This window comes from Salvelinus alpinus, chromosome 15 (assembly GCF_045679555.1).
Source record: "Salvelinus alpinus chromosome 15, SLU_Salpinus.1, whole genome shotgun sequence".
Classification (NCBI taxonomy): domain Eukaryota; kingdom Metazoa; phylum Chordata; class Actinopteri; order Salmoniformes; family Salmonidae; genus Salvelinus; species Salvelinus alpinus.
Window position 1 is genome coordinate 57312920 of NC_092100.1, and position 288358 is coordinate 57601277.

A 288358-nucleotide genomic window follows, 5' to 3' on the forward strand; every position below is an offset into this window, starting at 1 on the left:
CCCTCCTCTCGTGCTTTATCAGCTTATGTTAATAAAGTGATTTAATAAAAAATATTTTTCTGCTGCTTCCATCTGACCAGGTCTATATGGAACGGGTCTAGTTGTCCTCGGGTCCGTTAATTTAAAAATCAATATATTCATGGGTGGGAAAGCCCCAGGTCCATTTCGGAACGGTTCCACATTTTTGGACCCATGAAGACCTCTAGTTCAAACACATGGGTGTGATCATTCTATAGTGCTCCCTGCAGCTTACACTCAAACCAGTGTGATTAGAACTTGTAGTTATGATTGAAGCAACAGTCAGCGTTTGAGCTGGCCACACAGTTCTTTCACAGAAATATTTTGCACAAACAGTCTTTATAACATTATGTCCTCAATGTGAGCAGTTTATTTTTGGATGCAATGTTTAGACATTCACAGAAGTAGCAACAGCATAACACAAATTCTCATCCAAATCAGAAAATGTTGGCTACATAAATCCTACTTGAGTAAAACACTTTCTAAGAGTAGAAGTAATCCGACGGTGGGTAGAGTTTGTGTACAGCGCCATGTTTGTTTTTCCATGTCAACCAAAAAGAAGAGGTGCCAATATGAGTTGGGTCTGTTTGCAGTAAACATATTGAAAGGGGGTGTTTCGTCTACCATCATTCACTTCCCATAAACCATCCCTTCACCTCGTTTTGTTACATCTTTGGTCTGACAGAATTTTATTTGACACCCAGAATGCATTGTATGATGTCAACAAACATGGCACCACAAATAGCAGTTTTTATTGTTCAATTACTGAATATTGAATATTGAAATATGGGCTATGCATATTTATAATGAAATGACAGATTTATTGCTGTTCTTTTCCTCTAGTAAAACTCGTTTTAGATTTTTTTCAACCACTACTACTACTTCAATAAAATAGACAACCATTACATATAGGCCTATATCTTTTCTTGTTGTTTTTGCTCCAGTAAAACTTTAAGTGTACTGTGAGCGTACGTTCAAGAAAAGCTGACCTCAGTCTTTGCCAAGAAAGATGTCCAGTTCTAGTTATGTTCAATACTGTTCAATACTATTTGTGTGTGTGGTTTCAGAAAGTATTCAGACCGCTTGACTTTTTCCACATTTTGTTGTGTTACAGCCTGAATTTAAAATGGATTCAATTAAGGTGTTGTGTCACTGGCCTTCCCACAATACCCCATAATGTCAAAGTGGAATTATGCTTTTAGAAATGTTTACAAGCAAGCCTACCTAAGTTCAGGAGTATAAATGTGCTTAACAAGTCACATAATAACTTCAAAATCAAATCAAATCAAATGTTATTTGTCACATGCGCCGAATACAACAGTGAAATGCTTACTTACAAGCCCTTAACCAACAATGCAGTTTTAAGAAAATACCTAAAAAAGTAAGATATAAAATTAACAAAATACAGGGGGCACCGATACAGAGTCAATGTGCGGAGGCAACGGTGTCGAGGTAATTGAGGTAATTTTTACATTTAGGTAGAGTTATTAAAGTGACTATGCATAGATAATAGCAGAGAGTAGCAGCAGCGTAGAAGGGGGGGGGGGGCAATGCAAATAGTCTGGGTAACCATTTGATTAGATGTTCAGGAGTCTTTTGGCTTGTGGGTAGAAGCTGTTTAGAAGCCTCTTGGATCTAGACTTGGCGCTCCAGTACCGCTTGCCGTGCGGTAGCAGAGAGAACAGTCTATGACTATTGTGGCTGAAGTCTTTGACAATTTTTAGGGCCTTCCTCTGACACCGCCTGGTATAGAGGTCCTGGATGGCACGAAGCTTGGCCCCAGTGATGTACTCGGCCCTACGCACTACCCTCTGTAGTGCCCTGCGGTCGGACGCCGAGCATTTGCCATACCAGGCAGTGATGCAACCAGTCAAGATGCTCTCGATGTTGCAGCTGTAAAACCTTTTGAGGATCTGAGGACCCATGCCAAATCTTTTCAGTCTCTTCTAAGGGGGAATCGGTTTTGTCTTGTCCTCTTCACAACTGTCTTGGTTTGCTTGGACCATGCTAGTTTGTTGGTGATGTGGACGCCAAGGAACTTGAAGCTCTCAACCTACTCCACTACAGCCCCGTTGATGAGAATTTTCCTGTAGTCCACAATCATCTCCTTTGTCTTGATCACGTTGAGGGAAAGGTTGTTGTCCTGGCACCACACAGTCAGGTCTCTGACCTCCTCCCTATAGGCTGTCTCATCGTTGTCGGTGATCAGGTCTACCACTGTTGTGTCATCGGCAAACTTAATGATGGTGTTGGAGTCGTGCCTGGCCGTGCTGTCATGAGTGAACAGGAGGTACAGTAGGGGACTGAGAACACACCCCTGAGGGGCCCCCGTGTTGAGGATCAGCGTGGAGAATGTGTTGTTACCTACCCTTGACACCTGGGGGCGGCCCATCAGGAAGTCCAGAATCCATTTGCAGAGGGTGGTGTTTAGTACCAGGGTTCTTAGCTTAGTGATAAGCTTTGAGGGAACTATGGTGTTGATCGCTGATCTGCAGTCAATGAATAGCATTCTCACATAGGTGTTCCTTTTGTTCAGGTGTGTAAGGGCAGTGTGGAGTGCAATAGAGATTGTATCATCTGTGGATCTGTTTGGGCGGTATGCAAATTGGAGTGGGTCTAGGGTTTCTGGGATAATGGTGTTGATGTGAGCCTTGACCAGCCTTTTAAAGCACTTCATGGCTACAGACGTGAGTGCTACGGGTCGGTAGTTATTTAGGCAGGTTACCTTAGTGTTCTTGGGCACAGGGACTATGGCTGTCTGCTTGAAACATGCTGGTATTACAAACTCAGACAGGCAGAGGTTGAAAATGTCAGTGAAGACACATGCCAGTTGGTCAGGGCATGCTCGGAGTACACGTCCTGGTAATCCATCTGGCACTGCGGCTTGTGAATGTTGACCTGTTTAAAGGTCTTACTCACATCGGCTGCGAAGAGCGTGATCACACAGTCTTCCAGAACAGCTGATGCTTTCATGCATGTTTCAGTGTTAATTGCCTGGAAGCGAGCATAGAAGTAATTTAGCTCGTCTGGTAGGCTCGTGTCACTGCGCAGCTCGTGGCTGTGCTTCCCTTTGTAGTCTATAATAGTTTGCAAGCCCTGCCACATAAGACGAGCGTCAGAGCTGTTGTAGTATGATTCGATCTTAGTCCTGTATTGATGCTTTGCCTGTTTGATGGTTCGTCAGAGGGCATTGCGCGATTTCTTATAAGCTTCCGGGTTAGAGTACCGCTCCTTGAAAGCAGCAGCTCTACCCTTTAGCTCAGTGCGAATGTTTCCTGTAATCCATGGCTTCTGGTTGTGGCATGTACGTACAGTCACTGTGGGGACGACGTCCTCGATGCACTTATTGATGAAGCCAGTAACTGATGTGGTGTACACCTCAATGTGATCGGAATAATCCCAGAACCTATTCCAGTCTGTGCTAGCAAAACTGTCCTGTAGTCTAGCATCTGCTTCATCTGACCACTTTTTTATAGACCGACGTACTGGTGTTTCCTGCTTGAATTTTTTGCCTGTAAGCAGGAATCAGGAGGACATAATTATGGTCAAATTTGCCAAATGGAGGGCGAGGGAGAGCTTTGTACGCGTCTCTGTGTGTGGAGTAAAGGTGGTGTCATGACGTGCCCTGGGGGAAAGATCATAGCCCACTCTCTCATAGCCCAGCCCACTTATGGAAGATGCTGACTTCCATAAAGCAGATTTCTGATCGACTTTCCCCAGCAACCGCGTCTGCTCCAGTACATCAGATTCAAGTGCCCGTGGCAGTTAACCCCCTGGCTGAACCTCGTCTGCCACCTCCCCAACGGTTCTCAGGTGATCCGAGTCTTTGTAAGGGGTTTTTCACCCAATGTTCTCTCTCCTTCGAGCTGCAACCCTCGTCGTTTCCCACCGACCGGTCCAAGATAGCATATATCATCACCCTGTTGTCGGAAAAAGCCCTAGCCTGGGCTACTGCTGTGTGGGATGCCCAAAGTCCCTGCTGTGCCAGCTACTCTACCTTTGCTGAAGAATTCAAGCGAGTGTTTCAAGGTCCTACCAGCGGCCCTGACTCAGCCAAACAGCTCCTGACTCTCCGCCAAGGTCGGCGCAGCGTGACGGACTATGCCATCCAGTTCCGCACGGTGGCAGCAGCGAGTGGCTGGAACGACGAGGCGCTCACAGTGTGTTTTTTTAATGGTCTTTCTGACACCATCCAATATGAACTGGCCACTCGGGAACCACCGGACAACCTCGAGTCCCTGATCAAGTTGGCCTCGCGCATAGACCAGCGTCTGAGAGAGAGAGAACTCAACCGTAGACCTCTCACCCTAGCTCCTATTGGTTCCAGCTCTGAGTCTCCACCTTTATCCTCGCTGGCTCCACCAGAACCCATGCAGGTTGGACGCATCTCCCAGGCTGAGAGAGACCGCCGGATGAGGGAGCGATGCTGTCTATATTGCGGCAAACCGGGCCATTTCCGCTCCACGTGTCCCGGGCTCCAGGGAAACGCACTCTCCCGTGCAGGCCTGGGAGGACTGTAACGGGAAACATAACCTCCTCCCATCCATCCAACTCCCGCCTGCTCATTCCAGTTACCCTTTCCTGGGACAACCACGAGCTTCCCCTTCAAGCCTTGGTAGACTCTGGAGCCGCAGGTAACTTCATGGATGGTGTCTGGGCGAAGGAGAATGGCGTTCCCTCTGAACCTCTAAGTGACCCCATAAGGGTTACTACATTGGATGGAAGCCCTTTGGGATCTGGACTTGTCACTCGTGTCACTACCCCCTTGCGACTTTCAGTTTCCCAACACCAGGAAGTGATGAACTTTCATCTGACCTCCTGTTCCGAGTTCCCTCTCGTCCTTGGATACCCCTGGCTTCACAGCCATAACCCTCACATCGACTGGTCTGTGGGCACTATCAAGCAGTGGGGTCCTACGTGCCAAGCCACTTGTATCTTCCCGAGTTCCCCGAGTTCCCCTCCCGAGTCTCTAGAATCCATCGACCTGTCCCGAGTTCCCGAGTGTTACCATGACCTCAAACCGGTATTTAGCAAACAGAGGGCCACCAGACTACCACCCCATAGACCTTACGATTGCCCCATCGACCTGTTTCCGGGCACCTGCCCCCCCAGGGGTCGGATTTTTTCCCTATCTCCTCCCGAACGAGCTGCTATGGATACCTACATCAAGGACGCTCTGGCAGCAGGCCTCATGCGTCCATCTACCTCGCCGGCGGGAGCAAGTTTTTTCTTTGTGGCCAAAAAAGACGGTGGATTACGTCCTTGCATCGACTACCGGGGACTCAATGCCATAACCGTCCGTAACCGCTACCCGCTACCCCTTATGGCCACAGCCTTTGAGCTGCTCCAGGAAGCAGTTGTCTTCACTAAGCTTGACCTGCGGAACGCATACCATCTTGTGCGGATCAAACCCGGTGACGAGTGGAAGACCGCTTTCAACACGCCTACTGGTCACTACGAATACTTGGTGATGCCCTTCGGCCTGACCAACGCCCCAGCTGTGTTCCAAGCGCTCATAAACGATGTGCTTAGGGATATGCTTAACATCTTCGTGTTTGTTTACTTGGATGACATCCTCATCTTTTCGAGCACCCTTCAAGAACACACTAAGCATGTCAGACAAGTACTCAAACGCCTCCTAGACAGCCATTTGTACGTTAAGCCGGAAAAGTGTGAATTCCATTCCTCCCGAGTACAATTCCTGGAATTTGTAGTGGAACCCGGTCGAGTCCAGATGGACCCCAGGAAGGTAGGGGCGGTAGCGGATTGGCCCACCCCCAAGTCCGTTAAGGAAGTTCAGCGTTTCCTGGGCTTCACTAACTTTTACCGCAAGTTCATCAAGAACTTCAGCTTGGTGGCAGCCCCTCTCTCAGCTTTAACCAAGGGTGGCAACGCAAGGTTTCTGTGGGGAGAAGAAGCTGAGACGGCCTTCCAAGGACTCAAGCAGCGCATCCTCTCTGCTCCCATCCTGACACTACCGATGGCGGATGAACCTTTTGTGGTGGAGGTAGACGCATCAGAGGTTGGTGTTGGAGCTGTCCTGTCTCAGAGGGGTGAAGACAAGAGGCTTCATCCTTGCGCCTTCTTCTCTCACCGGCTTACCCCGACCGAGAGGAATTACGATGTGGGGGATCGTGAACTCCTAGCGGTTAAGATGGCATTGAAGGAATGGAGACACTGGCTCGAGGGGGCTTCTCAACCGTTTCAAGTGCTTACGGACCACAAAAATCTGGAGTATATCCAGCAGGCGAAGCGGTTGAACTCCAGACAAGCTCGATGGTCTCTTTTCTTCAATCGATTCCAGTTTATCCTCACCTATAGACCCGGGTCGAAGAATCTCAAACCGGACGCCTTGTCACGAGTCTACTCTCCTGCCATTCGAGAAGATACTGACATGCCTGTCCTTCCTGCCGCTAAGATCGTGGCTCCGATCTCGTGGCAAGTTGAGGATACCGTGAAACAAGCTCAAGCCATCAAACCGGGTCCTAAAGGAGGTCCTGCCAATCGGTTGTTTGTTCCCAAGGCAGCAAGGTCCCAAGTCCTTCTATGGGGGCACTCCTCTCGCCTCACCTGTCACCCGGGCGTAGGTCGCACCTTGGAGTTTATCCAGCGTAAGTTCTGGTGGCCCACCATAAAAGAAAACGTTGCCACTTTCGTCAAGGCCTGTCCCGTGTGCTGCCAGGGCAAATCTTATCACCTCCGCCCTCAAGGACTCCTTCACCCTTTATCTATTCCCCACCGACCCTGGTCCCATATCTCGTTGGACTTTATTACTGGCCTTCCTCCGTCCCATGGTAATACTACTATCCTAGTCATCATCGACAGGTTTTCTAAGGCGGCCAGGTTTGTTCCCTTGACTAAATTACCTTCTGCCAAGGAAACGGCTGAGTTGGTGATTAACCATGTGTTCCGAGTCTTTGGCATTCCGCAAGATATGGTTTCCGACAGAGGTCCCCAGTTCGCCTCAAAGTTTTGGAAGGCCTTCTGCCAACTCATAGGGGCCACTGCCAGTCTATCTTCAGGGTACCATCCGGAGTCCAACGGCCAAACCGAGAGGATGAATCAAGAGCTGGAAACCACCCTCAGATGTATGGTCTCCAACAACCCGTCCACATGGTCATCCTTCATTGTTTGGGCCGAGTACGCGCACAACACCTTGTGCTCCTCCTCCACTGGTATGTCCCCGCACGAGTGTCAGTTTGGCTATGCTCCTCTATTGTTCCCGGACCAGGAGGCAGAAGTCAGCTTGCCTTCAGCCTTGAGATTCATCAGACGCTGTCGGCTTACGTGGAAGAAGGTCCGTCTTAATCTTCTGCGTTCCTCACAGCGGTACCAACGACAAGCCAACAGACGTCGCCGTCCCGGGCCTACCCTGTACCCCGGCCAGAGAGTATGGCTCTCAACTAAGAACTTACCGCTACGGGTGGAGTCTCGCAAGCTGTGAAGAAATTAATCGGTCCCTTTAAGGTTGCCAGGAGAGTGAATCCCGTTACTTTTCGCCTGCACTTACCCAGATCCCTTAAGATTAATCCCACGTTTCACATTTCTTTATTAAAACCTGTTGTTTTTTCTCCCCTTATCCCGGCAGGCAGACCTCCCCCTCCGCCCCGTGTCATCGGAGGCCAGTCGGCTTATACCGTCCATCGGATACTGGATTCCCGCCGGGTGCAGCGGTCCTGGCAGTATCTGGTGGACTGGGAAGGCTACGGTCCCGAGGAGCGCTCCTGGGTTCCTGCCAAAGATATACTGGACCCTGAACTTATTCGTCAGTTCAGGGCCCTCCACCCTGAGAAGGCTGGTAGGAACGTCAGGAGCCATTCCTAGGAGGGGGATTCTGTCAGGATTTAGCCAGGATTGTTCAGGTTTTTGGTCACTAGATGCCCCCATTGCGCCTTTTTTGAACCTTTTGTTTTTCCCTTGTTCTAATTATTATTTGCACCTGTGTGTCATTTCCTTGTTCCTAGTTCTTTGCGCTGTGTTTGTATGTTAGCACCCAGCCCCAGCCATGCTGTGAACATATATTTCTCTTGTTGGATTTTCCAGAGGTTCTCTGATTTTGTTCTTGTTTATTTTTGATTAGTCTTTTGAGGTTTGTTTTTTCCCTGCTGTTCTTACCACTTTGTGGATTTTCTTTGTATTTTGGAGGATATCCATTTTTTCTCTTGGCTTTACTTTTGACGTTGTGGATTTATATTTTTGCCTGAAGATCTTTTACCTTGATTAAACCACCGTCTCTAGTACTGCTGTGTCTGCCTCATCTTCTGGGTTCTGCCGACTATTAGTGACTGTTTCTCACACCGGGTCCTGACAGTCGGAGTCCTCGACGTGGCTGCTTTCGCACTCTGTGATTGTCTGTAGAGCCTGCCACATACGTCTCGTGTCTGAGCTGTTGAATTGCGACTCCACTTTGTCTCTGTACTGACGGTTTGCCTGTTTGATTGCCTTACGGAGGGGAATAACTACACTTTTGTATTCTGCCATATTCCCAGTCACTTTGCCATGGTTAAATGCGGTGGTTCGCGCTTTCAGTTTTGCGCGAACGCTGTCATCTATCCACAGTTTCTGGTTAGGGTAGGTTTTAATAGTCACAGTTGGTACAACATCTCCTATACACACTGTATATCACCGTGCATTCGGAAAGTATTCAGACCCCTTGACTTTTTTAAAAAATAGACAAAGCTCAGATGTTGCTATTTTATAAAAAAAATAAAGTAAAGTATTCAAACCCTTTACTCAATACTTTGCTCTAGTAACCTGTGGGAGCAATTATAGCCTTAAGTCTTCTTAGGTATGACACTACAAGCTTGGCACACCTGTATTTGGGGAGTTTCTCCCATTCTTCTCTGCAGATCCTCTCAAGCTCTGTCTGGTTGGATGGGGAGCATCGCTGCATGGCTATTTTCAGGTCTCTCCAGAGATGTTCGATTGAGTTCAAGTCCGGGCTCTGGCTGGGCCACTCAAGGACATTCAGAGACTTGTCCCGAAGCCACTCCGGCGTTGTCTTGGCTGTGTGCTTAGGGTCGTTGTCTTGTTGTAAGGTGAACCACACCCAGTCTGAGGTCCTGAGTGTTCTGGAGCAGGTTTTCATCAAGGATCTCTCTGTGCTTTGCTGCGTTCATCTTTCCCTCAAACCTGACAGCTCTCCCAGTCCTTGCCTCTGAAAAACATCCCCACAGCATAATGCTGCCACCACCATGATTCACCGTAGGGATAGTGCCAGGTTTCCTCTAGACGTGACTCTTGGCATTCAGGCCAAAGAGTTCAATCTTGGTTTCATCAGAACAGAGAATCTTGCTTCTCATGGTCTGAGAGTCAATTGGGCTGTCATGTGACTTTTACTGAGGAGTGGTTTCCATCTGGCCACTCTTCCATAAAGGCCTAATTGGTGGAGTGCTGCAGAGATGGTTGTCCTTCTGGAAGGTTCTCCCATCTCCATCAAGGATCTCTGGAGCTCTTTTAGAGTGACCATCGGGTTCTCGGTCACCTCCCTGACCAAGACCCTTCTCCCCCAATTGCTCAGTTTGGCCGGTCAGCCAGCTCAAGGAAGAGTCTTGGTGGTTCCAAAAATCTTCCATTTAAGAATGATGGAGGCCACTGTGTTCTTGGGGACCTTCAATGCTGCAGAAATGTGTTGATACCCTTCCCCAGATCTGTGCCTCGACACAATCCTGTCTCTGATCTTTACAGACAATTCCTTCGACCTCATGGCTTGGTTTTTGCTCTGACATGCACTGTCAACTGTGGGACCTTATATAGAGAGATATGTGCCTTTTCATGTCCAATCAATTGATTTTATCACCGGTGGACTCCAATCAAGTTGTAGAAACATCTAAAAAATGATCACTGGAAACAGGGTGCACCTGAGCTCAATTTCGAGTCTCATAGCAAAGGGTCTGAATACTTATGTCAATAATGTATCTGTTTTTTATTTGTATACATTTGAAAAATGTCAAAGAAAATCTGTTTTCGCATTGTCCTTATGGGGTATTGTGTGTAGATTGATGATGAAAAAACTTAATTTAATCAATTTTAGAATAAGGCTGTAACTTAACAAAATGTGGAAAAAGGGAAGGGGTTGGAATACTTTCTGAATGTACTGTATACTATAGATCTAAAAAATCATGGGCTTTCATGCACCATTGCGCTCCATTTTGTAGGCTACCTCACTTTTCTCAATTTCATCTCATCTTTACATTTGATAATATAGGCCTACAGTATGTACAGTTGCCTCTTTCAGAATCTGAGTGAACTCTAACCAAGTAACACTCTGTGTGACCCTGATTTAGCCCACTGTAATAGGACCTAGTCCTGCGTTTGAGTGCGAGAGAGAGAATGATTTTGATAGCAAGCCCTGATCTCAATTATTTGACTTCCCCTGCATGGAAAGAGAACTGCTCATTTTGATGCAGCAGATGAATTTGTGACAAAAGAGTGATCAAGTTAAGTTCCGACATCTGTACTTCCAAAATTAACATAATTGACCACAAACCTGAGTACATTTCTGAAAACAAAATTGATTCATAATATATCTAATATTACTGATGAATTGCAGATAATACATCAGCTATGCTTTTGCTATGTGGTTTTCCATTCAAACAGCAAGTGTTGCTGGCTCTGAGAGCATTTCTTCTGATGTGGTCTCTCTCGCTCTCTGAGCCAGCTGCAGTAGTAATCATCACATCCCTCCTAGGAGTCTGTAACAATTATTGTCATAAAAGTTTACAACAGACAGATGTAGGATCTTCATTTGACCAGTATTGTCGCAGCAAAATAATCTTGCTATGATATGATATGAAAGTTTAGGCGATTCACACTTTTACATCGATGTAATGCTGCTTGATCGACGGTTAGGCTATTAGCTAGCCAAAATATGGCTACATGAAAAGTGCAATACTGTTAATATAACTGTGTATTAGTGCAGGTTTTCAATGAATTTATGTAAATCCTGTGGCACAGGAAAATTCTCCGCAACAACAGAGTGATCAAATTAAGATCCTATATCAGTATCACTAGAGATTCAGGTCCTTTGTCTGCGCCTTCCGCGTAAGCATCTAAATCAATGCTCAGTACGGCAGGTAGCATAGTGGTTATGTTGGACTAGTAACCGGAAGGTTGCTAGATCGAATCCCCGAGCTGACAAGGTAAAAATCTGTTGTTCAGCCCCTGAACAAGGCAGTTAACCCACTGTTCCTAGGCTGTCATTATAAATAGGAATTTGTTCTTAACTGACTTGCCTAGTTAAATAAATAAAAGTACAAGCAGCAAGGGTGTAGTCAAGATGTTTGACAAGTGAACTGACCATCCCCAGAAGGACACATGTAGGGCAAATACACTTGTTTTTACACATATGCCAAGCTACACATAAGGAAGGAATTTAGATGATGGCAAGGCTTCTCTGGTATTTCTGAGTGACACGAAACAGCTGTGTGTGTGTGTGTGTGTGTGTGTGTGTGTGTGTGTGTGTGTGTGTGTGTGTGTGTGTGTGTGTGTGTGTGTGTGTGTGTGTGTGTGTGTGCGTATTTGTGTGTCTAACTCATCCACATGGAGCAGGGACAATTCTGGGAAGATTTATGTTTTATGCCACAATTTTAGTTATCCCCAATAATTGCCCAATACTCATAATTGCCCAATACTCATAGTCATGTCAATACTATGTCATTTAACATCCCTACTTTGGAGGTCCTCTCTATTCTGTCATTGAAGGCAGTTGGGTCTTTTCACTGCCGCATGAGGCTGTATCCCCCGACATGTCTATTTGCTAAACTGTCCAAAATGATAGGTCTGATTGCACAGGCTTGAACATTAAGCCCTACCCTACCCAGGCCCGATTTCCTCTGACAAATTTAAGGCCCAGCCCTGCCCGAACCTAAAATCAGAAATAACTTCCTCCGTTAGTATCCATTAGCTGTCCCTCGCTCCCTGTGCTGTTCGCGCTGTTTATGGCTCTGCTTGTGGGAGTATCCATTACAACGTCTCTGCTTGCTGTTCCGCTCATTGACGAGACAGAGAGCAGTGAGCTGTAAACGAGGTACTTTTTGTCACTCTAAACTCCGACAAAACTCAGGTACTGTAACATTATTTTCTGTAAAATAATCTCTCCTGTGGACTTGGACAATGTTCTGGTCTTATATTGGGCGAGATTGAAGCACTTATTACACCATGATATGTACTGTGCAGCAGAGCACAAACAAATGGCTCAGCTTCAAAATGTTAATAATCAATTTAATGATACCCGAGCCCTAACCGTACCCTAGTTATTGATGAAAAAACAGGACCTACCCGGCCCTAACCCGATGTAACCCTAACCCGGGGCCCATCGGGCTGTGGTCGGGTAGCAGAGCTCTCGGTCAGATAGATAACTAACAGAGCAAAAACTGGGAGTATAACTAAGACAGAAAAGGCTGATCACGATCTCAACCAGGATGGATGTTTGTAGAAAATATTTGGCCACCGATAACGATAATAAGAATGTTTTTGAGCCTCCAGATCCAGTGAAGATCGTGCCTCACATGGCTTGAAGATGAGATCTGATGGGAGCTGTGTGTTGTTCCTGAAATTGAAAGTGTGGACACTTGTAGTGGTGGGGTCCAATACAGGGTCCTGGCCATCTGCCCATCAGTTTGCGTAATTCAGGCTGAAAGGTAGCAGCTATGACAAAGGGTCACGGAAAAAGAGTCCACTTCATTCGATTGCTTATTGAATTAAGTCTTATCACTCAATTAAAGTCACATGGAGGAGCTGCTAAAAGTTTCCTCATACACCCAAGTCACTGGTCCCTAACATATAATGTGTCCTGTGTTGTCATTCGTGGGAAGAAGTCCAAAACAAGAAAATGGTAGCATGATGATGGATGCCTGCATCTCCAGCACCTGTACTCACAGGCCTGTGGTCGACTGGCTGACGGCCTGCTGAAGAGAAGAGGATTGTTGTGGGTTGTGGCAAAAAGAGGACATTCTGTCTCAGGTATATACCTATGGTGTCTGTCTGCTGTTCTGTGGTTTATGCTGTAGTACAGGAATTAAAACACACTCACTGCAAATGCATATTTTATTTCATATGACTTGTGTCACATCTGCTCCCGCTCTGGCGCTTGAGGGTGCCAGGCTGCCCTACATAACGCACTCCTGCCATCAATTACGCACACCTGCCTTCCCTCGTCATGCGCATCAGTGATATTGGACTCACCTGGACTCACTCAATCACCTGTTTATTACCTCCCCTATATTTGTCAGTTCCCCAGTTCTGTTCCCCGCTGCTGCATTAATAGTTTTTTGTCTGTATTACTCATTTGCTGATGCTGTTGCTGTCTCGTTCCATGTCCGTTCTATATTAAATGTTTTACTTCCCGTACCTGCTTCGTCTCTCGAGCGTCATTCCATGTGACAACTTGCCTATACTCTTAGAAAAAAGGTGCTATCTGGAACCTACAAAGGGTTCTTCGGCTTTCCCCTGTGAGAGCAAAATTGCAAGATTATGTTATAATAATGTAATTGCATCAAATGGTTGTTTTATGCAACATAATAGAGGGTTCTTATAACTCTACTGTGTCTGTGAACTGAAAGTGGGCCTCTGGGAGATTTAGCACTGACAGGAGATTTACAATGTCTTTTGGTGATAAGCCTGACAATACCGCATTCCAGAGCATGAGTTAATGTTTCTGTTCTATGGTTTCTACACAATGAAAATGTTTTTTTTACAGCAGATACGTGTCTTTCACACAAAATCTTAACCTTGTGACCCATTCCATACATCTGTTGTTTGTCATGTAGACTGAAGGGGGTGTATCTTGGCTATAAAATACCTTTGTGCCTTTGTCTCGGGGCTCTCAACGAATCATCTGAAGGTGATTCGTCGACCAGCCATCATTATCGTAGAACACTCAATATGTGTGTGTTGTATTGAACTGCTCCCTTATTAATGAGTGAATAAAGTGACCCAGTGAAATTGCAGAGCACCAAATTCAAAAACAGAAATACTCATAATAAGAATTCATAAATCATACAAGTGTTATACATCGGTTTAAAGATTAACTTCTTGTTAATCCAGCCGCAGTGTCAGATTTCAAAAAGGCTTCACGGCGAAAGCAAACCATGCGATTATCTGAGGACAGCAACCCACATACAAATGCATGACAAAAAATGTTCAACCAGGGGGTGCGACACGAAAGTCAGAAATAACGATATAATTCATGCCTTACCTTTGAAGATCTTCCTCTGTTGGCACTCCAATATGTCCAAGAAACATCACAAATGGTCCTTTTGATTGATAAATTCCATCGTTATATCCCCAAAATGTCCATTTATTTGGCGCATTTGATTCAGAAAATACACCGGTTCCAACTCGCCCAAGATGTCTACAAAGTATCTCATAAGTTACCTGTAAACTTGATCCAAACATTTTAAACAACTTTCCTAATCCAACTGTAGGTATTTTAAAACGTAAATAATCTATCAAATTTAAGACGGGATATACTGTGTTCAATAGCGGATAAAATGAAAGTGGAGCGAGCTACAGGTCATGCGCACCAAACAAAAAAGTACACTTGGCTTGACACTCAGAAAGGAAAGGGCTACTTCTTCATTTCTCAAAAGCAAAACATCAACCAATTTCTAAAGACTGTTGACATCTAGTGGAAGCCATAGGAACTGCAAGCATATTTCTATTAAAACCATAGAAAACTAATGGAAAACAGATTGAGCTCAAACATTTTTTACCCTGGATGGATTGTGCTCGAGGTTTCGCCTGCCAAATCAGTTCTGTTATACTCACATACATTATTCAAACAGTTTTAGAAACTTCAGAGTGTTTTCTATCCAAATCTACTAATAATATGCATATCCTAGCTTCCTGAGTAGCAGGCAGTTTACTTTGGGCACGCTTTTCATCCGGACGTTAAAATACCGCCCCCTATCCCAAAGATGTTTTAAGTATAACTCTGACTTGTGTGATAAGTTTGTTCCTCCTCATTTGGTAGTAAAGAAATTAACCACCACACCCCATAGGAGAACCCTTATTGGTTCCAGGTAGAACCCTTATTGGTTCCAGGTAGAACCCTTTTGGGTTCCATGTAGAACCCCTTTCACAGAGGGTTCTACCTACAACCAAAAATGGGTCTAATATGGGGAGAGCCGAATAACCCTTTTGGAACCCATTTTTCTAAGAGGTATCACAGACATCGGCTGAACCTAGAAAATGCATAGATTTCCAGTTGTATGAAGTTTCTCTGCCTTTTTCAACACATCTTCTAGAGGTTCTTTCAACTCTATCGTAGCAGTCCTCTTATAGGCTCCCTCCGTTCTTCATCCCGACCTGAGAGCAAGTCAACCGTATGAGCTGACAGAGCAAGAGGCTAGCCTTTCACTCCGTGAGCGACAGTTGATCGTTGACAGTTGACCTTAGATCTCAGTGAAGGTGATGTCCCCGCAAGAGGGCACTAGCGCTTCAGTTGCCTGCTAGCTAACAACTGCTACAGCTATATACTGCGAATGCAGCCCCAATGTAGCTGGAGCGTGTTGGTTTGGGTGAGGCTGCATTGAGTGAGGAGGAAAGGGAGTCTGACACGTTGACTCAGTGGTTAATCTGAACAACCTCGAAATGAACAATATTACATCTATTAGAGTTTAATCACCCTGCTGTCCAGGACTGAAGCGCTGGGGTACTGACAGACTGCTGATGGTTAAGCAGACTAGACTGTACAAAATGACCAGCATGAGCTCAGCGAGACTGTTAAAAACTAACTAGTCTCATGCGATTTCATGTAGTAAAACCACTTATTTCTTCGCATTTCACTTTTCCCTCTTTATATGTATCTCATATTCTTGCCTATACATTTTATCTGAAAGTATGTGCATAAAAAAGGAAACATAGGATGTACATGAAACATATTAAGATGGGGGCGTACACCCATCTTCAAGGGGGTGAGGTGTAACCAGCCACCACCTGATCACCATAACCCAAGTCCAGACCTCTCGATGGGTGGTGGTAACTGAAAACCTGTCTGTCCACCTATAACCTCTCAGGCAGGGCTATAAGCCATGTGTCAAGTCAAACTCATATAGATATATACTCTAAGCTGGTGGGATCCAAACCAATGACGTCAGATAAAATAGACTGGTTGTGCTGTAAATTGCAACATTGCCATGAGCAGCTACATTCACATTGAAATAAACAAGCAAGTACTCATTATACCTCACAAAGACACAGACAGACAGAAAGACAGGAAGACAGCATCACCACACCACATCTCATCATCTGGTTGTCACGGCGAGGTAACAACAGCGTCATGGAGTGAGCATGTCCATACGGTTCTCTTGGGGGAGCTGGGGTGCCGTTAAATCGCTCCGGGAGGGGCAGGTGGACGTTTCTGATCGGACTGGGTGATGTAGGTGGTGGTGGGGTGGCTGGAACGACCGCGGGGAAATGGGAAGGTGGTGGTGTAGCCTGCAGTTGGCGTACGTCCCGGAGCACCTCGTCCATGGCAGTCCCGAGGCGCCCCAGGCACTAGTCGTGGTGGCGGAGCTTCGCTCCTACAGCGGAGAGATCGGGATGTCCTGCTGTTTCCTATTTTCTTGGATCGGTCATTCTGTCACTGGTGTAGAGAGGAGTAGGCAGGAGGCAGTCACAGGTTTAGAAATACTGAGTTTATTTAAGCACCATAGATCAAAGCGGGACGAAACCTAAATTCTGTTGTCCTCAAAATTCTGTTGTCCTTCATAAACAAAAAGACAATATAAAGTACTCAGGAAATAGTAGGAGAGATTCCTCTCAGATAAACAAGTAACATTTGCAATGACCGACAAAGTCAAATGGCAGAGGGAGTATGTATATACAGTGGGGATTGGAACCAGGTGTGTGTTTGTTACCTTTTATTTAACTAGGCAAGTCAGTTAAGAACAAATTCTTATTTTCAATGATGGCCTAGGAACAGTGGGTTAACTGCCATGTTCAGGGCCAGAATGACAGACTTGTACTTTGTCAGCTCGGGGATTTGAACATTTAACCTTTTGGTTACTAGCCCAACGTTCTAACCACTAGGCTACCCTGCCGCCCAGGTGGTGTGTAATGATGACGAGACAAGTCCGGGGTTGATGAGTGAAGGGCGTTTCCCAGCAGTAGGTTCGGCAGCAGGTAGAAGGCCGGTGACATCGAACGCCTGAGCTGGACAGGAGGGGAAGCCAAAGCGAAGGCTGGTGTGACACAGTGGGGAGTTTCTCATTAGTGGTGGTTTGCTTGGAACTTTACCAGGGAGGGGTCTTCAGCCATATTCTAATACACTTTAATCATTATAATTTGGAAAGCTTCCAAATAGTTCACGTCTATTTTCTTAGAATCAATTAATTATGTTTTAGAAAAGTTGGTGAACTTTCCCCAAAGATGATACTTGACATTATTTATTGAGTTGCTGCAATCTCTAAAATACTTTATCCGAGCTTGTAAACTAATAATACATCTCTTTCCTGCAGTCAAATGATCAAATCGCCCTCTAATGGCCTCCTTGGTCAGCTTTTCACTGTAAGGTCTACACTGGTTGTATTCGGTGCATGTGACAAATACAATTTGATTTAATTGGTGGAATGTTTTATTTAATAAACATAGAATTTTAGGCATAAAAAAAAATTATGTTTCTATGTCAAACTGTTTTGTTATATTTCAGTCTTCGCCGATGTATATAAAGTGTAATATTGGGATGTGTAATGGAGATGCAGGGAGTCAGGAAGCAGGTGGTGAGTTTAATAATATCTAACGTAAAATAGCTGCAAAACAAGAGAACCGTATGGACAAGAAAACAGAACCAATACTGCCCGATGAGTGAGGCTACAGAGTGCTAGATAAAGGGGAAGTAATCATGGTGGTGATGAGGCACAGATGTGCGTAAAAAATGGGTTGTCAGGACCGGTTGTTAGTCAACCGGCGACTTCAAGCACCAGAGCGGGAGAGCGGTAGTATGTATGACAGGGTACAAACTCAAAATTGAATACATTTCAACTCTATATCTGACATGGTACAGGTGTCTTCTTAAGCCCATCGAACAGCTCTATTAAAAATAATAAACTTAAATACCTTATTTACATAAGTATTCAGACCCTTTGCTCTGAGACCCAAAATTGAGTTCAGGTGCATCCTGTTTCCATTGATGATCCTTGAAATGTTTCTACAACTTGGAGTCCACCTGTGGTAAATTCAATTGATTGGACATGATTTGGAAAGGCACACACCTGTCTATATAAGTCCCACAGTTGACAGAACACATCAGAGCAAAAACCAAGCCATGAGGTCAAAGGAATTGTCCGTATAGCTCCGAGACAGGATTGTGCTGAGGCACAGATCTGGGTTAGGGTACCAAAACCTTTCTGCAACATTGAAGGTCCCCAAGAACACAGTGCCCTCCATCATTCTTAAATGGAAGAATTTTGGAAGCACCAAGATTCTTGCTAGAGTTGGCTGTCTGGCCAAACTGAGCAATCGGGGGTAAAGGGCCTTGGTCGGGGAGGTGACCAAGAACCCGATGGTCACTCTGACAGAGCTCCAGAGTTCCTCTGTGGAGATGGAAGAACCTTCCAGAAGGACAACCATCTCTGCAGCACTCCACCAATTAGGACTTTATGTTAGAGTGGCCAAACGGAAGTCACTCCTCAGTAAAAGGCACATGACAGCCCGGTTGGAGTTTGCCAAAAGACACCTAAAGAACTTTCAGGCCATGAGAAACAAGATTCTCTGGTCTGATGAAGCGTCACGTCTGGAGGAAACCTAGCACCATCCCTACGGGAAGCATTGTGGTGGCAACATCATGCTGTAGGGATGTTTTTCGGCAGCAGGGACTGGGAGACTAGTCAGGATTGAGGCAAAGATGAACGGAGCAAAGCACAGAGAGATCCTTGATGACAACCTGCTCCAGAGCGCTCAGGAACTCAATGGGATGAAGATTCACCTTCCAACAGGACAATAACCCTAAGCACACAGCCAAGACAACACAGGAGTGGCTTCGGGACAAGTCTCTGAATGTCCGAATGCACTGTATAATCCCAACCCATAGCTACAGTACAAACGGATTGTCATAGCTAGCCACCATGCATGAAATGCAGTAGTATAAATCTGCAGGTAGCTAAAGCTAACCAACTAGGTTAAATGTTAGCTAGCTAGCTAACATTAGGCTCTAACTAGCAAAAAATGGCTTTGAGATATGAGTAATATTACTACACATATCTTACACGTAACGCTAGCTAGCGTGCCAGCTACCTAACATTAGCTTTAACTTGCAATGAATACAACTTTCTGACAAATTTAGAAAATGTAGCTAGACTCACCTGTATAAATGGATAAACGCTTCACGGCAGAGTGTATTTTCAATTTTATTTGGCCCATTGTGTCAAGTCACTCCGGTTCACAATGACCGTGTGCAGAAAGTAGTCCATCACAACTTTTTCCCACAGATCTTTGTTGATAGCACCTGCTAAATTCAGGGGAGCAATGTTGAGAGCAGTAGCAAACTTTTGCAATTCTCCATGGATAACATATCTTTAAAAAAAGCTGAGGTAGCAAGGGTTATTTACACATAGTGAGCAACTCATGTTATAGACAGAAGCTGGCATTTCCAGCCCATCCATTTTCTCAGCCAATCATAGCTAGTGGGAAGGTTCCTGGCTTTTTCAGTGGCTAAATGTATGTATGCAGATGGCATACATGTTGTTATTAAGGCACATGAAGGCATTTCTACCAAAATAAATGCATTTTGATAAAATACTAAAATATTAAGTTCAAATGCCTCTCCTATGAAGTAGTGACGTGCGAGATGTGCCTAGCTTCTTGGAATGGGTCAAATTTGACTCAAATATAATAATCTCAAACCTTGCATAAATTTGTATACAATCACATCTCTCGTATGCATGGGAATACTTGGGAACTGATTTCCAAAAGTAAAATCACTTGAAGCTGATTTCCTGGTGTTTTAACAGTCGTTTATGTCCAACAATGAAAATGCGGAAAACTTGGGGGACCAAATAAAACCACCCGGGGACCAATTCGGCCAGTTGGAGAACCTTGTTGTAGGTTGTTAAGCCTTATTTGCATATTTCCCAGCATGCCTTTCAAGTGAATGTGAGAGATGCCCATCCATGTTGCTAGTAACAAACATGGTTGTTCCTACATGATTCCCATATGTGTTATTTCATAGTTTTGATGTTTTAACTATTGTTCTACAATGTAGAAAATAGTAAAAATAAAGAAAAACCCTTGAATGAGTAGGTGTGTATGTACTTTTGACTCGTACTGTAGGTGAAAATATTTCCAATTTGTAGAAGAAATGTATTAATTTCCTACTGTTGCTTTTGATTCATGGATCGAGTAAAAATAAATCCGTTCCAAAAAGTAACATAGCAAACAAATACATCTGTCAGATTGAAAAGGTTAGCTAAATGATGTTCATGCAATCAAATACATTACCAGTTAAACAAATTAGATTTCACTTTGTTACTTGTTCATCAAAAACGGTAGGACTTCGACATATATACATTTTCACAAAACATTGAAGCTATAGGTTTCAAGCTTCATGCATTTGTTTTTAATTCAAATACAACGTCAATGTTGCTTTTATCACAACACATGTGTCACTATCATCACTATAGGTCTAGTTATAAGTCGACTATTGCTATCGGCATCGTCATTGTTGTCAATTTCAATTACTAATAATTATGGCAATTTGCAATGTAATAGTCTACTGTCTACAATAACCCCATAACGAATGGTATTACAGTAGGCTATAATGATGCAGCTTCAAGAAAATATATTTTTTTAAAGTAAACGTGTTTTATTTCGGTAGAGGAGTGATTTAATTCCGTTAACCTGCAGCAATCACCAACAAGACTAATACTATTTTCATCATTGACTGCGTACTGAAAACGTTGTCGTAAATAGCAGAAGGGCAGACTGAGAAAATGTATGCCATGCCGACACAGAACTGTATAGTGCTAATACCATAAAACAAATGTTTACAAGAAATTAGTTTGATTGCCATAACAGTCATTTCAATGTTAATGAATTGGGCGCATAATGAAAATAAAATAATGTCAATAAATTGTGTATTTTATTTTATATCTAAAAGCTGGTAAGCTCCCCAAATTAAAATGTTCACACAATTAAATGTTTGTCCCTGCTTGTTATGACATGGAGCAGTATGTCTTTATAGTGTATTTAACATTGTGCAGGTGTTTGTATTTCTGTAGAAATACCCTATCCTAAAAATATATATTTCTACCTGCATAAATAAAGGATAAATAATGCCATTGACTCAGAACAATTACACCCCCCACAGTTATATATTCACTCCTATTCAAATCAATATAATGTGTTGTGTCTCCCTCGTTAACCTGGGTCAACAAAAAAATTAAAGCTAAATCTGCTCTGTTTGACCTCTCATCTCTGGTGTCTGAATAATAACGGTGGTGGGCTAATTCTACTTTAACTAAGTCTATGAAGCGACAAGGTCGGAGTGTCATGTGCTGAGGACTTTAGTGGGACCAGTGGTATCATCTCTAATGCGAGTCAATTTGGTTCCTTACCCCGGTAAACCTTCAGGGGGCTTTCTTCGCATTTGTTCAGTCTGCTTCAGACTCTGGAAAAACATCTGATGCATTTTATAACAAACCCCAGATGCGCCCAGAGTATGTGTGAGAGAAAGTGTGTGTGGGAGTGTGTTCGCCAGTGCTTTCTGCAGGGTAAAAGGACAACGAAGAAACAGTTTGGATTTTTTCGATTTGGTTTTAAATCAAATGTTTGGAATGAACGCAGATACGTGCGTTTCATATTGTAATATCACATCGATGGATTCATATTATAACACGTCTTCGCCACACGGCACGAATCCCGTAAGGACATTCCAAACGAGTGAATCCAAATACAGCCCAACATTCCTACCACGCAAAGGACAACAGGGTTACGGGAAGAAGTCTCGGAATCCTTCACAACAACAGGAGTGCCAGTCACAGGATGCCGCCTCAGAGGAAAGCAACAATTTAAACCACCTCTTCATACAACCGCCAGGTTGCAAAACATACCCCGAAAGCAAAGGACACAACGGCGCGTCTATCCCCTGCTATGGTGAGTTCCAAACGGTTGTAAGTTTGGATGCTGATTGCACTGCGCACAAAGGTTATTAATTAAAACCACTGCGCTCAGAACTGGTGCGATGACCAAAATTAAAACATCAGATTCATTTGTAAAGAGGTTCCGCACTTAAATAAGAAAGTTTCAAAGTTATGTTAAGCTATTTATTAATTTCAGAGGCAACGCGCAAAATCAACGTTTATGCGGTTAGGCTATCGCCAGTCAATCAGCATCCCAAACAGCCTTAATAACTAGACTATGAGTTAACAACCAAGAATCGTGTGGGCAACAAGGCTAACAATTAAAGGGAATGTGTTGATTTTATAGGCTAAGGGGTCAGAGAGCAACAGTAGTTTGTTAAGAGAAGCCAACATTTAAAATCCCCAAAACATCTTTATAACAGAAGACACACACGCTAACGTCTGCCTGTTAGAAACTGCATGACCACATCATTTATGAAGCCAAGTTGTTGGTGAAGAAAATACAATGACAAATAATGCGAAATGATTTGACTTTCATTCTGGCATAATCTGTATTATTTTGACCTTGGCCTATATATGCCATTTAGCAGAAGCTTTATCCGAAGCTGTAATACCATGGACCCCTGGCAAATAGCTTCTTTTTGAACATTTACAGTATACAGGCCTATACTTTCTCAACACACCAGCAAACCTCATGCACATACCATCATATGCAATTTATATTATTACTTATTTCAACACAAAAAGGGAGCCAATTAGACTGATATAGATTATTTTATAGCATAGAAACTCAGAGGACAGCCCCCGAAATATGAGATTAAGCAATAATCTGAACATTTTGCCGACCAATGATTTATTGCACGATTTCTCACCAAGGGAATTGGGCTCTATGGGGACTGGGAGCAAGTGATGCAGCCTACACACACACACACACACACACACACACACACACACACACACACACACACACACACACACACACACACACACACACACACACACACACACACACACACACACACACACACACACACACACACACACACACACACACACTAAAACTTAAACATTAGGCATTGAGATTTGCCAATAAGTGTTCTCATTGTTTAGAATGTAAGATTAAACATGATATTCCACAGCTGAATCTTATCCAGTAAACATTGGAAACACCACATTGTTAAAACATTGGAGAGGCCATGGCGATGCTGAGCTTGATTTGGGCTCAGCATGCTTCCGGAGACTCCCCAATTGCATCACACCCTCCAGACCACATTGTCGACATTGTCAGATCAAGCATAAATTGGCTTTGACATGTTCACTCTACATGCTTGTTTGGGAAACACTCTTATAAAATGTGGCCGGTAAAGAGCGAAGCATCTGGTACGATCATCTTAATTCATAAGTTACCTCACAGCTGGGAAACAAGGTCCTGGACATTTGAGGGAGGAAATATTGTTCTTACTCCACTGTGTTGAGTTCATTCATTTCCATTAACTTTCTGATTGAAAAAGATGTGGGAGGGGCTTCATTATCATATTTCCCAGCATGATTTGTTGCTGGTAGATTTTTAGAATAGTTTTAATATCGATGTTTCCTCATGCGCATTGATTGATTAATTTATCCTACACTATACAAAGAGAAATAAAAAGATTCTAAACTAATCCAATCTTTAAGGTGTTGGACTCTTACTGAGTTCCAGTTTAGATGGTTTAGGTAGTCTTCTTGAAGTCCTTCACCATAGTAATCATTCTGAGTATAGGTTGTGGGTGATAAATTCGAATTGTTGGATATTCTGGATTCTGATAGGAATTACTAATCACTTCACAAACCAGTATATTGTGACTCGAAGGTCTGATGCGCCCCATGAGCCAGGATTTTCATACCACGAAGTCGAAGATAATAAGGCCATAACTAAAGGCTCTATGAAATCTGGTCATAAAGGGGTGGATTCACCGACGCAGATTAAGCCACTTTTAAACTGGACGAACTGGACTAAATAGTTTCAAACTTGTTCTAGTCTAGATTTAAAAAATGTGATTTCCAGAAGGACGATTAGAGTTAATCTAGAGCTAAGTGAAGGCTTAAATTAAACCTGGCTAGAGGCAGGCTTAACTTCAGATGAATGGATGTTGGCCCCCAGGTTGACCTTGGCAATGGAGGAAAATGTATTACCTGGACTATTTCAATGACGATCAAAGAGCACCACCAAGGCCAAACAGAAGGGCGGTTATAGACAGGAGCAACCCTGTCTATAACCGTTTCCGTATGTACAAAGAAAATGCTGCTGACATTTGTTTGCTTGAGCCAAGGCCTTCATCTGACTCTTGTCGGGGAAGGCCCATCCCTCCGTCCCTGCAAGTACTGATCACCTTGAAGTTTTTGGCATCTGGAACCTTCCATCGTGAAACCGGAGATTTGTGTGGTGTAAGTGAATCGACTGTATGCAGAATGCTATATGTGAACAACTGAAAGACAATTACATCAAGTTCCCCTGATGATGCTGCCCAAGCCAACTACAAGGTACTGTAGAGATCTATGAATATGGGAACTTTTCTGTCACACAAACATGTTAAGCCCCCACTGTGTTGTGTTACACAAAAAAGCTAACATTTCAAAGTGACTCTGATTTGTAAAAGTGAGCCAACAATAAATACATTATCTTACCTGAAGTTGTCGTAGCATCGTTTTGTAATTTGAGTTGAATTCATTAGAATTGGTAGTCCAGACATTATTTTTCTTGTTTTCGGGTTGATGAATCATGCTGTTTGTTCTCGATAATTGGGTGGTTTGACATAATTTGCTTCAAGAGATTTTTTTCAAAGTCACTGAAATTCTTTGAACGTTTTCTTTTACCTCTGTCCATTGTTTGGTTTAGGTGCTTTGCTCCAATTCCACACAATGCTTACGTATTAGTGTCCCATCACTGGTTTTTGAAGCATCCTCAGGTCATCATGGTTCACAAAGATTAACTCGTGTATTTATTTAAGTAGAATTAGCCTAGTCCCGATTTGAAATTAAACTCTGTCCGCACATTCACTTAAGCAGTCACTTGGTGAAGGCTTCAAGAATAGAAGCTGTTGAATGCAACAACCATGTCTCTGTCACTAACAAACAAAGTCATGGGTGGTTATGTCTCACATTCACTCGGAAGACATGCTGGGAAATATGGAAATACTTGGCATACAACAGGCGCACGCGCGCGCGCGCGCGCACACACACACACACACACACACACACACACACACACACACACACACACACACACACACACACACACACACACACACACACACACACACACACACACACACAGACTTGAGGCAATATTATTTATTTATAGGCATCAAAGTGGTATTGTTTGAACAATCATATTAAACACAAGTATGCACACATTATGGTTAGGCCTACATTTCTAAATCATGGCCTGCCATCCAAACTATTGCCCTCATCTAACGATACAATACTAGAAATTAACAGACTACCTGGCAGGGTATAATAAACTGACATAGATTGTTTTTGGAAATCACTTTTTTGTTGTTGCCCAAAGTGGTTCAAAGTTTATTTTCTCAATATCTTTAAATCATACTGGTCCGGTAGTCTAATATTAAAATAGGTATTAAGAAAAGTATTATTTATAAACTTAAAGCACATATACAATGACATATCTACATCGTGTTTTGTCCCATCCTGATCTGTTTCACCTGTCTTTGTGATTATCTCCACCCCCTTCAGGTGTCGCCCATCTTCCCCATTATCCCCTGTGTATTTATACCTGTGTTGCCGGTTTGTCTTGTTTGTCAAGTCAACCAGCATTTTGTCTGAGCTCCTGCTTTTCACCCAGTCTCTCTTTTTCTCACCCTCCTGGTTTTGACCCTTGCCTGTCCTGTCTCTGAGCTCGCCTGCCTGACCACTCTGCCTGACCCTGAGCCTGCCTGCCGTCCTGTACCTTTGACCCACCTCTGGATTACCGACCTCTGCCTGACCCTGACTTCCATCCTGTACCTTTGCCCCACTACTCTGCATTATCGACCTCTGCCTTGACCTGTCGTTTGCCTGCCCATGTTGCTGTAATCAACATTGTTACTTCGACACAGTCTGCATTTGGGTCTTACCTTCAAACCTGATATGTTTATCATGACACAGATTTGAATTAGGATTTTTATCATTTGAGAATGTATAGGTACTTACGTTATAAGCCCAAAACCATCAGTCCAAAATCCTAGCCTAATGATTGAAATGAACTATAGCCTAAACTTATTTTTGGGGAGGCAAAACCTACAGACTTCGAATGCCACATTCTTATTAAATTCACCGACAACACGCCCATATGGCCAGCGGGTTGACTTCTATGAGCATGGCTGCATAGCACAAGATACTTTGGACGGTGTCTGACTATGTTCTAAGTTCATATCAACTTAGAAGATTGGTTGCAGTAATGTTACGTCGATGGTGAACGGATACAAAGATAACGTCAATGATGATGTTAATATGAAAGCACAGTGTAATGGCGTTGACCATACACATCTGCAAGTAGTTGGGATTGCAAGATGCCTATAGGCCTTCCATTGCAATGATTGACGCACTTAAGTGTTATTAAAGTTCATGAAAATAAAATTATTTAAAAAAACAACAACATATGACATCAATTGAAAATAAAATAAGCTGGTTTTGTGTTTAAATCTGAGCGCAAAGAAAATAATAAGAACACAAAGCAAGGGAAGGGAATAAAGACATAGGATCTCTTCTTTTATATATTTGCTCCAGAGAATGACGTGTATTTAAATAATTTAAAAGCAACTGTTATACAGATGTTATGACACAGTTTGTTGCTGCTCCAATGCCCGACCTTTAGAAAGAATGCACCAGTTCTAATATCCAGAGTTGTGGCGTTTTTTACACTGCGGGGGAAGTTTCACAGAGAAAGAAAAGCCCGTTATTTGAACCTTGATTAAAACGGACTTAAAAAAAGGAAAATTAAAGTCTTCAAAACATACACCAAAAACAGCAACATAAAAAAAACAATAATGAAAATATCATAAAAGGAATAATATTACTAGCACCACATTATAATAATAATTAATATTATTATTGGATAACCTCTATTTCCATGGGCAATCATCTTGATAATCTTAAAACTTCTTATGGCTGCATCCCGCTACCGGGATCGATATGACAACAGCCAGTGAACGTGCAGGGCACCAAATTCAAACAACAGAAATCTCATAATTAAAATTCCTCAAACATACATGTGTTTTATATAATTTTAAAGGTAATCTTGTTGTTAATCGCACCAAAGTGTCCGATTTCAAATATGCTTTTCAGCGAAAGCACTACAAACGATTATGTTAGGTCACCACAAAACCACAATAAGCACAGCCATTTTTCCAGCGAAAGATAGCAGTCAGAAAAAGCAGAAATAGGGATAAAATTAATCACTAACCTTTGATTATCTTCATCAGATGACACTCATAGGACTTCATGTTACACAATACATGCATGTTTTGTTTGATAAAGTTCATATTTAGAACAAAAAATCGGAGTTTACATTGGCACGTTACATTCACTAGTTCCAAAAACATCTTGTGATTTTGCATAGCCACATTGTTTCAACAGAAATACTCATCATAAATGTAGATGATAATACAAGTTATACACATGGAATTATAGATATACTTCTCCTTAATGAAACCGGTGTGTCAGATTTCAAAAAAACTTTACGGAAAAAGCAAATCATGCAATAATCTGAGACGGAGCTCAGAACAATAGCCAAATTAGCCGCCATGTTGGGGTCAACAGAAACCAGAAAATACATGATAAATGTTTCCTTACCTTTGATGAACTTCATCAGAATGCAGTCCTAGGAATCCCAGGTCCACAATAAATGCTTGATTTGTTCGATAATGTCCGTTATGTATGTCCAATTAGCTACTTTGGTTAGCGCCTTTGGTAAACAAAGTCACAAAGCGCCTCCACTATAACGTGACGAAATGTCCAAAAGTTCCATAACAGTCAGTAGAAACATGTCAAACGATGTACTGAATCAATCTTTAGAATGTTGTTAACATACATCTTGAATAACGTTCCAACCGGAGAATTAGATTGACTTCAGAAGAGCGGTGGAACGGAGGTCCTCCTCATGTGAAGGCGCATGGTGAAAGCATGCTCAGCTCGTGGCAGTGATTACTCATTCCTGTCTCCTTCGGCCCCCTTCACATTAGAGTCATCAGACAAAGTTCTATTGACTGTTGACATCTAGTGGAAGCCGTAGGAAGTGAAAACTCAACCACATCTCGCTGTAATTTCATTGAGAGCTTGGTTGAAAATCTGCCACCTCAGAAAAAATTCAAACAGGAAGTGGAACTTCTCAGGTTTTTGCCTGCCATATGAGTTCTGTTATACTCACAGACATAATTCAAACAGTTTTAGAAACTTCAGAGTGTTTTCTATCCAATACTAATAATAATATGCAAATATTAGCAACTTTGACTGAGGAGCAGGCTGTTGACTCTGGGCACCTCTGTGCACCTTTCATCCAAGCTACTCAATACTGCCCCTGCAGCCATAAGAAGTTAAATGAAAAAGTAAAGTAAAGTGGGAAATGACTAATTCCTAAAAATATAACTGCTGCACAGACTAGGCCATTCCCATATTGAAAAAATGTATCCATCATATGATTTTTATTGTTGCTTTTAATTAGCATATAATTACCAAACACATTTCCATAACTCATAAAAGCATGAAATTCAAATGAAAAGCCTCAATTTCATGCAGTGAGCGAAATGTTTAACTGTGGACATTGGAACCACAGATGTTGGATCTTAATTTGAGCCAGTTTGCTAACACAAGGAAAATAATCCCGGAGCAACAAGAAATGTGAATTACTATGTGGATTATAATTATTAGACATTTTTGTAGGGGTTGATAGCCTACATTTTTTGTAAGGGAAAATCAAGTCAGAAATTTCAAAGTGGAAATTACAAACTTCAGAAGCCTTTTTATACTTCAAATGAATTCCTACCTGCATTGGAGGAATGTTCCGCAACGGGGTGATCAAATTAAGATCCTATATCTGCATAGGTTACAGTAACATTGTGGGCCTTTTTTCATCACGAGATTGTACCTCGACAGCCGGCACCTTTTCTCACCAAAGTATACCCCATGAAGTAAAAAAAAACAGCCTTTCCTTTGACTGCAAACAATAGGAGTAAGGCCTTTTATTTCGGCTTAAATTCTCATCACACACATTTTACGTGCGTCTTTCTCAAAGATGAGAGCCAAGGGTAGTTCAACCCTGCATCAAAAACACTTTGCAAAGACCAATAACAGAGCAGAGCCATTCAAACTGTGATCCTTAAATGCAATATGTCTCCCCTGAGGAAAGCTGTGCAGTGTTATTCTGTAAAATGTTGCAGCCAGATTGCTCTGAAGGCATCATAGCTTTGGAGAGGATAGAGTTGGTGCTCAAGGGAGCGGAGATGTTGCACAACTTTATAATGTATTTTCTCCATCAACAGCAGAACTTTATAATGTATTTTCTCCATCAACGGCACAACTGTACCCAGCTTATTATGAATACATTTTGTTATGGTAGATTGGGAACCATGGACATTTCTCTATAGCTGACATTTCTGCAATGCATAGGTATACTGTATAAGGCCCGAATGAGATGTTCGACGAGCATACTTTTGGTCATGTAGTGTATATTCCCTCTGTGCATGTTAAGTTCACAACTAGCTTGAAATGCATACAGTATACGCACACCGCCATCATGCTTATGAGAACCTTTCTGTTTTCCCACAATTGTTAAACTTCAACGACTGTACTCAATTTAATTGACTTTCTGAACGAGTTTACATGTGTGCATACCTTGCATACCTTTACTGCGGTTCAATGGCTGTGCTCTTTTCACATATTTTAGAATATTTCAGACGATTCATTATCTTTCCTTCCTTCGGCACTGAGCATAACATATCAACTATATTGCATCTCTTGTACCAGGCATTATCATCATTAAGAGAGGCTAATGCTACAAACTTGTGTCTCAGCTATAGTGCCTTAGACTTGGTCCTGTACATGCTATAGGCTAGTGCCTCATGCAATGCATGGTACAACAGGGCCAGGGGAGGTTGTAGGGGTTGGGATCCTCAACCTATAGAAACTTCTACCTGACCACAGTCCACAGCAATGGCTGAAATCAGATCACCAGTGGAACCAATTAGAGTGCTTAGAGGGCAGGAGTCTGCAGAAATGCAGGCCATACACAGCCACACAGCACAACAGAAGAGCTAGCCACCCCATAAATACAAGGCAGATGTGATTGTTGTGTCCCAAATGGCACTCTATTCCCTATAAAGTGTTCTACTTTTGATCAGAACCCAATGTTGTAGTTTTCAGCTGTGTCTGGAGAAAGACTTAGAAAATCATGTCCTCTATTGAGTCTAACCTTCTGGACAAGAGGATACCTATGTAAGAATGCTGTTCATTGACTATAGCTCAGCATTCAACACCATAGTAACATCCAAGATCATCATTAAGCTCGAGGCCTGTGCAATTGGGTGTGAGCAAGACCTTTAAACAGGTCAACATTCACAAGGCTGCGGGAGTCAGAGTGCGCGGACCAACTGGCAAGCGTCTTCACTGACATTTTCAACCTCTCCCTGACCGAGTCTGTAATACCTACATGTTTCAAGCAGACCACCATAGTCTCTGTGCCCAAGAAAGCGAAGGTAACCTGCCTAAATGACTACTGCCCGTAATACTCACATCGGTAGCCATGAAGTGCTTTGAAAGGCTGGTCATGGCTCACATCAACAGCATCTTGCTAAATGCTAAACCCACTCCAATTCGCCAACAGATCCACAGATGACGCAATCTCGATCGCACTCCAAACTGCCCTTTCCCACCTGGACAAAAGGAACACCTACGTGAGAATGTTGTTCATTGAATACAGCTCAGCGTTCAGCACCAAAGCTCATCACTAAGGACCCTGGGACTAAACACCTCCCTCTGCAACTGGATCCTGGACTTCCTGAAGGGCCGCCCGAGGTGGTAAGGGTAGGCAACAACACATCTGCGACGCTGATCCTCAACACGGGGGCCCCTCAGTGGTGCGTGCTTAGTCCCCTCCTGTACTCCCTGTTCACCCACGACTGCGTGGCCAAGCACGACTCCAACACCATCATTTACTGATGACGCAGTGGTAGGCCTGATCACAACCAACGATGAGACAGCCTATAGGGTGGAGGTCCAAGACCTGGCAGTGTGGTGCCAGGTCAACAACCTCTCCCTCAACGTGAGCAAGACAATGAAGATGATTGTGGACTATAGGCAAAAAGAGGGGCGAACACGCCCCCATTCCATCGGGGCTGTAGTAGAGCGGGTCGAGAGTTTCAAGTTCCTTGGTGTCCTCATCACCAATCAACTATCATGGTCCAAACACACCAAGACAGTTGGGAAGAGGGCACGACAACGCCTTTTCCCCCTCAGGAGACTGAAAAGATTTGGCACGGGTCCCCAAATCCTCAAAAGGTTCTACAGCTGCACTATCAAGAGCATCCTGACCGGTTGCATCACCGCCTGGTATGGCAACTGTTCGGCATCCGACCGCAAAGCACTAAAGAGGGTAGTGCGTACAGCCCTGTACATCACTGAGGCCAAGCTTCCTTTCATCCAGGACTAATATACAAGGAGGTGTCAGAGGAATGCCCCAAAAATGTGAAAGAATCCAGTCACCCAAGTCATAGACAGTTTTCTCTGCTACCGCATGGCAAGTGGTACTGGAGCGCCAAGTCCAGGATCAAAAGGCTCCTTTTTTATTGAATGTAATTTATTTTGGGAAACAGACATGTACAACAAAATGCACAATGTGTACCCAGAGGATATCACTTCACAAAATAGGGACCGGCGCACTTCACAAAATAGATGGCATCATGAGGATGGAAAATTATGTGGATATATTGAAGCAACGTCACAAATGGGTCTTCCAAATGGACAATGACCCCAAGCATACTTCCAAAGTTGTGGCAAAATGGCTTAAGGACAACAAAGTCAAGGTATTGGAGTGGCCATCACAAAGTCCTGACCTCAATCCTAGAGAGAATTTGTTGGCAGAACTGAAGAAGCGTGTGCGAGCAAGGTGGCCTACAAACCTGACTCAGTTTCACCAGCTCTGTCAGGAGGAATGGGCCAAAATTCACCCAACTTATTGTGGGAAGCTTGTGGAAGGCTACCTGAAACGTTGGACCCAAGTTAAACAATTTTAAAGGCAATGCTACCAAATACTAATTGAGTGTGTCATCTTCTGACCCACTGGGAATTTTATGAAAGAAATAAAAGCTGAAATAAATCTCTACTATTATTCTGACTTTTCACATTCTTAAAATAAAGTGGTGATCCTAACTGACCTAAGACAGGGAATTTTTACGAGGATTAAATGTCAGGAATCGTGAAAAATTTAGTTTAAATGTATTTGGCTAAGGTGTATGTAAACTTCCAACTTCAACTGTAAATGTCGAGACCATATCACACTCATGAAGGAAATCATGGACCTTGAAAAACAAATATTTCCTCTCATATTGTTTTCCTCTCCCCCTCACCCATATCCCCCCCACAGCTAAAGACAATGGCGGGCTAACTGACTCTGAGCTGACCCTAAAAACGGACTCCCCTGTGATAGAGGGTTCCTATCTGAACCTGAAGGAACCAGGGTCAGGGGTCAAGGGTCAGGGTCAATCCGACCGGTTTGGCCCTGGCTCGGACCACCTCTCCAGTCCCATGGACAAGGGGAGCGAGGCTGCGGAAAGCAACAAGGGGAAGAAGAGGCGTATCCGCACCACCTTCACCTCATATCAGTTGGAGGAGTTGGAGAAGGTGTTTCAGAAGACCCACTACCCTGACGTCTACGCCAGAGAACAGCTGGCGTTGAGGACCGTCCTGACAGAAGCACGAGTACAGGTGAGAGGATTTCGGAGCTTTGACCTCTGACCTTTTACTTGGCTCAGTTGAACAACCACTAAACCATGATGAGGACCATGGTCTGAAGTACTACTATTATGCCCGGTCCCAATTCTCTCCCTACCCCTTCCTCTTGGAAGTTCTGAAGGGTCTGAATAGGTATAGTCAGAGCAGCAGTGGAACTTCCACAATATTGCTTCCACCTTACAGAGCCGCAAAAATCGAAAGGCCAAAAGGACTCCTATGAGCTGTTTTCTGTAGAAGCTCTGTCCATTTCATCATGTACATGTTTACTCAGGGATCTGACAGAGAGAGAGAGAAGATTGGCATGTGGACAGACCTTGTTCTGAACACATAGCATGGGCTATTATCTTTTCTTCCCTTCTCGTTCTGTCTTTCCATGGACAGGACTAGCGGAAATACTATTCTTTAGTTCTACATACTGCAGATTTTGTTAAGAGGTCAGAGGCCAAGGGCTTCCCCCCAAAATGACCATGTTACTTCAAACTACATCACTACACAGCATTTATTTCAAGAAAAAAAAGAGAGAGGAACAAATAAAACTCAAAGTTATTTGGCAAGGCAATAAGAAACACTCAGATGCCACATTCAATTTCCCAGCATGCTCTGAGACAGTCAGGGCAACAGAACCTGGTCTGGTAGAGTGGAGGAACAGTAAAATAAATGACCGATTTGCATTCGTTTTCCACCTGGGAGGGCCCCTGTCGGCCGGTCTTTGGCCGGTGTTCAGACGGACGGTTCCTCCCGCCCCATGTGGAATTGCCTCTATCGGGCTGTGTCCGAACGCGCCCCATCCGAGCGAGACCCAGTCGACCCGTCTGACCCAGTGGTCGATTCGGGTCGGCTCTGGTATACACAACCAGGAATATCTTGGTAATGGAACCAGATAGAGACACCTCGTCTTCTGACCCAGTGGCCCTACGTGGGGAGCGGCACACTCAAATACCAACATTCTTTCTGATAGTCTTTAATAAACATTTGGTTATCCTGACCTGGACACCATGTATTATAATTGCCCATTACGGGCTATTAGCAGGCCAATAGACTATTGCCAACACCTCTCTGTATCTTTATAGTTTGTGCAAGGCAATTGATCAGCATTAAAAACTTTGTGAATGGGGCCTCCCGAGAGGCGCAGTGGTCTAAGACACTGCATCGCAGTGCAAACTGCGTTGCTACAGATGCTCGTTTGATACCCGTGCCGGCTGCGACCGGGAGACCCATGAGGCGATGGTTGGCTTTTGGTTTCTCTCCCTCTAAAAACAGAAATCATTCTAAATAACAAACTGGCAAAACAAATTAGTGAGAATGTCTCACCCCATGTTCAAGAATGGCCTTTTAAAGGTTAAATGAAAACGAAATCTCCAAAATATATATATATATATTTTTTTAAACAAAGTGACTATTATTATTATTAATTATTTTGGATTGATATAAAAGCCCCTTAGATATTCTCACAGATCTGATTTGCCCTAACAAAAAATGCCCATTAGATATTAATTTAAAATCCTCCAATCCTCTAAATATAATTATTGGAGAGTCACGTCATTGAAAAATATATTTTCGATATACTGTAGGACTACCGTAGGTGACATGAGTCTCACTAGTGTTGAGTAATGTGCTGTTAAAAGTGGTGGAGGTCTTATTTATTTAAAAAGCATATTGAAGTTAGAAGCAATAGGATTTGAAGCAAAAGCCTATCCTCTGTGGTCAACTATTTCAGCACTGTTTCGCACTGCTCTGAGACAAGCATGGGAATTGGTCTTGATAAAGCAATGAGGTTTTTATTTTCACTGAATCTCCATTTGGGTATTGGTTAGACTACAATTAGGGTGTGGAAATGCTATACTCTTAGTACTGTAGCCTACTCCCGACCTTCAATGTTGTGTGACATATTTTCTGTTCCACCTGAACGGAAACCCTTGTTTTTTGTTTCTTGGAATAGAAACACCATAATATTAAGCAAATGAATTAAGCAAAATTTCTTAAAATCAATCCCATATACTATGTTCTTACAAAAAACACATTTTAAATTCTCTAGCACAGCCAATATTGAAGGCTATGAAATGCTTCTCAAAGATGCCCTCAGGTGGTCAAACTAGCACTAACTAGCATTAATGGTAACAATGGCTGACAATTAAATAAGGTGCCATAGAATTCTGAGGCAACCCGCAAGGTGTGCTGCAGTATGACACGACTTTTAAAGGTGGAACCACTGTATCTAATAGAACACAGAGGGTTTTCATAAATGGAAGTGCAAATTCAGTTGAGTGTGGTGTACCGCAGGGCAGCCGGCTAGGGCCATTATTGTTTTCTGCACAAATGACCTTCCACTGACCTTGAATAAAGCCTGTGTGTCTATGTACGCTGGCGACTCAACAGTATACACGTCGACTGCAACAGTCAAATAAATAACGGAGACATTTAACATAGCTCCAGTCAGTTTTAGAATGGGTAACTAGCAATTGCCTGGTGCTAAATATCTCAAAAACTAAAAGTAAAATATTTGTGACAAATCACTTGCTCAACGCTAAACCTCTTTTAGATCTATTATTGAATAATGTGGCTATTGAGCAAGTTGAGGAGACTAAACTGCTGGGTGTAACCCTAGATAGCAAGCTTTCATGGTCAAAACATGTAGACCCAATGGTTGCTAAAATGGGAAGCGGTCTGTCCATGACAGGGCGTTGCTCTGCCGTCTTGACATCTTAGTCGACCAGACAGGTCCTACAGCCCCTAGTTTTGTCGCACCTGGAGTACTGCCCAGCTGTATGGTCATGTCCAGCAAAGAAGGACATTGGTAAATTGCAGTTGGTCCAGAACAAAGCAGCACGTATCGCACTTAGATGTACATGGAGGGAAATTGTCAGTAACATGTATGTCAGTCTCTTCTGGCTCAAAGTTGAGGAGAGCTTGACTGCATCACTATTGATCTTTGTGCAAGGTATTGATGTGTTGAAGGTACTTGAACGGTCTGTTCAAGCAGTTGGCACACAGTTCAGACACTCATCGGTACAACACAACAGTATTAAATAGAGCAATGACAACATGGAACTCTGCCACCCCAGGTAACTCAAGCTAGCAATACAACCAGTTTAAAAAAACGGATAAAAGAACACCTTACTGCACAAAGGGTACTGTGAAGAGACACAACCATGTTATATGTCTTGCATTGTGATTTGCACTGTACTATGTATTAGACCTAGATATTGTGTGTATGTACTGACATTTGAAATGTCTTTATTTCAGTCCTTGACTAATAATGTTCTGTACTATGTATTATGTCATGTTTCATGTGGACCCCAGGATCCTAATAAATACCAATTATATGGGTAATCACAGTTCCCTGTGGGATTGAGACTTGGGCTGCCTTGGTGTCTGGCAGCACCAGATTGCGCATTTATCCGGGTTACCACAGTTTCCCTGTAGGTTTGAGCCTTGGGCTGCCGTGGTTTGTCAATGAGGCGGCGCGCAAACGCGCATTATCAAGTCGCAACAGGTGCCCTGTGGTTTGGGACTTGCGGTTACTTGTGTGAGTTCTGGCATTCCAGACTCCTTGGGTCTCTGTGTGAGCCTTCTTGTTAGGGTCTAAGGGCTTGGTCCGCCGTGGTTGATGTTAGGCAGCGTTTTGTCTGGGTTACCACAGTTTCCCTGTGGGTTTGAATCTTGGGCTGCCATTGTTGCACGCGAGTACACAGTTTCCAGGTGACTGCAGGTTTTCTGTGTGTTTGAGCCTCGGACTGCCGTGGGCCTCCTAGTTTGGTACCCTCTGAGTCGGTTTGGGGTGTGATTGTATGTCCCAATAGTAACATCTTCCCGGTGAGTGCGCATACGCCTATCACAACAGATGTCATCAAGCAACAGACTTCAAAGTGCGCAACAGAACATTGTACTGTCTACACTCGGTTTGTTGTTTTTATGAAATATTTTTCATGAAATCGGTTAAAACATACCTAAAGTTTGTATTGCTACAGATTCAATGACATGGTCAGCCTTTGCGGCTGGGACCACAATTGTGTGTCCTGGATTCCTGTTGGCTGCTAGCCATCATGAAAACTGAATAGGCTAACGTTAGCAGTGCTAGCCCACTGGTGTTTTTAATCCATGGCTGGGCAAAAATGCTTCAATTGTGAGATTGTTTCGAAATAATCACAAAATAAGTTGGAACTGGAAAATGGACAGGGATTTGTCTGCCCTAAATGCACCACCATCAAGCAGCTTAGGGAAGAGATCCTCCAAGTGTTAGCTCGGCTGCAAGAAAAGGATAATCTGCTTTCTAAGTACACCGACTTTGCTGTAACCCAGGCAAACCAAATCTCAGTTTTAAATGCCTCTTATAGCAAAGATGTTGATGAGTTACGCGGCATTGTTCTGTCCCAATCCAATGGACAGATGTTAAGCTCAACTCCACGGCCCATGGGAGACTGGGCACTCACAAGGCGTAGGAGATCGGGGAGGCAGTCTGGCCACCCTTCATCTGAGAAGATCCCACCAGCTATCGAACAGCTTTGCCCGGGTTGAGACAGACCTACCAGCCCCGGGAGTCAGCACGGATTCTGGGTGTATACCAACAGCCGGCGGCCGCCCATTGGCACCCTCCCCCACGGCCACCACAGTTCAGGAGGTCCCTTCACCATTAAATTCCGTCACAACCACCATCATTGTGGGTAGCGCGATAATGAGAGTTTGGCCTGCCTAAGAGCTGTGGATCGATAAAGGTCCATTGTCACCCAGGACCCCGTGCCCATGACATCAACTCCCTCCTGCCCACGGATCTGGCCAACTAGTCCAATATTGACACCATCGTCACTCCTGTAGGTTTTACCAACATTAATTTTAGGCGATCTGAGGGAGGACTAGATTTTTTTTTTAAACACCCTTGCTAGCACAGGGAAGATAATAATTATCTCTTATTATTATTATCTCTCCCTCCCGTACTACCGTAGGGGTTCGGAACGTTTCAGCCGACTCTCTGCCCTGACCGAGTACCTGAAGAAACTTTGCAATGACAGGAATGTCTCTTTTTGTGACAACTTTCATTTGCTGACAAGGTCTGGTAGTGCTCCAGTTCTCTATTCACTGTCAGAATAAGCAACAGGGGACTTGGAAAGCATATCAACTCCTGTAGAATTGGCATTATGGTTATTGTGAGTAACCTAATTTATGTTCCTTTAACTCTGCCTTCTAGTGAGTTTATACAAACTGTCAACTCTTACCATTCGGATAGATTAGAGACTGTCAGAAAACATGGCTGTGAGGTTAATAAATAGGTTGTTATTCCATTGGTTACCTCGAGGCAGATGCCCCAGGGGCAGAGTGGCCCATAGTCATTGAATATGACCTCATTACTGAGTGCAAAGTTGATTCATTTTTCTCACTGAAACATGGCTGTCAGACTGTAGTGCCACTTTTAGTGAAGCCTCCCCCCAAACTACAGCTTTTCATACTCTATCCGAAAAGGGAAAAAGAGTGTGAGGACAGCATCCATTTTTACTAATGCTCTCAGCTGTAAGGACACTTTGTTTGGCAACTTTGGGTCTTTAGAGCGTCATGCTATACTGTATGCCAACCACCAGTGCTGGTCATAACCCTGTATAGGCCACCAAAGCACTGCTCCACTTTCTTTACTGATTTATCAGAACTATTGTCTCTTGTCATTGAGAATTATGATAAAATCATTGTGTTGGGCGATTTTACTGTGTTCTACTGATGCTGAGAGACAAATGCCAGATACAAATATTTTTGCATTATTATACAATAGATCGCTATAATCACCGTCAGACACACCTGGCTAACTTGATGGGTCATATGATGGCGCCAGAGGTGATGGCTGACATTTTACGGGCTCCTAGCCAATTGTGCTGTTACTGTGTGTTTTTTTGCATTATTTGTAACTTATTGTGTACATATTGTTTCTGCCACCGTCTCTTACGACCGAAAAGAGCTTCTGGATATCAGGACAGCGATTACTCACCTCGTACTGGACAAAGATTTTTTCTTTAACAAGTCGGACGCGAAGGATTCAGACACCCGACAAGGCCGAAATCCCCGTCATTCACACGAAGAAGAGACAGAGACATCGGGGATGTACACTACCGGTCAAAAGTTTTAGAACACAATCATTCAAGGGTTTTTCTTTATTTTTATTATTTTCCACATTGCAGAATAATAGTGAAGACATCAAAACAATGAAATAACACATATGGAATCATGTAGTAACCAAAAAAGTGTTAAACAAATTAAAATGTATATACTGTAAGTATATAGAACGTGCCACTGAGACAGGTAATGGCGGACTGAACGAAGTTATGTAGAGCACCTCAAGATAAAAATGTAAAATTCAATATCGGCAAGTTAGACTAAATATTAGCACTACACAATCTGGTGGGTGATAACCTTCAATCTGGATAATAACACAAAACAAATCTTAAGACTAGAGAGATTTATCGACAAATATTACGAAAACAAGCAACACCCAAACATGACGGAGAGTAAGACGGGAACCGATTTCTAAACGAAACGTGACTCTTCTACAGACACAGGCAATTTAATATTTTCACCACCGGGAATGGTAAAGGTCGAAAATGTTCTGTTAAAATCAATAAATTACAAACTGGGCATACTTCAATTAGTCAGTAAGGATATAAAAGAGATGAGTGATAAAAAAGCTGCGACATTGGAGAAGGAAACACACGAGCTAAAAGGGACAGTCAATAAGATTGAAACCGAAGTGAATGAACTTAAGGAGAACACCGTTCTGAGAGAAGCCTTACTTGACATACAGACTAGATCCATGAGAGAGAATCTGGTACTTACAGGTATCCAAGAGAAAGGAGAAGTTCCTGAATCTGTAGTTAGAGAGTTACTCCTTACAGCACTTCAGACTCCACGCGAAGCTATCGACAAAATCCAACTCGAAAGTGTACACCGCTTCAGACAGAGGGCAAAGGTACGAACGCCCAATCGTTGCCAAATTTGCTTCCTTTAAAGATAAAATAATGGTTAAAAGCATGGGTAAAAGACTTGCTGGGTCCAAAATTGGCATGAATGATCAGTTCCCGAAGGAAATTGCAGAACGACGTAAAGTTCTGTATCCAATTTTCAAAGAACATAGATTAAAAGGGAAACGAGTAGCTCTCGTCGTCGATAAACTATATATTTATAACCAGTTGTTCAAAGACTACTCCATGGTTATTTTAAAAATTATAAAGTTCTCATAGACGAGGAAAATAATAAAACACAATTGTAGCCCGGTTATGGATTGCAACAATACAATAAAAAATATAGCTTTTCTATATATCTTCAAATGTAACGAATTCGAACACACAAGCACTAATTCAACATGGTGAAGATAAAAACTCAGTAAGCAGAAGGCACAGTATGTGTGGATGGTGTGGTGTGTTTATTTTAATTTTATTTGTTATGTTTGGGAAAGTGTGGCGTTGAGTGAGAAATGTAATGGTTGCATATCCCAGAACCAATGTATTGCTGTGAGCAGGGGTGTGAGAGAGCTTTCAATGTTGTTCAGATGATGGATATACTTTTTATAATGAATTATACGTCTTATTTATTTATTGTCCTATCATGGTGGAACAGTTTTAAAATTAATTATACATTTAATTTATTTATTGTCATATCATGGGGAACTACATTAAAAAAAGAAATGTATATCAAATGTATTTATTTATGATCCTATATTGATGGAACGGTCCACAACCCTATACCCTAGACACCCACCTGAATGACCCAGATACTAAGGAGAAGTCCCTAACTGTTTTATGGGCTTGATGTAAGCGGTCTGTATGCAGCTAAAATGAGGTCAGAGACCAAGAGCAGCACTGCCCCCTCAAGATTCTGAGCCTGCTTGGCAGGGTTGGTCCTGCAAAGCCAAAGCCCCCTAAAGGGAGAGCATACTATACAAGGAAATTCTCAAAGCTGCTAATGAGAACCTTGACGACCTTGTACCTAGCCGGTGGGGACTCCGGTGGTCCAAGCTTCTTTGAAAATACATAAGAATTTATCAACTCTACAAGCAACACTAGACTCTTTTATTATGGTGGGAGAATTTAATACGGTTTAAAATACCTCTATGGACTGGAAAGGAAATCACAGTACAAACTATCACCCTCAGGCACTTAAGGAAATCATGAATGTCAAAGAATATATTGGAATTAGTGGATATATGGAGACTTAAATACCCTGACCTAGTGAGATATACATGGCGGAAGCTTAGTCGTCTAGTCGTCTTGACTACTTTCTTATACCATTCTCTCTAGCACCAAAAGTTCAAAAAGTGTTAGGGGACAGAATGCGGTCAGATCATCACATAATTGGCATATATATTACTCTTTCAGAATTTCCACGTGGGCGAGGATATTGGAAATTTTATCAAAGCCTACTAGATGATAAATTGTTTAGAACTAGGACAGAAGAATTTATAACTGACTTTTTCAGACATAACATAGGTACAGCAGATCCCTTTATTGTATGGGACACTTTTAAGTGTGTCTTTAGAGGCCATGCAATTCAGTACTCATCTATAAAACAAAAGCAATTTAGATCACAAGAGTCCATATTAACATAGGAAATTGGACTAACAGTACAGTTAGATAGCAATAAAGACTGTACCATAGAGGCACAGAATAAGTTAGGAAAAACAAAAAGAAATGGAGGAACTTATTCAAGAAAGATCCATTGTAATATATTATAAAAATATAGCGAACTGGATGGAATATGGGGAAAAATGCACCAAATTCTTTTTCAATCTTCAATATAGAAATGCTACCCCCAAAAATGTATTAAAACTTGTTACAAATGATGGAGTCACGCATGATTCACCAAATTATACTTTGAAAGAGGAAGTAAAGTACTTTAAGAATATGTTTTCATTTCAGGCTCCTCCATCTCCACTAACTGAAACTAATTGTATGGATTTTTTTCCTAATAATAATGTAAAATTAACATCTGTACAGAACGGCTCATGTGAAGGCCAAATTACAGAGGAGGAACTGCTTGATGCAATTTTTTAATTTTTTAATTTCACCTTTATTTAACCAGGTAGGCTAGTTGAGAACAAGTTCTCATTTGCAACTGCGACCTGGCCAAGATAAAGCATAGCAGTGTGAACAGACAACAACACAGAGTTACACATGGAGTAAACAATAAACAAGTCAATAACATGGTAGAAAAAAAGAGAATCTATATACAATGTGTGCAAAAGGCATGAGGAGGTAGGCAATAAATCGAATAATTACAATTTAGCAGATTAACACTGGAGTGATAAATCATCAGATGATCATGTGCAAGTAGAGATACTGGTGTGCAAAAGAGCAGAAAAGTAAATAAATAAAAACAGTATGGGGGTGAGGTAGGTAAATTGGGTGGGCTATATACCGATGGACTATGTACAGCTGCAGCGATCGGTTAGCTGCTCAGATAGCAGATGTTTAAAGTTGTTGAGGGAGATAAAAGTCTCCAACTTCAGAGATTTTTGCAATTCATTCCAGTCGCAGGCAGCAGAGAACTGGAAGGAAAGGCGGCCAAATGAGGTTTTGGCTTTAGGGATGATCAGTGAGATACACCTGCTGGAGCGCGTGCTACGGGTGGGTGTAGCCATCGTTACCAGTGAACTGAGATAAGGCGGCACTTTACCTAGCATAGCCTTGTAGATGACCTGGAGCCAGTGGGTCTGACGACGAACATGTAGCGAGGGCCAGCCGACTAGGGCATACAGGTCGCAGTGGTGGGTCGTATAAGGTGCTTTAGTAACAAAACGGATGGCACTGTGATAAACTGCATCCAGTTTGCTGAGTAGAGTATTGGAAGCTATTTTGTAGATGACATCGCCGAAGTCGAGGATCGGTAGGATAGTCAGTTTTACTAGGGTAAGTTTGGCGACGTGAGTGAAGGAGGCTTTGTTGCGAAATAGAAAGCCGACTCTAGATTTGATTTTGGATTGGAGATGTTTGATATGAGTCTGGAAGGAGAGTTTGCAGTCTAGCCAGACACCTAGGTACTTATAGATGTCCACATATTCTAGGTCGGAACCGTCCAGGGTGGTGATGCTAGTTGGGCGTGCGGGTGCAGGCAGCGAACGGTTGAAAAGCATGCATTTGGTTTTACTAGCGTTTAAGAGCAGTTGGAGGCCACGGAAGGAGTGTTGTATGGCATTGAAGCTCGTTTGGAGGTTAGATAGCACAGTGTCCAAGGAAGGGCCAGAAGTATACAGAATGGTGTCGTCTGCGTAGAGGTGGATCAGGGAATCGCCCGCAGCAAGAGCAACATCATTGATATATACAGAGAAAAGAGTCGGCCCGAGAATTGAACCCTGTGGTACCCCCATAGAGACTGCCAGAGGACCGGACAACATGCCCTCCGATTTGACGCACTGAACTCTGTCTGCAAAGTAGTTGGTGAACCAGGCAAGGCAGTCATTAGAAAAACCGAGGCTACTGAGTCTGCCGATAAGAATATGGTGATTGACAGAGTCGAAAGCCTTGGCCAGGTCGATGAAGACGGCTGCACAGTACTGTCTTTTATCGATGGCGGTTATGATATCGTTTAGTACCTTGAGCGTGGCTGAGGTGCACCCGTGACCGGCTCGGAAACCGGATTGCACAGCAGAGAAGGTACGGTGGGATTCGAGATGATCAGTGATCTGTTTGTTGACTTGGCTTTCGAAGACCTTAGATAGGCAGGGCAGGATGGATATAGGTCTGTAACAGTTAGGGTCCAGGGTGTCTCCCCCTTTGAAGAGGGGGATGACCGCGGCAGCTTTCCAATCCTTGGGGATCTCGGATGATACGAAGGAGAGGTTGAACAGGCTGGTAATAGGGGGTGCGACAATGGCGGCGGACAGTTTCAGAAATAGGGGGTCCAGATTGTCAAGCCCAGCTGATTTGTATGGGTCCAGGTTTTGCAGCTCTTTCAGAACATCTGCTATCTGGATTTGGGTAAAGGAGAAGCTGGGGAGGCTTGGGCGAGGTTGGAGTCGCCAGGAGGAAGGCATGGCCAGCCGTTGAGAAATGCTTGTTGAAGTTTTCGATTATCACGGATTTATCGGTGGTGACCGTGTTACCCAGCCTCAGTGCAGTGGGCAGCTGGGAGGAGGTGCTCTTGTTCTCCATGGACTTTCCAGTATCCCAGAACTTTTTGGAGTTAGAGCTACAGGATGCAAATTTCTGCTTGAAAAAGCTGGCATTTGCTTTCCTGACTGACTGCGTGTATTGGTTCCTGACTTCCCTGAACAGTTGCATATCGCGGGGACTCTTCGATGCTATTGCAGTTCGCCACAGGATGTTTTTGTGCTGGTCGAGGGCAGTCAGGTCTGGAGTGAACCAAGGGCTATATCTGTTCTTAGTTCTGCATTTTTTGAACGGAGCATGCTTGTCTAAGATGGTGAGGAAGTAACTTTTAAAGAATGACCAGGCATCCTCAACTGACGGGATGAGGTCAATATCCTTCCAGGGTACCCGGGTCAGGTCGATTAGAAAGGCCTGCTCGCAGAAGTGTTTTAGGGAGCGTTTGACAGTGATGAGGGGTGGTCGTTTGACCGCGGACCCGTAGCGGATACAGGCAATGAGGCAGTGATCGCTGAGATCTTGATTGAAGACAGCAGAGGTGTATTTGGAGGGCAAGTTGGTCAGGATAATGTCTATTAGGGTGCCCATGTTTACGGATTTAGGGTTGTACCTGGTGGGTTCCTTGATGATTTGTGTGAGATTGAGGGCATCTAGCTTAGATTGTAGGACTGCCGGGGTGTTAAGCATATCCCAGTTTAGGTCACCTAACAGAACAAACTCTGAAGCTAGATGGGGGGCGATCAATTCACAGATGGTGTCCAGGGCACAGCTGGGAGCTGAGGGGGGTCGGTAGCAGGCGGCAACAGTGAGAGACTTATTTCTGGAGAGATTAATTTTTAAAATTAGAAGTTCGAACTGTTTGGGCATAGACCTGGAAAGTATGACAGAACTTTGCAGGCTATCTCTGCAGTAGATTGCAACTCCTCCCCCTTTGGCAGTTCTATCTTGACGGAAAGTGTTATAGTTGGGTATGGAAATCTCAGAATTTTTGGTGGCCTTCCTAAGCCAAGATTCAGACACGGCAAGGACATCAGGGTTGGCAGAGTGTGCTAAAGCGGCGAGTAAGACAAACTTAGGGAGGAGGCTTCTGATGTTGACATGCATGAGACCAAGGCTTTTTCGATCACAGAAGTCAACAAATGAGGGTGCCTGGGGACATGCAGGGCCTGGGTTTACCTCCACATCACCCAAGGAACAGAGGAGTAGTAGGATGAGGGTGCGGCTAAAGGCTATCAAAACTGGTCGCCTGGAGCGTTGGGGACAAGGAATAAAAGGAGCAGATTTATGGGCGTGGTAGAATAGATTCTGGGCATAATGTGCAGACAGGGGTATGGTGGGGCACGGGTACAGCGAAGCCAAGCCCAGGCACTGGGTGATGATAAGAGAGGTTGTATCTCTGGACATGCTGGTCACAATGGGTGAGGTCACCGCATGTGTGGGAGGTGGGACAAAGGAGGTATCAGAGGTACGGGGAGTGGAACTACGGGCTCCATTGCAAACCAAAACAATGATAACTAGCCTGAACAACAGTATACAAGGCATATTGATATTTGAGAGAGACATACAGTAAGGCATAAAGTAATTGCAGGTCTTGATTGGGAGAGCTAGCTAAAACAACAGGTGAGATAACAGCAGCTAGTCAGCTAACACAGCAACAGCAGGTAAAATGGCGATGACTAGGCAGAGAGGGTCGGATTAACTACACACAGAGCCTGAGTTAAAACACAGAGCCGACAGATAAAACACAAATAAACAGAATGGAGTACCGTGAATTAATGGACAGTCCAGCAGGCATCAGCTATGTAGCCAAGTGATCATAGTGTCCAGGGGGCAGCCGTAGATGGAGCAGGGAAGCCGCCGCTACGCTAGCACGCGGCATTTAAAGTTAGTAGCCCGGGGGTGGTCTGCTCAGACGGAGGAGGTCTGCTCAGACGGAGGCCGGTTGAGGGCACAGCGGATGGGGTATTCGTCGGCAGACCAGACGTGGTGGTGCGGCGGGGCGCCGTGTCGACAGAGAATCCAAGCCAGATGGCAAAAGAGGTATTGTAGAATGTTGTTTGCTAACTGGTGCTAGCTTTGTGGCAGTGGCGCTAGCTGCAAGCTAGCTGTGAGGATCAGAAGTAGTGGCTCAGGGATTACGGCAGAAATCCTGCGTTGTTGTGGAGAGACAGTCCGATGCTGGTAAATTGGTGAGTAATATCCAGGCTAATAACAGGGCTGGTGTCTGTGCAGAAGGTAAAAGCTGCTAGCAGTGGCTAAAAATGACTAAATAGCTTGTAGCTGATTAGCTGGTTAGTTACTGGAGGTTCCTGAATGTGTTCCAAAGTTAAAAAAGAATAGCGATTCCGTATCACATTGGGTGAGGTAGGTTACCGGAAGGTATAATCGAATTAAAAATCGAAACGAGATAGGAAAAAAAAAATATATATATACGAAAAATACGAAAAATACAAAAGTACACGAGAGGACGAAACAAAACACGCCTACACTGCTACGCCATCTTGGATCTAATTGGGGCCTTTAAGGATGGGAAAACTCCAGGGCTGGATGGCATACCAGTGGAAGTATAGAAAACTTGTTTTGATATACTCAGAGGACCATTATTAGCATGTTTTAACCACCCCTATATAAATGGTAGATTATCAGACACGCAACAAGAAGGTCTGATATCATTATTTCTGAAACAGGACCCAAATGGTATATATATAAAGATCCAGTCCATAAAAAAAATTGGAGACCTCTTACACTTCAGTGTTGATGCAAAAATCCTAGCAAAATGTTTGGCGCATAGAATTTAAAAAAAGTATTGTCAGATATTATTCATCCTAATCAGAAATCTTACATGGGCGATACATTGGAGATAATACGTATAAGACAAGTACTGGAAACAATAGAATACTATGAAATATTGGGGACAGCAGAACTGGTTTTCATAGCTGATTTTGAAAGGCTTTTGATAAAGTACGACTGGAGTTTATATATAAATGCCTAGAATATTTCAATTATAAAATGGGTTAAAGTTATGTATAGTAATCCTAGGTGTAAAATAGTAAATAATGGCTACATCTCAGAAAGTTTTAAACTATCTAGAGGAGTAAAACAAGGTTGTCCACTATCGGCATATCTATTTATTATTGCCATCGAAATGTTAGCTGTTAAAATGAGATCAAACAATAATATTAAGGGATTAGAAATCCGTGGCTTAAAAACTAAGGTGTCATTGTACACTGATGATTCATGTTTTCTTTTAAAACCACATCTAGAATCTCTCCACGGCCTCATATAGGATCTAGATACTTTTGCTATCCTCTCTGGATTAAAACCAAATTATGATAAATGTACCATATTACGTATTGGATCACTAAAAAAATTCACATTTTACATTACCATGTAGTTTACCAATTAAATGGTCTGACGGAGATGTGGACATACTCAGTATACAAATCCCAAAAGAAAGAAATGATCTCACTCCAATAAATTTTTATAGAAAGTTAGCAAAAATAGATAAGATCTTGCTACCATGGAAAGGAAAATACCTGTCTATTTGTGGAAAAATCACCCTGATTAACTCTTTAGTCATATCACAGTTTACCTATTTGCTTATGGTTTTGCCTACACCTAGTGATCCGCAAAAAAAATATTCAATTTTATTTGGAATGGCAAGCCAGACATAATTAAGAGGGCCTATTTGTATAACAAATATGAATTCAGAGGGCAGACATTTTTAAATATTAAAGCATTAGACCCTTCAGACCTTGGCATCAGTCATACAAAAGTTATACTTAAATCCAAACTGGTTCTCTAGTAAATTGGTAAGAATGTCTCATCCTATGTTCAAGAAGGGCCTTTTCCCTTTATTCAGATTACACCTGTTCACTTTGTTGTTTGAAAAGGAAATAATCTCCAAAATATCATTCTTTTTTTAAACAAGCCTTAGAAAGTTGGTTGCAATTTCAGTTTAATCCACCTGAAAAGACAGAACAAATAATACAACAAATATTGTGGTTAACCTCAAATATACTAATTGATAAAAAAAACGTATTTTTCGAAGATATATTTAAAAAAGGTATAGTTTTTGTGAATGATATCATAAATAGGACTGGTGGAGTTATGTTACACATACAGCTAACACAGACATACGGAAATGTCTGCTCGACCCAAAATTACAACCAATTAATTGCAGCATTACCACAAAAATGGAAGAGGCAGATAGAAGGGGAAAAAAGTAAGGAACTTGTATGTCGGCCCTGTATTAAAGAACATAAATGGTTAAAGAAAAGTGTGATACATAAAAACATATACCAATTTCATTTAAGGACCAAAAAACGGACAGCTGTGCCATATAGATTGCAAAGTAGTAGGGAAGAGATTTGATGTACCCATTCCATGGCACATGGTTTATGAATTGATACGCAAAACAACGCCTTATTCAAAAATGTGAATTTTTCAATTTAAATTACTATACAAAATTCTTGCAACCAATACAATGTTATACATATGGGGGATACAATCTTCCCAGCTCTGCAGATTCTGCTGTGAGGAGGCAGAGTCATTAGATCATTTATTTTGGTATTGTCCATATGCTCGTTTTTGGTCACAGGTCCAGGAATGGCTGAAGAATTGCAACATTTGCCTAGAACTAACGCTGCAGATAGCAATACTGGGTGATTTGAAAAGCCATAATCAATCAATAATATAATAATTATTTTAGCCAACATTTTAATTTTTTATTTACAATCTGTAGAAGCTATGAGAATAGAAAGGTTCAATACTTTTGTGAAGCACCACTGCACAGTTGAAAAATGTATGGCAAATAGAAATCCAAAATGGATGATGTTGAGAAATAGATGGGAGGGGTTGAATGGAGCTGAAGGGTGGGACTATTAACAAGATAACCAATGTAAAACATACAGGGTCTGTAAAATGTATACAGGTTCAGAACTTTTGTGAAATAGCAGTTACAAATAGAAATCAAACTGGACGGACATCAGAAATAGAGGAAGGAGTAAAAAACAAAATATAACTATTGTAAAATAGATTGTGTCTGTAAAATGTGTATAAAATATATAAACTGAAGGTAGAAAGCCTAAGTGTTTATTGGTTTACTCCAATTGGGGGAAGGGTTTGCGGGGAATAATAAAGGTATATTATAAAAAAGTATGTATGTCTATATAGGTATGTATATGTATATATGTGTATATGTATACATGCGTGTATGTATATGGCTTTTATTTATTTACCCCAAAAATATATGGGGGATTGGACATGATGCAGACAATTACATTGATGGAAGCAACATTCTTTCCACAATATTAAGCTGATCCACCAAAAAATATATATGTTATATTTGAGATTCTTCAAATAGCCACCCTTTGCCTTGATGACAAAGGGTGCCTTTTAAGGATCCGACGGCGAGTGCGTAATCCGCCTCTACCATCAGTCCTATTAGCCAACGTGCAATATTTGCATAATAAAATGGATGAGCTCCGATCAAGACTATCCTACAAACGGGACATTTAAAAATTTATATCTTATGTTTCACCAAGTCGTGGCTGAACGACAACATGGATAACATACAGCTGTCTGGGATTTCGGTGCGTTGCTATGATAGAACAGCTGTCTCCTGTAAGACAAGCGGTGGCAGTGTGTGTCTATTTGTAAATAACATCTGGTGCACGAAATCTAATATTAAGGAAGTCTCAAGGTTTTGCTCACCTGAGGTAGAGTATCTCATGATAAACTGTAGACCACACTATTTACCAAGAGAGTTTATCATCTATATTTTTCGTAGCCGTCTATATACCACCACAAACCAATGCTGGCACTAAGACCGCAATCAACGAGCTGCATTAGGCCATAAACAAACAAGAAAATGCTTATGCATAGGCGGCGCTCATAGTGGCCGGGGACTTTAATGCAGGGAAACTTAAATCCGTTTTTATCTCATTTCTACCAGCATTTTACATGTAAAGGTGGTCTAGAGCTTTTTTCCTCTGGTTGTACTCCACACACAGCTCTCCCTTGCCCTCCATTTGGCAAATCTGACCATAACTCTATCCTCCTGATTCCTGCTTACAAGCAAAAACTAGAGCAGGAAGTACCAGTGACACACTCAGATGACGCAGATGCTAAGCTACAGGACTGTTTTGCTAGCACAGACTGAAGCATGTTCCATGATTCTTCCGATGGCATTGGGGAATACACCATATCAGTCACTGGCTATATCAATAAGTGCATCGATGACGTTGTCCCCACAGTAACCATACGTACATACCCCAGAAGCCATGGATTATAGACAAGATTTGCACTGAGCTAAAGGGTAGAGCTGCCATTTTCAAGGAGCGGGACTAACTCGGACAATTTATAAGAAATCCCGCTATGCCCTCCGACGAACCATCAAACAGACAAAGCATCAATACAGGACTAAGATTGAATCATACTACACTGGCCCTGACACTCGTTTGATGTGTCAGGGCTTGCAAACTATTACAGACTACAAAGAGAAGCACAGCCATGACCTGCCCAGTGACACGAGCCTACCAGATGAGCTACATTACTTCTATGCTTGCTTCGAGACAAGCAACACTGAAGCATGCATGAGAGCATCAGCTGTTCTGGACGACTGTGTTATCACACTCCGTAGCCGATGTGAGTAATATCTTTAAAACAGGTCAACATTATCAGGACATGCACGTCCGAGCATGCACTGACCAACTGGCATGTGTCTTCACTGACATTTTCAACCTGTCCCTGACTGACTCTGTAATACCAACATGTTTCAAACAGACCACCATAGTCCCTGTGCCAAAGAACACCAAGTTAACCTGCCTAAATTACTACCGACCCGTAGCACTCACGTCTGTAGCCACGAAGGAATACACTGATATGGTGTATTCCCCCTACCGCATGGCAAGCGGTACCAGAGTGCCAAGTCTAGGTCCAAGAGGCTTCTAAACAGCTTCTACTACCAAGCCATAAGACTCCTGAACTGCTACAAATGGCTACCTGGACTATTTGCATTGCCCCCCCCCATTTTTACACTGCTGCTACTCTGTTTATTATCTATGCATAAGTCACTTTACGTCTACATACATGTACATATTACCTCAATTAACTTGACTAACCTGTGCCACTGCACATTGACTCTGTACCGGTACCCCCTGTATATAGCCTCGCTACTGTTATTTTATTTTAGCTCTTTAACTATTTTTTTCTTATTTTTTTCTTACTTCAGCTTATTTTTTTCTTAAAACTGCATTGTTGGTTTAGGGCTTGTAAGTAAGCATTTCCCAACTACATCTGCCTGCCATTGAACTCGAGATCCAAGTAAGGTTGAAGGTAAATAATAAAATATATATACAGTGAGGGAAAAAAGTATTTGATCCCCTGCTGATTTTGTACGTTTGCCTACTGACAAAGAAATTATCAGTCTATAATTTTAATGGTAGGTTTATTTGAACAGTGAGAGACAGAATAACAACAAAAATATCCAGAAAAACGCATGTCAAAAATGTTATAAATTGATTTGCATTTTAATGAGGGAAATAAGTATTTGACCCCCTCTCAATCAGAAAGATTTCTGTCTCCCAGGTGTCTTTCATACAGGTAACGAGCTGAGATTAGGAGCACACTCTTAAAGGGAGTGCTACTAATCTCAGTTTCTTACCTGTATAAAAGACACCTGTCCACAGAAGCAATCAATCAATCAGATTCCAAACTCTCCACCATGGCCAAGACCAAAGAGCTCTCCAAGGATGTCAGGGACAAGATTGTAGATCTACACAAGGCTGGAATGGGCTACAAGACCATTGCCAAGCAGCTTGGTGAGAAGGTGACAACAGTTTGTGCGATTATTCGCAAATGGAAGAAACACAAAAGAACTGTCAAACTCCCTTGGCCTAGGGCTCCATGCAAGATCTCACCTCATGGAGTTGCAATGATCATGAGAATGGTGAGGAATCAGCCCAGAACTACACAGGAGGATCTTGTCAATGATCTCAAGGCAGCTGGGACCATAGTCACCAAGAAAACAATTGGTAACACACTACGCCGTGAAGGACTGAAATCCTGCAGCGCCCGCAAGGTCCCCCTGCTCAAGAAAGCACATATACATGCCCGTCTGAAGTTTGCCAATGAACATCTGAATGATTCAGAGGACAACTGGGTGAACGTGTTGTGGTCAGACGAGACCAAAATGGAGTTCTTTGGCATCAACTCAACTTGCCGTGTTTGGAGGAGGAGGAATGCTGCCTATGACCCCAAGAAACCATCCCCACCGTCAAACATGGAGGTGGAAACAATATTCCTTGGTGGGTGTTTTCCTGCTAAGGGGACAGGACAACTTCACCGCATCAAAGGGACGATGGACGGGGCCATGTGCCGTCAAATCTTGGGTGAAAACCTCCTTCCCTCAGCCAGGGTATTGAAAATGGGTCGTGGATGGGTATTCCAGCATGACAATGACCCAAAACACACGGCCAAGGCAACAAAGGAGTGGCTCAAGAAAAAGCACATTAAGGTCCTGGAGTGGCCTAGCCAGTCTCCAGACCTTAATCCCATAGAAAATCTGTGGAGGGAGCTGAAGGTTCGAGTTGCCAAACGTCAGCCTCGAAACCTTAATGACTTGAAGAAGATCTGCAAAGAGGAGTGGGACAAAATCCCTCCTGAGATGTGTGCAAACCTGGTGGCCAACTACAAGAAGCATCTGACCTCTGTGATTGCCAACAAGGGTTTTGCCACCAAGTACTAAGTCATGTTTTGCAGAGGGGTCAAATACTTATTTCCCTCATTAAAATGCAAATCAATTTATAACATTTTTGACATGCGTTTTTCTGGATTTTTTTGTTGTTATTCTGTCTCTCACTGTTCAAATAAACCTACCATTAAAATTACAGACTGATCATTTCAATGTCAGTGGGCAAACGAACAAAATCAGCAGGGGATCAAATACTTTTTTCCCTCACTGTATATACACACACACACACACACACACACTTACAGTTGAAGTCTGAAGTTTATATACACCTCAGCCAAATACATTTAAACTCAGTTTTTCACAATTCCTGACATTTAATCCTAGTAAAAATTCCCTGTTTTAGGTCAGTTAGGATCACCACTTTATTTGAAGACTGTGAAAAGTCAGAATAATACTAGATAGAAGGATTTATTTCTAGTATCTAGAAATCTATCTTTCTTTCATCACATTGCCAGTGGGTCAGAAGTTTGCATGCACTCAATTAGTATTTGGTAGCATTGCCTTTAAATAGTTTAACTTGGGTCAAACGTTTCGGGTAGCCTTCCACAAGCTTCCCACAATAAGTTGGGTGAATTTTGGCCCATTCCTCCTGACAGAGCTGGTGTAACTGAGTCAGGTTTGTAGGCCCCCTTGTCCGCACAAGATTTTTCAGTTTTGCCCACACATTTTTTATAGGACTGAGGTCATGGCTTTGTGATGGCCACTCCAATGCCTTGACTTTGTTGTCCTTAAGCCATTTTGCCACAACTTTGGAAGCCATTTGCGACCAAGCTTTAACTTCCTGACTGATGTCTTCAGATGTTGCTTCAATATATACACATAATTATTTTTCCTCATGATGCCATCTATTTTGTGAACTGCACCAGACCCTCCTGCAGCAAAGCACCCCCACAACATGATGCTGCCACCCCGTGCTTCACGGTTGGGATGGTGCTCTTTGGCTTGTAAGCCTCCCCCTTTTTCCTCCAAACATAACAAATGTCATTATGGCCAAACAGTTCTATTTTTGTTTCAATCAGACCAGAGGACATTTCTCCAAAAAGTACGATCTTTGTCCCCATGTGCAGTTGCAAACCGTAGTCTGGCTTTTTTTATGGCGGATTTGGAGCAGTGGCTTCTTCCTTGCTGAGCGGCCTTTCAGGTTGTCGATATAGGACTCGTTTTACTGTGGATATAGATACTTTTATACCGGTTTCCTCCAGTGTCTTCACAAGGTCCTTTGCTGTTGTTCTGGGATTGATTTGCACTTTTTTTGTAGGTCATGTGTGAATGGTTAGTTAGAGAATGTTAATGTATTTGTTGGCCTGTTTTAGGAGGTGGCCTATGTTTATGTTTTAGATTTGAAAATGTGTTTATGTGAGTGTGTGAGCATGAAAGTGTGTGCGCTTGTGTCTGTGTGCACTTGCGTGTTGTCAGTCCACTGCTCTAGTCTGTGAACCTCTAGCCTCAGGGATGTTAGCTGAGGAAAGCCAAGGGCTTAGGCATCAGGAAATTAAACATGAAATGAAAACAAGCTCCAGTTTGAACATTCCCCCATCTCACTTTCCAATATCCCCACACCAACTTAAAAGGGAGAAGAGAGAGATGGGTGAAGGGAGGGCGGGAGAGAAAAGGACAGAGAGCGAGAAGACCAGCAGTGTGACCAAGAGGGGGTAAGCTGGTACTCTCTTGTTCCTCCTCCTCATTTGTATTGTGCTGAGGTCCTCAGATTTTAATCTCTTTGTTTTGGTCAGTAGATTCTGCACTAGTCATCTGGAGAACCCTTTGTAATCAGAGTCCCATGAGAAAACAAAATAGTACTTTGATGAACTAGGACTCAAAATAACCGAAGGAGTAACTTGACAGGCTATATGCTACAGTGCCTTCAGAAAGCATTCATACCCCTTGACTTATTCCACAATTTGTTGTGTTACAGCCTGAATTCAAAATGGATTAAAACAAACAAAAAAATCCTTACCCATCTACACACAATACCCCATAATGACAAAGTGAAACATTCACTGTCTTCATGGTCAGCAACTCCAGTGTAGATTTGGCCTTGTGTTTTAGGTTATTGTCCTGCTGAAAGGTGAATTAATCTCCTAGTGTCTGGTGGAAACCAGACTGAACCAGGTTTTCCTCTAGGATTTTGCCTGTGCTTATGTCTATTCCGTTGATTTTTTATCGTGAAAAACTCCAGCCTTTAACGATTACAAGCATACCTATAACATGATGCAGCTACCACTATGCTTGAAAAGATGGAGAGTGGTACTCAGTAATGTTTTGTATTGGATATGCCCCAAACATAACACTTTTTATTCAGGACAAAAAGTTGATTGCTTTGCTGCATTTTGTGCAGTATTACTTTAGTGCCTTGTTTCAAAACAGGATACATGTTTGGAATATTCAAATAATGATTGACATATTTTCATACATTTTATTGATTCATTTACTATTTAATCCTTCCACAAGATAAAGTCCCGACAAATCCAGGGTTGCTACTCAAGCCGGCTGGTCGTTTGTTCTATTGGTTTGGTTGCCAGAGATGCGACCCAGTCGTTCAGTCTTTTTGTTCTGCATCTATGAACATGACCCAGTCGTTCGTTCTAAATGTTCCATTGCCATACTGGGTGGCAGCGTTCTTATCCCTTGCTTGCTAGCCAACTACGGCTAATTTACAGTCACGTCAAAAAGAATAAGAGGAGCTGCATTTGCATAAGCTGTTCAAGTAACATTCATTTGGATACATCCATAACAATGAGCTAATGAAACTCGATTTCACCTGGCATAGAAAATGTGCTCTCTCGTCAGGACACTGTTGTTCAGAGGAGCTAGCCTCTGCGCTTTTAACCAATCAGCATTCAGGATTAGACCCACCCGTTGTATAAAGAGAGAGAGAGAAAGATCCAGCGACAGAGAAAGAGTAATTTCAAGAGAGATGGGCTGAAGGGAAATTGCACTTAAATTGCTGTGAAACCACATGCTGATTGGGTTGTCTTTAAAAATGTGACTAGTTGTGCCCTGTCAGAGTGATGGTATGTGTTTGAGTGCGTTTTTGTGTTGCTAGCCCATAGACCCATTTGGCCTCATCACATTGGAAAACAATCCTTTTCAATTCTAGACGACTCTATATTGTGTTACAACACCCATACTGCTGTAGGCCTACTCTCGCTCAACTCCTTTCAAGTAATTTCAAGTAATACCAAGTAATATGTTGGTGTAGTACTGTTACATTTTTTTGTGTAAATATAAACTACCAGTCAAAAGTTTTAGAACACCTACTCATTCAAGGGGTTCTTTATTTTCACTATTTTCTAAATTGTAGAATAATAGTGATAAACTATGAAATAACACATATGGAATCATGTAGTAACCAAGAAAGTGTTAAACAAATCAAAATATATTTTATATTTGAGATTCTTCAAATAGCCACCCTTTGCCTTCATGACAGCTTTGCACACTCTTGGCATTCTCTCAACCAGCTTCATGAGGTAGTCGCCTGGAATGCATTTCAATTAAAAGGTGTGCCTTGTTAAAAGTTAATTTATGGAATTTCTTTCTCTTATATATTCTAGTAGAAAATAGTACAAATAAAGAAAAACCCTTGAATGAGTAGGTGTTCTAAAACTTTTGACCTGTAGTGTTAATGTGTGAGTGAGGGAGAGTGTGAGAGAGAGTGTGTGAGAGAGAGTGTGTGAGAGAGAGTGTGTGAGAGAGAGTGTGTGAGAGAGAGCGTGTGAGAGAGAACGTGTGAGAGAGAGCGTGTGAGAGAGAGTGTGAGAGAGAGTGTGAGAGAGCGTGTGAGAGAGCGTGTGAGAGAGCGTGTGAGAGAGCGTGATGGGCCAAAGGGAAATTGCACGTAAATGCCTGTAAAACCGCATGCTGATTGGTTTGGGTCATATCCATCCCATAATCCAAGTTCAAACCCCGTGTCGGCTCTAGATTGGCCTCCCTCTTTGAAGAAATCTCTCCTTCCCCTCAAAGGATAAGATTCAGACAATAAATAAATACAGCTAAACAGAGAGAGGCCCAGTCAACCTACTCTGGTCTGGTCTTCGTCTCTCCAGTATCTTCCTCTCTCCACTATTCTTCTCCATGATTTTTCCAGAAGTTGCAAAAATCTGTATGCGTTACTGCACATCTAAACAAAGAGAGAACGTTTTGGACTAGACAGACACAGAAATGCAGAACAGAAGATGAAACAGAGGAGAGAAAAATAAAAGATACAAAAACAATATTTTAGTACAGACGTTGGCAGAAAATAGTTGTATTTTGTAGTTTATTTGAAAATACCAACTTTTCAAATACTCTATGTAGTCAAATATGGATTCAACTAAAAGGCAACTATTTTCTTTGATATTCAGATACCGGTCTCAGAAAAACAAATCATATTTGAAGGTATTTGAATACATGCAAGTTATTTGAAAACCCAAAAGAGATTTATTTGATGGCTGCCAAATATTTGATGAAAAACCACAACAGTAGGTTAAATTAATCTACACTACATATGTGATCATAAGCACATGGTTTTGAGGGCTCTTAGATATTCATCTTAATTTAGCCTATAGACTAGAATTAAATACATGCGGGACATAGAATCAGCTCAACATTAGAGTACACGACTTTTGCGGCTTCAAAATGACTAACGAATCTATTTTTATAATGAGTGACACGTACAATAACACTTGACATCAAGTTATACATGTGTAGTAACTTTAATTATTACAATAGCAACATTGTTGTTGCATAGGACTTATCTTTATAATTGCATAGTAATGGTTGTTATTATATAAGGTGAATAAGGAACAGTCCACTATTTCTCTTGTATACAGTAGTTACAAAACCTCTCGGCTCATTGCTATGCAATTAAAATGCAATTACCCAATTATTATGTAACATGCTAATAAAATGTTTCCCTACACAGACACAACAGTTTAATGTTAAGTGTTACTGAGAATGCTAACAAAATATGGCTATTAAGTGTCAAAAGGAAACTAAATATCCCAAAACTGCCATCATGAATCAACTACAGCCAAGGTAGGTTGAAAATCATGTTAGTTAGTCAAAAAATAATAATATCCCTTTAAATATAGTGTATGTTTGAAACAAGAACGCTCAGATGGAAAAAGAGGTTTGAAGTAGGTTTGCTGTCCGAAGGTTTTGCAATGTTTGCAAATGGCTCTGAATTACTCTGCAGTAGTTTTAGGTATCATAAAATTGCAGCTTTCAACCTTTTCATTTGCATGTTGAAAGAGTCATACAGTAGTTGAGCGTCACAATTTATTTATACAGAAATATAATTGGTTTGACCTGATTATGTACACCTGAGGCAATGTCCATTCAGGAGAATGGAAATGTACAAAATGTTCAGATGTATTATGTCGATCAAATCAGATGGATTGGAATAGTATAGGAGATTGTGTGCTGTATTCATTCTTTTTCCATCTTCAACATGTAGTTCCAGATACTGCCATGCCATTAGATGAAGGCAATCCAATAGTTCCAGAAAAGTAGTCACTTCCTGAGATCTGTATTACATTCTTTTTAAAGTAGTCATTATTTAGACCTGCATTCATATAGTTGTAGTCACCTCCAAAGTAACTATTTGTTCCCGCCATGGAACAATAGTTACTTTCCATAAAGCATAGTTAAAACTATAGTTATCCCAGGTCTGTTTTAGGAAAAGGGGATGGTATGAGAGAAGCAACAAAACCATCACAGTCCTAGTCTGATATGATGATCTTTCAGCTGAAGTCATGAAAATGTGTGAGTATATGTATGTCAAATACTCTCACTGACTGGGTCCCTCAGCCGTCCAGGACACCTACAACACCAGGTGTCGCAGGAAGGCCAATAAAATAAATCAGGGACCACAGCCAACCGAGAGCCATGGCCTGTTCTCCCTGCTTCAATCACTTAGACCCTGCTCACAATGTCCTACTCAACAGACCCTGCCCCCACCCCAATGGACATTGTTGCAGTTTTAAAATATATACACTACTGGTCAACAGTTTTAGAACACCTACTCATTCAAGGGTTTCTTTATTTTTACTATTTTCTACATTGTATAATAATAGTGAAGACATCAAAACTATGAAATAACACATGGTATCATGTAGTAACCAAGAAAAGTGTTAAACAAATCAAAATATATTTGAGATTTGAGATTCTTCAAATAGCCACCCTTTGCCTTCATGACAGCTTTGCACACTCTTGGCATTCTCTCAACCAGCTTCATGAGGTAGTCACCTGGAATGCATTTCAATTAGGTGTGCCTTGGTAAAAGTTCATTTGTGGAATTTCTTTCCTTCTTAGTGCATTTAGACAATCCTTTGTGTTGTGACAAGGTAGGGTGGTATACAGAAGATAGCCATATTTGGTAAAAGACCAAGTCCATATTATGGCAAGAACAGCTCAAATAAGCAAAGAGCAACACCAGTCCATCATTACCTTAAGACACGAAGGTCAGTCAATACGGAACATCTGAAGAACTTTGAACATTTCATCAAGTGCAGTTGTGAAAAACATCAAGCGCTATGATGAAACTGGCTCTCATTAGGACCGCCTCAGGAAAGGAAATCACAAAAGTTGTATTAAAAAAAGAACCGTCTTAAAAAATGAGTAGACCAATTCCCCAGCCAAGCAGATGAAGTGCATTAGCAAAAAGCTTTGTCCTTTCTTTAGAACAAAATGCAATTTGCCACTTGGCTGTCTATTATATCACCCTGTCACAGGCCCTCCCAGTCAACATCACCTCATAAGATTGCCTGCTGCAGTTGTTCGAGAGACGTCCAGTTTGTAGCCAAACATGCAGCATAGAGAAAACCAGTAAGGGGGCCCTCATTAGCGTCATGCAGACATGCCCTCGGTGTGAGCGTTCCTATGAATGGAATAGTCAGCCACATGTTGGCAAGTAACGGGCCAACAACCTTCACCTGAAAGCGGCAACAGCTTTCACAGGCTCATCATTTGTACAAATACAGAGGATAACCCACTTCATTACTTTTATACATTTCATAACCCAATTGTGAGACATACTTTATGTAGACATTATTTGTTTCTTATTTTCTACTTCTAAGATGCATATAATGTCCAGGGCATAATATAGCCTGGTGGAACCAGCCTGATCGCTGTGTTCACCATCCTATTTCACTTCACATTTTATGATATCTGAAGTGAAATAGAAAAGGTGAACACCGCGATCAGGTTGGTTCCACCAGGCTAATCATAACCACCATTAATAATGTAATCTGTGCTCTTTGCACGCACACACACACACACACACACACACACACACACACACACACACACACACACACACACACACACACACACACACACACACACACACACACACACACACACACACACACACACACACACACACACACACACATTCGTTTGTGTGTGACCGACCAGTATCTTTGATGAGAGACCAGGAGCTGATCTACTCTGCCATGCCCATCAATAGGGGCGCTCCAGCCTCACCTCGTATGTTCACCAACGGTCGTCGATGGGGAGACCAGAATTACGTAGGTCTAGTCTGACCTGTTTAAACTTCAACATAGTATACATGTGTTTGTCAGATATCACCTATCCCCAACTAGCATTAGTAATACAACAGTGAATGTGTATATGTTCACAGATGCAGCTATGTAGCCAGCACTTGGAGACTTGCAAGATGATGTGACGGAGTCCTGATCGACGGACAGGCTTGATACTGACGACTCTGAATGGAGAGTCGTGACACTCTGCATAAAAATGTTACTAGATAACATTTACTTGTATTGTATTTTTTCTTATTGAATGGTATCAGTCAATATGGGGAGGGAGAAACTCTGTATTCTGCACCAGGATCAGGGAACTCCTGTTGTATATGGGACACCACATAGGAAGGTATGACCACAAAATGACCACAAATGTTTGAAAGGTGGGTGGGTGTTTCTGGTTTAGATTACAATGCAGTCAGGTCCATCAAAACGTGTAGGTGATATGACCATCTCATTTGATATATGGTGGATCTTTGTGAAATTGTTCGACGTGCAACCAAAAAAAGGTTCTACCAAGAACCAAAATGGGTGCTCCTACAGGGACAGATGAAGAACCCGATTTTTTATGTATCCTCTTCTTCTCTACAGGTGTGGTTCCAGAACCGGCGTGCCAAGTGGAGGAAGAGAGAAAGGTTTGGTCAGACGCAGCAAGTCAGAACTCACTTCTCTTCTGCATACGAGCTCCCCCTGCTCACCAGGCCAGAGAACTACGTACAGGTACCGAAGGCACTGCTGCCAGACCCTGAGCTCACCTGTGTGAATTGTTTGTTTATTGTTATATCACTAAATTTTGTTCCGTTTTGTTTAAGTCCCAGTGCGTCGGAAGTTTGAAAGTGGATTGTACATGGCATGTGTGACCTTAATCCTAATCGCTGTAATATGCGAACAGCTTAACAATCACTACCGGCGGTTGTATGGAGTCAGTGAGTAAATCAACCACCATCACCTACTCCCAAGAGTTACTCTCTTTGTGAGATCAATTTCACTCTCCAAAACAGCATTGCCTTGCCTGATGGTTGTTCTACAAGTCAAAAAGGGAAACTAAGAAGAAGCGAGGCTCAAGAGGTGGTGTTAGAAACAGACTACGGAGGCGGGGAAGCCGTCACCCGCTCCCGGTGATCACCCTGTCAAATGTGCGGTCACTAAATAACAAACTGGATGAGTTAGCAGCAAGGGCTGCATTTGAAAAAGACTTTAGGAGAAGTAATCATATCTGCTTTACAGAAACATGGCTCAAGCAGGACAATGTTGATGTAAACATTGATGGATACGCTTATTAGAGCAGATCGAGACAAAACAACATTACACAAATCAATAGGCTATGCATCTTTGAAGATAATACTTGGGCCACGCAGTGTAATGTGATTGAACAAGTGTGCACCAGAGACTATGAGATTCTCATTGTATCATTGAGGCTATTCTATCTACCACGCAAGTTTGGACTGATTAGCATTATTCTGCTCTTATGTGCCTGGATCTAACAATAAGGAAGCTGCTAACAGGATTACAGACTGTTTCAGGGCTGCGCTTTCACAATCAGCTGACCAGCCAGTATTTGTGCTTGGGGATTTTAATACGCTCTCCTTCTCCGCACACCTCCCCACTCCGCAACAGTACGTCACCTGTCCGACTCGCTCAACTCGCATCCTGGACCAGTGTTATGGCAACGTAGATGACGCATACAAGGTAGTGTACAGAGCACCCATCGGGAAATCAGACCATAATATTATCCATCTTCTACTGAGATACAGGCAGCAGGTGAAACGCGAAAAACCTGTAGAGAAATCCATTCAGGTATGGTCAGAGGAGAGCAGGGAGGAGCTCAAGGACTGCTTTTTCGTCAGACTGGGAGGTGTTCTTTGACTCGTGCTGACAGAGAGCATCACATCATACATCTAGTTCTGTGAGTATACGGTCATTAACACAATAACTCAGAGTATTTTCCAACAACAAGCCCTGAAAGGAGATACTGATGCTGTAAAGGAGAAAGAAAATAACAGGTCGAAAATGTGGAAAGCTAAAAAGGACTTTAACCTCACAAGTACAAACAAATGGGTGTTTTCATTCGACAGTGGTCCCTGCAGTGTACGCTCAAACCGGTGTGATTAGAACGACTATTTAGAACTTCCAGTTTCGATTGACACAGTCAGCATTTACACTAGCCACACTTTTTCGCAGAAACATTGTCCTCACAAAGTTATGTCCTGAATGTGACCAGTTTATTTTTGGATGAAATGTTCAGACATTCACAGAGGTAGCGACAGCATACACAGTCATCCAAACCGGAAAATGTAGGCTACATTAGTCCTAGCGCTAACTGAGGAAAGATTGCCTTAACTCAAACCATCATATTTTGTCACGCGCTGATCTGTTTCACCGGTCTTTGTGATTGTCTCCACCCCCCTCCAGGTGTCGCCCATCTTCCCCATTATCCCCCGTGTATTTATACCTATGTTCTGTTTGTCTGTTGCCAGTTCGTCTTGTTTGTCAAGCTTACCAGCGTTTGTCCGGTCAGCTCCTGTCTTTTCCCAGCCTCTTTCTCTCCCTCCTGGTTTTTGACCCTTGCCTGTCCTGTCCTGACCCTGAACCCGCCCGCCTGATCACTGCCTGCCCCTGACCGTGGCCTGCCGTCCTGTACCTTTGCCTCTGTTGCTGTAATAAACATTGTTACTTCGACACGGTCTGCATCTGGGTCTTACCTTATCCTAATATATTTAGATATCATATCGTGGTTTGTCAGCCGAGAGTTATAGCTAATAGCATTTACTATTTATAATTCATCACATCACAGGTGATGTGGATTACTTTCATTGATCGAAGTAATTGAGTAAAACACTTTCTAGAAATCGAAAGTAATCCGACGATGGGTAGTTTGTGCACGCCACCATGTTTGTTTTTCGCGTCAACCTAAGATAAGAGGAGAGAATTGTGCGCTGCCCTATGGAACTCCCAATCATGGCCGGATGTGATACAGCCTGGAATCGAACCAGGGTCTGTAGTGACACCTCTAGACTGCGGGGCAATGTACTGAAGGTCTGTGCCGAACCAGCTCAATGGAGTCTTTACACGACCCTTTCAACTCCTGCTGAGCACCTGTACAGTGCCAAACTCCTGGAAGATGTCGGCCATTGTACTGGTGCCTAAGAAGCCTGGACCAAATCCCCAAATGACTTTCGACCTGTGGACCTCACGGCTCTTTTGGCCAAATGCATGGAAAGGATTGTCTGTAAGCACCTTAACCTGTCCTTAGATCAACTGGACCTGTTACAGTTTGCCTATAAGGCACAGAGGGGGACTGAAGATGTTACCCTGACTTTGGTGAACATGGTGGCCGGTCACCTTCAACATGCAAAATCATATGCACACATTTTATTTATTGATTTTAGTTCAGCTTTCAATAGAATACAAATACACACACTGCTGAAACAACTACTGGACCTGAATGTCAACGGAAGCCTCGCAGGTTGGATCAAGGACTTTAACTGACTGCCCACAGAATGGGATGAATGGGACCCTCTCTGATAAACTGACCCTGAACATACCCAGTGGTGAGTCCATTCACCGTTGTTGTTCTCCATCTACACTAATGAGATTAAGATCCAAGCAAACAATGTGAGCCTTTTCGAGTACACGGATGACAGCTCTGGTGGGACTCTTTTTTTAAAGATGCTACGTCAGATGGGGACAGCTATTTTAAACAGACCAACAACCTTCAAGAATGGTGGCGGTCAAGTGGCCTCCACATCATTGTGGAAAATTCAAAGGAGCTGATCGTCAATGGCAACAACTTGCCAATGTCCCAACCACTCTCTCTCAACAACCAACCAGTGGAGGTGGTTGAGTGTTTTAAATACCTAGGGACACAAATTGATGACAATCTGAGTTTAAAAGAGATGTATTTATTAAAAAGCAAGCCAGCACCTGTTTTTTTAAATCAGGAAATTGAAAGGGTTTGGGGTCAGCCAGGATGTTCTGGACAGGGTGCACAGCAGCTTGGTGGAGGGCATCCTCACGTTCAATATGACAGTCTGGTATGGCTATCTGAGCCAGACCAAACTGACCAGAATAGTAAACAGAGTCAGCAAAGTAATTGGTTGACCACAGGCACAGTTGAACAGTCTGTTCCACAAGGCAACCAAAAAGGCGGCACTGGCTGTCATTGGCAACCCCTCCCACCCTCTACACCTTCCGTTCGAGAAGCTTCCCTCTGAACAGTGCTTCAGAATGCCCATGGCCAAGAAGAACATGCTCAAACATTCATTCGTTCCTCGCGCTGTTGGACTACTAAATGCAACGTAAATTGTATCAGTATATGTACTTATCTATCTGGTGCAGTTGGGACAGCGGTCATTTGTGGTGAATGTATTAATGTTCTCTGTTAGTTTATGCAACACGATGGACTGACTGGTTTAAAAGTGGATGATGTGTATGTGTATGTGATCCTTTTCATTTAAGGTGATGCCAAGTCCATCCTGGATGGATAATAACGTTTTTTATTCTACATAAGGCATGGGATAGCGCTCAGAGCTACTGTATGAACAAGCACGGAATAGAGGGCTAAGAGTAAGCGGGGAACTTAAATGGAATGATTGAGTTCTGTAGAGGACCGGGGCTGAATCTGCTGTTTTTAGTTAGCCACTTTCGCTTCCAGGAGAAAATCAAGTTAGCATGAGATTTGGTTCTGAGTTACAAGATTATTGTTCTCCTAACCTCCTGCTCCTGTCTGTTCCTCCATGTAGATCAAGAACCCATCGTGGCTGGGCGGTGGCAGCAGTGCCTTTCCTGTCCCCGGCTGTGTGGTGCCCTTTGACGGATCAGTCACCTCCTGCATGCCCTCGCACCCCCATGGAGGGGTCTCTGACTACCTAGGCGTGCCCAGCCTGGGAGGACGGGACCATGGGGGTCACATGGGACAGACGCACATGGGGAGTTTCTTCGGGGCTGGAGGAATAGGTGGTGGCCGAGGCCTCAACGGATACGACCTGAACCGTGTCGATCCAGACAGGAAGTCTTCTAGTATCGCAGTGCTGCGTATGAAGGCTAAGGAACACAGCGCAGCTATCTCCTGGAACACATGATGCTATGGGATTGGTCCTGGGTCTAGGTCTGGACCGGAAGGTCACGCCCAAACTGATCCAGAACACGCCTTAACCCTGACTACTAAGCCAGACAGCACCACATCTGGACCCACCCACAGCCAGTGGGGAAGAGGAGGAGGTGGAGGAAGCCCAGGAAGGGACTATGACTAAGCCACCTGATAGCACGAATGATGCCAAAGCAGGTCAAATGAAGATAACGAGTCGAGCGGCCATTCACATCACAGCCAAGATAACTTACTATGTGACAAACAGAATCAGCAGATGCTGAGAGGTGTAGAGATTAATCTAGACAGAAGGAGTGGTGGTGCCACTCCTTGATCTCTCAAGTCTCTGTACTCCCCCTTTTGTGTCTCCATCTATTGAACCCCCACCCACTGAGACAAAGCCACTTCAAACCCAGCTGTTTCCTCTGAGGACACAACAATTACAAAAACATTACAAACCTACTCTAATAAGCAATTTCTTCATGAATCAGCCCCATTCAGGACTTCTCTTTCTCACAACACAATGACCAATTGTCTAAGCGGCAGTAATGGTATGGTAATAAGTCAACATCTGAAAGACAACATCTGTGTTGTTTAGGGCTGCATGGGATGTGCTGGCCAGATGCTTTGCTATCTCTAGTTCCTAAAACGATAATTTGCTCTTCTGGAAACTAGAGAGGTATTATAGAATAGAGATTAAAAGGCTTTTCAGACAAGCGACACGGCTTTTGCCAATTTGGTCAGGGGGGCGAAGGAGGGGCAGCAGGCGTACAATTGACAGTCTTTTTAAGTGAACGTGTCACTTCCTCCCTCAAGGCCACCTCACTGCCAGCTCCAACTTATCAGGTTGTAGGAAACACTGTCTCCCCTAGCAACAGGCAGGAATAACAACACACTCTAACAATGCCGACAGACAGTCAGGAATAACACACAACAGCAGCCAACACCAGCACTAACCAAATCCCCTCTCGAAGCAGACTCCGACAGGGACAGACAGATGCAATCAGACTCAAACTAACGATCAAATGATTTTCCCCTGGTGTGTAAAAACACACTCTAAAAGGAATAGTTTACTTTTACGAAGTTTAGCTTATTGTCGATTTCCCTAGGGTGTTGTGCACGTTTTGGACAGTTCCCACATATGCTGAACACCTGTGGGCTGCTTTTCCTTTACTCTGCGGTCCAACTCATACCAAACCATCTACATTGCATTGAGGTCGGGTGATTGCGAAGGCCAGGTCATCTGATGCAGCACTCCATCACTCTCCTTCTTGGCCAAATAACCCTTACAGCCCGGAGGTGTGTTTTGGGTCATTGTCCTGTTGAAAAAGAAATGATAGTGGGACTAAGTGCAAACCAGATGGGATGGCATATCACTGCAGAATGCTATGGTAGCCATGCTGGTTAAGTGTGCCTTGAATTCTAAATAAATCACAGACAGTGTCACCAGCAAAGCACCCCCATATCATCACACCTCCTCCATGCTTCACGGTGGGAACCATACATGCAGAGATCATCCATTTACATACTCTGCGTCTCAAAGAGACGGCGGTTGGAACCCCCCCCCCCAAAAAAAAACCCGCACATTTGGACTCAAACCAAAAGGACAGATTTCCATCGGTCTAATAGCCATTTCTCGTGTTTCTTGGCCCAAGCAAGTCCTTTTTCTTATTGGTGTTCTTTAGTGTTTTTCGCAGCAATTCGACCATGAAAGTCTGAACAGTTGATGTGTCTGTTACTTGAAGTCTGTGAAGCATTTATTGAGCTGCAATCTGAGGTGCAGTTAAGTCTAATTAACTTATTCTCTGCAGCAGAGGTAACTGAGTCTTCCTTTCCTGTGGCGGTTCTAATGAGAGTTTCATCATAGTGCTTGATGGTTTTTGGGACTGCAATTGAAGAAACTTTCAATGTTCTTGAAATCTTCCAGATTGACTGACCTTCATGTCTTAAAGTAATGGACTGTCATTTCTCTATGCTTATTTGAGCTGTTCTTGCCATAATATGGACTTGGTATTTTACCAAATAGGGCTGTCTTCTGTATTCCACCCCTACCTTGTCCCAACACAACTGATTGGCTAAATGCATTAAGAAGGAAAGAAATTCCACAAATTTTTAACAAGGCACACCTAATTGAAATACATTCCAGGTGACTACCTCATGAAGCTGGTTGAGAGAAGGCCAAGAGTGTGCAAAGCTGTCATCAAGGCAAAGGGTGTCTACTTTGAAGAATCTAAAATATTTTGATTTGTTTTAACACTTTTTTGGTTACTACATGATTCCATATGTGTTATTTCATAGTCGATGTCTTCACTATTATTCTACAATATAGAAAATTGTAGAAATGAAGAAAACCCCTGGAATGAGTAGGTGTGTCCAAACTTGACTGGTACTGTATATAATTAGCTATTGAATAAAAATAAAAGTTGAGGAACAGCTAAACTCTATGGAAGTCGAAAATAAGCTAAACTTAAAGGAGAGCTGATCTCATCGATTCCGCCTAGGCTTTTCTGCTGCTCATTAAAAAAAACGAGAGTTGCATCTTGGGGGTGTGGTTCGATATGGATGTGTTATGTTCACTATATTGTAAGGGCTCCCGATTGATGCAGCAGTCAAAGGCACTGCATCTCAGTGCAAGCGTCATCCCTGCAGTCCCTAGATCGAATCCAGTCTGCATCACATCCGGCTGTGATTGGGAGTCCCATATGGCGGAGCACAATTGGCCCAGCATCGTCCGGGTTTGGCCGTCATTGTAAATAAGAATTTGTTCTGACTTGCCCAGTTAAATAAGTTGTACCCTGGCAGTTATTGTTGTTTATCCCTCTTGAGTCACAGTAGCAACATTTCCTCAAAATAGTCAGGATTAATCTAAGGAAAATCAAGAAATCTGTAATAAAAAATTGTTTTGCTGAGGATGTCTTAATCGCGCAATTTTACATCCAACTAAGGCACGTGTCAAACTCATTCCACAGAGGGCCGAGTGTCTGCAGGTTCTCTCCTCCTCCCATTGATGAATGAAGGTCACTAATTAGTAAGGAACCCCCCCTTACCTGGCTGTCTAGGTCTTAACGGAGAGGAAAAAACAAAAACCAGCAGGAACTAGGCCCTCCATGGAATGAGTGACACCCCTGAGCTAAGATGTTTAGTGCAGTATTTCAAAAAATGTGCTTCAAAACGAGTCAGTGCGCTGCAGACTGTATCAAGTCAGCAGCTGCGCTCAAGACTGATTTCTGAGAACATGTCAAAAACTTCATCAGCAAGCTGTCAAACCACCATAAATCACAAGCTACAAACTGTTTATTACAACAACACACAGCACAACACCTCATTTTTATTACCACACTCAAAAAAAAACAGCCAGAAGTTTGGGAAATTAACAATGTGTTATCACTATGCTTTCAACAATCGAAAAGCATAACCAAATTCAAATGTCAGATTTTTTTTGTTTAGTTGTCATCTAAATGTGTTACCACTGCACTTTCAACCATTTTAAAAGCACAACGTTCAAATGGGAATACAATGTCAGATATTTTGTATTTATACAACAACAATGTGTTATCATCACTGTGCTTTGTCTAATAGCACAACTAAATGACCTGGATTGTAGTTGAGATTACATTAAAAGTGCAAGTGGTCAGAGGCATAATGCCCATAGGGGGGACGTTCCCACTCAGATTTATCCTATTCAATAGTATGTATACATGTATGTATAAACAATCCCCCCCGTTGGAAAGTATTCAGAACCCTTGACTTTCTCCACATTTTGTTACCTTAGACTTATTCTATAATGGATAAAATAAAAATACTCAATCTACGCACAACACCCCACATTGACAAAGCATAAACAGGATTTTAGATTTTTTTACAAATGCATTAACAATAAAAAAACAGATACCTTATTTAAGTAAGTATTCAGCCCCTTTGCTATCAGACTTCGAAATTTAGCTCGAAATTTAGCTCAGACTGCGGCGAAGGTTCACCTTCCAACAGGACAACGACCCTAAGCACACAGCCAAGACGATGCAGGAGTGGCTTCGTGACAAGTTTTTGAATGTCCATGAGTGGCCCAGCCAGAGCCCGGACTTGAACCTGATCGAATATCTCTGGAGAGACCTGAAAATAGCTGTGCAGTGACACTCCCCATCCAACCTGACAGAGCTTGAGGGGGATCTGCAGAGAAGAATGGGAGAAACTCCCCAAATACAGGTGTGCCAAGCTTGTAGCGTCATACCCAAGAAGATTCGAGGCTGTAATCGCTGCCAAAGGTGCTTCAACAAAGTACTGAGTAAAGAGTACTGAGTACCATACTTAGGTAGCTTTTTCCCCACCGTTCTTTGTGGGAAGCTGTCTTTGTTTGTTGGCACTGGTGCCTTTAGCTTCACGGTTTGTTTTTGTATGGTTAATTGTTTTTTGTCGGCGTCATTCTTAAATAAAGTAAAATCTACGCTCACAACGCTGCACCTTGGTCCTCATCCTTCAGCAGCCGTGACAGAATCACGGTTTTCTATTTAGGTTTCAATTATTTTTAAAACATTAAATCCACTATGCATTATGAGGGTTGAATACTGTAACACAGAATAAGACAAGTCCCATGATGGTAGTGACTGCCCTATCATCATTTTAATCACATTACTAAAAAATATATTTTAGTTGTGTATATTACCTTTGTTTTTTTTTTATGACTATTATTTCATTTCAAGTCATCATTTCATCTCTGTAGAGCTGCTGCCTATGTTGTCTGACAAATCAATATTTTAGTAGTTCTTCAAAGTAAATGACGCATACTTTTATGACTGCTGAATACCAACTATCACTTAGATCATGTATTTTCAGGTAGAGAAACTTGGAAGCTATGGCTACTCTATCACCTCATAATCGCGCATTCTTCTGTCTCTTCCATAACAGGTGTAGAAGAAACACAGATCGGACAAGTAGATGCACAATGGATTATGGTCATTGTGGTTAATTACTAGGTTTTATGCGCTAATCAATGTAGACTATTGGCCTGATGGAAACTACAACTCCCTACTACTCATTTCCGGTCACAACTTGTAGACTTGTTTATGTGCTGCTGTGCATTTTGTTGATAACCTTATTTTGCTACCTGCTTTTGCTAACTTTACGGTTTTTACTTTTACGTTTTTACTTTTTAATTACCGTTTATATTTTTTGTTTTTCCCCTCGCTCAACTTTTTTCATTCAACTTTTTCACTCTGGACGCTTTATCTGGACGTGGTTCGTCAGGACCTCCACCAGCCGAAGTTAAGTAGTAACATTAACATGATGCATTCTAATTGCAGTCGCTGTACTCATAATATACAGGAGAACGATCGCCTTACGGCGAGGATAGCTGTGATGCAGGCCCAGCTTCAGACGCAATCGTTAGGCAAGGGTAATTTAACCTCACTGGTGTACGTGGGATGCTAGCGTCCCACCTGGCCAACATCCAGGGAAATTGCAGAGCACTAAATTCAAATACAGAAATACTCATTATAAAAATTCAGAAAACATACAAGTATTATACAAAGTTTTAAAGATTAACTTCTTGTGAATCCAACCACGGTGTCAGATTTCAAAAAGGCTTTACGGCGAAAGCATACCATGCGATTATTTGAGAACATCGCCCAGCAGACAAATCATTACAAACAGTAACCAGCCAAGTAGAAGAGTTACACAAGTCAGAAATAGAGATAAAATTAATCACTTACCTTTGATGATCTTCATATGGTTCCACTCAGCAGACATTCATTTACTCAATAAATTTTCCTTTTGTTCGATAAAGTCCCTCTTTATATCCAAAAACCTCAGTTTTGTTTGAGTGTTTTCTTCAGTAATCCACAGGCTCAAACGCAGTCACAACAGGCAGACAAAAAATCCAAATTGTATCCGTAAAGTTCATAGAAACATGTCAAACGATGTTTATATTCCATCCTCAGGTTGGTTTTAGCCTAAATAATCGATAATATTTCAACCGGACAATAACGTTGTGAATATAAAAGGTAAACAAGAAAGGCGCGCTCTCGGGATTGCGCATGAAAAAGCTCTGTGACACTTTAGGGTCCAGTCATTCAGACTGGTCTTACTCCCTAATTCTTCAGAATACAAGCCTGAAACAATTTCTAAAGACTGTTGACATCTAGTGGAAGGCATAGGAACTGCAATTTGAGTCCTAAGTCAATGGATACTGTAATGGCATTGAATAGAAAACTACAAAAAATAAAACAATCCTACTTCCTGGATGGATTTCTCAGGTTTTCGCCTGCCAAATCAGTTCTGTTATACTCACAGCCATTATTTTAACAGTGTTGGAAGCTTTACAGTGTTTTCTATCCAAATATACCAATTATATGCATATCCTAGCTTCTGGGCCTGAGTAGCAGGCAGTTTAATTCGGGCATGCTTTTCATCCAAAATTCTGAATGCTGCCCCTTACCCTAGTGAAGTTTTAAATGTAGGAAAGGATGAAACAGTGCCTGTGCCACCAGTAAGTACAGATAGTAGTAAAAATTCCCTCGCACAGTCCCCATAGCCGGGCAACTTTCTCATGGCTTCTGGAAGGAAATGCTGTAGGAATGTTCAACCGGTTCTCCCCATTAAGCAGCGAGTTGGAGTCAGAGGCCGAGCCTTCTCTGGTCTCTACTCATCCCGTTACGTGGTCTGAGACGCCGAAGCCTCCCACCATTAGCTCTGACAAATTGAAAACCCTAGTCATTGGTGACTACATTACCCGCAGTGTTAGACTTAAAACGGGCAGGGCTACCGACGTTAAGGCTAATCTGAAGATGGTGCTGGCTAAAGCTAAAACTGGCGAGTGTAGAGAGTATAGGGATTTTTTTGTTTTTTTTGTTGGTGACTTTAATATTCACATGGAGAAGTCCACAGACCCACTCCAAAAGGCTTTCGGAGCCATGATCGACTCAGTGGGTTTTGTTCAATATGTCTCCGAACCTGCTCACTGCCACAGTCATACTCTGGACCTAGTTTTGTCCCGTGGAATAAATGTTGTGGATCTTAATGTTTTTCCTCATAATCCTGGACTATCAGACCACCATTTTATTATGTTTGCAATCGCAACAAATAATCTGCTCAGACCCCAACCAAGGATCATCAAGAGTCTTGTTATAAATTCTCAGACAACCCAAAGATTCCTAGATGCCCTTCTAGACTCCCTCCACCTACCCAAGGACATCAGAGTACAAAAATCAGTTAACCACCTAACTGAGGATCTCAATTTAACCTTTATAGTAGGTTAAATAGTCCAGTCTTTATTAAAGAACACATTTAAACAGGCTTTTAAGATTCGAGGTGAGGAGGATTATTGAAGATGCTGTTTTTAGGGGGAAGCTGGTTCCACCGTTGTGGTGCCAGGACAGAGTGGGCTAAGTGGAAGCTGCCCTCCCGTAAGGGTGGGCGGGGGAGCAAAGAGACCTGAGGTGGCAGAACGGAGTGCTCAGGTTGGGGTGTAGGGTTTGAGCATAGTCTGAAGGTAGGGAGGGGCAGTTTCTCTTGCTGTTCCGTAGGTAAGCACCATGATCTTGTCGTTGATACGAGCGTCGACTGGAAGCCAGTGGAGTGTGTGGAGGAGCGAAGTGACATGGGAGAACTTGGGAAGGTTGAAAACAAGGCAGGCTGCAGTGTTCTGTATAAGTTGCAGTGGTTTGATGGCACAACCCGGGAGCCCAGCCAACAGTGAGGACAAGTGCCTGGATTAGGACGTGTGCCGCTTCATGTGTGAGGTAGGGTCGTACTCTACGGATGTTGTAGAGCATGAAACTGCAGGAGTGGGTCACTGCTTTGATGTTTGCAGAGAATTACAGGGTGTTGTCCAGGGTCACGCCAAGGTTCTTTGCACTCTGGGAGGGCAACACTGGAGTTGTCAACCATGATGGAGAGCTTTGAGTGGGCAGACCTTCCCTGGGAGGAAGAGCAGTTCCGTCTTTGAGGTTGAGCTTGAGGTGGTGGGGTGACATCCAAATTGAGGCACGCAGAGATGTGTGTCAGAAGGGGGGGGAGTAGTTGACTGTCATTCTCATAGCAATGATAGGAGACCATGTGAGGATATGACAGAGCCGAGTGACTGGTGTATAGCAAGAAGAGGGCTTAGAACAGAGTCCTGGGGGACACCAGTAGTGAGAGTATATGGTGCAGACACAGATCCTCTCCATGTCACCTGGTAGGAGCGGCCTGCCAGGTAGGATGCAATCCAAGAGTGTGCAGAGCCTGAGACGCCCAGCTCTGAGAGGGTGTCTAGAGATCTGATGGTTCACGGTGTCGAAAGCAGCAGATAGATCTAGGAGGATGAGAACAGAAGTGCGGAGAGCCTCCGTGACACAGAGAAGATCAGTCTCGGTTGAGTGACCCGTCTTGCAGCCTGACTGGTTAGAGTCAAGAAGATCGTTCCGAGAGAGATAGAGTGTAGAATCAATCTGTTCCATTACCCAACCCACAAGGCTAAAGCAGCTTTATGACTGGGTGACCTGATTGGTCCTATAAGCTGGCTACCTATAGACAACATTCTGTGATCTGAGCAGGATTGCAGTGAGACTGCAGTTATTACTGGGGTGACCAGACCTGTCACTAGACTAAAGCCAGCGATTAAAGGAGTGAAAATGCCTGTCACTAGAGTCAGTCTTCGTTAGTCTACTCATGGCGGATCCTTCCCTGTGTGACGGCCGCTGGGGCCCCAGAGGCTGGGTTGTAGATCCCCTCCTCTCTCCCTCCCCTAGTCGGAGAGCTAGACAACTGGACGGCCCGGGTCTCTCTCTCCATCACACCATCTCTCCACAGAAATTAGATCCCATACTCAATGTTACTTCAAATAATTTAATGAGTTGTATAATTAGTGAACCCTGTCTCAGTCACTCCTGCTGATTCTGCCTAACCCTTCAAAAAGTGACCTATAACTCCTCTGCAGCTCCTTCCATTTTGATACTACTGAAACAGAGCGACAGAGACTCATGGTTATTACTATGATTACATTTGTGTGAATGTGTAGAGTGATGCTTTTTTCTTGTTCATTTTGTGCAGAGCATTTAGCCTTGAAAATGTACCATCTCTTGTTTTGAAGTATTACACCTATCATACTCTTTATCGCTATGAAGTGTAAAGGTATTTTGCGTGTTTGATAATTCGTTTCACTGGATTTTACCGAGATTGAAATTACTTTCTAATTTGCTTACGGCTTTAAGCTACAATATTCTGTATGTTTTTTGTATATTCATCTTTTATTTCTATGGATTCCTGATTGTGCCTTAATAAATCTTACTTTTTCAGGACCCTGTCTTTCAAAGATAATTAGTAAAAATCCAAATAATCCAAATCCAAATACAGATCTTCATTGTAAAGGGTTTAAACACTGTTTCCCATGCTTGTTCAATGAACCATAAACAATTAAGGAACATGCACGTGTGGAATGGTTGTTAAGACACTAACAGCTTACAGACGGTAGGCAATTAAGGTCACAGTTATGAAAACTTAGGATACTAAAGAGGCCTTTCTACTGACTAAAAAACACCAAAAGAAAGATGCCCAGGGTCACTGCTCATCTGCATGAACGTGCCTTAGGCATGCTGCAAGGAGGCATGAGAACTGCAAATGTGGCCAGGGCAATAAATTGCAATGTCCGTACTGTGAAACGCCCAAGACAGCTGATTGTCCTCGCAGTGGCAGACCACGTGTAACAACTGCACAGGATCGGTACATCCGAACATCACACCTGTGGGACAAGTACAGGAAGACAACAACAACTACCCGAGTTATACCAGGAACGCACAATCCCTCCATCAGTGCTCAGACTGTCCGCAATAGGCTGAGAGAGGCTGGACTGAGGGCTTGTAGGCCTGTTGTAAGGCCTGTTGTTGTACCCGCAACATCGCATATGGGCACAATCCCACCGTCGCTGGACCAGACAGGACTGGCAAAAAGTGCTCTTTACTGACGAGTCGCGGTTTTGTCTCACCAGGGGTGATGGTCGGATATGCGTTCATCATTGAAGGAATGAGCGTTACACCGGGGCCTGTACTCTAGAGTGAGAGTAATTTGGAGGTGGAGGGTCTGTCATGGTCTGGGGCGGTGTGTCACAGCATCATCGGACTGAGCTGCTTGTCATTGCAGGCAATCTCAATGCTGTTCGTTACAGGGAAGACATCCTCCTCCCTCATGTGGTACCCTTCCTGCAGGCTCATCCTGACATGACCCTCCAGCATGACAATGCCACCAGTCATACTGCTCGTTCTGTGCGCGAGTTCCTGCAAGACAGGAATGTCTGTGTTCTGCCAGGGCCAGCGAAGAGCCTGGATCTCAATCCCATTGAGCACGTCTGGGACCTGTTGGATCGGAGGGTGAGGGCTAGGGCCATTCCCCCCAGAAATGTCCGGGAACTTGCAGGTGCCTTGGTGGAAGAGTGGGCTGAACTGGCTAATCTGGTGCAGTCCATGAGGAGGAGATGCACTGCAGTACTTAATGCAGCTGGTACGGACTGTTACTTTTGATTTTGACCCCCCCTTTGTTCAGGGACACATTATTCCATTTCATGTCTGTGGAACTTGTTCAGTTTGTCTCAGTTGTTGAATCTTATATTCATACATATAATTTACAGATGTTAAGTTTGCTGAAAATAAACGCAGTTGACAGTGAGAGGACGTTTCTTTTTTTGTTGAGTTTATAATTGTGCGCCATTGAACTAAGTTACTGCACTTACAAATGTTTGAGATAATTCCTTTAAGGCAGCAGCTCTTCTTAATAAGCCAGTGCTGTGCGGCTGTTGGTCTTGTCTGTCACATACCTGAATTTAACCTTCCTTTAAATCATTGAGGCATCAAATGAAATTGTATTTGTCAAATACACCAAATACAACAGGTGTAGACGTCACAGTGAAATGCTTACTTACAAGCCCTTAACCAACAATGAAGTTTAGACAAATACCTAAACAGAATAAAGAAAAGTAAATAATAATTAAAGAGCAGCAGTAAATAACAATAGCGGGGCTATATACAGGGGGTACCGGTACAGAGTCTATGTGCGGGGGCACAGGTTAGTCAAGGTAATATGTACAGTTGAAGTCGGAAGTTTACATACACTTAGGTTGGAGTCATTAAAACAAGTTTTTCAATCACTCCACAAATGTATTTTTAACAAACTATTGTTTTGGCAAGTCGGTTAGGACATCTACTTTGTGCATGATACAAGTCATTTTTCCAACAATTGTTTACAGACAGATTATTTCACTGTTTCACAATTCCAGTGGTTCAGAAGTTTAAATACACTAAGTTGACTGTGCCTTTAAACAGCTTGGAAAATTCCAGAAAATGTCATGGCTTTAGAAGCTTCTGATCGGCTAATTGACATCATTTGAGTCAATTGGAGGTGTAACTGTGGATGTATTTCAAGGCCTACATTCAAACTCAGTGCCTCTTTGCTTGACATCATGGAACATCAAAAGAATATCAACTGAAGACCTCAGAAAAACAATTTTAGACCTCCACAAGTCTGGTTCATCCTTGGGAGCAATTTCCAAACGCCTGAAGGTACCACATTCATCGGTACAAACAATAGTACGCAAGTATAAACACCATGGGACCACGCATCCGTCATACCGCTCAGGAAGGAGACGCGTTCTGTCTCCTAGATGTCAGGTTTTGGCCAGGACTGTTCTGGTTTTTTGTCACTAGATGTCCCCATTGCACCTTTTTTGTACCTTTTGTTTTTCCCTTGCTCTAATTATTGTTTGCACCTGTATGTCGTTCCCTTGTTAGTATTTAATCCCTGTGTGTTCCTCAGTTCCTTGCTCAGTGTTTGTATGTTAGCACCCAGCCCCAGCCCAAGCCTTGTTGTGAACATATATTTTTCTCCTGTTGGATTTTCCAGAGGTTCTCTGGTTTTGTTCTTTTGTATTTTGGGATTAGTCTTTTGAGGTTTGTTTTTCCCTTGCTGTTTTTACCACTTTGTGGATTTTCTTTGTATTTTGGAAGATATCTATTTTTTATTAAACCACCATCTCTAGTACTGCTGTGTCTGCCTCATCTTCTGGGTTCTGCCGATTTAGTGACTGTTTCTCGCACCGGGTCCTGACACTAGAGATTAACGTACTTTGGTGCGAAAAGTGCAAATCAATCCCAGAACAGCAAAGGACCTTGTGAAGATGCTGGAGGAAACGGGTACAAAAGTAACTATCAACAGTAAAACGAGGCCTATATCGACATAACCTAAAAGGCCGCTCATCAAGGAAGAAGCCACTGCTCCAAAACTGCCCAAAAAAGCCAGACTACGGTTTGCAACTGCACATGGGGACAAAGATCGTACTTTTTGGAGAAATGTCCTCTGGTCTGATGAAACAAAAATAGAACTGTTTTGCCATAATGACCATCATTGTGTTTGGAGGAAAAAGGGGGGAGGCTTGCAACCCGAAGAACACAATCCCAACCGTGAAGCACGGGGGTGGCAGCATCATGTTGTGGGGGTGTTTTGCTGCAGGAGGGACTGGTGCACTTCAAAGTAGATGGCATCATGAGGGAGGAAAATTATGTCGATATATTGAAGCAACATCTCAAGACCTCAGTCAGGAAGTTAAAGCTTGGTCGCAAATGGGTCTTCCAAATGGACAATGACCCCAAGCATACTTCCAAAGTTGTGGCAAAATGGCTTAAGGACAACAAAGTCAAGGTATTGGAGTGGCCATCACAAAGCCCTGACCTCAATCCTATAGAACATTTGTGGGCAGAATTGAAAATGTGTGTGCGAGGCAAGGAGGCCTACAAACCTGAGTCAGTTACACCAGCTCTGTCAGGAGGAATGGGCCACAATTTACACAACTTATTGTGGGAAGCTTGTGGAAGGCTACCCGAAACGTTTGTTCCAAGTTAAACAATTTAAAGGCAATGCTACCAAATACTAATTGAGTGATGTAAACTTCTGACCCACTGGGAATGTGATGAAAGAAATAAAAGCTGAAATAGATCATTCTCTCTACTATTATTCTGACATTTCACATTCTTAAAATAAAGTGGTGATCCTAACTGACCTAAGACAGGGAATATTTACTAGGATTCAATGTCAGGAATTGTGAAAAACTGAGTTTAAATGTATTTGGCTAAGGTGTATGTAAACTTCCGACTTCAACTGTAGGTAGAGTTATTAAAGTGACTATGTATAGATCATAACAGAGTGTAGCAGCAGTGTAGAAGGGGGGGGGGGGGGGCAATGCAAATAGTCTGGGTAGCCATTTGATTAGATGTTCAGGAGTCTCCTGGCTTGGGATTAGAGCTGTTTAGAAGCCTCTTGGACCTAGACTTGGCGCTCCGGTACCTCTTGCTGTGCGGTAGCAGAGAGAACAGTCTATGACTAGGGTGGCTGGAGTCTGACAATTTTTTGTGCCTCCCTCTGACACAGCCTGGTATAGAGGTCCTGGATGGCAGGAAGCTTGGCCCCAGTGATGTACTGGGCCGTACGCACTACCCTCTGTTGTGCCTTGTGGTCGGAGGCCAAGCAGTTGCCATACCAGGCAGTGATGCAACCAGTCAGGATGCTCCCGAGGGTGCAGCTGTAGAACCTTTTGAGGATCTGAGGACCCATGCCAAATCTTTTCAGTATCCTGAGGGAGAATAGGCTTTGTCGTGCCCTCTTCAGTACTGTCTTGGTGTGTTTGGACCAGTTAGATGGTGATGTGGACATCAAGGATCTTGAAGCTCTCAACCTGCTCCACTACAGCCCCGTCGATGAGAATGGGAGCGTGCTCGGTCCTCCTTTTCCTGTAGTCCACAATCATCTCCTTTGTCTTGATCACGTTGAGGGAGAGTTTGTTGTCCTTGATTTGAGGGTACTATGGTGTCGAACGCTGAGCTCTTGATACAGAATTACCTTGCTGACTTGATTTTACTTATTTTACTTGTGTTTTGAAGTGATTCTGAAATAAAGGGGGATCTCCATGAAGTAAATGGATGAAATGTTTTATTTTCAAGACCTCATGAAACACTTGTGGCGGAGGGTATCAAGGTAAGTTGCGTAGCCTCAGATTCCTTGCAGTCATTTAGCAGTGGGGTGAGCAGGAAATGGAGAGAGAGATGCCAAGGGTATCTCAAATGTTTCTGATGAAGGTTATTGGACTAAAATCATTACTACGTTTTAAGCTTTATTCAATGAGATATGTGAAGATAGATTGTGTTCATAACCCATTCATGTCCTATCCTGGGATGTCTGATACCACAGGTCAGGGGTAAAGGGTCAGAGGAGGAAAATGAAATGATGCAGTAGTACTTCTGTGTGTTTACTAAGTATCATATTTACTCTCTCCCTCTATGGGATCTGTTTCTACAGCCTCTCCACCCCCCTCCTCCCTCTAACAGAATAACATCACAGGGGGCCAACGCAGCATTCATTCCACATTTCACTCCACATATACCCCAGTGGGGGAAACAATCTGCTTTCAATCATTGTAGCCATATCTGCTCAACTCCTTGGTCCTGTTCATTGACAATAACACACTGACAATAACAAGACATTTCAAATTCTCTTATTGGACAAGTTCAGAAAGTACCTCCTCGTTTCACTCCGTTTCTTACAATTTTTCTCTACACTTTGTGCCTATTTACACAACCTTTTTAAATCGGTCCATCAGGCTCAGAGAGACGCATACTGTAGTGAACTACACACGAGCCAACAAGAGGCTAATTGTTCTGTGTGTCTGACCTCTACAAGCATTTCGCTATACCTGCAATAACATCTGATAAACACGTGTATGTGACAAATAAAATTTGATTTACAATTGTCGGATCTTAACTTAACCAACCAGAAGGCAAAAAAAGTATTTAAAGACTTTGGTTGCAAGCAGGACACAGACATGATCTTTTAGGGAGCAATAATGAGGTGCCCGATAATGGTTGCAATTGGATGCTGCCTTTTGAGGCAGAATTTCTAAGCAGGAACTCAAAACTGGCATGTCCTTCGCCGGGGAAGCTATCCCATAACACGTTGCGGCACAGCAAAAATGTAAAAATCAGAATTAAAATGGAGGACATGCTTGGGATAACCTTTTTCCAGAAGAATAAAGAATAATGCAACATTTATTTTGCGTTATGTTAAAACGTGAAAAATACTGTCATATATATATTTTTTTATTCAAATGTTAAGTAACTGGTTAAGTTAGCTAACAATTTTTAAAATGTAACCTTTATTTAACTAGGCAAGTCAGTTAAGAACAAATTCTTATTTACAATGACGGCCTACATCGGCCAAACCTGGGCCAATTGTGCGCCGCCCAATGGGACTCCCAATCACAGCCGGTTGTGATACAGCCTGGATTCGAATCAGGGTGTCTGTAGTGACGCCTCTAGCATTGAGATGCAGTGCCTTAGACCGCTGCGCCACTCGGGAGCTCACGTTGGATGCGATAGCTAGCTAGCAGGCGATCTCATCCTGATTATCGGCTGTTTAGAGATAAAGAACTAAACTAACTAATCGCCGATTCAGCAATGTGTCAATTGTGAAGACCCAGACAGTTTTTAAATCAGCAATCTTGCTAGCCAGCTAAAGACATGTAGCAAATCTTTTTTCCCCCATTTGTTTTCGGGGACTAAAGTGCGCACCTGATCACGTTTCACTCCATTGCATTGGCAGGAGAAAACAGTCCTGCACGACTCGTTTGGAGGTAAGACGTTTAACATCTGATGACAAACGTATGAAATTCAGCCAGCTGTGTTCTGTTCAATCTAGGCTTGCTGGCCAGCCAAGTTATTTGTGCATTCTATTGATGAGTCTGTTTTGATATCTATCTGCATGTTATGTTCACCTAGCCAACGTTAGCTAAGTTTCTTATGCCACTTTCCCTTCCCCTATTGTGTTTCACCATTGCGGTTGGTATTTAGTTAAAGTTAGATCCAAAGTTATTCTACTCTTACTGTAAACAATTTGATCGAACCTAAAAATATGCAAAACTTAAAACTATTGCACATTAATAAATGTAGTTGTAGCTTCAGCAACTTGAACCAGCATTGAAATTTAAGCATTGAGGTTAGTTTCTCCCCCTTATCTCTGCTTGTTCCAGGTTGAAGGACATCCCACCCTGACACCCTGCAGATTTAAAAAACTTGTTGTGAACTTCCCAACCACCATGATAATCACCATATCCCAGGATATTATTCAGGAGTGTGCAACATCATTGTTAGATAGAACTCGATTCACCCATGTTATTTTTTATCACTCAGATCTGCGACGAAATGGATCATATTAAAGATCCGATCTGTAACTGCAGGAGAGCTAGCGAGAGGTTCCTGCTGAGCAGGACTGGAGCAGTCTATAAATACGACAGGGGGTTCTGCAGGGGCCCGTAATTGAAAACATACTGAAAATGGGAAGGTGGTGCGGAGGTGAAGGAGAGAGGTAAGGGGAGGTTGGGGAAGGCAAGCCTGGCTGTGGCCCCTCTAAAGCTGATAGTCTGGGTGGAGAGAGTGAGCATGTTTATTATGTGTAGAGGGGGGAGTGGTGGAGAGCCCCCTGCTCTTTTTAGTGCTGGCCCAGGGCCAGAGTCATTCACGGGTGGAGTAGGGAGATCGGTCTTCATGACTCTGGGATCCATGGTCGGGGCATCCTTTAGCTACCCCCTTCTCTCCCTAGTTCACATTGGTTCTTTACTATGGAATCATCTCACTCAAATATAGAATTGTAGCCCATACAATGCCATACAGGCATTTCATTCTGCCAATCATTTTCCCTGATGCCTCCGTAGATAGGATTTGTTCAGATTCCTGTCTGGGTTGGCGTCCCCCCCATGGGTTGTGCCGTGGCGGAGATCTTTGTGGGCTATACTCGGCCTTGTCTCAGGATGGTAAGTTGGTGGTTGAAGAAATCCCTCTAGTGGTGTGGGGGCTGTGCTTTGGCAAAGTGGGTGGGGTTATATCCTTCCTGTTTGGCCCTGTCCGGGGGTATCATCGGATGGGGCCACAGTGTCTCCTGACCCCTCCTGTCTCAGCCTCCAGTATTTATGCTGCAGTAGTTTATGTGTAGTTTATGTGTTGGGGGGGCTAGGGTCAGTTTGTTATATCTGGAGTACTTCTCCTGTCTTATCCGGTGTCCTGTGTGAATTTAAGTATGCTCTCTCTAATTCTCTCTTTCTTTCTTTCTTTCTCTCTCTCGGAGGACCTGAGCCCTAGGACCATGCCTCAGGACTACCTGGCATGATGACTCCTTGCTGTCCCCAGTCCACCTGGCGATGCTGCTGCTCCAGTTTCAACTGTTCTGCCTGCGGCTATGGAACCCTGACCTGTTCACCGGACGTGCTACCTGTCCCAGACCTGCTGTTTTCAGATCTCTAGAGACAGCAGGAGCGGTAGAGATACTCTTAATGTTCGGCTATGAAAAGCCAACTGACATTTACTCCTGAGGTGCTGACTTGCTGCACCCTCGACAACTACTGTGATTATAATTTTTTGACCATGCTGGTCATTTATGAACATTTGAACATCTTGGCTATGTTCTGTTATAATCTCCACCCGGCACAGCCAGAAGAGGACTGGCCACCCCTCTTAGCCTGGTTCCTCTCTAGGTTTCTTCCTAGGTTTTGGCCTTTCTAGGGAGTTTTTCCTAGCCACCGTGCTTCTATACCTGCATTGCTTGCTGTTTGGGGTTTTAGGCTGGGTTTCTGTACACCACTTTGAGATATCAGCTGATGTAAGAAGGGCTATATAAATACATTTGATTTGATTTGATCCGTTTTTAGTCTAAATACGAGTCTCAATGAGCTCTTTTCCCCACGCTGGATTTAGCCCACGCCTATAAGAGGACTTAGTATGTCACAAGTTACAGTTTATGAAACAATAAATGAAAGAGCAGAGGGCTGAGAAGGGCTGATTTAACCCCTTTACTCAGTAGTCATACCCCACCCTGGTCACCTCTTTTACCCTTCCTTGGCTTCCCCAAACCCACTTCCATGTGTCGGTAGTACTACTTTAAATGCATCCCCCCACTCTCTGTGTTAGCAGGTCAGAAAGCCAACAGACATGTTAGCTGGATAATAAGGGTCATTATTGGTGGCCAGGATGGGGTATAACTGGGTGATTATTTGTGGGGACTCTAGTGGAAGAGGGTGAACAATTCTAGGAGTCTCTCTCCCTCTCTCTCCATGGGAAAGATGTTAACATTGCCAAAGCAAGTGAAGTAGATAAAACAAAAGTTAAATAAACAATACAAATTAAAAGTAAATATTACACCCACAAAAGTCCCAAAAGAATAAAGACATTTCAAATGTCATTATGTGCAAATAGTTGAAGTACTATTTATTTCTCTCTCTCGCTCTCATTTTATAGGCCCAAAGTGGTGCCTGTGCCAATTAGGTGGACGGATTTAAAATGGTCACTGGGTACAATGTTTTCCATAGATTCCGGCAACTCTCAAACCTATAGGAATCTGACGGGTCCCTTCACTACAGTGCCAATAAAAGAGTGGATATACAACCCCACAAGCTTTACTATCAAACACATTTTAACAGTGTAATAGCCCAAGAGTCAGGTCTAAAATATGACCTATTAGAGATGTCACTGAAAGCTGACATACGATCTGACTAACTGCCCTGCAGTCCTGCTAACGATGATTAACACCAGTTTAGGATTGGCTAACGATGGCCCCTTAACGAATCTTAACGAGCATCCACTTGTAATGGAGCAATTTGATTGACAGGTTGGGTGAACGAAAAACTAAACCAGTCAGCCATTGAGATTAGAAAATTGATCTGTCCCCTCTCTGGTCTACAGGACCCTACCAACAGGCCACTAATGTAGTGGAGTGAACTTTGAAGTGGCCCTAATGGCCGTCATGGTCCCTTAACTGTGCAGGCCAGGGGTTTATTAAAGTTACAGTCTGGGATTCATTTTTCAGCAAAAGGACAGCCCTGCCACTTGAAGCCCATATTAAGAATTGAAATTACTATTGACCAGAACTCCAGGTCACACTGTACCTTTAACTGTGCAGGGCCAGGTCTCTATTAGGGGTGTCAGTGGAGTGGAGCCTGGCTAGATGCTGGGGTCTCGACTCTGGAGGCTTTGGTCTGGAGGCTGTGAGGAGGCGGTGGTCTGGGAGCTGGGTTATGAAGCAGCGTGACCCCTTATGTTTCATGAGGGCGCAATGGGCCCCTCTTCCTCCCCTCTGGTTGTGTTTATCTCATAAAAGACACACGGCCAACAACGAAGAGGAGGATTTTTCTGGATCTTGATCCACTTTTTGTATATTGTGTTGGATCTTTCATCTTCTCTGCCGATACATGCTTTCCCTCAACTTTTACTCAGTCTGTGACCTCTTCTTCTTCTTTTCATTGTAAAACAGGCTCCTTCCCTTGACATATTCCTGTGGATGGTCTCCAGCTTCTCACTCTCAGTGTTGTCAGGTCCCAGTGGCGGCTTTATTGGATGACAGGCATTTCTCCCAGGCCATCTCCTCTCTCCTCTTATCTGCGCCTCTGGACCCCTCCAGAAGTTCTTACACAGATGTGGAAAAGACAGTGATTGTTCTTGCGAGCAAGAAGTAATGGGTTAGCTGGTCCAACATTCCTAGCAGGGCAAAGTCAAGCAGATCATGTTATGGTCTGGTTGGGGCCAGGCTGGGAGGTTTGATTTTTTTCCTGGCTGTGTCAATCCTTTCTCTACGAATGAGTGGTCATGTTTCTAAATTTAAACTAGGTCTTCCTTTTTTGCAGTTCTATTGTTGTAACAGCTTTCTTCTGTGGTGGACGAAGGAGAGGATCAAAGCGCAGCGTGGTTAGTGTTCATCATCTTTAATAACAACAAAAAACGTGAACACTACAAAATACAAAACAATAAATGTGGAAAAACCGAAACAGTCCTATCTGGTGCATAGACACAAAGACAGAAGACAACCACCCACAAAACCCAACACAAAACAGGCTACCTAAATATGGCTCCCAATCAGAGACAAACGACTAACACCTGCCTCTGATTGGGAACCATATCAGGCCAAACACAGACACAGGAAAACTAGACACACAACATAGAATGCCCACTCAGCTCACGTCCTGACCAACACTAAAACAAAGAAAACACAAAAGAACTATGGTCAGAACGTGACAATTGTTGGCACAGTGCAGTGTAGTTTGATTCCCAACCCCAGTCAGAGGTTTATTTACTGGTTACTGGCCATTCTTTTTGTGTCTCACCGCATAGCAGAGCAGTCTCCTCACATGGCACTTTTTTGGGACAAGCCCAGTCAAAGTATTTGAACCCAGGTCTGGTCTGGTGTGAGTAAGTCAAAGTGAGAAAGAAATCTCTCACGACGACACTGACATGGGGCATGTCTGAAAAACGTCCTGTCCGCAAGGACTCATTTCCTGTCAGTGTGAGGTCACTTCCTGTGACAAGTCTGGTAGTGGGCACAACAGTGTCCGTCACTGAGCCAGGCTGGATTGTCATGAGGGCTCTGAGGGCTTGTGGGACACAGTTACTCAGCTATGGGAGATCTTTAACCATTGTGGCACAGCAACAGGGAAAAATGCAAGGCTCAAACTAAGCCCCCATTACAGACTGGTTATGGGGATCCCACTCCCGGCATCAATCAGGGGCCCCCACAAGAATTGATCAACGTCAAAGATTTTCAAAAAGTCAATTTTTTTAAAATCAGGCACCCCCAAGAGTCAATGTGTAATGTGAACTATGTCTTCCCAAAAGAAGCAAACTCTACACTTTAACCTCTTTGATAATCTAAATTTACATAAAAAAAGGTAGTAGACTAATCCAGTCATAACACATGAATGACATTATGATGAGGACAACCTAAGGATCAATTAAATGATTTACGCAGCAGCTCTTTTCTTCATGCTCAAATAAAATCTGAGACTAAAAACCTACAACTTCTACTAGGTAGATTCCCCTCACAGGTATGCTATTAAGGAGTTTGTAAACAAAGAATGCTAACCATTGCTATGACAGGTTTGACTTAATTTATTGAGGAAAAATGTACCTACTATGACACCTTTTGAATTTATAGTGTATGTGGACACCCCTTCAAATTATTGGATTCGGCTATTTCAGCCACACCCGGTGCTGACAGGCATATACATGTATATAAAAAATATAAACAATTATAATCAAGCACAAGGCCATGCAATCTCCATAGACAAACATTGGCAGTAGAATGGCATTACTGAAGAGCTCAGTGACTTTCAATGTAGCAGAGTCATAGGATGCCACCTTCCTAACAAGTCAGTTTGTCAAATATCTGCCCTGCTATGGTTGCCCCGGTCAACTGTAAGTGCTGTTATTGTGAAGTGGAAACGTCTAAGAGCAACAAAGGCTCAGCCACGAAGTGGTAGGCCTCACAAGCTCACAGAACAGGACAGCAGAGTACTGAAGTGCATAACGCATAAACATTGTTTGTCCTCGGTTGCAGCACTCACTACCTAGTCAAACTGCCTCTGGAAGCAACGTCAGCACAAGATCTGTTCGTCGGGAGCTTCATGAAATGGGTTTCCATGGCCGAGCAGCCGCACACAAGCCTAAGATCACTATGCGAAATGCCAAGCGTCGGCTGGAGTGGTGTTAAGCTCGCTGCCATTGGACTCTGGAGCAGAAGGAAACACGTTCTTTGGAGTAATGAATCACGCATCTGGCAGTCTGACGGACGAATCTGGGTTTGGCGGAAGCCAGGAGAACGCTAACTGCCTGAATGTATAGTTCCAACTGTAAAGTTTGGCGGCGGAGGAACAATGGTCTGGGGCTGTATTTCATGGTTCAGGCTCCTTAGTTCCAGTGAAGGGAAATCTTAATGCTACAGCAAACAATGACATTGTAGACGATTCTGTGCTTCCAACTTTGTGGCAAAAGTTTGGCAAGGCCCTTTCCTGTTTGCGTATGACAATTCCCCCGTGCACAAAGCGAGCTCCATACAGAAATGGTTTGTCGAGATCGGTGTGGAAGAAGTTGACTGGCCTGCAGAGCCCTGACCTCAACTCCATCGAACACCTTTGGGATGAATTGGAACGCCAACTGCGAGCCAGGCCTAATTGCCCGACATCAGTGCCCGACCTCACTAATGCTCGTGGCTGAATGGAAGCAAGTCCCTGCAGCAGTGTTCCAACTAGAGGTCAACCGATTATGATTTTTCAACGCCGATACCGATTATTGGAGGACCAAAAAAGCCGATACCGATTAATCGGAGGATTTTTAAATGTATTTGTAATAATGACAATTACAACAATACTGAATGCACACTTATTTTAACTTAATATAATACATCAATAAAATCAACTTAGCCTCAAATAAATAATGAAACATGTTCAATTTGGTATAAAGAGGCCAGTGATTTCAAGTCTATGTATATAGGCAGCAGCCTCTAATTTAACAGTCTGATGGCCTTGAGATAGAAGCTGTTTTTCAGTCTCTCGGTCCCAGCTTTGATGACCCTGTACAGACCTCGCCATCAAATCAAATTTTATTGGTCACATACACATGGTTAGCAGATGTTAATGCGAGTGTAGCGAAATGCTTGTACTTCTAGTTCCAACCATGCAGTAATATCTAACAAGTAATCTAACAATTTCACAACAACTACCTTATACACACAAGTGTAAGGAATTAATAAGAATATGTACATATAAATATATGGATGAGCGATGGCCAAACGGCATAGTCAAGATGCAGTAGATGGTATAGAGTACAGTATATGTATCCATATGAGATGAGTAATGTAGGGTATGTAAACATTATATAAAGTGCATTGTTTAAAGTGACTAGTGATTACATTTATTACATCCAATTTTAATTATTAAAGTGGCTAGAGATTTGAGTCAGTATGTTGGCAGCAGCCACTCAATGTTAGTGATGGCTGTTTAACAGTCTGATGGCCTTGAGATAGAAGCTGTTTTTCAGTCTCTCGGTCTCAGCTTTGATGCACCTGTACTGACCTCGCCTTCTGGATGATAACGGGGTGAACAGGCAGTGGCTCGGGTGGTTGTTGTCCTTGATGATCCTTTTGGCCTTCCTGTGACATCGAGTGGTGTAGGTGTCTTGGAAGGCAGGTAGTTTGCCCCCGGTGATGCATTGTGCAGACCTCACTACCCGCTGGAGAGCCTTGCGGTTGTGGGCGGAGCAGTTGCCAGGCGGTGATACAGCCAGACAGGATGCTCTAGATTGTGCATCTGTAAAAATTTGTGAGTGTTTTTGGTGACAAGCCAAATTTCTTCAGCGTTGCGCCTTATTCACCACGCTGTCTGTGTGGTTGGACCATTTCAGTTTGTCCATGATGTGTACGCTGAGGAACTTAAAACTTTCCACCTTCTTGACTACTGTCCCGTCGATGTGGATAGGGGGGTGCTCCCTCTGCTGTTTCCTGAAGTCCACGATCATCTCCTTTGTTTTGTTGACATTTAGTTTGAGGTTGTTTTCCTGACACCACACTCCAAGGGCCCTCACCTACTCCCTGTACGCCGTCTCGTCGTTGTTGGTAATCAAGCCTACCACTGTAGTGTCGTCTGCAAACTTGATGATTGAGTTGGAGGCGTTCATGGCCACGCAGTCATGGGTGAACAGGGAGTACAGGAGAGGGCTGAGAACGCACTCTTGTGGGGCCCCAGTGTTGAGGATCAGCGGGGTGGAGATGATGTTTCCTACCCTCACCACCGGGGGGTGGCCCGTCAGAAAGTCCAGGACCCAGTTGCACAGGGCGGGGTCGAGACCCAGGGTCTCGAGTTAAATGACGAGTTTGGAGGATACTATGGTGTTAAATGCTGAGCTGTAGTCGATGAACAGCATTCTTACATAGGTATTCCTCTTGTCCAGATGGGTTAGGGCGGTGTGCAGTGTGATTGCGATTGTGTCGTCTGTGGACATATTGGGGCGGTAAGCAAATTGGAGTGGGTCTAGGGTGTCAGGTAGGGTGGAGGTGATATAATCCTTGACTAGTCTCTGAAAGCACTTCATGATGACGGAAGTGAGTGCTACGGGGCGATAGTCGTTTAGCTCAGTTACCTTAGCTTTCTTGGGAACAGGAACAATGGTGGCCCTCTTGATGCATGTGGGGACAGCAGACTCGGATAGGGATTGATTGAATATGTCCCTAAACACACCAGCCAGCTGGTCTGCGCATGCTCTGAGGACGCGGCTAGGGATGCCGTCTGGGCCGGCAGCCTTGCGAGGGTTAACACGTTTAAATATTTTACTCACGTTGGCTGCGGTGAAGGAGAGTCCTCAGGTTTTGGTAGCAGGCCATGTCGGTGGCACTGTATTGTCCTCAAAGCGAGCAAAGAAGTTGTTTAGTTTGTCTGGGAGCAAGACATCGGGGTCCGCGACGGGGCTGGTTTTCTTTATGTACTCCGTGATTGCCTGTAGACCCTGCCACATTCCTCTCGTTTCTGAGCCGTTGAATTGCTACTGTACTTTGTCTATACTGAGGCTTAGCTTGTTTGATTGCCTTGCGGAGGGAATAGCAACACTGTTTGTATTCGGTCATGTTGCCCTGATTAAAAGCAGTGGTTCGCGCTTTCAGTTTTGTGCGAATGCTGCCATCAATCCACGGTTTCTGGTTGGGGAAGGTTTTAATAGTCGCTGTTGTTACAACATCACCGATGCACTTGCTAATAAACTCGCTCACCGAATCAGTGTATACATCAATGTTGTTGTTCGACGCTATCCGGTACATATCCCAGTCCACGTGAACGAAGCAATCTTGAAGCGTGGAATCAGATTGGTCGGCCCAGCGTTGAACAGACCTGAGCACGGGCATTTCCTGTTTTAGTTTCTGTCTATAGGCTGGGAGCAACAAAATGGAGTCGTGGTCAGATTTGCCAAAAGGAGGGCGAGGGATGGCTTTGTATGCATCGCGGAAGTTTGAGTAACAATGATCCAGAATTTTCAATTCGATATGCTAATCAAATTTAGGGAGCCGTGTTTTCAGATTAGCCTTGTTAAACTCCCCAGATACAATAAATGCAGCCTCAGGATATGTTGTTTCCAGTTTACACAGAGTCCAATGAAGTTCTTTCAGGGCATAGAGATCATTTCATAGAGATGTATAGAGATCATTAAATTGGAAATAACCTGTTTTTGCATGGACATTGTCATTGAGGGCTTCCACCATTTTAAAGTAGTCAACTGGGTGGTGATTCCTATAGGTTGAGAGCGATCAGCCAATGATCAGAGAGATTTGTCTTCTTCAAATTGGTTTGCCTAGTTGGAAATGGCTTTTACGCTACATGACTGCCATCTAGTGGCCACAATAAATTAATGACAAGATTTGGTTTAAGACTCCAACACTGCATGTGGAGGTAAGTCATCAATATTAGCTTTGTACTTTTTTCAAACATCAAAAGACTACTTTACCTTAAAATGGAGATAGCATAGTGTCAATGGTGCTGCCCATGCTGTCACAGTCACCACAATGGCACAGATATCCCTATGGTTACGATACCAAATGGTTTATACTTTTGTCTACAACTCGCAAGGTTTGTTAATCTTACTACCTTTCTGATTATTTTTGTATCTCAAATATGAGGGTGAGAAGTTTGTTCAAAATCCAAACATTCTCATTCACCAGAAACTTCCACTCATGCCTAATAAACCTGGGGATAAAAGGTGCACTAGGCCAAAGAGCAGGGGCGTAGGAGCGACTGACATTGGGGGACACACATTTTGCTACGTTTAAAATATATAAAAATAGGTTTAAACATCCATTTTGTACTCTTTGTATGCTAATGTATAACTAATTTCCTATTATTTTCAGATTGATTCACTCCATGACAGATCATCAGTCTATGAACTCTATGGCCTTGGAGAAGCACTTCTCACCATCTTACCTGTTGGTGTGTGGTCTTTCTCTCTCTCTCCCTCTCTGCCTGTCTGTCTGTTCATGGCTGTCACTCTCCTGCTATGATCATGATGGCACCAAATAAAGTCTATACCTTCATGACCCATAATCACTGTGATGAAGTTAAAGACATCTAAGCTGAAAGCACTCAAATTTGCCAGCTAGTTTGCTAGGGTTGGTGTGAAGGCTGTTGCCAAGAACCTGACTTGCAGTCCTTCTCTTCTTGACTGGTGGCACATCCATTGCTAACTTGCTGACCCGAAGTAATTCTGTAGCTAGCAAGTATTCGTGCCTTCAAGACACAGCCAGAACTACCCAGCATGAGCTAGTCAGATAAAACCGAACTCTAAAAAACTCTAGACGGCATTATGCTTTCTCTCTACAGTTCTCAGCCATTTTAACTTTGCACACGACTGCCTCATGTGAACTACAATCCTGACGCTGCGTTGTAACATTTAGAAACATCAATAATCATTGCTTGCGATACAGCTTTCGAAACATATGGACCTTATCTTTCATCAGCGAGAAAGAATCCTATAAAAAAATACACTTACTGTAGCAGTTTTGCACAGATCCATACAACTGAGTGCCTCCATCCAAAGAAACTTCCCAAGTTACCCTTACGGTACATGTACATTAGAACATGGTAAATTGCCACGTGCTTCTCCGGCCGCCCAGAGTGGATCGCTTGTGGGTGTGCTGGCAGCATATAGCACCACGTTCGATTGTGTGTCAAGAATTCAGCATAGCAAATTTGTATGACGGTCTGGTTATTAAATTGGTAAATAGTTTAATCCATTCTTAATTTTATTGAATTTATTCGAAGGTAAATAGTAATATGCGCTAAACCGCTCTGGTGACAAACAAACTTTGCTGCCCTGTTTCCAATCGTCCAAATCCAATCGTCCAATCGTCCAAAAAGTAAATACATTTAGAAAATGTAAAAAAATTAAATAATGTATTATTAGCTAACTAGCTACAGTGCATGCTAACTCAAATGAGCTGCTAACGTAGCTAGCTAGCTATCTAGCCAACTTTACATACTGTATAGCTAGCTAAGTGAACTCAATATCACCAGCTACCTAACTTCATATTAGCTAGCTATATTTATGTATTTATCATTGTAAAAAACAACCTCCAAATGCATTTGTAGGTAGCTAGCTAACAGACATGGAGGAGGGTGAAAGGATAGCAGCCCTAATTGTCAAAGTGAAAGAGTAGGCTATTCTGGATATGGCAGGTACTTTTGTGTAGTTCCAGGCCCTAGAAGTGAGGCCAGAGATAATAGTAACATAATATTCAGTGCTGTCTAATTTGAGTATAAGGAAGTCTGTTTCTTGTGATGTTTTCTGTCCTCAGATACAGAGAGCTGTGAAAGCCTGCCTGCAGATGAAGAGGTCCCAATGAAGAGCAGTGGGTCTCAATCCTGGTCCTGGGGTCTCAAAGGGGTGCACATTGTGTTTTTTGCCTGAGCACTACAAAGCTGATTCAAATTTTTGATCAAGTTTCAAATGGTATTTATGTACTCATTTGTGATGCTGTGGTTGATATGATCCCGCTGTTGTCACATGCTACACATGCATCTATCAATTCAATGTTATCATGATTTGTTATAAGATATGATACTTTAGTAATCCACAATGACCTGGTGATGTAAAAGTCTAATAATGACATTATCTTCCATATTACTACAGATAACTTGCAACTGGATTGCCTAAAGTTACCGTGTAGGGCACTGCAAGGTTGGGTGACCAGGGCCATCTGGGACTGCCTCCTGGGGGAATTCAGGCGTGTGAAGGCTACCTGTGTCCCGTCTAACTGTGTCCCGTAATCTGTGTGCAGGAGATCTTCACCTCCAACACCATAGACTACACTATGCACAACCAAAGGCTCATTTAAGAGCCATCTACATTGCAATAAGAGTATTCTTCCATTTACTTAGCTATGTCAACTGCTGTTATTCAATTCCCAGTTTCTCTCCCTGTAAAGCGAAATATGTTTTGCTCATATGATTTGAAAAATGAATCATCAGGAGTAGGCAGGTCCATAAGTAAGTGAGTAAACTGAGATATGACTAAGGAGTTAATCAGGGCAATTTCCCCATAAATAGACAGGTATTTACCTCTCCATGGTTGCAGGATCTTGTCTATTTTTACAAGTTTTCTATTGAAATTCATTGTAGAAATTCATTTATATCTTTTGTGATATGAATACCAAGTATGTCTACTTCACCGTCAGCCCATTTTATAGGTAAACTGCAGGGTAATGTAAAAGTTTTATTTTTTTAAAGATCCAATACACTTTGGTAGGTTTTAGTCCAGAGAGTCCATAAAAGTTATCTAGATCTTCAATGAGACATTGCAGGGATCTAGCTTATGTATGTAATAAAAAAACTTGAGTCATCGGCATACATGGACACCTTTGTTTTTAAGCCTTGGATTTCTAATCCTCTAATGTTGTTATTGAGCTAGCATTTCGATGGCCATAACAAATAGATATGGTGATAGCGGACACCCTTGTTTAACTCCTCCTGACAATTCAAAACTCTCTGAGAAGTAGCCTCTATTTACTATTTTACACCTGTGGTTGCTATACATTACTTTTACCCATTTTATAAAGAATCACCGAAATTGAAAAAATCCAGGCATTTATAAATAACATCCATTCTTACTTTATCAAAGGCCTCTTCAAAATTCGCTATAAATACCAGGCCTGGCTTCTTAGATGTTTCATGATGTTCTATTATTTCTAGTAGTTGTCGTATATTATCTCCAATGTATCGTCCATGTAAAAAACCTGTCTGATCAGGATGAACAATACCTGGTAAAACCTTTTTAATTCTGAGTGCTTATGCATTTCACTAGTATTTTTGCATCACAACATTGAAGTGTAAGGGGCATCCAGCTTTTTTAGATAGACTGGACCTTTATATTTGCCATCTGGGTCTTGTTTTAATAATAGTGAAATCAGACCTTCCTGCTGAGTACCTGACAAACTACCATTTCTATAGGAGTAGTGAAAACAATCTATCAATGGAGCTTTTAGTATATCAAAAACTGCTTGATATACCTCTACCGGTATGCCATCAAGCCCTGGGGTTTTTCCAGACTGAAAGATTTAATAGCCTCAAAGTTATTCCTCTGTAATTTGGCTTTCGCACAGATTTTTCTGTATATTTGTTATATATATATATTTTTTTATTATTTGGAAAGAATTCCTTACCGTAATCTTCATTCAGTGGGAGAGGATGAGACGGAAAAGAGCACATCTGCTTAAAATAATTAGCTTCTTCTTTTAAAATATAATTAGGAGAATCATAGATGAATCCGTCTTCAGTAACGAGTTTCTGAAAATTATTTTTGTTAGCGTTCCTGGGTTGGAGATTCAGGAGGAATTTTGGGAATTTTTCTCTATATTCCATTCAATTTGTTTTATGTTTGTAATAGATTACATTAGTTCGTTCTTGAATAAGTTCCTGAAGTTCTTTTTGTTTTTCCTCCAACTTATTTTGTCTCTCTGTAGTATTGTTTTTATTGTTATCTACCTGTACTATTAGTTCATGTATTTCCCTTGTTAGTCTTGTCTCTTTGAATCTCAAACATAAATATATTTTGATTTGTTTAACACTTTTGTGGTTACTACATGATTCCATATGTGTTATTTCATAGTTTTGATGTCTTCAGTATGATTCTACAATGTAGAGAATAGTAAAAATAAAGAAAAATCCTGGATGATGAGTAGGTGTGTCCAAACTTTTGACTGGTTCTGTATATATACGACTTGCATCCTTGGCACAATAAAGTTATATTATATTCTACTCAATCCATGAACTCATTATACCATTCAGACTGTTTTGAAGTTGATACAACCGGCTATGATAGCTGAGGATCATTACTAGGTTCCATACTAATATTTAAAGCAAACGTTTTAACGTTTTACACAGATCGGCTACATAGCTAGCTACACATTCATAGGTGTATAGGTATCTTTATCCTCCACCACCCAATAAGCCAGAAAATAGTTAGCTAGCTACGTTACTTCAGCTGCATTTCATTGCAAATATCAGCAAGGCAAGCTTACAAAATTGTACATACAATTTCCAGTAAATGCTTTAGGTAGATTCTTTACATCCACTTTCACAAGACGACAGCCTAGTTCGCTGGTTTTCTCTGGAGTCCCTAAAAAAGTAAACAACACTAATTAGCTAGCTAGCTGGCTAATGTTAGCTAGTCAACTAGCTTGCTAAATAGTGATTTTCTTAAATTAACTTAATGACAAAAAATATCCATAATCGTTTGTCTCTACATTAACTTATTTCTCTCAACTGTATATTTTTTTTGCATGATTTGTTATGACGTCATAATTACTTTTACATTTATATCCATTAGAGTATTTTTGTCAGCCATCTTTGCTGAAGAAAGTCTCCAACGTTGGGTCGCATAGCATTATATTCGTTGTGGGAACCACTCGATATGATTGGTCATCGCCCAGCAGTTGCCGCTGGGGATTTGCATGAAGTTGGGAAATGCTGAGCTTTTTCACCACCTCCCACGCCACGTTCGCCCGCACAACGGTCCCCTGCCCAACGGTCCCCTGCCCTCTCCGCTTCTCATAGCCTTCCCTCCACTGAAAATGATTGAGAAGTTTCACTGTGTTTCACCGAGCTGCACTGCGTGCTGGTGTACAGTCATGGCCAAAAGTTTTGAGAATGACACAAATATTAATTTTCAAAGTTTGCTGCTTCAGTGTCTTCAGATGTTTTTGTCAGATGTTACTATGGAATACTGAAGTATAATTACAAGCATTTCATAAGTTTCAAAGGCTTTTATTGACAATTACAAGAAGTTGATGCAAAGAGTCAGTATTTGCAGTGTTGACCCTTCTTTTTCAAGACCTCTGCAATCCGTCCTGGCATGCTGTCAATTTTTCTTCTGGGCTACATCCTGCCTGATGGCAGCCCATTCTCTGTGTGTGGAGTACAGGTGATCTAGAATTTCTTTCCCTCTGGTTGCACATTTAACATGTTGATAGAAATTTGGTAGAACTTATTTAAGTTTCCCTGCATTAAAGTCTCCGGCCACTAGGAGCGCTGCCTCTGGGTGAGTGGTTTCCTGTTTGCTTATTTCCTTATACAGCTGTCAGAGTGCGGTCTTAGTGCCAGCATCTGTCTGTGGTGGTAAATAAACAGCCACGAAAAGTATAGCTGAAAACTCTCTCTAGGCAAGTAGTGTGGCCTGCAATGTACCACAATATACTCTACTTCAGGCGAGCAAAATCTAGAGACTTCCTTAGATTTCGTGCACCAGCTGTTGTTTACAAATATGCACAGACCGCCCCCCCCCCCCTCGTCTTACTGGAGTGTGCTGTTCTGTCTTGCCGGTGCAGTGTGTATCCCGCTAGCTGAATATCCATGTCGTCACTCAGCCACGATTCCGTGAAACATAGGATATTACAATTTTTGATGTCCCGTTGGTAGGATATTCGTGATCGTACCTCGTCTAATTTATTGTCCAATGATTGCACGTTGGTAAGTAATATTGACGGTAATGGCAGCTTTCCCACTCGCCTTCTGCGGGTCCTCACGAGTCATCCCGCTCTGTGTCCCCTGTACCTGCGTTTCTTCCTCTTGCAAATATCGGGTGTTTGGAGAATGTCCTGTGCCTCCTGCTTGTTGAAGAAAAAATCTTTGTCTAATCCAAGGTGAGTGACTGCTGCTCTTTTTTTGCCGTAAGATACGGTTGCAGAGACATTATGTACAAAATAATTTACAAATAACGCAAAAAAACCCCACATAATAGCACAATTGGTTCCGGCGCCATTTTAGTCTACAATTGGTCTACAATTTCATGGCCTTCCACACCTGAATGGGCTGGGACCCAGTAGAATCTCACTACTACGCCCAGTCTTTCGATTCTCCATAATAACATGAATGCCTCATATAGATAGGTCACTCATTTTAGATTTGCCAGATGATATACTATTCAACACAGACAGGGAATCTGAGCATACTATAATTCTGACAGGTTGAGCGTCCTCCACCCACTGGAGGGCAACTACTATCGCCAACAGTTCAACTGATTATACTGACAATTCATCTATTAGTCTTCTATATATCTGCACATCAAATTCAGGAATGTAAATACCTGCTCCTCTGCGCCCACTATCTGGGTCCTTGGATCAATCTGTGAAAAGCGGTAAAAATGCATAGAAACTTCCACCAATGTAATTGTCAACCAGTTTCCCTATATAACAGACTTCTGACCAATCTTTCCTTTTCTCTATCAAGGTTAGATCAACAACAATAGCTGGGAGTAACCATGGAGGAACATCCCCTGTCACCGCAGAAGGGCCAACCTCCAACTCCCTAAAACCACTCTCATCAGCAAGCTTTTCAACTGTCCAACCAAAACCACTGCCTTGTGTACTAGTATATTCCCAACAGCCATCTAGAACAGTAGCAGTGGGATGCTCAACCTCACAGCCTTTCAACCTAAGCCAATAACCAAATGACACCTTTTTACACCGTATATCCAAAGGCATCTCACCTACCTCCATTAGTAAGGCACATACAGATGTGGATTTAAACGCATATCCATAAATAAATGCATATGCATAAATACATATCCTTAAAAGCTATATACTGGATTCTGCCCAGCTTCTGAAGCCAAACCTTCGCCGCATTTCCATAAACTATACACCCGTAATCAATTGTCATCCTGAAACCCTCCCCATAGGCTGTCCAAACAGAAACAACATATTAAAAAACAATATATTATCAGCAACTTTCTTCTTTGCAAGACTTCGCCACTGGCAATTTAAAACCCCAGTTAATCGACCATCTTTCAACATCCACTATAGCTTGTTGAATAGATTTGGTCACATGAGACATTCCTTCCCCTCTTCCAAATAGCTCCATCAGCATATAGGGACCTACATTTCAAAAACACATCATTAATCATAATGTTGAACAAAATTGGACTGACAGCACTGCCTTCAGGAATACCATTGTCGACTCCCATAGGCTTCATATAAAAAGAGTGATTAAATTAGGCCAAAACACAGCTATATAACCTCCCACCAATACCAAGTATTTTCCATCTTAATCGGGAGGCCTTCTCTCCACATAGTGTCGTATGCCTTTTCAATGTCAAAAAAGACAATAGCCATTCATTCTTTCATGACCAGATTTTTTTCTCCTTCATTGCTCACATTTACTAATGCATCAACAAATCAATCAATGACTCAATAAACCTCTATGTTCCAGGAAATAAGGTCGTCTGTTGACTATGATCTTTCCCATCAGTTTACACAAGTTAGAGGTCAGTGCTGTTGGTCTGTAACTATTAGCACATGAAGGATCCTTTACCAGGCTTTGCAAAAAGTAATATTACTGCACCTTTCCATCCAGAAGGTATAATCCCCTCACTCCAACTCTCATTAAATTATCCCACGAGAACAAGTTTGACCTCATCAGGTAGACGCTTAAATAGCACAACTGATCATGACTTGGGGCTCTATATCCACAGCCTATTAAGGCTAAACACATATTGTGTATGTGTAACTCCCTGAGAGTTCAAAGTGAGTGTTTTAATAAATAAATGCAACCTAATACAAAACAAGAAACACAAACAACGCACAGACAAGACACTGAAACAGAAACAATAACGCCTGGGGAAGGAACCAAAAGGAGTGACATATATAGGGAAGGTAATCAGGGAGGTGATGGAGTCCGCGTGAGTCTGAATGTCCTTGAGTGACCCAACCAGAGCCCGAACTTGAACCCAATCAAACATCTCTGTAGAGACATGAAAATAGCTGTGCAACGATACTCCCCATCCAACCTGACCAGAGCTTGAGAGGATCTGGAGAGAAGAATGGGAGAAACTCCCCAAATACAGCTGTGCCAAGCTTGTAGCGTCATACCCAAGACGTCTCGAGGATGTAATCGCTGCCAAAGGTGCTTCAGCAAAGTACTGAGTAAAGGGTCTGAAAACATATGTAAATGTGATATTTCCGGTTTAAAAAATATATATAAATGCGCAAACATTTCTAAAAAACATTTTTTTCATTGTCATTATGGGGTATTGTGTGTAGATTGATGGGAGGGGGGGGGGGGGTCTATTTAATCCCTTTTAAAATAAGTCTGTAACATAACAAAACTTTCCGAATGCACTGTACTTCGTTCAAAATTACCCCACTATGTACCCTATCAAATGTCTTCCCCAAGAAGTCATCTTTTTCTTTATCAGTTACGGACATTGTTTTACCCACAACCAAAACTGGAATTCGAGTGGACTTGCTTCCTCCAGTCATCTTCTTCAACATACACCATACATCCCCAAGCTCAGTATCCCTGCCTATTGCAGAGAAGAACTGTCTCCATGCATTTCTCTTGACAGACTATGTACTAAAGCTCTCTTCCTTTGAAAATCAACTACATTCTCAGGAGTCATATTCCTACGCAGCACTCTGTAAGCCCTATTTCTTTCTCGAATAGCCGCAGTGCACTCTTCAGTCCACCAAAGAACCCCCTTCCTTTTCTCACCCACTTCACTCACTGGCAAATCAGAGAAGTCACAGAAGCAGCACATTCTAGAGTAAGAAGCCAGTGTGAGGTCCAGGCAGGATATAACCCCTCTAACAACATCAACTCTTGTACCACATCCATCGTTAAGACATACTAATGCTCTTGTTTCCATCATACTTTACACAATACTACCATTAGCATCTGTATGTGCGCTTCCCCACTATTATGGGCATTAAAGTTGCCGCACCATATCTCTCTAGAGCCCAATTCTCTTGATATTTCATCAAACACCCCTGCAGATAGTTGATGACAAGGCTTGTACAAATATAGCAACTTAATATTACTTCCTGCACTAGATTTCCACCATCACACATTTGTATTCAGATGCGACAGGTATATTACGATATACAAGACCTTCTCTTATGAACGTAGCACAACCACCCTGTCCAGTTGATCTATCATATCTGATTGAACAATAACCAGGAATAATACAATCAAGATGTGGCGTAAGGCATGTTTCATGATAACATATCTCATCAGGTTTGATCTCTAAATCGATTACATATTTCTTAAACTCCTGACCGTTAGCTACAAGGATGACAAAAACCATAACTCTAGTTATCATCATACTGAGACATTCCATCATTAGTATTATAAGGAAGTCAATCCGATTAACTATCAAGGTTTCCTTTGGCACGACACATTTGTGAGAGCAAGAATTCTGAACAGGTCTGGTATCCGTGTCTGGACCAACATAGGCAACATTTCTTACAGTAGGTCCCCTTATTCCAGGACTGACCCTATTATCTCCACCATTCTGCCTAATAGTTCCACCAATCTGCCTTGCATCCTCTGCATAAGAGACATTACGAGTGACTTTATATCCTCGGGCCGCTCTAACCTCTTTTTGCACCTTGCGTCCACCAAATGCTACACTGTGTTCCCCCCATAATTACGACAGTTAGCCATAAACATTTTTCCACACAGCCACCATAATCATGTTCCCCTCCATACTTGGCACGTCTTCTCTTTCTTTTTCACTGAGCAGCTACATGTCCCATTCTTTGGCATTTAAAACACCTTCATGGGGGTGGGTGTCACACCCTGATCTGTTTCACCTGTCTTGTGCTGGTTTCCACCCCCCTCCAGGTGTCACTCATTTTCTCCATTATCCCCTGTGCATTTATACCTGTATTTTCTGTTTGTCTGTTGCCAGTTCGTCTTGTCACGTCAAGCACACCAGCGTGGTTTCCCATACTCCTGTTTCTCTCTAGCACTTGTTTTTCCATTTTTTGACCACTCTGCCTGCCCTGACCCTGCCTGCCGTTCTGTACCTGTCTGACACTGCCCTGGATTACCGACCTCGGCCTGGCCTGACCCTGAACCGGACTGCCGTTCTGTACCTTTCTGACTCTGCTCTGGATTACCGACCTCGGCCTGCCCTTGACCTGTCATCTGCCTTCCCCCGGTTTTGTTAGGAAACATCTGTTATTCGAACTGTCTGATTCTGGGTCTTATCCTGAGGTCTGATAGTACGAACTGGCCATGACTGACCCAGCAGACTCGGACCAACTCGGCAACGCCATCTCCTCCAAGGGAGCCACCTTTGGATGACACAAGGAATTCCTTCAAGGTCTTATGGAAGGATTCCAGACCTTTTTATTTTACTTTTTTTATTTAACCTTTATTTAACCAGGTAGGCTAGTTGAGAACAAGTTTTCAGTTTTCAGCTGTGCTAACGTAATTGCGAAAGGGTTTTCTAATGATCAATTAGCCTTTTAAAATGATAAACTTGGATTAGCTAACACAACGTTCCATTGGAACACAGGAGTGATGGTTGCTGATAATGGGCCTCTGTACGCCTATGTAGATATTTTTTTTTAATCAGATGTTTCCAGCTTCAATAGTCATTTACAACATTAACAATGTCTACACTGTATTTCTGATCAATTTGATGTTATTTTAATGGACAAAAGGACATTTTTTTTCATTTAAAAAACAAGGACATCTCTAAGTCAACAACTACAGACCAGTATCCCTTCTTTCTTTTCTCTCCAAAACTCTTGAACGTGCCGTCCTTGGCCAGCTCTCCTGCTATCTCTCTCAGAATGACCTTCTTGATCCAAATCAGTCAGGTTTCAAGACTAGTCATTCAACTGAGACTGCTCTTCTCTGTGTCACGGAGGCGCTCCGCACTGCTAAAGCTAACTCTCTCTCCTCTGCTCTCATCCTTCTAGACCTATCGGCTGCCTTTGATACTGTGAACCATCAGATCCTCCTCTCCACCCTCTCCGAGCTGGGCATCTCCGGCGCGGCCCACGCTTGGATTGCGTCCTACCTGACAGGTCGCTCCTACCAGGTGGCGTGGCGAGAATCTGTCTCCGCACCACGTGCTCTCACCACTGGTGTCCCCCAGGGCTCTGTTCTAGGCCCTCTCCTATTCTCGCTATACACCAAGTCACTTGGCTCTGTCATATCCTCACATGGTCTCTCCTATCATTGCTATGCAGACGACACACAATTAATCTTCTCCTTTCCCCCCTCTGATAACCAGGTGGTGAATCGCATCTCTGCATGTCTGGCAGACATATCAGTGTGGATGACGGATCACCACCTCAAGCTGAACCTCGGCAAGACGGAGCTGCTCTTCCTCCCGGGGAAGGACTGCCCGTTCCATGATCTCGCCATCACGGTTGACAACTCCATTGTGTCCTCCTCCCAGAGTGCTAAGAACCTTGGCGTGATCCTGGACAACACCCTGTCGTTCTCAACTAACATCAAGGCGGTGACCCGTTCCTGTAGGTTCATGCTCTACAACATTCGCAGAGTACGACCCTGCCTCACGCAGGAAGCGGCGCAGGTCCTAATCCAGGCACTTGTCATCTCCCGTCTGGATTACTGCAACTCGCTGTTGGCTGGGCTCCCTGCCTGTGCCATTAAACCCCTACAACTCATCCAGAACGCCGCAGCCCGTCTGGTGTTCAACTTTCCCAAGTTCTCTCACGTCACCCCGCTCCTCCGCTCTCTCCACTGGCTTCCAGTTGAAGCTCGCATCCGCTACAAGACCATGGTGCTTGCCTACGGAGCTGTGAGGGGAACGGCACCTCCGTACCTTCAGGCTCTGATCAGGCCCTACACCCAAACAAGGGCACTGCGTTCATCCACCTCTGGCCTGCTCGCCTCCCTACCTCTGAGGAAGTACAGTTCCCGCTCAGCCCAGTCAAAACTGTTCGCTGCTCTGGCACCCCAATGGTGGAACAAACTCCCTCACGACGCCAGGTCAGCGGAGTCAATCACCACCTTCCGGAGACACCTGAAACCCCACCTCTTTAAGGAATACCTAGGATAGGATAAAGTAATCCTTCTAACCCCCCCCCCCCCTTAAAAGAGTTAGATGCACTATTGTAAAGTGGTTGTTCCACTGGATATCATAAGGTGAATGCACCAATTTGTAAGTCGCTCTGGATAAGAGCGTCTGCTAAATGACTTAAATGTAAATGTAAGTGACCCCACTTTTGAACGGTAGTGTATGTTTACCCCAAAAATATATGGGGGATTGGAAGTGATGCAGGCGATTGCATTGATGGAAGAAACAATCTATCCACAATACTAAAGCTGATCCACTCTCTGAAAAACAACAACAAAAAATACTACTTGAGTAAAAGTCTAAAAGTATTTGGTTTAAAATGTACTTAAGTATCAAAAGTAAATGTAATCTATAAAATATGCTTAAGTGCCAAAAGTACAAGTATAAATCATTTAAAATTCCTTATATTAAGCAAGCCAGACGGTACGATTGTATTTTTATTTTTAATTTACGGATAGCCAGGGGCACACTTCAACACTCAGACATAATTTACAAATGAAGCGTTTGTGTTTAGTGAGTCTGCCAAATCAGAGGCAGTATGGATGACAGGGATGTTCTCTTGAAAGGTTTTTTGAATTAGACAATTTTCCTGTCCTGCTAAGCATTCAAAATGGAAATAGTACTTTTGGGAGTCAGAGAAAATGTAAGGAGTAAAAAGTACATTCTTTTCATTAGGAATGTAGTGAAGTAGAAGTTGTCAAAAATATAATTAGTAAAGTACAGATACCCCCAAAAAACAGCTTAAGTTGTACTTTACACCACTGTCTCACAGCCCTCTGACCTCTGCCTGCCCTTGACCTGTCGTCTGCCTGCCCCGTTTTGTTAGTAAACATATGTTATTCGAATTGTCTGCATCTGGGTCTTATGCTGAGGTCTGATTGTGGGACAAACTCTATAACAGTGAAAGCCAGGAAGTTCATCTGTACTTTCTTAGGCAAAACCTTCTCAAACATTAATAGTACTGAACAGCCTTTTGGCTTCAACCACTACGTCCCCTTCTGCATTTTATTTTATATAATCTATGGACATAGATAGTGGAACCCCAGAAATGACACCACTCAACTAGGCTGAAGCTCCAGGGACATGACTTGTGAATTTCTTCCCATTGAGAGTTATCATTTTCATAATATTCCATTTATCTTTGCTTATTTCAGCTGTTCTTGCCATAATATGGACTTGGTCTTTTACCAAATAGGGCTATCTTCTGTATACCACCCCTACCTTGTCACAACACAACTGACTGGCTCAAACGCATTAACTTTTAACAAGGCACACCTGTTAATTGCATTCCAGGTGACTACCTCATGAGCTGGTTGTGAGAATGCCAAGAGTGTGCAAAGCTGTCAAGGAAAAGGGTGAATACATTGAATAATTTAAAATCTAAAATATATTTGGATTTGTTTACATGATTCCATATGTGTTATTTCATAGTTTTGATGTCTTCACTATTATTCTACAATGTAGAATATAGTACAAATAAAGAAAAACCCTGGAATGAGTAGGTTTGTCCAAACTTTGACTGGTACTGTATTTTGGGGGGGGCAATTTTACCTGCTTCAAACATTGGGGACCCCTCCTACGCCCTTGCCAAAGAGCATCTGACTAGGCCTTCTATCCTGCTTTACTGGGTACATACTTTTAAAAGCATCAGAAAGGAATTCACCACATGGACAACATTTTAGAATGCCATTTTAATGTCATTGTCTTTTCAAGAATCAAATACAAATGCATACAAATACATTTACTTTCACCTAAGCCACATGTAACCACTATTGCAATGAACATCACAACACAAATACAATATTTTAACAGAAGTTGCCTTTCAAGCTTGAATGGTCAAAAGGGGCAACATGCACACATGCATTCATTCATACAAGGACACACACACACACACACACACACACACACACACACACACACACACACACACACACACACACACACACACACACACACACACACAGTATAGATGGGACTTTTTACAGCATTAAAGAGGTATGGCTCTAACAATAGTATGTGGAGGGAGGGAGTGGGAAAGAGGGAGGAATTGTGGTAGCAGTAGATGGAAGGGCGGGGGATCGGGGGAGGGAGAAGTGGTAATAGGAAGGAACAGCTAAAGTGTACATAAAACACATATTTCTATATTAGTCAAGCCAACTTTTTACTCAGTAAGTATAAATATTCTTCATCCAAAAGTCAGTGCAGTGTCTTCTGCTCTAGCCTGAGTCCCAGTTAGCTAGCAAGACAGCACAAACAGATCTGGGTCTCAAGCTACTTCTGCTGCAGGGCAGGCTTCAACCGGGTCCTCTTATTTACCACGCCTGGTTTCACCCAGGTCCTATTCGCGTTCCACTACTATACACCCGGTCCGTATTAGACCTGGTCCATGAAACATCTGTTTCACTTTACACACAAATCACTTTACACACGTTTTCTTGTCGTTTTCCTGTCGTTCTTGTCTTTTTTCTCTTTCTATCCTTTCTTTTTTTTGTCACCAAATACCTCAAAGGTCCAGCTGAGAAGTACTAGTTGTTTGTTTTCTGAGTGTTGTTTCGTTTGTTTTCCAACCAATCAATCAATTTTGGCAGATATAAAAGAGAACAATAAATTTACAAGTGTACATTTTTCTTTCCCTTCTCCTGATTTCCCTTTTCTAGCTCCGAAAAGTCCTCCTGTCCGGCGTGTGGTGCGCTAATCCTACTGGATACCTCTGAAGAGACACATGGCAAAGACCATGGCAAACAGCTGTGGAGAAGAACAGAGGAGTGTCAGAACAGCAGTCAGGACAGAGAACAAGACACAAGTAAGTGTTTAAATTCTGCTAGCCTAATAAATGGTCGACTGTTCTGCAGCCAAACGATGATGATGAAACTAAACAAAATAAACCAAACTATCTACATGATGACGATTAGACAATTCAGCTCTGGCTTAATCTAATAAATCGACTAGATTGCCATATCCATAATTATGACTTCAGAGATGCCTCCCCAGTAATGTATGGTGTGTAACAGTCCTGCAACACCAATATTCTCCACTAAGTGGGGCAATCGTACTATAAACGGGGAAGTGACCAGCACTTGCTTCAAATGATATATTCTCCAGTATTTCAGATTCCGTTGCTGTGTACTGTGTGTGGGGAAGATAAACTACATGGATTTTTCTAAACAGCTTACATTACCAATCACACCAACTGACAAGGGAAAAATGTGTTGATTTGGAGGCTACTCACAAAGCGCTTATTATAAGTAACAAAATATTGAATCCTACCTCAATGGTGAGCACCACGATGGCCAGCGCTCCAGCCACATAGATGTACAGCTCAAAGTAGTCCACCACCGCTGAGTAGCAGCCCTGAAAACACACAGAGAGGAAAGAGTCTCAGTCACAATTCAATAGTATGAGTCAATTTGAGAGAGCATTGAAATGTGTGTGTTTGTGTGCACGTATGTGCATAAATGCATGCATGTGTGTGTGTGCTGAAATGCATGGACAATATAAATAGCATCAGAGCCATAACTGAATGCGTCAGTGTAACAATAGACTCGATGAATGGGCTGAGAGACAGAGACTGAGACAGGGCCCCTGGCCTCATTGGCTTTTAATGAGGCTCTGTGTGTGAATGGGAGAGAGACAGCGAGAGACAGACGCCTTCCGGAGATACTGCATTGTTCCACAGGCCTTAACAACAACAGTTGGAGCCTCTCCTTCCCATCAGTGTTGACTGTAATTACATTTCACTCTCAAGACAGTGATTAAAACAGGCAAGCACACACAGAGATAAATATAGACCCGCACACACAAGCACACAAACGTGTGCATTCCGTTTGTCAATATGGCTAAATCCATTTGTCAATATGGCTAAATCTGTTTGTCAATATGGCTAAATACTGTATGTTTCTACCTCCGCACACCTGCACGCCCACTTCCCTACCCTACTCCAAGCCCACACTGCCCTACCCTACTCTAATCTACATAGTCAAACACAAGCATGCATAAGTATACACACACACACACACTGCACTACTCTACACTACACAGTAAAACATACTTCCTTGACACCCAGAACATAGAAAAGCACTAATGAGTCTACCGGTATGAGGACAGTGCCAGTAGAGAAGCAGTCCCGTTATATCATCACTCCAACATACACTCTTCTGCTCTAGTTTAGCTGATAGGCCAGAGGAGGGTTTTGTCTCCCAGTGTGGCAGGGAGAGGGGGCAGTGGTAGCCTCGTGGTTAGAGTGACAAACATGCACCTGGAAGGTAGGAATGTGGAGGGCTGCCAGCAGGGGCGAAAATCTGATATCAACCTTGGAGGGGACAATTACATTACATTTTCTCAAGAGCAATTCCTGAGGGGGACACCAAAAGTAGTGCTGTAACACATAGCATACGTTGTTATATGTTAAATGTATATTGAGGAACCATAATTCCTACAACTGGATAATTGATAGGTACAGTAGTTAACTGAAGGGTTTTCCCAACTTGTTCAAATGTTTAAATCATTATAATTCTACTACTAATAATAGTTATAGCAGTGCTCCTTACCAGTCCAGTATGTATGCAGGTATTCGTACTTACAACCAGCAATATCAAGAAAGGTCAGTAGGTGACAATGGTACTGTACACTGTATGGGTGTAATTTTCATAAATACAATGAACATGGTGTGATCACATCTAAAAGAATCTCCATTGAGAACAATGACAAAGTTGGTCTCCGTATTGAATTGACCTTTTAATTTGACTTTTTCTGATACATTTATATAGTCATTAAATATGTGCACCTGGCCTGAGTCTAATACAATATCTTTGCAAGAACAAAAAGCTTAAAATAAGTACAGTTCTAAAAGCAAAATAACTACTTCAATGAAAAACCCAAATAAATCAAACAAAATATCCTTCAGTCAGTCTCAACTCTTCAAACAGCAGCTATGGACAAGTATGTCGCACAAAGTATGCAATTTTAAATAAAATAACATGAAATAAATAATTTGTAAGTGTACTGAAAACTACTAAACAAAATAACAAATATCAATTACACCAGGGGTTCTCAAACAGGGGTCCATGGACTAATTGCAAGGGGTCCGTGAAATAAAAAAAGTGTAATGAATGTAGTCAGTACCACAAGGTTTCCAGTAAGTTTACATATAATATAGAGGGGGTGGAGGTCCCTGAGGACCGCTCAAAACCTTGCCTGCCTTGCCTCAAAATATGCAGGGGTTCCAGTACCCCAAAAAGGTTGAGAACCACTGCTATACACACTACTGAACAAAAGAACCGAGCATATGTTTGCGGGTTTCCTCAACACATCAGTTGCCACTTTCGCAATGCCCTCGCCTGTTGTCTCCGACACCCTGTATAGCCCAATAAACTCCTTGTGAGGGACATGGTCATGGTCAACATAACGCAGACAGACATTCTCCTGTTCAGCACCAGAGACATCTTGAGTACCATCAACAATTAATGAAAATTGTACAATCGGAAGAGACCTAATCTCAGCTGCAATGCCTCGAATGACTATTGGCCATGATGTTCAGAATTTCATTCTGTGCTTTGGGGCCTGTGTACATTGTGGTACGCTCTGTTAACCACTTCAGTAAAATGGGATCATCCTCTGCTGCCCTAAGTTTCAAAATCTGGTATAAATTCCCACTGTCATCCGTGTGGCCTCTAAAGGCTTGTCCCTGTCTTACTACATGCCGCACCGAACTAACAATTTTCATCAAGCAATGCCTTGCGTCATCCTGCTGTTTACCCCACGCGCTGGATAACTGGACACTGATTGGATTTAGCTGGTGTGCTGTTACAATTACAAAGTGGCGGTGGGTTTGGCAGTTTTGATGTGCTGTGAATTTTTCAATGGCTTTTCTCCAGTTCCTAAATCCTGCACTAATGAAGGCAGCATCTGCTCTTTGGCCAAAAGATGGCTGGCTTGAAAACCCTTGGCTACAGTGAAAACACAACACTCCTTTTATTGATGGATTATAATGTAGCCAGGGGAAATCGCGAAACCATCTCTCTTGAAACGTCAACACTCTGTTGGCAAGAGTTTGCGGTTCTATAAATTGTGGGTGTGGCTGATATGGTTTTGTGCCATCACTGTGGTAACTGGACAATGCTGTGCCACTGTCCCCTATACTGGTGCTGCTGGCAACAAGGGTGACACTTGGTCCTGCCGTGGCTGTGACACTGTCCTCTGAAGTCTCTCTCCCTGGCTCTTTCCCTTTCACCACCCTAACTGACTCACAGTCTGTCTCCTAGAAAATAAATAAGGTGTTTGCCGTACTCCTAACTACCGGTACCCAAAACTACACAATTAATCACAACAGCAATACCATTGCCGTAAACAAATCTTAGTTTAGTCACCAGTTTAAGTTGAGAGTGGGGGTATCCATGGCATTTTCCAATTATGTCCCTATTTTACAAGTCAAAAAAATTGAGAACCTTTCATAATGTTGCCAAACAAAGTCTCAACAAACTTACCTGAGACTCCCTGTCTCTGCCAATCTGTCCCTGCATATCTGTCCCCAGCTCTGCTGTCTGTGTGCCATCTGTTGCCTGCTCTGCCTAATGACATCATTGTGAAACATTTCCATTAGCATTTCACTTCTTTCTTATGAACATTTTATCAACTAGTCTTTGAGATTAGGCTACTAGAGTTCTTACTATGCGTTTTGGTGTACTGACAAATACTCTGATGTCCGTCTTCTTACTTTTTTCTGCCATTTTTCTACCTGGCTGGCTGGCCTAGCTGCACACACACACATTTACACAACACATGCTGCAACCTTTTGTACTTTTAATAGTTTGTTTCATATTGGCTGGCTTCCAACAATAGCTGAATTTGTAAAGCTAACGAGCACCAATTCCGTTTCTGTGTGTTTGCTATAATCTTTGCTACCTGGTTAAATAAAGGTGAAATAAAAAAAATAAAAAAAAGTTCCCTAGCGACAATTTATCTTTTGCAACGAGACCATCATATATATTTAAGACAATGGTAGAAGAGAGTGTAATTCTGTTCTGTTCAGTTTGGACTTCAGTTTATCGCTAACCTTATCACAGGGACGTCGAAGCACTACAGCTGCATGCTGATCTTGGAATGAACTGACGATAGCAAAGATTCCATCTTTGACGACGCCACATAAATGGAATAGGTACTAGCTAGCTTGATAGTTAATGTTTGCTTTAGTTTGCGCGCTAGCTCTGCAAATTCAGCTAGTGTGTGAACCCTGCCAACATAAAAATAAATAAATAACATTGCTATGGACCTGCTATGGATTGACTGGATTAACCTCACGTCAGTTATGTACATGTCCCTTTCGGACAGTAGGTACGTACCCTCTATTACCTTGCCAGCTAAAGAACTGGCAGTGGATCAAACCATTGTGAGGCAAAGGGCGGGGGGGGTTGCAATCTTTTGAAACTTAAAAATGCGCTATTAAGTGTCTATAATCAGCACAAGTGCTTTCATTGCGTATTATTAATATTATTGAAATTACATAGTTATGTTTACAGTGATATATTGGGGGGGACAAATCATATTTTTCCCAAGATGGGGGGGTCGTGTCCCCCCCGTCCCCCCTGGGATTTCCGCCTATGGCTGCCAGATATCTCAGGTGCCACCCACTGCTGATGTGATGTACTACCTGTTCTGTGGGAACTGCTCTAGGTGCCCTGCTCTGGAGGTCCTGCTCCAGGGGCGACATTTTTATTTCCATTCTCTTTGTTGAATGGGTCAATAAAGATTATTAAAGGGTTCATAGTAGTATTTTTGAAGTAGTCTAGTACCAGTACCCACCTTGTTGTTTCTGAACAGCATGTTCCCCATCAGACACTCCTCCTGGGGGATGTAGGCTGAGTCTCCGGGGTGACTACCCCTCCTGCAGCAGGCCGCAGGGACCATCTCATTAGGGTTGATCAGTCTGAACAGGCTCTCCTCAAAGTCCACCGGGCTGTTCACGCCACAGCAGTCAAACTGGGGAGGAGAGCTGGGTAAATTACACTGAGTATACAAAACATTAAGAACACATGCTCTTTCCATGACATAGACTGGCCAGGTGCATCCAGGTGAAAGCTATGGTCCCTTATTGATGTCACTTCAATCAGTGGAGATGAACGGGAGGAGACAGGTTAAAGGAATGTTTAATCCTTGAGAACATTGAGACATGGATTGTGTATGTGTGCCATTTAGAGGGTGAATGGGCAAGACAAAATATTGAAGTGCTTTTGAACGGGGTATGGTAGTAGGTGCCAGGCGCACTTGTTTGTGTCAAGAACTGCAGCGCTCCTGGGTTTTTCAGGCTCAACAGTTTCCCATGTGTATCATTAACCTATACGGTCCAAATAATGATGATTCAAGCTTCTTTGAAAATATTTAAGAATTTATCTATTACCCTGCCTAGAATGCCAGCATCCCGGAGTCGCCTCTTCACTGTTTTGCCGGGACTATTTAATGAAGCTGCCAGTTGAGGACTTGTGAAGTGTCTGTTTCTCAAACTAGACACTCTAATGTACTTGTCCTCTTGCTCAGTTGTGCACAGCAATAATTAAATATGAAACTATGTCAGTAGGAAGATTATGCAATAGTAATGTAAACACCTTACTCTGCTTATCTTAAATCGGCCTATGGTCAAAATTTTATTTGTTCCCCTCATCAATCTACACACAATACCCCATAATGACAAAGCAAAAACATATATATTTTTTTTAATTTTGCAAATGTTGTAAAAAATAAGAAAAAAAGATCACATTTACTCAGTACTTTGTTGAAGCACCTTTGGCAGCGATTACAGCCTTGAGTCTTCTTGGGTATGACGCTACAAGCTTGGCACACCTGTACTTGGGGAGTTTCTCCCATTCTTCTCTACAGATCCTCTTAAGCTCTGTCAGGTTGGATGGGAAGCGTCGCTGCACAGCTATTTTCATAATCCAAGATGGCGTAGCAGTGGGAGCAGTCTGTTTTGATTGTCTTGTCGTGTCCCTTGTATATATCGTCTTTATCTTCGTATATATTTTTTATCTAATTTTCCATCTACGGACTGAACATACTCTCCTGCAACCCGCCTCACCCAATGTGGTATGGATCTGCTATTTTTACACTTTTGAACCGGAACCCCCTTTAGGAGCTAGCCAGCTAACTAGCTAGTAGTCAGTTAGCCACTGCTAGCGGTCACCACCGTTAACTCGGACATCTGCCAGCCTCAGCCTGGGCAACTCCTGCCAGCCTGAACAGCACGATATCTACCCAGAACATATTGGACTGCTTTTCTCAACCACATCTCCGGATTCCTACCGCAAGCTCTGAACCTTTACCCCGGATCATCGCAGCTAGCTAGCTGCTATCCGAGTGGCTACTCCTGTCTAACGTCTCTGTCCCGAAGCAAGCACCAGTTAGCCTGGAGCTAGCCTCGAACTAGGCCCATCTCCCGGCTAGCCGAAGAGATCTATCAAGCAATTTCTGGGCTTCAAATACCTCTTTTCCCAATTGGTCTGGACCCTTTGCTGCCGACACGGAGCCTAGCCGGCCATCACGACAGGTCTGCCGACGTAACCTTCCGAGGGGGTTTCAACAGGCTCTCCCAATGCAACGTCCGCCTGAGGCCCATCTGCTAACCCCGGCCTGCTAGCTGTCTGAATCGCCGTGCCTCCAGCTCGCCTAGCTACTCACTGGACCCTATGATCACTCGGCTACACATGCCCCTCCCTAATGGCAATATGCCTTGTCTATTGCTGTTTTGGTTAGTCATTTTTATCTTATTTCACTGTAGAGCTTCCAGCCCTGCTCAATATACCTTAGCTAGCCCTTATGTTCCACCCCCCACACATGCGGTGACCGCACCCTGCTTAAATGGTGCCTCTAGAGACAAAATCTCTCATCGTCACTCAATGCCTAGGCTTACCTCCACTGTTCTCACATCCTACCATACCCCTGTCTATACATTGTGCCTTGAATTTATTCTTCCGCACCCAGAAACCTGCTCCTTTTACTCTCTGTTCCAAACGCACTAGACGACCAGTTCTTTCAGCCTTTTACGTACTCTTATCCTACTCCTCCTTTGTTCCTCTGGTGATTTAGAGGTTAACCCAGGGCCTGCAGCCCCCAGCATCACTCCCATTCCCCAGGCGCTCTCATTTGTTGACTTCTGTAACCTAAAAAGCATTTGTTTCATGCATGTTAACATTAGACGCCTCCTCCCTGAGTTTGTTTTATTCACTGCTTTAGCACCTCCACCAACCCGGATGTCCTAGCCGTGTCTGAATCCTGACTTAGGAAGGCCACCAAAAATCCTGAAATGTCCATCCCTAACTATAACATTTTCCGACAAGATAGAATTGCCAAAGGGGGCGGAGTTAGCCTGCAGAACTCTGTCATACTATCCAGGTCTGTGCCCAAACAATTCGAGCTTCTACTTCGGCCCCAGCTGTGCCCTGAACACCATATGCGAATTGAACGCCCCCCATCTATCTTCAGAGTTTGTACTGTTAGGTTACCTAAATTGGGACATGCTTAACATCCCGGCCATCCTACAATCTAAGATAGATGCCCTCAGTCTCACACAAATCATCAAGGAACCTACCAGGTACAACCCTAAATCCGTAACCATGGGCACCCTCTTAGATATCATCCTGACCAACCTTCCCTCTAAATACACCTCTGCTGTCTTCAACCAGGATCTCAGTGATCATTGCCTGCGTGCGTAATGGGTCCGCGGTCAAACACCCCTCATCACTGTCAAATGCTCCCTAAAACACTTCGGCGAGCAGGCCTTTCTAATCGACCTGGCACGGGTATCCTGGAAGGATATTGACCTCATCCTATCAGTAAAGGATGCCTGGTTGCTCTTCAAAAGTTTATTCTCCATCTTAAATAAGCATGCCCCATTCAAAAAATGTAGAACTAAGAACAGATATAGCATTTGGTTCACCCCAGACTTGACTGCCCTTGACTAGCACAAAAACATCCTGTGGCGTTCTGCATTAGCATCGATTAGCCCCCGCGATATGCAACTTTTCAGGTAAGTCAGGAACCAATACACTCAGTCAGTTAGGAAAGCTAAGGCTAGCTTTTTCAAACAGAAATTTGCTTCCTTTAGCACTAATTCCAAAAAGTTTTGGGACACTGTAAAGTCCATAGAGAATAAGAGCACCTCCTCCCAGCTACCCATTGCACTATTAATAAATCTATGATAATCGGTAATTTCAATAAGCATTTATCCACGGCTGGCCATGCTTTCCCCCCCCCCCACCCCCACTACTCCTTCAACCAAATCCAGACAGCTGATGTTCTGAAAGAACTGCAACATCTGGATCCCTACAAATCAGCTGGGCTAGACAATCTGGACCCTCTCTTTCTAAAATGATCAGCCGAAATTGTTGCAACGCCTATTCAACCTCTCTTTCGTATCATCTAAGATCCCCAAAGATTGGAAAGCTGCTGCAGTCATCACCCACTTCAAAGGGGGAGACACCTTTGTTGCAGACCTATATCCATCCTGCCCTGCCTTTCTAAAATCTTAAAAAGCCAAGTTAATAAACCCTCTCTTTCGAATCCCAAAGTACCTTCTCCACTATGCAATCTGGTTTCCAAGCTGGTCACGGGTGCACCTCAGCCACACTCAAGGTCCTAAACGATATCATAACCGCCATCGATAAAAGACAGTACTGTGCAGCTGTATTCCTCGACCTGGCCAAGGCTTTCAACTCTGTCAATCACCGCATTCTTATCGGCAGACTCACTAGCCTTGGCTTTTTAAATGACTGCCTCGCCTGGTTCACCAACTACTTCTCAGAGTTCAGTGTGTCAAATCGTAGGGCCTGTTGTCCGGACCTCTGGCAGTCTCATTGGGGGTGCCACCGGGTTTAATTCTCGGGCTGACTCTTTTCTCTGTATATATCAATGATGGCGCTCTTGCTGCTGGTGATTCTCTGATCCACCTCTATGCAGATGACACCATTCTGTATACATCTGGCCCTTCTTTGGACACTGTGCTAACAAACCTCCAAACGAGCTTCAACGCCATACAACACTCCTTCTGTGGCCTCTAACTGCTTTTAAATGCAAGTAAAACTAAGTGCATGCTCTTCAACCGATTTCTGCCTGCACCCTCCCGCCCGACTAGCATCACTACTCTGGACGGTTCTGACCTAGAATATGTGGACAACTACAAATACCTAGATGTCTGGTTAGACTGTAAACGCTCTTTCCAGACTCACATTAAGCATCTCCAATCCAAAATTAAATCTAGAATCAGCTTCCTATTTTGCAAAAAAGCCTCCTTCACTCATGCCGCCAAACATACCCTCGTAAAACTGACTCTCCTACCGATCCTTGACTTTGGCGATGTCATTTACAAAATAGCCTCCAACACTCTACTCAGCAAACTGGATGTAGTCTATCACAGTGCCATCCGTTTTATCACCAAAGCCCCATATACTACCCGCCACTGCGACCTGTATGCTCTCGTTGGCTGGCCCTCACTACATATCTGTCGCCAAACCCACTGGCTCCAGGTCATCTATAAGTCTTTGCTAGGTAAAGCCCCGCCTTATCTCAGCTCACTGGTCACCATAGCAACACCCACCCGTAGCACGCGCTGCAGCAGGTATATTGGTCATGCACTGGTCATCCTCAAAGTCAACACTTCCTTTGGCCGCCTTTACTTCCAGTTCTCTGCTGCCAATGACTGGAATGAATTGCAACAATCTCTGAAGCTGGAGTCTTATATCTCCTTTAAGCATCATCTGTCAGAGCAGCTTACTGATCACTGTCCCTGTACACAGTAAATAGCACACCCGACTACCCATCCCCATATTATTACTTACCGCTCTTGCTCTTTTGCACCCCAGTAACTCTACCTGCACATCTAGCACTCCATTATTAATGCTAAATTTTAATTATTTTCGCCTCTAGGGCCTATTTATTGCCTACCTCCCTACTCTTCTACATTTGCACACACTGTACATAGTACTGTACACTATTTTTATTTTATGTTATTGACTGTACGTTTGTTTGTGTAACTGTGGTTTTGTCGCACTGCTTTGCTTTATTTATTGCAGTTGTAAATGAGAACTTGTTCTCAACTGGCCTACCTGGTTAAAAATGTTCAGCTCTCCAGAGATGTTCGATCGGGTTCAAGTCTGGGCTCTGGCTGGGCCACTCAAGGACATTCAGAGACTTGTCCCGAAGTTACTTCTGCGTTGTCTTGGCTATGTGCTTAGGGTCATTGTCCTGTTGGAAGGTGAACCTTCGCCACCAGTCTGAGATCCTGAGTGCTCTGGAGCAGGTTTTCATCAAGGATCTCTCTGTACTTTGCTGCGTTCATCTTCCCCTCGTTCCTGGCTAGTCTCCCAGTCCCTGCCACTGAAAAACATCCCCATAGCATGATGCTGCCACCACCATGCTTCACCGTAGGGATGGTGCCAGGTTTCCTCCAGACTTGAATTTTGGCATTCAGGCCAAAGAGCTCAATCTTGGTTTCCTCAGACCAGAGATTCTTGTTTATCATGGTCTGAGAGACCTTTAGGTGCTTTTTAGCAAAATGTGGGTGTGGGTTCCGTCAGGCCACTCTACCATAAAAGCCTGATTGGTTATTTCCTGTCAGAGTGACCATCGGGTTCTTGGTCACCTCCCTGACCAAGGCCCTTCTCCCCCGATTGCTCAGTTTGGCCGAGCGGCCAGCTCTAGGAAGAGTCTTGGTGGTTCCAAACTTCTTCCATTTAAGAATGATGGAGGCCACTGTGTTCTTGGGGACCTTCAATGCTGCAGAATTGTGCCCTTCCCCAGATCTGTGCCTCGACACAATCCTGTCTCGGAGCTCTACGGACAATTCCTTCGACCTCCTGGCTTGGTTTTTGCTCTGACATGCACTGTCAATTGTGGAACTTTATATAGACAGGTGTGTGCCTTTCCAAATCGTGTCCAATCAATTGAATTTACCAGTTTTAGAAACATCTCAAGAATGATCAATGGAAACAGGATGCCCCTGAGCACAATTTCGAGTCTCATAGCAAAAGGGTCTGAATACTTGTATAAAAAACAGAAATACCTTATTTAAATATTTGTAAACATTTCTAAAAACCTGTTTTCGCATTGTCATTATGGGGTATTGTTTGTAGATTAATGAGGAAAATGTTTTATTTAGTTCCCAGTGATGTACTAGGCCGTCTTCACCACCGGCTGGAGGGCATTGCGGTCATGGAAGGAGCAATTCCTGTACCAGGCCGTGATGCAACCGGTCAGGACTCTCTCGATGGTGCAGCGGTAGTATTTGGAGAGGGTCTGGGGTGGCATGCCAAATTTCTTCAGCTGCCTTAGGAAGTAGAGATGCTGTTGCGCCCTCTTGACAAGAGTGGTGGTGTTGTTGGTCCATGTCAAGTCCTCAGTGATGTTGACACCGATGTATTTAAAACTCCTGACTCTTTCTACTGCAGTACTGTTGATCGGGGCATGTTCCCTCATCTGCTTCCTGAAGTGAACAATCAATTCCTTTGTTTTGCTGAGGTTGAGGGAGAGGTTGTTCTCCTGGCACCACAATGCCAGTTCACTTACTTTGAATTGAGTATATTCACATGGAATTGACCTCAAGCTTAGCAAGTACAGTATTTTAGCCTTACAGTGTTCATGATAGCGTTCCACGTTCCAGTGAAGACATCAGTGTTATTGTAGCCCAGGTAGTGCATCTTCAGCTCCTTAGTGAAGTACTCTCTGGTCAGCTAGACAGGAACATGGAGAATGTTGGTATTAGTTCTGTATGGTCAGAGGTTTTACTGTATCACCATGATGAAGGGGACAGTGTTTGCACACTACAGTGGATGGTCACAGGGTCCATAAAAGGACAGGATTTACTCACGTGCTCCCGGAATATGAAGGCCAGGATGGCTGCAGCTAGTTCCGCCAGGAAGATGACCAGGATGAGCATGAAGAACTGCAGGGACACAGGAGAGAGGGCAGGAGGGAGAGAGAGAGAGAGAGGGAGTGGTGGACAAGACATTTAGTGAGAGGAGAGACAGAGAGAGATAAAGGGAGAGAATGAGTCACAGAGTTAGTGTCAGCAAAAGTGAGTGCGAGTCACAAAAAATTCAACATTAACTATGCATGTGGCCTGGTGCGTCGAAGGCAAATTATTATGGCTTATTTATTTTCCATCTATCTCAGGCCAGCATGACTCTCTCTCTCTCTCTCGCTCACACACAAAGAGCAGCAGACGCTTGTTCTCAATGATGACTCCACAGCAGCAAAGGAATGTTTATGACACTGTTATAACGCTGTGACCTACTGTACTATCACGATTACTCTATAATATAACATTTACATTTACATTTAAGTCATTTAGCAGACGCTCTTATCCAGAGCGACTTACAAATTGGTGCATTCACCTTATGATATCCAGTGGAACAACCACTTTACAATAGTGCATCTAACTCTTTTAAGGGGGGGGGGGGGGTTAGAAGGATTACTTTATCCTATCCTAGGTATTCCTTAAAGAGGTGGGGTTTCAGGTGTCTCCGGAAGGTGGTGATTGACTCCGCTGACCTGGCGTCGTGAGGGAGTTTGTTCCACCATTGGGGTGCCAGAGCAGATATAACACAGTGTAGGCCTACTTACAAACATCAGCAGACACTTGTTCTCCCGGATGGCTCCACAGCAGCCCAGGAAGCCCAATAGGAAAAGCATTCCCCCCAGGGCGAGGATGATGTAGACTCCTGTGAAGAGCAGAGGGTTGGCTGCTACGATCTCCTTGAAGCCTGTAGGGTCCACCAGCACCCACACACCCACACCCAGGAGGAAGGAGCCTCCCAGCTGGGAAAAAGAGGGGAGAGGGGGGAAGTGGGGAGAGAGAGGGTTAAGTTTAGTTTATCTGCATATAATAATTACAATTAATGGAAGAAACAGAACACGTGCAGTTGAGGTAGGAAACCTAACAGGGAAACCTAAAACCTCACCAAAGAGGGATGGAGGGAGGGAGAGTTAAATCACTGTCACAATTTCTACTTTTTGAATACGGTACTGAACTCCTTGACTCCTCCATCTTGGCTCCATGTCCATCTTATCAGCAGTAAAAGTAATATTTACATGATAACTGTATGTCAGAGTGTCACTGGCTCTGTAGTAGATCATGAGGAAGTCTGTGGGAGGAGGAAATTGGGTCAGCACTCCCTCTAATGGTGTCTCTGGCTCTGGTCTAGTCTCCCTATCTTTGCAACTGTTCCCCCAAGAGATCATTTCAGCTCTTTCATACTACCAATCTGTTACATTTGTATACCTCTTGCAGGGGAGTAACATGTAAAATGTTGTGTGCTCCTTATGTTTCCTTATGTGGTAGTATGGCAAAGTAACTGAATGTTGAAGGCTTCAATGAAAAGTCATAGCAAGCCAAGAGCAGTCTCCGGGAGATATTTCCACCTCTGAGAGAAGTCGCTGGTGTAGAGCCGACAGCTTCCTCCAGCCAATCTTCCAGCTTTCCATCAGCCCTGAGTGCCCTGCCCACCTCTCTGCCATAGAAACCTCTCCACTTTCTTTGCCAGCTACCTGACAAACAGGGATCTCTGTCGTCTGTAACTACGGAGACGGCGACTCCTAGCATCGTTCACCCACTTCCACGAGAGAGTCCCCACCAATATATATCTTTTTTTTTATTACTGTGTGGTAATAATGTCTGTTGGCTTTCTGACCTGCTAACACAGAGAGTGGGGGAATGCATTTAAAGTAGTACTACCGACACATGGAAGTGGGTTTGGGGAAGCCAAGGAAGGGTAAAAGAGGTGAACAGGTTGGGGTATAACTACTGAGTAAAGGGGTTAAATCAACACTTAGGATTCTGCTCTTTCATTTATTGTTTCATGAACTGTAGGGGTGGGGAGAGGGATGGGGTTGAGGGGGAGAGATAGGGAAGAGTAGCGATAAAGAAAGGGGTGATAAAACAAATATACAGGTTGTATATCGTCACATACACCGAATAAGTGCAGTGAAATGTTTATATTTCTATTACACATTCTCATTCCCAGCAACAACCTGGTGAATAAATTGGCCAATTGTACACTGGGGAAGACTAGTTGGCCATGACCTGACTGCAGTTCTGCGTCATAACCAACTTTAGTGGGCAAATGCTCAACTTCGATGGACACTGGCACGTTGAAGAAGTGGGTTCTTCAAGGATCAGTCCCGGTTTCAACTTCACGGGGCAGATGGCAGACAGCGTGTATGGCGTCGTGTGGGCGTCCATGACGCAAGGATTTGTACACAATTCCTGGAAGCTGAATGTCCCAGTTCTTCCATGGCCTGCATACTCACCAGACATGTCAACCATTGAGCGTGTTTGGGATGCTCTGGATCGATGTGTATGACAGCGTGTTCCAGTTCCTGCCAATATCCAGAGGAGTGGGACAACATTCCACAGACCACAATCAACAGCCTGATCAACTCTATGCAAAGGAGATGTGTCGCGCTGCATGAGCCAAATGGTGGTCACACCAGATACTGACTGGTTTTCTGATCTACGGCCCCTACCTTTTTTTTTTTAAGGTATCTGTGACCAACAGATGCATATCTCTATTCCCAGTCATGTGAAATCCATGGGATTAGATCCTAATTAATTGATTTCAATTCCTATTTTGATTTCCTTATATGAACTGTAACTCAGTAAAATCTTTGAAATTGTTGCATGTTGCATTTATATTTTTGTTCAGTGTAGATAACTCGTGAGGATGAAAGGGAGTAGAGATCTGAGGACATAAGGAAAGGAGGGGTGAAGGAGAGGCAAAAGACTGGTTATATCTCCTATGACTGTTTTGACACTGTTATAACGCAAAGGGACATTTTCGAGCGGTTCTCGAGAAACAATACTGTTGTGTAAACTTGCAAAATTCTCGTACGCTACTTCCGGTAGTTGCGCACGACACTCTCCCCCCTCCAAGCAGTGCAGTGTAAACAGAACTGTCTCGTTGAGCTCAACACGAATACAGTATAAATGGTAATAGCAGAGCAATGTTTTGAAACAGCTGTACAGATATTTTCCTTATATTTGAAATTGGAGTAACTGCCTGTCACGGTAGCTGCCACTTCTCGGCTGCACTGAGCCACGTAAAACTATGGAATCCCATTCCCGCCACTAACATTTTTATTTACATTTTGAGATAAGTTTGTCAAACTACGTAAGTAAAACATTTTAGATAGTAGATCAGGCCTGGGCAATTATTTTCCATGGATGGCCACATTATAATATATTTTTGCCCTCGTGGGCCAGAATCATATTACAGTATTATACATAATGTGCATGACTGTGTTGACAGCTATATCTACTGCAAATCACGTCCAGATATGCTACTTAACATTTTTAACATACACAGAAATAAACACATTTTTTATTCCCCCCATGTTTTCTTTTTGGTAGGTATTTTCATTATTAAACATGCAATGAACTGCGCGGAGGGAAAATTACACTGCGCATTCAGCACCACGGACAGAACTCTTGTTTAACGGGTACGCACAAAAACACAAGGAGAGAGAGCTCAACATTACATTTAAACTACTCAATCAGTGTGAGGAGTGAAGTCTCTGATGGGCATTGACTAGAGCAGTGAAGTCAGGTATAGTTTCTGGCGTCGCTATGCGCAGGATTGCTGAGAGGTGAGAGTCAGTAAGAGATGATCTGTGCCTTGACTTGTTATATTTCATCACTGAAAATGTCTGTTCACATACATAGGTTGACCCAAACAGTACAAACATCTTCTGAGCATGAATCCTAATCTTTGGAAAGTTTTATTCATCGTGAGATGCATAGAACCTCGACAGTGACATTGTTTTGAATAGTTCTACAATCACTGCATCAGACTGAAGATCGATCAACTCAAATTGCAGGTCAGTGGGAGCGTTATCCACATTGAAGGCGAAAGGAGAGGAAACCAACAGCATGTCTTTTTCCAACACTTTGAAATCCTCAAAACGACAAGAAAACTCACGTTCAAAGCACGCAGAGGCGATGTATACTTCTCCCGCTGGTCATCTGATTGGGAACGGACTAGTAGTGTTGGAAGGTGGGTGAGATGGAAGGTGGGTGTTGGCATATATTTAGCGGGTCAGGAGGAGTAATTTTCCCTTGAAAGATTTGACAAGGCTGTACATCTGATGTGCAAAAAGGCCCTTCCCTTGTAGTTTGGAATTCAGTTCATTAATGAGGGCCATGATGTCCACGGGGAAGGCAAGCCCTGAAAAAACAGCGCCGGAAGAAATGGCAGCAATTTTACGGGCGCCCAACCAATTGTGCTATTATGTGGGGGGGTTTTCGCGTTATTTGTAACTTATTTTGTACATAATGTTTCTGCAACTATCTTATGCAAAAAAAGAGCTTCTGGATATCAGGACAGCGATCACTCACCTCGGATTAGACAAAGATTTTTTCCACAACAAGAACGACGCACAAGACATTCTCCAAACACCCCACAAGGCCGACATCCCCGTTATTTGCAAGAGGAAGCGACGCAGGTACAGAGGACAAAGAGCCGGATGCTTGGTCAGGACCCGGAGAAGGCGACTGGGAAAGCTGCCTTTACCGTCAATACTACTCGCCAACGTGCAATCATTGGACAATAAATTAGACGAGGTATGATCAAGAATATCCTACCAACGGGACATAAAAAACTGTAATATCCTATGTTTCATGAAATCGTGGCTGAATGACGACATGGATTTTCAGCTAGCGGGAAAGACGCTGCACTGCACCGGTAAGATAGGAGAGTATAGTAGTGATAAATTGCAGGCCACACTACTTGCCGAGAGAGTTTTCAGCTATACTTTTCGTGGCTGTTTATTTACCACCACAGAAAGATGCTGGCACTAAGACCGCACTCAGTCAGCTGTATAAGGAAATAAGCAAACAGGAAACCACTCACCCAGAGGTGGCGCTCCTAGTGGCCGGAGACTTTAACCTGTTATGGCTGCAAGGGAAATTATTGAGTAGCCAGAAAAAAGGTGCCCATTTCAAACGGCCTCGTACTCAATTCTTGCTCGTACAATATGCATATTATTTATTACCTTTGGATATAAAACACCTTCTAGTTTCTAAAACAGGTTTAATTATTTCTCTAAGTGAAACATAACTCTTTTTACAGCCCATTTTCTGGAAAAAGTGAATTTTCCAAGAAGCTATGTCTCTCTTCAAGATACTCTCTATAAAAGGCCTTGGCACTTGGGACTGTACAAACACGTCACACATCTTCCCCTGGTTGTCATGCGGAAGTGAGAGAAAAAAGGACTTGATTATCTCTGTCAGGGACTGAAAGGAACCTCTTTGAGTGATAAGTGCGCACTTTATAATTTTTTCTGGGCGCGAAGTAGGAACTGGACCGCGCTCCTGGAAAACACTCGTTATAGGTGAATATGACCTCCAGCTTCGATTTTCTTTGATACATGTCACAAAATCATCCTAAAGTATGTTTTTTCAATATACTTTAATTATATTATTGAAATTTATTCTGGACTTTAGACGTGATGCGACGCAAGAATTTTGTCAAGACGGAGAGGTTAGCATGGCATGGCCAGTGTGTCATGCTAATTCAACAGGGACATCGTTCGTTCTAGGTCCAAATGAACACGGTTCTGAACAAAGGACCCTTTGGAGAACATTCTGATGGAAAATCAACAAAGATAAGGACCCAATTTGGGATGCTTTTTCATATATCTGTCGAACTGTGCTATCGCTAGCGTTTGACTAGAATCAATGCTGCTGTGTGCTAGCTATTGTAGTAAGCTAATATAACGATATATTGTGTTTTCGCTGTAAAACACTTCAGAAATCGGAAATATTGTCTGTATTCACAAGATCTTTCTCTTTCATTAGCTATCCACCATATATTTTTCTGAAATCTTTTCTGATGTGAAATTAGAAGTAGACGTTGGTGTCTGTTTTCTCTGGCTACTGCCGTGCGATTTCTTACTGTAGCTATGATGGTAGCAGTAATGTAAAACTGATTTATAGCTAAAATATGCATTTTTTTTGAACAAAACATAGATTTATTGTGTAACATGTTATAGGACTGTCATCTGAGGGAGTTTTTTCTAGGTTATTTAGGTTAGTTCTAGGTTAGTTAGGTTGGCTTTGCATGCTAGCTGCATGCTAGCTGCATGCTACCGGTGCTGTGAAAAATATGTCTCTCTTTTTGTATTTGGTGGTGAGCTAACATGAATATATGTGGTGTTTTCGCTGTAAAACATTTAAAGAATCTGAAATATTGTCTGTATTCACAAGATCTTTCTCTTTCATTAGCTATCCACCATATATTTCTCTGAAATGTTTTCTGAAGTGTAATAAGGTAGTTGACGTTGGTGTCTGTATTTTCTCTGGCTACTCCCGTGCGATTTCTTACTGTAACTATGATGGTAGCAGTAATGTAAAACTGATTTATAGCTAAAATATGCATTTTTTTTGAACAAAACATAGATTTATTGTGTAACATGTTATAGGACTGTCATCTGAGGTAGTTTTTTCTAGGTTATTTAGGTTGGTTCTAGGTTAGTTAGGTTGGCTTGTGCATGCTAAATGCAGCCTACTTGTGCTGTGAAAAATGTCTTTCTGTCTTTTTTTATTTGGTGGTGACCTAACATAAATATATGTGGTGTTTTCTCTGTAAAACATTTAAAAAATCGGACATGTTGGCTGGATTGACAAGATGTTTATCTTTCAAATGCTGTATTGGACTTGTTAATGTGTGAAAGTTAAATATTTTACAAAAATAGATTTTGAATTTCGCGCTCTGCACTTGGACAGGCTGTTGTCATATTGATCCCGATGTCGGGCTTGCAGCCTGAAGAAGTTAAAGCAGGGAAACTTAAATCAGTTCTACCAAATTTCTATCAACATGTTAAATGTGCAACCAGAGGGAAAAAAATTCTAGATCACCTGTACTCCATACCCAGAGACACGTCCAAAGCTCTCCCTCGCCCTCCAGTTGGTAAATCCGACCACAACTCTATCCTCCTGATTCCTGCTTACAAGCAAAAATTAAAGCAGGAAGTACCAGTGACTCGGTCAATAAAAAAGTGGTCAGATGAAGCAGATGCTAAACTACAGGACTGTTTTGCTATCACAGACTGGAACATGTTCTGGGATTCTTCCGATGCCATTGAGGAGTACACCACATCAGTCACTGGCTTTATCAATAAGTGTATCGAGGACGTCGTCCCCACAGTGACTGTACCCCAACAAGAAGCCATGGATTACAGGCAACATTCGCACTAAGCTAAAGGGTAGAGCTGCTGCTTTCAGGGTGCGGTACTCTAACCCGGAAGCTTACAAGAAATCATGCTATGCCCTGCGATGAACCATCAAACAGGCAAAGCGTCAATACACGGCTAAGATTGAATCATACTACACCGGCTCCAATGCTCGTCTTATGTGGCAGGGCTTGCAAACTATTACAGACTACAAAGGGAAGCACAGCCGCAAGCTGCCCAGTAACACGAGCCTACCAGACGAGCTAAATCACTTCTATGCTCGCTTCGAGGCAAGCAACACTGAGGCATGCATGAGAGCATCAGCTGTACCGGACGACTGTGTGATCATGCTCTCCTTAGCCGACGTGAGTAAGACCTTTAACTTCTTATGGCTGCAGGGGCAGTATTGACTAGCTTGGATGAAAGGTCCCCAGAGTAAACGGCCTGCTCCTCAGTACCAATTACTAATATATGCATATTATTATTAGTATTGGATAGAAAACACTCTGAAGTTTCTAAAACTGTTTGAATTATCTCTGTGAGTATAACATAACTCATATGGCAGGCAAAAACCTGAGAAAAAATCCAAACAGGAAGTGGAAATTCTGAGGCTGGTTGAGTTTCAACCAAGATCCCATTGAAATCACAGCGAGATATGAATGAGTATTCACTTCCTACGGCTTCCACTAGATGTCAACAGTCTGTAGAACTTTGTCTGATGACTCTAATGTGAAGGGGGGCCGAAGGAGACAGGAATGAGTCACCACTGCCATGAGGTAAACATTATTTGACCACGCCCGTTCACGTGAGAGGCAGCTCCGTTCCATCGCTCATCTGAAGTCAATGTAATTCTCCGGTTGGAACGTTATTCAAGATTTATTTTAACAACATTCTAAAGATTGATTCAATACATCGTTTGACATGTTTCTACTGACTGTTACGGAACTTTTGGACATTTCCTCAGGTTTTAGTGAACGCGCTTCGTGACTTTGGAATTGTTTACCAAACGCGCTAACCAAAGTAGCTAATTGGACATAAATAACGGACATTATCGAACAAATCAAGCATTTATTGTGGACCTGGGATTCCTGGGAGTGCATTCTGATGAAGATCATCAAAGGTAAGGGAATATTTATCATGTAATTTCTGGTTTCTGTTGACTCAAACATGGCGGCTAATTTGACTATTATTCTGAGCGCCGTCTCAGATTATTGCATGGTTTGCTTTTTCCGTAAAGTTTTTTTGAAATCTGACACAGCGGTTGCATTAAGGAGAGGTATATCTATAATTCCATGTGTATAACTTGTATTATCATCTACATTTATAATGAGTATTTCTGTTGAAACGATGTGGCTATGCAAAATCACTTGATGTTTTTGGAACTAGTGAATGTAACGCGCCAATGTAAACTCAGATTTTTTTTATATAAATATGAACTTTATCAAACAAAACATACATGTATTGTGTAACATGACGTCCTATGATTGTCATCTGATGAAGATCATCAAAGGTTAGTGATACTATTTGTGCTTTTTGTGACTGCTATCTGTCGCTGGAAAAATGGCTGTGCTTATTGTGGATTGGTGTGACCTAACATAATCGTTTGTAGTGCTTTCGCTGAAAAGCATATTTGAAATCGGACACTTTGGTGGGATTAACAACAAGATTACCTTTAAAATGGTATAAGACACATGTATGTCTGAGGAATTTTAATTATGAGATTTCTGTTTTTTGAATTTGGCGCCCTGCACTTTCACTGGCTGTTGTCATATCATCCCGTTAACGGGATTGCAGCCATAAGAAGTTAATTAAACAGGTCAACATACACAAGGCTGAGGGGCCAGACGGATTATCAGGACGTGTGCTTCGAGCATGTGCTGACCAACTGGCAGGTGTCTTCACTGACATTTTCAACATGTCCCTGATTGAGTCTGTAATACCAACATGTTTCAAGCAGACCACCATAGTCCCTGTGCCCAAGAACACAAAGACAACCTGCCTAAATGACTACAGACCCGTAAGCACTCACGTCCGTAGCCATGAAGTGCTTTGAAAGGCTGGTAATGGCTCACATCAACAGCATTTTCCCAGAAACCCTAGACCCACTCCAATTTGCATACCGCACAAACAGATCCACAGATGATGCAATCTCTATTGCACTCCACACTGCCCTTTCCCACCTGGAAAAAAGGAACACTTATGTGAGAATGCTTTTCATTGACTACAGCTCAGCGCTCAACACCATAGTACCCTCAAAGCTCATCACTAAGCTAAGGATCCTGGGACTAAACACCTCCCTCTGCAACTGGATCCTGGACTCCCTGACGGGCCACCCCCAGGTGGTGAGGGTAGGTAGCAACACATCTGCCACGCTGATCCTCAACACTGGAGCTCCCCAGGGGTGCGTGCTCAGTCCCCTCCTGTACTCCCTGTTCACCCACGACTGCATGGCCAGGCACGACTCCAACACCATCATTAAGTTTGCAGACGACACAACAGTGGTAGGCCTGATCACCGACAACGACGAGACAGCCTATAGGGAAGAGGTCAGAGACCTGGCTGGGTGGTGCCAGAATAACAACCTATCCCTCAACATAACCAAGACTAAGGAGATGATTGTGGACTACAGGAAAAGGAGGACCGAGCACGCCCCCATTATTATCAATGGGGCTGTAGTGGAGTAGGTTGAGAGCTTCAAGTTCCTTGGTGTCCTGTCGTGGCAGAATCAGATTTAGCTAAGTAACATAGATGTTATTTTCATCATATGCTTGTGAGATACTTGTCATTAGAAGGGGGCCCTTTGGACTATAGGATTGGCAGTGCATTTTTCCTTCTGAGCTAGGGATTAGTAACTTGGGGCCTGAGAGGGGAGAGGTCAGGCTTGTCTTCATATGTCAATGTATATGTTAAACCATGTGGTGCTATGTAGAATATCAGAAGGGGAGGAGGACAGAGTGGAACGTTGTTTCTTATGGGAATGTGTCTGTAACTATTCCTAAACCATGTGACGGGATGGCGTTATTAATGGGGAACCAGTTAGTTATCTCATACAATGTCTGTACGCCAGTCACTCCCTACTTTTCTCATAGGGGGAAGGAGTTTGGCAGTGTTTGGAACCATTGTATTTCCCCTCTGAGTTTGCCCTTATCTTGATCTAGTATATGACCTAAGAGGCTCACTGTCTTTTCTGAACCTATCCAGGAGGGGGTGTATTTGAGATGGGAGTATCTCAAATGACAATTGATATGTGCCATTGGATGAGGTTATGTTTTGGTAAACAGTGAGGTATCAAGCATGAGATTGAAACCTTGTCTTGGGAGATCAAACTGAACGATGATTTATAGCTGATGCGGTCTAGCGATAGGATACTCCTCTTTCGGGTAAAGGATAAGTAAGTTGAGAGGGGTGTATCTTGGCTATAAATGAAACTAAGAATTGTTTTGTAAGCACTCTCAGAGAATTCATTTATAGACACTGAATTGATCTGAGAGTCAAAAAAGGGCTTTGGTGAAGCTTATATATATATTAAAGATGTACTTTATAAAATAACTCTGACTTGTGTGTGGTTGACTCTCTCTCTCTCTTTATTGAGTAATACAGGAAATTACCATGACAGTCCACATCAACAACAAACTAGAATGGTCCAAACACACCAAGAAAGCTGTGAAGAGGGCACGACAAAGCCTATTCCCCCTCAGGAAACGAAAAGATTTGGCATGGGTTCTGAGATCCTCAAAAGGTTCTACAGCTGCAACATCGAGAGCATCCTGACTGGTTGCATCACAGCCTGGTACGGCAATTGCTCGTCCTCTGATCGCAAGGCACTACAGAGGGTAATGCGTACGGCCCAGTACATCATTGGGGCTAAGCTGCCTGCTATCCAGGACCTCTACACCAGGCGTGTCAGAGGAAGGCCCAAAAAATTGTCAAAGACCCCAGCCACAGACGGTTCTCTCTACTACCGCATGGCAAGCGGTACTGGAGTGCCAAGTCTAGGACAAAAAGGCTTCTCAACAGTTTTTACCCCCAAGCCATAAGACTCCTGAACAGGTAATCAAATGGCTACCCGGACTATTTGCATTGTGTGCCCCCCCAACCCCTCTTTTTACGCTGCTGCTGCTCTCTGTTTATCATATATGCATAGTCGCTTTAACTATACATTCATATACATACTACCTCAATTGGGCCGACCAACCAGTGCTCCCACACATTGGCTAACTGGGCTATCTGCATTGTGTCCCGCCACCCGCCACCCGCCAATCCCTCTTTTACACTACTGCTACTCTCTGTTCATCATATATGCATAGTCACTTTAACCATATCTACATGTACATACTACCTCAATCAGCCTGACGAACCGGTGTCTGTATGTAGCCTCGCTACTTTTATAGCCTCGCTACTGTATATAGCCTGTCTTTTTACTTGTCACGCCCTGGCCTTAGTTATCTTTGTTTTCTTTATTATTTTAGTTAGGCCCGGGTGTGACATGGGGAATGTATGTGTTTTGTATTTGTCTAGGGGTTTTGTATGTTTATGGGGCAGTGTCTAGGTGTATGTATGTCTATGGTTGCCTAGATTGGTTCTCAATTAGAGACAGCTGTCTATCGTTGTCTCTGATTGGGAACCATATTTAGGCAGCCATATTCATTAGGAAGTTCGTGGGTAATTGTCTATGTCTATGTGTAGTGTTTAGTGTCAGCACTATTTTGGATTATAGCGTCACGTTCGTTCGTTTGTTGTTTTGTAGTTTGTAAAATGTTCTTCGTTTCGTGTCATTAAACGAGGAAAATGTATTCACTTCACGCTGCGCCTTGGTCCTCCTCTCTTCCACCATATAACGATCGTGACATTACTGTTGTTTTAATTCTTTACTTACCTATTGTTCACCTAACACCTTTTTTGCACTATTGGTTAGAGCCTGTAAGTAAGCATTCGGTGCACGTGAGAAATAAACTGATTTGATTTGATACCTCAATAAAGACATATTTCGATGTCCACTCTTGCTGGAACATTGCCTACTTTCCTTTTCTTTGAAATCTTTAGAAAAATGAATTTTTGCGCAATTTCTAGCTAGCTACTATTTGTAACGGTGACGTGTGTGTCAGCCTGTCAGTCAATGTCTGTCCTCGTGCAGTTGTTATACATGCCTTCAAAATAAATGTCCCAAAAGCGGTGGGAGTTAAATCATTACACAAAGGCGAGTATTCATTGGGATTTTTATTTGAATAACAAATACGTCTTTCAAAACTTTACTATAGCAAGTTCTTTATGTGATCTGAGCATGATTTCGCGGGCCGTATTGAATCAGGTCGCGGGCCGCATACGGCCCCCGGACCGGCCTTTGCCCAGCCTGTAGTAGATCATAAAATGTTTTTTAATTTGTAACATTGTGTGTTGATTTCAGAGGTGGCACCACAGGTCCCAGAGTGGTGGGGTGGAAATTGTTTTCCTGGTGCCCAGGAAGGCTAACCTAACCAGGGAAAACTACAGGTATGACAGTAATAAAAATTGTTTTATATGGGCTATGATGGCGCAATGGAGTGCGTAACTGGCTGCAGGGAATTCAGGCGCAGGAGAGCAGAGATGCGTAGCAAACGGAGCCCTTTATTGAGGCGAACAAAACACGGCACTCAGAAAACTAACCTCACACGGGTTACAATAACCCGGCGCAAACCAGCCTGGAGTACACATACATTTACACATAACAATTCCACCCACAGACATGGGGGGAAACAGAGGGTTATATGCAAGACGAGTAATGAGGGAATGCAAACCAGGTGTGCGGGAAAACAAGACAAAACAAATGGAAAATGAAAGGTGGATCGGCGATGGCTAGAAGACCGGTTACGTCGACCGCCGAACGCCGCCCAAACAAGGAGAGGAACAGACCTCGGCGGAAGTCGTGACAGATGGGACCAGATTTCTTCTAATCAGGTCACATGTTGTTTTTTTTACTCCTGGCCTTAGGGAGGATTAAAACATGAAAATCCTGTCAAACAAGTCGTGAGGCGAATCAGTCTAAACAGTACTTTGTCCCTCCTTTCAATGCTTTTTGTCTATTTTTTTAGTAAACCGAATCAAAAGTGCTGGGGCGAATGCCAGCTTGCCACACGTACTGCTGTGCGGATCTCTGCAACAAATTAAGAAACATAACCTACATGTATGATTTATACTGTATGTATCTTATTTTCGGGTCGCTGGAATGAGCTTCGATACAAACACCTCATGTCAACTACCCGGTGACTTATACCCCCGTTTTCAGTCGTAATTTGCATTTACCACATAGCCCAATGATTTGCATGATATTGATTAAAATGAAGCATGGTTTGTTGTAAGGTAGGCCTACTGTACTTTCATATTTGTATTAGAAGGGTAATCATTCTTTTTTTTTTTATAGGCTAACGTTACTTGATGAAGCTTTAGCTAGCAGTAAACTCTGCTTTTGTCTTGAAGCTAAAATGTAATGAGTGTAAAGACGAGAAAACACTTTAATTGTCTGCATATGTTTGTGAATTGTTGCGTTAATAGTGTAATATGGTAGATGCATGAAAAAGTGCTTGCTTAATGGTAGCTAGTGGCTAGCTAGTTTAATAGTTGAATAGTTTGTAATACTTAGCCTCCTGGCTAGTGGCTACTGTGACATTTACGGTACTTTTGAGTTGCAAAGCAAGAACCAAACAAACCCTCTCTCGGCTCTTGACATTCCCGTCGCTAATGTGAATTGAAAAGTGTATGTGCAGATTATGTAAATATACATTTCATCCCAATAACTCAATTTAGAGTGAATATGTCTATCTGTAGTCTTTATGCCAGAGCAGGGGGTGGGTTAAGGCACATACAGTGCCTTCAGAAAGTAGTCACACCCCTTGACTTTTCCCACATTTGTTGTGTTACAGCCTAAGTTTAAAATTGATTAAATTGAGAATTTTCGTGACACAACATCCCACAATGTCAAAGTGGAATTGTGTTTTTTTTTGAATTTTTACAAATTATTAAAAAATGAAAAGCTCATGCCTTGAGTCAATACGTATTCAATCCCTTTGCTATGGCAAGCCTAAATAAGTTCATGAGTAAAAATGTGCTTAACAATTCACATTATAAGTTGCATGGACTCACTCCGTGTTCAATAATTGTCATGGTGTATCAATAAACCCAGTCACTACAAAGATATAGGTGTCCTTCCAAACTCAGTCGCCAGAGAGGAAGGAAACCACTCAGGGATTTTATCATGAGGCCAATGGTAACTTTAAGACTGTTCCAGAGTTTAATGGCTGTGATAGGAGACAACTGAGGATGGATCAACAACATTGTAGTTACTCCACAATACTAACCTAAATGACAGAGTGAAAAGAAGGAAGCCTGTACAGCATAAAAACATTCTAAAACATGCATCCTGTTTGCAACAAGGCACTAAAGTAATACTGCAAAGCAATTCACTTTTTGTCCTGAATAAAAAATGTTTTATTGGATTTGCCCCAAACATAACACATTACTAAGTACCATTCTCCATATGTTCAACCATAGTGGTGGCTGCATCATGTACATTTACATTGACATTTTAGTCATTTAGCAGACGCTCTTATCCAGAGCGACTTACAGTAGAGTGCATACACTTTTTATAACTCTTTTTTTTTATTAAAAAAAAAAGAAATTTACATACTGAGACAAGGATATCCCTACCGGCCAAACCCTCCCTAACCCGGACGACACTATGCCAATTGTGCGTCGCCCCACGGACCTCCCGGTTGCGGCCGGCTGCGACAGAGCCTGGGCGCGAACCCAGCCCAGCCTGGGCGCGAACCCAGAGACTCTGGTGACGCAGCTAGCACTGAGATGCGTGCCCTAGACCACTGCGCCACCCGGGAGGTCGGATGTATGGGAATGTGTGTAATCGTTAAGAACTGGGGAGTTTTTCAGGATAAAGAAACAGAACGGAGCTAAGCACAGAAAAAATCCTAGAGCAAAACCAGGTTCAGTCTGCTTTCCACCAGAAATTGAAAGATGAATTCACCTTTCAGCAGGTCAATAACCTAAAACACAAGGCCAAATCTACACTGGAGTTGCTTACCAAGAAGACAGTGAATGTTTGAGTGGCCGAGTTACAGTTTTGACTTAAATCTGCTTGAAAATCTATGGCGAGACTTGAAAATTGTTGTCTAGCAATGATCAACAATCAATTTGACAGCGCTTGAAGAATTTTGAAAAGAATAATGTACAAATATTATACAATACAAGTGTGCAAAGAACTGAAGGACATACCCAGACTCACAACTGTAATTGCTGCCAAAGTTGATTCTAACACCTATTAACTCAGAGGTGTGAATACTTAGAATTTAATTAGATATTTAATTTTCAATACATTTTTTATACATTTGCAAAAATGTCTAAACATGTTTTCTCTTTGTCATTATGGGGTATTGTGTTACAACCTGGATTTAAAATGGATTACATATATTTGTTTCTTGCACAACTACACACAACAAAATGTGGAATAAGTCCAGGGGTATGAATACTTTTTCAGGTAGATCAGTGGGGGGCTTCAGCTAACTGCCTTTGCCCCCTTTCCTCTACCTCTCAAAGTGAATCCACCCTTCCCTCCATTCCTCCCTCCTGAACATTCTCTTATCTCCATCCTCCCGCTTTCACTAAACCCTATCTGCAGCACCAGTGGGTGACTCTTTAGTGATTAGAAGAAGGGGGATAGGAAGGAAAGGAGAAGAGGGGGTAGAGATATGAACCATCACACACTCATCCTCACACCATTCCCTTCCTCCTGGAAAAGAACCTGTCTTTCAATAAATGTCCAAGAAAACGTTGCGTCAAAGGCAGAGCTTAGAGCTATAGAGGCAACCATTGTCTCATGGGATGGTGGGAGGGTAGAATTGTCTGAGAGTATAAACAACGGAATGGACATGGTAACAGTCACTGGTTGCTACTGAGAAGTTATTCAACCCTCCCCACTACATTTAATTATATGACCCTCCTCACCACTACCCCCATACCCCCAGTTATTGGCTCTCTCTGGAGTTACCTTTGATTGTCTGATCAAAACTGAACAAGCAAAACGTCAATTGCAAGCTGCATACCCAGTGGAACTGTAAATATGTGTCATCACCAAAATCAATTCAATGATTTTAATAGAATAAAAAATGCCTCCGTGTCTTATTAAATACATGTGAGACCACAATAGAGAGATGGAAAGAGTACTGTTAGATACCATAGGAGGATATACAGGATATACAGAGTATATACAGTGTACTGTATATAGGAGGACAGCTTATAATATAAGAGAATACTTACGAAGATGAGAAAGTTGAAGACAAACATTAGGTATTTGATGCAGCTGAGACAGTCTCTGTCCATGGCTGTACCTCTCGCTGAAGCCTCTCCCAGCCCCTGAGAGAGAGAACACACAGAGACAGAGCAGTCATTTAAACTGATTTTGTTCTGCAAGAACACACACAATGCAAAACCCAGCACTCACTTTTTCACGAGTTCAGCCCATCAAATATACAGTACCATTCAAAAGTTTGGACACACCTACTAATTCAAGGGTTTTTCTTTATTTTTACCATTTTCTACATTGTAGAATAATAGTGAAGACATCAAAACTATGAAATAACACATATGGAATCATGTAGTAACCAAAAAAGTGTAAAACAAATCAAAATATATTTTTGATTTGAGTTTCTTCAAAGTAGCCACCCATTGCATTGACATCTTTGCACACTCTTCACATTCTCTCAACCAGCACATTAAATGCTTTTCCAACAGTCTTGAAGGAGTTCCCACATATACATCCTTCACTCTGCGATCCAATTCATCACCAACCATCTCAATTGGGTTGAGGTCGGATGATTGTGGAGGCTAGGTCATCTGATGCAGCACTCCATCAATCTCCTTCTTGGTCAAATAGCCCTTACACAACATTGTCCTTTTGAAAAATAAATTATAGTCCCACTAAGAACAAACCAGATGGGATGGCGTATCACTGCAGAATGCTGTGGTAGCCATGCTGATTAACCTCTCTTGGGCACGTGAGACGTTAGCGTCCCACCTCTTCAACAGCCAGTGAAACTGCTGGGCGCCAAATTCAAATACAGAAATACTCAATATAAAAATTCAGAAAACAAAACATATTTTACATAGGTTTAAAGATTAACTTCTTGTGAATCCAACCACGGTGTCAGATTTAAAAAGTGCTTTACGGCGAAAGCATACCTTACGATTATTTGAGAACATAGCCCACTAGACAAATCATTACAAACAGTAACCAGCCATGTAGAACAGTTACACAATTTAAAAATAGAGATAAAATTAATCCCTTACCTTTGATGATCTTCATATGGTTGCACTCAGCAGACATTCATTTACTCAATAAATGTTCCTTTTGTTCGATAAAGTCTCTTTGTTTTCTTCAGTAATCCACAGGCTCAAACGCAGTCAAAACAGGAAGACAAAAAAATCTAAATTGTATCCGTAAAGTTCATAGAAACATGTCAAACAATGTTTATATTCAATCCTCAGGTTGTTTTTAGCCTAAATAATCGATAATATTTCAACCGGACAATAACGTCGTCAATATAAAATGTAAACAAGAAAGGCACTCTCTCGGTTGTGCGCATGAAAAAGCTCTGTGACACTTTAGGGTCCACTCATTCAGACTGCTCTTACTTCCTAATTTTTCAGGTTACAAGCCTGAAACAATTTCTAAAGACTGTTGACATCTAGTGGAAGGCATAGAAACTGCAATTTGGGTCCTAAGTCAATGGATACTGTAATGGCATTGAATAGAAAACTACTTCCTGAATGGATTTTTCTCAGGTTTTCGCCTGCCAAATCAGTTCTGTTATACTCACAGACACTATTTTAACAGTTTTGAAAACTTTAGAGTGTTTTCTATCCAAATCTACAAGTTATATGCATATCATATCTTCTGGGCCCGAGAAGCAGGCAGTTTAATTTGGGCATGCATTTCATCCAAAATTCTGAATGCTGCCCCCTACCCTAGAGAAGTTAAGTGTGCCTTGAATTCTAAACAAATCACTGACAGTGTCACCAGCAAAGCACCCCCACACCATAACACCTCCTCCTCCATGCTTCACGGTGGGAACCACACATGCAGAGATCATCCATTCACCTACTCTGTCTCACACAAAGACACAGCGTTTGGAACCAAAGATCTCAAATTTGGACTCATCAGACCAAAGGACAGATTTCCACCAGTCTGATGTCCATTGCTCGTGTTTCTTGGCCCAAGCAAGTCTCCTCTTCTTATTGGTGTCCTTTAGTAGTGGTTTCTTTTCAGCAATTAGACCATGAAGGCCTGATTCACACAGTCCTCTGAACAGTTGATGTTGAGATGTGTCTTACTTGATCTCTGTGAAGCATTTACTTGGGTTGCAATTTCTGAGGCTGGTAACTCTAATGAACTTATCCTCTGCAACAGAGGTAACTCTGGGTCTTCCTTTCCTGTGGCTTTCCTCATGAGAGACAGTTTCATCATTGCGCTGGATGGTTTTTGCGATTGCACTTCAAGAAACTTTCAAAGTTCTTGAAATTTTCCAGATTGACTGACCTTCATGTCTTAATCTTTGGGATAGGGGGCAGCATTCGTAATTTTGGATGAAAAGCGTGCCCAAAGTAAACTGCCTGTTACTCAGGCCCAGAAGCTAGGATATGCATTTGGATAGGAAATACTCAAAAGTTTCCAAAACTGTTACAATATTGTCTGTGAGTATAACTGAACTGATATGGCAGGCGAAAACCTGAGGAAAATCCATCCAGGAAATGCTATTATTTTGAAATGGCTGTTTTTCCATTGAAAGCTTATCCACCATACAAAGACTTATGACCCAGCTCACGATCCCTATGGCTTCCACTACATGTGGCCAGTCTTTAGGCATTGTTTCAGGCTTTTACTCTGAAAAATGAGGGAGAAACACCACTTTCAATGAGAGGACAGTGGAAATTTCCAGACATGAGTCCTGCGCTTGACTGGGAGTGCGCCTTTCTTGTTTTTCCTTTTCTATTGACGAAGCTATTGTCTGGTTGAAATATGATCGATTATTTATGACAAAAACAACCTGAGGATTGATTATATACATCGTTTCACATGTTTCTACGAACTTTTATGGTACTTTTTCGATTTTTCGTCTGCCTGCTGTGACCGCGCTTTGTTCCAATGGATTACTGAACAAAACGCACAAACAAAACTCTTTATGTCCAAAAGAGGTTTTTGGACATAAAGAGGTACTTTATCGAACAAAATGAACATTTATTGTGTAACATGGAGTCTTGGGAGTGCAACCATATGAAGATCATCAAAGGTAAGTGATACATTTTATCGCTATTTCTGACTTTTGTTACTCCTCTACTTGGCTGGTTACTGTTTGTAATGATTTGTCTGCTGGGCGCTGTTCTCAGATAATCGCATGGTTTGCTTTCGCCGTAAAGCCTTTTTGAAATCTGACACAGCGTTTGGATTAACAAGAAGTTTATCTTTAAGCTGATGTATAACACTTGTATCTTTTATGTATGTTTATTATGAGAATTTCTGTTTTGTTGAGTTTCACACCCTGCAATTTCACCTGGATGTTGTTTGAGACAGTGGATTACTGAACAAAACGCGCTAACAAAACTGAGGTTTTTGGATATAAAGAGGGACTTTATCGAACAAAACAAACATTTATTGGGTAACTGGGAGTCTTGTGAGTGCAACCATATGAAGATCACCAAAGGTAAGTGATTAATTTTATCGCTATTTCTGACTTTTGTTACTCCTCTACTTGGCTGGTTACTGTTTGTAATGTTTTGTGTGCTGAGCGCTGTCCTCAGATAATCGCATGGTATGCTTTCGCCGTAAAGTATTTTTGAATTCTGACACAGCGGCTGGATTAACAAGATAAGTTTTATTTTGATGTATTGCACTTGTGATTTTATGAAAGTTAAATATTTACAGTAATTTAATTTGAATTTGGCGCTCTGCAATTTCAACGGATGTGGTCGAGGTGGGATGCTAGCATCCCACTGTTCCATAAGAAGTTAAAGTAATGATGGAGTGTAGTTTCTCTTTGCTTATTTGAGCTGTTCTTGCCATAATATGGACTTGGTCTTTTACCAAATAGGGCTGTCTTCTGTATACCACCCCTACCTTGTCACAACACAACTGATTTGCTCAAACGCATTAAGGCAAGAAATTCTACAAATTAACTTTTAACATGGCACACCTGTTAAATGAAATGCATTCCAGGTGACTACCTCATGAAGCTGGTTGAGAGAATGCCAAGAGTGTGCAAAGCTGTCATCAAGTCAAAGGGTGGCTACTTTGAAGAATCTCAAATCTCAAATATATTTTGATTTGTTTAACACTTTTTGGGGGGATACTACATGATTCCAAATGTGTTATTTCATAGTTTCGATGTCTTCACTATTATTCTACAATGTAGAAAATAGTAAAAATAAAGAAAACCCCTGGAATGAGTAGGCGTGTCCAAAATTTTGACTCCAATTGTACGTAAACAAAGTGAGTATCTTCATTTCAGCCAATATAATCGCAACAGAAAAACACCAAAATCATACCCACAGGCATTCTGCACCAGCAACAGTTTCTGAACTATCCCATAAACCATAAACCTACAGTATAGGTTGGGACAACAAAATATTTGCAGTGTCAGAACCACACAACCTGACATGGCACACAACTAGGTGAGCCCCCAAATTGTGACTGACAACTTATGTCAGTGTTTAACTTTGCTAGTATCGGCCCCTCCCAGGGTATTTTCTTGAACAAAATGGGGCTTAGATAATGAGCGTGGCAGGGGAATTATAGGACTTCCTGTTGGCCGCAGTGACAAAATGTAGCTGTTTTAAAGCTAATTTCCCGTAAATCTACAAATTTTGCCATGGCTTATGCTATCGGAGTGACTCTAAACAGTATGACAAAATCAATTGCACTTTTGGAGCTACAAACATAAGCCATGAAAAAAATACTCCTGAATGCATCATTTTTTAAATGTAAGATTCTCCCTGACTGTCTAGCTTTCATTTTGGTGATTGTTAGTTCTCAAAGATGCTCTTATTTAATCATATATAGGTCCATTATCTTTTCTACATACTTTATATCTGTTTTTAGTCATTTAAGTTTACACTGAAATATTCAGACATTGCTCGTTCTGATATTTCGTAATTTTTATTTTTGGGGTATTTGTGTGTATTATTTAGTATTGTTAGGTATACTGAACTTTTGGAGCTACAAACATAAGCATTTTGCTGCACCTGCGATATCTGCAAAATATGTGTACGCGACCAATAAAACTTGATTTGATTCCATTTTTTTTTTTACTGTTTGTAGATAGACTTTGAACGTCACAGCAGTGGGGATCAGACATTCAGGTCAAATCAAATCAAATCAAATCAAATTTTATTAGTCACATACACATGGTTAGCAGATGTTAATGCGAGTGTAGCGAAATGCTTGTGCTTCTAGTTCCGACAATGCAGTAATAACCAACAGTAATCTAACCTAACAATTCCACACTACTACCTTACACACACACACAAGTGTAAAGGGATAAAGAATATGTACATAAAGATATATGAATGAGTGGTGGTACAGAACGGCATGGCAGATGCAGTAGATGGTATAGAGTACGGTATATACATATGAGATGAGTACTGTAGGGTATGTAAACATAAAGTGGCATAGTTTAAAGTGGCTAGTGGTACATGTATTGCATAAAGATGGCAAGATGCAGTAGATGATATAGAGTACAGTATATATACATATGAGATGGGTAATGTAGGGTATGTAAACATTGTATTAAGTGGCATTGCTTAAAGTGGCTAGTGGTACATTTTTACATAATTTCCATCAATTCCCATTTTTAAAGTGGCTGGAGTTGAGTCAGTATGTTGGCAGCGGCCGCTAAATGTTAGTGGTGGCTGTTTAACAGTCTGATGGCCTTGAGATAGAAGCTGTTTTTCAGTCTCTCGGTCCCTGCTTTGATGCACCTGTACTGACCTCGCCTTCTGGATGATAGCGGGGTGAACAGGCAGTGGCTTGGGTGGTTGTTGTCCTTGATGATCTTTATGGCCTTCCTGTGACATCGGGTGGTGTAGGTGTCCTGGAGGGCAGGTAGTTTGCCCCTGGTGATGCGTTCTGCAGACCTCACTACCCTCTGGAGAGCCTTACGGTTGTGGGCGGAGCAGTTGCCGTACCAGGCGGTGATACAGCCCGACAGGATGCTCTCGATTGTGGATCTGTAGAAGTTTGTGAGTGCTTTTGGTGACAAGCCGAATTTCTTCAGCCTCCTGAGGTTGAAGAGGCGCTGCTGCGCCTTCTTCACAACGCTGTCTGTGTGGGTGGACCAGTTCAGTTTGTCCGTGATGTGTACACCGAGGAACTTAAAACTTTCCACCTTCTCCACTACTGACCCGTCGATGTGGATAGGGGGGTGCTCCCTCTGCTGTTTCCTGAAGTCCACAATCATCTCCTTTGTTTTGTTGACGTTGAGTATGAGGTTATTTTCCTGACACCACACTCCGAGGGCCCTCACCTCCTCCCTGTAGGCCGTCTCGTCGTTGTTGGTGATCAAGCCTACCACTGTAGTGTCATCCGCAAACTTGATGATTGAGTTGGAGGCGTGCATGGCCACGCAGTCGTGGGTGAACAGGGAGTACAGGAGAGGGCTCAGAACGCACCCTTGTGGGGCCCCAGTGTTGAGGATCAGCGGGGTGGAGATGTTGTTACCTACCCTCACCACCTGGGGGCGGCCCGTCAGGAAGTCCAGGACCCAGTTGCACAGGGCGGGGTCGAGACCCAGGGTCTCGAGCTTGATGACGAGTTTGGAGGGTACTATGGTGTTAAATGCTGAGCTGTAATCGATGAACAGCATTCTCACATGGGTATTCCTCTTGTCCAGATGGGTTAGGGCAGTGTGCAGTGTGGTTGCGATTGCGTCGTCTGTGGACCTATTGGGTCGGTAAGCAAATTGGAGTGGGTCTAGGGTGTCCGGTAGGGTGGAGGTGATATGGTCCTTGACTAGTCTCTCAAAGCACTTCATGATGACGGAAGTGAGTGCTACGGGGCGGTAGTCGTTTAGCTCAGTTACCTTAGCTTTCTTGGGAACAGGAACAATGGTGGCCCTCTTGAAGCATGTGGGAACAGCAGACTGGGATAAGGATTGATTGAATATGTCCGTAAACACACCAGCCAGCTGGTCTGCGCATGCTCTGAGGACGCGGCTGGGAATGCCGTCTGGGCCTGCAGCCTTGCGAGGGTTAACACGTTTAAATGTTTTACTCACCTCGGCTGCAGTGAAGGAGAGCCCGCAGGTTTTGGTAGGGGGCCGTGTCAGTGGCACTGTATTGTCCTCAAAGCGGGCAAAAAAGTTGTTTAGCCTGTCTGGGAGCAAGACATCCTGGTCCTCGACGGGGCTGGTTTTCTTTTTGTAATCCGTGATTGACTGTAGACCCTGCCACATACCTCTTGTGTCTGAGCTGTTGAATTTCGACTCGATTTTGTCTCTGTACTGAGACTTAGCCTGTTTGATTGCCTTGCGGAGAGAATAGCTACACTGTTTGTATTCGGTCATGCTTCCGGTCACCTTGCCCTGGTTAAAAGCAGTGGTTCGCGCTTTCAGTTTCACGCGAATGCTGCCGTCAATCCACGGTTTCTGGTTTGGGAATGTTTTTATCGTTGCTGTGGGTACGACATCGTCAATGCACTTCCTAATGAACTCGCTCACCGAATCAGCATATTCGTCAATATTGTTGTTGGACGCGATGCGGAACATATTCCAATCCGCGTGATCGAAGCAGTCTTGAAGCGTGGATTCAGATTGGTCGGACCAGCGTTGAACAGACCTGAGCGCGGGAGCTTGTTGTTTGAGTTTTTGTTTGTAGGCTGGAATCAACAAAATGGAGTCGTGGTCAGCTTTTCCGAAAGGGGGGCGGGGGAGGGCCTTATAAGCGTAGCGGAAATTAGTATAACAATGGTCTAGTGTTTTTCCAGCCCTGGTAGCACAATCGATATGCTGATAGAATTTAGGGAGTTTTGTTTTTAGATTAGCCTTGTTAAAATCCCCAGCTACGATGAATGCAGCCTCAGGGTGTGTGGTTTCCAGTTTACAAAGAGTCAGATAAAGTTCGTTCAGGGCCATCGATGTGTCTGCTTGGGGGGGAATGTATACGGCTGTGATTATGATTGACGAGAATTCCCTTGGTAGATAATGCGGTCGACATTTGATTGTGAGGAGTTCTAGATCAGGTGAACAGAACGACTTGAGTTCTTGTGTGTTGTTATGATGATCACACCACTTCTCGTTAATCATAAGGCATACCCCCCCGCCCCTCTTCTTACCGGAAAGATGTTTGTTTCTGTCGGCGCGATGCATGAAGAAACCAGCTGGCTGCACCGACTCCGTTAGCGTCCCTTGAGTTAGCCATGTTTCCGTGAAGCAGAGCACGTTGCAATCCCTGATGTCTCTCTGGAATGCTACCCGTGCTCGGATTTCATCAACCTTATTGTCAAGAGACTGGACATTGGCGAGTAGTATGCTAGGGAGTGGAGCGCGATGTGCCCGTCTCCGAAGCCTGACCACGAGACCGCCACGTTTTCCCCTTTTTCGGCGTCGCACAGGGTCGCCGGCTGGGATCAGATCCATTGTATTGTGTGGAAGGCAAAACACTGGATCCGTTTCGGGAAAGTCATATTCCTGGTAGGAACGATGATGAGTTGACGTTAATCGTATATTCAGTAGTTCCTCCCGACTGTATGTAATGAAACCTAAGATTACCCGGGGTACCGATGTAAGAAATAACACGTAAAAAAACAAAATACTGCATATTTTCCAAGGAACACGAAGCGAGGCAGCCATCTCTTTTCGGCGCCGGAAGTTCCAAACACAGTTGAGGCTTCAAGCTTTTCCCCTGATAGCTTAAAACCATCAAGCCCTGGATTGGTAGATATTGCCCTGGTTTTAACCACTGACTCAGAGTTCCTGAGAGAAATGGAGATAACTCCTCTAGGCTTTCACAGCAGATAAGGCTAGAGGAAAAGACAGCTAGAAGATTAGGAGTCTGAAGCTAGAAAGGAAGACAGGGAAAATGGAAGCCATTTCAACTTTTTTTTAACAGATTGGCAGTGTCTCTGAGGAGTTGTCTGGTTGCCCAAACCAGGTCTATTCATAACTTCTACACTCCCTAAAGGTAGATTTACTTCTAGCCGCCTCGGAAGAGTTAAGTACCGTCGCTTATATGTGAAATAAATACGGGCATGTCGGGTAAAAGTATTTTGACACTGACACCAGTGGCGATTGGTACCATTTAAGATGAGGGAGGATGATAGTTTGTTTTCTTGAGCATGGCCTTATTTCTATTACAGCAGAGTGGTTAGACATTATTGATTGAACCATTTCAGTCCACATTAGTACATCCACTTCTACCCACCAGCCGGTCATACAGGGAACTGACCCGAGAACAGTGCTCTTATCTGCAACTCCCATGCACTTGGATTTGGTGCTCTGGAATGGAGTTTGATCAGCTTTGAACAACAGTTCAAAAAAAAAAAAGACTTAAAATCTTAACCGTCATTTGGATTGAAGGGCTCCTGACTGTCATTCAGATTCCATTCACCCAGCTCAATGTAACATCAATAGGTTTAGGCTACTACATGAAACCAAAATGTTCCCTATACCCATCATGAGGTTGCTACAACCTAATCTATGAATGAAAATATACAACTTGGTGTACAGGTCGAGATACATTTGTATAACCAAGGTGACAGACAGTGACACATTCAATAACGCCTTGCACACTCTTGCCTGCATCTAGCTTATCTAGGGTATAATCATTAGTCCAGCGGTTGCAAAAGAGAGTTTCTATTGGACAAACTCAGGTATGTTTATCGCCGTTTCGTTCAGTTTGCTTCCATTTAAGAAAGCAAAATCGGCTGAATGAATACACCCTTGATCACATGCAAAGACAGTTCACTTACATAGCAGCCACATACAAACAGCATGATCACTTTGATCGTTGTAGCTATAATTCCTTCTCGCATCTACGCGCTCTCCTCCTCTCACATTTTCCCTTTGCTTGTGGACTTCAGTGCACAACACAACACATCACCAAACCTTCATATTATAATTGCTAACCACTACACACAGCCTACATCGTTATCACCATTAATAGCTAACATCAAAGTCAACATACACTACATGACCAAAGGTATGTGGACACCTGCTCGTCGAACATCTCATTCTAAAATCATGGGCATTGATATGGAGTTGGTCCCTCCTTTGCTGCTATAACAGCCTCTACTCTTCTAGGAACGCTTTCCACTAAATGTTGGAACATTTCTGCAGGGACTTGCATCCATTCAGCCACGAGCATTTGTGAGGTCGGGCACTGATGTTGGGCGATTAGGCCTGGCTCGCAGTTGGCGTCAATTCATCCCAAAGTTGTTCGAAAGAGTTGAGGTCAGGGCTCTGTGCAGGCCACTCAAGTTCTTCCACACTGATCTCGACAAACCATTTCTGTATGGACCTCGCTTTGTGCACGGGGGCATTTTCATGCTGAAACAGGAAAGTGCCTTTCCCAAACTGTTGCCACAAAGTTGGAAGCACAGAATCGTCTAGAATGTCATTGTATGCTGTACCGTTAAGATTTCCCTTCACTGGAACTAAGGGGCCTAGCCCAAACCATGAAAAACAGCCCCAGACCATTATTCCTCCTCCACCAAACTTTACAGTTGGCACTATGCATTCGGGCAGGTAGCGTTCTCCTGGCATCCGCCAAACCCATATTCATCCTTACCACTTTGTGGCTGAGCCGTTGCTGCTTCTAGACGTTTCCACTTCACAATAACAGCACTTACAGTTGAGCTCAGCTCTAGCAGCGCAGAAATTAGACGAACTGACTTGTTGGAAAGGTGGCATCCTATGATGGTGCCACGTTGAAAGTCACTGAGCTCTTCAGTAAGGCCATTCTACTGCCAATGTTTGTCTATGGAGATTGCATGGCCGTGTGCTCGATTGTATGCACTTGAATCCACTGATTTGAAGAGGTGTCCACATACTTTTGTATATATAGTGTAGCTGTTCTGATGTACAGAAGCTCTTTTTCTGTCATAGGAAATTATGGCAGAAACATTATGTACAAAAAAAGTTATGATCAGCACAAAAAAACACAACCTAGCAAAATTGGTGAGGAGCCTGTAAAACAGAAGCTATCCATTTTAGTGACATTCTATTCTTTATAACCTTTATTTAACTAGGCAAGTCAGTTAAGAACAAATAAGACAGTGGCTTAACTGCCTTGTTCAGGGGCAGAACAACAGATTTTTTACTTTGTCAGCTCAGGGATTTGATTTAGCAACCTTTCGGTTACCGGCCCAACGCTCTAACCACTAGGCTACCTGCCGCCCCATACCATGACTTATATTATATTTCTCCTTGTAATACTGGGGATGTCTCTCATGTCATCCCTGTTTAAAAGTAAGGTACTATATAGGGAATAGTGTATTTGGTACACCATCTGCTCCACATTCTCCATACGATCGATCTGCTCTACAGGCAATAATCTCTGCACTCTACACAGACCAAGCCAGTGATAGTCTCTCAACCCTCTCCCCCTCTTTATGAAAAAGGTAAGAGACACTAACACACAAACTGGCCTCTCTTACAAAATATATTTTATCTCAATGAGAATAACCTGCAAAGGTTACATTTAAGGAGGATGGGGGAGATGGTGAAGAGGAGAGATGGGGAGGGGGAGTTAATGGTAGTGGTTGGGTTCTCTTTCAGAACTGAACACCCTTGGCTGCATGGTGGTTTCTCCTTGAGAGTGACACTTTCAGCTCAATTAATGAAGTGACTCTATTGCCCCCCTCCTCCCTCCCCCATCTCTCTTCTCCACCATCTACCCCATCCTCCCATCTCTCCTCCCATCATCCCTCTCTCCTGACCAAGGACAGTAATGAAGTGACTATTATCCCCATCTCCTCCGTCTCTCCCCCTCCCTCATCTCACCCATCATCTCTCCTCTACCCCCCATCCAGGACAGATGTACCAGCAGGACAAGGACACTGTGTCTGCTCTGAGCCAAATGGCACCCTATTCCCTATTTGGTGCACTACTTTGGACCAGGGCCCAGTCAAAAGTAGTGCACTATATAGGGAATAGGGTGCCATTTGGGAGGTAGCTGTGTCTGATCTGAGCCAAACTCCCCCAGCCACCTTCACCCTCCCTCAACCCCGACCATGAGCCTGCATACCAAATCCTCACCCTCCCTCCCTCACCTTCCCCCACCCTGCTGCTCACCCTCCTTACCCTCCCTCCCTCCTCAAACCCCCTGCCCAGACCATGAGCCATGAGGCTGCATAGCAAGTCATCATTAACCCATCAGACACTGCTGGGATCATGAGGATGGAACTTGACCCATCTCAAATGCCTATAATTGACCCCTAGGGACCCAGGCTGATTGTCCCCTCTCCACTGTGCAGGGGGAGCAGGTGTGTGTGTGTGTGGTACATTGTTTGCATCAGTCTGGATACAGAAGGTGCACACACCATATACACACACGGATAATAATGCTAATACCTCCTGATACGGATGCAGAGGGAGGACCACACGCACACACACCTGTAACATCACCCGTTCATCTCAATGAAATACTCATTTTCCTATTGTAGCACTGACTCCTTTAAATGTGTCTTAATAAGTATGTACACAATGCAGAGAGCCCGTTTAGCCAATGTGGCGGAGCACTGGTTGGTCGGGCCAATTGAGGTAGTATGTACGTATAGATAAAGTGACTATGCATATATGATAAACAGAGAGCAGCAGCAGCGTAAAAAGAGGGGGGGGGGCACACAATGCAAATAGTCCGGGTAGCCATTTGATTCCTTGCTCAGGAGTCTTGGGTTGGGGGTAAAAACTGTTGAGAAGCCTTTTTGTCCTAGACTTGGCACTCCGGTACCGCTTGCCATGTGGTAGTAGAGAGAACAGTCTATGACTGGGGTGGCGGGGGTCTTTGACAATATTTAGGGTCTTCCTCTGACACCGCCTGGTGTAGAGGTCCTGGATGGAAGGCAGCTTAGCCCCAGTGATGTACTGTGCCTTGTGGTTGGAGGCCAAGCAACTGCCGTGCCAGGCAGTGATGCAACCAGTCAGGATGCTCTCGATGTTGCAGCTGTAGAACCTTTTGAGGATCTCAGGACCCATTTAGTTTCCTGATGGGGAATAGGCTTTGTCGTGCCCTCTTCACAACTGTCTTGGTGTGTTTGGACCACTCTAATTTGTTGTTGATGTGGACACCAAGGAACTTGAAGCTCTCAACCTGCTCCACTACAGCCCTCAAAAATCTCAACCAAAAATGCCCTTCATTACGCACACCTGTCACTAACATTACGCGCAGAAGCGCTCATTGGACCCCTGCTCCACTGGGGGCGTGTTCGGTCCTCCTTATCCTGTAGTCCACAATCATCTCCTTAGTCTTGGTTACGTTGAAGGACAGGTTGTTATTCTGGCACCATCCGGCCAGGTCTCTGACCTCCTCCCTATGGGCTGTCTCGTCGTTGTCGGTGATCAGGCCTACCACTGTTGTGTCGTCTGCAAACTTAATGATGGTGTTGGAGTCGTGCCTGGCCATGCAGTCGTGGGTGAACAGGGAGTACAGGAGGGGACTGAGCACGCACCCCTGGGGAGCTCCAGTGTTGAGGATCAGTGTGCGTGGCAGATGTGTTGCTACCTACCCTCACCACCTGGGTGCGGCCCGTCAGGAAGTCCAGGATCCAGTTGCAGAGGGAGGTGTTTAGTCCCAGGATCCTTAGCTTAGTGATGAGCTCTGAGGGTACTATGGTGTTGAACGCTGAGCTGTAGTCAATGAATAGCATTCTCACATAATTGTTCCTTTTGTTCAGGTGGGAAAGGGCAGTGTGGAGTGCAATAGAGATTGCATCATCTGTGGATCTGTTTGGGCGGTATGCAAATTGGAGTGGGTCTAGGGTTTCTGGGAAAATGCTGTTGATGTGAGCCATTACCAGCCTTTCAAAGCACTTCATGGCTACGGACGTGAGTGCAACGGGTCTGTAGTCATTTAGACAGGTTGCCTTTGTGTTCTTGGGCATAGGGACTATGGTGGTCTGCTTGAAACATGTTGGTATTACAGACTCAATCAGGAACATGTTGAAAATGTCAGTGAAGGCACCTGCCAGTTGGTCAGCACATGCCCGGAGCACACGTCCTGGTAATCCGTCTGGCCCCGTAGCCTTGTGTATGTTGACCTGTTTAAAGGTCTTACTCAAGTCGGCTACGGAGAGCGTGATCACACAGTCGTCTGGAACAGCTGATGCTCTCATGCATGCCTCAGTGTTGCTTGCCTCGAAGCGAGCATAGAAGTGATTTAGCTCATCTGGTAGGCTCGTGTCACTGGGCAGCTCGCGGCTGTGCTTCCCTTTGTAGTCTGTAATAGTTTGCGAGCCCTGCCACCTAAGACGAGCGTCGAAGCCGGTGTAGTACAATTCAATCTTAGCCCTGTATTGATGCTTTGCCTGTTTGATGGTTCGTCGCAGGGCATAGCAGGATTTCTTGTAAGCTTCCGGGTTAGAGTCCCGCACCTTGAAAGCGGCAGCTCTACCCTTTAGCTCAGTGTGAATGTCACCTATAATCCATGGCTTCTTGTTGGGGGTATATATGTACAGTCATTGTGGGGACGATGTCCTCGATGCACTTATTGATAAAGCCAGTGACTGATGTGGTCTACTCATCAATGCCATCGGAAGAATCCCAGTCTGTGATAGCAAAACAGTCCCGTAGTTTAGCATCTGCTTCATCTGACAACTTTTTTATAGACCGAGTCACTGGTGCTTCCTGCTTTAATTTTTGCTTGTAAGCAGGAATCAGGAGGATAGAGTTGTGGTCGGATTTACCAACTGGAGAGCGAGGGAGAGCTTTGTACGCGTCTCTGTCTGTGGAGTACAGGTGATCTAGATTTTTTCCCCCTCTGGTTGCACATTTAACATGGTGATAGAAATTTGGTAGAACTTATTTAAGTTTCCCTCATTAGTCTCCGGCCACTAGAAGCACCGCCTCTGGGTGAGTGGTTTCCTGTTTGCTTATTTCCTTATACAGCTGACTGAGTGCGGTCTTAGTGCCAGCATCTGTCTGTGGTGGTAAATAAACAGCCACGAAAAGTATAGCTGAAAACTCTCTAGGCCGGTAGTGTGGCCTTCAATTACAACAATATACTCTACTTCAGGCGAGCAAAATCTAGAGACTTCCTTAGATTTTGCGCACCAGCTGTTGTTTACAAATATGCACAGACCGCCCCCCCTCGTCTCTCCCGGAGTGTGCTGTTCTATCTTGCTGGTGCAGCGTGTATACCGCTTGCTGAATATCAGCCACGATTCCGTGAAACACAGGATATTGCAGTTTTTGATGTCCCGTTGGTAGGATATTCGTGATCGTACCTCATCTAATTTATTGTCCAATGATTGCACGTTGGCGAGTAATATTGTCGGTAACGGCAGCTTTCCCACTCGCCTTCTGCGGGTTCTCACGAGGCATCAGGCTCTGTGTCCCCTGTCCCTGCGCCTCTTCCTCTTGCAAATAACGGGGATGTCGGCCCTGTCGGGTGTTTGGAGAATGTGTTGTGCGTCCTGCTTGTTGTAGAAAATATCTTTGTCAAAGGAAGATTGACAGACAGACAACTTTGACTAAACACTCAGGGAATGAGAAGTTCTACAAGCAGATCTCACATGAAGAAAGTGTTTAGCTTCAAGCTTCACGGTATGGGACTCACAGAGAGGATACAGTGTTCTCACCGTCAAACTGTAACTCATTTGGATCTGGTTGTTAGGGAAACTGTCTGTGGCTGGCTGGCCAGAGCCCAAATGCTGGTTAAAAGCCCAGGTGGAAACATACAATACTGCTACTCCTCTGCCATCAGGCAAGGTACTTTAATTGGTTCAGAGAAGGCTATACAATATATCTCTTATAGATGTAAGATGAGATCTTACAGATGATCTCTGCAGGCGCTGTACTGTACACCAAGACAAGTGGGTAAGATTGGTCTCAGTTATCCGCGCTCAGTAGACCCATTAATCATTTCTATTCATTGTACAAATAATCTTTGTTAAGACTAGAAAAAAAATCAGTAAAGGCATTTGGAGACAAAACAGCTATTGGGAAAAGGTATAATGTGTATTACAATTTCAGAAACTGTAGCATGCCAGTGTACAGTGAACAGTAATCCCCTTTATTGCCTCTAGGGAGCGCTTTTCATGCTGGTACAGTCCCAATGAGTAAGTCTGAGGCCCAAGGATAAAGGTTGTCCTCTGACCAAGCAGCTGACACAGTCCTGAGTCTGATTTACTAACAGTCTTTCGAGTCTGGATACAGAGTCCTGACTCAGTCGAGAGAGAGAGAACCAGCTTTTGGAACTTCTGTGAGTGTAATGTTTACTGTTAATTGTTATTGTTTATTTCACTTCTGTTTATTATCTACTTCACTTGACCATATGCTATCAACAAGAATGCAGGCCAAGGTCTCTGCCATCTAGCATTATTCAATTCAATACAACCTCAGGAGTAAGGGGAAAGATCCTGGCTGATATCCATGCTCGGTGTGGTGGTGATCCTTGTCCTCCTTCGTCTTCTCCCTCCTACTCCTCCCTCACCCTCCTCCCCCTCCTAGTTCTCAGTCTTTTCCCTCCCCTCCTCCGTCACCTCCCCCCTCCGTCTATTCCCTCCTCCACTTCCATTCCACCCTCTTCCATCTCCTCCTCCACATTCTCCTTCATACAGCAGATACATAGGCTTTGCTCCAGTTCTCACTTAATAGTGTCAACACCTGTATCAGACAGAGTGGAGATAGTAACATGCTCAGGGAGGATGGATCGATTTATAGCCCAGGGATGGCAGACGGTCAATGGGCATTGATCCACTGAATCACCCCCTCTCCTCCTTAGTCCTCTCTCTCTCTTTCTCTCTCTCTGTATATGCGGTAGTGTTGAACAATGAACACAAACACATTTGTGGTCTGCTGTGTGGCTCAATTGGTAACAGGATGTCTCTAGCAACACACGACTAGGTTGTGGGTTTAATTCCCGCAGGGATCACAAACACTTCAACACAGAGGCCTGTTAGGGCGCAACCAGTGTGTTCCCAAGGGGGCTGTAGACACACACACACGCATACATACACGCACACACTGGGGCTTTCCATGAGAATGAGCTCTAAGTCAATGTAAATCATGTGTGAAATGATAATGAGTTGATGTCAATGGGGTATATTATTAGACTGACTGCATTCCTGTTGGGTTCAGACCATTTGAACCGGAATGCTCTGGGAATGGACGTATGGAATGGATTGTCTGCCTAGGCACGTGTTGATAGAATCAATGATTATCAAAGCACACACATCGTTCATTGCATTACAAACTCCTTTGAATATTGTCCAAATCGAAGAACACACATCATTATGTTGGAACCTTCTCAGAATGACCCACAGCATCTTCTATCACAAAACGGTCTTCTGCTACTTCCAAAATCTAGATACTACTGTAATAGCGACCAAGCTAGTCCAGTAAAACTGTCACACCTGCTCCCGCTCTCCCTCTCTGGCGCTCGAGGGCGCCAGGCTGCCCTTCATTACGCACACCTGTCATTAACATTACGCGCAGAAGCGCTCATTGGACTCACCTGGACTCCTTCCCTTTGTTGATTGGCCGGTCTAATTGTCTGCTCCCCTGGTTGTTCCCTGTGTCTGCGTTAATGTCGTTATGTGTTTATGTCGAGACGCTGTCCTGTCCTGTTCCACGTCCGTGCTAATTAAATGTTCGCTCCCTGTACTTGCTTCTCATCTCCAGCGTCGACCCTTACAAAACCCACTGGGCACAGACATCATTTCAACGTCTAGTTTTGATTTATTTTTGGTTGAGATTTAGGTGAAAAGTTAGGTGAAAAAAAGACTAAATTCCCTTACGTTGATTACTTTTTGGAAATCCAATCAGTTTTTCCATGTTAATTCAATGTCATTAGATAGATTTTGTTGTTGAAATTATGTGGAAACAACGAAGATGGAAGTAAACAGCGGCAGAAACAGGTCCTTATAGGGACCTACAACCCCCTCTGCCCAAGAGCAGTATGCACACACACACGCACGCAGGCACGCACACACACTTCTGGCAGGGTTATACGTAGAGTGCAATAGAGGAACTGAGACAGATCTTGTTCTAAATAGCATAAGACTACTAGCTGAGTAGTCACACGTTTTTAGGGGTAAGAATCGACAGTGTTGTTGATGCACTGTGCATACTTTTTAGTCCAAGACTAAGCTTAATCTGTCTGGGAAACTGCCCCTTTATGTCTGTTTTATAATCCCTAAAAAAACAAATACAGAGTGAACATAAAAAAAAGGGGTGAAAATGTAACATGGGACTCTATAACCGTTTTTTTTATCGTAATATCCCCCTGGGATTTTCGACAACATTTAGAAAACTTTCCAAGACTACGAGCTCTGCATAAAAGACTGAGCACGGGCTGAGGTGGTGTGTGCTGTGGGGAGGGGGTGAGAGTGTATTTTGTCTTTGCAGACTAGTGTTTGGCATCTCCACTTAGCACTACCCACTGGGCACACACATGTTTGAATCGACGTCGTTTCCACGCCATTTAATGAAATGACGTTGAACCAACGTGGAATAGACGTTGAATTGACGTCTGTGCCCAGGGGGTAGTTCCTGTTGCTGCAAACAAAGAACTCCAGGGTGAAGTTTCCCCTAGGTACAGATCTAGGATCAGCTTCCCTTGCCCCAATCCTAACCTTAACCATTAGTGAGGAAAATGCTCAACTGACCCGAGATCAGCGTCTAGGGGTAAATTCACCCTACACCAACAAAAAACACAGCACATCAGAGCTGCGGGAGAACTTTAGCGTTAGGAACAGCTTGGATGGCCATTTGTCTAATGAGTGATCACTTACGCGGCTCAGCTCCCTATTACCAGGCCATATGTTAGTTAGATAGAGGACCAGAACCACAGGCCAAACCATGCCTGAAACCTGTTACTGTTACCTTTGCTGGTTTGTTAGCTAAGCCTCTCACCGTGAAGCTTTTTTTTGAAGGGATACATTAATATTCAAGATAGGCTACAAGACAGAGGGATCAGACGGAGTGCACGGAAAGAGAAACGGTCAAAACAACCACAGCGGGGCCTAGTTGTGTTACAGGTTGTACCTTTGAGGGAGTCAAAAACCAAAAGCCTGGAGAAAGTGTGTGTGGTGGGGGAGGGGGGGGGGGGGGCGGGGCGGTCTGTGTGTGGGCGTGTGTTTGTGTCTCAAAAGAAAAAGGAAGATGGCCATCTGCTACACACATGTAAGTACACCACTTATTAAATAAAACAAGTAAAATTCCACGTGCAAAGCGCATTCCACGGGTCACGTTTATAAGTCGGTGTTCCAAAAAATAATCAAATTAGGAAAAGTTATGGCACACCTGAGAGTTGGGAACCACTGCTCTAGGCTACCATCTGGAAATGGAAATACATTATTTCATCCATAAAAGTCATCAGGCAAAAACACACACGCGCGCGCACACACGCACGCTTGTTTTCTAGCTTTTAAGGGGAAAGCTGTATGGTGAAAGGTTTCCATGTCTGTCTACAGGCTACGTTTTGGCTTTGTCTGAAGTCCACTTTAACCTCTCGATCTATGCATGTCTGCTGCCGAGGCGTGCTTGGAATGTTAATGCTATAGATCTCTATGTCAATAAAGGGTCTAACCCTAACCCACTGCACCGCTGTGACAGGCTGAGGGGTCAAAGCCCACTGGTGGTGTCTTAGTAAGACCCAGCCATCCTTCTCTGAGCTCTGGTGGTGTGCGTAAGACCCATCTATCCCTTGCCATTCCCTTGGTTCATATCAAGGCACGGATGTACAGTATGTTGCAATGGAATGCAGACTGTTGGTAATCTCTGTAGAAAGCTTGAGACTCAGATCATTCACCAGAATCCTTCTCCAAGCCTATAAGACCCAGCCATCCTTCTCCAAGCCAACTGCCATCCCTTTTCAAGCCTATAAGACCCAGCCATCCTTCTCCAAGCCAACTGCCATCCCTTTTCAAGCCTATAAGACCCAGCCATCCTTCTCCAAGCCAACTGGTGGTGTGTATAAGATCCTTGGTCAAACCTCCATGCCTCCTGTTGACGCACGCACACACGCACACACACACACACACACACACACACACACACACACACACACACACACACACACACACACACACACACACACACACACACACACACACACACACACACACACACACACACACACACACACACACACACCTCAGTGTGCTTGATTAAACTGGGGCTGGAGGAAGAGGATAGCAGTTTGGGCCTAAACACCTCCACAATTCTCTGGGCTAAGATAGACATGCACAGGGCAGGGAAATAACTGATGTGAGAAAAACACAGAGGGGCAGGAGGCTTTGAGAAATGGGCAATTATAAAGAAATGGAAGTGTTTTTGAGAGAAAAGTATTAGTCAGGCAAACTCAGTGTTGAAGCTATATGCTGAGAGATCATGAGTTGAGATTTGGATGGAAGTGACAGCAACATACCATGAGTTTCTGTTTCTGCTTCTTCGTTCAGATGAAGCAGATGACTTCTCTGTTTCCCCTCCTCTCCTGTTTTCATTTAGCTGTGGACATAAAGACGGACACAGGTCAGAGGTCATAGATCACGTGCAGAACCCTAATGGTTACAGTTTCTCTATTTTCACTAAATTACAGAGAAACTGTCTACAGAACAGGCATGAAGAACATGTGCTGAACCACAATAATGACAGTCAGTTTCTCTGTGCTGAAAACCTGTAGGACCCGGGTATTAAGAACAACAAAAGTATAAACGTAACATGTAAAGCGTTGGTCCCATGTTTCATGAGCTGAAATAAAAGATACCAGAAATGTTCCATACGCACAAAAAGCTTATTTCTCTCAAGTTTTGTGCAAATTTTTATTTATATCCCTGTTAGTGAGCATTTCTCCTTTGCCAAGATAATCCATACACCTGACAGATATGGCATATCAAGAAGCTGATTAAACAGCATGATCATTACACAGGTGCACCTTGTGCTGGGGACAATAAAAGGAGCGTGCATTTGGCATGCAGGACTGTCCACCAGAGCTGTTGCCAGATAATTGAATGTTCATTTCTCTACCATAGGCCGCCACCAACATCGTTTTAGATCATTTGGCAGTTCATCCAACTGGCCTCACAACCGCTGACCACGTGTAATCACGCCAGCCCGGGACCTCGACATCCGGCTTCTTCAAATGAGGGATCGTCTGAGACTCTACGGCTGGCCATGCTTTCCACCTGGCTACCCCTACCCGGTCAACTCCCCTGTACCCTCCACAGCAACCCGTCAAAGCCCCCACCATTTCTCCTTCACCCAAATCCAGATAGCTGATGTTCTGAAAGAGCTGCAAAATCTGGACCCCTATAAATCAGCCGGGCTAGACAATCTGGACCCTCTCTTTCTAAAATTATCTGACAAAATTGTTGCAACCCCTATTACTAGCCTGTTCAACCTCTCTTTCGTAACGTCTGAGATTCCCAAAGATTGGAAAGCTGCCGCGGTCATCCCCCTCTTCAAAGGGGGTGACACTCTAGACCCAAACTGCTACAGACCTATATCTATCCTACCCTGTCTTTCTAAGGTCTTCAAAAGCCAAGTTAACAAACAGAATATCGACCATTTCGAATCCCACCGTACCTTCTCCGCTATGCAATCTGGTTTCAGAGCTGGTCATGGGTGAACCTCAGCCACGCTCAAGGTACTAAACGATATCCTAACTGCCATCGATAAGAAACAATACTGTGCAGCCGTATTCATTGACCTGGCCAAGGCTTTCGACTCTGTCAATCGCCACATCCTCATCGGCAGACTCGATAGCCTTGGTTTCTCAAATGATTGCCTCGCTTGGTTCACCAACTACTTCTCTGATAGAGTTCAGTGTGTCAAATCGGAGGGCCTGTTGTCCGGGCCGCTGGCAGTCTCTAAGGAGGTGCCACAGGGTTCAATTCTTGGACCGACTCTCTTCTCTGTATACATCAATGATGTCGCTCTTGCTGCTGGTGAGTCTCTGATCCACCTCTACGCAGACGACACCATTCTGTATACTTCTGGCCCTTCTTTGGACACTGTGTTAACAACCCTCCAGACGAGCTTCAATGCCATACAACTCTCTTTCCGTGGCCTCCAACTGCTCTTAAACGCAAGTAAAACTAAATGCATGCTATTCAACTGATCACTGCCCGCACCTGCTTACCCGTCCAGCATCACTACTCTGGACGGCTCTGACTTAGAATACGTGGACAATTACAAATACCTAGGTGTAGGGTTAGACTGTAAACTCTCCTTCCAGACTCACATTAAGCATCTCAAATCCAAAATTAAATCTAGAATCGGCTTCCTATATCGCAACAAAGCATCCTTCACTCATGCTGCCAAACGTACCCTCGTAAAACTGACCATCCTACCAATCCTCGACTTCGGTGATGTCATCTATAAAATAGCCTCCAACACTCTACTCTACAAACTGGATGCAGTCTATCACAGTGCCATCCGTTTTGTCACCAAAGCCCCATACACTACCCACCATTGCGACCTGTAAGCTCTCGTTGGTTGGCCCTCACTTCATACTCGTCGCCAAACCCACTGACTACAGGTTATCTACAAGTCTCTGCTAGGTAAAGCCCCGCCTTATCTCAACTCACTGGTCACCATAGCAGCACCCACTCGTAGGACGCGCTCCAGCAGGTATATCTCACTGGTCAGCCCCAAAGCCAATTCCTCCTTTGGTCGTCTTTCCTTCCAGTTCTCTGCTGCCAATGACTGGAACGAACTGCAAAAATCTCTGAAGCTGGAAACACTTATCTCCCTCACTTGCTTTAAGCACCAGCTGTCAGAGCAGCTCTCAGATTACTGCACCTGTACATAGCCCATCTATAATTTAGCCCAAACAACTACCTCTTCCCCTACTATATTTTTATTTTTATTTTGCTCCTTTGCACCCCATTATTTCTATTTCTACTTTGCACATTCCACATTCCACTGCAAATCTACCATTCCAGTGTTTTACTTGCTATATTGTATTTACCTCGCCACCATGGCCTTTTTTGCCTTTACCTCCCTTATCTCCTCTCATTTGCTCACATTGTATATAGACTTATTTTTCTACTGTATTATTGACTGTATGTTTGTTTTACTCCATGTGTAACTCTGTGTTGTTGTATGTGTCGAACTGCTATGCTTTATCTTGGCCAGGTCGCAGTTGCAAATGAGAACTTGTTCTCAACTAGCCTACCTGGTTAAATAAAGGTGAAATTAAAAAAAGACCAGCCACCCGGACAGCTAATGAAACTGTGAGATTGCTCAACTGAATAATTTCTTCAACAACTGTCAAACCGTCTCAGGGAAGCTCATCTGTGTGCTCGTCGTCCTCACCAGGGACTTAACCTGACTGCAGTTTGGCGTCGTAACCGACTTCAGTGGGCAAATGCTCACCTTTGATGGCCACTGGCATGCTGGAGAAGTGTGCTCTTCATGAATTAATCCCGGTTTCAACTGTACCGAGCAGATGGCAGACAGCATGTGTGGCGCTATGTGGGTGAGCGGTTTGCTGATGTCAACGTTTTTAAAAGAGTGCCCCATGGTGGCGGTGGGGTTATGGTATGAGCAGGCATAAGTGTCTGTGTCTGTGCATTTTAGCAATGGCAATTTGAATGCACAGAGATACTGTGACGAGATCCTGAGGCCCATTGTCGTGCCATTCATTTCGCCGCCATCACTTCATGTTTCAGAATGATACTGCACCGCACCATGTCGCAAGGATCTGTACACAATTCCTGGAAGCTGAAAATGTCCCAGTTCTTCCATGGCCTGCGTACTCACCAGACATATCACCCATTGAGCACGTTTGGGATGCTCTGGATCGAGGTGTATGACAGCATGTTCCAGTTCCCGCCAATATCCAGCAACTTCACACAGCCATTGAAGAGGGTGAGACAACATTCCACAGGCCACAATCAACTCTATGTGAAAGAAATGTGTCGTGCTACATGAGGCAAATGGTGGTCACACCAGATACTGACTGGTTTACCGATCCACGCCCCTACTTTTTTTCCCCAAAGGTACTTTATCTGTGACCAACAGATGCATATCTGCATTCCCAGTCATGTGAAATCCATAGATTAGGGCCTAATGAATTTATTTCAATTGACTGATTTCCTTGTATGAGCTATAACTCAGTGAAATGTTCGAAATTATTGCAAGTTGCGTTTCTATTTTAGTTAAGTGTATAAAATAAGCCTCTATAAGGCGGTTCAAATGGTGAGATTTGGCGAGTCAATCACAGAGACTGCGCCAGCGTTTTACCCATGGGAATATTACGCTGATACTCAGCTGGAGGGAGAAATAGAAGGGGACAGAGAATAAAAAATGCATGCAGCTGCCGCCTCAAATAGTTCCAATCGTGTATGTGTCTGTGCCTGTGTCCGTGTCTGTGGCTGTGCCTGTGTCTGTGCCTGTGTCTGTGCGCACGCATGCGTGTGCGTGTGTGCGTGTGTTACCAGTCAAGTAAAATTGTAATGCCTGCCGCCAAGGTAGCCTGGAGGGTAGGAGCGTTGGGTCAGTAACCAAAAGGTTGCTGGATCGAAACCCAGAGCTGATAAGGGGAAAGGTATCCCCCTTGAACCATACGGTTCAGGTAATTGGTCCTTTATTTGTGTGTAACACAGTCTCTCTCTCTCTCCTCACACTGGTTCTATCTGATGCTAACCTTGATTAGGATTACCATTATTTCTATCTCTACTTTGCACATTCTTCCACTGCAAATCTACCATTCCAGTGTTTTACTTGCTATATTGTATTTACTTCGCCACCATGGCCTTTTTTTTGCCTTTACCTCCCTCATCTCACCTCATTTGCTCACATTGTATATAGACTTATTTTTCTACTGTATTATTGACTGTATGTTTTTTTCTCCATGTGTAACTCTGTGTTGTTGTATGTGTCGAACTGCTTTGCTTTATCTTGGCCAGGTCGCAGTTGTAAATGAGAACTTGTTCTCAACTTGCCTACCAGGTTAAATAAAGGTGAAATAAAAAAAATAAAAAAATGAGCATCTCATGCATTATACATAGGTAAACTAGCATACATTGCTAAATACACGTTGCTAGCAATAACTGACTTGTCAAAATGGATATTCAACTTAGTGTGGCTAATGAGCCTCAATGCTTTTAACTTTTCCTACTTTGCTCTTCTGTTCTTTTCAGTTTGCTTTCTTTGCCACAAGTGTCTAAGTTAGTCCCGGCTGAAAATAATTATATGGCAGCGCAATGGAGGGCCAACTACATTACTGCTAGTAGCTATTCCTGCCTGTTTGAACTATTCTATTCTATTCTGATGGAATGACAATACTTTGGAGTGGATTTCAAAGTGATTGACTGGCTTTGACAACTGTACCGTCAAATATCTACAGATAGAAGCGCTAGCTGTCTGTGGAGACATTCTCCCCCATTAGATGTACAATTCCAGGATGTGTGTATTCTACCTCTTACAGACGCTGGGATAGAATGGAGAATCATAATGTCCCGAGAGTATTCCGGAACCAAAGCCTAAGCCATCACCGTCGCCATCATCATCCTTCTATCCTTCCACACCATATTGCCAGCAGTATTCTACAGAACCAACAAGACACCAAACTGACACTTGCAGCTCCCCAACCACCCATAGAACAAAAACAAGAACACACTCACACCAGCCCCCATATAGCATATGCACACGCACACATTTTGTGATTACATCTACACACTACACAATGCAATCACAGCCTGAGTAGGTAACTAAGCGAGGAAGAGAGATGCTCCGAAATTATACACTGTTATCACAGGGTTTGCACTGTGAGACTCTTCACAGTAAACACCCAGGGAATCAATAAACCTCCACAGTCGTACAGAGGATATAGAGGCACACATCTACAGTATGTGGAACCAAAATCCATCTGTAGGAGAGCAACAGAGGTGTTTTAAACCAATTTTACAGCCTACTTGTTTACAAACAATCCAATATCATCGGCTCTATTTGCTTCCTGGACAGACAGACAATAGATCTGTCTCTCTATCAGGCAAGTCTATCAATACCTAACCCCCCCCCCCCCCATATATCAACAGCAGCCATACTTAGAAGTGTGTACTGAAACAAAAGGGGTCAAAGTCTATCTATCCTGCCAAGCTGGTAGCAAAAAAGCCTCTCCAATGCCCTGTGCTTAGTGCTATTGTGGTTGGCAGGTAGCCTAGCGGTTAAGGGCATTGGGCCAGTAACCGAAAGGTCGCTGGTTTGAATCCCCGGGCTGACTGGGTGAAAACTTGGCCGATGTTCCCTTGAGCAAGGCACTTGACCCTAATTTCTCCAAGGTTGCGGTCAATAATGACTGATCCTTAGCTGTGACCACACTCTCTGAGGATGTCTCGGGAGGAGTGGGATATGCAAAAAAAATACACATGTATAATACACACATGAAATAGGACACACAAAAGCACCCACCTAATTAATATCTGCTAGAGTAGCTGGTGGAGAGAAGGCAACAGTAGAGAGGGTCTGCATTATTTTCAGATCTCCATGGTAACCTTGCACAGGGGGAAAGTGGAGCACCAATAGGATCAGAGAGAGAGACTCAGCAAGGCGGCGGTATCGGATGTATGTTACGTGGGGTGAGGGGGAGATCGGCAACCTTTGCACACACACACACACACACACAGCAACAACTAAAGGGTGGCGGTATAGTATAGATCCTTGCCTCGTGGGAGACTAGAAAGGCCAGGCCATTGAGGGTCCGAGTGAAAGAGGGAAAATAGAGAATGAAAGACTTCTACCACCAGGCAATAGGTTTCATCTACATCCACTCAACATAAACCCTTTCAAGTAGGGCTTCTAAATCCCTTTTACGCGCCAATCGTTGACATTTAAGCATCGACCGCTGTGTGAGAGATTTACAAATCAAGCCTGTAGGTAATTGAATAGTGTCTGTGGATATTCAGGCTCTGAGTGAGTTTATTGTTGCATCTACTGTCAGACTCATTGAAAATCGGCTGTAGAGTACCAGAAGGATGTGGTTCGGGACCTTGTTCGGGATCTAATGTCATCTTACACACTTTGATCATCCTACCTCATTTATTTCAGGGCACTCCTATGCAGAGGGCCTTGCAATGTGACAATACTTCGATCTTACAAACGGCTAAGCGCTCTTCAATAACAGGTTTCGCTTCTCTTTTTGTCATTCTTTGAAAAGTACCAGATGACTTAGACGTAGATAGAAGAGGAGTTAAAACCAATAAATGATTTCCATTCCATGTTTGTGTGGGATCACTTCCTCTGACTCTGAGCATTGTCCATCCACCCCCATCGCTTCGCCTCTCGCTTCTCCTCTTCCTCTCTTTGAACACTGACCCGCTGTTGGACGAGCGAGCTACACCCAAAGCAGGACATCTATTGCTGTAAAATTATGACTTTTAAGAACCAGCTCCACAGCCACCAAACAACCTTAAGATTCTGACAGATCGTAGGGCTCTGGTTAAAAGTAGTGCACTATAGGGAATAGGATGCTATTTCGGACACAGCCCAAAGAGCAAAAGAGCAGAGCAATAGAGCAAGAGCTTTTTCAGCTATGTTTCTCCTGGATGTCACAGGTTTTAATGAGCAGAGTGCTGAGACAGACTTATGGCTCTTTTAGCAGATCCAGATTTATTGATCTACAGTGTATAAATCAACCGCCCAGGACAGACGGACAGGGATAAACTGCTGAGGTTGGAGGTTCAATCCCCACACACATTTGATTGAATCAGAAAACTCATCATTCATTTACCTTCCCCTCTAGTTGGTCATAGCTCTCAATAGATTGGTAAACAGTGAGCACCTTGGGTAAACAAATGGGTAAACCCTAACTCAACAAACACATATCTAGAATAATAGGTGGGTAAACCAGATTCACAAAATAAAAAGGTGTGTTTCCGCAACATCACTGTCTTCTCAAGCTTTCATTCCAGTTACATTGAACTCAATCACCCATCTTAAATTATTCTGATTGAACTCATTACGCTGTCCTCTGTCTTCTCAGTGTTAATGTTTTGAGGGGCGATGGGAAACCTGAGAGATTGCAGATGCTGGCCTTCTAGGCAGAGTTGCAAAGAAAATGCCATATAGAGCTAAGCACAGGTAAAATCCTAGAGGAAAATCTGGTTCAGTCTGCTTTCAGACACTGGGAGAAAAATTCACCTTTCAGCAGGACAATAACCTAAAACACAAGGGCAAATATACACTGGAGTTGCTTACCAAGACGACACTGAAGCCTCATCTCTCTCTCTCTCCCTCTTGTTCCTGCTCTCTTCATCTATCCATTCTCTCTTCATTCATCGTTCATCAGACAAACAGACTAAGTGGCCTAGTTACAGTTTTGACTTAAATCGGCTTGAAAATCTATGGCAAGACTTGAAAATGGCTGTCTAGCAATGATCAACACCAACATGACAGAGCTTGAAGAATGTGTGCAAATATTGTACAATCCAGGTGTGCAAAGCTCTTAAAGTCTTACCCGGAAAGACTCCCAGCTGTAATCGCTGCCAAAGGCAATTCTAACACGTATGGACTCGGGTGTGAATACTTATGTAAATGAGATATTTCTGTATTTTATTTTAGATACATTTGGAAACATTTCAAAAATATGTTTTTGCTTTGTAATTATGGGGCAATGTGTATAGATGATTGAAAAAAAATAAGCTATTTTGTCCATTTTTAATTCAGGCTGTAACACAACAAAATGTGAAATAAGTCAAGGGGTACGAATACTTTCTGAAGACACTGTATGTCATTATCATTAAGACTGCAGAACAAGAACAAGCTTAACCTTTAATCACAGAACTCGACATAACACATTAACTGGCATGACAATCCATCTCATGGGAGGCCAAAAAGTCCTAAGACAAGACAAAGTTATCCCTACCAGTCTTCTAATAGGCTGCCGCAGCTTTTTTATTTTACTTGACACATACCAGAAGCACGAACATGCATTTAAATGACTACAAAAATGACTACAAACATGATACATTATCAGTCATGTAGTGACTCCATGTCTTTCATGTGCATATGTAATAAATACACATTTTAAAAAGTATTTATCTGTACTTCCCTCTGTGATTATGAAGTTAAACATGTGCTCTTTATCACAGAATGTTGCAATTAGGTGCAATCAATTACTCCCAATCACTATTTAAATTCTATCACTTCCCAAATGTTGGTTCGGTGGGCCAAAAAATGTTTCTCCATTGATCAATGCGTAAAGATGTAATTCAAGAAGCCGAATTAGAAACCACTTTGGCCACTAGATATCATAGCCATGCATTTGTGGAATATTGTCAGGGATTCCATGCATTTTCAGTAGAGATGCAAATGTATCTAAATATATCTTCCTCTATTCAAAAATGGAGGCAAATGGAAGCAAACATTACAAAGGTCTATCTAGGGACTCTAGGGTGGCTCTGAGGTTCACCCCTAGAACGTGTCATCATCAAAGATGCCGATCAGATCCTTTCAGATCTCCACAAGGACAAAGGTCAATTTGGAATTGGGCCAAAGGCTGGTGAAGTGTGTCCTGTTCTACTGAGACCTCACCTCTCTACCTCACCTCTATCTGTGAATGTCTCCTATAATTACACCAGGCACATGTCGTCTGACATGACGGTCACTTTGACTAACAGCCATGCCGCCAGCTACCCGTTGATGTAATATCTGCCTCTAGTGTGGAAAAGAGGACAGACTCCACACCTTCAATCAGCATCAAAGTAACTCCTTTAGGTATTTTTGGAGCTGCAGTCTCACAGGTTTCCATTGCCCCTTAAGCCATTTAGATGGTGAGGGGTGTCCTTTTTGTCCACACCAAACTTGGTGCAAAACCACATCCATGAGTAACGTAGCAACATTCAAAGCCGCACTGATTGAGTTTGGACATTCCCTGTGACAAAGTAAATGCGCGCTATATAAGAAGAATGTTAGAGAGGGAATCCCGGGAACAGAGAGTTCGGAGTTCACTCGTGCCTGCCACGAACCGCGGGAGATGCACAGTTTCGCAGCCTCGTTTGAAATGAGCTGGTGAGAGAACCTGTCTTAAACGAGACTTCTTCACAGAGCTCCTTGAAATCTCTTCTCTTGTTGCTAGTTATTGAACAAATGATAAAGGAAAATCAACATGACAAGGTAAACACAATTGATCATTATTTAAAAATGGTGTTGTTTACAAAGTCAATGAAGTAGGCTATTTGGGATTTTCAGATTATCAATCATTTATCGATCATGATGAAGGATTGACGTTTGTGATCATAAGCTAAGACCTAACGTTAGCCAACTAGGTAGCCAAAGTTCTTAGTAAAAAAGCACGATAAAGAGTTACAAATCTCTTGGGTGGTTATATGAATGAAGAGAGTATGGATAGATGAATGAAGAGAGTACGGATAGATGAATGAAGAGAGTACGGATAGATGAATGAAGAGAGTACGGATAGATGAATGAAGAGAGTACGGATAGATGAATGAAGAGAGTACGGATAGATGAATGAAGAGAGTACGGATAGATGAATGAAGAGAGTACGGATAGATGAATGAAGAGAGTATGGATAGATGAATGAAGAGAGTACGGATAGATGAATGACGAGAGTATGGATAGATGAATGAAGAGAGTACGGATAGATGAATGAAGAGAGTACGGATAGATGAATGAAGAGAGTATGGTTAGATGAATGAAGAGAGTATGGATAGATGAATGAAGAGAGTACGGATAGATGAATGAAGAGAGTACGGATAGATGAATGAAGAGAGTATGGTTAGATGAATGAAGAGAGTATGGATAGATGAATGACGAGAGTATGGATAGATGAATGAAGAGAGTATGGATAGATGAATGAAGAGAGTACGGATAGATGAATGAAGAGAGTATGGTTAGATGAATGAAGAGAGTATGGATAGATGAATGAAGAGAGTATGGATAGATGAATGAAGAGAGTACGGATAGATGAATGAAGAGAGTACGGATAGATGAATGAAGAGAGTATGGTTAGATGAATGAAGAGAGTATGGATAGATGAATGAAGAGAGTACGGATAGATGAATGAAGAGAGTACGGATAGATGAATGAAGAGAGTATGGTTAGATGAATGAAGAGAGTATGGATAGATGAATGAAGAGAGTATGGATAGATGAATGACGAGAGTACGGATAGATGAATGACGAGAGTATGGATAGATGAATGAAGAGAGTATGGTTCGATGAATGAAGAGAGTATGGATAGATGAATGAAGAGAGTATGGTTCGATGAATGAAGAGAGTATGGATAACATTAAGAGGAAACAAGGAGGGGCATAGGAAATGACTTGTCTGTCCCTTCTTTATTCACATCTCATAATCTCTCTTAAGCCTCATCTCCCTGTCTGTCTCTCCCTCTTGTTCCTGCTCTCTTCATCTATCCATACTCTCTTCATTCATCGTCCATCAGACAAACAGACAAGTCATTTCCTATGCCCCTCCTCCTTTCCCCTTAATGTTCATCAGAAATGTGGGGGCATTCCTAAAAGATGATATATTATTATTTTGTCATTATCCGGAAGTGGGTAATGCTCTACTATTTCAGTGAAAGTTGCTGGAAAGGGAATCGACACTTGACACCTTGCATTCCCAACAAGGAACAGTTCAAGTCTGTGAACCCATCATCCATATGTGACTTATGTGACCCATCATCCATATCCTCACTTGAAGGTAGGCCACATTGTCCAAATGATCCTTTATTGTAGCCTATGGCCTACAGATGTAGGTCCATAACCATATGCACTGTAAGTTTGTGATGAAGTAACCCAAGTGTGAATGTTGTCCACCCTTCCTAGGATAAAAAACACAATGTATGTAATATGTCAGAATTCAACAAACTCCTCACAAACCCTTATAGACTTCTACCATAGGGCTGCTTGGCTGATGGTTTTGACTACAATTTTTGCTCTTATGAGAACACACATTAAACTGAAGACCACCAAGACTGAGCCAATTCTCAGAATATCCATCTGTGGAGGAGATACATCAGTGGGTGAAGAGAACCAAGGATCGACATGTGACATGGAGGGTGGAGAGGACCAGACTGAGGAAGGGGCATCAGATAATTTTTAGGGTACAGTAGGTCCACAACTTCAGCAGCCCTGGCATTGTTCCTTTCCAACTCTGTTTTTCTGTGTAGTGAAATGACATGATCAACAGAATGGAATGCGCTGAGACCGGTTTTTACACTCAATAAATGCATGCAACAGCAATACATTCAAGTCTTAAACGGTTATTTATTTGTCAAATTCTTCTGTAATTTTCAGACGGACTACAGGTGTCAACACAACACCAGATGGTGCTCCTCAGAAGCATCAAAACATTGATCAAAAAACACACTGTCCTGCTAAAATGTCATTTTGCTGAGGACTGAGATAAGTCAGGGCAAAGATAGCAGGTCAATAAATTTACATATACACTACATGACCAAAAGTATGTGGACAGCTGTTCGTCGAACATCTCATTCCAAAATCATGGGCATTAATATGGAGTTGGTCCCACCTTTGCTGCTATAACAGCCTCCACTCTTCTGGAAGGCTTTTCACTAGATGTTGGAACATTGCGGCAGGGACTTGCTTCCATTCAGCCACAAGATCATTAGTGAGGTCAGACACTGATGTTGGGTGATTAGGCCTGGCTCACAGTCAACGTTCCAATTCATCCCAAAGGTGTTCGATGGGGTTGAGGTCAGAGCTTTGTGCAGGCCAGTCAAGTACTTCCACACCGATCTCGACAAACCATTTCTGTATGGACATCGCTTTTTGCACGGGGTCATTGCCATGCGGAAACCAGAAAGGGCCTTCCCAAAACTGTCGCCACAAAGTTGGAAGCACAGAATGTCATTGTATGCTGTAGCGTTGATTTTCCTTCACTGGAACTAAGGCCAAACCATGAAAAACAGCCCCAGACCATTATTCCTCCTCTACCAAACGTTACAGTTGGCACTATGCATTCGGGGCAGGTAGCGTTCTCCTGACTTCCGCCAAACCCAGATTAGTCAGTCGAACTGCCAGATGGTAAAGTGTGATTCATCACTCCAGAGAACGTGTTTCCACTGCTCCAGAGTCCAATGGCGGGCAAACTTTACACCACTCCAGCCGACGCTTGGCATTGTGCATGGTGAACTTAGGCTTGTGTGGCTGCTCGGCCATGGAAATCCATTTCATGAAGCTCCCGACAAACAGATCTTGTGCTGACATTGCTTCCAGAGGCAGTTTGGAACTCGGTAGTGAGTGTTGCAACCGAGGAAAGACCATTTATACGGGCTACACACTTTAGCACTTGGTGGTCCTCTTCTGTGAGCTTGTGTGGCCTACCACTTGGCGGGTGAGCCGTTGTTGCTCCTAGATGTTTCCACTTCACGATAACAGCACTTACAGTTGACCGGGGCAGCTCTAGCAGTGCAGAAATCTGATGAACTGAAATGTTGGAAAGGTGGCATCCTATGACGGTGCCACGTTGAAAGTCACTGAGCTCTTCAGTAAGGCCATTAAAGTGTCAATGTTTGTCTATGGAGATTGCATGGCTGTGTTCTCAATTTGATACCTGTCGGCAACGGGTGTGGCTGAAATAGCTGAATCCACTAATTTGAAGGGGTGTCCACATACTTTTGTATAGATAGTGTATATGTTCAGATACAAAACATGATCATCAAAATAATTAATAATCATAAACACTGAACAATTACAAAAAAATACAAACAAAAGTTGCAGTACATTGTAGTTAGAGTAGTGATGTCTAAGTCCAACCCTATTCACAATGAGGCAGCAAAGGTCCAAGCTACCTACCCAAAACGCCAGTGACACCCAGCCCATTCAAATAATGGTGTGTTCTCTAGAGTCTTTCCACACCTTCTCCAACATTGGGCTGTACCTGCATGACTGTATTTCCCTTGCATAGCATGAGTTCTGCAAATGCAAGTCTGCAATTTCCAGGCAAATAGCACTTCAGAATGTATTAATACCCCTGGATTTATTCCACATTTTGTTGTGATACCACCGGATTTCAAAATTGATTCAATATTTTAAAAATCTCATCCATCTACACACAAAACTCCATCATGAAAAAGTGAAAATATGTTTCAGAAATGTTTGCACATTTTTTGAAAATGAAATACAGAATGTATTCATACCCCATGTTTCAATACATGTTATAATCACCCTTGGCAGTCATGATTACAGCGGTGAGTCAATATTTATTTTGATTCTGAGTCAATAAATATATTTATTCTGTACAGGCTTCCTTCTTTTCACTCTGTCAATTAGGTTAGTGTTGTAGAATTAATAAAAAGTTGTTGATCCATCCTCAGCCATTAAACTCTGTAACTGTTTTAAATTCATCATTGGCCTCATGGTGAAATCCCTGAGTGGTTTCCTTCCTCTCCGGCAACTGAGTTAGGAAGGACGACTGCATCTTTGTAGTGACTGATTGTATTGACACACCATCCAAAGTGTAATTAATACCATGCACCATGCTCAAAGGGATATTCGATGTCTTCTTCCCCCCCCCATCTACCAATAGGTGCCCTTCTTTGCCAGGTATTGGGAAACCTCGCTGGTCTTTGTGGTTGAATCTGTGATTGAAATTCACTGGTTGACGAGGAACCTTCAACCAGAAGGAGTGCCTTCAGAAAGTATTCACACCCCTTCAAAAACATGCATCTGTTTGCAACAAGGCACTAAAGTAATACTGCAAATAATGTGGCAAAGCAGTTAACTTTTTGTCCTGAATACAAAGTTATGTTTGGGGCAAATCAAATACAACACATTACAGAGTACCACTCTCCATATTTACTAGCATAGTGATGGCTGCATCATGTTATGGGTATGCTTGTAATCATTATGGACTGGGGAGTTTTTCAGGATACAAAATTGAGCTAACACAGACAAAATACTAAAGGAAAACCTGGTTCAGTCTGCTTTCCACCAGACACTGGGAGATTAATTCACCTTTCAGCAGGACAATAACCTAAAACACAAGGGGAAATGTACACTGGAGTTGCTTACCAAGAAGGCAATAAATGTTCATGAGTTGCCGAGTTACAGTTTTGACTTAAGTCTGCTTGAAAATCTAAGTCTAGAGCTGAAAATTGTAGTCTAGCAATTATAAACAATCAATTTGACAGAGCTTAAAGAATTTTGAAAATAATAAATGGCAAATGTTGCAATATTCCGGTGCACTGCTCTTAGAGACTTACCGAGAAAAACGGACAGCTGTAATCACTGGTGATTCTAACATGTATTGACTCAGGGGGTTGAATAGTTACGTAATCAAGATGTTTATTCTTCTTTTTTTTTTTTTTTTACACGTTAGAATTTTTCTTCCACTTTGACAGAGTATTTTGTGTAGATCGTTGACAAAAAAATTACAATTAAATCCATTTTAATCCCACTTGGTAACACAATAAAAATTCTGGCAGTAACACGGCAAAAAATACATATGTTCTTTGTGCTCTATTTCTATGCTTCCCGTTAAGTTTTGTTTTTGCGTGTTTTACTTTCGGTGTTGTACACCAGCTTCAAACAGCTGAAAAAATACAATATTTTTGGTTATTGAAAATATATTTCACAGCAGTTTACATGATACCATGATACCATGACACTACACATTGCATGTTTTGTCACATAAACACAAATTATCAAAACAATTAGAATTTTAGCAGAGCAATTTCTGCATATTGCACCTTTAATGTAATCTCAAATGCAATCTAGGTCATTTGATTTTGCTATTAGATGAAGCACAGTGATAACACAATCTGTTGTATAAATAAACAAAATATCTGACATTGTATTACCAATTGAACTTTGCTGTGCTTTTAGATTGTTGAAAACACAGTGATAGACATTTCCAGGTTGCATTGACATGGGGGCTATCACAACAACAGTGAAGCTTTGCAGTGGAGCGATTAAAGGGGGAAAACCTGTCGGAGCAGCAGGCTGAAGGAGTGAGGTTGGAGGGGGCTGAGGCAAGGGAAGGAGAGGGAGGGAGAGGAAAGAAGAGGGTGAGGATCACTGAGGGAATGGGCTGAATGAATGTTGGTAATGTTGGACAGGGGGAGGGGGAGGGTGAAGGAGAGGGGGGGAAGCAGATCGCTGCGAGGGACAGGAAAGGCTGTGAACAGTGAGAGCGCGGGCCCGTAGGACACAATTAGGAGTTGGAACTCTCAGAGAGAGGGTTACAGAAACATAGCAAGCAAGGTTGCCGGGAGCTAGAAACAGCCTCACTCCACCCAACTCTCCCTCCCTACCTCTCCCTCCCTCTCTCCCCACGCCAAAGTAAAAGTTCATTACCACAGACTGAGAGGGGGCTGGGGAAGTTAAACTCTTCCCCCATTCCTTCGTTCACTCTTTCCCCACCCACAGCCCTGCAAGATGATGTTGAACAGGAGCACCTTAACCATTTCCATCACAAGCCCTAGCTATAAAGCTTCAGAGGTACACAGCTTAAAACATCACAGAGACTATGACATACTGACTGACTGAGTCCTTCTCGAAGAGCTGCGGGCTGAGGCAGGCTGTCAGTAGCAAGAGGGAGGTACGTGGTGGTCGGTGTGTGTCCGCGTACGCCATCGTGTGCATGTTGATTTTGTCTATCCCTGCCATACGCAATCATGACACGCAGGTTAAAATGCCCAAATCAATTGTGAATCAATTCTATTCATTTTGGAGCAGGTCGAAACACACATGAAACATTCATGGACATTTAGCTAGCTAGCTGTTTTGTTGTTATTTTACCTGACATGCATATGTGACCAACCACCTCGATTTGTTTTTTTGCTAAATGTTAAATGGTGTTTTTCACATTGGATAAAAGTAAAGACTCAGCTACAAAATGGTATATCACAATCTGCAGTTGAAGAACAATGGGAAAGTCATTCTGCTTTGAAAGTTGATAGATTTGTAACCCCACGTTTGAGAAAATGGCCCATGAATATTTTGGTAAAACTACTGGAGAATTAATCTTTGTCTACACACCTATTCAGCATTGTTCACACCCTCTTAAGCCTTAGCCCCACCCATCTCTTTAAGTGTTCACATGTGAGGCCATGTGCTAAAAAGAGTGAATAAGGTAGTGTAGTAAACAACCAAAGTTTTCAAAACTAAAAAAAGTGGTGAAAGTAGTAGCCTAGAATAAGGAAAAACTCCAGGCAAAAATACACTTTTCTTGGCCTATATCCTAATCTGACTTTGGTGCAGGTCATGTTGTTCTTCACATTACCATCTCTGTTAAACACATACTATATAAAATAACATCTAAGTGTATTTGTCAGATGCACAGGATACAGGTGTAAACGGTACAGTGAAATGGGTTCTTGCATATTTGCATAATAGCAATATCAGAAATAGAAAGTGTCCAGAAAAATATTGAATAAATATTGGATAATTATTAGATGATGCTTACCCAGACACACTTGTTTAAATTGATGGGTCATGTGAAAGATAAGCTATAACCACTCCCCAGCCACATCTAGCTAAGTGGATAGATCAATATTGTCAAGACATGTTCATGAAAAAAAAAAAATGAAAAAAAAAATGAAATACAATAGATAGCTATAATCACCCCCAGACACACCTGGCTAACATGATGGGTCGTGTAATCATCTGGAAACGTGGAGTCTTTTGTTCAGACATGTAGCTAGCTAGCTAGCTAAACAATGAACCATAATCCCAACCCATACAGTACAAACGGAGTGTCATAGCTAGTCACCATACATGAAATGCTGTAGTATGAACTAGGTTCAATGTTAGCTAGCTAGCTAGCATTAGGCTATAACTAGCAAATCAAATGGATTTCTGAGATACAAATAATATTACGACATAGATCATACACGTAACATTAGCTAGCGAGCCACCAAGCTAATGTTCGCTAGCTAGCTAACAGAACGCTTTAAATTGCAATGAAAACGACTTTCTGACAAAATGAGGAACGTATAATATATCAAAATGTAGCTAGACTCTTATACATGGATGAATGCTTCACGGCAGACTGGAACCCATTAACTAAGTAAGACGTCCTGTGTCGTTTTCGTTTTGTTTGTAACTACAGCTTGTATCCCGTTGTGTCAAGTCACTCCGGTTCACACTGACCGTGTGCAGAAAGTAGTCCATCACAACCTTCTGCCACTGATCTTTGTCGATAATGCCTGCTAAATTCAGGGCAGCAATGTTATTGAGAGAAGTAGCAACACTTTTGCAGTTCTCCATGGATAACATTATATCTTTCAAAAAAGCTGTGATTTCAAGGATTATCTACACATACTGAGCAGCTCATGTTATAGACAGAAGCCTGCTATATGGCAGACCAATCCGAACTCATCTCTCAGCATCTCCTGCCCATCCATTATGGCTAGCAGGAATGTTCCTTCCTTTTTCCATGGCTAAACCAACCAGGCTCGTAATTTAACAATTTTATTTGTATTTACAGATGTCATATATTAAGGCACATGAAAGTTCACATGTTCCAGAGACATTTCTGCCAAAAAATGCCACATTTTGATAAAATAATAATTCTTATGCTGGATCCTTGAAGAATTTGGATCCGGAGTCATATAAAATCGTGTTTCTCTACTCCGACGATTAATCCACAGATAACAAAGGAAACCTAGTGAGTTTTTAGTTAGTAATCTTTCATTAATCTCTCCTCGTTTGTCTTTCAAGCATCCGTGTGGATTTGTATCTTCCTGATAGTGTCTCAAATGGAACTAAGTTCTATTTCAGCGCTTGGCTACGCAGACGCTCGTTCAAGCGAGCAAACAGTGTGGGTGAAATGATTGTAATAACTTATGTGTACATTTATTTTCAAACGCCCGCGCACGCCACGTGGCTGGTGTGGTTTGCGTATTACAGTCTCACCCTAGTCAATCCTGGAATATCATCTATGCCCTCAGCTGAGAGTCTGTGAAACGCCCTCCTATGGCCTCTACATTCCTCTCTATCCAGCTCACTGAGGAACATTTCGGATCATTGTAAATTCAGGAAAACATGAGATTGATTATAGTCCCTAATAGGTCTTTGCTACCTACTGTTGTTTACACTGCATTCTTCTTTTTTATTCCCTCTTGCAAGTCATGCTCAGCCTAGAAAGCTTGCTCAGCTGCAACTCTTAAAAAGGGGGGAGTGGAAATGGAAAGAGAGAAGAGGAGAAAAGAAAAGAGGAGAGATGATGGGGGCTGGTTTTCATGGCGCACACACTGAGGTATGCAGATAAAACCATGAACAATGACAACCAGACACACAGGGCCTTGTGTAGTGGGCTGGTACTAGGCCTAATGCACTAGCTAGCTTTCAATACATAAAGCTGGCTTTCCACATGATCGATTACTATTATACATGATTGATTATTGGCTAAATGCTCTTGGTGACATTTCCTTTACATACAGTATGTTAGGATGTGTGTTAAATAGGTGATTTATTCCTCCACTGTACTGGTCAATGAAGTGTATCCTGTCATTACTGTTCTGTATGCGCAGTATATCTGTAGCCTATACCTTGTAGATACAGTATTGGGATAGATCAGTAGTCTGTCACCTCTTATTATCCCAGTTTAAAGAGGACAATGGGTTTGTGTGTGCTGTGACATTTCAGGCCGGATGACTATAGATCTGGATGGAGATAGCTATAGGTCTTGGATGACCATAGCACGTCCAGTCTGCTAACAGTTAAACAATCAATGTGTTTGTTGCAGTCTGTGATACATATGGGCTGCCAAGAAGGACTTAAAGAAAATTAGGCCTGTTTGTAAAAGAACGAAAACACAAAGGTCTTCTACTGGTTTTAATTATGAGAGTGAGTGGCAGATGGTCCCTCAGAGCCAGAAAGTGTGTTTCCCCTTTAGTGCTCCCTCAGTCCTGGTCTGTTCTGGTCTTTGAGGTTTTCAGATGTTTACCACACTGTTAGTCAGCACAGCTAAACAAACACCATGTGAGCCCCCGATGGACCGGAGAGAAAAGTGGAAGAGAGGAATAAGGTCATCCTAGAGACAGGTCGGTCTGTCCAGAAAACAACAACAATAGTACCATAATGTAAATCTTGGTGTCCCCCCACAAAACAAACAAAACATTAGAAATGGGAGAATAATGCAAATGGCTTGCAAGGCTTCTAAACATCTATAGTCTCCATACAACAAAATTATTGTGATAAGGACTGTTTCACTTCTCTTGGTATTAGTTCTGGTGAACCTTTATGGTCTTCTCAGTCCCGACATGTTCTAACATCATGTGTTATGTTAAGACCAGATTTAAATGAGACTCTGGTTTAAATGGAGAACAGATGTGGTTTAACATGTGCTTAAGAGACTGCTTTGACTTCAGGGATCAGGGATAACTAACAGAGGCCTGAAGATTCCTGCACTCTCCTTCTTTAAGTGGAAACTAGAATGGAAGAAACATATGTACAATGGTCCAAGAACTTTCCTTATCTCCTTAGAATGGAAGAAGAACATGTTCCAGGAGTTATACAATTCTCCTCATCTCTTTGGACTGGCTATGATTCTAATCTAGACCCCTCCTCCTTCTGTCTTTGGACCAGCTAAGTGTCTTGTGTACAGAAATGTGTGTTCTTCTGACAAAGGGTCGACAATGTGACAGTAAAGCACCATATGAGAGAGCACAGCATGCCAGTGATGTCGTTACACTGTCTGACATGACAGTCGCTAGAGTGCAGTGTGAGTGTGACACAGCTGTGGTGTACCCACTATGGCAGACAATAATCCAGGATTCTGTCTGATTTCCCAGGCAGCTCTGGAGCAGGGCAGGGGTCCATATGACAGAGCACACCATGAGGACGGTAGCTTTACCCTGTCTGACATGACAGAGGTGCGGTATGTCATCGGTATGCCCACTGTGACAGTACTATCTGCAGGATTATCTCAGCAGTGAAAGATGAAACCAGGATAAATCAGGACACTCAACAGTGTGATCCAGAGTTATACCATTCCCCCTTTACTTAAAGATACTTGTACACCCACCATCCAAATCGTCTGAAGTTACACTCAGAGAGACAGACAGAGATACTGAGGGAGAGAGATATACAGAAAGAGAGAGAGAGAAAGAGGGTGGGGGCGATAAAGAGAGAGAAACAATCCAGGTTGCATTCCCTCCAATCTCTTGGTTTACTCTAAGTGCCTTTTCACACTTACTACACTTTTGGTAAAAATACCGTCAGCTACACATATTACTCAAATGTAAACTTGCGTACTTGCTTTGTCTCGACCGCTATCTCCGGAAGTAGCTCACGACTCCCGCCCGACAGTTGCCCCCCTTAAAGCATGGCAGTGTGAACAGAATTGTCTTGCTGAGCTAACACTCCTACAGTATATATTGCAAGAGCCCTTATGCACATTCCATGATCGAACGTTCTAAACACACTTCCTACCGGCGTGGCAATTTCCAGTGGCGCATACTATAGAACGGAAGTCAGTCTAGTTCTTATTGACAATATAACGTTGTTACCACTATGTCGCAGTTTTTTACTTGGTGTCTTCAGGACTTGCCTCAAATTAATATTAATGATGTACATCAAATTCTTAAATCAGCCTCAGACTCCAGCTATCAAGAATGAAAAGGGGTTCAAGATGTATATAGGAAGCTACATAGACAACTATGAAGGTGAGTACCAAGTCAGTGACAGATAACGTTAGCTAGCTATAATCATATTAGCTAGCTAATTTAACTATTAACTGTAGCTAGCTAGTTACTTCGTAAAATGATGTAACGTTGACAGAATCTACCTGAGAATGTGTGTATTTTCATTAGCTTGGTTAAGTTATGCTTGCAAACTATATTTTCTGGTTAAAAATAATTGTTATTCATGTCTTCTACACAGTATCTAACAAAGATACATTGACAGGGGAGATCACCGTGAGGGCTGCCTGTCACAGGTCCATGAGGAAGAGTGAAAAGCCACACAGCATGAGCGTAGGGAAAGGTTATAGATAGCTACTAAGGACCTTGTTAAACATCTCCTGTGGGGCACTGTCATCATGGTCAAAATGTGTTGGAGACAGTGTCAACGTTTAATCTTATCAATATATAGAAATTAATGATGGGTCCCAATCCCAATTTAGAATTGCCCACTTAACAGGTTATTGGTAAAGATCTGTTGATGCAGTGTTTGGTAATTGTGTTACTGAGACACAATTTATTCCTGTATAGTTAAATGAGCCCCTAGTTAAGAAGACTAGACACTACTACAGTTGAAGTCAGAAGTTTACATACACCAAGGTTGGAGTCATTAAAACTCGGTTTTCAACCACTCCACAAATTTCTTGTTAACAAACTATAGGTTTAGCAAGTCAGTTAGGACATCTACTTTGTGCATGACAGAAGTAATTTTTCAAACAATTGTTTACAGACTTATAATTCACTGTATCACAATTCCAGTGGGTCTGAAGTTAACATCAACTAAGTTCACTGTGCCTTTAAACAGCTTGGAAAATTCCAGAAAATGATGTCATGGCTTTAGAAGCTTCTGATAGGCTAATTGACATAATTTTAGTCAATTGGAGGTGTACCTGTGGATGTATTTCAAGGCCTACCTTCAAACTCAGTGCCTCTTTGCTTGACATCATGGGAAAATCAAAAGAAATCAGCCAAGACCTCAGAAAAAACATTCTAGACATCCACAAGTCTGGATCATCCTTGAGAGCAATTTACAAACACTTGAAGGTACCACGTTCATCTGTACAAACAATAGTATGCAAGTATAAACACCATGGGACCCCGCAGCCGTCACACCGCTCAGGAAGGAGACGCGTTTTGTCTCCTAGAGATGAAATTACATTGGTGTGAAAAGTGCAAATCAATCCCAGAACAACAGCAAATTACCTTGTGAAGATGCTGGAGGAAACAGGTGCAAAAGTATCTATATCCACAGTAAAACGAGTCCTAAATCGACATAACCTGAATGGCCGCTCAGCAAGGAAGAAGCCACTGTTCCAAAACCACCATAAAAAAGCCAGACTACGGTTTGCAATTGCACATGGGGACAAATATTGTACTTTTTGGAGAAATGTCCTCTGGTCTGATGAAACAAAAATATAAACTGTTTGGCCATAATAACCATCGTTATGTTTGGAGGAAAAAGGGGGAGGCTTGTTAGCCGAAGAACACCATCCCAACCGTAAAGCACGGGGGTGGCAGCATCATGTTGTGGGGGTGCTTTTCTGCAGGAGGGACTGGTGCACTTCACAAATAGATAGCATCATGAGGGAGGAAAATGATGTGGATATATTGAAGCAACATCTCAAGACATCAGTCAGGAAGTTAAAGCTTGGTCGCAAATGGGTCTTCCAAATGGACAATGACCTAAAGTTGTGGCAAAATGGCTTAAGGACAACAAAGTCAAGGTATTGGAGTGGCCATCACAAAGCCCTGACCTCAATCCTATAGAAAATGTGTGGGCAGAACTGAAAAAGCATGTGCGAGCAAGAGGCCTACAAACCTGACTCAGTTACACCAGCTCTGTCAGGAGGAATGAGACAAAATTCCACCAACTTATTGTGGGAAGCTTGTGGAAGGCTACCTGAAACGTTTGACCCAAGTTAAACAATTTAAAGGCAATGCTACCAAACACTAATTGAGTGTATGTGAACTTCTGACCAACTGGGAATGTGATGAAATAAATAAAAGCTGAAATAAATCACTCTACTATTATTCTGACATTTCACATTCTTAAAATAAAGTGGTGATCCTAACTGACTTAAGACAGGGCATTTTTACTTGGATTAAATGTCAGGAATTGTGAAAAGTTGAAATGTATTTGGCTAAGGTCTATGTTTATTATTATTTATGGGCCACATCATTCTTGTTTTTCACTTCAGTCTTTTATCACACTTATCTTCACAGATGGTGTTAAAGCACTCCATACCAGTGATTGTGGTAGCTCCTGTGTTGCAGGAAGTGCTATGTGCAATCATCTGGTGGCCCTTCTTTACCAGACAGTGCACTACTCTCAACTAAACATTCCTGCTGCACCACCAGTTCACAGCTGCACAGACACAGAACAGCATTGGCACAAGCCAAGAACACTTGTGAGTCTATCAATATCCATTAAAAAATGCACCTGAAAAGTATTCTGCCTATGTAACAGTAAATCCTTGTTAATTAGGGTGTGAAACCAGGTCCGGTTGATGGGATAGAGTTCAGTAAACCTACTAACTCGTGTGCTAATTGAACAAGGAAAGTTGGAGGTTTCTAGAATGGAAACATTTTAGAAAACATTTTCTGGTGATTTATTTTTGTATCCAGTTGATACGCCTAAACAGCCTAAACATGTCATTACGATGTAATGACAAATGTTTCGGACAAAGACTGGAGGGAAATGTATAATCTGTATATTTTAATTCATTTTATTTGAACTTTCGGGCTCGTGCTGTTTCTGGAAAAGTTACAAGAAAAGTCTTTGTCATAGTAATCTCTCCAACCTGATGTTAAGGTTTTAAAATGTTTTGCAGAAGTTCTCTCTACAAAGCACTCAATGGATACATGCCTGACACGGACGTTCTCCGCGTCTCATAAACGTATGCCAACTTTTCTCCACTTACTGCCCCTCTTGTGACAACAATGGAAATGTCAGCTGACGTGCCCCTGGTTGAGTCCGCCTTCAGGCCAGTGCAAGCTGGCAGTGTGCTGTCCTATCAACTTCCACAGCCAAAGACCCGTGAAATTGGGAAGATTGCCGATGCCTCTTCTCCAATACTTCCATTAGATGGCTACAGGCTTCAGTCTTCACAGTGTGCTTACGTCCTTAGCCATCAGGAGTAGTTCCACGTCAAGGCATTAGAGACATCCTACGAGATGTCACACAAAGTCGAGGTTGCTACAAGGGAGCAGAGCAGCAGCCCGGAATGGCATCAGCTCAGAGTCCTCTCGTTTCCGAGAGGTTTGCCATGTCCGGGGAGAGACCTCAGCTGACCACCTAGCTGAGCGAATGTTCAAGGGATCTGGTATGCAGACCATGGAGATGAAGATGGGGCTAGCCATGGAGCCAGTGGCTGTACAGGAGTACTGCACACTGAAGAATGTTAACTTCTTTCCGTGTGGCTTCGTAGTGCACCCAGATGCTCCGTGGTTAGGATCCTCTCCTTTTGGAGAGGAAGATATGGAAGAGGATTTGATCCCTATGTGACACCACACTTTGGACTTAGAGGTCAAGTGCCCAAATGTACCAAGGTATGTTGACTGCCCTTACCTGAAGATACAGAATGGAGAGCTGAAGTTGAAGAGATCTCATGCTTACTACTGGCAGGTGCAAGGTCAAGTCCTTCTCACAGGTTGTAGCTGGTGTGACTTTGTCATCTGTGCACAGAAGGACATCCTAGTTGAAAGGATATATAAAGATCTACAGGTTTCAAAAACTGTAAGAGAGAAGGTTGACCACTTTTATTTTTACCACTACTTGCATCAGTGTCTCTCGCACGTGAATGGATCCCCTGCATGGGTGCCAAGTTTAGTGGTTTCATGAAAAATAAGTATTGATGTTCTTGTGAAGAAAACTACAGTAGAATAGATTTGTTTAAAATCAATTACACATCTCTAACACTGGATTCAATCTTGCATTCTGGCTATTCTGTATTTACTTGATTTCTTTCCCCCACCCCTGTTTTTTAATTGCCTAATTAAAGCTAATACAAGCTCCACACAAACTGATATTCACTACAACACAAATGATTGATATATGTCGTAGATAAACAAATTATTATTTTGCTGCTAGCAAATAAACACATGTACATTTACACTGGCTTGGCCCATGCTCTGACCAAAGGTCCGTTTTGATAGTTGACCAACAGGTACACCACTGCAAATAATTGGTTGATGCTGCCTGAGATGGTCAGGGGGATGACTGTCAAACAGCTTGTGCTCCTGTACTCTGCGGATCATTCTTTCAACATGCACTCTCAGCCTGGCAATGGATTGGGTCTCCCTAACCTCATGCGCTGGCATCTGTGTGCGTCTTGACAGAAAGTCTGGCCGGTAGATGGAACAATGTCATCGACGAGAAAGCCCTTATCCACCATAATGGCCATGTCAGGGTAAGGAAATAATTCCAGACTGCTTGAAGAAATTCCCAACATGCCCTTAAAGGTACAGTGTGACTTGTAGGAAGAAAACACCTCACTCTGCAGTAGTAGTGAAGATGGTGTCTGGCAGTGGAGTTCAGTGCAGTCGATCACTACCTGGGTGTCTGGATAGTCCTTGAACTCAGGTGGCAGGTAGGCTTTGATGGTTTCCTTGGGGATCCATATCAGTGCTGATCCAAGCAGACAGTAGAGGAAGTTGGTCCAAGAGATGATAATCCGGCTCACTGTCGATTGGTGGATGCTGAACCGATGGGCCAAATCCTTCTGCTTCAGACCCAACGACAGATAGTCATAAACAAGAAGAACTCGTCGATTGATGGCAGTGTCTGAACGTAAAGAAAACCGTTTTAGTACAATATAGTCCTTATATTCAGTCCATAACAAAAAGTAAATGTTTAACTTCACTAGGGTAGGGGGCAGCATTCAGAATCTTTGATGAAAAGCGTGCCCAAAGTAAACTAAATGCTACTCAGGCCCAGAAGCTAGGATATGCATATAATTGGTAGATTTGGATTAGAAAACACTCTAAAGTTTCCAAAACTGTTAAAATAATATCTGTGAGTATAACAGAACTGATTTGTCAGGCGAAAACTTGAGAAAAATACATCCAGGAAGGAGGATTTTTTGTTTTGTTTGTAGTTTTCTATTGAATGCCTTTACAGTATCCATTGACTTAGGACTCAAATTGCACTTCCTATGCCTTCCACTAGATGTCAACAGTCTTTATAAATTGTTTCAGACTTCTATTCTGAAAAATACAGGGAGTAAGACCTCTCTGAATGAGTGGACACTGCAGTGGCCCAAAGCTTTTTCATGCGCACGACCGAGAGCGCGCCTTTCGTGTTTACTTTTTATATTGACGACGTTATTGTCCGGTTGAAATATTATCGATTATTTAGGCTAAAAACAACCTTAGGCATGATTATAAACATCGTTTTATATGTTTCTACGAACTTTACGGATACTATTTGGATTTTTTGTCTGCCTGTTGTGACTGCGTTTGAGCCTGTGGATTACTGAAGAAAACGCATGAACAAAACATAGGTTTTTGGATATAAAGAGAGACTTTATTGAACAAAACATTCTATGGCGTTCCGCATAAGCATCGAACAGCCCCGGTGATATGCAACTTTTCAGGGAAGCTAGAAACCAATATACACAGGCAGTTAGAAAAGCCAAGGCTAGCTTTTCAAGCAGAAATTTGCTTCCTGCAACACAAACTCAAAAAAGTTCTGGGACACTGTAAAGTCCATGGAGAAAAAGAACACCTCCTCCCAGCTGCCCACTGCACTGAGGACAGGAAACACTGTCACCACCGATAAATCCACAATAATTGAGAATTTCAATAAGCCTTTTTCTACGGCTGGCCATGCTTTCCACCTGGCTACCCCTACCCCGGTCAACTGCACTGCACCCCCCACAGCAACTCGCCCAAGCCTTCCCCATTTCTCCTCCCAAATCCAGTCAGCTGATGTTCTGAAAGAGCTGCAAAATCTGGATCCCTACAAATCAGCCGGGTTAGACAATCTGGACCCTTTCTTTCTATCTGCCGAAATTGTTGCAACCCCTATTACTAGCCTGTTCAACCTCTCTTTCATGTCCTGAGATTCCCAAAGACTGGAAAGCAGCTGCGGTCATCTCCCTCTTCAAAGGGGGGGACACTCTTGACCCAAACTGCTACAGACCTATATCTATCCTACCCTGCCTTTCTAAGGTCTTCGAAAGCCAAGTCAACAAACACATTACCGACCATTTCGAATCCCACCATACCTTCTCCGCTATGCAATCTGGTTTCAGAGCTGGTCATGGGTGCACCTCAGCCACGCTCAAGGTACTAAATGATATCCTAACCGCCATCGATAAGAAACAATACTGTGCAGCCGTATTCATTGACCTGGCCAAGGCTTTCGACTCTGTCAATCACGACATCCTCATCGGCAGACTCGATAGCCTTTAGTTTCTCAAATGATTGCCTCGCCTGGTTCACCAACTACTTCTCTGATAGAGTTCAGTGTGTCAAATCGGAGGGCCTGTTGTCCGGGCCTCTGGCAGTCTCTATAGGGGTGCCACAGGGTTCAATTCTTGGACCGACTCTCTTCTCTGTATACATCAATGATGTCACTCTTGCTGCTGGTGAGTCTCTGATCCACCTCTACGCAGATGACACCATTCTGTATACTTCTGGCCCTTCTTTGGACACTGTGTTAACAACCCTCCAGACGAGCTTCAATGCCATACAACTCTCCTTCCGTGGCCTCCAATTGCTCTTAAATACAAGTAAAACTAAATGCATGCTCTTCAACCGATCGTTGCCTGCACCTGCCCGCCCGTCCAACATCACTACTCTGACTTAGAATATGTGGACAACTACAAATACCTAGGTGTCTGGTTAGACTGTAAACTCTCCTTCCAAATTCACATTAAGCATCTCCAATCCAAAATTAAATCTAGAATCAGCTTCCTATTTCGCAACAAAGTATCCTTCACTCATGCTGCCAAACATACCCTTGTAAAACTGACCATCCTACCGATCCTCGATTTCGGCGATGTCATTTACAAAATAGCCTCCAATACCCTACTCAATAAATTGGATGCAGTCTATCACAGTGCCATCCGTTTTTTCACCAAAGCCCCATATTCTACCCACCACTGCGACCTGTACGCTCTCGTTGGCTGGCCCTCGCTTCATACTCGTCGCCAAACCCACTGGTTCCAGGTCATCTACAAGACCCTGCTAGGTAAAGACCCCCTTATCTCAGCTCGCTGGTCACCATAGCAGCACCCACCTGTAGCACGCGCTCCAGCAGGTATATCTCTCTGGTCACCCCCAAAACCAATTCTTCCTTTGGCCGCCTCTCCTTCCAGTTCTCTGCTGTCAATGACTGGAATGAACTACAAAAATCTCTGAAACTGGAAACACTTATCTCCCTCACTAGCTTTAAGCACGAGCTGTCAGAGCAGCTCACAGATTACTGCACCTGTGCATAGCCCATGTATAATTTAGCCCAAACAACTACCTCTCCCCCTACTGTACTTATTTATTTGCTCCTTTGCACCCCATTTATTTCTATCTCTACTTTGTACATTCTTCCACTGCAAATCTACTATTCCAGTGTTTTACTTGCTATATTGTATATACTTCACCACCATGGCCATCGCACCTCATTTGCTCACATTGTATATAGACTTATTTTTCTACTGTATTATTGACTGTATGTTTGTTTTACTCCATGTGTAACTCTGTGTTGTTGTATGTGTCGAACTGCTTTGCTTTATCTTGGCCAGGTCGCAATTGTAAATGAGAACTTGTTCTCAACTTGCCTACCTGGTTAAATAAAGGTGAAATAAATAAAAATAAAAATAAAAATAACATTTATTGAGTAAATGAATGTCTTCTGAGTGCAACCATATGAAGATCATCAAAGGTAAGTGATTCATTTTATCTCTATTTCTGACTTGTGTAACTTTTCTACTTGGCTGGTTACTGTTTGTAATGATTTGTCTGCTGGGCGCAGTTCTCAGATAATCGCATGGTATGCTTTCACCGTAACGCTAGCGTCCCACACCCCCTAGTGAGTATCAAATAATATTTTCTTAAGTATTTAATGAAGATGTCCCTTACCGGTTTTCTTCGAGTAACATTTGGGTGTAGCTTGCAAATCTAAAGACGGACCCGGAGTTATTTGAATACCAAAAAAGCTCATTACTATTATTGCCCATCTTCTCTAAGCATCAAGTAGCACTAGACATGACCTAACTGCTATTGTAGCCTGTTTTACTTGTTACTGCAATTCGTACTGTAATTGTCACGACTTCCGGCGAAGTCGGTCCCTCTCCTTGTTCAGGCGACGTTTGGCGGTCGACGTCACCGGCCTTCTAGCCACCACCGATCCACTTTTCAATTTCCATTTGTGTCGTCTATGTCTTACACACCTGGTTTCACTCACCCAATTACCTGTTTATTATTTAACCCTCTGTTCCCCATGTTTGGTTGTGAGTGATTGTTTGTTGTATTGTGGTCCGCATTGTGGGCTTGGATTTATCTTATATTTTGATGACTTTGAGTAAAGTTACTTTTATTTACTCATCTCTGCTGTCCTGCGCCTGACTCCTCTGCACCAGCTACACATAAAACCTTACAGTAATTCACAGCAGCTATCATCACAGCAGTGACTTTGTTTTAAATGTTCCATTATTTAACCTGGGAAGTTGACTAAGAACCAAATCTTATTTTCAGCAACGACCTGGTAGCATCTTTGGGGGTTAACTGAAAGCTAATGTAATGACAATATACATCCAATGTGCCTACTTATGCTAAGGTATGCTAGACTAGTTTTAAATAATCATGAACATGTTCTTAAAGGTAAGATGGACTTTGGGATAATAATAATTAATAGTAAATAATAAACAATAGTAATGCTGGATAATAATAAATCATTACTGTACCTTATGTAAAAACGTATATCCTCGTCAGAACCAGCAAATCGCTGTAGACCAAAGCCGTGTTGGGCGTGTTGTCACTTTCTCCAGCTTGGCTCGAAGCTCCTCAATTTCTCTTACGTGCTCATGGTTTGTCATTAGGGCCATGTCCAGGTCCTGCAGTTTCAGGAACTGCACAGTAATCAAGTGTCTGGAGTGGACCGGATCAGAGACGGCACTGTCCATAGGCAGCGCACCTTGTTCTTCATCCTCCTCAGTCTTATTTCCCAAACACCAGGTCTCTTTTGAATGTGCCAGTTCCACGTGAAGACTGTAGGAACACCACCTCTTTTTAGGTATTGTCACCCCCCAATTTTTCCCTCAACAAAGTCACTCTCGACGAAATGTGTACTACACACCTTTGTGTGTTTGGTGACAGTAAAGTTGTCACGACGTACTGCCAGCAACCACCTTTTTTTCTGAGCTCTACGTCGACCGGGAAACTATGGAAGCTCACAATACCATTACATTTGGAAGAAACTGAACAGAGGCCCTGAACAATGTTCATTAGCACCTCCTTCGCGGGGCTGGAATTTAAACGCAGTCATTGCGAACTACTTCAGTCCGAAATGCATCGACGACAGTTCCGCAAGTCATCAACCCGGTAGGAAGTAAATTAGAACGTTGGAGGTGGTATAATGCATAGAGCCTATAGCAGAGCAATGTTTTTGAAAACAGCTGAAATGTATAGACATTTTCCTAAAATATTTGAGGCTTGCTTTATTGAGTTTTTACCTGAAATTTCAGTAACAGCCTGTTACATTCTGTTACATCCCCACCACCAAAAACATGTCAAATGTAGATCATACAAAAAGGATATATTTGTGTAGTCCCAGAGTGGTAGGGGGGAATTGTTTTCCTGGGGCTTGGAGTTTTTCCCGAACCGCTATTAGGCTAACCTAACCAACTCCAGACCCTAGTTGTAGCGTATGACATAGTAATAAATTAGCTGTAAAAAATTGTTGTTATGTTTTATGATGGGACCAGATACTTTTTGTTGTCAGGTCATATGACATTTAAAAAAAAAATTATCCTGGTAAACATCCTGGCCCTAAGGGAGGATGAAAACATTAAAACCCTTTACACAGACAAAGAAACAACTGTGAACGGACAAAAACGAACAGGGCTGAACTCGCTGTATGCAGGGTCGCATCATGTAGGCCTTTGCATCTATAATTAGAAAGATACTCCTACAGTATGTATTCATTATTGTTGATTGATTAATTCCAGTCAATCATTTTGGAGTAAACAGGCCTCGATAGCCTAGCCACCCGAAGTGTGAATATAAACCAAATTTGATCACGTTCACATTTTCTCAGAAGAAAAATACAAATGGGCCTATTTTAAATACATAGCTTAGCCTCTAAAAACATGACATTACATACAGGATTAGAGCACATAGGCTTCTCTAGGCTACCTGCAGCTGTGGTGGATGTTGACAAATCATTTTATCGAGGCATTTCATTTTATTAAAAAAAAATTGTTTGTGGGTATAGGCTTCCATATAAAACAGCTCATCGTGGTTAATTCCCTTATGCACATGTTTTCAGTCACAATTAGCTTTTTCCACATGTAATGATTTGCATGATATGAATCAAAATTAAGCTTGGTTTTTTGTGAATGTTGTAAGGTAGGCCTAATGTACTTTAATACTTGTGTGAGAGGGTTAACCGTTCATTTCTGATAGGCTAACGTTACTTGATGAAGACATTTTAACAACTGTGTGCTTTTGTCTTGAAGCTAAAATGTAATGACTGTAGCCTACAGACGAGAAAATAAAAACCTTTAATTGTCTGCACATACTGTACAGTCTTGTGAAATGTTGCATTATTCAATAATGTAATATGTTTTAGAAGAAACGTTTCTGTCATTGTTGAATAGTTTGTGGTTACTGGCTAGTAGTGGCCACTGTGATATTTATGGTCAATTTGAGCTGCTGATCAAGAATGTTGTGTTGCCATCCACAACGAAAGGTAAGAGACAAGGATGAAATATGAATTGAACATTCTCTTTCGCCACCCCGCTCCTCAGACTCTCCTTCATATCTCATAGTGGGAATAGGGCCTAAGCTCAATCCTTCGTGGACAAGGAGTTGAACGATATCCTTAAGGACAAACTGTACGTATCCTGCTTCTCTTACTGAGTCTTACTGAGTCTGGAGAGGAAACAAGCTGAAGCTAAGAGGAGGTGGAGGAATGGAAAAAGGGGTCGGACTCTGAACATTATCCACAGCCGTGAGGCTACAATCTTGTGAAAATTCAAAAAAGCGAGGAGCGGCTTTTAAGAGCATTCCACCGCCAGCCTTGAGGAAAGCCACAAGATGAGAGACGGAGAATCAGAAATCACGCTCGGCTTTGACACAAAGAGCACTCAGAGAAATTAGATTTAATCTTACGAGCCGAGCGGCTAAAGAGAAGCAGGGAACCTGACATCAACACTTTGAGCCAACTGTGAGAAAGAAAGTTCCCTTCCCGATCAATCCCTCCCCCTCCCAGCCTGGAAAAACAAAACATAAAAAACACACAACACAAAAGCACTGCTAGTTTCTGCACTGCAACAGCTCAAAAACACAAAAAAAACGTAATAGGCCAAAATAGTTTGATTTTCATTCACAAGGCAGGCCGGGGACATCAGAGTGATCAAACCTTCTCTCCCAGCCTGGGAAAACAAAACATAAAAAACGCAAAACTTATCACGAATGGAGTGAAAAGGGCCACAAACAGAAGTCTTTAAAAAGGCATAAATATGTTTTTATTTACAAGGCAGTCCGGGGAAATAGGAGTGATCTGACATGCCCTCACCAGACCCAGAGAGACTGTTTTTGGGACATGGGGTTGAGGTTAACTAGCCCACTCTGAGACAACTTCACTGTGAGAATGTGTACACACAAACACACTGTGAGAATGCACTGCCTCGCTGAGTTCCAGACTGTGGGAAAGGGAGTTTACACAATTACATCACATTTATGTATGGGAGTGAGGGAGGAGGCAGGGAGAGGGGGAGGGAGGGAACTGAGACATTTGGGCGAAGTCCAAGATTAGGTCCCTGAAGGAACACAAGTCAATAGGTTTCCACCACAAAACATGATAGATAGGATGGGATTGCAGACGGGCAGACAACATGGCCTGGAGTCATACCAGTGTCCAGAATGTATTTATTGAAAGGCTCCCATATGGGAAAGTAAATAATATACAATGAATTCATAACTTCATGGTTTAGCCTGATCTTAAACCTTTGGAAGGGGTTTATTTGACGAAATGTAAAGTGAAATTAAATAGCTGAAGTGCTTGAATGCTTAGTTTGAGGCAAATGGGGATCAACAGCGTTCATATTTCAGTGTGCATGCATAATGAGTTTAAAATTAAACTACACTACATGGCCAAAAGTATGTGGACTAATTAGTGGATTCAACTATTTCAGCCACACTCGTTGCTGAGAGGTGTATAAAATTGAGAACACAGCCATGCAATCTCCATTGACAAACATTGTGTCACGATCTATCACAAGGATGACGCTGGAGAGACGAAGCAGGTACGGGGAGTAACATTTAATAAATAACGGACATGGAACGAGACATAAACAGCTTAGCAAACAGAAAAACAATCAATGCAGAAGCAGGGAACAGAGCTGGGGAACTGACACATATAGGGGAGGAAATGAACAGGTGATAATAGAGTCCAGGTGAGTCCAATAACGCTGATGCGCGTGACAAGGAAAGGCAGGTGTACGTGATGGATGGCAGGAGTGAGTGATGCAAGGCATTCTGGCGCCCTCAAGCGCCAGGGGGAGGGAAAGAGCGGGAGCAGACGTGACAGTACGCCCCCACTAGGGGCGCCACCCGGCGTCCCACCTGGGCAAACCGGCCGAGACATGGGCGCTGGGCAAGCCGGTTGAGGCGTGGAAGCCCGACGAACCGGCTGGAGCGTGAGAGCCTGGCGAGCCGGCTGAGGCATGGGAGCCTGACGATCCGGCTGAGTCCAGACGCCTGTCGATCCCGCTAAGGAAACCCGATGATCCGGTGGATTGTGACGTGGGATGGGAAGCCACCGAGCCAACCGAGGCAATGAAACCTCTCGAGCCAGCCAGGGCATGAAAGCTCGACGGGCTGGCTTAGGCACCCCCGGTTCCATCGGCGGCAGAATCCACCCCCGACGTCACCGACAAAACAAACAACAAAAAACTCCTGGACAGGCTGGGCAGACAACTGACGATCCAGCTGAGGCCCGACGTGGGATGGGCGCCATCCGAGCCAACCGGGGCAAGGAAACCTCTCGAGCCTGCTAGGGCGTGGAAGCCCGACGAGCAGGCTAGGCACCCCCGGTTCCATCGGTGGTGACCCAGAGCCGATGCCACTATACCAACCAAAACTCTGTAGTCCTGGAGTGGCCTAGCCAGTCTCCAGACCTGAACCCAATAGAAAATCTTTGGAGGGAGCTGAAAGTCCGTATTGCCCAGCGACAGCCCCGAAACCTGAAGGATCTGGAGAAGGTCTGTATGGAGGAGTGGGCCAAAATCCCTGCTGCAGTGTGTGCAAACCTGGTCAATAACTACAGGAAACGTATGATCTTTGTAATTGCAAACAAAGGTTTCTGTACCAAATATTAAGTTCTGCTTTTCTGATGTATCAAATACTTATGTCATGCAATAAAATGCAAATTAATTACTTAAAAATCATACAATGTGATTTTTTTGATTTTTGTTTTAGATTCCGTCTCTCACAGTTGAAGTGTACCTATGATAAAAACTACAGACCTCTACATGCTTTGTAAGTAGGAAAACCTTCAAAATCGGCAGTGTATCAAATACTTGTTCTCCCCACTGTATGTGGTGTTTTCTCTGTAAAACATTTAAAAAATCGGACATGTTGGCTGGATTGACAAGATGTTTATCTTTCAAATGCTGTATTGGACTTGTTAATGTGTGAAAGTTAAATATTAAAAAAAAAATAGATTTTGAATTTCGCGCCCTGCACTTGAAGTGGCTGTTGTCATATTGTGTCCGGTGCCGGGCTTGCAGCCTGAAGACAGACTCTCTTGTTCAGTAAACAGCACACTGTATACATAACTATGACAATGGTCTTGCTAGTGTCGACACCAGCTGATGATTTGTGAGTGAGTATTTATTAGGACTCAATGGCGATGAAACAGTAAGTACATCTACAGTTGAAGTTGGAAGTTTACATACACCGAGGTTGGAGTCATTAAAACAAGTTTTTCGACCAAGTCGGTTAGGACATCTACTTTGTGCATGACACAAGTAATTTTTCCAACAATTGTTACAAACAGATTAAGAACTGAATAAACCTACAAATTATATACAGTTGAAGTCGGAAGTTTACATACACTTAGGTTGGAGTCATTGAAACGTGTTTTCAACCACTCCACAAATTTCTTGTTCACGAACTATAGTTTTGGCAAGTCTGTTAGGACATCTACTTTGCGCATGACACAAGTCATTTTCCCAACAATTGTTACAGACAGATTATTTCACTTATATTTCAAAGTATCACAATTCCAGTGGGTCAGAAGTTTACATACACTGAGTTGACTGTGCCTTTAAACAGCTTGGAAAATTCCAGAAAATTATGTCATGGCTTTAGAAGCTTCTGATAGGCTAATTGACATCATTTGAGTCAATTGGAGGTGTACCTGTGTATGTATTTCAAGGCCTACCTATAAACTCAGTGCCTCTTTGCTTGACATCATGGGAAAATCAAAAGAAATCAGCCAAGACCTCGCAAAAAAAATTGTAGACCGCTACAAGTCTGGTTCATCCTTGGGAGCAATTTCCAAAGACCTGAAGGTAACACATGCATCTGTACAAACAATAGTATGCAAGTATAAACACAGTGGGACCACGCAGCTGTCACACCGCTCAGGAAGGAGACGCGTTCTGTCTCCTAGAGACAAACGTACTTTGGTGCAAAAAGTGCAAATCAATCCCTGAACAACAGCAAAGGACCTTGTGAAGATGCTGGAGGAAACAGGTACAAGAGTATCTATATCCACAGTAAAACGAGTCCTATATCGACAAAACCTGAAAGGCCGCTCAGCAAGGAAGAAGCCACTGCTCCAAAACCACACAAAAAAAGCCAGACTACGGTTTGCAATTGCACATGGGGACAAAGACAGTACTTTTTGGAGAAATGTCCTTTGGTCTGATGAAACAAAAATCTAACTGTTTGGCCATAATGACCATCGTTATGTTTGGAGGACACCATCCCAACCGTGAAGCACGGGGGTGGCAGCATCATGTTGTGGGGGTGCTTTGCTGCAGGAGGGACTGGTGCACTTCACAAATAGATGGCATCATGAGGGATGAACATTATGTGGATATATTGAAGCAACATCTCAAGACATCAGTCAGGAAGTTAAAGCTTGGTCGCAAATGGATCAACAAAGTCAAGGTATTGGAGTGGCCATCACAAAGCCCTGACCTCAATCCTATAGATTTTTTTTGGGCAGAACTGAAAAAGCGTGTGTGAGCAAGGAGGCCTACAAACCTGACTCAGTTACTCCAGCTCTGTCAGGAAGAATGGGCCAAAATTCACCCAACTTATTGTGGGAAGCTTGTGGAAGGCTACCTGAAACCTTTGACCCAAGTTCAACATTTTAAAGTCAACAATACCAAACACTAATTGAGTGTATGTGAACTTCTGACCCACTGGGAATGTGATGAAATAAATAAAAGCTGAAATAAATCATTCATATTATTCTGACATTTCACATTCTTAAAATAAAGTGGTTATCCTAACTGACCTAAGACAGGGATTTTTACTCGGATTAAATGTCAGGAATTGTGAAAAACTGAGTTTTAAAATGTTTTTGGCTAAGGTGTATGTAAACTTCCGACTTCATCTGTATTGTTATTTTACTGCTGCTCTTTAATTATTTGTTACTTTTATTTGTTACTTTTTTTTGTATATTCTTAAAACTGCATTGTTGGTTAAGGGCTTGTAAGTAAGCATTTCACTGCAAGGTAAACCTGTTGTATTCGGTGCATATGACAAATACAATTTGATTTGTTAACATAAGGCCAGCTATTGTGAAAGAACAATAGCCAAATTAGCCGCCATGTTGGACTCAACAGAAACCAGAAAATACATGATAAATGTTTCCTTACCTTTGATGAACTTCATCAGAATGCAGTTCTAGGAATCCCAGGTCCACAATAAATGCTTGATTTGTTCGATAATGTCCGTTATTTATGTCCAATTAGCTACTTTGGACATGTTTACCAAACGCCCAACCCAAAGCGGGTCCACTACCGTCCACTATAACATGACGAAATGTCCAAAAGTTCCGTTACAGTCAGTAGAAACATGTCAAACGACGTACTGAATCAATCTTTAGAATTTTGTTAACATACATCTTGAATAACGTTCCAACCGGAGAATTTCATCGACTTCAGTTGACCGAAGGAACGGAGATCCCTCTCACGTGAACGCGCCTCTTCAATGCGTGATCACCTCCTGGCAGTGGTCACTAATTCCTGTCTCCTTCGGCCCCCCTTCACATTAGAGTCATCAGACAAAGTTCTATTGACTGTTGACATCTAGTGGAAGCCGTAGGAAGTGAAAACTCATCAATATCTCGCTGTGATTTCAATGGGACCTTGGTTGAAAATCTGGCACCCCCAGAAAAAATACAAACAGGAAGTGGAACTTCTCAGGTTTTTGCCTGCCATGTGAGTTCTGTTATACTCACAGACATAATTCAAACCGTTTTAGAAACTTCAGAGTGTTTTCTATCCAATATGAATAATAATATGCATATATTAGCAACTGGGACTGAGGAGCAGGCCGTTTATTATGGGCACCTCTGTGCACCTTTCATCCAAGCTACTCAATACTGCCCCTTTAGCTATAAGAAGTTAAATGGCCCAAGAAAATGTATCCCTTTTTATTTTACCACTACAATCTGTTCTTAGGACGAAACTGAAAAATAATAACCTGTGTAGAAAGTAAACATCCGCACCTCGATGGTCCCTAGTGTGCTTATGTCTGCATAACGAGAAAGTAGGGGGAAAAATGGCCTAGCGATTTCTGGTCTAGCGATTGATGACAGCAGAGTACGCTGCCCAACCTTGTATTTAGAAAGAGAAGATTATCCTGATTAAAATGGTGTCCGACTTGAAAAAAATCTAAATATACACATTGCGAGATATTGGGCACAATAGACAGACATACCCATATTTCCCTAAAGGAAACAATGGGACAACCTCAGAGTTCCATGAATAATTTTTTTATGTTGTTTACATTTGAACTACCAACAACGTGGGCAGGTCTCATTGCCAACATAGCAAAGCAGACATTGTGATGTAGAACAATAGGCTGGGAATAGAACGTTCGGAAGGCAAGTTGGTGCCACAGTGCTCAGCAGAACTCATAAGAGCTGTCAGGGAGAAAAATGCCCTAAAATAAGGCTTGTTTTTTTGTGATTACTTCAAAACTATGGCAAGCAGCTGGTACATATGGTAATATTATGAAACTGGGCTGCACGCCAGATGCAATTAACAATTTTTTGTCAGAAACAGCATTGTTAAAAATGTCATGTGTCCAGCCTAATAACGTTAGGCCAACAAGACAGTGTCCAAGTTCTAAAATTCTCCGATAGAATGCCCTACTATTATTTCGCCACACTCACAACTGTAAGCTATTTTCTGTAATTAGCTCGCCATTAACATGTTGTGAGTTTATTTTCCTGTAATAATGAATACAAATTAGGTGTCAGCTATATGATATGGTCATTATTTGAACTACCTAGCTAGCTAACAAGCTAGAAACCAACCGAAACATTGTTTATTAAGTTGGCACATACTCAATTCATTTTTAAACGGATGGGTTTATTGGTTTAAAAAAAACACCAGTTATGCTATTTTTGACCATAATGCAGCCTGCCATTTTTGTGTTTATACTTTTTCATAACGACAACAAGTTTGATATCGAGTGTTCATGATGTCACTGCGACAACTGTCTACAGACATGTTGATAGACGTAGTATAAACCAGCCATTAATCTAGAAACCTTTGGTTGTTAAGTACACTACCGTACTCACTCTGTTTAGCACATGGCCTCACATGTGAATCCTTAAAGAGATGGTTGGGGCTGGCTTATGAACGATACTGAATGGGTGTAGACAAAGAAGAGCTCTCCAGTAGGTGCATCAAAACATTCAAGGGCCATTTTCTCAAAAGTGGGGTTACAAGTTTATCAACTTTCAATGCAGAATTACTTTCCCATTTTCCCCCTCAACTGTAGTGTATGATATATCATTTTCTAGCTCTGGGACTTTAGTTTAAACCAATGTAAAAAAAATTTGAATAATAATAATTTTGCTACATGAGACCGTATCGTATTATCTAGCTCTGGTCAGTCACAAATGGTAAAGATATGGACGAGGCAGAGAGAAAAGGGAGATAGGCATAGCTTTAGTATAATAAAATTGGCGTTTTGTCTGTGTCAAACTCGTTGGAAATCTCAGCCTCTGATCTATGGTGTCTCGGGTTCCTCAAAAGCAGGAAAAAAATTAACTTTGGGTTCAGGCATAAAGGTGGTGGCATAAATATCTAGGCTTGAGTAAGGTCCAAGTAGTTTTGGTGGCGGAGTTTGTAAATCCTGAAACTTACACTTGGTTGTGTTCACTAGGAACAAAACGGTATTGAACTGAGTGTAACATTTTGAAAAGGTGTCCTTAATGAACATGGTCCTGGATTATAAGGAATGGTGGGCGCTAGTTGAGGCTGCAAGCTCCCCTTTCACCTGGAGATGTTTTGAGCAGAAAATACTTTCAACATCTGCTTTCTGTTAGGGGTAGACAAAGAGTGATGTGCTAGCTACTCCAAACTGCCTAAAGTGATAAGGGAAAGTATCTTCCTTTTTCTTTATCATTCTTACTCTTCTCTAGTCATTCACAACTGAGAACAGTCTAAGATCATCTATACTTTTTTTTGGAGTATGGACTTCATTTGCTAGTTTCTCATGTCTACCTCAACATTACATGAGCATGTATTTGGTTTGGAGAAACAGGCTTTTCTATGGCCACAACGCAACCACCATCTCAAACAACATTGGCAACCATATCCAGGTAGAATGTTTTGTTGGCAGACAGATGGATCAATGATGCTGATCTTTCCAAAAAAAAGGGAAAAGGACTGCATGATGGATTTGGACATCATTTTGACTTTTTTGGAAGGATGAGAATCTATAATTGTTCCACAGGCAAGCACCTTATTCTCATAGAAACCTTAAGTAGTGCCGACAAACTTACATACTACTCAACGTCAATGAGTTGGCAGATAAAGATAACTGAATCTCTGGGCACCCAGAGGCTTAGGAGACACCCCCAAATTGCTTTGGCTAGCTTTATTAAGCATCAAGGCCTATTCCTTTGGGGTCGCGTGTCTCTTCTCCTCCAACAGTTATCATTAGAGATCATCATGAGGCCTTAAAGTGTATACTACTGGACAGTGGTGTAAAAATACTTTAAAGTACTACTTAAGTAGTTTTTGGGGTATCTGTACTTTACTAGTTATATTTTTGACAGCTTTTCCTTTTACTCCACTACATTCCTAAATAAAATATTGTACTTTTTACTCCATACATTTCCCCAGACACCCAAAAGTACTCATTACATTTTGAATGCTTGGACAGGAAAATTGGCAAATTCATGCGCGTATCAAGAGAACATCCCTGATCATGCCTACTACCTCCGATCTGGCGGACTCACTAAACACAAATGCTTCGCTTGTAAATGATGTCTGAGTGTTGGAGTATTCACCATGGCTTTCCATAAATAATAATACATTTTAAAAAGAAAACTGTGCCGTCTCGTTTGCTAAAAAGTACTCAAGTATGACAATCGGGTACCATTTCCACCACTGCTGCTGGAGCACTGCCTAAAACTGTCTGGTTTCTCTTGGCCCTATTGCCTTCACTTTCTGATTAGCGAAGGACACACACACACACACACACACACACACACACACACACACACACACACACACACACACACACACACACACACACACACACACACACACGGTGATGAATAGGTTAGACCATTTTCACTTTCTGCTCTCTGGAAGAGGGACAGGTCATGAGTAATCATTGGGAACACATCCAAGGCATCCTCTCTCCCTGACCTTCCATCTCAAAATAAAACCTTTAAAAGCGAGAGAGTGTGTGTGCGTGTCTATGTGTACGTATGTGTGTGTATGTGTGTGTGTGTAAGAGCTCAATCTTGTTTTAATTACTCTGCTTAAATCGATGAAGAGAAGACTGCAGTCAATTTCAACTCTCATCCTCCTCGGCATCAGGGGAAGGACACCTGCAATGTTTTTGTTATGTCTGGCGAACACAGCTAGCGATCGTGGAGGACAGATGCTGCTGTCAGAAACATTACTTGGTTGGATGATGAAATACATTGCCATGACAATATCCAAACACCTTCCAAATGTCTCAAATGGTTACATTAAACAGTCTGGTGGCTTCTCTTTTTCTCTCTCGCTCTTCGCTCTCTTGCTCTCCTTCTCTCTCTCTACCTCGCTCTCGCAGTAATACTATGGCTGACCCTTTAAAACAACAACTATCTGGTGTATGTGACAATTATTTCTTCTGAAAGTGGAGAGAAATGGCACACTACTAAATAACAGAGCCACGGACAGTAGTACTCGTAGGTCTATACCACAGAATTAACTAGAACACATTGCACCTCTACTAACTGTACATTGAAATCATGGTCTTTCTCTGTAGTAGAACTACACAGACACATACTGACTTGTTATTCGTCTGTAGAAGGCTGTACAGACACACATTGACCTGCTCAGTACCCAGAGGACAGAGAAGGCTGTACTCTAAGACTATTTTAGCGCACAAAACACTAAAGCCTGGAGCAGCGCACTTCTAAAGTGGAGGCGGGCTAAATCTTTTATAAAAGCGACATAAAAAAATCATGAGGCAACTTTCTCTTTACTTCAGCCTTGCTCTGCAATCGTCTGTCCCTGGGTGTACAGTAAATATAACCGTCTACATCATGTAGATTTAATCTGCTGTTTAAACATCGGGCCTACTAGGCTGTCTGACATGACATCGCATTTAAAAGTAGTGAAGTGAAGAGTAAAATGTACAGGCAACAGTAGAGAGTGTGCAGACAAGGTTACCCGCAGAGACCTAGACTGGAGTGGTCTAATAGGTACATATATGTTCTCAAGACATTCAACAACCGCCATCTTTTCTTTAACGAGTCTGAAGTAAATTATTTTTACTTCAGACTCGTTTTTACCGGACAAGGCTCAAATCCCTGTCATTCGCATGAAGAAGAGACAGAGATATTGGGGACGTAGGTTGGAGTGCCTTGTAAGAATTTGACGGCGAGTGGGTAATCCGCCTCTACCATCTGTTCTATAAGCCGACGTGCAGTCATTGGATAATGAACTGGATGAGCTCTGATCAAGACCATCCTACCAACAGGACATTAACAACTGTAATATCTTATGTTTCACCGAGTCGTGGCTGAATGACGGCATGGATAACATAGAGCTGGCTGGATTTTCTGTGAATCGGCAACATAGAACAGCTGCCCCCAGTAAGACAAGGAGTGGCGGTCTGTGTCTATTTGTCAATAACAGCTGGTGCACGAAATCTAATATTAAGGAAGTCTCGAGGTTTTGCTCGTCTGAGGTAGAGTATCTCATGATAAGCTGCAGACCACACAATTTTTCGTAGCTGTCTATATACCACCACTAACTGATGCTGGCACTAAGACCACACTCAATGAGCTATATAAGGCAATAGGATAACAAGAAAATGCTCAAACAGAGGTGGCGCTCCTAGTGGCCGGGGACTTCAATGCAGGGGAACTTAAATCTGTTTTACCTCATTTCTCCCAGCATGTTACATGTGCAACCAGAGGGGAAAAAAACTCTAGAGTACCGTTACTCCTCAGAGTCTCCTCAGAGACGCGTACACAGAGACGTACACAGAGACGTACACGCGTACACAGAGACGCGTACACAGCTCTTCCTCGCCCTCCATTTGGCAAATCTGTGAGAAGCTTATGGAAGGCTACCCGGACCGTTTGAACGAAGTTAAACAATTTCAAGGCAATGCTACCAAAATACTAATTGAGTGTATGTAAACTTCTGACCCACTGGGAATGTGATGAAAAAAATAAAAACTGAAATAAATCATTCTCTCTACTATTATTATGACATTTCACATTCTTAAAATAAGGTGGTGATCCTAACTGACCTATGACAGGGAATTTTTACTAGGATTAAATGTCAGGAATTGTGAAAAACGGAGTTTAAATGTATTTGTCTAAGGTGTATGTAAACTTCCGACTTCAACTGTATGCATGGGCTTGGTCTCATGAGTAGAAGGTGTCGATGTAGGCAGTTACATTACTAGGGGTTGACTGCAAGCATATTAAAAGCCACTTGGACTTTTCCTATTTTGCAGACATCAGTTGTATGTTTGGTGTTTGATCTTAGACTTCTGTCTACAGCTGTATTTTGATTAAAATTGTTATGATTTATAAAGTGCACATTTGGAATATTCCTAATTTGTTAAGTAAATAGCGGAGCCCAGAAAAGTGGAACCAACAATTGCAAGAATCGTGTCAGAGTCTGGTTGAGTGGCAACGCTCTAGACCAGGCTTGGGCAAAGGTCGGCCCGGGGGCCGTATGCGGCCCGTGACCTGATTCAATACGGTCCCATCATAGCCCATATAAAACCATTTTTTACAGCTGATTTATTACTGTCATACCCATAGTTTCCCCTGGTTAGGTTAGCCTTCCTGGGCCCCAGGAAAACTATTTCCACCCCACCACTCTGGGACCTGTGGTGCCACCTCTGAAATCAACACACAATGTTACAAATTAAAAAACATAATTTATTTGTATGATCTACTACAGGCCTGGGCAAAGGCCGGCCCGCGACCTGATTCAATACGGCCCGCGGAATCATGCTCAGATCACATAAAGAATTTGCAATGGTAAAGTTTTGAAAAAACGCATTTCTTGTTAAAATTAAAAGCCCAATGAATACTCGCCTTTGTGTGATGATTTAACTCCCACCGCTTGTGGGACATTTATTTTGAAGGCACGTATAAATAACAACTGCACGAGGACAAACAGTGACTGACAGGCTGACACACATGTCAAAGTTACAAATAGTAGCTGGCTAGAAATTGTGCAAAAATGAGTTTGTCAAAGAAAAGGAAAGTAAACAATGAATGTAGGATGTTCCAGCAAGAGTGGACAGGGAATCAGTGAAAGCTGTGTGCTTAGTGTGCAAAGAGAGCATCGCTGTCTTGAAAGAATACAACTTGTCCCGACACTTCCAGATGAAGCATGCATAGAAATATAAGAATATGTCTTCTGAGCAGAGGGCAAGTGCCTCAAAAGGGTTGCTTTCTCAGTTGCAAAAGCAGAAAGGACTTTTCACAAAACTGCATTCAGCAAACGACAGAATTGCGAGAGCTAGCTGTGTACTGTCCCACAAAATTGCTAAACATAGCAAGCCATTCGCTGAGGGCAAATTCATTAAAATAATGTTTAATTGACTCTGCAGCAATACTTTGCCCCGACAAGAAAGAGCTGTTTGAAAATGTTTCCCTGTCAAGACGAACAGTGTGTTGAGGACATCGGAGAGAATATGGAACAACAGTTGAAAGACAATGTAAAGGATTTCACCTCTTTCTCCTTGGCTCTGGATGAGAGCAGTGATGCACGTGACGCGGCTCAGTTGTTGATATTGTTACGAGGCATAACCCCAGACTTTGAAATTACAGGGGAGCTCGCTTCAGTGCAGTCAATGAAGAGCACAACCACAGGGAAAGATTTGTTGGAGGAGGTTAATGAGTGTGTGGCAAAGCTGGGCCTGAGTTTTGAAAAGTTATCCAGTGTGACCACTGATAGGTAACCAAACTTGACAGGAAAAAACATTGGCCTTTTGAAAAGGATACAAGATCAAGTGCCTGAAATTATTTTCCTGCATTGCATTATTCATCAGGAGGTGCTCTGAAAATGAACCATGTTGTGGATACAGTCACTAAAGTTGTAAACTTCATTAGAGCAAAATCTTTAACCCACAGGGTGTTTGTCTCACTGTTGGAAGAGACAGAGTCGGGTCATGCAGATCTCCCCTACCACACAAACGTGAGATGGCTGAGTTTGGGGAAGGTGTTTAAAAGGGTGTGGGACCGGAGATTGCAGAGTTTTTGCAAATGAAAGGAAAATATGTGGATTTCCCTCAACTGCAAGATAAAGAATGGTTGGCTGATTTTGCCTTCCCCGTGGACATCATGAATGAACTGAATTCCAAACTACAAGGGAAGGGCCTTTTTGCACATCAGATGTACAGCCTTGTCAAAGCCTTCAAGGGAAAATCACTCCTCCTGACCCGCTAAATAGAAGCTAACATCTCACCCACCTTCCAACACTACTAGTCCGTTCCCGATCAGATGACCAGCGGGAGAAGTATACATCGCTGCTGCGTGCTTTGAACGATGAGTCATTTTGAGGATTTTAAAGTGTTGGAAAAAGACATGCTGTTAGTTTCCTCTCCTTTCACCTTCAATGTGGATAACGCTCCCACTGACCTGCAACTTGAGGTTATTTATCTTCAGTCTGATGCAGTGTTTGGAGAACTATTCCAAACAATGTCACTGACGAGGTTCTATGCATCTCTCGAGGAATACATTTTACCAAAGGTTAGGAGTCATGCTCAGAAGATGTTTGTACTGTTTGGGTCAACCTATGTATGTGAACAGACATTTTCAGTGATGAAATATAACAAGTCACAGATCATCTCTTACTGACTCTCACCTCTCAGCAATCCTGCGCATAGCGACGCCAGAAACTATACCTGACTTCACTGCTCTAGTCAATGCCCATCAGAGACTTCACTCCTCACACTGATTGAGTAGTTTAAATGTAATGTTGAGCTCTCGCTCATTGTGTTTTTGTGCGTACCCGTTAACAAGAGTTTTGTCCGTGGTGCTGAATGCAGTGTAATTTTACCTCCGTGTAGTTCATTGCATGTTTAATAATGAAAATACCTACCAAAAGGAGAACATGGATGTGGTTTATTTCTGTGCATGTTAAAAAAAGTAAAATAAGTAGCATGTCTGGATGTGATTTACAGTAGATATAGTAGTCAACACAGTCATACACATGATGTATAATCCTGTAATGTGATTCTGGCCCGTCATGACAAAAATATATTCTAATGTGACCCTCCATGGAAAATAATTGCCCAGGCCTGCTCTAGACTCTGGACCACGTAGACCTATGCTCCCACGGCAGCAGTGGTTAGAGCCCAGTAGAGCCACATCTCAGAAATTATGTTAAGCTCTTACTTACTGTATCCTTCTCTACATTATCTGTCTTAAAGAAATATTAAAGGGATGAGAGAAAAAAATAAGAAAGATGTACAAGAACCATCGTCACTGGACCGTCTTCACACTGAGTGAGTGACCTGGATCGCTCAAGGATGTAACTAAGAGCGCTTCAGTGGCTTCAATTGCATGTAATGGTTCAGCAAGAAAGATTCTGTAAAACCTTTGCTGTCTAATAGTTTGAGTGTGAAGCTGTCAAAGGTAAATGCTCTGTACCAGAACACTACAGTCCTGAAGCAAATGTGACAGAAATCCACTATCGCACCAATAATTCAGTGTGTTCTGTGTGCCCTCAAGAAGAAGTAGAAGAAGAGCAACACAAGACTACCGGGTAGTTAGTGGACATTCCCGTTTTCTCTACATGTTGGATCTTATTTTTTCCCAGCTCATGTTATTAGGCTATTTTATATATGCGTAAAACCATCTCCATTCTGTCTCAGGAAGGGAGGATTGTGATCCTACTGATAGTAGCAGGGGAAGGCTCATTAGCTGGTCCAGCTCCCCAGGTAGAGTCTATGAACCGCTAGGGGATATTTCAATCAAACAATCAAACATGTATCAGTCCCCAGGACGCACTGTGATGCCATGGAGGCGGGCGGAAACGGAGGTGGGGAGATTGGGGGGAAGGCTGGAAGGAAACCTGTGAATCTAATAGGCCAGTGATGAAGGTCAACCTGTGGGAGGTAGTGTGATATTATTGTTACTACAGAAGACCTACAGGGAACTAAGGCTGTGTGTGGGCTTCAGAGAGAAAGAGACAAATGAAAAAAGTTGAAGAAGAAGAAGATTGGGAGGTAGAGAGAGAGACAAAGATGGAGAGAAAGAAAGAAAACCAGCCTCGAGTAAAAAAAAAAAAAAATCCCTCCAATATTTATGAGAATCTTTACCTTGACATTAGCATAATATTTGCATAGGATTGTATAGACTTACATTGAAAACTGGAGTTAGAATCAAACTAGGCCACTTATGTCTTCTGAAGTTTACCCAGTTCACCTCCAAATCAAAGGCTAGAAACTGTACTTCTGTTTACCTCAGCCATTTTCTACACCATGTTCTCTGAATCTCAAATATTTAGCCTACATTTCACTAACATTCAAATACAAAGACACATATGTAAAAATAAAAAAAAATGGATATAAAGGAAAAACAGCTTATGCCTAGGCCCAGGGAGACAGACAGATATATGCCTGTGGCATGCTGTGACACTGAAATGCATTTCGTTATCCTTGTCAGATAGGCTACAACATCTGCTATACAGATATAGGCAGAAGGAGGCTAATTCATTAACTATTTTTTATAAAGATAAACATTATATTGTTCAATTATAGGACTAACTCTGGTAGGCCTAAAACATTCTTCCTCACCTGAAGTTCAACTGTCGGAGTCAGCCGGTGCGCAATGCCTCATATCATAGGCCTGCAGTATAATAGGCCACACAAAACTAAACCTTCACAAAAGTTTCTAAATATCATCAGGGACCTCAGCCACCCGGGCCACGGCCTGTTGTCACTGCTTCCATCACTCAGACGCGGGCAGTACAGGAGCATCATGGCTAAAACTAACAGACTGGCCAATAGCTTCTACCCCCAGATCATCAGGCTCCTGAATAGCCACCACCAGTCAGCTACAATTTTGGGGGGTATAGGTCAATGGGTATGAATACTTTCTTAAGGCACTGTACACTGTGCTTCTCCACCTGCATTGCTTGCTGTTTGGGGTTTTAGGCTGGGTTTCTGTACAGCACTTTGAGATATCAGCTGATGTACGAAGGGCTATATAAATACATTTGATTACATTTGATTTTTATTTGATTTGTACATTGACGTAAACCAAAGTTTAGAAATACACAACGCCATCTAACCAAAAATCTAAGAATGTTAGCTAGCCAGCTAAAATGAGCTATTTAGCGAACAAGCTTTTAGGCTAGCTAGCCTAGCCAACCACCACTGCTTTGGTTGGCAAGCTAGAGGCCAACTACTGGAGACCAGCTAGAACACAACACAACTAAAACATAACCGCAGATCAAAAGCAAAGAGAGAGCATAGACTTACAGATTGATGGCTGGGGCCCATCCGATGGTAAAACTTTTAAAAGAGTGCAGGCTGAGTAAGCTACTAAAGCAAGGAGGAGGTGGGTGCTTCTCCAGGCTGAGGGATAGTCAAGGAAATCCAAAAGCTGTATAGCGAGTAAAATCCAAAATAGATTCCAGATGTCAGTCAGCTAGTGCGCTAGCACTTAGCCAAGGTGGAAAAAGTTTACAAAACTTCCACAGCCTTCTTCACAGAGAACATGCTGAAAAGTTGACAAGGCCAAAAGTTGACAAAACAAAAAGGAGAACCGACGAGGTAATAAACAATCAGAGTAAGCAGGTATGATTTTCTCTTTTGTTTTGAGCTCACGGCAAGAAGGCACTAGAGTCTGCCATGCTAAAGAGTTCCCACTAGATAACACAGCCACAAAGTCTGTGACGAGCACGAGGTGTGGCTAACCTTAGCCAAATTAAGCTAGCTACCGAGATAGCATACAAACTCGGTAGCACATAGTAGATACTCCATATGGCGTTGAGCAATAGTGCATTGTGGCTAGTTTAGAAGACATCTGGAAACAAGTTAACAAATATGTAATACCCAAAATGACAACTATGTTTGGACTTATAGGTAACCAGATAATGACTACAACTAAGTTACTATGTCTGTGTTGTTACATTGGTGAATAAAAGCGCGTCCTATCCTTTAAGCTAAACATTCTGATCTGTTCCATCAGCCTTATTAATTGATACAGAGTATACCTCCACTAAACTACTTTGATATGCAACCTGGGCATTAAAAAGTGAGTAGTCGTAATGCCCACTAAAAAATATAGTGGCGTATAGCTGAGTACAGTGCATTTGGAAAGTATTCAGACATCTTAACTTTTTCCACATTTTGTTACATTACAGCCTTATTCAAAAATGTATTAAATAGTTTTTTCCCCCTTCATCAATCTACACACATTACCCCATAATGACGAAGCAAAAACAGGTTTTTAGATTTTTTTTGCAAATGTAAAGAAAAACTCCCTGAACTATCACATTTACGTAAGTATTCAGATCCTTTACTCCGTACTTTTTTGAAACACCTTTGGTAGTGATTATAGCCTTGAGTGTTCTTGGGTATGACCCTACAAGCTTGGCACATCTGTATTTGGGGAGTTTCTCCCATTCTTCTCTGCAGATCCTCTCAAGCTCTGTCAGGTTGGATGGGGAGTGTCGCTGTACAGCAATTTTCAGGTCTTTCCAAACTTATTCGATCGGGTTCAAGGCTCTGGCTGGGCCACTCAAGGACATCCAGAGACTTGTCCCGAAGCCACTCCTGCATTGTCTTGGCTGTGTGCTTACGGCCGTTGTCCTGTTGGATGGTGAACCCTCACCTCAGTCCGAGGTGCTGAGCGCTCTGGAGCAGGTTTTCATCAAGGATCTCTCTGTACTGTGCTCCATTAATCTTTTCCGCTATTCTGACTAGTCTCCCAGTCCATAGTGCTGCCACCACCATGCTTCACCATAGGGATGGTGCCAGGTTTCCTCCAGACATGACGCTTGGCATTCAGGCCAAAGAGTTCAGTCTTGGTTTCATCAGACAAGAGAATCTTGTTTCTCATGGTTTGAGAGTCCTTTAAGTGCTTTTGACAAACTCCAAGTGGGCTGTCGTGCCTTTTACTGAGAAGTGGCTTCCGTCTTGCCACTCTACCATAAAGGCCTGATTGGTGCAGTGCTGCAGAGATGGTTGTCCTTCTGGAAGGTTCTCCTATCTTCACAGAAGAACTCTGCAGCTCGGTCAGAGTGACCATTGGGTGCTTGGTCACCTCCCTGACCAAGGCCCTTCTCCCCCGATTGCTCAGTTTGGCCAGGTGGCCAGCTCTAGGAAGAAGAGTCTCAGTGGTTCCAAACATCTTCCGTTAATATAAGGTCCCAAAGTTGCACCTCAGCAGCAGGCGCAGAGCATGCAGGTAAGTCAGCGCTCAAGGAATGAGAATCGGGACGTATGAGAGACAGGCCCGGACAATTTGGCCGGCAATATATTATTTTATCGCCCAAAAGCCAGCAATTACCGGCTAACAGAAAACCTGGTGTGGTGTTTGTGTGTGTGTTCTATGGAGAACATTTGGCAGGCCCAATCCGTATAATCCATATAAATCTTGGAAAAGCCACTCTATAATTCACTGAAAAAGGCAGAAACAGCAAATAAGGAATAACGTCATCCACATCCATCCACCAAGTCACCAAGTGTGGGTCCCAAATGACACCCTATTCCCTTTATAAGCTCACTAGTTTTGACCAGGGCCTACAGTATAGGGCTCTGGTCAACAGTAGTGCACTATATAGGGAATAGTGTGCCATTTGGAAGCACACCAAATCTCCATTTGGCTCCAGGTCTATAAATCTGTTTTAACTGCTCCCTCTCAGTATAATACGTTGACTTCCATTCATAAACCCCAATCCCGAGGTAATGACGATGGCTACCCTCAACATCAAACGTGTTTAAATTAAATAGTTTGAATGAATATTAGGCTAATTGGCAGGGTCATCACTAACAACCATCCATCCCTGTAACATGTTGACCACACTGGCCGCGATGCATGCACGAGTGTTGCAAAATAAATGTACACATACATGTTATTCAATAATTTCATCCAAACTGCTCGTGCGCGTCTGCGTAGCCAGGCGCTAAAATAGAAATTGGTTCTATTTTAGACGCTTGACGCGCTTCAAGTCCCACCTCTCCCATCTCCTCGTTGATTTTTAGGAGCATATACCCACGTAGGTGATTGACAGATGAACGAGGTCCTCACTCCAGTCGGTTGCGGTAATACACCTCGGTTGCCAACCACCATATAAAATCCACAGAAGAAGAAGAAGACTGAACAAGGAGAGATTACTTATCGGTGGATTAATTGTTGGAGTAGAGAACACATGATTTTGTGTGACACAAAATGTATCAATATTCTACAAAGATCCAGCAAAAAAAGGACCGTGTACATTTCAGATAAAATAACAACCCAATGTTTATATCCCAGGACAATTTAGCTAGCAACAGCAAGCTAGCTAGCTAAATGTACATGAATATTTAATGTGTTCTATACCCCAATTAATATAGTTGGTTCAGAGTTTGTTTTGATATTTCAACCTGCGTGTCCTGATCGCGTCTGGTGTGGATGGACAAAATCAACATGCGCACGATGGCATAGTCAGCATGTAAGACAACTGTTTGGTGTCTAGTGCAATCAGCATGCTAAAAAATGAGTGTATGACTGAGTATTTCAAGTTGAAGCCCTAGTGTGTGTTTTGAAATAAGCAGCTACATAGACGCAGGAGTCTTGATAGAAGTTATCTTATGGAAAAATTATACTGGTACATAAGGTACAATAGTATAAAGTGGAGTGCTACAATGCCAAAACAATAGCATCCCATTACAGAACAACCACTATGAGCTACAAACGCACAAAGCCCACAATGACTGAGCTACAGTAGGTCTGTCTGCACTGCTACACTTTTCTTCCACTCAACTACAGATTGAAAGAGCATTCCAAAGGCACTTTTCCAGAACCCAGAGAAAGAGAGAGGAAGGACTGAAAGCGAAAGGGGGAACGACTTGGGACACAGTTGTGGCTGGAGAAATAGAAAAAAGACCAGAAGCTGGAAGAGAAGAGTCCCATTTCATCAGAAGAATGCCAGAGTCAGGGGATATGTGTGTATGTGTGTGGGCGCGGGTGCATGTGTGTGGGTGCGCGTGTGTGTGTGGGCGCACGTGTGTGTGTGTCAGGGGAAGGCGATTGGAGCCATTAGGGCCCAGTGAGTCACAGTCACATAACAGGGAGAGGAAGTTAAAAAAAAGGACTAGCTCACAGTCACAGCATCGGCCCAGAAGACGAGAGGAAAGGAGAGGCCTAGAGGCACAAATATTTGCATTACATTTTAGTCATTCAGCAGATGAGTCTTCTCCAGAGTGGCATACAATCAATGCACTCAACTAAAGTAGGTAAAACAAGCACATATCACGACCATTGCAAGTTATTTCAAAATAGCCGCTACCTGCAAAAGTACAGTCAACTACAGTGCTTTCTTTCTCTATTGGATATTTATTAAATCATTATTTATTGAGGTTCTTGTCTCTCATCCTCATTGAATCTCTGCTAGCTAGGTCCATGCCAATGATTGTTTAGCATAGCAACTTCAAATGAATAGAATTATTCATTCATTAATGACTGAGTCAAAACACGAGAAAATAACTAATGACCAGCCCTTCAGAGTGCAAAAATAAATGTCATATTTATGAAAGATTCCTATTTTTATAAATATGTTGCCAACTGTTTTATAAAAGCAATAATGCACTCAACCCGGGAATTTTGGTGTGAACTCTCCAAAGGCTGTATCCCGGCCCTTGGTTTCGCCTCGGGCCTCAGAACAGCGCTTCAGGAGTTCTCAGGCATTAATGGTGAATTATTCACTGTGCCTAAGCCAGCCGTATTCCACTAAAGCTCCTCTTCTTCACTATATTAATTCAGTGATACACATTTTAAATGGGTACACAATCCACCAATTATGATGACACACAGGATCCAGTGTAAAAGATGTTGCCTTCTGTGACTTTGAAGATTGGTTGACAATCTTCATCTTGGTGTTGATTTTGTAGGAGGTATCCTTCCTGACCAGACGGTGTGTGCAAGGGCAGTGGGAGGCGACACTGCCATTAAACTCCGTGTCGACGCGTGGCGTCGCTACACCGCTTATCTTAAACTTTTTTTTTCAAATTGCCAATTTTGGCACGACAGGACATGAGTGAAAGACTACAGTGTTAAAGGGAGCGGGTGGAAAACAATCAGATATCAAAAGGCTTAATAGGAGTTCCTACTCACAGACAGTGCTGTAGGATTAACACAGTTGGGATTCCCCTTGTTTTCAACACGGAACATCTACTCAATACAAGCCACTGTTTCCTGTTGGAGAATGGTACTAACTAGGACATTACGATATACAGGGCTTTAAATGAAAACGTTTCATTTGTTGCACTGGTACTCCTAACTTAGAAAATCTAATTTAGGAGTACCAGAAAAATAGATGTTTTAATTGATTGAGATATAGCGTACACTGGGCCTATATAAATCCTACTTACTTTTGAAGAACACCTCCTAAAGAAGATATCCCTTTTCCTTTCTTTCTGTGCCATCAAAATGTTTGCATATACCAGGTTGTTATTTGGGTTGCACGATATGGGCCAAAATCGAATTGCGATTTTCCCCCCAAAAAGTTTGACTTGCGATAATCGATCAAAAGACTTGGGTAAACTGCTGGAATCACAGAAATATAATGATTATTCTAATTCTACGGTTGGTGTTGTTTGGCGTGACAACAAATGAAAAAGCCAGGTTGGAGTTATGACAGGATTGGAACCAAATTTTTGGTCAGTGTTTCCCAAGGGGAACCTAATCACATTTGAATAGATGTTGCACTTAGACAAAGAGCATGCCGTTACACAAACAACATGCTGATCCACACCACCACTGATAGCAACCTGTATTAGAGCCAACGTTTGCTTTGCCCTAACTAATGCATTTAGATAAATGTCTTTTAGCTAGCTATTGGCATTAGCATGATCATGGGCCGGCATTTGCAGCAGACAATCCGATGTCTGCCGTATTGTTTTTAAATCTTAATTTCCCTTTTACTCCCTAATCCCCATTTGATTTGAATGTGACCCGTTGACCTAGGCCTAGTCTACTCTTTCATGATCAACCATTGAATGACTCGATAGACCTAACGGAGTTCAATCTCAGAAAGTTGTTTGTGAACAGCCTAAATAAAAAGTAGTGTTTTAATCATGAGAGAAATAACAAACAATTGCAGGATAGACTAATCAAATAGGAAGTTTAAACAAACCTGATTTGTTCCTGCTTTACTTGACAAAGTGTAGGCAAAATAAATTGTGCTACCAGAAAATCCCTCCTTAAAAACAAAACAGCCAATAATATAGGCTGCTATGTATAATATTGTCAAAGTGTTTATGAATGTCCTTGAATTGCGCAACGGGAAAATGACCCCTCAGAAGCACTTTCAATAAGCAGGAACAACACTTTATTTTGAATAGCTTACAAATTGAGCATTTACATAAAAGTCAACGACAATCAGATCAAACAAATGATTATTTAGCCTATAACATTCTTTATATATATTTATATATATTGAATGAACATTGGCTTAGCCTAAAAACAAATAAAGGCTTTGCCTTTTGCCTATTGACCTGTAAAAATCCTAACTATACAATCAGATAAAACAAATCTGTATAACATTCTTCACAACAAGGAACACCAGCATGTTCACCTCCATATTAGCGAACTCAGCAGGATGATGGAGGTTTGTAGTTTGTCCATCCTTTGCCCGGATAAATCTCATAGCATATTCTGCAAGTGACTTGGTTCAGGCCCTCTGGCTCACCTTCATCATTCGGCCTGAAAACGAAGAACTGCTAAACAGGAAAATACCTGCTTTCCTTTCCCAACAGCCATAGTTTTTCTCTGATTTAGCTAAGGCAGGTTATCCTGTAGTTACTAAGTGAAATGTTTTTACAGTCTGAAACTGTCGTTAAAAGTAGCCTAATGGAATAAGGAATGTCGCAAATGTGCTTACACAGATAATCAAGAAGAAATAACAATACCCCTAACAATTTGAAAAGCATTCTGCAGCCTAAACTAGATAAAACACAATCAGGCCTAACAATCATGTTGTTAGGCCTATTGTTTGTGGCTTTTGTAACAATTTAAATTAAGAAGGACATTATGCACCAAATCAATGTTATGTTATAACCAATGTGTCCTTCCAGACATCGCCCAACCCTAATCTTCAGCATCACACAGGATAATTCCACAGTCATTTAGGTAATCTCCCACAGTCAACCAATACCATCTAACCCCCAGACAGACACATGCCTATCAGACGGCTGACACCCTGCTCTCTTTAAGCCTCTCTCTGGACATAGACTGGCTCTCTGACTGAGCCCTGAGCCTGGGGGATGAATAAACTAGTGGGAGACATGAGAGATGAAGCCTAGCAAGGATTTACTCTGTGTGCTCAGTCTCTATAATGACCACCGGCTCCCCTCTCATCTCCTCTGTCTGCTTGGCTGTAGGCTTTAATAGACACATGAGTGGCATGGCGTATTAGGACTAAAACACATTGTGGACATGTTGTTTTTCAACATCCTTAGACAAATGACTCCTCTCTCTCCTTGCTCTACAAACCGTCTGACTCGCCTGTCAGAATCCAATCTCCCCTTGCTCCCAGCTTCGGCTGCTATCTGTCCGGTCCAGCTTGTCAGTAAGATACCTTTTTACCTAATTACCTGCTCTCCACAAGTCTCCGCCAGGCTATTATTGAAGGGAAATAGGGAGAGTGTGAGATAAGCACCAAGAATCCTTAGGCCGGGTGGCCGAGGCGAGGAGCAAGGCGGAGGACAAACAACTAGCCTGTTTCCACTAGATAAAGAGGGAGTCTCAGCGAGAGGCCCCTGGACAGACAAACTTCCTTTGTGTGTGTGTGTCTTTCCTCCCATTCTCAGTGAACTCTGGGGTCTCCAGCTGCGCCCAATCTTAGATCACACGTGCCCTGTGGAAGGAAATTTGCAACACAAACAAAGACGGAGGAGAGTGAACGTGACACAGGGCACGGAGAGAGGGGCTACTTCGGTCGCATGGACGTGGTTTGGGTATGAAAAGTCTGACACAGACCAGAAAACCGTCCTCTGCAAAATATACCGCAGGCCGGTCCCGACAACAGGCTCAAACACCACGAACCTCTATTACCACCTACGCAAGAATCATGTGAAACAGTACGGAGAGAGTCTACGGATGAGACCCCAAAAAGTACAATCGAGTGCTCAAAACAAACCTGACTCAGACGTTGCAAGAGGCTTTTGCCCGCGGCACACCATATGGCATTGAATCACAAAGATGGAAGGAGATAACAGCTGCCGTTACAACTTACATCTGCAAAGACATGGCCCCAATTTACACGGTCGAGAAACGGGCGATTCATGACTTGGTGCTAACACTCGACCCAAGGTACCAAATGCACATTGATATGTGACACGTATTAACGCCAAAATAACATGCAAAACAGGCAAGCCCCCAAAAATATTTATATATTTTAGGCCTATATTTATTTTGTTTGCAACTATAGTTGAAGTGTTTCTATTTACCTTTTCAGATTTTATACATTAATATTTTATATTTTGTTAAATTCTTAATTGAAAATTTGCACAAAGGTTCTAAATAAAAGGAGAAATAATCAAATATGAGTAAGTACCTTTTATTTGTTGAGTATATTTCAAAATATAATAAGAAATAGGCCTTTACATGTGGTCATTTTATATAAACTATTTAAATGTGCTATATCATGATATGTATTGTTATTGGGATATTATCGGGACATGAGATTTTGGCCATATCGCCCAGCCCTACCAGCAATAATAATAATCCTAGAGCAGTAAAAAGAATACAAATACAAACAGAAATAAATACAGAAAAATGAAACGGAAAGCGTTTAAACAAGTTCTAAGACATTTTTACAAATGTATAAAAAAAACTGCATTTACATATTCAGACCCTTTGCTATGAGACTCGAAATTGACCTCAGGGTCATTCTGTTTCCATTGATCTTCCTTTAGATGTTTCTACAACTTGATTGGAGTTCATTCAATCAATAAATTCAATTGATTGGACATGATCTGGAAAGGCACACACCTGTCAATATAAGGTCCCACAGTTGACTGTGCGTGTCAGAGCAAAAACCAAGCCATGAGGTCGAAGGAATTATACATAGAGCTGCGAGACAGGATTATGTCGAGGCACAGATCTGGGGAAGGGTATCAAATCATTTCTGCAGCATTGAAGGTCCCCAAGAAATCTTTGGCTTCCATAATTTTTAAATGGTAGAAGTTTGGAACCACCAAGACTCTTCCTAGACCTGGCCGCCCGGCCACACTGAGCAATCGGGGGAGAAGGGCCTTGGCCAGGGAGGTGACCAAGAACCTGATGGTCACTCTTACAGAGCTCCAGAGTTTCTCTGTGGAGATGGGAGAATCTTCCAGAAGAACAACCATCTCTGCAGCACCCCACTAATCAGGCCTTTATGGTAGAGTGGCCAGTCGGAAGCCACTCCTCAGTAAAAGGCACATGACAGCCCGCTTGGAGTTTGCAAAAAGGCACCTAAAGGACTCTGACCATGAGAAACAAGATTCTCTGGTCTGATTAAACAAAGACTGAACTCTTTGGCCAATGCCAAGTCTGGAGGAAACCTGGCGCCATCCCTACAGTGAAGCATGGTGGTGACAGCCTCATGCTGTGGTGATGTTTTTCAGCGGCATGGACTGGGAGACTAGTCAGGCTTGAGGGAAAGATGAACAGAGCAAAGTACACAGATCCTTGATGAAAACCTGCTCCAGAGAGCACAGGAAATCAGACTGGGGCAACATGACAATGACGCTAAGCACACAGCCAAGACAGTGCAGGAGTGGCTTCGGGATAAGTCTCTGAATGCCCTTGAACAAGATCGAACATCTCTGGAGAGACCTTAAAATAGCTGTGCAGCGTCGCTCCCCAACTAACCTGGCAGAGCTTGAGAGGATCTGCAGAGAAGAATGGGAGAAACTCCCCAATACAGGTGTGCCAAGATTGTAGCGTCATACCCAAGAAGACTCAAGGCTAAATAAAGCACTAAATAAACTTCAGTTATTGCTAAACATGGCTGCTAGAATCTTGACTAGAACCAAACAATTTGATCATATTACCAGTACTAGCCTCTCTACACTGGCTTCCTGTTAAGGCAAGGGCTGATTTCAAGGTTTTACTGCTAACCTACAAAAGCATTACATGGGCTTGCTCCTACCTATCGTTCCGTTTTGGTCCTGCCATACATACCTATACCTACGCTACGGTCACAAGACGCAGGCCTATTTACTGTCCCTAGAATTTCTAAGCAAACAGCTGGATGCAGGACTTTCTCCTATTGAGCTCCATTTTTATGGAATGGTCTGCCAACCCATGTGAGAGACGCAAACTCGGTCTCAACCTTTAAGTCTTTATTGAAGACTCATCTCTTCAGTAGGTCCTATGATTGAGTGTAGTCTGGCCCAGGAGTGTGAAGGTGAACGGAAAGGTACTGGAGCAACAAACCACCCTTGCTGTCTCTGCCTGGCCGGTTCCCCTCTCTCCACTGGGATTCTCTGCCTCTAACCCTATTACAGGGGCTGAGTCACTGGCTTACTGGTGCTCTTCCATGCCGTCCCTAGGAGGGAGGCGTCACTTGAGTGGGTTGAGTCACTGACGTGATCTTCCTGTCTGGGTTGGCGCCCCCCCTTGGGTTGTGCCGTGGCGGAGATCTTTGTGGGCTATACTCTGCCTTGTCTCAGGATGGTAAGTTGGTGGTTTAAGATATCCCTCTAGTGGTGTGGGGGCTGTGCTTTGGCAAAGTGTGTGGTGTTATATCCTGCCTGTTTGCCCCTGTCCGGGGGCATCGTCGGATGGGGCCACAGTGTCTCCCGACCCCTCCTGTCTCAGCCTCCGGTATTTATGCTGCAGTAGTTTGTGTCGGGAGGCTAGGGTCAGTCTGTTATATCTGGAGTACTTCTCCTGTCTTATCCGGTGTCCTGTGTGAATTTAATTATGCTCTCTCTAATTCTCTCTTTCTCTCTTTCTTTCTCTCTCTCGGAGGACCTGAGCCCTAGGACCATGCGGTCATGGTCCTAGGTCGCCTTGCCATGATTAGAAGCAGTGGTTCGCGCTTTCAGTTTTGCACGAATGCTTCCATCAATCCACGGTTTCTTGTTGGGGAAGGATTTAATGGTCACCGTGCGTACCACATCACCGATGCACTTGCTAATAAACTCACTCACCGAATCAGCGTATACATCAATGTTATTGTCCGATGCTATCCTGAAGATATCCCAGTCCACGTGATCGAAGCAATCTTGAAGCGTGGAATCGGATTGGTCGGACCAGCGTTGTACAGACCTGAGCACGGGCGTTTCCTGTTTTAGTTTCTGTCTATAGGCTGGGAGCAACAAAATGGAGTCGTGGTCAGATTTGCCGAAAGGAGGGCGAGGGAGCGCTTGGTTTGCATCGCGGAAATTAGAGTAGCAATGATCCAGGGTGTTGCCAGCACGGGTCGCGCATTCGATATGCTGATAAAATTTAGGGAGCCTTGTTTTCAGATTAGCCTTGTTAAAATCCCCAGCTACAATAAATGCAGCCTCAGGATATGTTGTTTACAGTTTACAGGGCCATCGAGGTGTCTGCTTGGTGGGGGATATACACGGCTGTGATTATAATCGAAGAGAATAGCATTTGATTGTAAGGAATTCTAGGTAAGGTGAACAAAAGGACTTGAGTTCCTGTATGTTGTTCTGATCACACCACGACTCATTAATCATAAGGCATACACCCCCGCCCTTCTTCTTACCAGAGAGATGTTGAGGCCCATTGTCGTTCCATTCATGCATTGTCATCACCTCATGTTTCAGCATGATAATGCACGGCCCCATGTCGCAAGGATCTGTACACAATTCCTGGAAGCTGAAACTGTCCCATTTCTTTCATGGCCTCACCAGACATGTCAACCATTGAGCGTGTTTGGGATGCTCTGGATCGATGTGTACGACAGCGTGTTCCAGTTCCCACCAATATCCAGAGGAGTGGGACAACATTCAACAGACCACAATCAACAGCCTGATCAACTCTATGCAAAGGAGATGTGTCGCGCTGCACGAGGCAAATGGTGGTCACCAGATACTTACTGGTTTTCTGATCCACGCCCCTACCTTTTTTTAAGGTACTGTATACTACATATCTGTATTCCCAGTCATGTGACATCAAAAGATTAGGGCCTAATGAATGTATTTCCATTGACTGATTTCCTTATATGAACTGTAACTCAGTAAAATCTTTGAAATTGCTGCATGTTGCGTTTATATTTTTGTTCATTGTAGTTGATGATCCCTGCTGTACAGAATGTGCATGTCCTCGACTTCCTCCATATTTGTTTTATCATGCTCATGGGAGTCATATTCATAGCGAACCTCACACATTTAAAAAGCAGACATAAACATCCATTGTTCTCTATAGGCTGTTTTAAGAACTGGTTATTGTTTTTAAAACTGGGCAGCGTTATTGTTTTAAGAACTGGGCAGCGTTATTGTTTTAAGAACTGGGCAGCAATGAAAGCAATTGCAGCATGACGTGACCTTTAGCTTAAAGAAATAGCAAGACTACAAAATCCCACTATGTCATTGAACATCAAATCAATTGCAAGAACAAAGGTGCAATTCCAATGCATGTGTTGTGTGTGAAAACCCCAGAAACATACACCTATTCCCTTTTATACAAGGTGCCGGAAAAGTACACACCTTTCCTCTCCTTTTCTCACCTCGACTGTGTAAATTATTTCTGCTACAATACTGGAAAGCAAATGTCATTTTCCTGGTGTCTCTCGACAACAAAGATACGGAACCCATTACAGACTACTCTGCTCTCCTACATCACACACATTAAATGAAGGGTCCTCCAGCGATCGAAAAAAGCAATTTTCACATTGAGCCAATATATAGATACACCATTTAGTTCCGAGCTCTCAGAGGACGGTGTGTGTGTGCTCGTGCGTGTGTGTGTGCACATGCCTGTGTGGTGCGCGTGCGTGTGTGAACTGCAGCATGGTGGATGGTGCCGGAGTGAAGAGCAGTGGGGCTGATACGATACCGGGAAGCAAAGTGCACAGAGATGACCCACCGGGCCTGATTTCCCCTTCCTGCCTGCCCCCTCGATACTGATACAGACGTGCCCTCAGGCTGGATGAGAGCAGAGGAGAGAGAGAGTGGGGGGGAGAGAGAAAAGGGGTAAGGAAGAAGAGAGAGATATGGATAAGGAAGGAAGAAAGGAGATGGAGAGATGTAAAGGAGAGAGAAAGAAGGAGAAAGGTAGTGGGAAAGAGGATGTTGCATTCGTATGAATCATTTGGTGTGATTAGGGCCATGCAGCAATCAAACGACCGGCCAGAGTGAGAGAGAGAGGGGGAGAGATAGAAGTGAGGGAGGGAGGGAAAGAGAAAGAAAGAAGAGAAAGGTAGTGGGTATGGTGAATTAGTATGAATCATGTGGTGTGATTAGGGCTGTGAAAACGGGGCCACGCAGCGATCAGACACCCGGCCAAGCGGACAGCCACATCAGCAGTTATTAACGAGAGAGAGAGAGAAAGAGAGAGAGAGCAGAGACTCTTAGCCCCGCCATGTGGAACCTCCGCAGATTGATTAAAGCTACAATGTGTAACTTTTTGAGCCACCAACAAAATGAATATATGTGTAAAAGATCTGTCATTCTCATTGAAAGTAAATTTAAGAAGCAGTAGATCTGTTTTATGTGCACTATTTCTATGATTCCCATTTTTAAGTTTCGTTTTTGCTTGTTTTACTTTCGGTTTTGTAGTTTGTTTTGTACACCTGCTTCTAACAGCTGAAAATACAATATTTTTCGTTTTGGAAAAGATATTTCACAGCAGTTAGGTGGTACAATGATTCTCTACACTATACTTGCTTGTTTTGTCATTTAAAGTTAAATTAGTCTTAACTATTCGAATTTTAGCAACCAAGAAATGGCGGAGCGATTACTGCAGAGTGCATCTTTAATTTGAGCTCTTTTATGAGTGATACTAAGCCAGGCCAGCTAGCGCAGCACACCACTGTCACCCCTTCCCTCATCAGCTGCAACAGGAAGGGATCGGTGGCAGGTAGCCTATCGGTTAGAGGGTTGGCCCAGTAACTGAGAATTTCCTAGTTTGAAACCTTCAAGCCCACAAAGTGAAAAATCGGCCGATGTGCCCTTGAGCAAGGCACTTAACCCTAATTGCTCCAGGACAAAAAATAAGCATCCACCAAATTATTATTATTATTGCCATGGGCATTTCACACGTTAATATCTCCTACCCATACCTGGATTGGTCTAGATTGGATAGGGACAAAGAGCACGCATCGGCACAGTCCCTTTTCCCAGTCTGTCTCTTTCTGGCTGATTGTGTGTTTCACAAGTATAATGGTATCACTGATGGCAAAATCCAGTTCATCCCTGTAGTGCAGGCAAAATCAATCCAGGCTTGTTAAGTGGAGATGAGATATTTTCTCACATATCTCTCTCCTGCTATCTTACAGGGTCCACTGCTATATTAGGTAGGCCGTCATTGTAAATAAGAATTTGATCTTAACTGACTTGCCTAGTTAAATAAAAGTTAAATAAATACAAATAAAATAAATAAAAATAGAAGGTCCGTTGAGGAAACTGAGTGCATTTTTGCTACTCTCTGACGCATATGACCGTGTAAATTGTAGGGTTTGTAAGAACTGTGTTGTTGACATTAGCATTTTTATATCCTGTGGACATAACTTCTGTATCTGGGCAGCAAAACAATTTTCCAACAACACTCATGTGAAGAAAGTCAAGAGAAGAAAAGCTTTAGGCGGTGTTCAGTCATCCGTGTTGGCAGCTGTTCTACCATCATCACACTACTATTTGTTCTTTCTTTAACAAGGCAAATGCTCTCCCACCCAGCCGCAACACACACAAGGAACAAAACACTCTGTTTACACTTTGCAGTGTGTGTGTGTGTGTGTGTCTCACCCCTCAAAAAGCACTCAAAAGGCCCCCAGACATTTGGGAAAGAAAGAAGGAGAAAGAAAAAGAGGGAACGTGAGATAACAAATGTGGATATGTACATGATCCTTGCCCAACACATTAATCATCCTAGGGGATGTGATCTGAGTCACACACAGCAATTCAGAGCCAGTGAACTGTTGAATAATACTTAGTCTTCTTTCCTTGTTTTGTTCTCACCCTACAATGTGGATGGAGCGCTACACTCATAGAAATAAAAGTAATGGAATATATTTTATTTATATCGCTACACTGACCCCATGATAGGCACGCACTGAATAAATGAACATTATAGCTACACAACTGACTTAGCCTGAGTTTTGTTTGCCATGTACTGTTGTATATACTGCTGGTGTATGTTTTTTTGTGTTGTCCATTAATCATGATGTGAGAGGATTCCAATCCTCAGTCAGCTGGCTCTGAAAGACTATCTATAGACTATCTATAACCTATAACAGTCCAGCACTGTCACACACACCTGACCAGAGAGCTGTGTTACTGTGATGAATCCACCGGAGTCAATCTCTTCACACACAAGTGCTGGTCTAATTGAAACCTGATTTGCTGTGTGTGTGTGTGTGTGTGTGTGTGTGTGTGTGTGTGTGTGTGTGTGTGTGTGTGTGTGTGTGTGTGTGTGTGTGTGTGTGTGTGTGTGTGTGTGTGTGTGTGAGTGAGTGAGTGAGTGAGTGAGTGAGTGAGTGAGTGAGTGAGTGAGTGAGTGAGTGAGTGAGTGAGTGAGTGAGTGAGTGAGTGAGTGAGTGAGTGAGTGAGTGAGTGAGTGAGTTCGACAGATTATGATTTTGTAATCATGTCATTTGTAATAATGACAATTACAACAATACAGAATGAACACTTTATTTTAACTTAATATAATACATAAATAAAATTAATTTAGTCTCAAATAAATAATGAAACATGTTCAATTTGGTTTAAATAATGCAAAAACAGTGTTGAAGAAGAAAGTAAAAGTGCAATATGTGCCATGTAAAAAAGCTAACGTTTAAGTTCCTTGCTCAGAACATGAGAACATATGAAAGCTGGTGGTTCCTTTTAACATGAGTCTTCAATATTCCCAGGTAAGAAGTTTTAGGTTGTAGTTATTATAGGACTATTTCTCTCTATACCAATTGTATTTCATATACCTTGGACTATTGGATGTTCTTATAGGCACTATAGTATTGCCAGCCTAATCTCGGGAGTTAATAGGCTTGAAGTCATAAACAGCGCTGTGCTTCAAGCATTGCGAAGAGCTGCTGGCAAACGCAGGAAAGTGCTGTTTGAATGAATGCTTACGAGCCTGCTGCTGCCTACCACCGCTTAGTCAGACTGCTCTATCAAATATCAAATCATAGACTTAATTATAATGTAATAAACACACAGAAATACGAGTCTTAAGTCATAAATATGGTCAAATCCGGAAACTATCATTTAGAAAACAAAACGTGAAATACGGAACCGTGACGTATTTTATCAAATGGGTGGCATCCATAAGTCTAAATATTGCTGTTACATTGCACAACCTTCAATGTTATGTCATAATTATATAAAATGTTGGCAAATTAATTACGTTCTTTGTTAGGAAGAAATGGTCTTCACACAGTTCGCAATGAGCCAGGCGGCCCAAACTACTGCATATACCCTGACTCTGCTTGCACTGAACGCAAGAGAAGTGACACAATTTCCCTAGTTAATATTGCCTGCTAACATTAATTTATTTTAACTAAATATGCAGGTTTAAAAATATATACGTGTGTATTGATTTTAAGAAAGTCATTGATGTTTATGGTTAGGTACATTCGTGCAACGATTGTGCTTTTTTCGCGAATGCGCTTTTGTTAAATCGTCAGCCGTTTGGCAAATTAGGCTGTGATTCGATGATAAATTAACAGCCACAGCATTGATTATATGCAATGTAGGACAAGATAGTTAAACTAGTAATATCAACCATGTGTAAGTTAACTAGTGATTATGTTAAGATTGATTGTTTTTTATAAGATAAGTTTAATGCTAGCTAGCACCTTACCTTGACTCCTTGTGGCACTCGCGTAACAGGTGGTCAGCCTGCCATGCAGTCTCCTCGTGGATTGCAATGTAATCGGCCATAATCGGCGTCCAAAAATGACGATTACCGATTGTTATGAAAACTTGAAATCGGCCATGCCGTTTAATCGGTCGACCTCTAGTGTGAGATAGGGAGTGTATGTGTGTGAACAAGTGCAGGCAGCAGCAAACCTCTTTATACAGAGCAAAAACAGAATGGGAAATGTCCGTGCCCCAGGCTAGTTAGCTAGTCTATGACCAGGCAGCTTCCATGTTTTGAAGCCTCTATACTCATTTGCACTAGCTGCCTTGTGCAGTATAATAAGTAGGGAGCTATCATTTTTTATACAAATTGTTTATAGGGATAATTGGAATGGGGAAATGAAAAAAATAACTGACATTTTATGTGTGCATTGTGCTCTCAGTCTCACCTCAAAATTAGAGTTCATCCATGTTTCTCAAATATCAAATTTCAAAGTTGTTCCAAACTTCAAAAGTGTTTAAGGTTACGTTTAGACATTAACTCCGACATCTTCAGGTTAGGTATTAACCCCCCGAATGGTTAAGGTTTGGCATAGGTTTAAAAAAAAAAATCTCTAAAATAACATTCTATTGCTGGTTTCGAACATGCAACCAATTCTAAAATCAAATATTTTCAAAACCTCAAAATAACCCTTCTTCACTGCCATCAAGACTATCATCAATTATCTCAAATCAAATACAATTGTATGTCACATGCTTCGTAAACAACAAGTGTAGACTAACAGTGAAAAGCTTACTCATGGCCCTTCCCAACAATGCAGAAAGAAAGAAAAAATGAAATACATGATGAGTAATGATAACATGGCTATATACACGGGGTACAGGTACCGAGTCGATTTGCAGGGGTACAAAGTAATTGAGGTAGATACTGTATGTACAGTGCTTTGCGAAAGTATTCACCCACCTTGGCATTTTTCCTATTTTGTTTTCTTACAACCTGGAACTAAAATAGATTCTTGGGGGGTTTGTATAATTTGATTTACACAACATGCCTACCACTTTGAAGATGCAAAATATTTTTATTGTGAAATAACTAAAAAAAAGAACTTGAGCTTGCATAACTGTTCACCCCCCCCAAAGTCAATACTTTGTAGAGCCACCTTTTCCAGCAATTACAGCTGCAAGTCTCTTGGGGTATGTCTCTATAATCTTGGCACATCTAGCCACTGGGATTTTTGCCAATTCTTCAAGGCAAAAATGCTCCAGCTCCTTCAAGGAGGATGGGTTACGCTGGTGTACAGGCATCTTTAAGTCATACCACAGATTCTCAATTGGATTGAGGTCTGGGCTTTGACTAGGCCATTCCAATACGTTGAAATGTTTTCCCTTAAACCACTCGAGTGTTGCTTTAGCAGTATGCTTAGGGTCATTGTCCTGCTGGAAGGTGAACCTCAGTCCCAGTCTCAAATCTCTGGAAGACAAACCGGTTTCCCTCAAGAATTTCCCTGTATTTATCTTCATCCATCATTCCTTCAATTCTGACCAGTTTCCCAGTCCCTGCCGATGAAAAACATCCCCACAGCATGATGCTGCCACCACCATGGGGATGCTGTTCTCGGGGTGATGAGAGGTGTTGAGTTTGCGCCAGACATAGCGTTTTCCTTGATGGCCAAAAAGCTCAGTTTTAGTCTCATCTGACCAGAGTACCTTTTACCATATGTTTGGGGAGTCTCCCACACGCCTTTTGGTAAACACCAAATGTGTTTGCTTATTTTTTCTATAGGAGTCCCACTAGCGGGACAACTTCTGGTGAAACTGGAGGGCGCGCAATTCAAATAAATAATCATAAATATGGAATTTAAACATTTAGGTACATATAAGTATCTTATGTTCGGAGAGCTCCTTGGTCTTCATGGTGCAGCTTGCTTGGTGGTGCCCATTGCTTAGTGGTTACAGACTCTGGAGCCTTTCAGAACAGGTGTATATATACACTGAGATCATGTGACAGATCATGTGACACTTAGATTGAACACAGGTGGACTTTATTTAACTAATTATGTGACTTCTGAAGGTAATTGGTTGCACTAGATCTTATTTAGGGGCTTCATAGCAAAGGGGGTAAATACATATGCACGCACCACTTTTCAGTTTTTAATTTTATTTATTTTTTAAAGCACGTTTTTTTTTTCATTTCACTTCACAATTTGGCCTATTTTATGTATGTCCATTACATTAAAGCTAAATAAAAATCTACTTAAATTACAGGCTGTAATGCAACAAAATAGGAAATAGCCAAGGGGGATGAATAATTTCGCAAGGCACTGTACCATATAGCTAAGTATAAAGTGGGTAAGCAACAGGATAGATAATAAAAAGTAGAGGCAGCATATGTGATGAGTCAAATTAGTTAGTGCAATGTAGATAGTTAAATAGTTAACCATAGCTACTTGGACTAACTATTTAGCAGTCTTACGGCTTGGAGCTAGAAGATGTTCAGGGTCTCCGCTTGCTGTGCTGTAGCAGAGAGAACAGTCTTTGACTTGGGTGGCTGGAGCCTAGATAGAGGTGTCAAACCTCTCTGCTATCATCCTGTACTCCAGTTTGCATCTAATATCAAAGGGCCCCCTCCCATGTGTGCTAGTCTTTGATTAATGTTAATTATCAGTAAACTCCTGCCCTCAAGCCAAGGTGCCTCCAACTGAGACAGCTCCAGACGTTCCCATCTGTTACCACGTGCGTCGTGGGCGACAGGCCCAGATTTTGATCGAACCCCCTGGGCCGCGCGCGTTACGCTGTCACTTCGCGTGGGAAAGATGCCATCTTGAAGACGGATGTACTGATTGACTGGCAAACATCGGCTTTCACTCAACTCTCCAATATCGGCCGGCTGCCTGCTCTCTCAAAGGCAAGCTAATTGGTAAATATGTCAACGGTGTTCCTCATGCCTGAGATTAAGTGTGAATTTAGTCTTGCAAGATAAATGGTAGCATCATAAATGTATTGGTCAAAGAACATGAATGTATCCTATCATTAATTTATTCTACAGTGTTAAAGTAGGCTATATTATGTTCAATATAACTTATGCACTCCACTGACAATAAGCTTTATATCTTGAAAAATGAGGCTAGGTATAGGCTAAAGCAAAATCGATTGTTGAAAGTTCAACAGGAATTTTTATAATTACGTTTTCGACTCCACGTCCACACCTAACGTTAATGATGTCCACTCATCTGTGTTTATACTGATACAGTCTTGAACAATGCCCGCTGCCTGACGCAGGAGAAATTGGATACATTTATGAATCCAACGTTCCAATATGTAGCAAAGATTTCCTTTGCCCAATACTGACATTTAATTGCAATACTGACATTTAATTCAGCAGATAGCCTTTTACTTGTTCAAATTATTGAACAAATGTTGTGCTGGTGTAATAAAGTGTGCATACGACGGTCAGAAAAACAACCTATACTTGAGCAAACTAGAACAATAGTCGACAGCTGCATTAGTCCATTAGGCTAATCCAAACCATTTCCAAATCAAACATTGCGCACAACATAGACAGTTAATAAGACATGAATAGCATAGTACCATTTTTACCAATATTGCAACGTTATACCACAGAACCCCGTAGCAAGATTAGAAGAGATGGGACAACATTGTTTACATAACAGTTTTCTCTCTATAATTGCTTTTCAAGGAACACATTCGGATTCGGTTCAAATTCCACAGGTCGCAATAGTTGTGTTGTTCTATTGAGATCGACTAAAGAGAGAGACTACATTGACTGTTCTTACCTCAAAACTGCAGCTTAGTCCAACACCTCTGCGCGAGCTTTCTGGTGTTCTCTCCACAAAATATGTCAGATAATAGAATTATGCACCTAAAATCAGAGCATAAAAAAACGAAATAAATATTCTAAGAAAATAGCCAAGTAGGAGATGTGTCCAAGAACAGAACAACAAGCCTTTAGACTTCAGTCTTCAACAAATAAATTCCAGAGCCGAAGATAACTATAGCCCCAATTTGGTCATGCTGTCTTCGAGACGAGAGAGAGATTGGTATGCAAACAGTTTTCTTCCTAACTCACTGAACGAACCACACGCTGTAAAGCTCTGGAGTCATCCACACGTTATTCAGCCCCCGGGGGCGGGCACTCAGCCTGTAAGACACGCCCCTTTTAACTCCTTTATTTTTGAGCTTGAATTAGATTGTATCTTCTAAACACAAGGTAATGATAACTTTACTCACAGGTGAAAGACTATGATAAATGGAATGCAATTTGAGTCCCCTGATTATTTAGAGAGGTGCGGCTGGGGTGATGGAAGTGTTTTCTTTTCCGGCGTGTCCCCAATGTCCCAAAATCTACTACAGATGGGGTAGCAAGGTAAGCAGGTATCCAGGCTGATCTTTTTCCTTATCTCAGAAGATCGTGGCACTGACATTCCCTGTGGCATAGGTGATACCCCCAACTGCATTCCCGTGTGTTTTACTAGTGTGTTTCCTTATCCCTTTCCCTTTCCCCTCTACTTGCCTAACCCTAACAAGAACATTTCAATACAGAGAGAAAGTGTCAGGATCTTGAGTAGAAGAAACTACTTGTTAAATGACCATCAAAATGGAAGGGTGTGTGTTGTGTGTGCATGTGGGTATGTGTGTGTGATAGCAGCTACATGATAGCAGCTGTCTGGTGTTTTAGGCACAGGGCTCAGAGAGGACAGAGGTCCACGTTTGTCACACACAATAAGGTCAAAATACTGTTTTTTTGGGGAAGTCCACCAGATCAGTTAGTTCTGTTGGGTTTTCCTCCACTCTCCAGTCATCAGAACCTGGGGTGAGTTGACTGTTTCAGCCATTATTGATTGATCACATTAACCCTGAGAGGAAACAAAGAAGCGAGTAGGGCCTGGCCCAAATGGGCTCTGGTCAAAAGTAGTACGCAACATAGGGAATAGGGTGGTATCAGGGATGAGTTGTATGGCTCTGTGCAATAGAGGTGTAGACTCTGTGTTTACTCTTTCACAGTGAGGGACCACACTCTCAGTAACAGGCTGGGTCACTCTTTAACTTCACTGTGTTTGAAGTGAATGGCAAAAGGGCATAGATAGGCTATTGTGGGCATTGGTTATGCAGAATGGCATATATATAGTGGTACATTAACTAGCACAGAGGAGAAACCAAAGATCCTGACTAAATACTAGCCTTTTTGAGTCCGTTTGAATGTCGCTACATAGACATAGGGCGAAGATATGATCAGCCTTACGAGACATTATAAAGGCTCATATATACTTATAACAAGTTATAAAGCGTAAAACTTTAACTAAAGTGAAAGTTTAAACATGATAAAGTAGATGTGTACAGGCAATGACTACTGGAATACCAACTGAACACTGTTTTTCAGAATATAAAATCATAGCATTGGTGTCCACACTCTAACAATGGATACAGTGTCTGGTATTAACTAACTGACTCACTGGCTGATTCTCAGGCTGTGTCCCAAATGGCGCCCTATTCCCTATACAGTGCCTTTAGAAAGTATTCATACCCTTTTTGACTTATTCAACAGGTCAGGCTGTTGTGTTACAGCCTGAATTCAAAATGTGTTACATTCTTATTTTTTTCTAACCCATCTACAATACTTCGACGACAATACCCCATAGTGACAAAGTGAAAACATGTTGTTGTTTGTTTTAGCAAATGTATCGAAAATGAAATACAGAAATATCTCATTTACATACGTATTCACACCCCTGAGTCAATATTTTGTAGGACATTTGACAGTGATTACTGCTTTGAGTCTTTCTGGGTAAGTCCACACCTGGATTGTGCAACATTTGTTCATTATTCTTTTCAAAATTCTTCAAGCTCTGTCAAACTGTAACTCAGCCACGCAGGAACATTCACTGTTGTGTTTTAGGTTATTGTCCTGCTGAAATGGCTAGTACACCATCCACCGCTTCTGAGTATATTACTCACTAATGTTCAGTCTCTGGACAATAAAGTAGACAAGCTCAAGGTGAGGATCTCCTTCCAGAGAGACATCAGGGACTGTAACATACTCTGTTTCACAGAATCATGGCTCTCTCAGGATATACTGTCCCCGTCCATACAGCCAGCTGGGTTCTCAGTTCATTGTGCAGACAGGAATAAAGAACTCTCCGGGAAGAAGAAATGCGGCGTTGTATGTTTCATGATTAATTACTCATTGTGTGATTGTGATAACATACAGAAACTCAAGTCCTTTTGTTCACCCGACCTAGAATACCTCACAATCAAAATGCCAACCGTATTACCTTCCAAGATAATTATCTTTGGTTATAGTCACAACCGTGTATATTCCCCCTCAAGCCGATACCACTACGACCCTCAAGGAACTATAATGGACTTTATGCAAACTGGAAACCACATATCCTGAGTCAGCATTTATTTTAGCAGGGGATTTTAACAAAACAAATTTGAGCAAAAGGCTACTGAAAGTCTATCAACACATTGACTGTAGTACTCGCTTAGGAAAAACAATAGACCATTGCTACTCGCCTTTTCGAGATGCCTACAAGGCCCTCCCCCGACCTCCCTTCGACAAATCAGATCACAACTCCATTTTGTTCCTCCCTTCCTATAGGCAACAGGAAGTACCCATGCTAAGGTTTATTCAACGCTGCTCTGATCAATTGGAATCCATGCTTCAGGATTGTTTTGATCACGCGGACTGGGATATGTTCCAGGTAGCCTCTGAGAATAACATTGACGTATACACGGACACGGTGACTGAGTTCATCAGGAAGTGTGTAGGGGATGTTGTTCGCACAGTGACTATTAAAACCTACCCAAACCAGAAACCGTGGATAGATGGCAGTATTTGCATAAATCTGAAAGTGCGAACCACCTCATTTAACCATGGCGAGGTGAATGGGAATATGGTAGAATACAAAACAGTGTACTTATTCCCTCCTTAAGAAAATCAAACAGGCAAAACGTCAGTACAGAGACAAAGTGGAGTCACAATTCAACGGCTCAGACACGAGACATATGTGGCCGGGTCTACAGACAATCACGGACTACAAAGGGAAAACCAGCAAAGTCGCGGACACCAACGTCTTGCTCTCAGACAAGCTAAACACCTTCTTCGCCCGCTTTGAGGATAACACAGTGCCACCGACGCGGCCCGCTCCCAAGGACTGTGGGTTCTCGTTCTCCGTGGCCGACGTGAGTAAGACATTTAAGCGTGTTAACCCTCGCAAGGCTGCCGGCCCAGATGGTATCTCTAGCCGCGTCCTCAGAGCATGCGCAGACCAACTGGCTGGAGTGTTTACGAACATATTCAATCTCTCTCTATCCTAGTCTGCTGTCCCCACTTGCTTCAAGATGTCCACCAGTGTTCCTGTTCCCAAGAAAGCTAAGGTAACTGAACTAAATGACTATCATCCTGTAGCACTCACTTCTGTCATCATGAAGTGCTTTGAGAGGCTAGTTAAGGATCATATCACCTCTACCTTACCTGACACCCACTTCAATTTGATTACCGCCCCAATAGATCCACAGACGATGCAATAGCCATCGCACTGCACACTGGCCTATCCCATATGGACAAGAGGAATACAACCATGTATTCCAGTCCGATGATGCTGTCCGATGATGCTGTGACACACCGCCCAAGACCATGACGAACCATCCACCTCCAAATCGATCCCACTCCAGAGTACAGGCCTCGGTGTAACGCTCATTCCTTCGACGATAAACGCGAATCCGACCATCACTCCAGACCCACCCATTGGGGAGCCAGGCCAGAAATACTCCTCAGTCTCAGACGATCCCATAGGTGAAGAAGCTGGATGTGAAGGTCCTGGGCTGGCGTGGTTACATGTGGTCAGCCATTGACAGTTATTTTTAGCCTAGGACCATAGGCTTAATCTGGGTCTGGGAAACTGACCGTTGGAGCATTAGAGTTAGAGAGAGCAGTATGGTGTGGTGGGCTTGCTGAGCTATGTGGCATCTCGTAGTGACAGGCCAAGCGTGGCTGAAAAGCCTCCCTCCATCCTCCCTCCATCCACCTCCTCTTTTCCCAGGAGAAGCTGGTGAATGGAGGAAAGTAGGGCAGGGGAATCACCACCACTCTGTCCCCTCCTCATCCCTCATCCTCCCTCCCTCTTCTTCTCTCCTCCAGCCCCAGAAATCAGATTCAGTGCTGGGGAATGATTCATTTCTGTGTCATATGGAATTTTAATGTGGTGTTTTCATTTTCCACAGCGAGGACATGCCATATATATAATTTTTGTATTATGTTTGCCGACCTCGCTGTGTGTGCGTGCCTACCTACCTGCCTGCCTATGTGTGTGTGTTTGTTCGTGCAATGTGTGTGTGCATGTGTATGTAGGCTTTGTCAGCTTCATTTTTTTCAAGCTTAATTCAAATTGGCAAGCAGCTCTATTAGGGCCAGAACAGAACATACTCTGGTTATGTGCATTTCAATAGACTCTCTGTGTTGTGTGGGTTCGGTTTGCAGTAGGCTAGTAGTAGTAGCCAGGTGAGGAAGAGGGAGAAACATAATTACCATTGTGTTTTCTCTCACACTCTCCAGGCCAGGGTCAGTACTTTTGAAAATCTTTTATACTTTGAGTGTATGCCTAGAGTGCCAGGTGGGTAGGGTTTGCTCTGTGGGGACTTTTTTTATCGGTTCCATTGCGCCAGGCAAACTCAATCAAAGGCAAACTCAATCAAAGAATTTCAAATATTTCAAATATTATTGGAACCCAGGTCTGACTCTCCCTCTACTCGCCCCTTCTGTCAGAGACTGTACTGTTGCTCTGCTGAATGTGTATAGGGCCATAACTCACCACTGTCTAACCCCACCACGGGTCACACACACTCACGCACACACGGACACACACGGACACACACCACCAGTCTAGCCCTAATGTCCATGGACCTAATGATGTTCCCAGAGTTTGTTTGGTAATAGTTTACCCTCAGTCCTTTTACAGATGCCCATTCTCCCCCCTATTCTACTGTATTCTCCCTCATCAATCTACACACAATACCCCATGATCACAAAGAATAAACAGGTTTTTAGAAATGTTTGCAACAGAAATATTACATTTACATAAGTATTCAGATCCTTCACTCAGTACTTTGTTGAAGCACCTTTGGTAGCGATTGCAGCCAGCTTGGCACACCTGTATTTGGGAAGTTTCTCCCATTATTCTCTGCAGATCCTCTCAATCTCTGTCAGGTTGGATGGGGAGCGTCGCTGCACAACTATTTTCAGGTCTCTCCAGAGATGTTAGATCGGATTCAAGTGGCTGGGCCTCTCAAGGACATTCAGAGACTTGTCCCGAAGCCATTCCTGCGGTGTCTTGGCTGTGTGCTTAGGGTCGTTGTCCTATTGGAAGGTGAACTTTTGCCCCAGTCTGAGGTCCTGAACGCTCTGGAGCAGGTTTTCATCAAGGATCTCTCTGTACTGTGCTCCATTCAACATTCCCTCGATCCTGACTAGTCTCCCAGTCCCTGCTGCTGGAAAATATCCCCACAGCATGATGCTGCCACCACCATGCTTCACCATAGGGATGGTGCCAGGTTTCCTCCAGACGTGACGCTTGGCATTCAGGCCAAAGAGTTCAATCTTGGTTTCATCAGACCAGAGAATCTTGTTTCTCGTGGTTTGAGAGTCCATTTGGTTCCTTTTGGCAAACTCCAAGCGGGCTGTCATGTGCCTTTTACTGAGGAGTGGCTTCCATCTGACCATAAAGGCCTGATTAGTGGAGTGCTGCAGAGATGGTTGTCCTTCTGGAAGGTTCTCCCATCTCCACAGAGGAACTCTGGAGCTTTGTCAGAGTGACCATTGGGTTCTTGGTCACATCCCTGACTAAGGCCCTTTTCTCCCGATTGCTTAGTGTGGCCGGGCGGCCAGGTCTAGGAAGAGTCTTGGTGGTTCTAAACTTCTTCCATTTAAGAATGATGGAGGCCACTGTGTTCTTGGGGACCTTCAATGATGCAGAAATGTTTTGGTACCCTTCCCCAAATCTGTGCCTCGACACAATCCTGTCTCAGAGCTCTACGGACAATTCCTTTTACCTCATGGCTTGGTTTTTGCTCTGACATGCACTTTCAATTGTGGGACCTTATATAGACAGGTGTGTGCCTTTCCAAATCATGTCCGATCAATTGAATTTACTCCAATCAAGATTGTAGAAACATCTCAAGGATGATCAATGGAAACAGGATGCACCTGAGTGCAATTTAGAGTCTCAAAGCAAAGGGTCTGAATACATATAGAAATAAGGTATTTGTTTTTCTTTTCTATACATTTACAAAATGTTTTAAAAACCTGTTTCCGCTTTGTCATTGTGGGGTATTGTGTGTAAATAATTTCATCCCTTTTAGAATAAGGCTGTAACGTAACAAATTGTGGAAAAAGTCAATGGGTCTGAATACTTTCCAAATGCACTGTATGATATGTGATGCAGAAAGAAGCTCTGTGTGTGTGTGTGTGTGTGTGTGTGTGTGTGTGTGTGTGTGTGTGTGTGTGTGTGTGTGTGTGTGTGTGTGCCTGTGTGATGCAGACAGGAGACAGCAACTTCATGGCTCAGCTATTGATGGAACGCTGTTATTCCTTTTTCTCATTACTGTTCCTTCTGACTTCTACTTACATTTAGACATTTGTACAGAATAACACAAAAATAGTTCACATTTTATTTCCATTGTGGCCCTAGTTCAAACATCAAACGTTACACATTTACAGCTAACCCAGATGAAAAAAGACTAAAGCATACCATGATCTAAATACTGTAGTATTACTATATTTATATACTATAGTATTTGCTGTAGTGTTTTTGCAGACTTTATTGTAGTATTCACTCGTGTTTTTGTAATGTTTTTGCGGACATGACTGTATTATACTATAGTATTCACTGTCGTGTTTTTGCGGACATTACGGTAGTATACTATAGTATTCACTGTCGTGTTTTTTAGGACTTTACTGTTGTATTTGCTGTTGTGTTTTTGACTATATTACTGGAGTATACTGTAGTATTAACTGTCGTGTTTTTGGCACAACTACCAGATAACGAGGGGATTAATGAGGGGAACACCTCAACCAGAACATAAGGCACAGGTTCGTGACAGGCTACTGTTGAGTTCGGTCAACAGTTCTGAGCAATGCAACGGACCAGACCAACACCTTAGTGTGGCAACCCGGGGGCCAGCAGGGAGCTACAAAGGAAGGTGCAGGACCTTTGTCAGCTCCAGAGGGCTAGAGAGGCCAAGGTGAGTCATCACCGTGGACAGCTCTACAGGCACCAGCTGGTGATTCAACACCCAGTGCAGGTTCTGCAACCAATTGGCACCTGGAATTGGTCGCACCTGGAATTGGTCCCACCTGTCCCTCATTACCCCAAATTAATATAAGTAGAGGTAAAGTAGAGGTAAAGTAGAGGTAAAGAAGAACCGGAGTGAGTGTGATAAGCACCTCGATCAGACACCAAAAAAGAGACTAGGAAATGTTTGACTCACTTGTCTCTCCCTCCCTTTCCTTTCTTTTGCCCCAAATGAAGAGGACCCTTTCCTGGGACTCTTCGCTCTCTCTCTCTTTTTTTGTCCATTCACAACAGGCGGTCCGAGAAGCCACCACGCCGGACACCGAGTGACCCACCCGTTACCTGAAAGAAAGGTGTTTCAGTTGTATTTCTCCCCTCCAACCTATATTAAAGAACAACTTTTGTTTGAGCACTGCAAAACAGTCTCCCACTGTCTAATATTATTGTGAGTTTCACCTCTGACTCCCGTGGGCTGCCACATTAGCAAAAATATACAATTTTTATTACAATTGTAACATCTAAACATTAGATACCGGTTCTAGGCCCATTAAAGGGAAACAGTACAGAGGCAGATATAAAGAACAAGCTAAGTTTATTAAAACTCAGAGGATTATGTTTGCTAGTTTAATGACTTAGAGCTGTTATTTCCACTAGATAGCTTTGTGAAATAGTGCTTTCACAGAGATTCAGCTGACTAAGTTCACAAGATGATGAAAAACTGTATTTCTGATGGTAGAAAAGGAAGAACAATTAGCTACTGCATACACATAAACAATCGCTATTTGAGAAATACAAATGACAAAGCTTTTTGGCCCCAGTTTAGCCCTATTTTCATGCCAGAGACGGAGCTCTCCCAGACTCTGTACACAGCCCGCATTAGTGTTACTCAAAAAAGACAAGGGCCCTCTGTCCTGCTCGTCCTTCCGGCCCATAAGCTTGTTGGATTTCAATATCATTACCAAATTGCTCACTAAAAGACTAAACACTCTTCTTCCCAAAATAATAAATGCGTACCAAACTAGATTTATTAGAAACAGTTACTCTTCTGATAATGTTCGGCATCTTTTTGATATTATAGAACAAGTAAACACACAGAAGACCCCTGTCCTGCTGGCTTCACTGGATATGCTGAGAAGGCATTCGACAGGATGGATTGGAGTTTTCTGTTCTCAGGCTTAGAAAAGTTCAATATGGGCCCAAACTTTATTAAATAGATGAAGTCCCTATATTCTCATCCAAATTCCATGATAACTACTAACAGTCTGAATTCTGACAGATTCCCTTTGGGACGTGGCACAAGACAAGGATGCTCGCTGTTCCCCCTGCTCTACTTGTTGGGGGCGGAGCCTCTGGCAGAGTTGATAAGGAGCAATCCAAGAATTATGGGTGTTTCTGCAGGCAGACTTCAGCACAAGATTTCACTCTATGCAATTTTTATTTTTTTATTTAACTAGGCAAACCAGTGAAGAACAAATTCTTATTTACAATGACAGCCTACCGGGGAACAGTGCCTTGTTCAGGGGCAGAACAACAGATTTTTACCTTGTCAGCTCGGGGATACAATCCAGCAACCTTTCGGTTACTGGCCCAACGCTCTAACCACTAGGCTACCTGCCGCCCTTGCATAATGTCTTGCTCTACATATCCAACCCTGAGAAATCCCTCCCATTTTAGACACACTTGCTCAGTACGGCAAGTTTTCATGATATAAGATACATTTGGGATATTTGTAACGTCAGATCTGAATTGCCTTTTCAAAGAAAATTATCTCCCACTCCTGGATTGAATCAAGAATGATCTCCGAACCGGGATCTCCCTCCCAATTAGCTTAGTCCGAAGAATCAATGTTATCCGTATGAACATCCTCCCTAGATTGAACTATTTATTTCAGATGCTGCACAGATATGCTGTGGATGTATCGGTTGTCTTGGTAGTCTGTAGGCCATTTTTATTGCTATGTTTTGGCTTGTTTTGTTGGACCATTTCTCAATCTGCAATAGATCTGGTGTAGCTTCTTTGCTGCTAGCTGGGGACATTTAGAGCTGGTCCAATAGCAAAGGTCATACGCTAATTGGGAGACTTGATCAATGATAGGTTGTGGGGTAATAGATGTCAGATGTAGAGGAGGCAGAGTAATGAACTAAGGACCGCCCCCTCCAGGACACCTGCTTGGGGGTGAATAATGGGGAGATTGCTGTGGAGACCTTTCATTTTATTGTGCGGCTGTGGAGGAAGCTGGTGATATATGTTTCTGGTGGGAGTTTGAGGCTGGAGTCAGAGCCTGTAGCACAGCCCATTGTGCCGCAAACGCTTTCTCTATGGAAAAGAAGACAGCCAGGGTGAATTCGATCTTTTTACAGTTACTCAGAATATCTTCAGAAAGTCTCAATATATTTCCTGTTGTCCTTTTCTTTCTGAAGCCAGCCTGGTGGGTTCCAAGGAGGCCCATGACTTCTATATGATTGCTGAGGGTTTGGGTGAGTATTCATTCAAAGAATTTTCCGACATGGGGAGGCTGATTGGTCTATAGCTTGTGACGTTGCCATGCTGGAAAAAAAGCATAGACCAGTATGGTCTAGAGACCAGCCTTCGTTGTGTTTTCTCTGGATACCACCTTTCGTTGTGTTTTTACTGGTGACCAGCCTTCGCTGTATTTTCGCATACCAGCATGTGCTGGTCACCCGCAAAACCAGCATCACATTATGCTCGTATGTAAAGTGATATCTAATTCCTATTGGAATCCAGCCTGACTGGGGATATCAAAAACATTTGAACTTGTATTCACCCACAATCTGCATTCAGAATGACTGCCAGGGTTAGAAAGATTCATAAATTAGACTACCTAAACCATCTAGACTGGAACAGCCATTTCACTAATGGAACAGCCATTTCACTTTATTTAACCAGGTAAGCCAGTTGAGAACAAGTTCTCATTTACAACTGCAACCTGGCCAAGATAAAGCAAAGCAGTGCGACACAAACAACACAGAGTTACACATGGAATAAACAAGCATACAGTCAATAACACAATAGAAAAAAAAGAGTCTATATACAGTGTGTGCAAATGGCGTAAGGAGGTAAGGCAATAAATAGGCCATAGTAGCGAAGTAATTACAATTTAGCAGATTAACACTGGAGTGATAGATGAGCAGATGATGATATGCAAGTAATGACACTGGTGTGCAAAAGACCAGAAAAGTAAATAAAAACAATCCGGGGATGAGGTAGGTAGATTGGGTGGGCTATTTACAGATGGACTATGTACAGCTGCAGCGATCGGTTAGCTGCTCAGATAGCTGACGTTTAAAGTTAGTGAGGTAAAAGTAAGTCTCCAGCTTCAGCGATTTTTGAAATTCGTTCACGTCACTGGCAGCAGAGAAAAGCGGCCAAAAGATGTGCTGGCTTTGGGGACGACCAGTGAGATATACCTGCTGGAGCGCGTGCTATGGGTGGGTGTTGTTATCGTGACCAGTGAGCTGAGGTAAGGCGGAGCTTTACCTAGCATAGACTTATAGATGACCTGGAGCCAGTGGGTCTGGTGACGAATAAGTAGCGAGGGCCAGCCGATTGGAGCATACAGGTCGCAGTGGTGGGTGGTATAAGGGGCTTTGGTAACAAAACAGATGGCACTGTGATAGACTGCATCCAGTTTGCTGAGTAGAGTATTGGAAGCTATTTTGTAGATGACAACGCCGAAGTCGAGGATCGGTAGGATAGTCCGTTTTACGAGGGTAAGTTTGGCGGTGTGAGTGAAGGAGGCTTTGTTGCGAAATATAAAGCCGATTCTAGACTTGATTTTGGATTGGAGATGTTTAATATGAGTCTGGAAGGAGAGTTTACAGTCTAGCCAGACACCTAGGTATTTGTAGTTGTCCACATATTCTAGGTCAGAACCGTCCAGAGTAGTGATGCTGGTCGGGTGGGCAGGTGCGGGCAGCGAACGATTGAAAAGCATGCATTTGGTTTTACTAGCGTTTCAGAGCAGTTAGAGCCACGGAAGGAGTGTTGTATGGCATTGAAGCTTGACTGGAAGTTAGTTAACACATTGTCCAAAGAAGGGCCAGATGAATACAGAATTGTGTCGTCTGCGTAGAGGTGGATCAGGGAATCACCCGCAGCAAGAGCGACATCGTTGATATATACAGAGAAAAGAGTCGGCCCGAGAATTGAACCCTGTGGTATCCCCATAGAGACTGCCAGAGGTCCGGACAACAGGCCCTTCGATTTGAAACAATGAACTCTGTCTGCGACGTAGTTGGTGAAGCAGACGAGGCAGTCATTTGAGAAACCAAGGCTATTGAGTCTGCCGATAAGAATACGGTGATTGACAGAGTCGAAAGCCTTAGCCAGGTCGATGAAGATGGCTGCACAGTACTGTCTTATCAATGGCGGTTATGATATCATTTAGTACCTTGAGCGTGGCTGCACCCATGACCAGCTCGGAAACCGGATTGCACAGCAGAGAAGGTACAGTGGGATACGAAATGGTCGGTAATCTGTTTATTAACTTGGCTTTCGAAGACTTTAGAAAGGCAGGGCAGGATGGATATAGCTCTAAAACAGTTTGGGTCTAGAGTGTCACCCTCTTTGAAGAGAGGGATGACAGCGGCAGCTTTCCAATCTTTAGGGATCTCGGACGATACGAAAGAGAGGTTGAACAGACTGGTAATAGGCGTTGCAACAATGGCAGCGGATAATTTTATAAAGATTGGGTCCAGATTGTCTAGCCCAGCGGATTTGTAGAGACTTTTTGGAGTTAGCGCTACAGGATGCAAATGTCTGTTTGAAAAAGCTAGCCTTTGCTTTCCTGACTGACTGCGTGTATTGGTTCCTGACTTCCCTGAACAGTTGCATATCGCGGGTACTATTCGATGCTATTGCAGTCCACCACAGGATGTTTTTGTGCTGGTCAAGAGCAGTCAGGTCTGGAGAGAACCAAGGGCTATATCTGTTCTTAGTTCCACATTTTTTGAAAGGGGCATGCTTATTTAAGATGGTGAGGAAATTACTTTTAAAGAACGACCAGGCATCCTCTACTGACGGGATGAGGTCAATATTCTTCCAGGATACGCGGGCCAGGTCGATTAGAAAGGCCTGCTAAAGTGTTTTAGGGAGTGTTTGACAATGATGAGGGGTGGTCCCATTGCGGATGCAGGCAATGAGGCAGTGATCGCTGAGATCCTGATTGAAAACAGCAGAGGTGTATTTAAAGGGCAAGTTGGTCAGGATAATATATATGAGGGTGCCCATGTTTACGGATTTAGGGTTTTACCTGGTGGTTTCCTTGATAATTTGTGTGAGATTGAGGGCATCTAGCTTAGATTGTAGGACTGCTGGGGTGTTAAGCATATCCCAGTTTAGGTCACCTAACAGAACGAACTCTGAAGATAGATGGGGGGCAATCAATTCACATATGGTGTCCAGGGCACAGCTGGCAGCTGAGGGGGGTCTATAACAGGCGGCAACAGTGAGAGACTTATTTCTGGAGAGATTCATTTTTAAAATTAGAAGGTCCGGAACTGTTTGGACATAGACCTGGAAAGTATGACAGAATTTTGCAAGCTATCTCTGCAGTAGATTGCAACTCCTCCCCCTTTGGCAGTTCTATCTTGACGGAAAATATTGTAGTTGGGTATGGAAATCTCCGAATTTGTGTGGCCTTCCTAAGCCAGGATTCAGACACGGTAAAGACATCAGGGTTGGCGGAGTGTGCTAAATCAGTGAGTAAAACAAACTTAGGGAGGAGGCTTCTGATGTTAACATGCATGAAACCAAAGCTTTTTCGATTACAGAAGTTAACAAATGAGAATGCCTGGGGACACGCAGGGCCTGGGTTAACCTCCACGTCACCCGAGGAACCAAGGAGTAGTAGGATGAGAGTACGGCTAAAGGCTAGGAAAACTGGTTGTCTAGTGCGTTGGGGACAGAGAATGAAAGGAGCAGATTTCTGGGCGTGGTAGAATAGATTCAGGGCATAATGTGCAGGCAGGGCACTGAGTGATAATCAGAAAAGGTTGCATCTCTGGACACGCTGGTTATACTGGGTGAGGTCACCGCATATGTGGGAGGTGGGACAAAGGAGGTATCTGAGGCTTGTAGAGTGGGACTAGGGGCTCCGCAGTAAACTAAAACAATGATAACTATCCTAAACAACAGTATACAAACCATATTGACATTTGAGAGAGACATAAAGCGAGGCATAAAGCAATCACAGGTGTTGATTGGGAGAGCTAGCTAAGACATCAACGTGTAAGACAACAACAGCTAATCAGCTAAGTCAACAACAACAGGTAAAATGGCGATGAATGGGCAGGGAGGGTCGGTTAACTACACACAGGGCCTGTGTTCGGGGCCGACAGATAAACAAAAGTAAACAAAGTGGGGTACCGTGATAAATGAACAGTCCAGCAGGCATCAGCTATGTAGCCAAGTGATCATAGGGTCCAGTGAACAGCAATAGATGGAACACGGAAGCCGCGGAAGCCGCAAACTAACAGATTGTATTCGTTTAGAAAAATGTGTGCTATTTATCTTTGTGTAGCATGAAAGGTAAAATAAATACAGTTGTGGACATGTATAGCAGTTATGTCTAGAATTTTATTTTAAGCCCTGGATATCCTACAGATACTATAAACATGGTCGCTTGTTAGACCGCAATTGCTTTGCAGCATGTTCAGTATTTATTTCAAAAGCGAGTGAGTATACCGAATAAACTAAATAACCTGAATAGTGTTGTGTTTGCATTTGATCAAATAGGCAATATAGCACTAATTCAGCCAGCCAGGAGTATACTTAGGTGAGGATGGGGGACGAGTGACTGATCAATTGTTTCATCCAGGAGAGAGGTTTCATCTGAGTAGGAGTTCAAAATCATCAATAAAATATAAAAAAGGAATTATTCAAAAAGCTCCAAAAATTCCATAAATGTGTGGTAGTGTTAGCCAGACAACATAACAACAACATGTTATGGGGAAGAGAGAAAAATGTGCTTTTTTATAGCTATTTTATCAATTTTGCCATGAGGCTGAGCAAAACCTTTGCAGTTTTAAAGCAAATTTCCTGTAAAAAGCTAAATTATGAAACAAGAGAAAGTTGTCTGGTTTCAGAAAATATCTCTCAATAGAATTTAATAAACATAGTCATCCGGAGCTTAAAAATATTTATAGCATCACAAAACATGCAATTTTGTTAGGTTCACCTCCATGTTAAATCCTATAATGGGGACAGCATTTTCTAGCTTGAACAAAAACAAAAAAAGGCACCTTAAACATCACACAACCCATGAAATAGTTAGCGAAATATATATTTTGTTTAGTTATACATTACAAACCTGTAAAACAGTGTGAAGGGCCACTAACCAACAGATCTGCTGGCCATGCAGGTTAAATAATAAATGGGAAGAGATTTCCGATGTACCGATCCCATGGCACATGGTTTATAAACTGATATAAAAAAACAACACTTGATTCAACACTTCCAGTTTTTCAATTTAAATTATACAAAATTATTGCCACCAACAGAATACTATATATATGGGGCATACCACAATCTCAGCGCTGTAGATTTTGCTGCGAAGAGACAGAATCACTAGATCATTTATTCTGGTATTGCCCCATTTGGCTGGTTTCTGGTCACAGGTTCAGGAATGGTTAAAAAAAATCACAACATTCACTTAAAATTAACCTTACAAGTAGCAGTGTTTGGTGATCTGGAAAGCCATAGTCAGTCAATAAATAATATAATAATAATAATGGTAGGAAAGGTTTTCATCTTTAGCTCACAATCTGTGGATATTATACGATTATAAAGGTTCAAAATGTATGTTAAACATCACAGCACAAATTAAAAATATATGGCACATGGGAACCAAACGGTTTGGTGATAGGTGGGATGGGCTGAGAGTGGCTGAGAGGTGGGATTAAAGAGCTTATGTTCGGTAACGTATTATTGTTATGTGATTGCGGTATATTAAAGTACCATGTATGGAAAATGTATATGGAAAATGTATATGCAAAATGTATGTATATGTAGCAGAAAAGCTGTAAAAAAAAATCAAAAAAGGTATGTGTCCTCCGAAGAGGGGTGGTGGTGGATCGGTTAATAATTAAAAAAAATATTAAAAATAAACAGATCTGCTGGCTCCACTTAGTGGTACCAATACCTTTCAGGGCATATTAATGCATAAACCTGGAGGACTCCAATAAAGCAATTGTACACGAGACGGCGTGCTTAGAGACTTTTTTAGCACGGCTTTGCTGCGGTCATTGGTACGAGGCGGAGCTGAGTATCATAGTTGTTTCCTAGGTGAGCAGGACGATTACGAGGTTGTCTACACTTGACACATTACATGCGACTTCTGCTATCAGAATACAAAGATTGCATTGAAAAGACGGGTCTAGACGCACAAAAGTTGCTTTGTGGTCTGATTGTGTTCAGATCTGTCTGACCACTTCAGGATGCATTGTGTGTGGATTTCTCCTCAGTCTGGATGGAACCGAGAAGCACCTTTCCATTATAGTGTTGAAGGAAATAAGTTCCTAGCATCTGAGGAACGTGTTTGCTGGACTCAAATGCTAGCTAGCTAATATTGACACTTTTTTGGGGGGGCTAGAGTTATGCTAACCCGTTTTCTATCCCTTTAGCGTTGCTTGCTAGCTTGCTGGCTAGCTACAGAGTTTTGCTGGATAGTTAGCGACAGTAGTTAGCTACTGCCATCAGTTGTGTTATCATATTTTGCCTTTTCCAATGTTTTTAGAATGCATACTGAATACATATGTAAATAAGGTATATTTTTTTAATTACTTTTTTAAAAGTTGCAAACATTTCTAAAAACCTGTTTTTGCTTTATCATTATGGGCTATTGTGTGTAGATTGATGAGGAAAAACATTTATTTAATCCATTTTAGAATAAGTCTAACGTAACAAAATGTGTGGAAAAAGGGAACGGGTCTGAATACTTTATTTTACCAGGTAACACCCCTACTCTTACGATAAGTTCAATGGGATCTTTAGAGACCTTAGGACACCCGTTTAGTGTCCCATCTGAAAGACGGCACCCTACACAGGGAAATGTCCCCAATCACTGCCCTGGGGCATTGGGATATTTTTTTAGACCACAGAAAAGAGTGCCTCCTACTGGCCCTCCAACACCACTTACTTTGGTCACCAGTGTCCAAAACACAACCAAGGCTGGTCACTAGCAAAAACACAATGAAAGCTGATCACCAGCAAAAACACAACGAAGGTTGCCAGCATAACCAGCTAGACCATGCTGGTCTGCCACCATAACTAGCTAGCCCATGCTGGTCAGACAAGCTTGACCAGCATCAGATCAGTTCTGACCAGCATAAGCCAGCATGGACCAGTTTGAAATCTATGCTGTTTTTTCAACAGGGTGTATGGGTCTTTACTGGGTTTGTGGATCATGGTAACAAGTGCAGATTTCCGGGGTTGGGGTAAGTGGCTGTGGGTGAGACATGAGGTGAAGATGTTGGAGAGGAGGTGTAGATATTCATTGGGTGCTTGTTTTATGAGTGTGCTATCAATATGGTCTTGCCTATATGCTTTGTTGAAAAAAAATTCAGGTGGATCTTTGTTTTTTCGACGGTGACGGACAGGATGATCAGCTGGTGCCGGGAGAGAGGTAAGTATTGTGTTTTCTATTTCTCTGTCAATGTTTTTCCAGTCTTGGTCAAAGTGTGGCTCGCTGGGGCAAGGGTGGACATTTTGTAGCTGGTTTCTGAATAGTATTGCTTTGTCTTTGTTGTTTTTTTATGAGTTGACGATGGGATTTATGTACAGGTATGATGTTGTTGGCCTTGTCTTCGGTAAACGCTTTAGATTTTTTGCCAGAAGGTCCGGGGGTTGGTGTCGGTGTCTAGCTTGTGGTAGAAGGCAGTCAATTGTTTCTGTTTATGAAGGGGTGAGTTGGTGTCTGATATTGTTCTGTAGCTGGCTGGGGTGCTCTTGTTCTGATGAAACCTCTCTGTATCTTTTTATTCTGCTTGATAAGGCTGAGGATGTGTGGAGGGAGTTGTTGCGGTGGTGGTAAGGGGAATAGTCCCTTCCCGGACCTGAATGAGGACACTTCCCAGCCTCTCTGCCAGCTGGGCCAGCTCCTGGGGTTCCTGTGTTGTTGCGGTGGTGGTAAGGGGAATAGTCCCTTCCTGGGCCTGAATGAGGACACTTCCCAGCCTCTCTGCCAGCTGGGCCAGCTCCTGGGGGTCCTGTGTTGTTGCTGTAATGTTAAATATATTTTTTCTATTTATCCCCGTTTGCTTTTTGTAGTTGTACTTTAGTTTGGCAGGTGCTTGTTTTAGTTTAAGGCAAAAGGAGGCAAGGAGGGGAAGGTAGTCACTTCATAGCTGATGGAGAAGCTCAGGAGTTTGGCAGCCAGGTCCGGAGAGCAGAGGACAAGGTCGAGGGTGTCTGCAGTGGAGGTGGAGGAGTGGATGTGTGTGGATGTGTATTGGTGTTGAGGATGGTGAGGTTTGTGTTGTTGAGAATGTCCCTTATTAATGTTCTTCTCGAGTGGTTTGTAAGTGTTGCTGTTAAAATTGGTGTGATTGGCATTAAAATCATCCATGATGAAAGTATGGCAGTGATCAGCTTTTCTGAGGGTTTTATTGAAGGTGGACAGGAGAGGGGTGTATGCGTTTAAATCGATTCTGTCTGCTATGTACTCGCATTTCCTTCTGTGAGGTTAATAACTGTTTCTGAGTACTCAATGCCTTCCTTTAAGAGCAATGCGACACCCTCTGAATCCCCCTGGCCGTTAATTTCTTAAAATATTACAACCAGGGAATGCGAAATCTTATATTTTTTTGGTCTCATCGATGGAGGCGATCTTCACTTGATTTTCTTCGAGTAGCGGGATCAGCTCCTGCATGTGCCCCCTTATGCATGTAAACAGGTGTTTGGAGAAGCCATCTAATAAAAAAGGGAATAAATTATGTAGGATGGGTAAAAGTTAAGTTAAGACTGTTTAAAATGGTTAAAAGGTTGTGTGTCTTTTCTAAGCTGACATCTCGCATCAGCGCATATCTTCTTCAGGTCATTCTGTAGGTGGGCAATGTTCTTAGAGGTGGCTGTGGAGGCTAAGAGCTGGAGAGGCTTGGTGTGATGATATATTTTTTGGTGGTGGGGAGGTCTGGTTGGTGATAATGGTGAGGGCTAAATAGGTGTGGCAGTGTCTGGAGGTCGATGAGTGAGGGCCACCACAGTTGGCAGAGTTTGCATCTTGTTTTTCTTCGGGGCATTCTTTGTAGTGGTGGTTTTCTGCACATCGGAGGCATTTGACCTTATTGCAGTGTGCGGATTTGTGGATGAATTCTAGGCATTTGTGGAACTGTTTGATGCTGGTGGGGGGTGGTTGTGCTCTTTCCACCCTGAAGTGGAAATAATCCATGTAGAACCCTGCAAGTGGTAGGCCAGCTTCTTCATCCTAAGGTGAATTACAGATGAAGGTAGTACGTTGCTGTGTGGCTAGGCTGATGATCCTATGTGCTTTGGTAGTTGTGACTCACCACCTGGATTCGGTCTTATGTAGCAATTTTTTTTTTTACATTGGTAAAAAGTAGAGACTCAGAGCTACAAAATGGTATATCATACACTGCATTTTTGAGGAACAATGGGAAAGTAATTCTGCTTTGAAAGTTGATACACTTGTAAACTCACATTTGAGAAAATGGCCCTTGAATGTTTGGTACACCTACTGGAGAGCTCTTCTTTGTCTACGCCCATTGTTCACACCCTCTTAAGCCAGCCCCACCCATCTCTTTAAGGATTCACATGTGAGGTAATGTGCTAAACAGTGAGTAGTGTAATAAAGATTAAGACTAAAAGTGGTAGTATCAAAAGTAAATGGAATTGCTCAAATGTACTTAAGTATCAAAAGTAAAAGTATAAATCATTTCAAATTCCTTAAACCAGACAGACGAATCTCTTTTTATTGACGGATAGCCAGGGGCACACTCCAACACTCAGACATCATTTACATATGAAGCATTTGTGTTTAGTGAGTCTGTGTGGTATGTAACAAATCATGTTACGAACATACATGTCGAAATTCATTTTATATATCAATATATTGGTAAGCCTTGCTAAGTGGATGGGTCTTTACAGAAGGTGTGAACGGTACAGCAAATGGGTTCTTGCATGGTAGCAATATCATAAATACAGTTGAAGTCTGAAGTTTACAGAACTCAGTGCCTCTTTGCTTGACATCATGGAAAAATCTAAAGAAATCAGACCTCCACAAGTCTGGTTCCTCCTTGGGAGCAATTTCCAAATGCCTGAAGGTACCACGCTCATCTGTTCAAACAATAGTACGCAAGTATAAACACCATGGGACCACGCAGCACTCATACCGCTCAGGAAGGAGACGCGTTCTGTCTCCTAGAGAGGAACGTACTTTGGTGCGAAAAGTGCAAATCAATCCCAGAACAACAGCAAAGGACCTTGTGAAGATGCTGGAGGAAACAGGTACAAAAGTATCTATATCCACAGTAAAACGAGGCCTATATCGACATAACCTGAAAGGCTGCTCAGCAAGGAAGAAGCCACTGCTCCAAAACCACCATAAAAAACAGACTACGGTTTGCAACTGCACATGGGGACAAAGATCGTACTTTTTGGAGAAATGTCCTCTGGTCTGATGAAACAAAAATAGAACTGTTTGGCCATAATGACCATTGTTATTTTTGGAGGAAAAAGGGGGAGGCTTGCAAGCCAAAGAACACCATCCCAACCGTGAAGCACGGGGGTGGCAGCATCATGTTGTAGGGGTGCTTTGCAGCAGGAGGGACTGGTGCACTTCACAAAATAGATGGGATCATGAGGGAGGAAAATTATGTGGATATATTGAAGCAACATCTCAAGACATCAGTCAGGAAGTTAAAGCTTGGTCGCAAATGGGTCTTCCAAATGGACAATGACCCCAAGCATACTTCCAAAGTTGTGGCAAAATGGCTTAAGGACAACAAAGTCAAGGTATTGGAGTGGCCATCACAAAGCCCTGACCTCAATCCCATATAGAATGTGTGGGCAGAACTGAAAAAGCGTGTGCGAGCAAGGAGGCCTACAAACCTGACTCAGTTACACCAGCTCTGTCAGGAGGAATGTGACAAAATTCACCCAACTTATTGTGGGAAGCTTGTGGAAGGCTACCCGAAACGTTTGACCCAAGTTAAACAATTTAAAGGCAATGCTACCAAATACTAATTGAGTCTATGTAAACTTCTGACCTACTGGTGATGTGATGAAAGAAATAAAAGCTGAAATAAGTCATTATCTCTTCTATTATTCTGACATTTCACATTCATAAAATAAAATGGTGATCCTAACTGACCTAAGACAGGGAATTTTTACAAGGATTAAATGTCAGGAATTGTGAAAAACTGAGTTTAAATGCATTTAGCTAAGGTGTATGTAAACTTCCAACTTCAGCTGTAGATAGTGTCAATTTAAATAAAATAATATACAGTATGTACATAAACAATAACGATAGTGAGACGAGGTAGTTGTATGCATACAATCAGGGGTAAAGTGGCTGAGCAGCAGGATAAAAAAATAATAGTAGCAGCAACGTATGGTGTTTGTGTTAGGAGAGAGTTATTTGAATAGAGGCACTGCAGATAGTGCTGATGACTGGTCCGTCCGAGAGCCTGTTCCCGTCCTGCCCTTGACGTTGGTGTCCATAGCCTCTTTGTTGCAAAACTCCCTGATCTTCTCAAAAAGATAAGTTTGTCTAGCTGCGTCAAGTCCAGGTGGTGCTTGTACAGGCAGACCGTCTATGGGAGGACGGATGAAAGCGTTGCGCAGCAGAATTTAAGAAAACACTCTATTAAAATGGGGCTAAAACTCTACTCTATAAAACCAAGCTGTAGAGAGCATGTTAGATGGAACAGTATAAAACCAGTAATTAGTTATAAAATCCTGCCGGGAAATGTATTTTAAAACTGTGCGGTTAAAATGAAACTTTACAAGATGTGGGCTGGTCGGAGGGTAAGCTACGGTGTGAATACGTTATTGATTTATTCCTGGAACCAAGTGCTAATGGCTATGCTAAATTGCCAGGTGACAATAATGTTCTTGGGAACGTGACAATATGGAATTTAGGGGACTGGCTTTGTGCTAGGTGCCGAAAGTGAACTAGGAGGTGCTTCGGTGCAAAACAGTGACTGTGATTGCACAAGTCCCATGAATCAACCACGCTCCTCCATACCTCTTGCCCGATAACTCAAACGAATTATTTCGCTGGTTCATGTTCGGTACATACTTTAATCTGAGACTGCTATCGTTGAAGTTGTTTGATGTGACGTCAAAATTATGGGATTTGTACAAAACAAATCAGCGATTGGATCATCTCTAACCAATCAGAGTATCGAAGCCAATGACGAATTTTCAAAACACTTCTTGACGCCGTGTGTTCGGGCTCAACCCATCGGTTTCTGGGACCAATCAGAACAGTTAGAATGTGTTTGCATTCTAGAAATCGTCAGGGAGGTACTCAGATCCAGGCTCATTGCGGAGAAGAAACCGGACATGGGCGTGGTGTAGCCTTTGGCCAGAGCAAGGACTTTGGGTAGCCAGGCAACCATACCTTGCGCAAAAGTAGATCAAATCAAGCGCCTTGTGGCTGGGTTGAGGTGGCTTGAGGTCGCTCCGGTACAACACCGAGAGCTGTACGTTTGCAGTAGCTTGGATGGCTGCCCCAAAGGAGAAAGGAACTTTTAGAATGACGGATAGCTGTCGCTCCTCTTGCTCTCTGTCTCTGCTACTTTGATTCACATGACCAAGGGATTATTTAATATATTTCCTGCAACTCTGTCACTAATAAGGGTGCCCAGTGAAACACTGACCAAAACTTTGGTTCCTAGGCTGTCACACAATATCCTTCAGTTAAACGATTGTAACAGATTGCGGTGTTGGTGAGGGTTATGGTGATGTCCATCTACTGTGGGACTCCAGTTGAAGAGCAGGCAGACGCAGAGAAAGAGCCTTTATAGATTTAGGTAATGGAGATGATACATGGCAGGGAATGATTGACAGTTGTTGACATGACTCGTCTTGATTTGAGACTTGGTTGGCTTTGTATGGAGTATAGTTCATCTAAAAGGAGACACGGAAAAGTGAAAATAATAATAACAGCAATTGATCATATATAATTAATCAGCTGTTAATGGCAGTAATCCATGACAATATGCAAATGCAGTAAGCATATAAATAGGTAAAGCTAATCATAAATATCGCAGCAGTTAACAATGAATGGCCAGAAAGGGGGTGCAACAGCAGGTGGCATGGATTTATCAATGGCTACAAAGCATAGCATGGGAAGCAAATGAACACTATAAAACTAACAAAAGTTGCAGGCATAGCCATAAAGTATGCCTACTTAGCATAACAAAGGCAATGCACAAAAAGTGCAACAATTAACGTGTTGCCATTAACACTATGAGTACCAAAGAGAACAGATCAAAAGACTCAAAATGGATGTTTAACTGAGCCATTAGCATTTCACAGTCATTAGTGGCCAATATCAACTATACAAAGCAAACAATGGTGAGGGAATCCTTTTATTTCCCTCTTCTATTAAATAAAGGCTTGTACTCATATTTCAATGACACATACTGGTTGTTGTTTGTGAGAGTTGTTTGTCGTGCATAACTACTCAGCTCTGTCTGGGTGAAGGACACGGATTGAAAGGAAGTACTCTCGAACCTACCCATATAAATACCTTGCCATAGAGTTATATAGATAGCACACCTGCCACGAGTGCCTTCCGTCCTCACATGACCATAGAGATGGGTAGAGTGCACACCTGCCACGAATGCCCTCCCCTGCATCCACGTCACCGAGCAGAGAATTCTGTACAAAGATTAAAAACCAACTGGCACTTCCTTTTGGCTTTACCAGTATAAATAGTCTACAATCATCAGACAATTAATAATACATACCTAGATAGTGGATTGCTCTACTCAGACAATCATAAAAACGTAGGACTTCATGTCACATATCATACCGTCAAAGAGGATCATTTCTTATTGGTTGTCTGATGATTGTTGATGATTTATACTGTTAAAGGTGTTGTCTAACTAACTGTCTCTGCTACAGTGTTGTCTTTTCCATTGCATTGCTCAGAACTGTTGACCCAACTCAATAGGTGGCCTGTCAAGAATCTGTGTGTCTAATGTTCTGGTTTAGATGTTACCCTCATTAAACAGTACAGTTGCTTGTGAAATATTATTCACCCCCCTTGGCATTTTTCCTATTTTGTTGCCTTACAACCTGGAATTAAAATAGATTTTTGGGGGGTTTGTATCATTTGACTTACACAACACTTTGAAGATGCAAAATATTTTTTGTGTGTGAAACAAACAAGAAATAAGACAAAAAAAATGAAAACTTGAGCGTGCATAACTATTCACACCCCCAAAGTCAATACTTTGTAGAGCCACCTTTTCCAGCAATTACAGCTGCAAGTCTCTTGGGGGATGTCTCTATTAGCTTGGCACATCTAGCCAATGGGATTTTTGCCCATTCTTCAAGGCAAAACTGCTCCAGCTCCTTCAAGTTGGATGGGTTCCGCTGGTGTACAGCATCTTTAAGTCATACCACAGATTCTCAATTGGATGAGGTCTGGGCTTTAACTAGGCCATTCTAATACCTTTAAATGTTTCCCCTTAAACCACTAGAGTGTTGCTTTAGCAGTATGCTTAGGGCCGTTGTCCTGCTGGAAGGTGGACCTCTGTCCCAGTCTCAAATCTCTGGAAGACTGAAACAGGTTTCCCTCAAGAATTTCCCTGTATTTAGCACCATCCATCATTCCTTCAATTCTGACCAGTTTCCCAGTCCCCACCGAAGAAAAACATCCCCACAGCATGATGCTGCCACCACCATGCTTCACTGTGGGGATGGTGTTCTTGGTGTGATGAGAGGTGTTAGGTTTGCGCCAGACAGCATTTTCCTTGATGGCCAAAAATCTCAATTTTAGTCTCATCTGATCAGAGTTCCTTCTTCCATATGTTTGAGGAGTCTCCCACATGCATTTTGGCAAACACCAAAAGTGTTTGCTTATTTTTTTGCTTAAGCAATGGCTTTTTTCTGGCCACTCTTACATAAAGCCCCGCTCTGTGGAGTGTACGGCTTAATGTGGTCCAATGGATAGATACTCCAATCTCCGCTGTGGAGCTTTGCAGCTCCTTCAGGGTTATCTTTGGTCTCTTTGTTGTCTATCTGATTAATGCCCTCCTTGACTGGTCCATGTGTTTTGGTGGGCGGCCCTCTCTTGGCAGGTTTGTTGTGGTGCCCTATTCTTTAAATTTTTTAATAATGGATTTAATGGTGCTCAGTGGGATGTTCAAAGTTTCTGATATTTTTTAATAACCCAACCCTGATCTGTACTTCTCCACAACTTTGTCCCTGACCTGTTTGGAGAGCTCCTTGGTCTTCATGGTACCCCTTGCTTAGTGGTGTTGCAGACTCTCGGGCCTTTCAGAACAGGTGTATAAACTCAGCAAAAAAGAAACGTCCTCTCACTGTCAACTGCGATTATTTTCAGCAAACTTAACATGTGTAAATATTTGTATGAACATAACAATATTCAACAACTTAGACATAAACTGAACATGTTCCACAGACATGTGCCTAACAGAAATGGAATAATGTGTCCCTGAACAAATGGGGGGTCAAAATCAAAAGTAACAGTCAGTATCTGGTGTGGCCACCAGCTGCATTAAGTACTGCAGTGCATCTCCTGCTCATGGACTGCGCCAGATTTGCCAGTTCTTTCTGTGAGATGTTACCCCACTCTTACACCAAGGCACCTGCAAGTTCCCGGACATTTCTGGGGGGAAGGGCCCTAGCCTTCACCCTCCGATCCAACAGGTCCCAGACGTGATCAATGGGATTGAGATCCGGGCTCTTCGCTAGCCATGGCAGAACACTGACATTCCTGTCTTGCAGGAAATAACGCACAGAACGAGTAGTATGGCTGGTGGCATTGTCATGCTGGAGGGTCATGTCAGGATGAGCCTGCAGGAAGGGTACCACATGAGGGAGGAGGATGTCTTCCATGTAATGCACAGCGTTGAGATTGCCTGCAATGACAACAAGCTCAGTCCGATGATGCTGTGACACATCGCCCCAGACCATGACGGACCCTCCACCTCCAAATCGATCCCACTCCAGAGTACAGGCCTCGGTGTAACGCTCATTCCTTCGACGATAAACGCGAATCCGACCATCACCCCTGGTGAGACAAAACCGCGACTCATCAGTGAAGAGCACTTTTTGCCAGTCCTGTCTGGTCCAGCAATGGTGGGTTTGTGCCCATAGGCGACGTTGCCGGGGATGTCTGGTGAGGACCTGCCTTTACAACAGGCCTACAAGCCTTCAGTCCAGCCTCTCTCAGCCTATTGCGGACAGTCTGAGCACTGATGGAGGGATTGTGAGTTCCTGGTGTAACTCGGGCAGTTGTTGTTTCCATCCTGTACCTGTCCCGCAGGTGTGATGTTCGGATGTACCGATCCTGTGCAGATGTTGTTACACGTGGTCTGCCACTGTGAGCACGATCAGCTGTCTGTCCTGTCTCCCTGTAGCGCTGTCATATTTATGTACTTATTCATTCCTTTACACTTGTGTGTATAATGTAGTTGTTGTGAAATTGTTAGATTACTTGTTAGATATTACTGCATACCATGTGTATGTGACAAATAACATTTGCTTTGATTTGATTTACTACAGTCATGTCCGCAAAAACACTACAATGAATAATACAGTAAAGTCTGCAAATACACTACAGTGAATGCTATAATACTACAGTCATGTCCACAAAAACACTGCAAAAACACTACTGTGAATGCTACAGTAAAGTCTGCAAAAGCACTACAGTGAATGCTATAGTATACTGCCATCATGTCCGCAAAAACACTTCAGTAAATACTACAGTATACTACAGTCATGTCCACAAAGACACTACAGTGAATACTGTAGTATACTAGTCATGTCTGCAAAAACACGACAGTGAATACATTAAGTCCACATAAACACTACACTAAATATAGTAATACTACAGTATTTAGACCATAGTAAACTATTGTATTTTTTCATGTGGATATGTGGTGCAGCAGGTAGCCTAGTGGTTACAGTGTTGGGCCAGTAACTGAGCCGACAAGGTGAAAGTCTGTCGATGTGCTCTTGAACAAGGCACCTAGCCCTAATTTGCTCCAGGGGTGTCGTTCTACTATGGCTGACCTTGTAAAATAACACATTTCACTAAACCTATGAGAGTGTTTGGGCTCGTTTGAGTGGTAAGGCTGAAGCATCCGACTGTAGATGAAAGTCGAGGAGTCAAGTTGGGGAGGTGCATCTGCGACAATCGAAAGTTGGACATTGATGTGGTTTTTCCAACCAGCTCAGATCAACATGACAGTGTTGACATTGTTAATAAAAGGTTTTCTTTATGAAATCTAAATGAACATGCCTCCAACCCCCATATCACACACTCACAAATTGAAATAAAATGTGTGTATTCAATTAGTGATACAGAGTTTCAAATATCACATTAATTTGTATATATCCACTGTATACATTAATGCCAGCAAAGTTGGTTCCAGTTTCAGTCACGTCCTTGGTCACATTCGTTTAAGTCAAACAAAAATGATTGGTTGACGATAGAGCCTCCCACAATACAGCCGATTTCTGCAGGATGAAGTTGGCGAAGAGCGACTGCAGAAACTTGCGGTCAAAATGTCATGAGCTTTGATCACATGATTTATGTCAAGTTCACGCAGTCGACATGTAGGCGCACGTCGGATCATTCCGGTCCCGATAATGCAACACACTTTGAAAGGTGGTGACCAAAGACGGTCACTGACTTGACAAAAGTGATCCGCTCAAACGCAACCACTGTGTTTGGGCAAGAACGACACCGACAAAAGCTCTGCTCGTCAAACTATAGCACAGCTGTCTTCTCACGAACGTAAACACTTTAATGAAGAGAAACTCCAGCACACTGGTGATATTGAAGCTCTACAGATTGAGCGGAACTTTATACCAACACTTTGAACTCAATAGACCATCAGGATGTAAATACCTCACCACAGACAAAAGGATACACCACAAACATCCCTCGAGAATAGTCATGGATATAGTCATCTGATTGCAATGACAAAACAACGTTTCATTGCATATCAACATGAACTCATAAACTCACTGCATGAGATATGTTGCTCCTCTTGTGCGATGAATGTATATAAAATCATCGGGATTATAATCGTAGCACACGTTTAATTGCACGTGACTGAAATGATGACTCTATTGTGTTGCAGTCGAGATACAGCTGTGCTATTGGAGGACGATACAAATAATAATAAACTAGAAGAAGGTTAACTTGTCTATACAGTCACAGGAACTGTATGGAAAGGAAAGGGATGGTGATGTCATACCTAAAGTCAGTGACCAAGAAATAAGTCTAGGACACAGCTGCTTCCTTTAAGGGTATTAAGCAATACTAATGATGATCATGTTGATGTGGGGATAATGGATCATGACTACCAGCTCCAGGGGAGCTGTTGACTGTTTCTTGAAGGTTATGACTCCTTCTCTTCCTATCATTGAGTGACAAGATGGACAGGACCTCCACGCTATTGGCGATTATGTGTACACCAGAACACAGATGACTCCCTATGTCTGATGTGTCTGTGACACATTCATTAACAACTGGATCTGTGGCCAGCCTATACACACACGGTGTGTAAACATTCCAATTTCCAAGGTAACGTCCTTGATTGATTAAAACGACGTCACAGGCTGCGAGAGTTTGTCATTGTAATGAGTTTGGTAGAGGAAATGTGCCACAACACAAAGGACTAATTATGAACAGGACAGAGACAGGCAAGGTGAAGGTGTGAGAGTCTGAAATGAGCAGTTATCCTTCAGTTGGATCAGTGGTGTCGAAGTTGGAGTCCTTAATGTTGAAACTGCCATGCCAGCTTGTGATATTAACAAAGAAGTGACTGCAAACTACAAACACAGGTTATTTTCCCTCGGACGTCATTGCACGCGTGTAAGAACAGAGATAGAACAATAGAATATGTACTGCAATTTCTTTTAGCACGTTACACGACACTCCTCACCTCCGCTACACCAACAAAACCCCCAAAATAACAAGGGTAATGGGGCGGACAGTGGCGCTGTTTTCCCTACTCCATCTTTAAGACACGCTTACACACACTGGTATGAATCATAGCATTGTTGAATATGCAAGCTTTCAAAATGAAAATCTATGATTAAAGGAGGAGGAAAAAGTGTTAAAAAAAAGAAAAGGGTAAAGCTTTCGTTTACTATATCTCTGTGTTAGAACCATTCGAACCCAGTAGGGTAGTTTCACGGGAGTCACCTGACTGGATCAGTTTAAGATAAATAAAGGTTCATTTGAGCATCAAAGGTAGAGACCAAGACCCCAGAGCTCATCATCAAGTCACAGATTTTGGCACAAGCACAGAAAAACCTTTCTGAACTGAAACGATCTTTCTATCTTTCTTTCTTTTCAGTTTTACCAGGAAGACATGTTTTCGTAAATCCTAGTCCGCCTTACAGTTTGTCACCGTCTTGTTGCCGTCTCTATTACCATCTCCTGTTTCCTTCCTCCTGCTAAACTGTTTACCCTCAAGGAACACTCCATTGTTAATTACTGCTAACAACACACACAGTCACACAGTCAGACAGACAAACACGCAGACACACTGCTGTGTCGCCAGAGGGGTTTGTTTAATAATGGAAGCCGGTTGGTTTCCCCTCCTCTCCTGGAGGGTTTGTGACAGACTGCACAACACTGGGCAAGCTGGCAAACTGGAACACCTACTGTACTGAACACAAGACCACCCAGGAGTCTACATCAGCTACCAGATTTAACTTGAGAAACAGGCTTATAGAGGCTTTGATCATGACCCTAAAAAAAACACAGGATGTATTTTAGCCTGGTCCCAGTTTAAGTTGTATAGCCAACAGTTGGCTAGAAAACACAAACTGATCATAATTGTTTAGTTTAATTGTTTAGTTTCATAGGCCTCTATGCTAAATCACTCACCCCAAGTCATTGACATGCAGGGTTTAGACACAGAGGATACCTTTAAGCCTGGTCCCAGATCTGTGACTCCTATGTTCGGCTTGTAGAGCGTCAAACAGTTCTTGAACCAGGCTATAAATGCCTTTTATTGTGCCCTCAAATGTTGAATTTCACAGGCATTTGGTTCTCTAGCCTCTCTCATCCCAGAGATCATTGACATTCAGGGCTTGTGACAGTGAACCTTACATTGTAGAAAGTAGCATTGAACCAAAGTGAAATCCAATGGCATTGTTATAGAGACCTTTTGTTTTACAGATGAAAAATGGAACAGAATAGAACATTGATCTCTCAGTGGATAGGGAGAGAGAGATGGTGGGAAGAGAGAGAAAGAAAGAACCGAGAGAGTGATATGGAGAGAGAGAAAGCAAAAGAGGGGGAGAGAGAGAGAGACCACACTATTCAGTCTCATGCCACATCCTCCTTCCTCCACTTCCCTCTCTCAGTGAAATTTGACTAATGTCTATTTAATTCACAACACTAACGGATTATCGAAGACATTTAAATTAGTCATTATGGGAAGGATGTATTGTCAAACTGCCGTAGGAGGCGGGTCATGTTGAAGAAAAAGAGAAAAGAGAGGACCGGGAGGAGAGATGAGGAAAACATGCAAATGAAATAAGCCTCTTTTTTTTTCTTTTTCACACACAGATGGAGCAGACTCCACGGGCTCTGCTTATGATTTAATCTGCCTGAGAAGTGAACACAGCATGAGAGCATTTAGGGGGTGACTCGCTTTCTGCACTCTCCTGTCAAATAATGGAACAGATTTAACTGAGTCCAACAGGGACAGAGGAGACAAAAGAGAATATAGGCCCTGTATGTGTGAGAGGGCGAGAGGAAAGTGAGCGTGGACAGTTTTTAGTTTGTTATTATGCATCGTAAATACAGAGACAAAGAACCAGTGGGAGAGTGAAGATAGGGGAGCAGAGATCTGTATTTACTTATAAAGTGATAAGAATTATTTTAATCTCTTTATACTCCTTTTTACTTTTGAACTCTGATCACAGATACATTCCAATGTTTGCACTTGCATTTACAAATGGCAATGCAAACACTGAAATGTTGTGCAGCCCTTGGGACTGTGCTATGAGTCCCCATTATAACTGTAAGGTAACAGTAATGTATCCTAATACATCAGGGATGGGCATTCATTTCAACCCGAGGGCCACAGCGCCGCACAGATTTTTATCCAGACTGTTCATGAAAAGCAATTTGCAGGCCAGGAAAACGGCAGTAATTTGAAAACGTACAGTATAGGTCCATTGTAAATTCGACATACTTTCTATCTAGTTTAAGACATTCAAGAGTGGTCTGGAGTTTTTGTTTAACCTAAAAGAATAATTTCCTTCCAAAGAAACAAAAAACATTTATATTTATAAATGTTTTACTCAAACGTCCCCCGGGCCGGATTACATGGGCTGTATGTTGCCCACCCCTGATACACATGTGCTGCTCTTATACCGCATATCTGGATAAGAGCGTCTGCTAAATGACTTAAATGTAAAATGTAAATATCTCTTCAGTACTCTGAGAGAGGCAGGGAGGGTTAGGGCAATCTGAAACATGCACGCACGCACACACACACTCAATTCATTACCTCATCTAAACCAAATAAATATTTATCGACTTGAATAGTAACAAAAACGGGGCAAGTATATGCATAACGCTGCTGCTATGGCGATGATGATGGGTCTTCATTTTTTCTTCTTGAGGAGATGCACTCCAAGTCAGTGCCACGACAACTGTCTCTGTCACCATGACAACAGAGTTCACTCAGCGAGCGATGGCGCGAGCCAGGCAGGAAGGGGGAGTTGTCCCTGTCACCGTAGAGAGCGACGCCTTGCTCTGATAAAGGATGTGTGAGTGAGATAGTGTGTGTGCGTGTGTGTGTGAGACAAAGGATGTGTGATCCTGTCTCAGAGAGAGAGAGAGAAAAAGTAACAACACGTACACATCACAAGCAAAACAAGAGTGCAGCATTTGATGTACTCTACTGTACTTTTAATGTATTTACGTCAGAAATATCTACTTTTAATCCATAGAGACAAGAGGAAAGCACATCAAATACATCCATTCTTTCTTATACTGTATGTTATCTTACTTACTTATTTAGTCCTCTTTGTCCTGATACATAAGGCTGTCCCACATCATGGGAAGATGGAAAGATGATGCTGCAGTGGATAGCTGCTCCTGACCAATTCTGCTCTTCTGCTGATTTTTACTTTTTTGTACGTGTCAGGGATGTGTGCGGAGAATTATCGGAGTCAAGCGCAGGACACAGGTGTTGAGCGAAACCACAGTGTTTTACTCACGATTAATGGCAAAAATTCCACAGATGGAAATAATCATAAACACAACGTATAAACCACAACCACTAACGCACAAACAATCACGGACAAAACAGAAATGAAAGCCAGAGGGTTAAATAGGGAACATGATAGGGGAATTGGAACCAGGTGTGATTAATACAGACAAAACAAAACGAAACTGAAAAATGGATCGATGGTGACTAGAAAGCCGTGACGTCGACCGCCGAACACCACCCGAACAAGGAGAAGGGCCGACTTCGGCGGAAGTCGTGACAGTACGTAATGTCTCCGCCATCATTTCCTATGACCGAAAACAGCTTCTGGACATCAGAACAGCAATCACTAATCTCATTTACATTTACATTTAAGTCATTTAGCAGACGCTCTTATCCAGAGCGACTTACAAATTGGTGCATTCACCTTATGATATCCAGTGGAACAACCACTTTACAATAGTGCATCTAACTCTTTTAAGGGGGGGGGGTTAGAAGGATTACTTTATCCTATCCTAGGTATTCCTTAAAGAGGTGGGGTTTCAGGTGTCTCCGGAAGGTGGTGATTGACTCCGCTGACCTGGCGTCGTGAGGGAGTTTGTTCCACCATTGGGGTGCCAGAGCAGCGAACAGTTTTGACTGGGCTGAGCGGGAACTGTACTTCCTCAGAGGTAGGGAGGCGAGCAGGCCAGAGGTGGATGAACGCAGTGCCCTTGTTTGGGTGTAGGGCCTGATCAGAGCCTGAAGGTACGGAGGTGCCGTTCCCCTCACAGCTCCGTAGGCAAGCACCATGGTCTTGTAGCGGATGCGAGCTTCAACTGGAAGCCAGTGGAGAGAGCGGAGGAGCGGGGTGACGTGAGAGAACTTGGGAAAGTTGAACACCAGACGGGCTGCGGCGTTCTGGATGAGTTGTAGGGGTTTAATGGCACAGGCAGGGAGCCCAGCCAACAGCGAGTTGCAGTAATCCAGACGGGAGATGACAAGTGCCTGGATTAGGACCTGCGCCGCTTCCTGCGTGAGGCAGGGTCGTACTCTGCGAATGTTGTAGAGCATGAACCTACAGGAACGGGTCACCGCCTTGATGTTAGTTGAGAACGACAGGGTGTTGTCCAGGATCACGCCAAGGTTCTTAGCACTCTGGGAGGAGGACACAATGGAGTTGTCAACCGTGATGGCGAGATCATGGATCTCAATTTGGATGAAGATTTCTATTTCAACGACTCAGCAGCTCGGGACATTCTGCTAACCCCCGGAACAGGCCCTGATCCCCAGGACTCAAAAGAGGAAGCAGCGGCGAAAGAGAGGCAAGCAAGGCGGTGTCATGACGAAACTACATCGGCAAGCATGTAGACCACCATTGCCCTCTGTTTTGTTGGCGAACGTGCAGTCACTGGAGAACAAACTGGATGAGCTTCATTTGAGACTGTCCTATCAACGGGACCTGAAATTCTGTATTATCCTGTGTTTCTCAGAGTTGTGGCTGAACGAGGACATGGATATACGAATCATCCTTGTTTTTCTATGCATCGTCAAGAACGCACAACAGATTCAGGTAAGGTGAGAGGGGGAGGAGTGTGTCGCTTTGTTAACAACAGCTGTCGCGCGATCTCTGATGTTAAGGACGTTTTTGCTCGCATGAATTTGAATACTTCATGATAAGCTGCAGACCATACTAGATGTCTACTGTATTTACCACCACAAACCAATGCTGGTACTAAGAACCCACTCAACAAGCTGTATAGGGCCATAAGCAAACAAGAAAATACACATTCAGATGCGGCGTTTCTTGTGGCCAGTGATTTTAATGCAGGAAAACTGAAATACGTTTTGACTCATTTTTACCAGCATGTCACCTGCTACTATAGGTGACACAACTCTAGATCCCCGTTACTCCACACACAGAAACCCATAATAAGACCATAATTATATCCTCCTGATTTCCTGCTAATCAGCAAAAACTCTAACAGGAAGTACGAGTGACGCACTCATTACGGAAGTGGTCCGACAAAACAGATGCTAAGCTACAGGACTGTTTCGCTAGCACAGACTGGAAAACAGTATGTTCCCGGAGTTATCCGATAACATTGAGGAGTTTACCACACCAGTCACTTGCTTCATTAATAAGTGCATCGACGACATCCCCCCCACAGTGACTGTACGTACATACCCTAACCAGAAGCCATGGATTACAGTCAACATCCGCATTGAGCTAAAGGCTAGAGCTTTCAAGTAGCGGGACAATAATCCAGACGCTTATAAGAAATCCTGTTTGTCAAGTGTGCTCCGTCTCTGGCCTCTAGGTCACCAGGCTACTCATTAGGGCTCACACCTGTCACCAGCATTACGCACATTTGCACATAATGACACTCAACTGGACTCCATCACCTCCTTGATTACCTTCCCTTTATATGTCTCTCCCTTTGGTTTATTCCCCAGTCGTCATTGTTTCTGTTTTTTTCATGTCGGTACACTGATTGTGTTTCTTGTTTTGTTCATTTATTTATTAAATGTATTCACTCCCTGAACTTGCTTCCCGACTCTCAGTGTACATCATTACAGAATGATGACTCAACAAAGGGAAGCATTAGGGAGTGTTTTTTTTTGTTTGTTTGTTTTTTGTGTTGGGGGGTGATGTCGGGTCCGGGTGTTGGAGCCGGAGCTATCTGGGAGGCCTCAGCCGGTTTGTAGGCTTCCATCCAGGTCTCAGCCAGCTCATCAGGTTCACTCCTCAGCCAGTTCGTCAGGTTTCTGCGCCTCAGCGGAGGTGACTGGTCTGCTACGGATCCCCGGGATGGTCCCTTTGGTTGGCGTCCTGCGGCAGGAGCCGAACGCACCGAGGAGGGGGTACTGTCACGTATGCTCTCTCTCCAGCGCTCTAGGTCGTCATGCTGGCACGTTATGTACGTGTCAGCCATTGTTGCCATTAATTCTAGTTAGTGCTAGTTTGACTACCAGAGGGCATCTTTGAGAAGCATTTGACTGTGTATAATATTGGCTGTACTAGAGAATTTAAAAACTTTTTTGTAAGAACATAGTATAATGGGATTGATTTGAAGAAATTTAGCTTAATTAATTTGATTCATATTATGGTATTTCTATTCCAAGAAAAAACTAAACCCTCAGGGTTTCCGTTAGGAAAATTTGACTACTAAGTGACTGCGAGTGAAGAGCAAAAATAATCCTAACATTTCCACACCCTAATTGTAGGCTAACCAGTGCCCAAACAAAAATGCAGTGAAAATAAAAATCTAATTGATCTATCAAGACCAGTCCCCATGCTTGTCTCAGAGCAGCACGAAACGGTGCTGAAATAGTTGATCACAGCGGGTAGGCTATTGCTTCAAATTCTATTATACCAATTGACTACAATAATGTAAAGTAGGCCAGATAATGCTTAAATAAATCGACTGCTGGTCTTTACTGTATGCTGCACATTTTTACATTTACACTATTCAAGCTATCAACTCACTGATGAATGAAGATGATGAGCGTTCAGCAAAGGCCATCTGTAATCTGCTGGCATCATGGCACAACATTAACATCGCTCTAATCACAGTCCTAAGACCGTTGAAGAAACTTGAATGGACTTATGGAAATGCTCGGTAAGACATTTTATATATTATATATGTCATTGGTTTCTTCTCCAGAACATTTTAACCATGTGTGTTCTCTTGTTTTGTACTGTTCTGTAGTTTCGACCCAATGATTTGTCTGACAAACAAAGAACTTTGCGCGCTGCAGGCCCAGGCATGGATCAAAGAGACATTCAATGACATCATCAAGAGATATGCTGGACCCTATGTCAGCGAGGTGTTTTTGGGACCACATCGTGTCTATTGTCCTGCTAATAGCCCTTGTGAAAAACAAGTGTTTGAAAACATGTTATCTCATATCTAAGAGGCTATATAATTCTAACGCAGGGTTAATCATAATAGTAATTAGCGTTGGATAACAGATCCGCTCTTGGAATTCATTAAGAGGCGGCTTCAATCTTCAATATAATCATTCCTTCAGAAGGTTAAACCCTTGGCCCTCAACCAAAAACACAGCATCTGCTGTGGTAGAAATATGTTATTGAATTCAATTTTTTATTTTTTTACTATTTCAAAATGCATATGTTTATAGGCTACTGTGCAGTGTCTTTAAATACAATGCTCCCCCTACCATCCTTCTTGGCAAGAGTCTATTGTCCTGCTAAAAGCCCATCATGAATGGATGGCCTCTTTTGTATTCCAATGTATTGCATGAATGTATTAATTACAGTCATTTACCATTCTCATTCTCAGAGTGGAAACGTTGTTTGCAGAGTTTTCAACATAATTTGGTGGTTACAGTCCTAACACTGAAGTGGGTAGCACCATAGAAAGAAGCTGGCTTGATGAAAACTATGTCCATTTCGCCTGTTCTCTTTTTTTCCCTTCTTTTTTTTTTGATAAACAGCTCGTTTTTTAAGGGTAACTGTGTTAAGGGTGGAGTTTGGGGCAGGGTGAGGAGTACTGGAAAGGTGTGACTTTCAGGTTACAATAGGCCATAAGTATTCAGCAGATCGCCGATTGTCCTCACTTTGATTATGCTGTAACAACATACTGTATGTAGTACCATGACCAGAATCTCTATTAATTTAAATTAGCAGATTAGGGTTTCAGGAGGAACAGAAAATTGTGTGTCAATTCATAAACCATGTGCCATGAAATCGGTACATCGAAAATCTCTTCCCAACTATTTTGCAATCTATATGGCACAGCTGTCAATTTTCCTTAAATTAAACTGGTATATATTTTTATTTATCACAATTTTCTTTAACCAATTTTGGTCTTTAATGCAAAGCCCGACAGACAAGTTCCTTAATTTTTCCCCCTTCCACTTGATAAAGGTTCAAATTGATTACATTTTTTAAATCAATTAGTATATTTGAGTTTAACCACACTATTTGTTGTATTATTTGTTCTGTCTTTTCTGGTGGATTAAACTGAAATTGCAACCAACTTCCTCTGGCTTGTTTAAAAAATAACGATATTTTGGAGATTATTTAGGTTTTAAATAACCGAAAGTGAGCGGTTGTAATCCGAATAAAGGGAAAACAGCCATTCTTGAACATGTGGTGAGACATTCTAACCAATTTGTAAATAAAGTTTGTTATTTAGAACTATTTATTTCTGTTTTTAGAGGGAGAGAAACCAAAATCCCACCGTGCTTATTTTTCGAAAATCGTCAGTCAACATGTTAAGTGTAATTCCACCATTGTATTTACCTAAGTTTTCTCTTAACTCCAGGAACACCAACAGTTTTTTGTTGTTGTTGCCTGATGCAGGACTCTAGTGCCAGAGGAGACTCTCAGACTGAAAACACCTCTATTAATTTAAGAAAAGATAGTAAATTTGTGCCACAGGTTAGACTACCGATAGATCAGAGTTCTAACTCCCCCTTGTGATTATGTGGTGCAATGACAGAATGCCACCATCTACCACTAACAGTCGCGGCATAAGATTGTAACTTTTAAAGGAAGAACCACCGTATGCCTGCTTCGAGGCAAGCAACACTGAACCATGCATGAGAACACCAGCTGTTCTGGATGACTGTGTGATCTCACTCTTCTTAGTTGATGTGAGTAAGATCTTTAAAGAGGTCTTCACTGACATTTCAACCTAAACCCGACCCAGTCTGTAATACCAACTTATTTCAATCAGACCACCATAGACCCTGTCCCCAAGAACGCCAAGGTAACCTGTCTAAATGACTAATGCCCCGTAGCACACACATCTATAGTGGCAGGTACCGTCATCTGCCCCTGAGCAAGGCAGTTAACCCACTGTTCCTAGGCCGTCATTGTAAATAAGAATTTGTTCTTAACTGACTTGCCTAGTTAAAAAAAGGTTAAATAAAAAACGAAAAAAACAAATATAGCCATGAAATACTTTGAAAGTAATGGCTCACATCAACACCATCATCCCAGACACTCTGGACCCACTCCAATTCACATACCGCCCCAACAGATCCACAGAGGAGGCAATCCCTATTGCACTCCACATTGCCCTCACCCACCTAGGCAAAAGGAATAACTATGTAAGAATGCTTTTCATTGACTACAGCTCAATATTCAACGCCACAATGCCCTCCAAGCGCAAATCCAAGCTCAGAACCTCGGGACTGAACACCTCCTTCTGCAACTGGATCGTGGACTTCCTGATGGGCTGCCCCCAGGCGGTGAGGATAGGCAACAACACATCCACCACGCTGACCATCAACACGTAGGCTCCCTAGGGGTACGTGCTTAGTCTCCTCCTGTAGTCCCTGTTCACCCACAACTGAATGGCCATGCACGACTCCAACACTATCATTAAGTTTGCTGACGACACAACAGTGGTAGGCCTGATCACCGACAACGATGAGTTGGACCGCAGAGTGAAGGAAAAGCAGCCAACAAGTGCTCAGCAACAACTCCTTCAAGACTGTTGGAAAAGCATTCCTCATGAAGCTGTTTGAGAGAATGACAAGAGTGTGCAAAGCTGTCATCTGCGCAAAGGGTGGTACTTTGAAGAATCTCTAACATAAAATATATTTAGGTTACTACATGATTCCATATGTGTTATTTCATAGCTTTGATGTGTTAACTAGTATTCTACAATGTAGAAAATAGTACAAATAAAGAAAAACCCTTGAATGAGTAGGTGTGTCCAAACTTTTGACTGGTACTGTAAGTATTCAGACCCTTCTCTCAGTACTTATATGAAGCATCTTTGGCAGCAATTACAGCCTTGAGTCTTCTTGGGTATGGCGCTACAAGCTTGGCACACCTGTATTTGGGGAGTTTCTCTCATTCTTCTCTGCAGATCCTATCAAGCTCTGTCAGGTTGGATGGAGAGCGTTGCTGCTCAGAGACCTGTCTCGAAGCCACTCCTGCGTTGTCTTGGCTGTGTGCTAAGGGTCGTTGTCCTGTTGGAAGGTGAACCTTCGCCCCAGTCCGAGGTGCTGAGCACTCTGGAGCAGGTTTTCATCAAGGACCTCTCTGTATTTTGCTCCATCTTTCCCTCGATCCCGACCTCATGGCTTGGTTTTTGCTCTGACATGCGCCATCAACTGTGGGACCTTATGAGTGCGTGCCTTTCCAAATCGTGTCCAAGCAATTTAATTTAAGACAGGTGGACTTTAATCAAGTTGTAGAAACATCTCAAAGATGATCAATGGAAACAGGATGCACCTGAGCTCACATCATGAGTATCATAACAAAGGGTCTAAATACTTGTGTAAATAAGGTATTTATTTAACATTTTTTATACATTTGCAAATGTTTTCGGATTGTCATTATTGGGTATTGTGTGTAGATTGTTGAGGAAAAAATTTAATATAATCAATTTTAGAACAAGTGTCTGTAACGTAACAACATGTGGAAAAAGTCAAGGGGTCTGAATACTTTCTGAATGCACTGGATATGTAAATAGCTACCGCAATTACCTCATACTCTTGCAGATCGACTTGGTACTGGTACTCCCTGTATATTACTTTTACTCGTTATTGTTATTTGTTATTCACTGTGTACTTATGTCACTATTTAAATTGTTATTTAATTTGTTAACTTTATCTTAACTCTGCATTGTTGGAAAAGGAACCGTAAGTAACCATTTCACTGTTAGTCTACACCTGTTATTTTTTCGAAGCATGTGACAAATACAATTTTATCTGATTAAATTTGTATAGTTTATCGAGGTAAGCTTTATGTTTTAATTGCCAGTTGTTTTATTGATGTACAATTGTATATTTTCTGCAGCTATTATTCTGAGAGCTCTGGTGAGTAAGATTTCCAATGTACGTGTGTCACGGCCGTCGAATGAAGAGGACCAAAGCGCAGCGTAGTGCGAGTACATATTCCTTTTATTTAGAAATGACACCAACAAAAACAATAAACAATACAAAACAACCGTGAAGCTTAAGGGCTATGTGCCACAAACAAAGTTAACCTCCCACACTGAAAGGAGGGAAAAGGGCTACCTAAGTATGGTTCCCAATCAGAGACAACGATAGACAGCTGTCCCTGATTGAGAACCATACCCGGCCAAAACATAGAAAACAAAAACATAGAATACCCACCCCAAATCACACCCTGACCAAACCAACTAGAGACATAAAAAGGCTCTCTAAGGTCAGGGCGTGACAACGTGGTCTTTACATATGGCAGATAATAAACTTTAACTTACACTAACAGACTTCTTACCTTATCTGGACAATGATCAAAATCAGGGATTGGAACCAAAATATTTTTTACAATTGTTCCTTTCTGAGCAGAACCCCTATTTTTTTTATTACATTCTGGTGTTCCGACCAGGAAATCTAGTTCTGAACCGGTTCAAACAAAAAAAAGTAACGGTTCATACAGTTTTTTACATTTCTTTGGATAAAAGTGTCTGCTTAAATGGCATATATATATATATATTTTTTTAGATAAGTGCAGATGCGAGATGTGACTGAATTTCACAGGTGGGGAGAGAGCAACATAAGGCACAAGGAGGTGGCTTGAAGTGCAGAGCATCATTACATGACGTGAATTGGAATGTGTTTAGGCTATCACTAGCATTATAACTTCACATAATTACAGAATTAAATACTAGACATTAGGAATATTTTTTTTACTAAAAAGAACAGTCCTGTTCCAGAAGACTAGAGATCACTTTTGTTCCCGGTTCTGTTTCCATTCTTTGGAAAATGTTATTATTTTTTGGTTTTCAGTTCTGTTCCCTGAACCGGTTTCAACCCCTAGTCAAAATTATTACCAATAGTCATAAACCACTACTTCTTAAAGGGGCAATCTGCAGTTGCAACATTTATTTTCAGACTTATAAATTAATGATATGTACCCATTGATTCTTGAAAAATATAATTTATAAATGCCTCATGAGCTTAGTTCAACTGTCACACTCCATGAAAACCCAAAATATAAACTTTTTTTTCTCCAATGTTTGCAAAGTAAATGTAAATATACACTATATAGCCTCAAAACTATAATTCTGCCATCATGGATGGTCAGTGATGGATAGTGCTGTCAATTAATTTGAAAGTGATTACATTTCTCCTGCCCCATCCCTCAGCTTTTACTGAAATGGGGGAAAACGCTTTGTAAATGTTTCAGATGGGGATTACACTCCAGATTACACTCCAAATACAAAGATATGTTGTCTGTGTTTTCAGTGTATAGCAGATGTAAAGGATTACCAGATATCACCATTACAGTCCACAGCCTAAAGTTTCTCTGTTTGAGTCACAACTCCTAAACATCCTCTTTTCAAGGTGTGGGAGATTTACTGCTGTTCGCCTTTCAGAATATGTAGGGGGGGAATTCGGCCCAAACACATGAACGCACACACACACAGCTCAGTCGGGGTTCCGGAGTGAGCCTGTCAGTCCTGAAGTTTTGTGAACACAGACATGATTTCTCTTTGCTTTTATATCTCCTCCTGGGAGAGAACAGGGATGGGGTTCGCTATGTGGGGTGTGTGTGTTATCAGTGTATGTGTTTCTGATAGAACAGTGCAGCCCCGCTAGGATTAGGATGCTGAGCAGAGGGAGAGGAGGAGAGAAGAGAGGTCTTGAAAGAAAGGCTTACTAATTCCAACTTCCAATTTCACTTGCAAACTCTCAAAGCATTGCTCCCCGCACACCGCACAGAGCCGCACACCGTCTGCCTGCCGGAGGATTATGGGGCAATTTCCTGTCTGTGTGGAGAAGGAGAACGTCAGAAATCTGCTGCTCTGAAATAGGATACAAAAATAAAAAGTTACTCTTATTACATGAAATGTATTCCAAATCAAATCCTCCTCAGAGCTACTCGCCCACTCCTCCTCCACAACTGACAGCTGACAGAATACAGTAGCAGCAGTGGGGATTATTTATTTATTCTTTCAATGTTGTATTTGACAGATTGCATCCTTTGTTTCCATCATTCACCTAGACTTGGTGTGTGTGGGAGTGGGACTATATGGACGTGCTGCTTTGACCCCTACCCCCCACACACACACATACACTCAGACAGGGCCTCAGACAGGGTCTCAGACAGGGTCTCAGACAGGGTCTCACGCGTCGCTCCAGCCGATGCTTGGCATTGCGCATGGTGATCTTAGGCTTGTGTGCGGCTGCTCGGCCATGGAAACTCATTTCATGAAGCTCCCAACGAACATATATTGTGCTGACGTTGCTACCAGAGGCTGTTTGACTTGGTAGTGAGTGTTGCAACCGAGAACAGACAATTTTTTACATGCTTCAGCACTCTGTGGTTCCGTTCTGTGAGCTTGTGTGGTTTACCACTTTGCGGCTGAGCCGTTGTTGCTCCTAGACATTTCCACTTCACAATAACAGGACTTACAGTTGACTGGGGTAGCACTAGCAGGGTAGAAATTTGACGAACTGACTTATTGGAAAGGCGGCATCCTATGACGGTGCCACGTTGAAAGTCACTGAGCTCTTCAGTAAGGCCATTTCTACTGCCAATGTTTGTCTATGGAGATTACATGGTGGTTTGCTCGATTGTATACCCCTGTCAGCAACGGGTGTGGCTGAAATAGCCAAATCCACTAATTTGAAGGGGTGTCCTATATACATACACGATATACAGTGGGGCAAAAAAGTATTTAGTCAGCCACCAATTGTGCAAGTTCTCCCACTTAAAAAGATGAGAGAGGCCTGTAATTTTCATCATAGGTACACTTCAACTATGACAGACAAAATGAGAAAATCACATTGTAGGATTTTTTATGAATTTATTTGAAAATTATGGTGGAAAATAAGTATTTGGTCAATAACAAAAGTTTATCTCAATACTTTGTTATATACCCTTTGTTGGCAATGACAGAGGTCAAATGTTTTCTGTAAGTCTTCACAAGGTTTTCACACACTGTTGCTGGTATTTTGGCCCATTCCTCCATGCAGATCTTCTTCTTCTTTAAGAGGCTCCTCTGTCCTCCACTCGTTACCTGTATTAATGGCACCTGTTTGAACTTGTTATCAGTATAAAAGACACCTGTCCACAACCTCAAACAGTCACACTCCAAACTCCACTATGGCCAAGACCAAAGAGCTGTCAAAGGACACCAGAAACAAAATTGTAGACCTGCACCAGGCTGGGAAGACTGAATCTGCAATAGGTAAGCAGCTTGGTTTGAAGAAATCAACTGTGGGAGCAATTATTAGGAAATGGAAGATTAGGAAATGTTTTTTTTCAAGTTATTTGTAACTTATTTTGTACATAATGTCTCTGCAACCGTATCTTACGGCAAAAAAAGAGCTTCTGGATATCAGGACAGCGACCACCCACCTCGGATTAGACAAAGACTTTTTCTTCAACAAACAGGACACACAGGACATTCTCCAAACACCTGACAAGGCCAACATCCCCGTTATTTGCAAGAGGAAAAGACGCAGGTACAGAGGACACAGAGCGGGATGCCTCGTAAGGTTCCGCAGAAGGCGAGTGGGAAAGCTGCCATTACCGTCAATATTACTCGCCAACGTGCAATCATTGGACAATAAATTAGACGAGGTACGATCACGAATATCCTACCAATGGGACATCAAAAACTGTAATATCCTATGTTTCACAGAATCGTGGCTGAATGATTACATGGATATCCAGCTAGCAGGGATATACGCTGCACCAGCTAGATAGAACAGAACACTCCGGGAGAGACGAGGGGGGGGCGGTCTGTGCATATTTGTAAACAACAGCTGGTGCACGAAATCTAAGGAAGTCTCTAGATTTTGCTCGCCTGAAGTAGAGTATATTGTGATAAATTGCAGGCCACACTACCTGCCTAGAGAGTTTTCAGCTATACTTTCATGGATGTTTATTTACCACCACAGACAGATGCTGGCACTAAGACCGCACTCAGTCAGATGTATAAGGAAATAAGCAAACAGGAAACCACTCACCCACAAGCGGCGCTCCTACTGGCCAGAGACTTTAATGCAGGGAAACTTAAATCTGTTCTACCTAATTTCTATGAACATGTTAAATGTGCAACCAGAGGGAAAAAATCGTCGCTAGTGCGAGATGAGACAAGGATATCCCTAACGGCCAAACCCTCCCCTAACCCGGACGACGCTAGGCCAATTGTGTGCCGCCCCATGGGCCTCCCGGTCGCGGCCGGTTGCGACATTGCCTGGACTCGAACCAAGAATCTCTAGTGGTACAGCTAGCACTGCAATGCAGTGCCTTAGACCACTGTGCCACTCGGGAGGCCATGCATAGTCACTTTAAGAATACATTCATGTACAGTGGGGAGAACAAGTATTTGATACACTGCCGATTTTGCAGGTTTTCCTACTTACAAAGCATGTAGAGGTCTGTAATTTTTATCATAGTTACACTTCAACTGTGAGAGACGGAATCTAAAACAAAAATCCAGAAAATCACATTGTATGATTTTTAAGTAATTAATTAGCATTTTATTGCATGACATAAGTATTTGATCACCTACCAACCAGTAAGAATTCCGGCTCTCACAGACCTGTTAGTTTTTCTTTAAGAAGCCCTCATGTTCTCCACTCATTACCTGTATTAACTGCACCTGTTTGAACTCGTTACCTGTATAAAAGACACCTGTCCACACACTCAATCAAACAGACTCCAACCTCTCCACAATGGCCAAGACCAGAGAGCTCTGTAAGGACATCAGGGCTGAAATTGTAGACCTGCACAAGGCTGGGATGGGCTACAGGACAAGAGGCAAGCAGCTTGGTGAGAAGGCAACAACTGTTGGCGCAATTATTAGAAAATGGAAGAAGTTCAAGATGACGGTCAATCACCCTCGGTCTGGGGCTCCATGCAAGATCTCACCTCGTGGGGCATCAATGATCATGAGGAAGGTGAGGGATCAGCCCAGAACTACACGGCAGGACCTGGTCAATGACCTGAAGAGAGCTGGGACCACAGTCTCAAAGAAAACCATTAGTAACACACTACGCCGTCATGGATTAAAATCCTGCAGCGCACGCAAGGTCCCCCTGCTCAAGCCAGCGCATGTCCAGGCCCTTCTGAAGTTTGCCAATGACCATCTGGATGATCCAGAGGAGGAATGGGAGAAGGTCATGTGGTCTGATGAGACAAAAATATCGCTTTTTGGTCTAAACTCCACTCGCCGTGTTTGGAGGAAGAAGAAGGATGAGTACAACCCCAAGAACACCATCTCAACCGTGAAGCATGGAGGTGGAAACATCATTCTTTGGGGATGCTTTTCTGCAAAGGGGACAGGGCGACTGCACCGTATTGAGGGGAGGATGGATGGGGCCATGTATCGCGAGATCTTGGCCAACAACCTCCTTCCCTCAGTAAGAGCATTGAAGATGGGTCGTGGCTGGGTCTTCCAGCATGACAACGACCCGAAACACACAGCCAGGGCAACTAAGGAGTGGCTCCGTAAGAAGCATCTCAAGGTCCTGGAGTGGTCTAGCCAGTCTCCAGACCTGAACCCAATAGAAAATCTTTGGAGGGAGCTGAAAGTCCGTATTGCCCAGCGACAGCCCCCAAACCTGAAGGATCTGGAGAAGGTCTGTATGGAGGAGTGGGCCAAAATCCCTGCTGCAGTGTGTGCAAACCTGGTCAAGAACTACAGGAAATGTATGATCTCTGTAATTGCAAACAAAGGTTTCTGTACCAAATATTAAGTTCTGCTTTTCTGATGTATCAAATACTTATTTCATGCAATAAAATGCAAATTAATTACTTAAAAATCATACAATGGGATTTTCAGGATTTTTGTTTTAGATTCCGTCTCTCACAGTTGAAGTGTACCTATGATAAAGATTACAGACCTCTACATGCTTTGTAAGTAGGAAAACCTGCAAAATCGGCAGTGTATCAAATACTTGTTCTCCCCACTGTACATACTACCTCAATTGGCCCGGCAAACCAGTGCTCCCACACATTGGCTAACCGGGCTATCTGCATTGTGTCCCGCCACCCACCACCCGCCAACCCCTCTTTTACGCTACCGCTACTCTCTGTTCATCATATATGCATAGTCACTTTAACCATATCTACATGTACATACTACCTCAATCAGCCCGACTAACCGGTGTCTGTATGTAGCCTCGCTACTATATATATAGCCTTGCTACTGTTATTTTTCACTGTCTTTTTACTGTTGTTTTTATTTCTTTACTTACCTACTGTTCACCTAATACCTTTTTTGCACGTAACAAATAAACTTAGATTTTATATGATTTTTTTTTCTCATTTGGAGAGGATCAGGTTAGAGAGGATCAGGTTGGAGAGGATCAGGTTGGAGAGGATCAGGTTGGAGAGGATCAGGTTGGAGAGGATCAGGTTGGAGAGGATCAGGTTGGAGAGAATCAGAGAGCTAGCTTATGGTGTCAGAGGCAATCTGCGTGTGTAACAACAGTGTGTAACAATCTTGAGACCATTAGCAAAATAGTAAAGAGCGGGAGGGAAATGGAGGGGGAGAGGGGCTGGAGAAAGAGAGAAAGGAAGAGAGCAGGATAGAAAGAGTCAGTGGAGGGAGAAGGGGAAATTAGCAGAGGGAGAGAAGATTCTGAATCAAGGAGTATGATAGAGAGGATCAGGTTAGAGAGGATCAGGTTGGAGAGGATCAGGTTGGAGAGGATCAGGTTAGAGAGGATCAGGTTGGAGAGGATCAGGTTGGAGAGGATCAGGTTGGAGAGGATCAGGTTGGAGAGGATCAGGTTGGAGAGGATCAGGTTGGAGAGGATCAGTTTGGAGAGAATCAGAGAGCTAGCTTATGGTGTCAGAGGCAATCTGCGTGTGTAACAACAGTGTGTAACAATCTTGAGACCATTAGCAAAATAGTAAAGAGGGGGAGGGAAAGGGAGGGGGAGAGGGGCTGGAGAAAGAGAGAAAGGAAGAGAGCAGGATAGAAAGAGTCAGTGGACGGAGAAGGGGAAATTAGCAGAGGGAGAGAAGATTCTGAATCGAGGAGTATGACAGAGGCGAGTGGTACAAAGAGAGAAAGTAGGAGAAGGAGAGAATGTGGAGGTGGGATGTTCTGAAGGTAAAGGTAAAGTTTTCCTACATGGCTCCTGTGCCAGCCCAGGCATGTGTACTCAGTTAGTGGGCATGAAGATGGAAAGTGCCAGGGGGCACACAATCATACAATCCTATTCAGTCCTATAAACCCTGTGCCAAACTCTGGGCTGTTGTGCTGTCTCGTGTAAGCTCTATGCCAAACCCTGCGCTGCGTTGATGTCCTTTGTGTTCTAATCTAAGACAGTTCTCCCTTCTCATTGTATCTCAAGCCCTTCTAAAGGGTTTATTCCTGTGGATTCCTCTAAGCACTGTTTGAAAAGCGCCAACTCTTGTCACAAAGCCTTAAACCCTGCACAAACCTCTTTCTCCATTTCCCTTTTCTCACTCTGCTCTCGTCCTGTATCAATGTTTTTCCATACACTCTCTCTCTGTTTTGCCTCTCTCCTCTCCTCCCCCTCCCTTTCCCCATCTCTCTCTCTCCATTCTTTATCTGTCTTCCTCTCCTTTCTCAGTGAGACAGTGGAGAGCGGGCTGGTCCTAATCTAAGCCAGATGAGTTAGAAAAACACAGGCGTCCTCCACAGAGGTTTCTCTCCCAATTAACCACACACATGCACACAGACCAGAGGAGGCTGGTGTGGAGAGCTATAGGAGGACGTGCTCATTGTAATGGCTGGAATGGTATAAATGGAATGGAGTCAAACATACGGTTTTATATGATTGATTTATAATGGATCCCAATTGAGGACACTGACATCTTCTAGTCTAGCGTGTCACTGTGGCCTAGCTTTTGGCAGGGCTATGGCCACTGATCAAGCACTGAACTGCAGTTCCTTCATTCCAAATGGCACCTCAGGGCTCAGGTCAAAAGTAGTACACTAGGAAATAGGGGGCCATTTGGGCCGTAGTGCTAGTCTGTCCTGTCACTGTGCCCTAGCCATGGAATCTGGTCACAAGTAGTGTACTATAAAAAGGGAATAGGGGGCCATTTGGGCCGTTCTGCTAGTCTGTTCTGTCACTGTGCCCTAGCTATGGAATCTGGTTATAATTAGTATACTATAAAAAGGCATTAGGGGGCCATTTGGGCCGTACTGCTAGTCTGTCCTGTCACTCTGGCCCAGCTATGGAATCTGGTCAAAAGTAGTGTACTGTAAAGGGAATATGGGGCCATTTGGGACACACTACCAGTCTGTCCTGTCACTGTGGCCCAGCTATGGAATCTGGTCAAAAGTAGTGTACTATAAAGGGAACAGTGTCTCCTGACCCTTCCTGTTTCAGCCTCCAGTATTTATGCTGCAGTAGTTATGTGTCGGGAGGCTAGGGTCAGTCTGTTATATCTAGAGTACTTACATTTTTTACATTTTTACATTTTAGTCATTTAGCAGACGCTCTTATCCAGAGCGACTTACAGTAGAGTGCATACATTTTTTTATTCCATTTTACATACTGAAACAAGGATATCCCTACCGGCCAAACCCTCCCTAACCCGTACGACGCTATGCCAATTGTGTGTCGCCCCACGGACCTCCCGGTTGCGGCCGGCTGCGACAGAGCCTGGGCGTGAACCCAGAGACTCTGGTGGCGCCGCTAGCACTGCGATGCAGTGCCCCTAGACCACTGCGCCACCCGCCACCCACTTCTCCTGTCTTATCCGGTGTCCTGTGTGAATTTAAGTATGCTCTCTCTAATTCTCTCTTTCTCTCTCTCCTGGGACCTGCGCCCTAGGACCATGCCTCAGGACTACCATGCCTCAGGACTACCTGGCCTGATGACTCCTTGCTGTCTCCAGTCCACCTGGCCGTGCTGCTGCTCCAGTTTCAACTGTTCTGCCTGCGGCTATGGAACCCTGACCTGCTCACCGGACGTGCTACCTGTCCCAGACCTGCTGTTTTCAACTCTCTAGAGACAGCAGGAGCGGTAGAGATACTCTTAATGATCGGCTATGAAAAGCCAACTGACATTTACTCCTGAGGTACTGACTTGTTGCACCCTCGACAACTAGTGTGATTATTATTATTTGACCATGCTGGTCATTTATGAACATTTGAACATCTTGGCCATGTTCTGTTATAATCTCCACCCGGCACAGCCAGAAGAGGACTGGCCACCCCTCATAGCCTGGTTCCTCTCTAGGTTTCTTCCTAGGTTTTGGCCTTTCTAGGGAGTTTTTCCTAGCCACCGTGCTTCTACACCTGCATTGCTTGCTGTTTGGGGTTTTAGGCTGGGTTTCTGTACAGCACTTTGAGATATCAGCTGATGTAAGAAGGGCTATATAAATCAATTTGATTTGAATAGGGGGCAATTTGGGATGCACTGCTAGTCTAGCCTGTCACTGTGGCCCAGCTATGGGATCTGGTCAAAAGTAGTGTACTATAAAGGGAATAGGGTGCCATCAGACACCCGACAAGGCCCAAATCCCTGTGATTCGCATGAGAAAGAGACGAAGATATCGAGAACGTAGGTCGGGGTCCCTTGTAAGGATCCGACGGCGAGTGGGTAATCTTCCTCTACCATCAGTCCTATTAGCCAACGTACAAACATTGGATAAAAAAAATAGCTGAGGTAAGATGACGAATATTTAACCAACGGGACATTAAAAACTGTAATATCTTATGTTTCACTGAGTTGTGGCTGGGCTTGCAAACTATTACAGACTACAAAGGGAAACACAGCCGCGAGCTGCCCAGTGACATGAGCCTACCAGACGAGGTAAATTACTTCTATGCTCGCTTCAAGGTAGGCAACACTGAAGCATGCATGAGAGCATCAGCTGTTCCGGACGACTGTATGATCACGCTCTCCATTGCCAATGTGAGTAAGACCATTAAACAGGTCAATATTCACAACACCGCAGGGCCAGATGGATTACCAGGACGTGTACTCCGCATGTGCTGACCAACTGGAAAGTGTCTTCACTGACATTTTCAACCTGTCACAGACTGAGTATGTAATACCAACATGTTTCAAGCAGACCACCATAGTCCCTCTGCCCAAGAACACGAAGGTAACCTGCCTAAATGACCACCGAAACATAGCACTCACGTCTGTAGCTATGAAGTGCTTTGAAAGGCAGAGTTGGGATGCTGGCCTTCCAGGCAGATTTGCAAAGAAAAAGCGATATCTCAGACTGGACAATAAAAAGAAAAGATTAAGATGAGCAAAAGAACACAGACACTGGACAGAGGAACTCTGCCTTGAAGGCCAGCATCCCGGAGTCGCCTCTTCACTGTTGACGTTGAGACTGGTTTTGCGGGTACTATTTAATGAAGCTGCCAGTTGAGGACTTGTGAGGCGTCTGTTTCTCAAACTAGACACTCTAATGTACTTGTCCTCTTACTCAGTTGTGCACCGGGGCCTCCCACTCCTCTTTCTATTCTTGTTAGAGACAGTTTGCGCTGTTCTGTGAAGGGAGTAGTACAAAGCATTGTACGAGATCTTCAGTTTCTAGGCAATTTCTCGCATGGAATAGCCTTCATTTCTCAGAACAAGACTTGAGTTTCAGAAGAAAGTGCTTTGTTTCTGGCCATTTCGAGCCTGTTATCGAACCCACAAATGTTGATGCTCCAGATACTCAAGTAGTCTAAAGAAAGCCAGTTATATTGATTCTTTAATCAGGACAGTTTTCAGCTGTGCTAACATAATTGCAAAAGGGTTTTCTAATGATCAATTAGCCGTTTAAAATGGTAAACTTGGATTAGCTAACACAACGTGCCATTGGAACACAGGAGTGATGGTTGCTGATAATGGGCCTCTGTACGCCTATGTAGATATTCCATAAAAAATCTGCCGTTTCCAGCTACAATAGTCATTTACAACATTAACAATGTCTGCACTGTATTTCTGATCAAGAAATGTGCTTTTCTTTCAAAAACAAGTACATTTCTAAGTGACCCCAAACTTTTGAACGGTAGTGTATATATAAAAACATTTTAAATTTTTATAAAATAAACATATTTAAAAAATATATATATTTTGAAAAAATATTTTTGTTCATCAATCAAATTCAATCAAATGTATTTACAAAGCCCTTTTTACATCAGCTGATGTCACACAGTGCTGTACAGAAACCCAGCCTAAAACCCCAAACAGCAAGCAATGCAAATGTAGAAGCACACCTTTCATGCTCCTGATTACGCTAAACAATCCATCAGAAAAGCCATCAGAAAAGCAAAAGAAAGACATTCACCTGTTATAACAAATGCAACAACACCTGAGGATTGTAACATCAGTGCATCAGCAAGTCTGTCACATTGGTTTACCCTCATGATACAGCCAGCCTGAGAAATGGAGGAGGGGAGGCATCTGACCTGACTTGGTGTGAACTCCTCTTGAGGTGAGAAACCCCCACCATAGCTGTGACACACACACACATATAAACACACGCAAACAGAGGCTGATGAGAACCGCCTGCTGAGCCTGTGAAACAAACAGATTGACGCGAAAAGGTGAAAAAAAGGCTGTAATGTCTGGCATCATTTACCCTACTGTAGCCTACAATCTGCAATGAAAAGCTCAGCTACCTCTCTCGTTCTTGCTCTCTCTCTCCTTCCTTCCTTCCATCTCTCCCTCTCTCCCTCTCCTTTCTGCCTGTGATACACCACAGCTGCAGTGCAGTAAAGACAGTGACATTTCAATCAGCCGCCTGCAGATTCGAAAGCAAGAAAAAAATTAAATAATACGTTGCTCACAATTTATAACTTCCATTTTACCCGCTCCCCCAGAGAGGGGTACAGGGAGGTACGGGGGAGGGTGGGCAGCCCCCAGACCCCCACATGAATCAAAGTGACAAGGCCAATCAAGTGGAACATTCTACTTCTTACTCCCTGGGCAGGAGACTGGGTCCTTGATGTGTGTAGGCACGGGCAGGTACATGAAGGACTGTGTGGTTTGGCTTTAAAAGGAAAGAGGGAGGAGAGGGGGTGAAGGGGGGTGGGGGGGGGGGGGTGAAGAGGGGAGGGGTTCTTGGCTAGGTAGCCAAGGGCAGGTTTGAATACGACAAAGAAGAATAACTATATAGAGGAATAATAGCTGTCAAAATTAATTTAGTTTTAAAAGGTAAGAACCCAATCAGGTGTACTGTCCTGCTGTCTAACCTCTTTTTCCCTGTCAGAGGGTTAGAGTTTATAAAGTCCATGAGGTTTAACTGGACCATGTGTTCCTTCAGAGGAAACAGACTTAACATTTTATGGGCACACGTGTGTCACATAAAACACAGTTAGTGGAAAGAGAGGAGGTGGAGGTCGGGAGGGTCAGTAAGATCAGCTGTGCTTACTTATCATCTCCACTCACTGTGACCACAAGGGAACCTCAAGCCAACTGACCACTACAGCCAGTAACCAACTAATCTAACCAACCCATTACCACAAACTCCAGATTAAAGAGTGGCGGCCATTCATTCGCCACAATAGCCAGACGGAGAGGGGACAGGGGAGATAGGGTGGGTCAATTTCTCAAGTCAGAAGGCCATGGAGCCAGACCCCAGGTCCAGTGCTGTCCCGACCGAGGCCAACCACTAACCAACTAAGGGGCTCTTTACCCTACACTACTTTGACGACACATGCTAGTTCCTGGACAAAATACTTTTATAGTGTAAAGTGACGGATCTACTGGAGTTTCACATATCTCTTTCCCATGCCACCTTCGGAGGTAGTATGGGACACTAACCAACACATCACCATAATAGCGATGGCCAGAAAAGGAGAGAAAGGGTTAAGTCCAGTCTCAGAGAGTCAGACCCCAGGTGCAGTGTGGCCCCGACCCAGGCCTTGAGAGCCTGCCTGGGGAAGACTTTAATAAGGTTGGGATGGAACACCACTATCTTCCACACTATCCCCCAAAAATCTATAAAACCCTGTCTGCCTTGGTTCCATTCTCCCTGTCTGTTTGGTCTGCACTCATTAAAACAGTTAACAAGCCTCACATGATAGGCTGGCCTCCAGAAGTCCTCCAGGCCAGCGATTGGGAAGATTTCAGAGGAACTGATTGCATGCCTTTCAGAGGAACTAGTTTGTGATTGGATGGCTTTGACAGGAAAGTGTTTGTGATTGGATGGCTTCAGTGCTCCAGCAGACTGTGAAGGACATACATGGTAAAGAAGGGAAAGAGTGACTGGTGACCTAAGAGATGAGCTTATCGTTTCCTCTCCTGTCATTCAGACGAGAGGCCCACACCACACCTCTCCTAAAACAGATCAACACCTCGCCTATAACCTTGCCGTTATAATAGACCATCTGGGATAGGAATATGGTTCATTAGGGCAAACGTTAAGGTATAGTAGTTCATACGTGTTTCAGTCCATTTTCTTCCCTTTTGTGCCTCTGACCCAAGCCAGGAGATATCTGAGCTGCATTCTATTATTTTTGGTGGTATGCAGTTGTATAATATAGTGTAGCACAATGTATAATATAGTGTAGTAGAATAGAATTGCCACTGAATGCCTAACCTGGTCTCATTGCAAAACATAATTGGGGGGGTTCTTATATTTGTTAAGGGCCTTGCTCAATGGCACAGCAATTGTGTTTGAAACAGAAACCTTACGGTTACTGGCCCAACGCTGTAACCGAGGCTACCTGGTTGTAACGTTCATAATTTGGTCGTTATTCCATTGGTTACCTCTAGGCAGATGCCACAGGGGCAAAGTGGCCTACACTCACTGAATATGTCACTTTTAAATGTAAGAGCAATCACTACTAAAACCTTTCTCGTGAATGACCTCATTACTGAGTGCAGTTGATTGCATGTTTCTCACTGAAACATGGCTGTCTTCAGACTGTAATGCTGCTCTTATTGAAGCCTCCCCCCAGACTAAGTCTTTTTATGCTCAGAAAAGGGGAAAAGCATGGGGGGAGATCCTCTATTTTTACTAATGCTCTCAGCTGTAAGAATATTTTATTTGGCACCTTTGGGTCTTTTGAGCATCGTGCTATACTGTTTAAATGTCAGCCACCAGTGCTGGCTTTAAACTCTTTGTAAGCCACCACTGCCTCACTTTCTTTACTGATTTCTCTGAACTATTGTCTATTGTCCTTGAGAATTATGATAAAATCATTGTGTTGGGTGATTTTAATATTCATGTTGACAAAGAGACTGACTCCAAGGCCATTGAATTTCGGAATCTTTTGAGCTCTATGGACTTTATCCAACATGTCACTGGGCCCACTCATAACCGCGGCCATACTCACCCCTCATTAACTGAAGCGAAGACTGGGGGTCAGCCTGAAGAACCAAACTACTCAGTAATCTCCTCCATATATGTCACGCCCTGACCATAGATTGCTTTGTATGTTTCTATGTTTTGTTTGGTCAGGGTGTGATGTGGGTGGGAATTCTATGTTGTATGTCTAGGTTGTCTTTTTCTATGTGTTCAACCTAGTATGGTTCTCAATCAGAGGCAGGTGTCAGTCGTTGTCTCTGATTGGGAGCCATATTTAGGTAGCCTGTTTTTCATTGTGTTTTGTGGGTGATTGTATTTTCTGTTCAGTGTTTTTTTGTATTCACCGTTCAGGACTGTTTCTTTTCGTTCTCGTTATTTTGTGTTCATGTTAATAAATTATCAATATGGACACTTACCACGCTGCGCATTGGTCCTCCTCTCATTCCAACGACGAGCGTTACAATATAGCCTAACTCTCACACACTCACGTGCACACACATATTTAAACAAAACAAATATATATTTTTTAATGACTGATCAATTTAAAACTGATCAATTAATTTATACATTTATAATTATTATTTTTTGTTATCTGTTTTAACAAGCATTTAGTAAAACAATTTGTACTTATCTATTGTATATAGTTTTTATGTGGTGAGGTTTTCATATAAGCCTTTCAACCACACCTGCACACCGTTTTTTAAATTGTTATTTGCTTTTATCTGTATTGTTGTTTATCACTTGTTTTCTTTAGTGGAATAAATTAAACTTCTTAGGGCTGCAATGCCGTTAACGGGATCGATATTGCAACAGCCAGTGAAAGTGCAGGGCGCCAAATTCAAACAACAGAAATCTCATAATTGAAATTCCTCAAGCATACAAGTATTTCACAGCATTTTAAAGATACACTTCTTGTTAATCCCACCTCAGTGTCCGATTTCAAAAAGGCTTTACAGCGAAAGCACCACAAACGGTTATGTTAGGTCACCGCCAAATCACAGAAAAACACAGCCATTTTTCCAGCCAGACAGGAGTCACAAAAAGCAGAAATAGAGATAAAATGAATCACTAACCTTTGATGGTCTTCATCAGATGACACTCATGGGCGCTCAGAGCCCAATCAAGCCATACAGGTACCCGCCATATTGTGCAGTCAACAGAAGTCAGAAATAACATTATAAATATTCACTTACCTTTGATGATCTTCATCAGAATGCACTCCCAGGAATCCCAGTTCCATAATAAATGTTTGATTTGTTCGGTAATGTCCATCATTTATGTCCAAATAGTTACTTTTGTTAGCGCATTTGGTAAACAAATCCAAAGTCACGAAGCGCGTTCACTAAAGCAGACGAAATGTCAAAAAGTTCCGTAACAGTCAGTAGAAACATGTCAAACGATGTATTGAATCAATCTTTAGGATGTTTTTAACATAAATCTTCAATAATGTTCCAACCGGAGAATTCCTTTGTCTTCAGAAATGCGATAGAACAGAGCTCGCTCTCACATGAACGCGCATGGTCAGCGCATGTTCAGCTCATGATAGACCTTACTCAATCCCCTCTCCTTCGGCCCCACTTCACAGTAGAAGCATCAGACAAGGTTCTAAAGACTGTTGACATCTAGTGGAAGCCGTAGGAAGTACAAAACGACCCATATCCCACTGTGTATTCGATAGGCGATGAGTTGAAAACCTACAAATCTCAGATTTCCCACTTCCTGGTTGTATTTTTTTCTCAGGGTTTTGCCTGCCATATGAGTTCTGTTTTACTCACAGACATCATTCAAACAGTTTTAGAAACTTCAGAGTGTTTTCTATCCAATACTATTAATAATATGCATATATTAGCAACTGGGACTGAGGAGCAGGCAGTTTACTCTGGGCACCTCTGGGCACCTTTCCATCCAAGCTACTCAATTCTGCCCCTGCAGCCTTAAACTAAACAGCAAACTAAGGCCAACCATTGATGCCACAGTGAAGTTGAAAAATGTCACATCCAAATGAGTGGATGAGTGAGGAAACTAATCAATTAAAGAGAAATTGCAGAAAGGCAGAGCGGAAGTTGAGAAAGTTAAAGTTGCTGGTCCATTATGATATTCTGAGAGAGTAACTTGGCATATACAGCATAACAAAGCAAATTAGAAATGGGCTCATTTTTATAACTTGATCTCTAATAATCAGAATTTTTAGAGAGTACTCTTCTCGACCATTGATGGCCAAATCCTACCCCCAATCCTATGGCCTGATAAATCCTAAATAATAATAATATAGTTTAAATAATACATTTCCGTTCTTCTTAGGCTACCTGGATTGCTCCTGACTAATTTAGAGTTAGTATGTTGTTTAATAGCCTTTTGAAATTTTGATAGTGACAGAATCACACATTACTTCCCAAGCAAAGTACATTTTGTGTCTCCCCGGCTATATAAGCTTGTAGGGCAGCATCTGAATGTCGTAGAGACAAACCAAAGATATCCCATATGCACCGGAGTCACATCTTTTCCCAGCATTTTCCAGCTTGTTTCCAGCTTAAGCATTGCGAACTGAAGCATTGTGATACATCGCTTTATACAATCAGGTTTCTTTACAATCAAAATCTTAAGCTAACAAGGGGTATGCATTTTCTTTAACAAAACCCACACGACCCTCACATATCCCCTCATTTCGAGCCCTGGTTTTAAGAGTGCATGGTAACTGAAGGAATGGGCTGACAAAATCTATGGATAGTAGACTATAACTTAGTCTGTCAAACAGGTAGGCTTACCTCTTATTTCTTGAATAGGAAAGAAATAGGCTCCAACACAAAGCCCTCGTGTTGTTAGTAGCCCAAAGTCAAATTAAAATGAAGACTGTTTAAATGAATTAGGCCTTCTCGAATTAGCCTACTTTCAGCAACCATGCATGTCCATCTCTGCGGCTGCCGCTACATTGTAAGGTATGTAACTTACTCAAATATGGCTTATGGTGAGGTCAAATACTCTGATAAATAGCATCATTATAGCAGTAGCAAGCTTACCTCCGGACCTCCTCATCTCCGCGCTCTCCCTGTCAAAATGAATAGGACATCAGTAGGCCTAGTCCACACACACAGATATTGTTTTTAAAAAAGAAGCCAAAGAAGCCTTTGACTCGCCTCTTGAAGTGCCACTGTACACAGCACAGCCATTGGTTAGGCAGCACAAAAGGGTTTACATCTGCAAGAGCAGGGGAGGCCAGGGAACATGATTGGGATAGCCTTTGTGTAGAAGCCTAGTCTTAAATAAACTCACCTTCTGCACCTGCTTCCTGACTCCCGGCGTATACGTTACAGAATAACACCTCAACAATATAGAAGGAGCAGAGGATAAAACCATCTTCCAGACGGTCAACGAACAGGGTCATCTACTCCACCAACACAATGACCAGCTGGCGCAACTGAGTATGGCCATGGAGGATTCTCCATCGCATTCTCCACCGCCTCCACCACCAGCGAGGTTCTCCATAACCCTATCAGAAGGCCTCCTACCACGGGGCTGTCACAGCGAGCCAATCCCCCAGCCTACCCAGCCGTCCGCCCAGGTCAGCGATGTGTGACTATCCCTTCCGGAAAAATATGACGGAACTCCATCAAAATGCCGTGGTTTCCTAATCCAGTGCTCCCTCTATTTCACCTATCAGACGGGAGCCCCCACCACCGGGAGGCCCAAGGTTGCCACGGTCATTTCCCTGCTGACCGTGGGTTACGGCCGTCTGGGAGAGAGGAGAGGAGGAGCTGGGCTCCTATGAGAGGTTCATAGCTCTGTTCAGAGTGGTCTTCGACCATCCTCCAGAGGGCAGAGAGGGAGGTGAGCGACTTTTCCTGCTCTGGCAGGGCGCCCAGACAGCTGCGGAGTACGCCCTCACCTTTTGGACTGTGCCAGCTTCCAGTGGATGGAATGAGCCGGCACTCCGCACTCTATTTCGCAGTGGACTGCGTGAGGAGGTTGGCATGTCGGGATGACAATATTTCCTTGGACGCTCTCATCTCGATGGTCATCCGTCTGGATAACCTTCTGCGGGAGCGCTGGTGTCCACCTTGCCACTTGCCTGCTTTGGCTGTCCTGAGACAGAGCCTGAACCCATGGAGGTAGGGCCACACACCACTCTGCAGCAGACAGCTGGGGCTGTGTCCCTATTGCGGCCAGGAGGGGCACCAGCTTCAGTGGTGTACGGTGCACCCTAGCCTGGGGTCCACTAGAGCAGAGGGGCGGCCCCATGACCTACCATCTCCCAGGGTAGGCGTGAGTATCCCATTTTAATTGTTTTCCGCCAAACCCTTCACGATTCCTATTTCACTGTCTGTCTGTCCCTCAAGTGTTGTCTCTACAGCTCTAGTGGACACCGGTGCCACTGGGAACTTCATCGACCAGGCCCTTGCCTCCCCCCTGAACTTAACCTCATATTCGCTCTCCTCTCCTTTTCCTATCCAAGCTCGACCATTGGAATCCGGTACAGTTATGCACATCACTGCACCACTCACCCTCACTGTGGGACCCATGCACAAGGAAAGCCTTCCCTTCTTCATCACCTCCACACCTGCACACAAGGTAATCCTCGGCCTCCCGTGGCTCCAACGTCACAATCCCACCATCACAAGGTTGAGTATGACAACTTCTGCCTGGGGACCAGGATGGCGGAGGACCTGCTTTCCCGTACCCTGTGGTTCCACGCCGGTTGAGGGTCCACCAGCCCATCAATTGGTCCTGCCGTATCATTGTGTTGGGATGTAGATGTGTACATCCGCCAGGCTCTGGAGCGGGAACACACTCCTGCCACCTGCCCTCCGGAGTGCATCTACATTCCCACAGGAGTAAGAGAGCGGCTGTTGACCTGGGCACACAGGACACCCAGGTATCACCCGCATTATCCAATCCCTCTCCGAAAAGTACTGGTGCCCTACCTTGGCGCAGGACGTCACCTACAATGTCAACTCATGCTCCATATGTGCTCAATCCAAATCTCCCCAGCACGCTCCAACAGGGAAACTACTTCCTCTTCCCGTGCCTCAGCAGCCCTGGTCTCATTCGTCCATAGACTTTGTAACTGATCACCCCCTTTCTGATGGTTGTACCACTATGGTCATTAATGACAGATTCTCTAAATCCTATAATTTTATCCCTCTCTCTGGTCTACCTATCGCTCTCCAGGTCGCTGAGGCCCTATTCCAGCAGGTCTTCCGGTACTATGGCCTTCCGGAGGACATCGTTTCCGACTGTGGTCCCCCGTTTCACGTTGCGGGTCTGGAATGCCTTTATGGATAAGCTGGGGGTCACAGTCAGCCTCCAATCCGGGTACTGACAGAGTCACTGCCAGGACCGGCAAGGTGAGTGGGCCCCTGTTCCTTCCCTGGGCGGATTACACCCAGAACTCACTTCGTCACTGGACTGATTCCCTTCCAGTGCGTCCTGGGATATCAGCCGGCCCTGGCTCCATGGACTCCGAGCCAGACTGACGCCCCTGCAGTGGATGAGTGGTTCCGCCGTCAGAAGGATCAGGTGGACCACCACCGCAGTGAGGCTCCGGTGTTCCATCCTGTCTGGCTCTCCACCAGGAACCTCCCTCTCTGCCTGCCCTGCCGGAAGCTGAGCCCCCGGTTTGTGGAGCCTTCACGGTAACCTGGGATCTACTTGCACATTCATAAATACACATATATATATATATATTCTGCACATCTACCATTCCAGTGTTTAATTGCTATATTGTAATTACTTCGCCACCATGGCCTATTTATTGCCTTACCTCCCTTATCCTACCTCAGTTGCACATACTGTATATAGACTTTTTCTACTGTATTACTGACTGTATGTTTGTTTATTCCATGTGTAACTCTGTGTTGTTGTATGTGTCGAACTGCTTTGCTTTATCTTGGCCAGGTCGCAGTTGCAAATGAGAACTTGTTCTCAACTAGCCTACCTGGTTAAATAAAGGTGAAATAAATAAAAAATACATCAACCTATCGTCTCAATCTCCCCACCAACTACCGGATCTCACCTTCCTTTCATGTTTCCTTCCTCAGACCGGTGGTGTCAGGTCCCCTGGCTGATGCCGTCCCCCATGACACCCCGCCGCCTCCCATGGACATCGAGGGGACCCCTGCCTATGCTGTTATGTTCCTCTTGGACTCTCGACGTCGTGGGGGTCGGCTCCAGTACCTAGCAGACTGGGAGGGGTACGGTCCCGAGGAGCGCTCCTGGGTCCCGGTGGCGGACATCCTGGACCCCAACATCATCCGGGATTTCCAACTCTGCGTCTGGACCGGCCTGCTACTCGCCCTCGGGTCCGTCCTAGGAGAGAGAAAACATCTGGTTTGTCCCCTCTTCATTTACACCTGCATTCCACTTCGCTCCTCTCACCTATCTTACAGGACTTCACCCATCAAACATCTGGGTTCTCCTCTCCCTCTTTCCCCCATAAATCTACACACAATACCCCATAATGACAAAGCAAACTGTTTTTTTGAATTTTTTGCACATGTATAATACAACATTTACATAAGTATTCAGACCCTTTACTCAGTACTTTGTTGAAGCAGCTTTTGCAGCGATTACAGCCTCGAGTTTTCTTGGGTATGACGCTACAAGCATGGCACACCTGTACAGTGGCTTGCGAAAGTATTCACCCCCTTGGCATTTTTCCTATTTTGTTGCCTTACAACCTGGAAATAAAATAGATTTTTTGGGGCTTTGTATCATTTGATTTACACAACACGCCTACCACTTTGAAGATGCAAAATATTTTTCTTTGTGAAACAAACAAGAAATAAGACAAAAAAAACTGAAAACTTGAGCATGCATACTGTAACTGTCAATACTTTGTAGAGGCACCTTTTGCAGCAATTACAGCTGCAAGTCTCTTGGGGTATGGCTCTATAAGCTTGGCACATCTAGCCACAGGGATTTTTACCCATTCTTCAAGGCAAACTGCTCCAGCTCCTTCAAGTTGGATGGGTTCCGCTGGTGTACAGCAATCTTTAAGTCATACCACAGATTCTCAATTGGATTGAGGTCTGGGCTTTGACTGGGCAATTCCAAGATATTTAAATGTTTCCCCTTAAACCACTCGAGTTTTGCTTTATCAGTATGCTTAGGGTCATTGTCCTGCTGGAAGGTGAACCTCCATCCCAGTCTCAAATCTCTGGAAGACTGACACAGGTTTCCCTCAAGAATTTCCCTGTATTTAGCACCATCCATCATTCCTTCAATTCTGACCAGTTTCGCAGTCCCTGCCGATGCTAAACCTCTCCACAACATGATGCTGCCACCACCATGCTTCACTGTGGGGATTGTGTTCTCGGGGTGATGAGAGGTGTTGGGTTTGCGCCAGACATAGCATTTTCCTTGATGGCCAAAAATCTCAATTTTTGTCTCATCTGACCAGCGTACCTTCTTCCATATGTTTGGGGAGTAATTTCCTTAAGCAATGGCTTTTTTCTGGCCACTCTTCCGTAAAGGCCAGCTCTGTGGAGTGTACGGTTTAAAGTGGTCCAATGGGCAGATACTCCAATCTCCGCTGTGGAGCTTTGCAGCTCCTTCAGGGTTATCTTTGGTCTCTTTGTTGTCTATCTGATTAATGCCTTCCTTGCCTGGTCCATGAGTTTTGGTGGGCGACCCTCTCTTGGCAGGTTTGTTGTGGTGCCATATTCTTTCCATTCTTTAATAATGGATTTAATGGTGCTCAGTGGGATGTTCAAAGTTTCTGATATTTTTTTATAACCCAACCCTGATTTGTACTTCTCCACAACTTTATCCCTGACCTGTTTAGAGAGCTCCTTGGTCTTCCTGGTGCCGCTTGCTTGGTGGTGCCCCTTGCTTAGTGGTATTGCAGACTCTGGGGCTTTTCATAACAGCTGTATATATACTGAGATCATGTGACACTTAAATAAAGTCCACCTGTGTGCAATCTACTAGTTATGTGACTTCTGAAGGTAATTGGTTGCACCCAATCTTATTTAGGGGCACACGGCACTTCTCCGTATTTTTTTATTTTTTGAAACAACAATTTTTTTCCATTTCACTTCACTAATTTGGACTATTTTGTGTATGTCCATTACATGAAATCCAAATAAAAATCTATGTAAATTACAGGTTGTAATACAACAAAATAGGAAAAACACCAAGGGGATGAATACTTTTGCAAGGCACTGTATTTAGGGAGTTTGTCCCATTCTTCTCTGCAGATCCTCTCAAGCTCTGTCAGGTTGGATGGGGAGCATCGTTGCACAGCTATTTTCAGGTCTCTCCAGAGATGTTTGATTGGGTTCAAGTCTGGGCTCTGGCTGGGCCACTTAAGTACATTCATAGACTTTCCCCGAAGCCAATCTTGCATTGTCTTGGCTGTGTGCTTTGGGTTGTTGTCCTGTTGGAAGACTAACATTCACCCCAGTCTGAGGTCCTGAGCACTCTGGAGAAGGTTTTCATCAAGGATCTAGCTGTACTTTGCTCTGTTTATTTTTCCCTCTATCCTGACTAGTCTCCCCAGTCCCTGCTGCAGAAAAACATCCCCACAGCAGGATGCTGCTACCACCATGCTTCACCGTAGGGATGGTGCCAGGTTTCCTCCAGACGTGACGCTGAGCATTCAGGCCAAAGAGTTCAATCTTGGTTCCATCAGACCAGAGAATCTTGTTTCTCATGGTCTGAGAGTCTTTAGGTGCCTTTTGGCAAACTCCAACCGGGCTGTCATGTGCCTTTTACTGAGGAGTGGCTTCCGTCTGGCCAATCTACCATAAAGGCCTGATTGGAGTAGTGCTTCGGAGATGGTTGTCCTTCTGGAAGGTTATCCCATCTCCACAGAGGAACTCTGGAGCTCTGTCAGAGTGACCATTGGGTTCTTGGTCACCTCCCTGACCAGGGCCCTTCTCCCCCGATTGCTCAGTTTGCCCAGGTGGCCAGCTCTAGGAAGAGTCTTGGTGGTTCCAAACTTCTTCCATTTAAGAATGATGGAGGTCACTGTGTTCTTGGGGACCTCCAATGCTGTGTTGGTACCCTTCCCCAGATCTGTGCCTCGACACAATCCCGTCTCGGAGCTCAACGGAAAATTCCTTCGACCTCATGGCTTGGTCTTTAGTGTGGGACCTTATATAGACAGGTGTGTGCCTTTCCAAATCATGTCCAATCAATTGAATTTTCCACAGATGGAAGGACTCTATTTAAGTTGTAGAAACATCTCAACGATGATCAATGGAAAAAGGATGCATCTGGGCACAATTTCGAGTCTCATAGAAAAGGGTCTGAATACTTATGTAATTAATGTATTTCTGTTTTATTTTTATAAATGTGCAACATTTTCTAAAAAACTATTTTTGCTTTGTCATTATGGGTATTATGTGTAGATTAATGAGGGGAGAAAATCGATTTAATCCATTTTAGAATAAGGCTATTATGTAACAAAATGTGGAAAAAGTCAAGGGGTCTGAATACTTTCCTAATGCACTGTATGTTAGGCAGAGCTTCCCATGCTCTTATTTAGACCTGGGGTGGCGTAAGATCGGCCACACTTATCTACCGCCTCGCAGAAGTACTTTATCCTTCAGTATTTTTACCAAGCATTCCTTTGGTAAAATTCCTGTAGCTCAGAGCACACTACTCCGCTCCGTCGACAGTCAGTACTCGGGTGTACCATAATGCATTGCAGCATTAGAGAGAACCAATATGGTGACACGTTTGTCATTCCATTTAATGTGGCCCAGCTGTCTCCCTATCACATGGCTCTGCTCCAAAATACCCAGAGTACAGTGCTGCTGGTTGTGTCTGTTGCACCCCAAATGGCACCCTATTTCCTATTTAGTGAACTACTTTTAATCAGGGCCAATTAAAAGTAGTGCACTACATAGGGAATAGGGTGTCATTTATAAAGCATCCTCTGTTCCTCACTCCCCTGCTGGGAGAAGTAAAGACGGGGGCTCAGTGTAGTGTGGAGGACTAAAGGTGACATCGCTGTGAACCAGGGACGGGAACACAGAGGACAAACACACACCAAGACAGACGAACGCACGCACACATGCAAACGCCTCCGCTGAGAGGACGGGGATGTGGCAGCAAGGATCCCCTGGTGGTTTAGTCAGCTGTAAACATGATGCACCACTGAGTAAGGGAGAAGCGTGGGAGAGAGAGAAAGAGGGATTAGAGAGAGCCATAAAGGGGGGGATAGAGGGCGCATGGATAGAACAAAA

The 288358-nt window shown here is 43.0% G+C and overlaps 2 protein-coding genes and 1 long non-coding RNA gene across 4 annotated transcripts; 2 read left to right on the forward strand and 1 right to left on the reverse strand.

Moving 5' to 3' along the window:
* Positions 1-21649: 21649 nt before the first annotated feature.
* On the forward strand, positions 21650-76151 carry LOC139540406 (homeobox protein aristaless-like 4). The gene is made up of 4 exons (XM_071344204.1): positions 21650-22110; positions 32710-33050; positions 61025-61153; positions 65176-76151. The coding sequence occupies exons 1-4, from the start codon at positions 21783-21785 to the stop codon at positions 65512-65514; spliced, it is 1137 nt and encodes a 378-aa protein (XP_071200305.1). The 5' UTR covers positions 21650-21782; the 3' UTR covers positions 65515-76151.
* A 14780-nt stretch (positions 76152-90931) lies between these two features.
* Positions 90932-95044, forward strand: LOC139539291 (uncharacterized). Its single transcript, XR_011667919.1, has 2 exons — positions 90932-92821; positions 93002-95044. It is a non-coding gene; the product is annotated as an uncharacterized lncRNA (long non-coding RNA).
* Positions 95045-104877: 9833 nt separating this feature from the next.
* Positions 104878-224396, reverse strand: LOC139540424 (tetraspanin-18B). 2 transcript variants are annotated; one of them, XM_071344228.1, is made up of 10 exons: positions 224085-224396; positions 155024-155103; positions 134708-134803; positions 118805-118999; positions 118050-118124; positions 117814-117912; positions 110999-111175; positions 109684-109767; positions 106469-106552; positions 104878-105946 (listed from the first exon to the last, which is right to left on the reverse strand). In XM_071344228.1, the coding sequence occupies exons 2-10, from the start codon at positions 155024-155026 to the stop codon at positions 105899-105901; spliced, it is 861 nt and encodes a 286-aa protein (XP_071200329.1). In that variant the 5' UTR covers positions 155027-155103; positions 224085-224396; the 3' UTR covers positions 104878-105898. The 2 variants fall into 2 exon arrangements, with proteins under 2 accessions (XP_071200329.1, XP_071200330.1); XM_071344229.1 differs by lacking the exon at positions 109684-109767.
* Positions 224397-288358: the final 63962 nt, after the last annotated feature.

Excerpts from the sequence above, each read along its gene's own strand:
- LOC139540406 (XM_071344204.1), top strand. The coding sequence starts at position 21,783 with ATGTTTGGAATGAACGCAGATACGTGCGTTTCATATTGTAATATCACA. Across the intron at positions 22,111-32,709 it reads CGCGTCTATCCCCTGCTATG|CTAAAGACAATGGCGGGCTA; the intron begins GTGAGTTCCAAA and ends TCCCCCCCACAG. Across the intron at positions 33,051-61,024 it reads TGACAGAAGCACGAGTACAG|GTGTGGTTCCAGAACCGGCG; the intron begins GTGAGAGGATTT and ends TCTTCTCTACAG.
- LOC139540424 (XM_071344228.1), bottom strand. Across the intron at positions 117,913-118,049 it reads CCTTCATATTCCGGGAGCAC|CTGACCAGAGAGTACTTCAC; the intron begins GTGAGTAAATCC and ends GTTCCTGTCTAG. Across the intron at positions 106,553-109,683 it reads GCAGAGACAGGGAGTCTCAG|GGCTGCTACTCAGCGGTGGT; the intron begins GTAAGTTTGTTG and ends GTGTGTTTTCAG.